Here is a 288,358-nt window from a genome sequence, read left to right as displayed (position 1 = left end):
AAGTAAAGGAATTCATTAATAATTAGAATGCTGCAACTTTGCTTTGGGAAAAAAATAAAAAATAAGATAAAAAAGAGAGAATTTAAAAAAAAAAAGGCCATGGTTTATGTAACAGCATTTTCTGGGGGGAATAAATACTAACTCTGCATTGCACATATTCTACTTAGCAGTCCACGGTCACAGAATTTCCCATGGCTTGATCTTTATGTCATCTACAGTGTTGTTCTGAATGTTCATCAGCTTATTTTTTGGTCCTAAAAATTTCATTTCACTACATGTTGGAGCAGAAATTAGGAAAGGTAGGGTTTACTACCAATCTCCAGATTTTATTAGATATCACAGCTGTTTTTGAATGATTATGTGAAACAACCTCCCCCCTGCCTTCTCCCATGTGCTTTGTGGATTTATCAGTTGAACTGGAAAGTGCAATTGAGACATAAAAGCATTTTGCAAAGTATTATCTCTATAGAGCTTTCTTATCCTTCTAAGATACATCCTTCTTTATACAACCTCAGTATTAGGAAACAGCCCTGAAAGTTTTAAAGAAAGGGAGGAAAGGAGAGAAAAAGACATTGCAGGAGATGTACAGAAGTAGATTTCCTATTCCATCACTACTTCTTTATACACATCCCTTATGCCTGTTTCATGCATTGCTACTACATACACAGTAAAATTGTTTTAAAAGATAGACGTAGAAATGTTGATACAAAACCTGAAGGCCAGGAAGAATTCCCATATTCTTTGATTTAGAGTACATCTTGAATATCTCATAGTTATTCTCATATTAATCTCAATAATTTGAAATTGGCCAAAATGTTTTCCTATAAAGTATTTCATCTCAATCAAAAGACCTTAATCAATAATAGTTCTGATTATAAAAATGCTGTTCTTGCTTATATTTACTTGTTTCTTGTTAATATTTATATTTAATGTATCTTGGTAATTTGTGTAATTGATTATGGCTTTCATCAAAATGTATTTAATTTCTCATCTAAATTATTCAGCTTTGATTCCAGATCATTGACTTTCTTCACATTTTCTGTTTTAGTGAGCTGGCAATAATTTTAATAATCCCGGTCCTTTCTCCTTCTGCAGGAGAAAAACTTCCAACTGAATCATGCCATTTCTCACTCTTCCTTTTGATATACTACTCTTCCTTTTGATATACTACTCTTTCTTTTGATACACTAAACAAAGTGAACTCTTCCATTCTTTAAAGAAAGCCGTATGTTACAGATCTTTCATCACTTCTAGTCTTGTGCAATTTTTCAACATCCTTCTGAAAGCATGGATAACCACAGCATAAAGTACACCCATACTATAGGAACAAAGCCCTTTACAGAGGTGAAGCCATGCTTCTACTCAATAATTCCATTTTCATGGCACTAACGGTGACACTAGACTTTTTGTTACACCATAACATTGTAATTTTATCCTCAGTTACTTACCTTTTTAGAAAATACATTTTGCCATGAAAGAAGCATGGTGGTAACTTCCGTATTTGCAATTGGTAATGCTTATGCATCTTTTTCTTTGGATGGCTACTATTTAACAAAACTTGAAACTATGACTGTCTGGCCATCATTATTTACCACTCAGAATCATCTTTGTGTAATATGTACATTGTTTTTTCTTTTCTGTTTTGTTGTTGCTGTTGTATTTTAAATCTGGTTCTTGATTACTGATTAAAAATATTGTCGCACTATGCTAAAAAGTGCTCCTTGAAAATCCTCAGTGGAAATTCCAGCACTACAAACTCCATTTGCTTGTTATTTCTTATTAATGACAAGGTTTGAGAGCTGTATGTCAGCTCTCATCTAATTATCACAAGCATAAGTGTCACTTTTCAATCTGAAGGTCATAAATACAAATGAAACTGCTTACCTAAGGCTTTGTGTTTTACAGATTATTTTTTTCCTTACTCAGACAAAATTATTATCTCAATTTAAGAAGATGATATATATCATATATATATAGATGTATAGATATATTGAAAAATGGATATACTCCGGTACTCTTTTGTTGTTGTTGTTTTGTTTTCTTTTTCTTTTTTTTTTCCCGGCTTCGTTTGCTTTGTGTGTGTTTGTTGGTTGTGGTTTCTTTGTTCCTCCACCACCAACACCCTCCCGGAAGCTACAATGGCTGCCATTGAAAATATTCTCTCCCATTAAGTCTTTATGGATTGAATCTAGGCCAATTTTTTCTCTTATTATCCCCAGGCAGACTGTGACTCTCCAAGTAAAATAGCGTCTGGTCTGCAGGAGGTGTAAAACAGTATTTGATGCTGGTGTCATGACAGCCTGTCTATAGAAAAAGATCTGGATTGTTAGTCAGAATAGTAATATAAGCAATAATAGCCAGCATGGCAGATTTTCTTTCTAATTCATTGAACCTCCAGAAGTTAGGAAAGTTATCACCAAATATCCTGCACTCTGCAAAAAGTCTTGTATTTCACAACACACCCTTCTAGTTGTTAAATCTGCTATAAAATAGGCATAAATCCCAGGGATTTCAGATGTACTAATCTGTGACCTTTATCCCTGAATTTTTGTGAAGTCTGAATCCAAACCTTGAAGTAACATCACATTTTTTGCTTGCAAACTTTGAACACTAGTGATTTTGGTCTTTAATTTTGTCTCAACCCTACCGGTCAATTACAGCTTTTGAAACAACAAGAATGTGTATGCTTACTTATGTTGCTATGGCTCCCTTTGTTATGCTGAGCAAAACCCCATGAAAAGAATTTGCCTTTTGCAAAGAGAAATTGGTCTTTTGCTTTTGCTCACCAGGAGATTATTCTTTGTGATATTTCAGTCTCTTGCTGAGAACATTGTCTTAAAATCACAGAGGATTATGGCATTACATGAGAGGAAAATCACAAAAAAAAAACAAAAACAAAAACAAAAAAAGGAAGGTTGCTCTTCAGACAAATACAATTCTTTATAAAAGTGATGTAGTGAAATGTTACAAAGATTATATCACCAAATTAAGAAAATCAAGAAGAATCAAACAAAACACAGGATACTATTTAACAGTTTATAAAGGTATATCAAAACCTCAAGTATAGTTTTCTCCCCGCTCCGTTTTAACTTCTACAGAAACAAGAAGGAAAGAACTAAGGCATTGGAGTAGGTGTGATGTAATACATAAACTTTCTGATTGCTTTTGTTTCCACATTTCACTATTTGAAAAAATCACCCAGATGTCAAGGAAAAACCTTCAAATATTTCAGGTTTTCACCTGAAATTGATCATTTCAAAGCTGCAAAATGCAAAAATAGGCTATTGTTGCTATGCAATATTTTGTAAACCAACGTTTTACATCAACGTCTGATGTACTTAATACTAAGTTCAGATATAACTAAAGCGTTTAATTCATGGACTAAAGAATAACACTTGTGAAATGTCTACATCTAATGAACTGACCAAATTTATGATCAAACAACAACAAAAACAACAAAATAAAGCAACAACAACAAGAAACAGAACAATGTTGCAATTTCAAAAAGATGTAGTGCTTGTTGCTCTGTTGAAATTACAGGGGTATGATTTTGGTATAGAGAAGTACCTCAGCCTAGAATTAAAAGGCTGCAACCCAGAAATCTAAATTATGTTAATTCCAGAATCCAGGTGAGGATGCAAAGTCATCTATATATATGTAGTATATGTAGACAGAGAGATGACCTCAACAAATGATGACCAGATTTGGAACTGGAGCCCATAGGACACTGGATTTTCTGTTCATACTGCCACACATACTGGGTTGCTGTTGCTGGCACTACTTAAGGCATTTTACAAACAGATTAACAGCAAATGTCAGCTTGATATGCTAATAACTCTGGTAATGCAAACGACACAAAAGGTACTAAAACTGTGTCCTTGAGCTGCACCAAGGTTGAGCTTCACGTTGCTGAGGATTCATTCCAGATAATCAATGGGCATCCTTCTAGTTATTTGCAGTAATGATTGTATGGTTCTGTTTTCACTTCAAGTCTTTGTTGTTGTTGTTGTTGTTGTTTGTTTGTCTGTTTGTTTGTTTTTTACGGCAAATAAGAACTTAGTCATAAATAGGAAATAACAAGCTGTGTATACATGTTGAACAGAAGGACAGCTTCTCCTTTTTATGTCATCTACAGCAGGAGGCAGCAATAGATGTCCAGGTATACAGAAATGGAAGGGAAATAATTGTATCATACTCTAAGGAGTTGCATTCACTTTTTGATGTTTAATACTTGCAAATTAATGCTCCTTCACTCTAGCAAGTATTAGGTTCAGTTTGTAATAAGTTACTTTTGGTGAAGGAATTGCACATGCTGAAAACCGTACTGTAAGGGAAATGTTACTGCTCCACTGCTGCATTAGCTGAGAATATTGACCCCACAAATTAATCACATTTTTACAACCACATATTTCAAGCCATGTGCAGCCACACCCACCTATTCCATTCACACTTTAATATCTCAAACATGCTAGCACTTACTGTAGTTGCACCTAAAAATGGTCAGAATAACAGTATGAGGAAGAAAACACAAGGTAACCATTCTCTTCTGCTTTTCAGAGCATAAAGGAGCATTTTAAGTCCCCTGCCTTAACAAAAAATGGCCTTTTGAGTGACTGGGTCCCACTTCTGCTGCCCTCGTCTTCCCTCTGCCTTTCTCCTTTGGAGCTGGGGAAGCAAGGACCGGGTGATCACAGGGTAAAATGCAAGCACTGCTCCTGATGTTAGCGGGTCCTAATGCCAGTATGTGGAGTTGCAACCTTTGTCTAGAGGTGAGATAAATGTTGTTTCTAACAGACAGTCATGCAAAAGAAGGTAGACAGGATAACACAGGTATCTCCAGAAAAGGAAAAGCTGTATTACTGACTGGCATTTTGATTGTTAAGGAGAAAACAACAAATCTAAATGTAATATTCAAGTACTGTGTTCAGTTTTGGGCCCCTTGCTACAAGAAGGGCGTTGAGGTGCTCGAGAGAGTCCAGAGAAGGGCGACAAGGCTGGTGAGGGGTCTGGAGAACAAGTCTTACGAGGAGCAGCTGAGGGAGCTGGGATTGTTCAGCCTGGAGAAGAGGAGGCTCAGGGGCGACCTTATCGCTCTCTACAGGTACCTTGAAGGAGGCTGTAGCGAGATAGGGGTTGGTCTGTTCTCCCATGTGCCTGGTGACAGGATGAGGGGGAATGGGCTAAAGTTGTGCCAGGGGAGGTTTAGGTTGGATATTAGGAAGAACTTTACTGAAAGGGTTGTTAGGCATTGGAATGGGCTGCCCAGGGAAGTGGTTGAGTCACCATCCCTGGAGGTCTTTAGGAGACGTTTAGATGTTGAACTTAGTGATATGGTTTAGTGTAGGACTTGTTAGGGTTAGGTCAGAGGTTGGACTGGGTGATCTTAGAGGTCTCTTCCAACCTAGACAATTCTGTGATTCTGTGATTCTGTAATTTGGGAAGTATTAGCGCATTCCAAAATGTTTAAAATCATTCTTCATAGTGTCTTTCTAGTAGCTTGTGAAGCTGCTTATTATTCCAGGCTATCAGAAAGAGATGCTATCTTCAGACTCATAACGAGAAAAGCTGATAACTAAATTGGCCGTGTGAGTTATTGAAATTAATTTCCAGTGCTAGACTTAGACTCATAACACCTGCAAGCCCCACAGTATTAGAAAGCATTGCTAGAGCATTTGTGCCTAAGACCAGTTCCCTTGTCAGAAAGCAAATCAGAGAGCATTTGTTCATGATCTGAACTTTGCACAATCATCAATAAGAGCCAACATCCACCTGAGCTTCATGTACAAGAGTATTCTTCTTCAAAAACTCGGTCAGATGCTTGTTCACAACCAGCAATTATTCACATAGATAAGTCAAGATTTTATCATGGTGTAGACAGTAATGGAACAGCAGTGATTAATGTAATTAAGTGTAAACCAGAATTCAGACTTGTAGTTTGAATTGGCATTAGGTATTATTCACAGTTTAATTTTGTAAGAAGAAGCTTCACTTATTCAGCTCCTCAAACTCCACACAAATGTGTTCATAAAAAAGATTAAAAGGTATTTTGCTGCTGGAGATACTGCCTCCTATGGAGATTAAAAAAAAAAAAAAAAAGTTATTTTCATTATAGAGACAAACACAAATGCTGAGTCTATTGGGGTGAGGAAAGCTAGAGATGAGTCTATTTTCTTTGGCATCCCTGTTATATTTCAACATAAGTATCTCTGGAAGTCACAGGTTTTATGATCAGAGCAGAAAGAGCACCCACATGATTTGTTTTGTCTTCATATTTAACATAATCATATGAGTAAAGCTTGCCTTTTAAAAAACAACAGTACTAAAGAACAAGAGAAGATAAGACATATCCCTTAAAATCATGGTTAAAACTTTCCATCTTTCCTGTAACTGTGTGTGCTGGTTTTACTTGGGTGGGCAGCCAAGGTCCACCACAGCTGCTCTCTCATACCCCCTCCTCAAAGGGTAAGGGGGAGAAAATACAACGAAAAGAGCTTAAGGTTAAACAAAAGCAAAGGCTGCACGGAAGCACAGAGAGAGAAAATTACTCTCTACTTCCCATCAACGAGCGATGTTCAGCCATGTCCTGGGAAGGAGGGCCTCAATCCACGTAGTGGTTGTTTGGGAGGACAGACATTTTCATAATGAGAGCCCACCCCTCTCTTTCTGCTTTCCCACATTTTATTGCTGAGTGTGACATAATATGCTATGGAATATCCCTTTAATCGGTTTAGGTCAGCTGCCCTGGTGATGTCTCCTCCCCATCTCTTGCTCACCCCCAGCCTGCTGGCTCCTGAGGGGGTTGGAGGGAGTCTTGATGTGGTGCCAGTATTGTGCAGCAGCAGACACAACACTGGTGTGATACCAGTGCTGTTCTAGCTACAAGTGCAGAGCACAGCACTATATGGGCTCGTCCTGGTTTCAGTTAGGACAGAGTTAATTTTCCTCCTAGTAGCTGGTAGGGTGCTATGTTTTGGATTAGGATGAGAAGAGTGCTGATAACACGCTGATGTTTTAATTGTTGCAGAGCAGTGCTTACACCAGGCCAAGGACTTTTCAGCTTCTCGCTCTGTCCTGCCAGCGAGCAGGCTAGGGGTGCAGCAGGAGCTGGGAGGGGACAGACCCAGGACAGCTGACCAAAACCGGCCAAAGGGGTATTCCATACCATCTGACGTCATGCTGAACAATATATAGGGGTGGCTAGCCGGGGTGGGGGGGCCGGCTGCTCGGGGATAGGCTGGGCATCGGTCAGCGGGTGGTGAGCAATTGCATTGTGCATCACTTGTTTCGTACACATTATTAGGAGTAGTACTATTATCATTATTATTATGATTATTATTGTTATTATTATTTTCCTGTCTTAATAAACTGTCTTTATCTCAACTCACAGGCTTCACTTTCCCATTTCTCTCCCCCATCCCAGAGAGAGGGAGGGGGGAGGGTGAGCAAACAGCTGTGTGGTGTTTAGCTGCCAACCATGTTAAACCACAACAGGGCTGCTACAGGGAAAGGTAACTCCATCCCAGCCAGACCCAGCACACTGGGAGGGAATACTCATATGTTACTTAAATGTAATCTAAGCTCTCGGATAAGAGTACAGGGACCTTCATTTCCCACCTTACTTAGGTGGTAGTAGATGCATGCCTGGCCTGATGTCAGGCTGGCCTGAGTCACACCACAGCACGTGGTGTTTCCCTCTGCAGTTACTGTTTTGGATCCTCACAAATGCTTTTTAGGTCTAACATGAGATGCCAAATGCATGTTAAGTCCATGCTGACTTCCATTTCACTGTCTGAGAAACAGAAAATAATGATTAATTCAGATAATCTCTTGTGCCTTAATATTCTTTTCTTCTGTACATGCAATTCCTTGGAATCCCATTTTCATGTATTCATGATGCAAAAAGCTATCAGCAGATTTGTATAAGGAAACACAAAGTTTTAGGAGCTGTGAGCATATCTGCAACTACAGTGAAAGAAACCCTTGGGAATGGAAGGGCGTTTAATAGGACAGTCCTTTGTCAGCAGTAAGGTGTTTCCAGTTTAAATCTTTTTTTCTTTCTTAAGGTACATCTCCTCTGAGAAATCTATGTGAGTCTGTGGGATGGGGTGACATTGTAGAAATGTTTAATGGCTTAGACTGTGTCCTAGTCCTCGGCTACTCATAAAAAGGACTTCTAAGAAAACAACATGAAAACCACTTTGGGGTCTTCTAGCAAGAAAAACTAAGCTAAATCATGGTAAGATTTTTTTTTAATTTCCTCTAAATCGTCTGCTTTTTTTTCAATTAAATTTAAGAATATAGAAGAGGAGCGTAAGCCAATGTTTTAATGAATATAATTCAGAAAGCTAACAATGTTTTCCTAAGGAGTGATAAAGAAATCAAAGGGTTTTACAATGACACTTCTCTGATTTATTTCTTTATTCAGAGACAAAGGAATGGGAGACAAATCTGACAAAGATCATGTAACTCAGTGCTTGAGATAGAACAGAAACCAGTTTTTCTATTTACTTTAGAGGATAAAATAAGTTACTGTCCTCTTCATATGAGGAAGAAATAGGCTAAATATCAAAAGAAAAGTTCTATAATGGCAGTGTGTCAAACATCAGGTCAATGGTGCTCAATGGCAAGGCAGATCATGAAATCATAGTGAGTGGATTCATCCTTTTATTTCAATCTAGACTTCGTATCTCCTTATCAGAGACAAAATATCAGTGGTTAAACTTGCTGCTAGAGAGAATAGACTAAGGAGGCCTTTAAAGTTCGTTTTAGTTTTTGTTATTTCAGATTTCTCCTGTATATCTCTCTTTTCACCCCAAGACATAAACAGTAATATTTCAGCCTAGGAAAAGTCTGCATTAGAGATTTCCTGAGTACGCAAATCATTCTGGAAGTTAAAAGGTTCATTAAATGTATTTAAGCAAATCATTCATGCTCATGATTTACCCTTATGCCCAAATTCTCATAAGATGATATATCTCAATTTTTTGTGAAGTAGTTATGCTGATTTCCTCCGGCCAAAGAGGAACAGATAAAAGAGATAAAACAGATTTTTAAAATCAATTTTATTTTCCTTCGATTAGGATGATTCTCTAATTCATTCTCTTCCCTTTTTCTGACAATTCTTCCCCTTTCTTTCATCTTTTTCTATTCACTATTGGCTACAACAATTGTAGTGAGTAGTAGTAACTCAAGCTCTCTCAAAAAAAAATGTGGTATCCATGTGGTTAATAATGTAATTAAGAAAGTGATTGCTGCAACCATTTGGGGGCCTGTATAGAATACAATAATACACGTTGTAGAGGACTGTGCTGGATTAACAATGCATATAAATGACTAGACAGTGCAGAAATGTTGTTGTACAAATATCTGAGAGAGAAAAAAAAAAAAAAAGCAGAGAAGGGGATTAAAGCAAATTTATTGTGCCTGTGATTAGGATTGGCTTTCTTCCCAGTCAAAGAAATCAAATCCCTTTAATATTATTATGAACGAATATTGTGCTGAAAAGGCAATACATTTTGTTAACTCATCAAAGCAGATCTACATATTCAGATCTAAATGAAAGATATTTCATTTATAATCATCTCCTCTTTTCTCTAATTGCATATCCATTAATTTAGCTCTTTCTTATCACATTACTGAAAATGAGTTTTCCCGTCTTTCTATCATCATTTGCAAGCAATTTGGTGAGGAAAGAACACCTAAGTTCTCATTTGAGTTAGTAGTTCCTTGAGCCTTGCTTTCATCAGGAGAAAAAGGCATTTTCACAGTTTTCACAGCTGAAACACAATGACTAATCCTTGTGAAGGAAAAGTGGTCTTGTAGCTGTCACATGAATCAGCAGGCTGTAGTAAAGAATGATAGGAAACCAAGCATATACCTTGTGCTGATATGCTGACAAGAGCTATTTATGTTACTCCTATGTCATCTCTTGCTTCATGGGTTGTTGCCAGAATATGCTATGTATTTTAGTAAAAATTACATGGCTTTCTTTAACATTTCGAAGTTTTGTCCTTGGCCACAACTTAGTGTCCACAACAGAAAATAAATAAATAAATAAATAAATAAAGTAACTAGAGTGAAATAGAGCAAGGAAATGTATTTTCTCTGTTATTAAGAGATGATGTTTGTCTTCCATGAAGGCAGAAAGACTTCCCTGCAAAATCATTAATTCATTTTTAAGTAAATAAGTGGCCTGATTTATTTCTGTCAAACAACTACCTGTCTTCTCTTCCAGTCATTTCTCTAAGGTTTGATAGCATTTTTTTTTTCATTGGAACCTTTGTCTGAAGTGTTAAAATGTCAAAACTGGAATAACGAAGTCTGAAATATCAGCATCGATGCACTGACAATTAAAATAACTTGTTAGATCATTTTTACCCACTTATTATTTTATGAGTCTCATGGCCACAGATGACAGCATCAGCTTTGGAGTGAATGAATTCAACACAGCAGATACACAGAAAAGAATTTTTTAACGGCACTTCCAAACTCTCATTTCAAATGCATTGTTCTATTAAATAATTGAGCCAGTCCACTGATGACACCACATCCTTTGCTTTGCATTTTTTTTCTGCTAAAAGCTCACTTTTCTCTGTTCAAAGAGGTTTATATTTTTTTCACACTGACATTAGATTGGTAACTAGAAAATTTCATTACCACAGTATTAATACCATAATTATCATAGCCTGGTGTTTAATTAGTCAAATGAATTTTGCTGAACCTTAGAAATCATTTATATAAGCTGGTATTTAATTAGTGTGCTGATTTTTGCTGAACCTTAGAAATAATTCTGTGTTTATAATACTCTTTTCTTAAGCAAAAGGAAACAACTGTTGCCGGGTTGTTGCCAGAATATGCTATGTATTTTAAAAAATAATCTCCTGACACTTATGCTAAGCAGAAATTTTTCCTCTTGCACAGAAAAGTGTTTACTCAGGGAAGGATGACTAGAAGCTATAAGGTGTCATTTATGGTTCCTGGCTGCTGTGAGCTGATGTCAGTTGGCCTTAAGGCTGTACCAGGTAGGAACTCGTAGGGCACAACTACACTTGTCTCCTGTGCTGGAATCTTCTTTCAATGCAACTGGCAGTGGCAGGGATGTTACCTAGACTGGGTTTAAACTAATTTTCATTTGAAGCTTCTTTCTTCTAATTTGTACTGCTTCAACAAATGAGCTGAAATGGAAAAGAGACCCTGCAAAACATCCAAAGATTATGAGCTAGCTATTAGCTAGATGCCTGGCAGGCTTTTTTTAGGCAGATGAGTACAAGGCCAACCAATTTATGCTATTTAAATAACTAATGACTTTGCAACTTGCCAGTACAGGAACAAAAGGCAAAGTGAAACTTCAAGGCTAAGTCCTAGATGGGACATGGGAACCCAAATTTGCCACTTAAATTACCTACAGTTTTGGTCCCAGGATCACAAAGTTCAGATCACCATTCAACTCCAAAAGTATCTACATTTCTTCTGTGAGGTGTGTCTGGGACCTCCCAACAGTAAGTGCCTTGGCAGCAATAAAATGATCAGGATATAAACATCTGAAAGATTTGCCAGTTGGCTATTTTTGTTCTTGTCAATGGAGCCCCATCCAAGAGGCTTTCTCTGAACACATCCTTCCACTTGCAGGGAAAATGAGTAGGAGGCACTAATAGTGAGAAGTTGCCAGTGAGCCAGAATTTAAAGCATACAAGAAAGGCATACAAGATTTCTGTCCAATTTGTTATTTGAATCTGCTTCTCTGAGGGGTATTGTCAGACATACTTTCCTCTGTCTCCACCATGGAAACTGCTGTGGAAAATACCTGGATGCTTCCTGGAGCATGGATCCCGGAGGGTTTGGACTTGCTGATTAATATATATATACATAACATAAATATATATATTATATTTTTTTATATCAGTGTTTCCTGCTTATACTTAAGTTTTATTAGAGCAGGAATCATTAGCGCTGCAAAAAATACTTCTTCATACAGAGAAAATCTCAGATCAAAGGTCAGGTGAAGCAGATTAAAACTAATTGTGTGAAAGAAAATCCCCTTCAGTTCCCACTGTTTCTTTAAAGGACAGGATATTTTCATCAGAAGCTGCCATTATTTCACTCTGATCCCTTGAATTTCCTTCTCTCTGTCACTTATATGTCTGCTTTCTGCTGTAAGAGCTCCTCTCACTCCTCTGAATTATTTTCTAGCTGCAGTCTGCTTTTCTGACCCACACAGATTTTCTTTCCTGGCATTGCCCAGTTGCTTTCAAGAGAGAAAACCACCTGAGAGTGGTGCAGGAGTCAGACAGCATCACCTAGAAATAAGCAACCTTCCTCCTTGTTTCTCGGCTAGACCTTTTTCACAGAAAGCAATATACAGTAAATTGAAAACAAATCAAGCTGTTACAGCAGCTGCCAGAAGTCCCACAGGTGCTACACAGTTTAGCACTGAGCCACTTTGTACAGCTGTCTTCCTTGAAGAGATCGTCTGCATGGCCAAAAGACACGAGACCACAGCCTACTGACAAACATACTGAGTAGCTTCAGCTTTCCTTAGCCTTTTTCCCAGCTCACTGCTGCCTCTTCCCTCTGAGGTACCTTATTTCCAAGCCAACAGATCCCAAGTCACTGCTTGGTTTGTCTGTCCAGCCCAGGGTTTCCTGTGTGCTTTTTCCTCATTACTGTATGACAGACTCCTGGCTTCTCCTCAATCTCCACAGTTAGCCTGTCTTCTAAAACCTACTCTACTCCATTTTAGGTAGCTGCTGGCAAGCAGATTAATCACTTGCTCACTCTCCTTCTCCTCCCATTTGCTCTTGTCATTTTCTCAAAGGCCAATATGATCATGAACACACTGTTGGCTTTATTCTAGCAGATATGTCTTGTTTCCGATTTTGGATTCACCATTCAGTACAATGCATGGAAACAGCTGATGGTCCACACTCTGCTTGGATTACTGACTTCCCTGGCAGATTTTGTGAAACACACACTTTAAAAAAGCTAAATGAAATTCAGCAGATGGAAGATAAGATGGGAGCATATGCTATGCACATTAAGCAGGAATATAACTGCAGAATTACCATACTTAAACTCATTGTAAATCTCCAGAGAAAGTGGTGGGTTGGTACGGTATATCAGTGAGTAAGATTTAGATGTTGAAACTCAGCTCGTAGGTTTCAACTTCTTGTCTACTTACCTGATTAGTACTTGTTCTTATGTTTTCCTGATTTTCAAAACCCCAAATATGACATTCAGAGAATACTTTCTTTCAAGTGAGACAGTCCTTTTGTGTGTGGCTTGCAGAATTGCAGCCACTTCATTTCATGAGTGCTGGGTTGAGCCATTGCTACTTTAAGTCAATCACATTGTTGTAGACATACCTAAAGAGCACACATTTATCCAAGAAGGAGAATTTTTCTCTTTTTGCAAGGTTGATCATTCAACCATTCAACTTCATTTTTTTTTCTCCCAATAAGCTTAAGCCTTCTCTGTGTTGAAAATACCTGGAAAAAGTGAGGTTTGAAATTGTGTATCATGAAATATTATTCTGGGGAAGTTAACTGGCAAAAGTTTGAGGGGCCAGTCACTAGGGGATTTAAAGTAACCTTACATTCTGTTCAGCTATGTCACCAAAGAGCCCAATCCATTATGGTTTACAACCAAAATATGAAATTCAAAATCTTGGAGAGAAAAGCCTTCATTAGAACAGCTACTACGCTATGTACTACTCAATCCTCTTCTTGGCAGTCATTACAGATAAGTCAACAGCTGAATGAACATGAAGTCTGAGAACCAGGCAGCTGTTGACAATTTGAGGATATGCATAGTGTAAAGTACACCAGAGACAAATTTTTTACTATATGTATTAGGTATTGAATATTGTCATTAGGGGAGAAGCATAGTATTGGCCTAAGGCTAACAAAACAAAACTAGTGATTAGGTTTCTGATTTATCCCCTTCTTTTTCCCATAATAATCATCTTTGTACATACTGTTCTTACCCTTTTTTAACAGCCATATTAAATGGTTTTAGAGAGAATCAGGGAATCAAGCACCACACATTTTTTCAGCTTTATCAAAAATATTTTCAAAAGATAGCTAAGCTGCATAGTTTGGCCAACATTATTCCTTCCAATTAAGATTGTATTTATCATGATAAGGTAGGGGAAAAAAAATGAAATGTCTCAGAAAAGAAATGTAAACCAATGTCTATATAACTTAATGATACATCTACTTGTCTGCTTAGTACAGGAGACAGTAAGTCTGAGTTTATTAAATGTTCTTTCAGAAATAAACCACAAGACAAGTAAAATTCAGGCTCTCAATCCTCACTGTTATTGGCCCAAATGGTAAGCCACTGTGTCACAGATGAGAAACACACTTCTCTCAGAATAGAGAAACAGCAATGTGGTTTATTGATATAAAGTATTGATTTAGTAAATCTTACATGAGTTCACAAAGATTCAATGATGGGAAGGTACACATTTGATAATTTACTGCATAGAGGATAGGGATAGATAAAATTGTTAGGGAGGCCCTCCCATTAAGTCACAAGGTTCAGAATGCTCCCCACCCCTACCCCCACCCCACCCCCCATTGCTTTCTAAACTCCTTGAGACAAGGAGGTAAGGAGTATAAGTGTGCCTGAATCCAGTCTCAGTCCCAGACTTAGTCAACAGTTTATGTCTAAAGGATTCTATATGTGGAGTCCTTTATGTTGCTTAGCTAAGATCTCCCTGTAAAGCATGCATAGCAAATTACTCTCTGTATGAGCAAGGCCTCGAGCATAGCTAGTACTGTAGTCACCATCTGCTTGAGCAAGGCCGGTGTTTGAGCAAGGCAATGGCCAGACCAATGTCAGGGAGGAGAACATCATCATACATCAAGGATCACAGAGTATACAAAAAGCAGCCATTTTATACATCAGCATTTACGATAAAAAAAAGAGTTGTGAAGAGATATTTTGAGTAGGATGTAACAAAAACATCCCCCTAGCATTACACCCAGAGTTCAGAAATAGATAACACAGCATTATTTTTATTAGCATTGGTTTCATTGTGCTACTTAAAATGCCAACAAAGAGTGGGCACCTTCAGAAATACTGTTTATATACACATATTTACAGGATAAATAGATAAGCCAGTGAAAGAAGAGGAAATGAAATGGAGGACCACTTATCTTAAAACACATCATGGCCAGGAAAAAACTGCACTGCTGTGATTCTCATGTCCGTGTTCATGCTGGACCGGTGGAACATCTTAGCACTATAACACACCTAAAACTGCCTGAGACTGGATGAATGGCTAGGTGAGCACAGTTATACGAGCACATAGAGCCGGAGTATAAATGTTTTAAATTACTGCCAATCTTTATCGTTTTCAGCAAGACTTTCCATTTTCTATTAATTCTTCTTATCAGCGTGTGCATGCATGCGTGTGTGCGTGCATGTCCGTGTTAAGGGAGTGTTTGGACTTGTCATGGACCATGATTCTGTTTTCTTACAGTATGCCCAAAGATAGGAAAGGAGGACAGTGACTGTCAGGTGTACCTATAAAAGGGAGTTGTAGGAGGTGCAGTATAGCCATGTGCAGTTCCCAATCTGTGTGTAACATAAGAAGTAGCAGAGGTTTGTAAGGAGTGTGAGGTCTACTCAGCCTGCCCACACAGCCTGATAAGGCCCACAGGACCAGCACATTGGTGCCTTCATATCTTGCATGCCTGACTGCCTTGAGCAGAAGCTAACCCTCACTCCAGAGTTCTCAACTGGTGGTCGTGATGGGATGCATATTGTGGTCACCAAAGCTCACAAGTCAGGGGTTTTTTTTTGAGAAAAATCAGGCTGATCTGGTCAGCATAAAAGGCAGTCATATTCATGTACCAGGAGCCTGAGGATCTTTAACCTATTGTGGTACCTCAAGTACCAGTCAGTTTTCAGATGTAAAGACTGGAAAAAAGGATATTGAGATAACTTTTTTTCTCAGCAATAGTTTGAGAGTTATTCCAGACATGCAAGCTGCCCTTGAAATTTTCTTTATCTCCTCAGGCTGAGATAGCGGTGTCTTATTTCAGCAAGGCTTTAAAACAAATATAAGATCTCTTCTGTTGATACAAGATGCTAGGATTTCCTTTGAAAACTAAATAATAGTATTTTATGATTCTTTTACCATGACTCTATTTTATGATTCCTCTCATCTACTTTCCTCTCTTTCTATCATACTTACAATAAAGTGTTCATCCGAATTACAGTAAGGGTCCTACCACAAACACCTACCATTCCTTTCTAACGTGATCACAGAACAAGAGAGTTTCCCTCTTAATTACCATATATATGAAGTATTAGTGTTTTAGAGACCAGCCCCAATGGTATTGTATTCTTTCTTCCTGAAATAACAAATACCAGTGCTGTAAGAGTATGTCTGTATTACCTGACACATTCCAGCTTCCAGGTCAGGGTGAATGCCCTACCCTGATCCCAACTTTATAACCGCACAAGACCCTGGCACATATTACACTCTTCAGTCGCCACATAGGGCATATCACAGCTGGTTGTAAGCACAGATGTATGTAAGCACCAGCTTAAGTTGCCTTCCTAAGCACCATAAACCTTCTGTAGGTAAAGTTAGTACTGCATAGCCTGTGAAGTCTCATATATTACTTCTTAAGACTTAAGGCTGGTCTCAAATGTCTCCTTTCCCCACTCCAGAAAACTATAATCTTATAAGGACCATTGATTTTTCAAGTTAATGTTCTATGTTCAGCTCCCAACATGGAGAAAGTGGTTTTATCTTGTTTTTGTACTATGGAGTTTTTCCAGAAGGAACAATACTAGCACTGCCACAGTAATGGGGAAGAGAACAAAAGCAAAATGTTATTTATCACCATAGCCTGGGGCTGTAACAACAGACTGAGAAAATCATATTCCTCATTTTTTCTTTTAAGGCATTTCTATCATACTACTATATGAAAGATTAATTTCTGGTGTTTGTTTTTTTTCCCTTCTTTCTTGGAACTGAAAAACTCACTGAATTTAAATAGGAAGAAAAAATTCTCTCAACCACTATAGAACATACCGCGGTATACAAAATTGTCTAGATATTTCTCATGGTATGGACTATCAGAACATCCAATAAAATCGAAAAATCCATCTGTGGAGCATGACATTGAAGTGCTCACTGAAAGAGAGCAGGAGAAGTTCTTGTGTTCAAACTCCCTGATGGCGGATGTTTTACCAGATTCATCCTCTTTGTTCATGCCAAGCTGTAGCTATGCATTTTCCTAAAGAAAGGGCTCTCCTACCAGGAAGATGTATATCTACCTTTATGGCATTAACCTTTTATAGTCCACCATACCCCAAAAAATACACTGAGGTCCACTGAGGTCCTTGATGAAGTACATGTCCACTTCCTTCTGAACTGTAACTCCCAGGATGAAACCAAGTCAGGTTTCCAGAGTATTGTTTACTGTTTTGGGAATCCTTAGGGGTTTCTTCCCTCGTACCTTCCCACTGTCTTCTCCTAGATTATTTCCCCATCCCATGTCAGAGGAAATTCTCTTTCTGGAAAATGAATCAGTCATCATGGTCATGTTACAGTATTCTCTGAGAAATCCCACCACTTCTGCTTTCAGCACTGGTCTTATAGATGCTGCACCTTCCATAGGATTCTTCTGTTATTGGGTTTTGATAAGCAGAAAGGGTTTATTTTATTTTATTTTATTTTATTTTATTTTATTTTATTTTATTTTATTTTATTTTATTTATTTCATTTCATTTCATTTCATTTTTTACAATAGAGAGTTATGTATGTGATGATGACAAAGGAGCACTGTGTACAGAAACCAGTGTTCACTTATGACTGCCCAGCAAGCACCTACTTTCTAGTTGCAGTACTATATAAACAACCAGGCATTCAGGCTCTGCATTATTCTAGATGAGGGCATAGACATCTACAGTGCAAAACACTCCATAGAAGGTGAATTAAACATCTGTGCTAGGAGGAGTGGATAGCATTTAAAAGGAGCACCAGTACAGGAAGATGCGTCTAGCCTATATTTGAATGAATACTTAGAGCCAGATGAAGTATTCTGATAATATTTCTATCAACATAATTCACATTTATATTAAAATTAAATTAGTATCTAATATATTTACGATGTCACCTGAAGACTGATACTTGTCTGATTTCATGGGGTTCTGTCAAGTTCATGCCCAGGTGGCCAAGAAGGCCAACGGCATCCTGGCTTGTGTCAGGAATAGTGTAGCCAGCAGGAGCAGGGAGGTGATCGTGCCCCTGTACTCTGCTCTGATGAGGCTGCACCTCGAGTACTGTGTTCAGCTTTGGGCCCCTCACTACAAGAAGGACATCGAGGCCCTGGAATGGGTCCAGAGAAGGGCTACGAAGCTGGTGAAGGGCCTGGAACACAAGTCCTATGGGGAGCAGCTGAGGGAACTGGGGGTGTTTAGTCTGGAGAAGAGGAGGCTCAGGGGAGATGTTATTGCTCTCTACAGCTACCTGAAAGGAAGTTGTGGGGATCTGGGGTCAGCCACTTCTCATAGATAACTAGCAATAAGACTAGAGGGAATGGCTTCAGGTTGCTCCATGGGAGGTTTAGGTTGGAAATTAGGAGACATTTCTTCTCAGAAAGAGTGGTCAGGCATTGAAACAGGTTGCCCAGGAAGGTGGTGGGGTCTCCATCCCTGGGGTTGTTTAAGGAAAGATTGGACCTGGTGCTTAGAGACATGGTTTAGTGGGCAATATTGGTGGTAGGGGGATGGTTGGACCAGATGATCATGGAAGTCTTTTCCAACCTTAATGAATCTATGATTCTGACGAGTCTTGTGTTGTTAGCTGTCCCCACTTCTGACCAGTCCCCTAAGATAACATACTTTTTGAATAATATTGAAGACCTCAGCAGGACTATGTGAGTGTCTACTCAGCAGTATCAGCTACATGACTTATTCTGGTCTTCTATGTGTTTACAATTCATGAGGGTTTTTTTTATCCCTCTAGACATGTTTGCCACTAAGCAAAGTATATAATAGATACACTACAAAATCAGCATTGTCCCATTGTCCCACCTACAATATTTTCTATTTTCTATGTTCTTTATGAGCAATCTGCACAGTCATTGAACCAACAAAATTTCATTAAAGACAATTTACAAAACAGGAAAACTTTTAATATATTTAGTATGAACGGAAGGGTCTATATTGGTTGCATAAATTTTTGTTACAGTAAGAGGGGAAACTGTTTTTTCATTTAAAACTTTCTTTCTTTTTGTTCTGCCATTATACAAGCTCTGGGAACAAGATGAAGGGTTATGATCTACCCTGTCTTCATCTGAGCAGTGTCTGATACAAGAAGTTGTCAGAAAATATCTTTATTTTCACCTTACACACTAATGGAATAACCATTTTAACTTTCTGCACTTTTCATCAAATTACTATATTGTGCTTGTTCATATCAATATTTTTCACACAAAAGAAAAGACGTGTAATTTTCTTAAATATCAAGGGGATTCTCTAGTAAAAATTCTCTATACACAGGACAGACCCTTTAAAATTTGATTTTTTATTTAGCTTGCTAAATAAAAAGCATCACTGCTGCATGGGAACTGTCAGTCACTTCCTTAGATTTAAAACCAACACCAGAGAGTATGAATTGGGCATTTTGTTCTTCTCCTCAAAAACAAAGACTCTGAAGTTAAATCTCATTTTTCTCTGCTTCTTGGTTAGATTCAAAACAAGTTTGTCATTTACTTTAACGGATTTTCTATTACCTTTTTTTCACACAAAATGTGACATTTTCAAGAAAAATTGTTTTGTTTTGGTTTTGTATGATTTGTTTTCTTGGGAAGAATTTTAATATTTTTATTTTCAGACAATCCTAGTGAAAATCATAGCTCAGGACACCTGGGTTTGGTTTTTAGATGTTCTTCACTGTTTTTTTTGTACTTCCATGGGAATTATAGGGGCCAAGTGAGATAAATCAATGGATTTTTAACAGGCTTATTACATTGAACACTTGCCAACATGCTCTCAGCTTGAAAAATAAAGCTTTTAAGATTTAATTTTTTAGCAGCCTTTCTCCAAAAGTAAAATTTAATTAGAACCCAGTTATACAGAAATTAAGGTAACTGCTGAGGTAGTGCAATGAATACTCAGTCCCATATGGTCTGATTTATAGTCCACAGACATTTGAAGAACCACTTTATTGTCCTTTCTGTATTCACATGCACTTCCTATTAATATCAATGACAACTGTATGGCTTCTACAGAACAAATAACTTTGCATTTATTTGAAAGATTTTTAAATAAAGTCATATAAGAATCTCAACTTTATTAAATATTTATCATTGCTTTACACTGCCAAAAATAAATATGTATAAGTTTATGTTAAATTTCCAGACCTTATAAACCATGTGAGAAAGGTAAAGAAGACAGTGAGTGGATATTTGATAAACAACAGTATCACCTTTATTCTTTATTACAGTAAAGCCTTCCTAGAAAATGCAGCGTAAGGTTTCCTATTTTGTACCCACTTACACCAATGTGAGACCAAAATAATGTTTCCAAACTCATCATTTCCAGTTATTCCAAAGCTATAATTGTGTCTAACATCTCTAAAGCTATATGGCTAACAATATGATCCTTGTAGGATCAAACCAAAAGTCTATAAAAGTAGTATCTCCTTCAGTGGTCAAAACAAGATGCTGAGGGAATAGTATAAGAAGAGGGTACATCTAAGTGGTAACTTCCATGAGTACCTTCTAAGCATCTGGCCTTTTGCAGCTCTGAGATCTCCTGAGCCAGACATGGTTTTGCAACTAGCAATGCCAGTAAGATACAGACATATGAGGATCTAGGACAGATCAAGGTAACTCTGAGGATCAGAACTTGCAGAGGTTCATGTAATTTGTAAGAACAGCCATAAAGCATCAAACAATCTGCCCAGGTTCCCTGTCTCCTTCTGGGCCAGTAACAAACACCCAGAGGTATTTTGCCAGACCACTTTCTCACCCTCCATCATGTTTATCTCAGAGAATTCCTAGCACTTTTAAAGGACTTGTATCTGAGACTGTTAGTTAATTTCATGACCAAAACAGAGCAGAAAGCTGTCTTAGTACTCTCTCTACATCAGGGACAACAAGAGGTACAAGACAATGGAGAACGAGCAAGGTTAAAAATGGTAAAGAAAGTTGGTCTGGAGAAACGACCTTTTTTGACTCATGGTCAAAATGACTTTCAACAAAACTTCAGAAGTAGCAATTGCAAATTTTTTTAAGTCTAACAGGAAATGTTAATTGTCAACTGGTAATCAGTTACTTACAGATTAACATTTCCTGTGAGATAACTCTGAAGTGGACTTAGGCTAGCTAGTTAAATTCAAGCTATTTCTCCAGATGACGTTTTGTATTTTCAAAATTTCTGTAAGATAACAACCTACATCTAAAAAAAAGAAAAAAAATAAATCTGATTTTGCAGGCTAGCTAAATGGCAGTAATATACCACATTAGTCTATTAAATAACTGTAAATAACTGTTTTGTAAAGATAAGACCTAAAAAAAAAAAAAAATTTTAATAATTGCACTGAATGTTGGCAGGTCACATCAGCTTGTAACGTCTTAGATCACACCTGTATATACAACCCAAACACTGCCAGAAAAAAGTAACAGGGAATACTAAGAGGAGGCCGGACTCTATGATCTCCCATGCAAACAACCTTTAATCTACAGCATTCAATACTTGATTATACTCTATCGAAAAGTAGAAAACACTACAGCAGTTTATTCTTCTTATTAGCCCAGTTCAGAGTGAATTGCCCTTATAAAACCATCATAAAACACCTTTACAGTCAGTTCAGAATTCAAAAGGAGTTGTGAAGTTGGTTAATTGCAGAGCACATATTTGCCCATTCAGGAATCTTGCAGTGTGTGATCATTTGCATGCTGGTCTTCTTGTACATGTGGTGCAAAAGTACCATTTTTGTCCTCTGCATGTATTCTCTCCTCTCTATTTCACTTGTGGGTAAAAGAGCCACACTGTGAATTTGCTTCTGGTCAGGTTCTAATAATATTATTTGGACATGCATCTTTATTAGTTGCTTTTATGGTCAGGCACTGCTGAATACTGCCTAGGTATAGGCTGGCTTGAAGCTTTGATGTTTAATTGAATTATGTTTTTGAGCTTGTTAGTATTGGCCATCATGCTGGAAAATGCAGCCTGACTTCTTGTGATACAAGCTGTTAGAGTGACTGGGACACTTCATTTCAGTAAAGGATAAACCCCCATACACAGAGATAAAAATACTTTTCCCCTGTAAACATCACACAGAACATTCCAGAAAATCATAGTAAAAGGTCATTAGCAAAGTTAAGCACTTCAAAATTAGGAAATGTTGGATGTAGAGTGATCCTTCCTATCTTCAGGACCTGTGCTGTGCAATGAATAAAGAGAAATCCCATTGGAGTGAAGAATCTCTGGTCCTAGAAGTAACAACTACCTCAATGAAATCTCACCCAAAAAAGAAGAAAGAGGCATTGGTGATTTTAGCTTTCCCTTCTTTGTCAGTGCTCAGGTCCAGAAGCTGAGCCAGACTATTAGAGCATCCATAAATAGATATAATGTCAAATTGAAACATGGGAACCCACACAACTCCTGAGGCTAAAAAGGTGGTTTGAAACAGACTCGTCCCTTCACTGAGTGAAATGCTTCTACGTAAAACATGTGTTTTCTTTGCTGAATCTGTAGGAAAGTGATAACAATAAAATATGGTGAATACATCTGTCTTTGTCTAGAGGAAATGAAAGCACACAGTGTCTAGACATGGAAGAAGCATTTAACTGCTGCAGGTGCCCAGCAGAATCTATAATGTTTGCCACTGCTGGCATTCTCTCTTACAGACATTTCCTCTGCTACAAGATCAAATCAGAAAAGTTGCTGTAGAGTCCCAAGCACAGACAAAGATGTGCTGAGCTCTGCTGAAATGGCCGCTCTGTTGCAGAAATCAGGTAACTGCTCTCAGACTGGCAAAGCTGAAGGAGGCTTGACAGTATTTAGTTTCAGACCTTAGGATGCTTGAAGGTAGGGATACTTTGTCATTTTGTAACTGGCAATGCTTTTCTATCTTATTGATTTTATTTTGTTGTCTTCAGCTCATCTACCCTTCTCTCTGAGCATAACTCGACTCTCACAAATCTAAAAATATATACAGTCAAAGGCTATGTGTAATTGAACACTGGAACGCAATCTGCAGCTCCAGCTGGGCAGTGGGCCGTGTACAGCTGTGGGCAGTGCTGCAGAAATGCCAAAAGACAGTACTGTCACTGGGAATAGCAGGGCCCCAAAAGCAACAGCCTTGGCACTCAGGAAAGGATTAGTTTTCCATGCCAGTTTTTGCAAAGATTTTCAGCAACGGTAGACAAACCTTTGGATGTGCTTATAGTTTTCATGTAAGTCTGGGGTTTGCAGCGTGAGGAGTGACAGTCACAGTGCATGGAAAGAGGACACAAGCAACTCTCAGGCACTCACCCTCTATGCCTATTATATACACACAAGAATTTATTTAGCAGTTCAGATGTAACACAGTTAGTGACATCAAGCATAGCTAGCTTTCCAAAGGTGTTCACCCACGTTGGAACTGATTTTCTTTTATGCATATAGGAAGCGGACAAGCATGTATAGGATACAGCTGAAGTACCTCCCTCTCATCCTTTCTCTGCTCTCCCCTTCAAGTTCCCAGCTACTGTGAGAAGCTGGCTGCTACATGCCTTGGGCATGAAATGGGAGGATGGTGAGAGAACTGTAATGGGAGGGACGTTATGTGACCAGCAGAAAAGTATTACATGGCACAAACGTTAAAGGGGCTGCCTGCTATAGAGCCAGGGCTTGCAAAATTGCTAATGTCCACAAGGATATCTTGTCTCTGATGTCATATGGAAATAATTGTCCTACTCTATAGCAGTCTGCAGTTTTTGACACAGATGGGGCCCTCCAGCTTTGCGGGAACTAGGGCAGAATGTTGCGGCCCATATCTGTACAGTGATTTTGATGGAGGTGGACTGCTGGAGATGCATGGTACTGGCAGTCTGTAGGCATGGGGCAGTAGCAATACAGACAGCCCTCCACACTGGTTCATGGAGCAGCTCAAAAGTGGGAAGCATTGAAAACTGCTATGCTATGCTCTCTTGGGAGTGAGGCATTATCAAGACCTTTTTGTGTTCACTCCGAAGCATGTATTTTCTGAATAAAATACCATTATGAGGTGAATGTGTAGTGCATTGACCCAGTAATGACACAGAGCTTCTGACTTACACATGATTCCCCTTGTTTAAAGAATGAAGTAATAAAATCCCTCTCCTGACTGATAGATTAAAAACTGTTCACCATATTAGTTGAGTAAGGGTATAGATTTTACCTTTTCTATTCAAAACCAATGCTACAGAAATGTACTAAATGTATCAGTATAACATAAAATCCAAACTTCTCTAATTTACCTTGTTTAATGACAATCCCTCAACTATACACCCTAAAAGACAGAGGGGTGAAAAAAACAACATTTTCAGCTCCAGTATAGTGTTATTTTCCTTTTGACGTAGGTCATAGAGGTCATTAATGGATGTTTGTTTAAAAGCAAACACAATTCTTTTGCATTACTGCTATTTGCCAAGATAGAAGTAGTACTTGGAGACAGAAATAAGTCAGAAACAATCAAAAATGAAGGTAACCTGTCCAAAATGAATTAGAGAGTTGTCTAAATTAAAAGCAGATATGACTAAACCATGTTTTTGGTGTCATGCTGCCAGTTTAGCAGCTGCAAAACATTGTAATGTATAGTATGGACTCAAGTTCTTTGCTCAGACTTCTCCCTTCACAGAAGATTTGACTTATTGCTGTGATGTTGGTTTGCTTTTGAAAGATCCCCTCTCCACTGGACCAAGACCGGCTCTAGAAGTGTCCGAATGAACTTGTGAATTGTAGTTGGTTCTACCTTCGTTGTGTATTTCCACAACTTGAAATATAAAACTTTCATTCTCTTTTGGAAAGCTACATCTCTTGAGCTATAGCAGCCACATTTTCAGATGTCTTTTTTCCTGTTTCATAATCCCCAGATCCCAAGGGTCCCCTAACTATTAAAAGTTTCTATGGTTTCAAACTGTGTTTGCCAAGATGCAGTCATGTTGGCAATCTTTGAACCAGCAAAGGCCACTTGAAGGCTTATTTTTGGTCTATCCTTGTTCTCATTCTTCCTCCTTCCATACTGTCTTTTGGCCTGGCAGATAGGGTCCCTCTAGTCTTTCTCAGGGAGGAGAATGTGAAGATTCAGCATAGTACCAGAAAGAGGGAAGAAACCAGTAGCAGGTAATACCGAGCATCAGTGTAGAGCCCTGTGATTGTTGCAAGTACTAAAAGCATTCAGATGGATTTTTGAATTGTTTTTTTAGGCTCAAATTGCAACATCTTTGAAAGGCTGACTAATATGTGACAGAGTCTTATTTTAGAAATAAGTGACAAAACAAATGGTACTGGAAATCAACACTGCAAGTCTTCAACTTAATATGAGTCTGTTTAGATTATGAGAAAACATCTTTTCTCTCCTACTCCCAAATTTACTCTTTTTGTGCTTGTGTTTCTGTGAATCTGTTTTCAATGAGAAAAAAAATATATATAAATGGGTCAGGTGTCTTATGAAACAGAAATACATTGTTCTGTATTATAACTAATGTGGTTCTGTTGAAGACAGTTACCACTTCACAATGTACCTGAGGTCTGTCAGGTCTCAGGTCAGTCGAGAATTTAACCATACTGACATCCTCAGAATTCAGCATTGTACTGTTTCTATTACAGGTGGGGTGGGGTGAAAACATGCTATCAGACTTACCTTGAACTAGTTCTAGTCTAGGAAAAAAAAAAAAAAAAGTCTTACACAGAGGAAAGTAATTACTTCTATTGTCTCATTTTTCAGAGACTGTGTGGTAGTTTTATCAACACTTGAAAACAATATTAGTGAAAGATGCTAGCAAAACTCAGGAGAGAGACAAAAAGAGGACTGATGTTTCTGAAATAAGAAAAAAAAAATGACAATAGAAGAAGAATCAGTTGGCTTTTTAACCACTGCTTTGGCATAGACCTCAACGTAACACCTGAAAAGGTGCCATTAACTGACAGATTTCCTTTGTTTGTTTGACTCCAGAATTAGAAGAAAATACTCCTTTTTGTACTCCATCTTACAACCATCTCTTTCATTGTTAGCAAGCAGTGTTTTCTGGAAATAGAATAGCATAATACATACAGCTGTATTTGTACTTAATGTGTATGAAAGCACAGTAACAGAGACTTTCAAAATGTTCATGTTGTATTAGCAATATGCCTAGCAAAGCTCCAGACAGATTAAATAATTCTCCCACATTGTGCTACAGGAATTTGAGAAGAGGCATATACAATTTAGGTTACTTAATCAAAACCAGCTTTGAATATTAGCCTTAGGAAATAATGAAGCAAAATTATGTGCTGATTTCCTGACAAGAAGGAGTTACAGTCTACCTGGGAGTACCTTTCCCACACAATTAAAAAGAACAGGTTGCAGCTTGCAGTTCTGCCAGAAGGCACAGTCACTCTGTCCATACCACACATAGGAATTTAAGACACCGAGTGAAAGGAATATCAATCAAACATAAGCATCAAATCTAGTGTAAATTTGATTATTATTTTTTTGGTAGGGTATCTATCTGTATCATCTGGTAAAGTCCATATCAGACAAATGCCTTTAGGAAATTAAAATAATATAAATAAATAAATAAATAAATAAAACCACAGTGGATTTTAAAGTCCTATGAAATGCTACATTGTGTAGAGATTGCCAAATAAAATGACCGGCAGAGAACCAGAAAAAAAAATGCAGAAATAGAAGGGAAACTTGATCACAGTCAATGACAACCATTGAAAATTGAGAAAGGAAGGCTTCAAGCTTTTGTGTTTTTTGGGTGCAAAATATCTGGAGCTAAAATTTTTTCAAGACTGACCAGAATAGGGGAACTGAAAACTCTGGCTGGTATCCAGGAATTAGTGTAGTAAAGAGAAGTCTTGAAAAGATGTTAGCTCATGCAGAGTTACGGCATAGAGGGAGAGAAGAGGGGAAATGGAGATTTCGAGAGGATGAAACAGTATTACACAGTTATGGATGGCAGTTTCCTTAACTATTCCAGATAGAGTTACAAGATGTTGTCAATCTGCATCTTCATGTAAAGTCTCCCATGGATCCACTGCAGTCATTGAGATACTGCAGTCAGGTAGGGCAAGCAGTATGGAGCTTGTCTACAATGGACACAATTTTGGCTACAGCAGTTACATACTACAGGTCTTACCATGTAAATGTTATAACAATATACCTTCTTGTTGTTTTAAAAATAGCAGTTGGATGATGACTGTCCTTGAAGTTATGGGATCTGGTAAAGAAGTTTTGAACTTCAGCTCATTCCAGAGTTACAAATGGAACTAAGTAACAGCAAGTGCACTGTTAAGGACAAAAGGAAATGTAAGCTACTACACTGCATTAACACTTCAGCTTTCGAATTTATAAGGCTTGCAACTAATTTTGAAACCAATCAAAACTTCTGGCGTCATTTCTACTATTCAATTTAAAGAAGTTGCTGCAGAAGTGCAGCTTAAAATGTTGTAACACAAGAAGATCTGTGATGGACCGGTTCCACCCAATTTGGAAGGAAGAGCTAAAATCACCTTTGCCTCATGAACTGGCCACAAAAAAAAAAAAAAAATACTTCCAGAAAGTGCCATTGTCTGCCACTACAGACTCTTCTTGTAAGAATGACATTATAAGTGTCTCCTCTCTGGAGCTCAGACCCAGAACAGACCGTGTCCCAGTTAACCTCTCATGCGGGATAGAGAATGACAGTGCACAGCTGTATAAGGGGAGAATCAGTTCCTACCCCATCATCTATTTGAACAAGATTTCGTGCAGCCATGTTACAGTTTAGAAATGTTCATATAGATGCCCTTACATGACTTGTTGCAGCAACAAATTTCAGTCATTGTGTCTATTTGACTACTTGTCATGACCTGTGAGGTGATTCTCAGAATACTAATAAAGAACGGCTCTTTTCCTAAGCACAAAATGATATGCATTGTTCATGGCACTGGAAAATGATTCACCAAATAAAAATAAAAATAAAAATCCTTATAGGCAGCCCAGATAGAATTTTCATAAGTGCATTGGCTATTTATACACAAGGGTCTTCAGGAAAAGAAACGCCTTTTAAAGGTGAGATTTTCAACTGTGTTTACATTTTGTTTAGACTGGTAAACACCATGTGCAAGAGAACTGAGCATCCAATGCTGGCTGTTGGTTATGTTTCACTTGGGCATTATTTCATATTAGAGCTTGCCTGGTCCCATGGGCTTGATGATCATTAGTGGTCAGAGAATGTAGGTGTGTTTCAGCAGGCCATCCTTTAATTTGGTTTTGCCTGGATGTGATCTGGTTTCTATGTAATGAGACTACTCTGAGATGTAAACTGAAACCCAGAAAGAGATGATGACAGGGAAATTTACTTTAAAGGACTATCTCTTGTTTCAGCTCAAACACAGACACGCATGTGAGTACCTAACTTCCTGGTCATAACTATCCTAAATTAGACTTGGTCCCCAAGCCAATTAATTTCAGAATAATCTTATTACTGCTTTTTAATTTTAATATTGGTTTAAGTTTACAGTTGTCATAGGAAGCCTTGCCACAGACCCTTTGAAAAAGCCACTCTGAACTTTACGTTTCTGAATGTTCTATTCCATTAGATGTCCTTCTTAGCTGCGTAGTGATATCAGGAAGATCTGTAGCTTGTAGCAAATATAAAGTATGTAATTACTCTAAGCCAAGGTTGCTGCAGAATTAACAAATCAGAGAAATGAGGATTCAGACAATGAGTTCTGCATGTCACACACAACATTTTTCTTTTGAGTTGTTCTTGACAAGAATGAAATTTTAGCAGATAAACTTATGACCACTACAGAAAACAGTAAACAAATACCCCAAAAAGTAAATTCTCATCTTTATATCTGCCAAAATGAATAAACAAGGCAGATTTAAATGAGGCACAGATCTGGCACTTGATACTTTAATATTTTGTATCTGAAACTAGAATCTATGCCTTTGAATGGCTCCTTAATTGGTCCAAAAATGCCTATAAGTCTTTAATGAGAAATGCTTGTATAAACAGCACAGCTAAAATCATGCAACAATCTATTAGAGTAAGACATAAGCCTGGATGAATATTCACTTAAAAATACATATTTTTTAGATCAGAAAATCTATAATTTTTCAAGCATTAAATAAACTATACTAATATTCACACCATTATTTTGTTTTCTTATATGTTAATTATATACTGTCATCTCCTTTAACATATAAAATGGAGCCAGTCAGCTTTGTCTTCTCAATAAACTATACTCTTCATGTCTGTCTAAAAGTAAAACTAAATGTGAAATAACCACGTATTGGACAGACTTCAGTAGATCCTCTGTTTAGACCATCTAAGCATATGCGAGCCAAAACTGAGCTACAAGCCACAAAGAAAAAGTTCAGATTTGTTCCACAGTCAAAGATCACACCTATTAAATCATAATGACATTTCTTGTTTCAAGTTGTGCCCATTCAGTTGTGTCACACTAGTCACTGTGTTCCTGGTATTACTTTTCAGGGAAGTCATCTGAACAGCAGAAGAGTTGTGAGAGTAACTGGCAGATCTCTCTTGCTGAGATTTCTTCCTGCAGCGAAGCTGGTTGTTGAAATGTCTTCTAAAACTCTCACTGAGAAAATACAGTGCAAACGGGTTGACACAAGAGTTGCAGAAGCTTAGTACTCGGGCGACTAAGGTAACAACCATATGACCTATTGATGAATCAATCTCATTGTAATTAAAAGACCGGTACATGTATAACACATGGTTAGGAAACCAACAGATAGCAAAGAAGGCAACAAAAACTAGAACTATTTTTGCCAGACGTTTCCGAGTTTCCATCTAAAAAGATGAAGAGAACCCAAATGAACAACAAGGAATAGAACCACTATTACACATAACAGACAATTAAAACGTAGCATTTCACTTTATATTAACTTTAACAATTATCATAAGTAAAAATATTTCCTTTAGGGGCTCAGGTTTTTTTCTATATCATTTACTTTTCTTTCCCACTTTCAGTTTATTTACAGAGAAATATCATAGATGTCTGCAGTTACAGAAGTTTGCTTTTACTATGTGATATACTCAACAAGAGCAATTCATGACCCAAGTATGCATTGGTGTATAGCCTGAAAGCACGCACCAAAGGGTGCCATAAAATATAACATTTTCTGATGAGATGTCAGTACCTGGCTTGAAACTTAGCTTTAATTAGAAAGCTACTTAGAAACTATTGGTTTTGAAATGTAGAGACATTTCAAGTCTGACACCTAGGGTTTTAGCCGTAAGGTGCATCCCATTATTTTGCTTGAAATTACTCAGCTTGCACCTCTCTCCTAGGGAAATGAGTAAAATGGTGCATCACACACGCTGAAGCATCTTAATTCCAGGATAAGTTGAAAAGCTTGACCAATCTTCAATAATGACTTGAAAGAAATGTACCTTAATTGCAGTGCTAAAGTATAATTGGATTACAATGTAAATATTTAGAGCGGTTGAAGAGCTGAAAGGAAATGAGCCTCCACAGAGGCTCCAAAACTGAGAGAGAGAGAGAAACGGGCCAGGTGGAAGGTACAAAAGGGAAGTAGGAACTTTCTATATATTCCTCCCAAAATATTTACTATGTACGTCAGGTACCAAACTTTCCCAGAAAGAGGAAATTTTTCTGGCTTTCCTCAATTTTCTATCAAATGTGACCTGAACAATATCAAGTGATTTTTTTTTTTTAAACAGGTTTTCAAAATCTGTGAAATAAATCTGTAAGTACAGTTTTCTCTGCTCCACATTAAATAATAATAATAATTATTATTATTATTATTAAAAAAAAAAACAGTGGAGAGTTCTCAAAGGATGGGAAAACTCTACCATTTCAATTTTGTAGGATTTGCACTGTACCAGATGGCAACAGCAGACTAAAATATTAAACTTTCATGCTATTGCCTAAAGAAACTTGAGTTGAAAACAATAGTCTGAATTTACTTTTTCTTGCTGGGAGATATGTAAGTACACTGGATTTTTCTGCTCTTCTGAGTCTCATAGATTAAATAAATACATACATAAATAAATAAACCTAAGTTGAATGAAAAAAAAATGTTTTAATTTTGAAAATACATTTCAGAATGTGAGTTCAGAAAGGTGATATAAATTAAATATTTTTTCTAACCTGAGGGTTCAGCCAAAAGGCTCTCTAAATTTCAGATGAAAATAAAATAGTACATGAAGTGCTAATATGCTTGCATTTTGACAAGAAACAGGCTAGAGTAGAAATTAAATGTTGAACAAAAAGGGCATGAGGGAATGTGGTCTTTCTTTTTCAAAAAATGTGTATGTTCTATATATGAAAAGAAATCTCAGTGAGTAAAAAGGTGTTTTCTACAATATTGTCAGAGAAAACTCTTCCAAATTGTTTTAATGGGTATAAGTATTTTTCTCTTTCAATACCAATCTGTTTGTAAACTGTTTGAGGTACTTTACTGCAAGAGCTGTGGTTCATATACAAATGTTCCTGCTAATGAACGGCCTGTTGCTATCTTACTGCTTGATACTCATTACAGGGAAGCTGGCTGTTAAAATGCTCTGTCTCAAAAGTGTACGGAAGCTATACTGAAAGTTCTGTAGCAAATATAATAGAAAGGCTATTAAGAAAAGTTTAATTGTTAACTCAGGATTGTATCCAGGAAAGATCTACTCAGAAAGACAAAAAATAATCATTTCATGCTCTCTGTTGATATTTTCAGTGCTCCTTGGTCTGGGAAGAATCTCAGAGACCCTAAGAAAATATTTACCTTCCTATGTCATTTTTTTTTTCATTTCGAAGTATGAATAAAAGAAGATGAATTCAGTAAGAACACAAGCAACAGTTACACTAGCAACACATACATACACATAAACCAATCCTATTTCTTTTTAGGAATATGCTTTGATAGCATTGAATTTATGTTTTTCCTCATATTCATTTACATACTGGGCCTAATACTAATTAATTGTGAAAACAAGGAGATTTTTCAGATAATCCTGAGCTTAGCTCATACATGTGGAAACTGAATTAATCCTCTGCAAAATCCAACAATTTGGATGTTTAAGTTTTTGTGCTTTCATTTATAAGTGTACACAGCAGATAAATCTTTCATTAGAAAGTAAATAGCAAACTGCTTACCTGTCTTTTGGAATGCTCGCTGTATTCTCCTGGGATGTTGTGGGCACTTTTTATTAAACTCTTTGCAATATGACAGTAGTAGATACTAATAATGGTCAGAGGGATAAGAAAATACACTAAGAAAATCAGCACAGAATGGATCTTCGGGTGCATGTCATCCTTCATGGGGTATGGTATGCATGCTTTGAAAGTGGCGTTATCTGTGTTATTGATATGGGCCAGCTCAGAGAACACTGCTTCAGGAACTGCCAGGAGCATGGAGATTATCCAGATGGTAATGGCTTTAACACAGGTCCATAGCACTGCACTGGAGGCCTGGATGTCCATGGGATTTACAATTGCTTTGTACCTGAAAGTGATAAAAATGCAGATGCAAATTAAAAGGTGTCTTTTTGTATGATGCATAAGGCCACTTCATAACTTTGGTTAAAAAAGGTCATTTTTTGTTCCTCTTTGAAACATCAAGGGGTGTGTAATCTTTAACAAATTTACATTTTCTAAATCTCTAAGCTTCCAGTTCATATATACCCATTAGAAGTGGCCAATGAAGCCCTGGTTGCAATCTGTGGCTGTAGGTGCCCATTCTATGCCAGCCTTGTGAAAACACAGCAGGCACCACTCCACTTTTCCTTTCCTGAGACTGTCCCAGCAAATCCCCAAATGCACACCCTACCTCCATACTTACATCTGAGTCTCATACCAGCACATTCGTGACAGGGTTTGTTTTCTTCACCAGCCCAGGACTCCTGCCTGACACCACCTCATTTCCACTCACAAACTCAGTGCCACTCCACTAGCCGCCACCCCCCCCCCTTGTTTTTTCACCTCAGCACCTTTATATGCATGGATTTACTGTCCTGACTGCAACACTCAGAATATAAGCCTCTTCATAAACTCAGGCAGGAATGACTCCCAAAAGCCTGGGCAGAAGTATTAAACTCTTAAATAAAGTAAACATTTTCACATAAATAGTTGGAAACTGCTGCCTCCACATTTTGGGAAACTGTCCCATAATATATGATTACACATAAACTTTTGCAGTATTGATAATTTCACGACCATTACAATGAAAACAGGAAACATTGCAGAGGAAGGCAATATCACACTACAGTAAAGCAAAATAAAAGAATAGAAGTAGATACCTGTTAGGAATTCTTCTATAAAAAAATGTTGCAGAAGTTGACACAGAGGGATACTTTCCACCAGAAAAGGTCTGTTTTAAAAGGCTAGATGTATTTTGAGAGAAATGTTTCAAAACTCCCTTAATGTTTTGCTTATTTGTTTAATTCTGATTTTGAAAATTATTTATTTTCAAAAAGTAAATTAATTTTTATGCTTCTATTAAAAACTGAACATTTAATAAAACATTTCAGTTTAAGTGAAAAGTTGTGGAAAATTAGAAGTTTAGAAAATAAAAAAAAATAGAAAATTAAACTCAGTAAAGTGTTTCTGTTAATGCTGTAAATGTTGTTTAGCATTTCTTCTAATACACAGTGAGAAACTGCCTGGACACAAAGGTGTAAGGAAATCCTTTATTCTGTCATAGCAAGGATAGAAACTTCTGCACAAAGCACAAAGTCTCACCAGCATAAACTGTGACCTTATTAGTCAATAATTTGCTTCCTATTGTTGTCTGCCTTGATTTCATTACATGAAGACAGACCTTCTATTTCATTTCATTCAACTTAGGTGACGTCAAGTCCTGCTCATTTCTTTTAAAGTTTGTATTGATGGAGAAGAGCTGGTTTGGGGACTTAGAGGGGAAGGGCATTGGATTAAAAAAATATATATACTGTTTTGTACTATAATATTTTTCTCTCTTTTTGCAATGCAGTGATTCACAGAATCAGGGAATCATTGAATATCCTGATTTGGAAAGGACCCACAAGGATCATCAAGTCTAGTTCCTGGCTCCACACACAACCGCCCAAAAATCAAACATATCTGAGAGCATTGTCCAACACTTCTTGAACTCTGGTTCAGGCTCGGTACCATGACCACTTCCCTGGGGATCCTGTTCCAGTGCTCAACCACCCTCTCGGTGAAGAACCTTTTCCTAACACCCAGTCTGACCCTCCCCTGTCACAGCTCCATGCTATTGTCTTGAGTCCTGTCACTGTCACCAGAGAGCAGAGATCACTGCCTTTCCCTCCATTCTCCTCATAAAGAAACTGTAGGTCACCATGAGGCCTCCCCTCAGCCTCCTCTTCTCTAGGCTGCACAAACCAAGTGACTTCAGCTACTTTGTGCTATTTTGATCACTTCGTGCTATTTTGTCCTATCACTCAAGACAGTGACCTTGTCACAATACATTGTTTACGCAGCATTTGGTCTGGTTAGTATCTAAATGGGAGACTTTTCAGAAGCCTTTATAATACTAGAAAAGGTGGCATATATTTGTGCTTTGGCACATACTGCTGTTTCAGCAGATAAAAATAAAATAAAATAAAATAAAATAAAATAAATAAAATTAAAATAAAATAAAATAAATAAAATAAAATAAAATAAAATAAAATAAAATAAAATAAAATAAAATAAAATAAAAAATATAATTAATATAATATAATAAAAACAGTTCAGTCCAAAAAACTTCAAAATTGTACTTTAGCTGACTAGCCAACTGCAAGACAGCACTCCTCTTTCAAGATCTTGGTAGTCTGTGTCAATGGGAATAAAAAGGCACTAAGCACTTTACAAAATCTGCCATGTTATTTATATCTCTGAAAAGATGTAGAGTAGAGACAGGTGACAGATAAAATCAAATATAAACTGGGTGAACTTAGAAGTGTTTCCAAAATGAATACCAAGCCTCTTTCTTTGTATAAAAACAACGTAAGGCTAAAGCATATCACCAACCATTGAAATTAGAAAGTGTGTATTTTCTATAAATGGTAAAACATTGGCAAGCCAGAGTAAGGAGCAAATTATTTAGTCAGATTAGTAAGCAAAATCCATCTTTACTTCACTGATGAAAAAATAAAATTATAGGTTGTCATGAAGATCAGGAAATAATTATAAGTATGCATTTGGTTTTAATTAAATGCTTTCATGTAAATTCTGTCTTCCTACATCCTCTGTTATTATTGCTGCTGACAAAGGCATCCCAATTCAGGAAACATTTTTATAGTGAGTTTCCTTTCTTTGGAGCTATGGTTTCTGCCAATGGACACAAGCAAAAACTTGCCCACTCTGCAAATACTATTTTTATTTGTATAGTGTTTTTTCACTACAAAGCAATCTCTTCCCATACACAAAAACAAAAATAATCATGAAAGAAAGAATATCTTCTTCCTACAGAGTTATAACTTGCTTCTACCTTATAAACTGCAAGTATAGCTTGTCTACTCCTCCCTATCTGTATATTCAAAGACCTTCATAAATGTATGTCTCAGTTCCCAGTTAACATGTAAAGCTAACTGGGAAAAACACTTGTCTGTACTGAGTCCATAATGCTATTCCTCTCTCATATACCTGACTTCAAAAGAAGCTGCTTCATGGTTCATCCTAAGCTGTCCCTCCATTACACTGGGACCTCTTTCTCTAGAGTGCTTTGCTGGATGCCCTTCAAAAACACATTAATAATAATAATAATAAATAATAAATAAATAAATAACAGACAATACTTAAGAAGCCACTGGACTATAATTACAACCTACCATAATAACCTGGGTTGCCTCAATATTTCTTTGCCCTCTTGTCTATGTATCTTTTTTTCTCTTACTTAAAAACCTTTTTGGTCAGCGACTTTCTTCTTCTTGTTCATAAAACCATGAGAACAAATGTAGAAAGTTATATATTATCAATAAGATAATATAAGTAAATCCGAATACAAAACAACATCTATTTCTCTTCCTCCTAATTGTTTTCAAATCTTTACCAAGCAACAGTTTCTAACTGGCTGAAGATAAAGCAGAAAGAGAATATATTCCTTCAAAAACTGCCATTTTCAAATGTTTAGTTCAAAGATTGCAGCTACCTTCTACTTAACGGTCTATCTCCTCTCCTAGCGGTGCGCTCATGCCTTACTTGTGCCCTAGGCTGCTCTGAGTACTCTCATATACAAAGATATGTAGTAGATCTTGTGATGGAGCTGGTTTACATGCTTCACTTCCATTTCTTAACTGCTGAATTAGACTGTTTATTCATAAAGCCCTCAAGCATACTAGCCTCAAGCTTTCCAATGTTCTTCAGTCATCTGGAGTGTCCTGTTTCAACACAAGAACAAACTGAAAATATCACTCTGTCTGTCTGTGATGTTTCTTTTCATTCTTGTTTCCCAGCTATGTCTGCTTCATGTAGCACCAGCCTAAGGAAATATTTGTCACAAAAATTCAATGCCAGAATTTTCCTAGTATTTTTATCATTGACACAATTGGCACGTGTAGGTCTTAAATTCACACCATTAAAGACTCAGGGAGTAACTGAATACACAAATAGAACCTTAAAACCATCTTATGTAATTGTTCAAGAAAACAATTGCAATACTGGCCAAGAACAGTGATTTTCATATTAATCTCTAAGAAATGTCTTTTTAAGTTTCACATTCTGCAAAGTCCATCCGTCTGACAGAATGAAAACTCCCAGTTCTGCAGTCTTCCATAAACCTCAGCCTTCAAGTTATGTCCAGCAGTTGTCCACTCCACTAAAGTAGAATGAAGTTTTGCATGGGGCCAAATCCCTTTCCCTAGTATTGGCAGTTCTGTTGACTAAACAGTTGATCATTAAAGAGCAGAACAATATAACTAGTTGAGAAAAAGATGGAATCATTTGGTGTCCAGTGTCATGGGAACTTCTTTGATAACAAACAAGAAGTCTGAGATTATCAAGTATTCTATTTTATTCTTTTAAATTCTTGCAATTTAAAGTGCATATATATGGCTATATATAATTAGTGCTAACATTTTTGTTCTTTGTTTATCTCTTAAGTGCAGGGAATTGCATTCACCAGGAATGAGGTCCGATGGCTTAGTATAATAAACAGTGCTTGAAGTGAAGACTAGCAGACCATATATAAACACAATTAAAATGAATATCAATGGCATGTGCTCTGTATCTCTCAGGGGTAAATTCCTAAGATTTTTTGAAGGGGAAAGATTTTTCCACTCTGTAGAAACGCACTATTTTGAAACAAAAACTGTCAGTAATACTTCAACAAAAAGTCTGATTTAGCCTTTTGGATGATGATTTCCCCACCCAGGAAATAATGAAAACAGAAGATTCTCAGGATGTTGGAGGTTTTTTTGTTTGTTTTTGTTTTTCCACGTGAAATATACTACTTGCCCTGTCCACTCAGCATTTCAGATGAGAGTGGTGATTTTTGTCTGTTTTCTCTTTATTTTTAATTTTCCCATCTCTTGCTATTCTTTCTCTTGCTACTCCCCTCATATTAGCTAGCTATATTTCTTATGACCTACTACAAATCCTAAATAGCTCACTGCCTGCAATCTGGCTTTTTACTTGTTTAAGTCCATTTACTTGTAACTGCACTCGTTAAAAGCACCATCATTCATTTGTTCAGTTGTCCTCCTGAGGACAGTAATAGTAAAGTGCTTCATTGACTATTATTCAGAAAAGTTAGTATATATTAGTATTTCCAATAGATTCACATTTAACTTTGATAATGCCCAGAAAGAGTCACTGATGAAAATATTTTTACACATTTTTAAGATAGACAAATGAAAGGAAGAGGAGACGATGGAAGGGAAAAGGAAAAGGAGCGGAAGGGGAGGGGGAGGAGGAGGGGGAGGGGGAGGAGGGAGGAGAAGGGGGAAGAGGGAGGGGAAGGGGGAGGAGAAGGCGAGGAGAGGGAGGGGAGGGAAGGGAAGGCAAGGCCAGGCCACATTGTGGGCTGCTCTAACAGTTTGACAAGGTAGTTGACTTCAGTGCTCAGGCCTATGTTTTGGCACTTCTGAATATATGTGTGTATATATGTCTATATGCATATATAAGCACATGTACATACATGCACAACAAAAAATATACATTTTTCCAGTGCCTGATCCCAAGAAAACTACCCAAAAAACTCACTCAATGGCTGGCCTACCCTCTTCCACTCTGTCCCTCCTTTCTTGAATTTTAAATTATGCAAGTAGCTGTTATTTCCCCTGTTGTGCATGACCAGAGCTCCCCTGACTCTGATCTACTTAGTTTGCATCTGAACTTTATTGGGATCCTGAAACTAAGCCCAGTGAAGCTGAGGAACCTGAGCTCAAAGTAGGGTTTAAATAATGCCTAGAGCCCACCAAAGGCATTAGCTTTCATAAAACCGCTGTGACTGTGACAGAGGGAACTCTGGTACCTGCCTCTCCAAAAAGAAAATGGAGCACTCATTCAGCCAGCATATCCAAAAGTCATTATCCAGGCCTGCCAGACAGTGGTGCAAAAGTAATATTTCATCAATGACAAGAGAAGCTTATTCTTACTAGGCTGTGTCATACAAATCCTAGATTTTGCATTTCCCCCTGGGAAGTATGAGGCAGCTTAGTATGTATTTTCTCTTGGTTTTTGGTGCCTTTCTGGAGCCCTTACCTCAGTGCAATACTAATTTTAATTTTGGATTTTGGATTCTGCTTGGGAGGGTTAGGCAGGAGGAGAGGAAGATCAACACCTAGGTTAGAGGATAGGCATTGCCACATTTAGCCTAGACAAGCTCACATACTGTATGGGTTTGTCCCTTAGTGCTGTTTGGATTTGTCTCCTAGTGCTCTGTTCTCCATTTAGATATTTCTTCTACCTTTCTGTAATTCCATTTCTTAATAAATAAATAAATAAATAAATAAATAAATAAATCATAGAAAATCACACCTAACCTTCTCTTGTTTTTTCTGAGTTTATATTCTGGACCTTGAAAGGTCAAAGGATTTTCAGGAAAGAAACATTTCCCAAAAATGGGGCTCAGTCCAAATCCTGTTGATACTCGTGCGTTTAGAGTGATGAGACAGAGTTGTGCGCTTATCTGCATATCAACTATATGTTTATTGCATGTCTTGCAGCAACGATATCCACAGATACTTGAATGAAAAAGATCATTTCCTATCTCATAAAAGCATGAGACCTGTCTCATAAAATCATCAGTGCTGGAACAGAAGATCAGTAAGAAATGCTCTGCCCAGAAGAAGAAATCCCACATGTGGGATATGCTCAGTGCTAGTTTACCCTTATAAAATTGTTGTTGTTACAAAAGCAGTGCTCCTATTTCCTTGATTAATTCAGTAATATCTCATGCCTATGGCAGATAACAGTTGAGGAGAACATTATATTGTCAGATGATTTCTAGAAATGATACAAGCCAGGAAGAAATAAATAACTAAATCTCTATTAATGGATCTGGAACAGACTTAGAGTTTACCATTTGAAAATCTAGACCCAAAATCTCTGATTTCTAAATTCAAAAAGCTACAACTTAATAGATTTGCTCCAGTATTATCATCTAGGAGGCTCCACTCTGGCACTTTTAAGCTAGTTTCCATTTCCATTTAATTTGTAACTTCTGTTGTAAATTGGCATTGAAATCAATGTAGATGGCATTGAACATCAAAAATAATGGAGGAAAAAAGTTAAAATACAAATCTCTAAATTACAGTCAAACAAACTTTGAGCCAAAGTACAAACGTGACACTAAGTTTAAAAAAAAAAAAAAAAAACTGTGAAAAGTAGTTGGAAAAAAAAATGAAACAGTATTTGGGTTAGACATGTAAAGAACAAAAGATAATCACACAAGACAGAATGATAACACATAACATACTAGAATAATCCACTTCTTTCATATTCATACACACACCATAATATTATTTGTAAATATGCTTGTGCAAAGCTGGAAATATTTAATTAATACTACACACAGCAGAATTAATTGCATCAAGGTGCATACAGGTTATTTGTCTCTGTTACTTTCTCTAAGATCCGACAAATTCTATCAACTTAATGACAAAACAAACTTCTCTTTAAGGGAAACAAATTTGCCTCTTCCCTTCCACAACTTTTTGTGAACTTGTAAGAACTTGCTATTTGTGATCATGTCGTCAAACTGGGCTCAGTCTTGGCATGGATTACTAAACGTTAATAGCGTTAATAGTAAATAGTAAACACTTAATCAGGCTTAGGAATTGTGGTTGCACATGCTTTGTTTATTAGTACATACTAAAACACACGCAAAATCTAGCACTAGGAATATATAGTCTAGAAGAATGGGCCTACAGATATAACCTATGTGAGAAATACACCAGTTCCTCGATAATTAAACTATTTAAAACAAAGATTCAAAGAAATTGTCCCTTTTGGGGAGGACATTTGAGTGATCCATCACTCCGCACATCTATAATAGACAAATATATTTATTACTCATTGTCTAACAAATTTATCTTCACAGAAAACAAGTGAAAGCTTTTCCCTCGAGGTAGAATTGGTAGAGCATATCTGATCTTCCACATTATTTCTCAGCACCTGATAAATGCAGACTTGAGGATTCCAACAGTCCAATTGAGATAAACACATTGCAACAAAGTATATAAGGGAATCGTGTTCACCATGTTATTGGAAGGGGCAAACAAACAAAATAAATGTATGGAGATCTATGTTCAGCCCTGCTTAGTAAGAATTCAGCTAGATCTGCTTTTCAGTAGCTATTTTACCTGTCAGAGGCATAGGCTCTTACTGAACTGATCAAAGAAACAGGAAACGGAAGAAATGGTTTTGTAACAGTTCTCCAGGTTTTAGGCTGCAACCTACAAAAGGCTATCGGACACTGGCATTTACATTAATCAAAGCTAGGTTGGCTGCTGTCAGCACAATAAAGGCATCGCACTGATCACAGACTAGGATAAACACCACAGCCATTCTTCACTTTGCCATGTTGAGGACTAATCTGTTGAACGAATGAGTTGAAAAGCACACACAAGACACACACACAGAGAAAAGAGTTTAACAGATGCTTCTGTCTGAGAAATTCGAGAACAGGAGAAACATAGTTTGCCTAATGTGGGTAGAAAATGTTGTTTTTGAGATATCACTTTCAGCTGTGCCAAGATGAACTTCTCCAACAGCTGATTTGAATTGCCTGACTTAGACTAACTTATCCTAGAAAAGGTAATTCCTGAAACAACTTCAAACATAAAATTTCTCCTGCATTTTTTCCCATCCTCTTTTTCTTTCTGAAATATATTCCATCATATTCCTTTTAGCTGTATGGAATGGTTACAAACAAATTAGAACATTTTGGGGTGGGAACAGGTGAGAACAGGTTTCACTGTTAACTTGACAAAAGTGATTGCTCCTGTTTCTGGGTGAAGTTCAACCTAAGGACATCTTATACACAAGAAGGCAGAGAAGAGCCAATAGACCAATACATGTAAAAACTGAACTTCCTTTTATAACTGGCCATCTATAAAAACTTTTCTTGAACTGTAATGCAGGCTTCTTGTGCGAGTGTGAGACTAATATGATAATTGCCCTACTAAGGGCAAATATCCCACTCCCCTGCTTGTCTTGTGCAACCACAAAGCCGGGCAATTAGTAACATGCTATGTTACTTGGAGCACCACTTTCAGCATGCTGGCTACCCATCTTCACAAATATTTGTCCTATATGTGAGGTAATGGCAAGGAGAGAAGCTCTTGAAGAGGGTAGGCCCAGCTCTGCCCAACAGGAACCCTCTGGGTTTGTAAACACACAAAGGACATAAAGGTGGTCATAAAGGTAGAGCTCCAGTAATGACAACCACCTTGCTGTGACTGGGGCAACACGGTCCCATCCCTCATCATCTTCATTTTAAGCAGCTGAGCTGGGAGGTAGAGGGTTTTCTCCTGTGCACATCCTTTATCCTGTGTGACGGCACTGAGCTATGGATTAAATACAAGAAAAATCTCTTTCAAAATATAAGGAAAATAAATGTTTACTGTTAGGGTGATCAAAAGAGAGGTTGTGAAGCCTCCATCCTTGGAGAGATTCAAAACTCAGATGGCCATTGCCCTGAGCACCCTGCTCTAGATGACCCTGCTCTGAGAAGGGGTTTGGACTAGGCAATTTCCAGGGGTTCCTTCCCACCTCACTAGTGCTGTGATTCAATACTTTTATATCATGCCATTCTCCGTTGGACCAAAATGCTTGAATTTTATGCAAGGAATTGTTTTACATGGCTGCTGCTGCTACATGAGCTTCACACTGCCTTCTTCTAATTCATATAGCCTCCCAAGACAGAAGCCACATGACCAGATGGAGTTTCTTTGTATGAAAAGCTGAGAAAAAGTCCAGTCCCAACCCCATGTCTCTCCTAAATAAAAGGTTGATAAGGATCAGAGACTGTTCTGATACATTTTGATCCCTACTAAATAAACCAGAGTTTCATGCCCAGAAAGCTTTATTTTGTGAGTCAACTTTGCACATATAAACTAAAACGTGAGCTGAAAAAAATTGAAAAGACAAAGCTTGCCCAACCTTTCTTCAATTTATTTTGCCTTGCCTGTTATCACATAATTATAACCATACTGCTACAGCCTACAGTGAGAAAAACATCTGGACCATCAATTTTGTTTAATATATTTCAGTAAATCATTCATTCAATATTTTAATTTCAAATGTTAGGGTTTCCAAGATTTACACTTACAGATTTCATAGTTCTACTAGCTCCATATAATTTTGTTTTCATATCTATTATATATTACAGCCAAGGTATTTTTTTCTCTCTTACACAGATAGACTCTTATTCTATTTCTGGATATTTTTTTCTTTTTTTTTCTTTCTTCTTTAATTATAAGTCATTTCCAGGATGTCATTTAATGCTACTTTCCTCGTCAAGGCTCTTTAGTCATTGAATGTTGGCTATTAGAACTCAAAAGGAAATCATGTCCACTTTTCTGCTTCACCTATTCCACTACTTGTAATAAGAAATGAGGATTTTAGAGGTCTCCAATCATTATATTTCAGCTTTAATCAGCACCTGACAAAAGAAGAAACTTTAAATAAGTTCAGAAGAAAAGTAACAAGAAGACAAGGTGTGCAAATTGAGCCAGACTGTTTTTTGTCATCTGCTGCAGTCAGAAGTCAGCACATCGATATTAAACTTGCACAAAATGTTTTTGAATCTCTGTACATTCTCTGTACACTTTTAAAAATGCCAATTGCAATCTTCCAAAATTAAATCAAATAAATAATCGTCATCGTCGTCATCAAAGAATCAAATACTTTAGCTATTCAAATTTATAGCATTTATTTTTAAGCATTTCATTCAGGCACTCTAGTTATTTAAGTGTGAATTTAAATTTTTAAAATACTTTCTTATTAAAATATAGGAAAGGTGTCATAGAACTCATAAAATAATCCTGTTACCTGGTTACTCAAGTAAACGTCTCATCAAAGGTCATATTTTTGGGGAAGAATATGAAGAAGATGCTATTTGAATTGCAGTAGGGCTAGTTGCTTCACTGTTTAGCTTCACTGTCTTCATTAGAATGCATCAGGACTGTATTTGAGTTAACACATTTAAACCCTTCATTAGAAAGAAAATTAAATCTAGAAAAAGTAGCAGAGTTAAATTTAATCCTAGTTTTATAGTTCATATAAAGAATGAGGCATAAATAACAGCCAAAGAGAAAGGGACAATTCTAAAGCTGTTGTAAGGGGCTGCCATTTATTCCTTCAAAACCTGTTCACCCTTAGCTCTGAGAGGCATTTTGGAAACACTTTTCTGGTGTTTCACTTCCTTACCCTAGAGTCTTTCCCAGGCACAACATTGCAAGATCCGTTACCCTGAGAAGAGGGTGAGGAGCCCCATGGCCCCAGTTTACATTCTGAGCTAATTTTGTGTCCCACCATGGATGTGATTTGGAAAAACACAGTGAACAAGTTCATGGCATAGATCAAGTCAGGCACAGCTCAGGTCAGGTGAGCTATGACTTCTGTCCTTTTTTCAGCAAGGAGTTGCTGGTACAACTTGTCTTCATGTATGCCATGCTGCAATCCCTCTGACTACAATTCTGTCACCTCTTATCCTTAACATCCTCATCCAAGACCACACTGAGTCCTGGGACTTCTTCAACACCCATTGGCCCAGTCAAAGACTGCAGTCCATGGCCCCTGGAGAAGAAGCATTGGCAAGGGTCCCATTTTCATTTCCTTAGACTACCACTCCTCTAGTAAGTGTATCCCTGGCCATCATGCACAAGATCTGTGTGTATCTTCAGGGTGTGCTGAGTGCTACTGGGGATGTTTTGCCCCTTGGTTCTCTTGTGTTGTTGGTTTTTTTTTTCATTATTTTTATTTATTTATTTTGTACCTCAGTCTCCTTCCTTTTTTTCATTTTTCATCCACTCTAATTATTATTTTTTCTCTTTCTGTAATCCACCTTTGTTTTTTTGTTGGTTTTTTTTTTTTGGTTGGTTGGTTGGTTGTGGATTTTTGGTTGGTTGGTTGGTTGTGGTTTTTGGTGGTGGTGCTTAAATAGGGAATTGTTAAGTTACCTAGAGGTGGTTTGGTTTCTCTGTGATAGAGAAAAATCAATAGGAGCAATGGCCATGAGAGGAAGGGGTGCTGTCCCTGTACATTTCATCTGTGTCAGTGAGAGGGGACAGCTGGCTCAGCAGTACTGCTCCTGCATCACATTCTGCAGCCCCAGGCCTCTGCCAGAGGAGGAGATTGTGCCCACCTCTTATGCCAACACATTGCACTGACAGTTCCACCACTGCACTGTCTCTGCTGCCACCCTCCTGTGCCCCGAAGGGTGGGACCACAGCAGGCCACTACTGCCCACCTCAGCAGACAGACATGGAGAGACAGCTTGCACAAGCCCAAGGCTGAAAAAGTGTCTCTTTGGGACCCACAGCTAGTCTTGGAATGGAGACAAACTTGAGCACATTTGTTGTGTGCTGTTGACTGTAATCTGAAAGCATGCTTTAGGGAAGACTAGGAAGTACAGTTAAAAATTTCATATGATGTTTGTACGCCGATATAAATAAATAAATAAACAAATCTCAGTATCAGGTAATGAAGCTTAAAAACAGAAGGTGTACATATCTCAAACTAAAAGCACTAGTGATGTTGTGTTATTGACTAGAGACTTCTGCGGCAAAAAGCCATATGAAATTAAGACAGTTTAGAAAAGAGATGTACTTAATGTATGCTAATTTTTCTTCCTTACGGCTTCAGTTTTAGGTAGTGATATACCAAAGTTTAATTCTACTGTAGCTCTTACTGCTAAATGTATCACATACATGTAATTTGCTATGCCTTATTTCCTTCATAAACAATAAGTGCTAAATTCACTCTGGAAACCAAGATATCCTTTGTTATCCTAATTCATGCAGGCAAACTATAAGGAGTTGTAAATATTTTTAAATCTGTTCCTTTGTGCAATCACTGCCTGGAGTTCTATATATTTCTGTGGTAATAGTGAGTAAAAAGTAGGAAATGACCATATATAGAAACATGCTTGGAGCATTAACTGTGAAAGAAGCCACTATGAAGACATTATAGTCTGCCAGACCAAACTTGTACCAGATTATAACAGAGCCTTTTTAGCCATATCACTGCTACCAAATTGCTAAAATCCTGTTTTGCCTATCTGGAGACAATATTGTCCCCACCGGGCCTTGCCTCCTTATCAGCTCTTAGCTGCAGAATGCTTCCACCACTTCCCATGTGCTGACATAATTGCCCATACATAATTTCTCCATAACTGAATCTCATAGAGATGATGCAGCTTAGGATCTGGCCACAAATTATCATAACAAAAACCCCTCCACACCAGTGCCTCCTCTTCGAAGACAAGTTTCTGTTGTACAAAAAGTAGAACTGAGTCCAATTCAAATTCCATTAAGAGTCAATCCAGCTTCACTGAGAGATGACTTGGGCCCCAGGATAAAAGACACCAGTTTATGAAGTCAGTGGCTTCTCTTCCTCAGTGAAAAATAAGTGGTTTTTTTTGTTTTGTTTTGTTCTTTTGTTTTGCTTTCTCAAAAACTGAAAATGTAACTACAGAGGTTAAAGAAACAGTTGCCAAATTCTTTATATAACCATTTCTGATACTTGCATATAATGTGCGCTTCAAATTGCTGGAGGAATGCATTTATTATGAGCTTATATGGTCACATCACACCATCTGTAACTGTTTGGTAGGATGTATAATTCTAAAAGCATTCAGTGCAAACAGATTCAGCATTATGACTTCTTGAATTTATTCTGAAGTTAAAAGAAGAATATAAAAGTATATGAGAAAAAAAATGTTCCAAAGCTATAATAAGTAAATGAATGAATCCTTAACATTAAACCACCAACATTTCTTCTCATTATATTTCACTAGAGATATATCTTCTGCAAATAAATTCTTTCCATTTCAAGTAATATGCCACATTTGTTCTTTTTAAACAGTGAAAATAGAGCAGAAAGGAAAATGAAAGGTCTGCTTATCTCTCTGAGGATAATTTTTGACATATTCCTTAACTGAGCTAATCAGGGAGTTACAGGTGTTTACCTTAAAGTATGTTTTGCATGCTCCTGTTCAAGAACACAATCCATTTTCATATATTATAAAGCCTTTATACAAAAGAATTTCAGGTCCTGATTCAAATACCAGTGAAATTGATGGCCACTGAAGAGCATTGTTAAGTGGAATCAAATGATTTACTGAACTGTCTGGGAAAGATAAATAAATTACAGTTATACTTTATGGAGAAAGGAAGAGGAAGAGAAGAGGAAGAGAAGAGGAAGAGAAGAGGAAGAGAAGAGGAAGAGAAGAGGAAGAGAAGAGGAAGAGAAGAGGAAGAGAAGAGGAAGAGAAGAGGAAGAGAAGAGGAAGAGAAGAGGAAGAGAAGAGGAAGAGAAGAGGAAGAGAAAGAAGAGGAAGAGAAGAGGAAAAGTTTTGAGGAAACTATACTGTAAGTTAGAAGATATGTCACTTCATGCACTAATATAACACATTTGTTTGGCTTAAAATGCAACAAAAAATGGGGTACCTCCTATGAATAAGGATTTTAACATTTTCATTTCTGTCTGAATAAAAGTGTTTAGATAAGAGGGGTAAGATAATTTAATTTAGTTTAAGGTTGCCAATTACATTGCCAGATTTGGTATTTCAGAGCGTGAAGCACAGTCCAACAGCTACCAAGTTTTTATAAATAACTTTAAAATCTGTTTAAATTAATTGGGAGGAAAAGTTCTGGGTCCAGGTCTTTGTTTCTTCCTAATTTGACAATTACTAGAGATGGATTTTTTCCTTTTTGGTTTTGTTGCCCTCCATCCCCTTTTCTTAAGTTCCAAAGAAGACAAAATGGATAGTCTGAATTAAAAGTTTAAAGCTGACTAGTCCAACAGAACAGTTTGGTGCCTCCAAGTTCCCAGAGGCTGAACAATTTCTGGCGGTCACCTCAGGTAACCTGGTGTTTTCTTAAGGCACAAGCACACAAAAACACACACACATGCTCTCACACACACTTTCTCAGCAGAAAGAAATAAATCTATTAAAAATCCTCCTGTGCTTGATTTGGTTTAAGCTGCTTGCTGACTGTTGACATATCACTGTGGCTTGGCATGAATCATATTTAGAACCTAGACCCTTCCTTTAATGAGCAAAATTCTAATACGCAGGCTGTATTTCAATACACAGGTTCTGGGATGGCTCTGGGTTATCCCAGAGATGCAGACAATAGGAACCCCAGTCCTGCTTCCAGCATCCTGGAAGTTGGAGCCACAGGCACACCCATCTCCAGAAACCCTTTAACTTCAGTTAGTAGCAGACATGCCATCAGTCAGTGAGGGAAGGAGACCTATAGGTGACTCACAAGTTGGACTGAGGGGATTGAAAACCAGGGATAGCTCATCAGAGGGGATCCTTACCTTTCGTGCCAGCACTGGCTAGCTTTAGCCCAAGCCACAGAGGACTGGGAAGGGCAGCCCAGCTTTCATACCTGTCAGCACTGAGGGCCGTGAGCGTGAAGACAGAGACACCAACAGAGGTGAGCTGGATGGCAGGGATGATCTTGCAGCCCACCTCCCCAAAGAGCCACTCCTCGGAGAAGTAGCGGGAGGCATCCACTGGCACACAGGTCACCAGCAGCAGCAGGTCACCAGCAGCGAGGCTGGAGATGAAGATGTTGGGCACGCTCCTCATGGCACTGTTGGAGATGAAGATCTTCATAAGGGTGACATTTCCCAGCAAGCCCACAGTAATGATGAGCAGGTAAAGTGAAGGGATCACACAGCGGATGGTGAACATGGCCGTGCCCTGCCCCGGGGGCAGCAGGACTGCGTCTGGCACCAGCTGGGCACTCCCATTCCCCTCGAGGGACATAGCCACGAGCTCGGACAGCAGCTCTGCCTCCATCCTTCACCTCCCGGCAGAGCGGAGGTCTCCCGTGTAAAGTGCAGTGGGAGTCACTGAAAATCTTCACCTCTCTGCAAGTCAACCAACTTTATCCCCTTTCCCCTCTGCCTTTCTTCTTCTCCTTTTTTCTCTGTCAGGGTTTGTCCGCTCAGAAATGCGAAGGGCACACCATTTGCCAGCAGAGTAGGGAGGGAAAGAAAGGAAAAGGAAAAAAAAAGAGAGAGAGAGAGAGAGAGAAAGAGAAAGAAAAAAAAAGAAAAAAAGAAAATGGGAAAAAGTGAAAAAAAAATAGAAAGAAAAGAGAACTATTCCGCTCCCTTTCAGCTCTGTGGACAAGCCCTTCTCCGGGAGGGCAGGAGGGCGAGATATTGAGCCTGGGGTTCAGCAGGAGCCATCAGGACGGCAGCCTGCCCTCGCCCCCCCGGCCCCCCCGGCGGATGCGCGGTGCTGCCGCCCCCCGGGTCCGCGGGTCGGGGCCGCACCGCGGCGGAGCCTCCGGAGCTGTCCAGCGGCGCCGGTGCTGCTGTCCCCGCGGCGGCGGCGGGCGGCTGGCTGCTGGTTCCCGAGCCGGGGGCGAGGCGCAGAGCAAGCCCCGCTCCCTACTCCGCGGCCCCGATTTATACCTGGTGCTGGGAGGAGCCTCCCCGCCCTCCCGCCAGCGCTCGTGACCTCGCCCCAGCCCCGAGACGCCCAGGAGGGCCCTGCGCGGAGGGGAGCCGCGGGGGTCCCCGTCCCCGAGCGATGGGGACGTCCCCGGAGGGGCCGAAGGGGACGGTGCTCCCCGCCGCTGCCATCCCGGGGAGGCGCCGCCTGGGGAAGCCGGAGAGCTGGGCTCCGCGTCGGGTGGGAGGTGGGCTCTCCTTCGGGAAACCCGTCTTCCAAGCACGGATCTTCCCAGTTCACGCAGCTGAAACAGCAGCGCTTTGAAACGCAGGGTACCGGGGAGCAAGGGCATGGAGATGAAGGGGATTTCTTCCTGCCACCCATATGTGGGTTCTGAATAGCTCCTGCTGAAAGACATTAGCTGCCTTTAAATTTTTGGGGTTTACTCTCCAAAGTTGCAACTCATATTAGTCTCAGATAGGGAAATGGGGAAAGCTGATGAGTTAATCATTACTTTTTATTCAAATTGTATATCTGAATGGAGAATAATGTTTTCTTCTATGAAGTGTCTCTTGCTTTTCATCCTTGCTTTTCAATATTTTATTTCCTAGTGCATGCACATGTATTGGCTTTCCAAACAGTTTCATCTATTTCCAGCAGAAGCCGTGAATTTAGGTAGCAGTTCAACTATGCTGCAAGACAAACAGTTCTACTGGACTCAAGTTTTCAAGATAAAGAGTTAACACAGAGGAATAACAGCATTTGCTAGTAACATTCTCCATGGACTGATTGTTGCCCTTCCTCTTCTCAGAAAGGAGGATGTATAAGTTTGCAGTGACCTTGCTTGCTCATATTATTAAAATAGTTCTCTTGAAGCCCTAGGGGTTTATGACAGGTATATGGAAAAAGAAAATGAATGCATGGATGACTTGCTGAAGTGGGAGAATGAGTTTGAGCACTGAAATACGAGAAGCGGTGTACCATATATGTGCAGTTATACATGGCCTGCCTATGATTTATCTTCTGGAAACAGTCAGTGCTAGTGTTTGGAAATAATCAGGCTAGAAACTTCACGTTTACTAGGCAGGTAATAGGAATTGTCATGGAGCTCCCTTATAAGTGATTCCTGGCACTGACAGTGCTTTCCTCCACACTGTGTTAAATTCATCTACACTCCCTTTGAGGCAGCCTTACAGTTTGCTTGGAAATTATCACAATTGCTAGCCTGCTCTACTTTGCTGAGTGCACACAGACTTTGCTAGGAACATCGATATGCATGCTCCTGCAAGTAATCTGAACCATTCTTTTTGATTTCCATTGGTTGGATCCAATATTTGTCTTTAACCCTGTAAGCCCAGAATATGAGCTGTGGTCCTTCCACTTATTTATTTGAAAATGGGCTTATATGTGAACAATCAATATAACTCCCATATCACATAGTTTAAAATCAACGTGTATCCGATATCAATTTACCAAAACACCAGAAGGTGAGTCTTTTTACATGAATATCAACAGAAGAACAATTTAAAGCTTCTGTTGGCATAAGCTACACTTACAGCTTGCATGGAGAAAGCTGAGACCCCTTGGGTTTTGTTGCACTGAAACTACACTCCCACTGCTGCCCTCCAGGAGAATTTCTTCTACCCAAGTAAGTTATACCTATCATCTAGACTGAAATATGGAATTCCTTAGAATTAGGTAGAATTAGGGACATTTTCAGCAGGAATATACCTTCCTGATTTTCACCAGCACTTGATTTTATCTACTCTGTGTTTTCAGAACTCTAAACAGCAAGGAAATAACCTTTGGAGACTATGAGTGTCTCCAGCTCAAAGGAAACAGAAAGTTAGATTATGTTTCTAATGTCATTCAGCGGATGTCTGTGTAAAGGCAAGAGAATATACTCAAACAGCATGAATATAATTTCCTGCAGAAGCGAAAAGGAGAGGGAAAAGCTCCACAGACCCTGACATAAAACAGCCGGAATTTAGATCCTCACAGGCAAACTGTTCATCATTCTCTTTTTAAACAAAAAAAATCTATCCATCTCTTTGGATTTTATTTCACATTATAGTCTAGAGACAACTTCATCTTGCAGCTATGACACAAAATTTAGCACAAGAGCAAAGGAGAGAACGAGCAGTGCAGGTGTGTCTCCTTAGTGGGAAAGAATCTGCGCACAAACTGAAATCAGGCAGCACAGAGGGAGCATATCTGGGAGTGCAATATCACAGGGCAGGGACTGTGACAACTGGGAAACGTGGGAGGCAAATCTGCCTCATCAGTAATTCCCAAATGCAGGGATGCCAAATCAGTCTGTGTAGGAATGAAGAACTCCACGCATCTCACAAACGCCCTCTACTGAGACGTGCTAACAGCAGGGAAAAGGGTTCCCTTCCCATGTATTCGGGCAGTTTGAGGCACTTGATACTCCAAGGGCTAATTGAGGATTTGCACATCACAACAAACTTTGCATATTCCCACAAAGATCCAACTATATCTGTCACTAAAGCTACCTACAGTAAGTAGCCTGTAATTAAGTATGCAGGCTTGCAAACTGAATGAGAGAACTGTGTAGCTGCATTTAAATACAGCCTTGAAAGTGGTCATGTTTAAAGCCTGATCATCAGTCACATGAAGAAGAAACAAGACAACAAACAAGCCACAACTATTATTTGACTTTAAAACACTGAGCATTAAGGACCAAACCTTTGGGAAAAGTTTCTAGTATCACACATTAGACCAACAGTTGGGAAAAGTGCATTGTAGTGCAGAGTAAATTCTCCCAGACAGCTGGATATATAATAACCTTAAGTAAGTCATGTCTTCTTTCTTGTTACTTGAGTATAGCCTTTCTTTATTTGGGCTTGTTTTGGCAGAGACTTCCATTACCTTCCAGCTTCTTGAGTCAGAGGATCTATTTAAAGAGTAAGAGGACAGAATTTAAAGGGTAGAAATAGATCACTTCCCCTCTCCCCAGGTTCCAAAACAGATAACAGGCTTTGCCACTGCTGCTGTGTGGGTAGCAGGAACTCAAGCAGCTCAAGCAGTAACTGGGAGCAGTAACTGGACCTTGAGAGAGGAGAGGATGGAGGCAAAGTTCTCCCTGGATATGAAACACTCTGTGCTGTGTCTCTACCTTGAAGAAAGACAATGTTCAGCTTCTAAGGCTACATATCTAAGGATAGATCCCAAACTCTAAGGTTAGACATCAAACCCCTACAATTCTTTTACTAGTAGAACAGCACTGAAAGTTAATCATCTCATTGGCAATGCCAAAGGTTTCCCTGGGAGAAATGGATGTGGGAAGAACTACTCTAAAAAGAATTGTTGTGGTTTTGTGTAGAGAATGTCACAAACAGCGTGAGCTAGCAAACTGTGTATGTTCAAAAGTGAAATGCCAAATACAACTATGGCTGCCCAGGGACAAGCTCTAAACAGCAGCTAATTAATGGAAATGATGTCAGATATGTGCCATGCAGCCCTTTCTTCTCCTGAGACTCCAGATAATGGAAGAAGTAGCTACACTTTGTGGTCAGAGCCAAGCTGTGTCTGCCTGTGTACAGGCCTGGGAAAGCTGCAACAAACACCAATATGAAATCCCCTCTTTGTTAAGGCTGGATTACTGGACATGAGGACTGTAAAAAACAAAACTAGAGAGTGATTCTTTGTGCCTATTCCTTAACTTTTTAAAATATGCTTTTTCAATTGCAGATTTTGTATGTAAAAAAAGCTGTGATGAAGAAACTTAACATATGACATGCACCTCCCCAGACTAGGTGCCGTGGCTGAGGCCATACCCTTCTGTAATAAACCCAGGCTCTCTTTTGTGCATCCTTCTTAGCTCTCAGCCTTTGCACCCTGACACATCCTGTAAGAAGCATGTGGTCCTGCCTACTGCTCTTCATGCTAAACATAAAACAGTTGGGAGGAAGTGAGGAAGCCACCGATACCATGAGCCTCCTGCCCTAGCTGAAAGTGAGCCAGCCTCCATCTCAGGTCACAATTGCAGTGGAGGCACCAATCTGTACCTAGCAGAGGCCTCCACTGGCCCTAAGCTTTGATGCATAGGGAACTCTGCAAACCAAAACTGACAGAAGAGGCTACTTTACAAGATTTAGCCATGAGAGTTCTCTTTTGGCAGACAAAATCTTATCTTACTGACACCAGTTTATTTTCAACAAGTCTTCTTTCATTGTAATTATTATTTAATAATGATAATATGTGCCATTACATTTAAACACACTAATAAAGCAATGAACTGGGTGCTTACTGTTAAAGTATTACTTCGTCCCTATCAAGCTCTAAGCAAAAGTGCATCTTTATGTGTGCTTTTTTTTTTTAATTGTTTAACTGTGATTGTTCAGTAGAACTTAAACTCATTAAAAGGTTAGAGCACATTGCTGAGTTGCAACCTCGAACTACAAGACAGGGTAAAGACACACTTAGAAACAAGGAAACCAACATCTTCTGTCTTATTTGTGTGAAATAGACAACCAACAGGCAGCCTCTCCTGCAAATTCAAGACAACAACAACAACAAAAGATTTTCTGTCAAGAAAGTCCCAAATAACTGTTTGAGTTGCCTTGGCAGATAGTATTCAGAAGGCACAATGCCAGCTTACTCTACTCCCATCTCAAGTCATCCTCTTAATGCAGTGTTATGAAACACATTATTGAACACACAAGACAAAAGAAAAATCACTGCTTTCCGTTCCTCCTAGTGGGAAGATAATGGGCTTCCTGTACTTTAGCTCATAGGACACATGTTTGAACCACTTCTAAGAATCTGACAGATTTATTATGGACCCATTCATCACGGTCGGTGGGGTTCAAGCACAGACACCCGTGGGGTTTGTATCAGGCTTATTTGACAGCCTCTCCAAAATTCATTTTTAATTTCAATTCAGCTGTAGTCATTATGTGCTACCAGAACTAGAGCAGAGCATTGCCAGCTAACTCTTAGCATCTTTATAACAAGACAGATATCCAAGTTTCCATATTGTTACTGCAGTCATACAAAGAATGATTTGATTGTCTTAGATTAGGTGACTCAGTCAGGTAAGTAGTTATTTTACCTCCAACTAACAACAAAAAGCTATAGAGTAGCATTTGTATAGTGCAGTTTTTTTCCCAGAAAGTGTCCTTAAATATTGCTTCTATCTATAATGAAATCAAAATCTTCCTGACCAAATGTAGTGTTTACTGTAGATTCATGTTCATGGATTAACATGAAAATAATGGCTACTATATATAAAGCATAATAAAAAGCATTGCAAGATCTATCTCAGCTTAGAAACTAGTAGATTTCTCCATTACTGTTTTTTTAAATATTGCTTAAAGAGGCCATAAAAAATACCACTACATATATTTTTAAAGTACATTCAACCATAGGTTTTCAATGGCAACTGACATTTTAAAATAATTAAATGATTAAAATATTACTGATATTCAAAATCTGTCCAGCATGCTGAGCTAATTTAGTGATTTTATAGTATTGCAGGAACAATAAAAATTGCTTTGGATGCTAATTAAGCTCCACATGTATTATGAGCAGAAGAAAAAGAACACACAGTAATTGTAATTACTGCATTTTTTTAAATGTAAAGGTTCATCACATACCCTGAGAAGCACAATATTTTATTGCTGATCACATACCACTGTGAGATATTTTTGTTTGTAGTTGATTCAATAGGCACAAGCATTAGCATTTTCTATATGCAGCAGAGCAGCAGAGCACTTTTAAAAAATTTAGAAACCCAGTCTCGCTACTAACACAACACCTTTTACAGTCCTCCAAGAGATAAATAGACATTAATTAACTGCTTGACAAGGGAGATGTAGTAAATAACACAGTTACAGAAGCATTTTTCACCATCTTCATAACTGAGCACTCAACTAATCTTGGACCAACAACTTCCAAGTTTGGCTACATCCCTCTTTGTTATGGGACTTTAAATATAAAATATTTTTAACTTAATAACCCCAGATGCTGCAAACTGAACCTGTCAGCTTCCCAGCTGGGGTAGGAAAGTGGTGGTGCCGGGGGACTCCTACAGCTGAGAGATGATCACTGGTACCTGGCGAGCAGGGCTGTGGGTTCCCCCCAGCCAGGGGAGAAAGACTTGAGTGAGCCGGATAGTGAAACTGACAGATTAGTTGATAAAGGTTAGATAAATGAGTGCTTATGGAAAACATGTAGCAACAATAACTTGTTCTAAGCCATTATTTTGTTAGAGAGCTACTACTGTCTTCACAGGCAAACTCTTTCCTTTTAAAACAGGGAGGATAAAATAAATATTTTGGATAGTGATAAAGAGCAAGTAGGCCTCCAACAATAATTATTTTGCTCATTTTTCTTTTCATGTTGAATAACTGTGATGTGCAGCTCAGGCCGCCAAGGGTAATTGGCGAGTTCCACACCCTTTGCTTTGGCTCAGTCCTATGTTTTTCCTTGGTGTTTTGGGCTTTGCTGTTTATGGAAATGAGGCCTTGCATTTCAGCTGTGACCTAGATGAAGGTAACCCAGGGAGGTTAATCTTTTCTGTTACAACCAGTTCAGCCCTATAATTCCTCAGGTAATTCTCTCTCTCTCTCTTTTTTCTTTTTCTTTCTTATTTTTTATTTTTTTTTTTAATTGTAGAGATCCAATATTAAGACAATAAACTCCTAAAAATTAAACATAATTTTCCCGTGTAAGAAGCAGTAACTGATTGGTCTAATTATCACTTAGCTTTTTCATGGATACTTTCCTTTCAATGACCTTTCATTTGTGACTAAATATGGAGTTGTATTTTCTATCCTTCATAAAAACAATCCAGACCTTTCAGAAAGCAAGTGAGCTTTTCCAGTTGAAACATAACAGTGATTTCTACCTTTACTGTGTCACCTATGTTCTTATACATTTGATTTTTTTAAAAACAGGCTTGCAGATTATTCCAGTATGTGCCAACTTTAGCTGTCCCAATGCAGTTTTAAATGACCTAACAATGTTTCTGCTACAGATTAGGTATTCTGGGCATTACAGCTGGTGATTGTAATGGTACCCAGAGCATTTTTTCACCTTTATGCCACATGTAAGAGCATCAAACAGGAAGACATCCTCCAGAAGATGTCCCACACTATCTTTTATATCTTCTCTGTTTTGTTAAGGATTATTCTTGAAGTTGTGGCTTTTAGGCTTCAGATTCAACTTTTTGGTTTTGAAGTGAATGCAATATACATGTGTAATGTGGCAGCACTTGATAAAATATTTAACATTACCTCATGCATGGTGCCAGAGGGCATTGAAAATACAATTTTCCTTCCTGCCATGTACACATTCACTGTGATTACAATGGTCTTGTGTGTTGCTGAATTTTTTGAGATCACATTTAGAAGGCTATGTTTCATAAAAAGTCAGGGATGTCAATCACTTTTAGTCATTTATTACCCTGTCCACCTGCATATTTATAAAGATCTAAAGCTATAACAAAAAAAAATAAATATCTCCTATCCTCTATGCAGCATTGCAGAAGAGAATCACACTCATGATTACTGCTGAAGAGAAGTCATCTAACACTTAATCCCCATCTAAAAAATACCTCATTATGTGAATAATTTTTGTTTCTATGTATAGGACAAAGGTAATATGATTCACACAAGTAACATGTTTATGATCTGCTGCCTACAGTAATTTGTCTTCCAGAGGAATGCCTTTGTGATGAGGAGGTTATTTATATACATATTTTTACTGACAGCTTCGTAGAATATGGTACTTTTCTTAACATATGCAATTGAATTTGTTTGTTACTGGTTAATAAGGTTGTCAGCCTGCCAAGAAAAGCTATTCCAAATTCCTTCCATGTTCATATGGCTTGAGAATTAATCAGTAATGTGGGATATTCTCTAAGTATCGGAAACTGTTCAAACATTTTTCCCAAGCAGCACCACTGTTGCAATCCACTGTGGTGACAACGCATTCATTGGTATCAGCCTACGGCGCAGCATTCCAGCTGGAATCATCCGCTAGCTGTGAATCTGCTTTTAGAAGTGAAAGACTGGCATGGTATTCTTCATGCTGATTTGAATGTCTTACCTTCATTATCTTTTGAATTTAAAATAAATTTTAGGGTTGCTTTGTTGTTTTTTGTTTTGTTTTGTTCTGTTTTTGCTTTTTCTGTGTGTGTGTGTAACTTGCTAGGACATATACTTATGGTTTAAGATGCAGTATTAAAGGGAAAAATGGAGCACTTTCACAAAGCATTTACCAATTTTGTACAGTTACAATTTGAAGGAGTAAAGGGGTTTTATGACTTCATTTTGCATAAGAAGCTTAAAAGTGTGAAAAGAAAATCTCAAAAAAAAAAAAAAAGCCTTTTTTGGGTCCAGTCATGCCTTGATTTCAGTGAGAGTTTTGCCTGTGTATGACTGCAGAATTAGACCCATAGAATTTTCTGCAATGTCACAGAATCACAGAATCACAGAATCGTCTAGGTTGGAAGAGACCTCCAAGATCACCCAGTCCAACCTCTGACCTAACACTAACAAGTCCTCCACTAAACCATATCACTAAGCTCTACATCTAAACGTCTCCTAAAGACCTTCAGGGATGGTGACTCAACCACTTCCCCGGGTAGCCCATTCCAATGCCTAACAACCCTTTCAGTAAAGTTCTTCCTAATATCCAACCTAAACCTCCCCTGGCGCAACTTTAGCCCATTCCCCCTCATCCTGTCACGAGGCACGTGGGAAAATAGACCAACCCCTACCTCGCTACAGCCTCCTTTGACTAGCTATTGTTTTGACTAAGTTGCTAGTGTAACAATTAAAAAGAAGTCTGCATACAGAAATCATTCAATGAAATATGTGTATTTTTCTAGGTTAGGACAAGAACAAGATGTTTTTTTGTGCTACAGTTCCATTTTAAGGACTAATTGGTACCTCAGCTTAGAAGTAATTTCATTCCTTGTGCTGAAGTGAGGTCATGGAAAAAATCAGATTTCAGAAATGGAAAGGAGGATATAGCTTCCTGCATAAAATATGGACAAATTACAGTCATAACAATCAGCTATTTTTCATTTGTTTTTCAAATACCCTCAATTTCCAAGAAAAAAAAGAAAAAAGAAAAAAAGAAAAAAGAAAATCTCCTCTTCTTTGCTAATAATTTTCCGCAGCTACTGAACTGAACAATTTCTGTTCTGAATCTCAATATGCCAAGAGACTCAGAATCACAGAATGGCTGAGTTTGGAAGGGACCTTTGGAGGCCATCTGTTCCAATCCTCTGCTCAAGCTGGGATACCCAGACCAGGCTGCCCATTGTGCTAGTGTTCAGCCAACTGCACAGTAACGTGCTTCCTGATGTTCATATGGAACCTCCTGTGTTCCAGTTTGTGCTCATTGCCTCTTTTCCTGTCACTGGACAACGTTGAAAAGAGCCCGGCTCCATCTTCTTTGCATCCTCCCTTCAAGTATTTATACACATTGATAAGATCCCCCCTGAGCCTTCTCTTCTCCAGGCTGAAAAGACCCAACTCTCTCAGCCTCTCCTCATAGGAGAGGGGCTCCAGCCCCCTGATCATCTTGGTGGGTCTGTGTTGAATCGTTTCCAGTATGTTCAGGTCTCTCTCGTACTGCATGGGGAGCAGAACTGGATACAGTACTCCAGGTGCGGCCTTAACAATGCTGAGGAGACAGGAAGGATCACCTCCTTTGACCTGCTGGCAATACTTTGCCTAATACAGCCAAGAATACTGTTAGCCTTTTAAGCAGCAAGGGCACTCATGTTCAACTCGATATTCGCCAGGACTCCTAGGTCCTTTTTTGCAAAGCTGCTGTCCAGCTGAGTGGCCCCCAGCGTGTACTGGTGCCTGGGGTTGTTCCTCACCCAGGGGCATTCCTCCCCCAGATGCACAGAGCAGTGACTCTTTGTCACTACTTAACAAAGATTTGGGAACCAGCAAAGTCAAACAGAATCTATTAGTGTCTTTGGGCACAGTCTGAGGCCTGTAACACTGAAGGAAATAAGAATAGCATTACCTCCTGAATTAAGTGTAACTTTGGGAAGGGAAGGGGAGGGAAAGGAAAGGGAAAGGAAAGGAAAAGGGAACGGAAAGGGAAAGGTAAAAGGGAAAGGGAAACAGAAATGGAAACAGAAAGAAGCATTTAAGAATACATCCAGTAGAAAAGCATATGAAGTTTAGATCCTGCTGAGAGGAAGGGTCCTTTTAGGAATATTTGAAAAATTCTGGAAAAATTACAAGAAAACCTTTTAGCACCAGCTGTTAGTTAAGCAGTCTCAAACAAGGCTGGGTTATAAATGCTTTGTAATCCACACCCACAAAAGTAGTCCTCCTTATGTAAATGGAATTGCGTGATTTAGATTTCTAGGAATTGATTGCTCCTGTGCCATGGACATCAAAGTAGCTCACAACTAGCTCCGTCTTTTTTTTAATGTTTATCAAGAACAAGATACATTTCAGTACTTTTACTGTATTAGGGCATTAATGTTGTGACATTTTTCCATATAGAAATAAGTTATATGTTGTCTTAAATATATGTGCAGCCAACCCTATCAGATCTGTGCAATGATAAACTAGTTATTTGATATTTGTAAGCATTGCAAGTGGAATAACAATCACTGTGCTAACTTCTTATTTGCATAATATGACATGTGCTTTGGTCAATACATTTAATTTTTTGTTGTATATATTGGTATCCATCTGGAGTTACTTTTTGCAATTTAAACTTGTAATTTCAGTTAAAAAAAAAAAACTTTTTACTTATAAATAAAACACTATGCATTTATTTCTACTAAAAAGAATTACTTCTATGTTTTAAGTACAGTGGCAAACAATTGTACTCAAATCACACTTAATCAGACCTTCGTACAATAAGAAAGTAACTTCATCACAACCCCATCATTGTTTTTCCTAGTACTTCATATTTCCATTGTTTGTTGTTCTTCTGCAGATTTCAAAATACTTCAGAAAGGTTAGAAGAGTGTCAGAGTCCCCAGCCGCTCAGGGGACTTCACTATTACCTCCAGGAGCATTGCAGAGACAGGACTGGCACGGGACTGCCTGAAGACCATTTGGGTGTGTCTAGGAGCTGGACTACTCATCACCATGCCCTTTCCTTTAATGGTCAAAGCCTGGAAAATTTCAAAACCTGTTCTGGCTCAAAATCAGAGCAGATGTAGATTTTTTTCTACATTTCCAGCGAAATGAAATTTCCTCAGTTTCAGTTTTTCATTGTCAAACAAAATGTGCATTGTTGCCTTTTAGTGCAAATGTTTTTCTGTGACTGATTCCATCATTAGTTTCTTGAACAAAGATTGTGATTTTACATCCATGTAAATAAACCTTTTCCCCATGGCTGTCAAAACTTCTCTTTCCTATATTTGTCATCTGTTTTCCCGGAATTTAATGTATTCTTAAGTGTCTCTCAACTTTTCTTTCTTCTAGTCTTCCCAATTCCCATCACTTTTGTCATCATTTATGTTACTTTCTATCAGCTTCCCTCCACCCTCACACCCTCTGAGATTTATAGCATGCCTGCGTTTATTTCTCAATGTTGTGCTGATTTTACTTCAAATGCTTAGCAATTATTTGAGATGATCTTGAAGGCATTTTTTCTCATTATGAAAGGAATTACATATTAAACTTGGGGATTCTTTGATTCGGTTCTATTTTACAGAATGAACATAAAGTCCTGCCTCCCAGAACACAATACAGAGTGTTTTTGTGGCTTATATCAAGCACACATTTTAAGTGCTTCTTTGACTTTTTCATTGCTTTCCACCCTACTCTAGCTGCCTCGTTTTCTCAGACAGCGCTCAAAGCAATCCCCAGCTCATGCGTTTGCAAGTCAGATTTGTCTCTAGCCAGACATCACACCCATTTCAGTTCTCTCTTAACAAACAGCCGTAATTGTTCCCTCCATGATCTTCTGTGAAACAAGCCCAATACACCCAGCAAGTGACGTGGCTGCCTTTACATCAAAGGCATAGCTGCTTTGGGCCGGCCAGCTTCTACACCAGCACAACATCCCAGTCCTATAACCACTCGTCGTTCTGTTGGTTTCTTGTCTTCCTTTCTTCTGCTCAGCCATCGTTTCCCTTCCACTCTCCTCTCGGCACTCTCCCAGGACAGCTATGAGACGATGCAGCCATCTCTCCTGCCCCGTGGCTCCCTCCAACGCGCAGCTTTCCTTACGCTCTGGAGCATTGACATTCTCCTGCCTCGCAGACAGCCGTTTGGAGCCCAGGGGAAGCTTGGCACCAGAGCTATTTAAAACAAATCAAAAAAAAAAAAACAACATTTAACCACATCGTCAGAAGACAACAGGTGCTACAACATCACAACTTGGGAGATCCATTTTAAACGATTTTCCTCCAACAGCTCCCTTTTCTTTCGCTGCTCTCACCCCCTCTCGGCAAAACCGCAAAACTCCCGGGAGTTTCTCTGAGGAGGGAGCTACGGGGGAAGCGTGGGGACACGGCGCCGCGCCCGGGGCACGGAGGGCGGAGGCACCCGGGACCGGGATCGGCCCGAGGGCGTCGCCGGGCCCCGGTTGAGCGGCTCTGGAGTCCCGCAGCCGGCCTCCCGCCCGGCAGGGGCCGCTCTCCCCGGGCGCAGCGCCGCCGGTAGCGCCCCGCGTCCCGCAGCGGGCCGGAAGCGGAAGGTTCCGGCGCCGGTGTGGGGAGCGAGAGCCGTCCGCTCGGCGTTGCTGCGAGATGGCCGCCTCCGCCGCGCTCCCCCCGCTGCCGCCGCAGTTCAAGAGCATCCAGCACCACCTGCGGACCGCGCAGGAGCTGGACAAGCGAGAGCCGGTGGTGGCGTACTACTGTGAGTGCGGCGGGGGCAGCGCCGCCCATACCCTCCCATACCTTCCCTTCCCGTCCCCTCCCGGCCGGGCCCGCCCCACCGCCGCCCCCGTTCCCCCGGCCCGGCCTCCTACACAGAGGGAGAGCCCTTCCCCTGCTCTGCCTCTTGCGGGGCTACGCCTCGGAGCCCGCAGCCGTGGTGGGCCTGCCGGCGGGCTCGTCGTGTGCGTGGGGTGTTGGGGTGCTGCCCGTGGGTATCGCTCGAAACTGTCATACGGGAGGCTCCGCAGGGTTGTCCTGTCACTGAGAAGTCCTCCTGTTTGTCCTGTATCTGTTTAAGCAATTTGGGTTTGGCAGTCTTTGATCTTTTTATCAACGTCCGATTTATTTTCTAGCGAGCTACTGTTGTCACTTCTTCAGGATTCTTTGTTTCTTCTTCGTTTGTTGCATTTGTTTGTGTTTCTTTGAAGTGAACAGAGCAAAAATCACGCTCTGTTCGTGTACCTCTTTCAAATAAACCCATCTACTCCCCTGGTTCTGATCTGTGAACCTTTCTAAAAGCTTCCCCCTGCTAGTTAAGAAATGGCAGCCTGTTAGTCAGCTTCAATTAGTGTCACGGTTGATCACCACACTTGGAACATCCCTAAGATGAACAGGTTATGAAGAGTTACAAAGTGCACTGACTAGAAACGTGTCTTTATGTTGTTTGCTTTTTTTTTTTCCTTCTATTTTTGAGTTGGGACATCATTTGGGGGGATTACTTGGCAATAGCTTGTGTTCAAGACATTAAAAAAATACAGGTGGAACTGATTGCTTGATTTGTAATAAACAGTTTTGGAAGGATGAACTCACAGAGTTTAGGCTTCAGAAAGCTCTGAAAAATTATCGACTTAGTGTCAGAAGACTAATTTAATTTTCACATGTTATACAGGAATAGCTAATATACACAGCTAATTAACTAATTAATTGCACAGCTAATGCAGAAAAGTACCACTAGAGAAGCCAGATAGCCACATATGAGAACCCTGGATGTTCTCAGTAGTATTTGCCACATTTTTACTGGAAGAACATAGGACAAATTGTTCTTTGTGTGACAGGAAACACCAGCTAGGTCAAGATGCATTGTAATCTTGTTTTTATTTGTTCTTTTTTATCAGAATGTCTGGCTATTAAAAAAGGCAACAACACAAGTTCATTTTTATTTTAATTTTAAACTGAAATGTTTTTGTGGCAGATCTCTATTATTTTAATTCTGGCTTTGAACCTAAAATAAGTTTATGAACCATTAATTTTAAACATTGCAGTTTTAGAACAATTGTATGGGGTCCCAAAGTGTTAATTATTAAATATTGCTACTGTCAAAAAAATGTGAAGTTCCAAATGTCTACTTCTACCACATTGTAAATAACAAAAGTTTTCCTAAAAAGGTAGAACTGGATATGCAAAGAATGTTCAAGATGTTTTTCAGGTAATGTTTTGAAAGCAACGCATATTAGAGTTAAGAGAAAGCAGTATGCCTTACTGAAAAGGGAAAAAAAAAAAACAACCTCAGAGCATCTCACTGCTGAGACTCTGAAATATGCCTCAGAGGAGCTCTGCACTCTTCCAATAACATTCTGTGTGAAAGGGATTGTGTGAGAAAAGCTTGCTGTGTGCTTGAACACATTGGCTCGCCTCCACTGCCCTTGTCTGTACAGGTATGCCTGCAAACACGCCTGTCATGGGACCAGGCTGGTGGTGTGGTGCAGCAGTCAGCCAGGGGGGCCCTGTGGTCACGAGATGGGACAGTGCTGCCTGTTCTGTCACGGGGCTGCTTGCACAGCCACTGCGTGTGGAGGGGGAATATCTGCAATTTGGTAATATGATGGGAGTAGCTGTCAGTGCAGAGATGCCAGGAAGGTGTTTATAGCTTTGGTGTATTGCCAGAAGTGGTTCATCCATAGCCAAAAGTTTTCATCCTAATAGTAACATCTTCATGACACCGTTGCTTTGAATACGGACATATATTGGCTAGGATTTTGATTTACGTGCATTTTAATTTAATTCCACATATATTTCCGATAGTAAGAGCTGTTACACATTCTAATTTGAATACCAGAAACAGATGGCTTCTGGTAAGATGTGATTGCAGCCTAAAATATTACAGTCTGTGCCTTAGCAATAAAATTGTCGGAAGGAACCACTTACTACACGTTAATATTTTGTGTCTCTTCAGCATCTACTGGTGCCAGAGGTATGTTCTTAAAGTCTGGAATTTCAATGGCAGTTGCACATTTCATTTGCATATACCATTTTAAATTTTCTTCTCTTACTTTTTTTTGGATGTAGTTCATCCGAAGCCTTAAGCTAGTATAAACCAGCACTACCACCTAAAGAAGATATAGTAGTTTGATGTCACATTCCCACACCAAAAATACTTCAGAAGCAAACCTTGGTGTAAATGTATGGTGAACAAGAACAACAGGCATTTTCAGCCAGGCCAGTTTGCTACCACTTAAACAGCTGTGCTCATGCACTGAGGCAAAGAATAAGTAGCAGTAGCTTGGGGAGAAAGCAGGACTTTTTTGATGTTGCTGGCTTATGTTGATTTAAAGAAAATGTAATTGGATGAATGTTAACCTCTGTTTTACACAATGCAGATAGCTGCAGCAGGGATGGTTTGTGTTTTTCAAATAGCACGTACTTTTCCACATGAAAAATAAAATGTTACAGAACAGCATTGATGTTCTTGTACAGTATGACAAGTGGTATTTGTTTTGGTGCTTCCTAGAAAATCCACAGAAATTGAGATCCGATTTTATTTCTTGTGGTCCTGTACGTTCCTTACAAACCCTTCACTCAGTTTTTAGGTGTTCAGATTGGCACGTGATCAAATTGGCTTTATACACTGTATGAAAATAATGACTTTTTTAGTCATGGCTGCTGTTAATAGCAGAACAGAACTTTCAACTGTTGGTTGAAACAATAAAAATATATTTGGTTTCTGACAGCATGTATTGTAAATGTACATGGTTGTAAAAATTGTTCTTCTTAGAACATAAACTGTAGAGGAAACTATAATACCACGCTTATTTTTTAATTCGTACAAGACTATCTTCCAAGACTATTCTCCTTTTAAATAGATTAGAAGGTGCTTTATAGTTAATAAAATGTTCAGGCCTGTTATACTCTACTACCTTCCTTTAAAATCTGTACTGTTCCATATTATTCCACATTTCATATAATTTTGTTAATTATAGTCTTACTGTAGCTATAAAATAGCTATTTTGTGTTCAGTAAAGGACAGTTGTTTCAATAGGTATAAGAGAATACCAGTAAAGAATGCTACATAGGCTGCCCAGCAAAGGAAAGGAAGTGTTTGGTGGTCAATAAAATAAGTTTCATGTGTTTTAAAAAAAACTTAAATGAGCTTGACTCCTTGGCTACTTTGAGATGTTGTATGGCAGACACAAGGAGGCAGGCTTTGATAAGAAATCTTTGGCCTGCTTAATAGTTGAAGAAATCTAAATTGTGCCATAGGCAGATTTATTGAGAAGCTACTTTTTGATAAATTGCATTGTTTGAGAGGTAGGTCTGTCTTCTGAAAACTTCTGTTGTAATGTTTAAAGCAAATCTGTCCTTAATAGCTGTTGTTTCAGGCTTTCAGTAGCGTTGTAGTAGTACATCTTTTCAAACATGGTTGGTAGTGCTATTAATTTTATTCTTTTGTATCTGTTACTCCTTGATGTTTTAATTCAAACGTTTTGAGAGTTGCCAGAAAAACACATATTCGAAGTGACATCCTGAAACCCACATGGTGTTTGGATATCTAGTAAATGCGGCATGAGATCATATGATTCTAGTAGCTTCTGAAAGTGTTTGATAGTCAGCTAAGCATCAGAAAACATTAACGTGAAATCAGTAGACTTGATCTGTTTAAAAAGATGTGAAGAAAATCTCCCACAATTCTTAAATTCTTCAGATAGAAAAGTGCAAGATAAGTGCTTCAGAAGGATCTTACTTTTGTGTTGACATTTTGTTTTTGTAGGATACAGCAGGAGAGAAAAAGAGGTGATTTTTTTTCCCCCCCACACAACTAGTTGACAGTCTCTTGAATCAGAAGTCATTCAGCTCATAGTGGAAATACCCATCTGCTAAATTTGACTCTCTTTTTACTTTCAAGTTTAATCAGACATCAATGAAGCAAGGTTCTCAGTGCAAACCAATTATAAAACCCTCAATTTTACAGGGGAGAAGGACAAAGTAGAGCTCATGTCCTGAATCAGAACTTTGGGAATACAAAATTACCTTTGAATTTTACAATTTAAATAGTATTTTGTCTAATGATCTTTCCTAAAGCAGAGAACCCTAATAACCAAAATTAAACTTCTGTTTTATTCAACTTCTTACTTGTCTTGATGCATTTTGACCTAATTCAGAATGATTAGTTAGGAAGATGCATATAATTCAGAAGTATTAATGGAAGTAAAAGTAACTAGTGTTTGCTGTATTTCACTGGAGAGATTCTGCATATACTTACTGAGTGGGTTTAACTGTGACATCCTAGAATGGAAATGCATAAAATAGTGTTATTAACATCAGTTAACTACTAAAATCAAATTCTGTAGCTTTCCAGTTTAAATACTTTTGTACAAGTTTTATATAATCCATTTGTAAGAGTACATTTACCATATTCTTATGTTGCTGGTGTCATAAAGCAGTTTTGCTTGCTACTAATAGTACAAAGTATTTAAAGCCTATTATTAGAGATCAGGTACTGAAGAATAGATTTACTAATTCTTTACCCAGAATAAGTTAATTGATCAAGTCAAATATTTAAGAAGTAGATCTCCATTTCATAGTGTACTGGAGAATTTTTCTGATTGTGCTGTGAGTATAAACTAAAAGTATTTCTCATTTTTTTCCATTGCTTTTTTTTTGTCTTCAATCTTAGTTTATTTGCTTTGATTTGTTTCAGACATTTGTAAGTAGGAAAAGTGTACTCAGAAAACTGTTTCGTGACAGTAGGAAAACTGTCCTCTGAACACTGCATGCTGTTTTTCTGTAGAAACAGAGGAACAGGCAGAACTGATGGGCATAACGAAGATAAATACATGAAACCCACAGACCTCAGAACAAGCTGTATGTAGAACTAAATAGTAAAGATGTTAACTACTGTGTAGTGTTTCTGGCATGTGCTCTGATTACAGAGGTAATATTTTAAAAGAAACTGCTCTGACAGAGACAGGAATGAAAATAATAAAATAGAACAAGTACATTTCAGAGATTAAAACTTAATTTCTGAGGTGCGTGTATTTTTTAGACTCCTAAAGTTTAGTTGTACAGTGTAAATATACTAACATGCATTTTTCCACCAAATATTTCACATTCTTTTGGTGGATCTGTTCAGCTTGAACCTCTGAAAGTAGAATGAAGAACTGCCTGAGATTTGCTGCTGCTTCTGAAGAAGGGATGCATCAATGTCAACATTTCAATTTTACAGAATAGCAGAATCATTGAGGTTGAAGAGAATTGTGGACATCATCTAGTGTAATCTCCTGGTCACTAGTTCAAGTTAGTCAGGACTGTGTCCAGGCAGGTTTTGAATGTCTCTGAGGATGGAGACTCTACAACTTCTGGGAGCAACCTGTTCCAGTGTTTGACCACCCTTGCAGTAGAAGTTTTTTTCTTATATTTAAATGAAATTTCTAGTATTTCATTTTGCACCTGTTGCCACTTGTCCTGTCATTGGGAACAACTGAGATGGGTCTGGCTTTGTCTTCGCTCCCTGCTGCCCCCCTTCCTAGGTCAGGTATTGATGCACTATCATGTATCAAGGCCAAACAGTCCCAGTTCTGCCTCTTCTGGTATGACAGATACTCTTAGTCCATCGTCATTTTTGTGGTCCTTCCCATGTCTCCTCTACTGGGGAGCGCAGGACTGGACCCAGCACTCCAGGTGTGTCTCACTGGACCTGAGTAGGAGAGAGGGATCATCTCCCACAACCTGCTGGCATTCTCTTAATGCAGTGCAGGATGCTATTAGCAGTTAAGGTTAGGAAACATATCTCAGTCGTGCCCACCTAGAGTTTTTTGGTTCACCGCAGAGTAGTTGAGAGCACAAAATGGGTTTCTTCCACTTGAAACTGAACTAGAATGTGTTCCACACGAGTGCTTCGAATTTACTCTCCGATAGCTACAAGCTGGTTTATTCATATGAACTTGTCTCTAACTGAAGAGTATCTACCTTCTCCTTTTGCCTTCTTGAGAGCTCAATTACTACATCCCACAGTTAAGGTAGTTCTTCCATTTTAATTATAAATGTTTTGTTATCTGTATTAGAATATAGAGATAGGCTTTAAAAACACTGTTTAAATATTGTGTAAAAGTTTAGAAATGTGGCGATTCCACTTATAGATCTCTTATTCAAATTTTTGAGAGCAAAGGTGGTCTTTAAACTGTGGTGAAGAAAGGCAGTATAGAATACTGAGTCATATCTTAGGATAAATAATAGATGTTATTAGCTTACTTGGGTTGTCTCATCTGACCTTAATAATTACCATCCTTGTTTGGAATTGCAGGTTTTTTTCATTATTTACCTTGTTTACAAGTTGCTGTTCTTCAAATAATTGTGAATTTTAATGTAACTCACTATAACTTTCAGTAGTTTTAAGGAAGAAACATTTTACTTGAGATTGTTTTGACTTGACAAGGTTTGTCTGGCATGTAACATAACCTTGGAATTCTGCTCTGTAGGATTTAGAATATTATAAAAGAATCTGAAGTGAAGAGGGTGTCAAGCCTTTTATTGTTTTGGGTTTCTTAGTGAAATTTGTGTTGTCTTCCTCCCAGCCCACACCTTTCTCCTCAGAAAGAAAGATCTTTTTTCCCTTGCATTTCTCCTTAAACTAATTTTACTTGAAAGTATTTATAAATAATTTGTATTCTCTGGAAAATTTCAGATTTTGAGTGGATTCTACTAGCCTAGTACTTTTCTTGTCTTGTGCCAATTTTCTTCTCCATTATATGATGCTGAGGAGCTATAGGACCCTCCAAAGTTTGTTTGTCTGTGCTATTAAATCTATTTTAAATTCTCTTAATTCAGACACCTTTGAGTTGGTCATGTAGAAATAGCATATATCCGTGATATGCATGCAAAAATTACATGATTGATATGATACGTTAATGTTCATGAAAGCAAGAATAATTCATATTCTGTGCAGATGTATTCTTTAGGAAAAATACTTTTACAGTAGTTTTAGTACAATCTAATTTTCGTGTTTTTGTGTCCCCCTACTCCGCACATTTGTATTCCAGCTATTGTTTTCCTGTTCCGAGCAGTTTACAGACATTTTTCTGTCAGTGGATTGATTGACAGTGGGAAGAGGAAGGTGCAGAAAATCAGTGAATAATAAATTACAGAGAAAAAGCTTTCATCTCTTAATCAGAATCAAAATATGACTAAAGGTTATGGAAATGTTTTTGTTACTATTTAATGTTAATTGTGGAATATGTGAATGAAAAGTATTAAAAGTATTCCAGTTCTTATTAATTTATTTTTCTGTACTGGAAGAGAATTAAATATGTGTTAGGGGAAAAGAACTGTAATCTTTTGATTCTGGTAGACCAGGAGAAATCAAGATAGATAAGTAGGACAGAATTGAGAACACAGAATCAGTGTATTGTGCATACTTGCTGGCTAGAACTTTGGTTCTCCAGTCTTTTTACTTGGCACAGAGTTAGTTTAAAATGGGAGCAGGGGGAGTGTCAGTTGTTATCCAAACATAAATCTGGAATAACTTACTGTGTATTAGGAATGAATGCCTGGCACATACTGAAGACGAAATACTCGCTCTGAAATTGTGCTGTGTATTAGCAAAGGAAAAATAACGTGGTATTACGTGACATAAATAAAAGCAGAGAAGTTTCTGTAAAGCTCACTGTATAATTCCTTCCAGCACACCCACACTTAGTATTTACTGAACAAAGATTAAGGGCAACAAATCAAGACATAAATTTTGTCGTTGTCTTGGCAAAACATTTTTCTGAGAATGATTGCTTGCCAAGTCTTTATGAATTTGAAGATAAATGTCCTGTCTGCAAACTGAGAGCAAACCCTTTTTAGTTAATAATTGGCTAAACAGTCCTGTCTTTGTGCGTAGAAGATTACAAGTGACTTTAGCCCTACTTAAAATATTAATAATATTTAGACATAAGCACGATGTAGCCTTTACCTCTTTTGTGCTTCACTTTCTGCTTATACTCCCGTTGTTAGCCACATTAAAAATCTTTCCTTCTGCTTGGTTTGGGTAAAGGAGACAAAAAATGTAGATTGTAAATATAGATCAAAAAGACCAAGTAATTTCATTCATTTGTGTGTTTCCAAGTATTCCAGATCTTCATCATAGTATTGAATAGAGATGACAATTATAGGTCAGTTATTTCCAAGAGTGGCTGCGTTCTCAAAATGCTTTGTTTAGGCTTTAAAGTCTTGGAAATTTTTCCAGCTATGATGTGTAGTTTTCATTGTCTTTTTATATCAACATTTTTAGCAGCTTGGCTTCTCACAGAAGAAATCTAATATCAAATATTACTGAGCAAATGGTAATGTAAGTCAAGTTGTTTAGTTTTATGGAATATTACTGTGGTCATTAAGGACATTTTAAACGTTTGCAACTCAGGTTCTTGAAGAAAAGTGCTCCAAAATCATTTTGATGTAAAATGAGGTCTCTAGTCATTTAAAAAATCATGTGCTGTATTTTTAAAATGTGAAAATTTGTGTGATTTAGCAAGCACAGTAATAACGCACTCTATTGCTTTTACAGTATTATAGAAACCAAGATAGCTGTATTTAAAAGAATGTAAATAATTTCCGTTTTCTTTCAGAAACAGAGAAAAAAATCTTAACTTGTGTTACATTTGGCCTTCACAGCAAACAGAGATTTTGGAGGTGATAAATAGTTGGCTTCTTGCTCAGGAGGTCTTTGCTACTGAGATTACTTGTCAACATAAACATGGAGGACAGTTCTTTGAACATTAATTACTAGTTTAAAATTTCACTGAGGATACTAACACAGGAAAATGTTATGTTTTGTTTACTCCTGCTGAAAATTCAGTAATGAAGTAAGTTTGCCTATTTGCTGCAAGTTAGATAGGATAAGGACAGTAAATGGATTTCCTTCTCTAGATCAAAACGTATCTTTAGTTACTATTGTGTATGCTTACCAAAAGTAATATTTGTGTGATAAACTACATGTAAAAGAGAAAGGTACTTAAGACTTATAATTGGCAAAAGTAGTAGTTTTGAAAAAAGTGTAGTCTTGTAGGAAATGTAAAAAATAGAACAACTGAGCACTTCGTCATTGTCTATAATAAGGCAAGGTATTACTCGTTTAGGTCAAAATGCGATAAGTACAACTTCAGTGATTAGTGTCTTCATATTTACTTGCCTATTGCTCTTTATACACAATTTTAAAAGCAAAAATTCAAAATATTAAAAGAATATTATTTTTATTTCAGTACTGTCTGTAGGGGCAAATACAATATTATTTCCTCTGTATCCTATTCAGCTTTTGTCAGAAATACTGTATTCTTTCAGTTTTTCAACTATTTCATTTTCTTTCTGCATAATAAGTTAAAAGATTGTTAATAGTTTTTCAACCTCCAATCAGAGTTTTGACTAGAGCACCACTGAGTAAAGCAGTAGGTGTACCAAAGTGTACTTAGCAGCATTTTCATAGAATTACATGATGAAGGTTTGGGTTGGAAGGGACCTTAAAGATCATCAAATTCCAACCCTCCTGCCACGGGCAGGGACACCTTCCACTAGACCAGGTTGCTGAAAGCTCCATCCAACCTAGCCTTGACCACTTCCAAGAATGGGAAGCGTCAACAATAGTTTACATAAACGTCATAATCTTGGTCACCACTTACTTCAGGAAGAAGGAAAAGCTTTTGCCCTTACTTCAATGATTGCGTCATCAGAGGTGTGTCTCTGGGCAGGTGTGTCTCTTGATATGCAGTATTCCTTTTGAATTTATTACTGTGTGTGAAGAGGTGAACAGGTAAAAATTCGGAACTTTGAAAGTTCTTAAAGGTTGCCACAAACTCTTTTAATTTGCTAAGTTAAATTAAGTGTGCTTTGACCTTTTGCCAGCTAATAAGATGCAGTTCTCCCTTGTGATGTATATTGATGCTGGTAAATGTGAGAGGGTTCAATGGGTAGATGTGGTATATGTCTCACTATGTATTTGGTTGTGTGATACAGAAATGTCATTGCTGCTACAGATGGAACACATTTAACCTTCGTTCAGATTACATAAATAATCTGTAGAATGTCTGTGTTTGTATAGGTAGGGCATGTATTAAATTCTATGATTTTATGCCATGAAACGTGTTCAGGGAAGCTTGCAATCATATAATGTACTTAAAGATCAGTTTAGTTGAAGACTGTAAGATCCAACATAAGATTATGACACTTTAATCTGCAGTAAACTCAAATTAATTTGAGTTCCTGAAATGCAAATCTCTTTGTGTGGATTTCTTTCCAATATAATTTCAAATTTACATGCGGTAGTTTCAGAATTTAAATGTTAATATGACAGGATCATGAAGATAAATAAGATGAGTTTAAGTTTATGTATCAGTAATTAGTTTAATTTTAGTGTTGTCACATAACAAAAATTGTATTTGTTATGTAGTTAAACTTTGTCTTGGTCAGTTATTTTAGTTGTTCATAGACTTTACTCATTCCTGAATATTGACTCAGAGTAGACTTTTATATGGTTGTTCGTAGTATCATGGAATGGTTTGGGAAGGCCATCCAACTTGACCTTCCAAAGATGAGGCATACACAGTGTAGGTAACTGCACTCTGGACAACCAGTTTCATTGCTTCTCTGCCCTCATAGTAAAGAATTTCCTCCTTGTATTTAATGTAAATCTGCCCTCCTTTAGTTTAAAGCCACCACCCTTTGTCCTATCACTATACTGATAAAGAGTCCCTCTCCATCTTTCTTGTAGGCTCCTTTTTGGTACTGAAAGGCCACTATGAGGTCTCCCTGGAGCCTTCTCTTCTCCAGGCTGAACAACCCCAAATCCCTCAGCCTGTCTTCATAGGAGAGGTGCTCCAGCCCCTTGATTATCTTTGTGGCCCTCCTCTGGACTCATTCTAATATGTCCATGTCCTTCTTGTGCTGGGGGCCCCAGAGCTGAACGCAGCACTCCAGATGGGGTCTCACAGGAGCAGAGCAGAGTGGGAGAATCACCTCCTTTGGCCTGCTGGCCATAATTCTTTTGAGGCAGCCCTGGATATGATTGGCTTTCTGGGCTCCAAGTGCACATTGCTGGCTCTTGTTGAGTTTGTCATTGACCAACACCCTCAAGTCCTTCTCAGGGCTGCTCTCAATCCAGTCTCCTCCCAGCCTGTATTTGTACTTGGGATTGCCCCAGCCCAGATGCAGGACCTTACACTTGACCTTGTTGAACTTCATGGGGTTCACGCGGGCTCACCTCTCCAGCCTATCCAGGTCCCTGTGGATGGCTTCGCTTCCCTCCAATGTGTTGACTGTACCACACAGCTTAGCATCACTGGCAAACTTGCTGAGGGTGCGCTCAGTCCCACTGTCCATGTTGCCAACAAAGATATTAAACAGCACCGGTCACACTACTGACCCCTGAGGAATACCACTCGTCACTGGTCTCCACCTGGACATTGAGGCACTGACTGCAACACTTTGAGTGCAACCATCCAGCCAATTCCTTATCCACTGGCTTGTACATCAATCAAATTAACATCTAATTTAGACAAGGATGTTAGGTGGGACAGTGTCAAATGCTTTGCACAAGTGCGGGTAGTTTCTCATCAGTTTTCTTCCCTTGTCCACGAATGCTGTAACCCCATCATAGAAGACCGCCAACTTTGTCAGGCACAATCTGCCCTTAGTGAAGTCATGCTGGCTGTCACCAGTCACCCCCTTATTTTCCATGTGCCTTAGCATAGTTTCCAGGAGGATCTGCTTCATGGTCTTGCAGGGCGCAGAGGTGAGAGTAACTGGCCTGTAGTTCCCCAGTCTTCCTTTTTTCCATTTTTGAAAAATGGGGGTTATGTTTCCACTCTTCCAGTCAGTGGAAACTTTACCGGACTACCGCAACCTCTGAACATGATGGACAGTGGGTTAGCAACTTCATGCGCCAGTTCCATCAGGAACTTTGGATGTATTTCATCAGGTCCATTGGACTTGTGCACCTTCAGGTTCTTTAGCTGGTGTCTCGAACCTGATCCTTTCCTGTAGTGGGTGGTTCTTCATTCTCCTAGGCCCTGCCTTTGTATTCTGTGCCTTGGCTGGCTAGCACACTTGCTGGTGAAGACTGAGGTAAAAAAGTCATTGAGTAGCTCTGTCTCCTCCATATCCCAGGTAACCAGGTCTCCTGTTTCTTTCTGGAGAGGGCCAACCTTTTCCCTAGTCTTCCTTTTATCACTGACGTTCTTACAGAAGCTTTTTTTGTTGCCCTTGATGTCCCTGGCCAGATTTTAATTCTGTCAGGGCTTTAGCTTTCCTAACTTGATCCCTGGCTGCTAGGACAATGTCTCTGTGTTCCTCCCAGGCTACCTGTCCTTGCTTTCGTCCTCTGTAGGTTTCCTTCCTGTGTCTGAGTTTGTCCTGGAGCTGGTTGTTCATCCATGCAGGCCTCCTGGCATTTTTGCCTGACTTCCTCTTTGTTGGGGTGCATTGCTCCTGAGCTTTGAGGAGGTGACCCTTAAATACTCATCCATCCCCAGGCAGAGCTCCATGCACTCCAGCTGCTCACTGACGTAAAGGGCAACATCCCCTCCTCATCTCCCCATTCTTCACTGTCTCTCATCCTTCACTGAAAACTTAAATAGAAAGTTGCTAGGTTGTTCTATCAGTTACTTATGCAAGAGCAGAGAGACATTAGAGGACACAGGTACTTCAGTGTATGTTTTTGTTATGTTTTGGTCTTTAAATGGTTGGGCAGCCCAACAGCTTTAACATTCAAAAATGTGTCAGTTTTGCAGTCCTAAATAAGGTGTATATATATATTTATGCTCCGTATGGTTTGAATAATCAGTTGTATATGAAACAGGAAATACTATTGTTAAAACCTAGATAAACTAGTTAAATTGTGATGCTTACCAGAAAAACGTAGGTAAGTTTTATGGAGAGATCTCATTTTATTAGACAAACTGCTAATAGGTGGAAAATGCAGATAAGCTTCTGTGCATATAATGCTTTCTTCCATAGCAAGCATCAGGTTAAGTACAGGCTGAAAACAGTTGTTTTATGTGTGTTTACTGAGATAATTTGAAGTGAAAAGGTTCTCTCTAGTGCATAAAAAGATGCTTGGAATAGGAGAGAGAGTAAAGATGTGAGGCAGTAAAGGTTCACTTGCAGAACGCTATCAGCACTGGGATATGCTGTAATGTTCATGATAATGTTCAGGAGAGTTTAAAAAAAACTGTATAGTTCTTATACTCTGCATTTGAAGGTGTTTTGCAGGACACCTTTGATGGTCAGAAATGAGAGTTTAAATAGAGTGGTTTTGTGGAAAAATGTTACTGTCTCCATTGGGTTACTGAATCGTTCTGTCCATTATCCCTTCTGTGTGTAGTAATTCTGATAAATAATAGTTGTTTGGTTACATCCACAGTTTACTAAAGCATATGAAGTTTTGCCATGTACATACATGAAATTCATGTTTTGATAATTCTGTTCATCATTTTTAACCAGAGGATAGTAATCATAAGCTTTTCAAGATCACACGAAAGAACTGTAAACTTTACTTGCAGGGAAAGTTTAATAAAGTCTGTTTTGTCTGATTTGAAGATCAGGTTTGTGTCCTTGTTTGCCTTTTGATGATGTGTATGCATTTATGTGGGTACAATAGATTGTTAATTCCGTTTGTTAAAGTAATGGTTTTGAAGTTGACTAGTTCCTGCTACAGGAAACTTCTTTTTTTTTTTAAAGTATATCCATACACTATGTACTTATATATGAGTTGTGTGGAAAATTATTTGTGGATACTTAGGGAAAAAATCAGCTTGAAGCTCGTATTAGAGAGTTGCATTGGAGAGTAGTGAATATTTAGAAAAGCACTTACAGTGATACAACCATCAATTTGAAATGAGCAGAGATACTCATTGTGAAAAATAAAGCATAAATCTTAGAAAAAAAATACTTCCTAGTATTTATGCAAGATTGAATAGATCTCAAATTACCTGTCAGTGCTCAGTAGCACTGTAGTATTGCATTGTTTCATTGATGAGTTTGTCTTTCAGATATAATGGGAGGTGAATTGCTTTGTCTGGTAATGGGTTTTGCCTTAGATACTTAATCTTTTTTTTTTTTTCCATGTTTTGTTTCCTTTAAGGTCGTTTGTATGCAATGCAAACAGGCATGAAGATTGATAGTAAAACCCCAGAATGCCGTAAATTTTTATCTAAGCTTATGGATCAGTTGGAAGCTGTAAGTATAATTTATTGCTGTCCTTTAAAATTATTCATGATGTTATTTTAATTTCTATTTAAGCTTCTGCAAATACTGTCTTTTCTATGTCATCATTCTTTGAAGCAACTGTTCCGTATGCAGGCTTAATGTAAGAATTTAAGTGGTATGTCATAAATCAGCAGAAGGGTTGGAAGGAGATAAAGCTGTGTGTGTGTGTATTTATGTATGTGTATATATATGCATGCATAATCATAACTGTAACTTCATACAGTGGACATTTGCCATAAGATTTTGATCAGACAATGTGAATTACGATACTTTATATATATTCTCATGAGAAATCATAATTAATTATGAAATATATGGTGGAGACCTTTTTATTGATTTGTCTTTCCTTGAAGTCTGTGAGAGTTATTTGTAATGCTCTAGGAGTGATTAGCTTAGTCCTTACTGCTTTTAAAATCTTTGACCTAGTTTGTACCCTGGGAGTTTCTTTAAATGTTCTCTAAAAGATAAACGTACTTTTGATGTTATCCTCTGTTAGAGATTAGGGATCTTCTACTATGATTTTTTGTAAGCATAGTCTTATCTGTTGTGGTTAAGAGGTAGTTATGCCTTGCTCTTTTGAGCAGACCTGGTAGTATTAAAAAGCAAACAGTCTTAAAAAGAACAGAGTTAAGGTAAGAAAGGTAGTCGTTGTACAGATAGTTTAAATTCCAGGAGCTGTTTGTGTTCTTGTTCTGTAGAGTAGTTTTCGATAGTCTGGGAGGAAGTAGTGCATGGATTTTAAGGTTTAAGTGCTCATTTAGAAGCAGAAAGTAACACTGAAAAATGAAGTGGCACTTCTTTTTGTGTTCAGTGTTAATGATTCCATCCACAAACTAACCATAGAAATACCTGAAGAATTGGTGTGAAACTAATGCAACAGCCTTCAGTTCTTCAAGGAAAAAAATGAAACGTGAACCATTTGCCTTGTATTCATACTTTGTTGTTCATGTTATGTTTTATTACTGATTTTTTTTGGCAATGGAAAATCCTGTGTACAGTGACTTGGTGTGTTATTGCATCAATTTTTGATATCTTCAGTGGGTCTGGTTCTCATACTGAAAAGGGAAGAGGTAGCAAGAGAGATAAGATTTAAATCTCTGAAAGGTGTTCCCCTTCATTCCGTAAGGATTCTTGAAGGTGTATTGGACCCCTTGTGGTACTGCAGCAAGTAATCTGTCTGTAGTGTGCGGTTACCCCTTTTGTTTCAAATTTGGAAAAAACAGAAAACCAGCTAAACCCCCAGTTTAATATCTCAGTTTAAGGTTCTCTCTGTGACAACTGATGCAAAGGTATCAAAATTCCTTTTATGTAGCCAGGTGGTGGAAGACTGAAGAGAGTGCTTCTAAGCAGGTGTAATACAATATTTGGGGGGCTAGGAAGCTTGAGTGTATTGGTAAGTTGGTGTGTGAATACCTCTGCAGTAATTTAATAGCAGCCATTGTCAGTCTACCTGTACCAGCAGGGGGCACAAAGGAGTGTTACAGGTCTGCGCTAAATGGTTCTCACAGCTTTCTGTGGCTTGCCACAATTATTTTAGAGGTTAAGACAGAAACTTACAAGTGATCCTGAATTTTTTAGTAGCAAAGAACAAAACGATATAGGTGTATCTGTAAATTACCAAATGTGTTAATTTGCAAGCAATTTCCTACTATTTCAAATATGTGTAATTAATTAAATACAGTAATTTTAGATATAAAATGCTTGTTTCAGTCAGAAATATTTTTACATATGATTGTGTTGTTTTGTTTTTTCAATAGGTAACTGTTTCATTTAAATATGTTTACTAAAATTAAACCAATTTGCTTGATTTTAGGGTCGAGTTATGAATCACAGTTTTAAAAAATGGTACTACTGTACTGAATCACAAATTCAGATGTTTGAAGGATAATTTCAGAAGTAAATAACTTGGTTAACTTGAAGTTTTGAGGAGCTTATGTATCTGAATGCCATTTGTGCATTTGAAATTATCTCTATTGAACACTAGATTAAGTATAGCAATAAATTATTTTCCAAGTGTAAGGTATGCATATAGGCTGGTAAAATACATATTAGCAATTTGCTTTCTCTGTGAATTTCAATATTTCATTTCAGATGTATAACTTGCAGTTTACAAAGTATAACTTTTTTTATATAACTTTGTTTTTTATGTGTCATAATTTGTAAAATTAATACTTTTTGAAAAATATGTAGGAGTTTGACAAGTCTGCAGATTTGAAGTACTATTTAGAAAGTTTATTTTTCACTACTGAAATCAATTTTAAAAAAATATTCTGTGTATTAAAAAGTTGGCAGCAACGTAAAAAATATTATGGAAGTGTAGCTTGCGTGATTAAATTTTCCTCACACACTCGAAGTGAAAAATAACACCCATTCAGATGCTGGTTTTAAATCTTTTGGCAAAATAAAGGCTGCAGGTTAGTATCATGCAGTGTTCCTGTTTTTGTTCTCTAAGGATAACCCAAGATTTCCTTATGTGCAAACAGTAAGCCTATTCAGAAGCTGTAAGTCCACCTGTTGTAACTGTTAGTGGATTATTTGCTTTACTGATTTTTATTAGGAAACCTGAGGATTCTTGTACTCCAGCATCTTTGAAAAGAGGTCTTTCAATTGCAGCACACTGCTTAGACTGAAAATTCCAGTAAATCCATGGGTCACTAGACCAGTTAAGGTGGGGCTCAAACTTGGTGAAAGATGTAATGCACTGCAGTGAAATATAAGAAAGAAGATGCATAGTCACTCTGATCTACAGTACCTTAATAATGTATGCAATACTTTATCAATTGAGCTGTGTTGAATTGCAGTGCATGCTTCAGAGTCCTTTGTCTTTTGGATAAAAAGGGGAAAATATCTGCAGATATTCCTTCAGAATATTACAGTTGTATATTTTCGTGTTTGTTTTTAAGGTGATTTTTCTTTAAAAAGTATTTTCTACTAGAAGATAGTATTAAGATCTACTTATTCTTAACATCTCTCTCTCCAAAAGAGCGTATTTTCTCTTTGGCATGCTACTTTTAGTGTTTGTTATGTTAGAAGGTGGAGATTTGAAAAAATAATCAAAGTGCATATGGTTTCTTTTTTAAATTGTACTCGGGTTTGTCTAAATCAGCAGCTGCTTCTTGTGTTTGAATTAGATTGAAGTTCTAGGGTCTAATAAGGTAATGAATGTATTTTTTTCAACTTTTTTTCAGATGAAAAAGCAATTTGGTGATAATGAAGCAATTACTCAGGATATTGTTGGTTCTGCTCATGTGGAGAATTATGCTTTGAAGATGTTTTTGTATGCAGACAATGAAGACAGAGCTGGGCAGTTTCATAAGTAGGTGAAAACCTTTGCTTTGTTGTCTGAATTAAGATACTGGTCAGGAAATTTGAATTTTCAAACTCTTTTCAATTTGACTATAAGCAGGAGTTGTGCTTTAATGCATTCATCTTCCAGAAAACTCCACGTGTTACTATTTCTGTCTCTAACTTCATTGGTATATTCCATCTTGTGTTCTTTAAGTGGTTGCTGACCTCCTGTCAAGCCTTCTAATTAGCCTTCTCAGACTAATATTGAACTTGTTGTCATGTATATTATGTCTTTTACTGTCCAGTGATATCAGAATTGTTGTGATGATGCATGATGTTTGATTTACAGTGATTACTACAGCATGCTGATGATTTGGCTGGGCCCTTTTGAAGATAGTACAGGATGTCCAGTGTCCTGTATTGAACATTCCAAACTAGAAACTAACACATGTCCTGCCTGAAAAAATATTTAAGACTTTCTGCGTAGTGGTCATATCAGTCAATATGTTCCTAAATTTTAACATTAAGTTCTGTAGCATCAGATTAAAAGAAGAAATCAGGGAAGATTTGTTTGAAACAAGCCAGTGTAATCTAAACTGCTAAAATGTGATCCTAAGAGGATGACATTGCCATGTTAGCAAAGTGTTTTCTTTTTTTTTATAGAAACATGATAAAGTCATTTTATACTGCAAGCCTCCTGATAGATGTTCTGACAGTATTTGGGGAGCTCTCTGAAGAGGTAAGTGGTAAGGATGTATGATTGCTTTTCGTAGCACAGTTGCAAGTTACTGTTCTAGTTCTGCAATATTTTATTTTTTTTTATAATTTTGAATACGAGCTTCAAAGAACATAGTGACATGTATTTGACTACACAATTAGAACCTAAGTTGTAAGGAATTGTAATAGCCATTTCAAATTGTATTTAAAATATTAGATAAACATTAGCAATAGAATATTAGAAATAATGTGAAATACTAGATATCTGTTATAAGATGACTTTGCAAATAAGCAAGACTTAACAGGTATTCAGTTAGAATTTCAAAGTCTGATTTTTACTGAGGGACAGCAGTGTTCTGTCAAGCAAATGAGAATGAATATAGGGAAAAAATGATGCAAGGCTCTTGGCTTTTTCCATCTTCCTATTTTTCACCCTGCAAGTAAGAACTTTACTGCTAACGTTTGAGTTGGAATTATATACATTTTTAGTTACAGTGGGTATCTTTGTTGTCACAACAAATCTCACTTTTAAAAGGTGATATATTAAGTTGAAAGGATACGAATTTACCTTAAAAAAAATGGCTTCCTGTATGACCGTTTGGAAACAAATATTTTATTTTTAAAAACTGTCTACCAAAGTAACTAACACAGACACATTGTATCATTCTTTATGGCAGATTATTTGCAATCAAACAAGTTTTCCAGAACTGGCTGAACAAAATCATGATTTTATTAAGGTATACCAAAATAATCTTTTGGTCTGTTTTAAAGAAAACTTTTAAATTAGGTGTATAGTCAGCTATCTGTTATTCATGCCACACAGGAGAGTTACTCTCCAGTATGGTGGAGTAGATACTCTGCTCTTAATAATGTATTTCTTGTTCTGAGAATTAATTTAGCAAAGAACACTTCAGTTTTAATTGAATGATAAACTCACTTTGGAAGTGTAATGGTATAGTTGATAACTTCTGACAAAGAAAAAAATATATAGAAAAATGATACTGACTGGTGAAGACAAGTTTCAAAGGCTGTTAAAGGAAGGTTGAAATACCTGAAATAAGAAACGGCAGTGATACTAAACAATTTGTGACGAAATCAGCAAGGACTGATCACGTAAGTGCTTAGTATGTTTCAGGCCAACTAAGTCTATATGGGTAATCGAAAAATGTTTTATGCCTCACATACATGAGTGCTGTAGTAGGCTTCTTTGCTTCCGCTTGTAATATTTCCTTAGAAACAAACGTTCTGTTGCTTTGCGGCTCCATAACAGCCATGTGGTTATATTGGTCCCAAACTACTCCATGCCATGTTAGGAATACACGAGCTAGACATTCTGTATGTAGATTTCCGGTCTGATAAATATGCCTGCACATGAAAAATATTTGTTACATTTAAAATGCAGTAACTGTGGCTACTTTGATCTGTAAACATTGGAAGGAAAGTAAAAGAATAATTTTGATGGTGGTGTGCTTCAGGTTCATATTAATCATAGAGTTGTTGCGCAAGAAGGGGGACACTTGTACAAATGTTCTTTCAAGATTCTACATCTTCTATAACCTGAGAATATACTAATCTAAATTTTTCATCTATCAAGTGCAACAAGTAAGAGTGCTGTTTCATGTGTTCTGTTAAAACTGGCTGCTCTGCACGCTCACATCCTTTATGATATGAAATAATAACAGTCCCTAGAGCCAGAGAGTGAGTAACATAATGGACCGAAAAGACACTCACCTTTGACTGTAGGAATCCAGTGCATTACTAATATTCCCGAAGTCCCGAAAAAATCCTTCGTGTATATAGGAAACAACTATAAAATGTCAATGGAATGGAACGCTAGCAGTGCTGTGTTTACTGCTGAATGTTGTTTTTTTCATTGATGTTGAAAGTACAGAAGTGCTTCGTAATTGGAAAGAAGAATTACCTCATTTTGTTTGTTTAATTAGTGAAGACGTTAAGAGTGTGTACAAGAAATACAGTAAAAGGCTTGCACTTCTGGTTAGCATCATTAAGTTTCACCATTTTCCTTATCCAGTGCCACATGAAGGAATGTTGGGACAAGTATGACGTGACTGTCTTAGATTTTTTGCAAAGGCCTTTTTTAGCCTGAAGGAAGTCTCAGTCTGACTCCTGGTTATATAGTAAGATATCTAACTTTTCTACCCTTTCTGACTATACAGACCATCCATGTTTCTTTTGAGTAGGTAATTGCCTTTACATGTATGGAATGTTGACTATTAAAATGCTTTTAAATCAACAGCAAAAGGCATAGAAAGCAGATATTTGACACCTAGAATTAGAAATTCAGTATTCTAAATAATGTGTATATTTCTAACTGTCAAGTGGTTGATTATAGGTTAGTATGAATGGATTATATTAGAGGAAACACTGGATATTCCGTATCTCAACATTAGAGCTAGACAAAAGGGTTCTCTAGAAGACATGTTTTACACAGCTCATATGAGATCGGTAAGAAGCTGTGTGGTAATAGAGTTATTTTCCTTTACCTCAGTAATGCTGTTCAGAGGGCAGCCTTCTGAAAAGAAACAGATGTTCACATTGAAAACAGACTAAAAGCAACGTCTGGGTTCAGGAGTTAGAGGTTTTGCATTTGGGTGCATAATAACGTGTCAAAGAGGGTTCACTTACTTGCCTGTAAATTTTGTGATCTTTTATAGGTTCTTCAAATTGCCTTGCTATCACTGCCAGAAAGAAAATACCTTTAAATAAAAAAAAAAATCCAGATTACGCTTTTTTTAATGTTACTTTAACTGAAATGTTTATTACCAAAATACTAATTTTAGTCAGTGATTGTGGGCTGTCCAAAATGTCCCTAGCTGTTCTTTCCATTAATTAGGTATTTTCTTCTATTCATTTTGGAGAAAGCTTATGGAAATAATTTTGACTAATTTAAATCTCAGATAAATTATTAGTGGGCACGTCAGTGTTTCATGCGCTCCTGAAAAGCATCCACTGAAAACTAATTAGTTGACTGTATTTAAAACACTCACAGACTATATTTAAATAAAGTATTCACAGTTTCTGAGAAACACAATTTTTACTTTTTCAGGGAAGTTTTCTGTAAACTTCAAGTTGTTTCAAAGGAGTGTTAAAAACTGTAATGGGGTTTGGAAGAGTTTTTCCTAGCCCATAACTGTGAATCTTGAAGAGTTCTGTCTTAGTGCATCAGTGTGGCAGAACACTCCAGTTGAGTTTCTTTAGGTAAATTGTCTTTAAAATGTCCTTTTGGTATTTAATATAGATTACTGAACTTTGTCAAATATTTTGTAGTGTAACATTCCACCTCTTTATTAAAAATGTGAAACTAATTTTCAAGAAATGCTGCTGAGAATGTTGTATTCAATATTGAAAAAGTAGAATAGAATTCCAATACAGTTTAGCTTTTCAACTGTTTTTTCAAAACATCTGTATCAATCATTTTGTGCAGTGTTGCTCAATAACTTAAGATCATCGACAAGTATACTGTTGCAGTTGAATTTTATGGTTACTTAATGGCCATTTAATGAAAGAACGGAAAATAGATAATCTGGCTTCAGATCTATATGAAGGAAAGCAGATTCCAGGGAAGAAAATGGTATCTAATTCCTGAGATCCTGAAGTGTAATCCAATCTCGTCTGATATGCTTTGCAGTGTTTTATATTGGTCTTTGGAGTGTTCTGATTGTTTTTTATATTCCTATTTCAGTCTGTTAATAACATTTTATAGATAATTTTAAAGGTAAAATATAAGTGAAAACTACATCTGTACAGCTGTCGGTGTTTTAACCTTAGTTAAGTGTAACTCCAACTCAACCACTTGTTCAATGCCTCTTCTTCACAGCACTGGTGGAGAAAATAGGATGAGAAAGCTTGTGGGTTGAGATGAAACAGGGAGATAGCTTACCATGAGAGAAACAGGCTAGACTTGAAGAAAACTAATTTAATTTATTGCCAGCTGAAATAGATTCAGGTAGCGAGAAATGTTAAAACAATCCCTTTCATCCCTACTTTCCCAGGCTTAAATTTATTCTTTCACTCTCTACTCCTCTTCTGCTCTGCCCTGAATACTGCAGGGGTGGATAGGGCAGGTTATGGTCAGTATATACCGATTCCTCTCTGCTTCTCCTTCCTTCTCACATTTTGCCTTGTTCCAATGTGAAGTCCTCCATAGGCTGCAGTGTGAATCTCTGCTCTGACACCGTCCTCTCCACAGGCTGAAGAGGATACCTGCTACAGTGCTTGGAGCAACACCTTCTCTTCTTCATTCTCTGACCTAGGTGTTCCCCCTGCTGTTTCTCACTCTGATTGCTCCCTTTTCTTTGGGTTCAGCTTTGGGCTTTTTAGCCCTTTATTAAATACATTGTCCTAAAGGTGCTGTGCCTGTGGCTTATAGGCTCAGCTGTTCCCAATTGGTCTGGCATGAGGCAGCCCATGGCCTCTTCTCAAAGATGATCCCCCAGCTGCCAAAACCTTAGCACAGGTACCCAACACAACAGCATTTCCACACCCCTATAATAACGTGTATAGAACGCGTCATCAAGAAATAATTTCAGTATATTGGAAACAGAAGGGAGATGTACAGGCTGTTAAGAGTTGCGTAGTGTTCTGGATACATAATTCTGCATTTGGTGGCTTCCAGAGTATTTGTGAATGATGAAAGAATTTCATCTGCAACGCTACCTGGCCAGGAAAGATTATTCAAAGGAAGTATATAACAGAAAGTCGTGCTTTCTATTTGTGCTTTTCCTTTCTGAGGTATAGTGAATGCATTTTATTAGATCTGCCATCAGGGTATGCTGTTTTGGAGATCATTTCATTTGCAAAAACAAAAGGGCATATCTTTCTACTAGGCTGCATAAGCGTTCTGGTGGATAACAAGGGAGCTTGCTGGAGTTATCCATTATGCTATAGCTCTCTCTCCCATCATAGATAATAGTGCAGTAGACTTTTTAAAGTAAAATTTGTCACTTCAGTTTACTAATTTTCTTACTTTGGATGTGATTTCAGTCAGGACTTTTAAAGAGAAATTAATCTGTCTACCGGTTTCCAAACTACTCTTCCTGTGACTGTTACTGTGGAAATTTGAGTTCACCAGTGCCTTGCAGATGTTACTGTTGGTATGAAGCACACTACCAACCTGCATTGTTCATGTGGATAAATTATTCCATTCATCCTTCCATACTTCTCATCTCTGTTTACATGCAGTCATATCCCATGAAATACATTAGCCTGTAATTGTCAGAACGTGTGACTGGTTGCTACTGTTACAACTTTTGACAGAGTAGTTGATTTGCATAATCAGTTTAAGATTTCTCTTAACAATTGAGAACTCTTTCTGGATTAAAAGAAATCTATTGTAACAGCCCCAGGAAATATGAAATGGCCCATCCTCCTGTCATGTTTTGACATGTTAGTGTTATACGTTAAAAAATGAAATGGAAAACCTCAAACTAGGTGAGATTCTGACATTTATTTGTCACTCATGTTCTACCCTGTGAAGAGAATAATCTCTGAAAACCCAAGTGAAATGCTTCTCCTCAGTGCTTTTTTTCCAGAAACTGAAAATAGTGAAAAATATTTGTTTTCTTTAAAATACTAAAAACTATTTGTTTTCTTTAAAATAATTTAAAATACTAAAATCTGGCTACTACCAGATTTTTTTGTGTTCAAACCATGGAGGTAGAATCAGAAAGGCAAGTAGCAGATTGGTTTCTCACTTTATTTCATAAATGTACTGCTTCACAAGATAAGAATTGGCAAAAGTGAAATTGAGTACCAATATAGTAATTATTTTTTTGAGAAATACTCATGTTACAAATAACTGAACTATTGACCTTGCAATGAGGGTTTTATTTAAAGTCATTATTATGATAAGCCCTTTGTTTGCAGTTAGTTTATATATTGCTAAAGTGCTTTATCTAATTTTAAGCAATGTTGTAAAGATACAAAATTAAAACATTTTGTCTAGAATATCCCTCACATACTACATTAATCCACAACTACACCAGCCTTTCTCTGTTCATGCTTTTAAATACCTATTTGTAATTTAAAATAATGTAATGAGAAAAATTATATTATTATTGATCAGAAAGAGTAGCATTGTTTCAGATTTTTTAATCTGAAGTAAATAATCATCTAAGGAAGTTTTCTTTATTATTTCACATCAGTAATTACATGGTGGTCTGTCTTTCACAGTAGATGGTCTTTGTATAACTGATTTCCTTTTCCTTTTCCTGACATGCTGCACTAATTGAAGATCTCTACATTTTCATTTCATGCTGAGATCCTGTCAGAGATGTTCTTTTTATATTTTTTTTTTTATTCACTGATTAAATTCACATGCCTTATCTTTAAATGAGTGTCAACTGATAGCAGCTTAGAAATCTCTTGTCAGGGTGGAAAACCTACTTATGTTTCTGTCTTGAATGCATTAATTCACAGAAGTGAGTGGTTAAAATAGCTGGCCTTTTACCTTCCTCAGAATGTTCAGCACAGAAAGTATGCCAGGTGGAAGGCAGCATACATTCATAACTGCTTAAAGAATGGAGAGACTCCGCAGCCTGGACCTATTGGAATGGAAGGAGAGAGCTTTGGTATGTATTGCATTTTTCTATGAGCACCCACAGGAAGCATAGCTTCCCTGTTCAGTGTTGCATTCATGATGAACCCTTTTCTACTTTTTCTTGTCAGCTTCTCCTAGTTGTTTTAATTGAACTTCAGTATTTGATTGACTTACCCAGTGTTGTTTTTTTTTTTCTTTCTGTTATACTGGAGATAAACATGAAATGGGACTTAGTGAACTGGTACATAAAGTTTTGGTTGATATAGATGATCCATATGTCATGTGTACGCGCATGTAAACAGGCACTTAAATATTTATTTGTTATTATTCATTCATGTCTGGGGTCTGTACCTGGATCTTTGGTAGAATCTGAACCTGTAAATTTCAAATATGTTATAAATAGACTTGTAGTTATCTTTACATTGGTTTTGTTTTATACATGTCAAAACATTAGAAAACTGGCATTTCTTCCAGTTTTCAAATTTTTGTCATGCAATCCATATTTTGAAGCTTCTTTCCTGTTCCTCTGTGAGAAAAGAGGATGGGTATGACCTACTCTTTACAGATTGGTTGTCCCTTCCAAGAAGGTATAGCATCCTATTTCAATTGGCAGCCACTAGCTGATTCTTTATCAGAAGTTAAATGCAGGAGAAGATAAAAAAATGACAAAGTAGCTTGAGTGAAAACAGTGACTTATTTAGCTTACCACCTGTATCTGACAGTGAGCAAAGTAGAAAAAAGATAGGCAGTCTACTCCCTCCAAGCCCACCGTTGCCAGAAAGTAGTGTATCACTTGAGGTGTGAGGTTTCTTTCTATTGTCTTCCAAATGTGAACTGGAGAATATGACATACAAGGAGTTAAGTGGGTTTCTTTAGTCTTTAGAAAAGAAGTCTAAACAGAGTTCTTAATGCTGTTTTAAACTACCTAATGGGAAAGTGTAGAGAAGGTCAAGACAGGTTGCAATAAGGAAAATGCTGATTAATTATTAGGGGAAAAATAATTTTCATCATGAATCTGATCAAATACTGGTAGAAGATCAAAGAGAGATTGTAGCATCTCTGTCCTTGGAAATTTTCAAAATCTGGCTGGACGCAGTCCTGGGCAGCCTCCTCTAAATGACCATGTTGGAGCAGGGGGTTGGAATAGATAATCTCAAGAAGTTCTTTCCAACCTCAGCAATTCAGTTGAAGTTCAAGTAATTATGAGCAAGTAATGAGTATGTTAGTGTGATTTCCAAGCTACTGTTTCATTCTTCTTGTTTTCCTTACCTAAAGATGCCCTACATACCTGATCATTGGAACAGCTATCTTACCCACTGTAATATGCCTGAGTCTTAGAACAGCTATATTTCAATTAAAGCATTTTCAAACTAATTTTTTTTCAACATATGATCTTTTTCAAGGCAGTTTTTTAACTGCTGGTGCAGCTGCAATGAGATGTACATTGCAACTCCAGCTGCAAGTATTGCCACATCTTTAAGTCAAATTACACCAGTTTGATAGGAATTCAATGAAGAAGATGTGAGGGGAAAAGAATCTTTTATAGTGAATGTTATGAATGGCACAATTAAATATTTATAGCTTTGATGAATGTTCTTTAGTGATTGGGCGCATAGCTATAGGAATATTTACAAAGTTCTGATACAAAATGAATTCTAAACAAAGACAAAAAATTTTTGCAAATTATATTTTACTGGAAGATACAGTTTAATGAAGAAGTGTCAGTTCTTGCTTTGTGCTTCGTTAAGAAGAAAAGAAACATTGTTTGAATGTACAACTGGACCTTCCCCATTCCTTTCTGCTTGCTCATTCTCTTCCTTCCTTTGCAAGTGGAAAATGTCTGTTTAAACAGAGTGAAACTGGGTCTCTGTAGCTTGACAAATTACCATTTTTTTCCAAAGTGTTATTTTCCTTGAAAACTATACTGTAACTCTTAGAGATGTTTTTACAGTAACATAGACATGCTTTATGCAGTTCTGCTGTTGGATTTATGGATGCTTTTGTCAAGTTGCCACTATGGAAACTTTAAAGTGACATGCTTGATTTATTAATGCATTCGGAATACAAGTTGTAGAGTACACTTAAAGGTCACTTCGCAGTAGCCCCAGGTCATCCAACAAGTTTTAATACTAGTGGAAAAATTAAAAGTATAATCTCAGATGGGAAAAAGTTCTTGAATAATCACGGTGTAGCTACAGTAAAATGGATTGTCGCTACTTTCATTGCAATATATAACAAGTATTCTACGTTTATATTGCAGAGTTCTGAGAAATATTTATAGTCCCAACTAGCTGAAAGAACCGTATGTGAGCTGTCAGTGGATTTTTTTATAGTTTATTTCTCAATGCTGTGGTGGAAAAATATATATTTTATATATATATATATATTATATATATATATATAAGCTGTGTTCCAATAGAACCTTGCCTTCTGTGTCTTTTAGCAGCAACTCAAGCTAGAGAGAAACAGTGCAACACAATGTGGAAAAGAATTTTTTTATTTACATTAAAATTAGTTGATGATGACCAAAATATTATCTTTTTAAATCTCTGGACTCCTTAAAAATAAATTATGCTAATTTTCAGTTTAATCTTCTGGGCTGTTGAATTTCAGTTATGTTTGGCACTTCCTTACACTAGACAATACATTTCCATATACTGTTTCTTGTTTTTCCTTGACATCTTAATGCATAATACTTTGTAATGTTAAAAAGACATTATGATCAAGTTAATATTGGGAAAACATTTGTATGCAGTATTCTGATATAAAGCATGCACCCATTTGTAGTGATAATGTAGATTGTTACATACCTTATTACCCTGTCAATCCATAGACTCCAGACTTCAGAAAGGAGAAGTCACTTTTTATATTTTCAAAACTGATGAATTCATGGATTTTGCTCTCTGTGTACTTTGCAGTGTGGTTGCAAAATGTCCTGTAGCAATTAAAAAAAGCAACTATTAATGTTAATAGTATTTTACTAAGGCTAATTTTAGACCTGTAAGCATGTTGATCAAAGTTATTTGTTGCATGTGTGTGTTGCCATGTAGTAAGATAATAAAAATATGATTTAGTTTAGGTGATAGTTTTAAAGTGATGCAGAATGTATTGCTTTCACTGAAGATTTCCTGAGCGTGTTAAAGATTATGTTTGCTGCAACTTCTGGCACAATTCATATCAATACATAAAAGTTAACTTCCTGAGGTTTGTTCCAGTTCTACATGTCAAGCGTCTGCTTATTTCTGTGGGTTAGGATTTATCTCAAAATCACTAACATCCTGTTTTACCAGAAACTTAGTAGATTTAATCTAGATGGTGAACAAGTAGTACTGTTAAGCCTAGAGAATCCTTTATTTATATAAAAGTATCTTTGGACACATGGTTTTAGCACCAACACTTGGTATCAGCCTTATTCCAGAAACTCTTACCTTCAATAAAAAAATAAGCCAAAAGCAAAACAGATAGCTGGTGATAGCCGTAGTACTGCGGCTTCTGAGGAAAATCTAAAGAGCCCATTGGATTCATTCTACTAAGATCCCAGCACAAAGGCTTAGGAGGCTCCAAGACAAGAAACTCGACTGGAGCTGAAAATGAATGTGAAGCAATCATGTTACTCTTTTACAGGCTTCTTTTAAAGCATTTCAGTAAACTCAGAGTTTAAAGGTCTTTCAAATTTCTTGAGTAATTACTGCTTTATGAGAAATGAAGTCTTTAATTTTTTAGCATTCATTCCCTGAAAAATATATATTTCTCAATAACATTATGGATATTCTGATCACAGAACTTAAAAACAGTTTGTTGAATTAAATTTTTCCAGCAGCCTGAAATCCTTTTATTTACCACTACTGTTAAAACTCTTCAGGAATACTGCAAGCACATATCTCAACATAGTCTTAATATTTAATCTTTGATTTAATAAAATTTTAAATATTTACTTTGCAGTAAGAATACGTAGTATGCTTTGTTGACACTTGGGCACTGTAAACTCCTAATAAGCGTTAATTTAAACAAAGCTACTTTTATGTTTAATACAGTTTAACATTTGCCAATTGCATAATGAGCAAACAGTTGAGCTTGATCTCTTTATGCATATGCCTGCATAAAAGTATATTGCCCTCTTGTGAATTTGCCTCTTACACACACTGCTGTTAAGGGTGGCCAACACTTTTCTTCTGGCTTCTTTCTAACATTGCTGGACTGTTAACCATTTGAGTTCCTCTCTTCTATGGCCAGAGTTCTTTACAGTTGATGGGGTTTTTTTGTCTGTTTAAAATTAATAAAATGAAAAAATCTAAGTCAGAATTGTTTCTGAAAAGAGATCAGAGAGAAAGAGATGGACAGCAAGGGCTTGAAACTTGGAGAAGGGAGTTGGCAGGAGATTAGCTGGTGTTTTTTCTTTCCCTAGTTCCCAGGGATGGGCTTTTCCTGTCTCTAAGAAAATCTGACTATGTTTGGCCCAAGTTCTGTACCTTTGAGAAACTGCAGTTTGCAAATTCTTGAGCTTGCTAGAATTTTACAGCTGAATTCCCTAAAGGTTCCGTGTAATGGAGAATCCTAAGGCTGAGGGGAGTTTCCTGCTTCTACAGTTGTATCTCAGAGCTGCTGTGGGTGGGAAACTGGCAATTAAGAGCAGGAAGCTTATGTATTCTCCATACTGGCTTGGCACAGAAAAAGACTTCCAGATTCACAGACAGAGTCCAAACTGGGGGAGAGGTATGGCGGGGGGAGGGTAAGTTGGGACAGAGAACCAGAAGGGATAGGGAGAAAGGGACAACTACCATTGCAATTAGGTGTTCCTGGACAAGGAAATTAGGAGGTGATGGGAATGAACTAGTGTTGGGTAGCATTCCACTTCTACAGGATTGACTAGAAACCATTAACTGGTCACTCCTGTAAAGAAGCTCATCTGGTGCTTACCGGTATGGATAAACTCATGAAACAGGTTAGGTTTGGAGGCAGTGACCACATCCTGGTTGAGTTTGTGATCTCAAGGAATCCGGGCCTCACAAAGAACAAACTCAATATCCTGAACAGAAGACCAAAATTCCAGCTGTTTAAAAACCTAGTGGATAAGATCCTCTGGGACGCTATACTTAGGGACAGAGGAACAGATCAGAGCTGGCAGCTCTTTAAGGACACTTTTCTCAGAGTGCAAGTGCTCTCCATCCCTATGTGTAAGAAATCAAGCAGGGAAGGCAGGAAACCGGCATGGCTGAGAAAGGACCAACTGAGGTGCAGTTGGTCCTTCCAACTTTTTTGACCTGCAGAAAGGTCAAACTGAGGTGCAAGAAGGAAATGCACAGGCAGTGGAAGTAGGGACATGTGGTCAGGGAAGAGTGCAGGGATGCTATCTGGATATGTAAGGATGAGATCAAGAAAGCCAAGGCATGGATGGAATTTAATGTGACAGGGGATGAAAAAAATAAGAAGAGATTCTAAAGGTACATTGGCCAGAAAAGGTCTAAAGAGAGTGCACCCCCTCTGATAAATGAGAAGGGATAACTGGTGACAACAGACGTGGAGAATGCTAAGGTACTCAAAAAGTTCTTTGCCTCTGACTTCACCGGCAGTGAAGCTTGTCATGTCTCTCATTTCCCTGAACCTTTAGAGAGGGACTGGGGGAGCAAAGTCCTTCCCACTATAAGCAAAGAGCAGGTTCGAGACCACCTGATGAAACCGAACAGGTAAAAGTCTATGGGGCCCGATGCCATGCATCCCAGAAGGGAGCTGAGGTCCTGGGGCTAGCTGGTTGATGTAGTTGCCAAGCCTCTCTCCATGAGTGAAGATGGCAGCCAGGCAAAGTCCCCGGTGACTGGAAAAAGGGAAACATCGGTCCCATTTTTAAAAAAGGTAGAAAGGAAGACCTGGGGAACTACAGACCAGTGAGCATCACCTCACTGCCTGGGAAGATCATGAAACAGATCCTCCTGGAGGCAATGTTAAGGCACATGAAGAGGTGATTGGAGACAGTCAGCACAGCTTCAGCAAGGGCAATTCATGCCTGACCAATCTGGTGGCCTCCTATGATGGAGTAACTGCATCAGTTGACAAGGAAGTATAAAAGTAGTACATGGAAGTATAAAAGATTGTACTAATGAGCCAAACTGTTCATATTCTGACCAGTACTGAAATGATTCGTCAATTTAAAATCAACAGTAAGTGATTTGGTTTGTTAAATGTTCTGTATCACAATGTGGTGGTAGCAATTTTTCTACTAAGAAAAGTTGAGATTTTAAAAGAAACAACTTTTCAAGTGTTTTTACAAAAGAGCTGGAGTAATTCCTATTTTGTGTTGTCTTAACAGATCTTGAAAGAGAAGAAGCAGGGTCGTCGTCTCTCCATAGTGGAACAACTCAACCAACGTCATCATCTACATATGAAGCTAATAACACACCAACTACTAATTTCACTGGCATACATATACCACCAGGTGCCCATGCGCCAGCAAATACTCCAGCTGAAGTACCTCATAACACAGGTATATCACAATCACATGCAAAAAAATCATGCGTTTATTAAGGAGCAAATTCTATGATTAGCTAGGATAAGCCTCCATTTAAATATAAAGAAAAAACATTTAGATGTGTTATGTTTTATGGCAGATGCAACCTCATAAATTTAAGCTGTAATAATACCATAGGAAAAATACTGCTAAATATATTGGCTCCTACATCCTTCTTACTCTGTCATTTTTGGACCAAAACTAAGTTCTTAAAAATGTGAATTTCTTCCCAATAGCTGCATTAAAAAGAAGAAAAGAAAAAAAAAAGTTGTATTTTTAGATTATTTGTGAACCCACAACTTTTCCACTTCCTATTGCCTTTTTTATAGTTTTATGTAAGGCTACCAAGTGAGAAGCTCGTCTTCAATCCTGACGATCATTTGATTGTTCAGATGTATTTTTATATTAGGGGACATATGAGATGTTTTTCTCACACATACCCACCCCTTCTTTTACTTTCTTATTTTAAGAATGTTTCTATGGAACAATCTATGAAAATTCAGGATGCTCTTTCTTTCAGCTTTATCAAGGGGAAATCCTTCAGATAGTTGTTGGGGGGGCAGGGGTGTTTGTGTTGTTTTTTTTATATTCAAACTAGGTAAATGTTTAGCTCTCTGTTTTTGCTAGAACTGAAAATTATGGAATATGCAGCTTGTTGGAGTATATTAGTTGTTTGTATTACCTAGTGTTAGCCCCACGGTGCTGTTTATTTAGCATCAGCATTTGCCTTTCAAATCTATCTATCTTCGTTATTCTCACCAATTGTTTTCAAAGGAATTAGGAAGGGCATAGCTTGCAAGTGTTAGATGGCAGACATGGGGCTTTAAAAATATAAAAATAGAGACTCTAATGTTAAGAGGCAGAGTATAAACTTCCATTTAAAAAGTTTACTAATACTCTTCCGTAGCAAATTTTCCTCAATACGCTAGGGTAGACGGTGTCTTTTGGACTAGTATTTTCTTAATTTGTTTAATGCTTGAAATTTAAAATTCTGTGAAGTACTGTAGTGATAAAATGAGACTGTAAATTCTTCAGTATTATTTTATAAAACATTCCTAGTCTGAAGTGGAAATTTTAAGTCTATAAACAAAAATAACCCAATTCCAATTGTTTGCATTGATTTGCAGGAGTGACAAGTAATACCATTCAACCTGCTCCTCAGAATATTCCTTTAGTAGATCCTGCCCTTTACAGTGCTCAGTCTGCAGGTAAGGTGGTGGCATTTGTATTGTCCACACATGGATGTGCTGTCCTGTGTGTTTCTCCCTGTCCCCTGCAGCTTCCTCATGCCTTAATTTGCAGCACCTAAGGAGGAAGTTTGAGAAGTAATCATTACCATTAGAAGAATGCCATAATAATCATAACTATTATCAGAACACTATCAATTCAGATTTTAAAAATAATGGACATCATCAACATTGTGTTGCTGAAAGTTTAATAGTTACTGAAATCTTTCCGATAGTGTGTGCTTCGTGTTGTCTAGCTTTTTTAATGTGTGATTTTTATTTTTTATTATTATTATTATTTTTAGCCAATGAGCTAGCATTGTATTAAGCTCTTGCATAGTTGTTTCTCAGATGCGGTTCTGGGTTCTGGTATACTCAACAAAGTCTGTATTCCTGATAGCCTTTCTAAATTCTGTTTTTGGTAATTAACACACATTACCTTTCCCTAAAATTTCTTCTTTGGGCTTAGTCTGTAAGTTACTTATTCATTTCAAGAAATAATCAAGAAACACATTCCAGTGGTGTTTTCTGTTGCAGCATAGTTGTTGTGTTCCATACCAGCAGTGCTGGTTGATTGTAAGTAGTGCCTGTATTAAATGAAATAATATAAGTAACCACTGCTAATAATGTTATTTTGATTTACCATTTAGTCAAGGCTTTTATTTTTTAAAATGTCACCTGTCTTTTATGTAGAATCACTGATAACCTATAATATATTTTACTTCTGTTTTAAAATATCAGCTTTACTGAAAAAGCATTTTTAATCAGTGGAATATTATAATAGGAATTCAGTGTTTAGCTTAATTCTAGTCTGTTGTCATAAGAATCCTGAAGGGTGTATCCATCTTAATATATTAAGAAGCCAATTTTGTCAATGATGTCTTAAAAAGAAAAGTCATAAAAATCATCTTTGATAGTTACAAATCCACTTTCAGTGTTCCCTTGGAGAACAAAAGGTGCAACCTACTTTTTCTGTCTGGCATATTAATAAAACATCTCTTATTACAGTTATCTCTTACTGGAAAAAAAAATCTCCAACCTGTCACTGAACCATTTAATCTGGGTGATGGTTTTGCAGTTTGGCTGCTATTATAAGAGTTTCGGTAGCTACTTAACCAAAACAGCTGAATACTTAGAAAATAAGCTATCAGTTATGCAGGAGCTTGAGAGGGTGTATAGGATATGTCAGTCAGTAGAAGTACAGTAACATTTTGTTTGTATGCATATGAGAATTCAAAAGCATTGGTCCTTGTCTATCATCATCCTGCCATACATGTGTGGTCATTACCCAAAATATTCTCCCTTCAGCTAATCGGAATAACATTGTGATTCTCCCCATACTGCTGAGGATTCCTTTTTATATCCCCAGTACTCTGCTGTGGAGTAGCCTTGTCCTGTAGGTAGATTAGGAAATGGCTGTATTTCACAACAAACATACTAAGCTGTGGGACCCAGGAGCCCTCCCCAGTTCCTGAGTTGCAAAATATATTCAGGCTATATATTCTGACTGCATATTGAGGTTAGGTCTTGGTATGCTCTGTTCCTATGGAACTGAAGTTTCCTTTGGGAGGGAAGGAGGGATTGGTGTAGCTTTCCAGCAGATTCATACAGCTAGCTTAGTGTGGAGTACACTTACTCCATGATTTAGACACAATGTCTGTGTCTATACTAGTAAATATGCCTGTAAATATTTGTTTGACACTGAGACCAGCTGGCACAGAACTGCTCACATCCATACTATTAAACTTTTAAACCTTTTAAACAAGGTAGTTCATTACAGCTGCCAATATTGAATGGTCTTTAGCTTGCTCTAGCCACAAATCGTGCCCAGGAATTGTTTGGGAAAATGTTAGTTGTCATGGGCCAAAACCATACTGCAATCTGTTCCAGTAGTTTGACAGTGTAGACAGTCAAGTTTAAGTGCTGAGACACATTCCCTGGCACTGTTTCATGTACTAGTATAGACATAGCCAAACAGGATATTCCACATATTCCTGCAAGACTCTTTGTGGTAGTAAGATCAAATGTATATTTTTAAAATAAATTATATATTTTCTTTGCTTCCCATAACATGGGAGAAGCAATTTGATTAATGCCATGATGGGAAGGAAACTTTTGGTGGAGAAGACTGGAATATTTATCAAAAGAAAATTTAGTTAAAATAAGAGTATTCCTTTGATTTTAGTGAGCACAAGACCTTCAGTAATTGTCCTGTCCTATGGGAACAGGTTTATGAGTTGAACATTAGCTTTTGAAAGTGTCAAAGTATATGCAGTTAAGTGTTGCTTAATGTCTTCTAGCAGAATGTAGAACTATATAGCAACTTTGTATAGTGTGTTCATGTACTTCTCTGATGGTAGTGTGTTTAAAAATTTTATTACCTCTAGATTTTGCTAACACTAAATTCATTCATAGCTATATTACACTGAGTTTTTATAAAATGTTCTTACATTACCATATGCTCCCTTCCACAGGTGGCATAGTATAGAGAAACCATTTGTCCATTCTAGTCCATTCATAATAATGTTTGTTTTTCCACACACAAAATAGAAATAAGAATTTCACATTTCATATTTTTTTATGATCTTAAGAAAAAAATCTTTAAGGAATTGTATCCTGAATGTCATAACTGCTTTAATGTGGAGGGGGACGACATCTGGTTTAAAAAGCATTTTTATTCTTTGCCATCACCATTTTTATATACTAAGTTGCACTGATTTTATTACAATGTTCTTAAATCATCTGCCTTGTATTTGGGCAATTTCATAAAAAAGGAAGAACATCTGATGAATCTAAAAGGATATCAAGGAGAGGCATATATACATATATATGTAAAATACCCATTTCATTCTAAAACTGTTTTCTTAACATGATATTTGGCATCACTAGTCTAATTGTCTTTTGGTTTTTATTTTATCATTCTCTTAAAAGAATGATGCTTTTTGACATTAGTTATGGATTCCATGTCTGCCACATTTCAGTAATAAATATAACTACTAATAATTTCAGCTTAACATAGGAGTGGTGTGTTTCAGTATACTTTTTCCCATCTCAATATTGTTGGTAATTTTAGAGCTCAGAATCACAGACTGGTTGAGATTGGAAGAGACCTCTGGAGTTCATCTAGTCCCCCCCCCCCCACTCAAGGAGAGACACCTAGACCCAGCTGCTCAGGACCATGTCCAGACACTTTTTGAATATCTCAAGGGAGGGAGACTCCACAACCGCTCTGGGCAACCTGTTCCAGTGCTCAGTCACCTTCACAGTCAAAAAAGCATTTTCTGATTTTCATATGGAGCCTCCCATGTTTCAGTTTGTGCCTCTCGTCTAGTCCTTGGACATTGCCAAAAGAGCATGTGGCTCCACCTTCCTTACAGATTTCCTTCAGAGATCTCCAAGAACCTTCTGTGGGCTCAAGAGTCACATCTCTTTCACCCTTTCCTCATATGAGAGATGCTCCAGTCCCATAATCATCTTTACGACTCTTCTTTAGACTCTGCACTAGCTCCATGTCTCTCTTTGTGCTGGTGAGCCCAGTAACTGGACGCAGTACTCCATGTGTAGCCTCACCAGTGCTGAGTAGAGGCGAAGGATCATCTCCCTTGACCTGCTGCCAATGTTTCTTCTAAGGCAGCTCAAGATACCATTAGTCCTCTTTCCTGCAAGGCCATGTTGTTGTCTCACATTCATCTTGGTGTCCACCAAGAGCTGCAGGTCCTTCCTTTTCTGCAAAGCTGCTTAACCCTTAGAAAGTATAAATTGAAGTTAGTTACCAACTTTTGAGGTGACACTCTTGATATGAGTACATTTTATAGATATATATAATATATATACACATATATATATCACACACACATATATATATACACACAGACATTATAGTTAAATTTCACATTATTTTGAAAACTTTACAACACAGCTGTTCTATTTCTATTCTGCTTGTCCATTGTGAATTGCTGACTTCAACAGGAGTTGAGCCCACCGAACACATCAAAAGACCAACACCCTTACTGTGTAAACTTTGGTTTATAAATTTAAAATTGTTTTTTTTTTCCCTCAAGTTATGTCATAATAGCATCTAAAGTAGATTTCATAATAAATAAGGCTTTATGCCAGCAAAACATTAATAGAGCTCATACTGTAAAAATAAGATTAGACTGGTGAATTTAGGCTTCTTTCCAATAAGTTAGCTGAATAGTGGACTGATGCCTTGGCCAGGTTTTAAAGAATCATTTTGTAGTTTCTTTTGGCATCATAGCATAAAGCCACTTTGAGGGGAACTTGGTCATTTAAATTTCTTAAAGATGTTCAGTAATGTGGTCACAGATTTACCCCATCTGCTTTTAGTCTGTAACTTTATTTAGGTTGCAAAATAACCTAAGCATATGCTTATGTTTATGCACTCCCTCACACATATTTACTCATGTTTGTATATTTTAAGAGATTTTAATGTGGTTTCACTTATTCAACAGTAAACTAATATACATTGCAGTGTAAACAAGGCCAGCAAATTGTCACGTGCCTCAATACTCAGAAGTTATTTTGTGGTTAGATTTATTTATTGAAGGGAAAATGAAGTTCTAGAGTGTATTTTAAAAAATGGATAAAATTAATCTTAAAAGCAGTTACCCTCATGCTTTTTATTCAGGTAAGGTTGTTTTGAAAACCAGAAAATCAGTCTAGATTTTGTATTCCCAGGTTTTCCATTTTATTTGTTCAAGAACTGTTCTTAATAATAAGACTGGGGGAAGGAAAAGCAAATATAGTAGACATTTTCTGATAAGAGTTGAGATTCTTTAGTAAACATTCTCACAGTATTGCCAACAGTAGAGTTTTATTTTGAAAGAAATTGATCCAGCTAACTAAAATTGTACCCTGTAAAATGCATTTAAGTATATTTGTGTCCTTGCTTAAAATAAGAAAGCTATACTTAAGGAACTAAACCTTTCTTTAAACAATTCTATATTAAAACCTGTGTTGCGTTTAAAAATGCATTTGTTCACAGTCTATGAAATCTCTTTATTGCTTATAAAATGCAGTATGGGAAGCCTACTAAATAAATGCCTATTAGTTTCTACTATTGCTTATAATTACTTACCCGTGTTCATAAAAATTGGTCTTTTACAAATTAAGTCGTTCTGAAGTAGTTGAGTAAAGACTTTATAATTTATCCATAAGTTATTGGAGTGGCATGGAATTAGCCTTTAAACTCCCAGTGAATTCATGGGTGGGAGGAGGGATACTAATATAACTGTGCTTTATATTATGCACACATCAGTGATTACCTGTTAAATGTTTTCTAGTGAAGGTGCAAGTCTCCACTATGCTTTATAGAATGTTGAATGCATGTGTGTGAGCATTAGACTTCATTATGTTGGACCTTATGTCAAGGAAATATTCTTATTAATAAATGACAATTGTTTTATACTGTATTATGAGAATAGTTTTGCTAGTGTTCTCCAATATGAAAAAAGTGGGGTAATTTAATGGAACCATCATTTGTGGTCACTTTACATAAAATTTGAAACATAAACATTACTTAGAAAAACAGAAATATAATATGTGCAGAAACATCCCAATGAGAAATGCTTCTAAATCTTGAACACTTGCTCCAGTTGAGAGTGAACAGTTTCTAACTGATTTTATTATTCCTGAAGAAGAGAGCAAAGTAATCATACTGTAAGCACAAAAAACGCTCCTTTTCTCTTGCAGGTTGTGATATGATTACAGCTAGCTTATTGTTAAAATGCTCTTTTTTGCTGCCTTAGATGAAGAGCAGATCTTTCTCAAAGGTATTGACTTACTTTTGAAAGGCACTGGGTCATATAAAAAACAGTGTTTTGAAAGGTTCTTTTATACTTTTTCAAGTGCCAGCAGCAAAGAAGTTAAGCTTTCTATGAACGGAAAGAAGAGTGAACAGAAGACCATGGTCTCATCTTTGTAATGTTACCACAGATATCAGCCTGATCTTTGTAATGTTACTGCAAATATAAGTAAAACATAGAAATCAAGTAAAGGGAAGTGTCATTCAGATTTCCCTTTTTGTAACTTTTTAATAATTATGTTTTTACAGGGGAAGTCCACTTGACTCCAGAGGACTTTGCCAGAGCTCAGAAATACTGCAAATATGCTGGCAGCGCTTTGCAATATGAAGATGTGAGCACTGCTGTGCAGAATCTACAGAAGGCCCTCAAGTTATTGGTTACAGGCAGAGAATGAAGCCTTTATCCGACAGATTAATGTCATTTGCCTAAAGAACTAACAGCTTATTACTGTACCTATTAGGGGAGTGGAAGTATAAAGAAGTTCTCAATTCCATCACCTGTGACAATGAAATCACTGTTTCAGTGTCAGATTAGCAGTTAAGAGTACGGTAGGAATCTCTGTTTTCATTTTACGAATAGTGGAGCTAGAAACATATGAATGCGGTGGTTTGTTGTAAGCAAAATACAGAAGTACTGCGGATACTGCTCAAGAGTTAGAATCCATGTTTCAATATTTAGATTATTGAAATGGAAAAATGCTGAATCTGTTAAAAGCTTGAACATAAGAATGCTCTGTTAAAATTCTGGCTGATTTTATTATTTCAAACAATTATTTGAAAACTATAATAGCTTTAAAATGGTAACTAAATTCAGGGCTTCCTCCTGAAATGAGAGCATATGAGAAGACTGACAAATATACAGTGGGAAGGACTTTTTTCTGTATTTAAATTATTTGGGTATTATCTGAGACATAAATCAAAGTTAAGAGAGTCTTGAGGATGTTTGTGATTCATTTTAAAACATGCAGGAAAAGCATTTCTTCATATATCAGAGCAAATAATTTTGATAGTGTTCCAAACAAACTCCCTACAACTGCAAGGGCTGCTATATGTAGTCTTGATCATTGGTTCTTGTTCCTTTTACATGAACACTTACAATTTTCTTTATGTATGGATAACTAGAGAAAGTACTAATATTTATCAGAGATGAGGCTGAAACCAGAGGCAGAGATTCTAAACAACGTGAACTTTTAGGGAGATTTACTTCGTGGCTGTTCCATCTCTTTAATAGGCTGAATCAAAGGCCAGTTCTTCAACCATTAAAGCAGTTTAGGTTCATCTCTGCTACTAGTGTCATAGAACTTTGTATTTCCAGCTAATATTCTTCCTGTCAGCTTTGTTGTGGAGACTATTTGGACTTGGGAATTAATTAAAATATCTTGGAAATGGAATTTTGAGTCTTTATAAAGTGTACCCTTGCAATTCTAGAGCTCTTGATTGTTAAAAATTCATCCATGCTGTTTGAAAGAAAGAATAAGTAGTCTTTTAACCAGTGTGACGTAGTAATTGAGTACACCGCAAAGCATGTGCGATTTATGTAATAACTTTTAACATCTTTCTTTCCAACCTGCCAGATCAAATACACATATTCTTTGTAACTGCACTGTTTTTTCAGTGTCTGAAATATGTCTGATACTCAAAGGAAAAAGGTGAGGAAAAAAAACCATAAGCATGCATTAAAATTTCACTGGTCATATCATTTTAAGAGTGCAGACCTATTTGACAGCAAGTTTGAAAAGGGTAGTATGAAACTTATTAATGTATCATTAAGCAAGATTTAATGGCTAGAATCATTATTTTTTAATGTAGAAGTTTTACAACAGTTCACCAAACTTTGTTTGAAGCCATATATTTAAGCTGCTGATGTTTGGTATTTATCATCCAAACTGATGCCTAAAGTAAATCATAGCAAAACATGTCCATTCCATTAAGTACAGCCTCTGGGACAGCTTTAAATGTGGCAGATAGCCCTAAAGTTCAAACCAGTGTTGCAGAACAGTTTGAAAAGTGTAGTTATTTGAAAATGTCAGGAGAACATGGGTAGATAGACTAATTATTCCAAATTGGAATTTGTGGTAGGCACTGGAATTTATGGCCCCATTGTTAAATATTGTTTGAGCTTGTCTAAGTGTTGACTGATTCATTTTACAGCTGCTCTAAATGATAAAGCACAAACCCATAATTCCTCTAAACCCAGTTCCCGACACATACAATAGTAACTAAAAGAGAGTGCTGTTTCTATTGTTTGCCACCAACAGATCTCTCTTCTTTGCTGATGATTACAACCCACATTTGCTCACCTTTCTCCTTTGGATTGTGAGCTCTCAATCTTAACCTTGTTTAGCAAAGGAGAAAAATAGTTTTCTTTCAGATGTTCCATGTTCAGTTGTGCTGATGTAAACTAGAATTTTAGTAAATCTGTTCAATATTTGTGACTTAAAAGGCTTTTTGGTGTTGCTTAATGGTTTTGCAGTTCTTTAAGCTTCTACATGTCTGCAGGGAAAGTCCCCATATTATACTTCAGGATCCCTTCCGGAAAAGTATCTTGCAGATCAGGTTGCTGTTCATGAAATGTATACTCTTGAGTTTTTTAATACCGAAGGTGTACTTTCCAAATCGTTCCACTCATATCAGGTGAAATATTTAAAGGATTGTAAATGGAGTTTCTGAAGCACAGACTTAAGTATGATAATCACTTTAATTATACTACTTGGTGCTATATGATACCTACCAGAAATCAACAACAGAGAAACTCACTGTTGGGGGGGGGGGGGGGGGGGGGGGGGGGGGGGGGCGGCAGGGAGTGGCAACATGCATGTGTATGAGCATCTGTAATATGCATGTAAATTCAATGGTGAACTATAAGAATGCCTTCCCAAAAAGGGATTCTTGTACCTTGTTTACAAGTATTGGAAAATGTCAGATATGAATATATAGATACTTCTGGCAAATGTTTTTAATGACCTTTAAATATATTATTATAGTGCCAAAAGTTACCTTTTAATTGTGCAGTGTTCCAAATGAGTGATCTTTGATTTTCTTCTTCTGAACAGTAAAACTAGGAGCCTGGTTTAGAAAAAGAAAAAAAAAAAAAAAAAAACACAAATTTAGAGAAAATTAGATTTACAAGAGGACAAAAATAGTCTGTTATTGCAAAGTTTTTGTGGTAATGTTCTGATTGAGATTGCAAGGTTCCCCTGGTTTATAAAGTATTATTCTTGCTTTCTTTTAAAATGCCCTTTGTTGTGCAGTTTATGGAATTAGAGCCTGCACCTGGATATGTGGATTTGGGAAACCTAAAGTTTCGTGCTAAGCTTCTAAACCATTGTTGCTACCTGATACTGATCGCAATTTTCTTCACAGTCATTATTTTTAAGTTGGAATTTTTACCCAGTTTAGTAGGTAATGTAAAGATGTTTCTTTCTTACTGCATTGCAACTTTCCAGTGCACAGGTGTAGTTACAGGAGAATTGGAGAAAACATGAATTTATATTAAATATTTCACTATCAGCAAGAAAGAAAAGAATCTGAAGTTGCTAGTGGAGCTCTTTTGGGGTTGCATGTGTATTGGAACAGTCTGGTGATAAAGATGTTTCTGAATATAATGCTTTCAATGATCTCAGAATAGGAACTTTGTAAATGGGAGTATTGAAAACCAACTTGAAAGAGAGGAGAGGTATCTCCCACAGTGGAGAGAATCTCACATTCCACAAAATCGGAGAGGTCACAAAAATGATTGGAGAAGAAAATGGAAGAAATACTTAGAATCCTACAGTGTCTGCAATAAAATTTCTTTAGAGCCTTGGAAGAGATGGGATAGAAGCTGGACATAAAGGCAAAAGATTACAGGAATATAGGTAGGTATCTAAGTGCTAAGAAGCACTAGAATGGCAGTGGGGAAAAAAAAAACAAAACTATGAGCAACATGGTGGAAAAGGTAAGTTACAGCATAGGAGAAAGTTAACCTAGCTGAGCAAATCATAGCAGAGACAAAGTCTAGCTCTAAAAGGAAAGAAAAGTGGGGGGGGGGAGGTGGTGAAGTCATTAGTATGCTGAAAATGGAGAGGAGCAGAACTTTTCATCCTTGGGACTGATGTGCTCATTAAAGTACATCATATTTATTAAATTATTAAAATTGGTTTGGGGTGTCCCCTTTGGAAAACATAAGACACCTCATAAATAACAGCATAGTATCTGCAGAGACCTGCAAAGATGCATGTTTGTCCTTAAAATGTCTCCTGATTTTGTGCTTTCATTTGTATTTTGATTTTCCTCTCCTTTTTTCCGCTGTTTTTATTCTGTAGTTTTCCTATAGCTACAGGGGGGTTTGTTTTGATTTATTACAGTGCTAAGTGTCAGTGATAGCCTACATATTTAGACATTCTCAGGTAATTTGGGAAGGTTAACAAGTCTGGGTTTTTACCTAATGTGAGCTATAAAGAAAATGCGGGGATTGTACTTCCCCCAACCTTGAGCTTCAGAGAATCTTTGGCAGCATTATGACTATAATATTTGCAGAAGGCTGTGTGGAAATTAACTCTTCAATCACAGCTCAACAAATGGCTTTATTGAAGTTTGGAGACCTCCACCTAAGTGGTTGGTGAAATTGTCAATTTTCCTTGCCTCACTTAACGCATCTCTAAAATGGGCTTCTTTAGATTTAACAGTTGTTACATAATGATTTTTCTTTGCATTTTGATTTTAAGTAGATGTGTAGGATGTTTTTTTTTCAGTGCAGAGAGTAAACTTATTTAAAATACTTGGTTGGATTCTGATCGTTGTTGATGGAAGTTACTAACTGCCAAGAAATGCAAAGGAGGAATACTGAGATGATAAAGAAAAATGGAAATTCTTATATATTGAAAATAGATTGAGTCTAGTTGTGGAATGGTTTTCTTAAGGCATTATGGACAAAGGATTAATTTCTTTTAAGACATCTTAATAGATTTATAGATGGGATTACATTACAAGTTTGAAATTATTCTGGAGTTAAAATTTCAATTTGTCACTGAGTTTTGGGGAAGGTCTTTCTGGCTTCTGGACCATGGTCCATCACCGAAAGTACCTGGAAATGTTAACCATAAAAAAATGTTCAGTAGAATCCAAGATACTGTGATGACCTGATCTCAGTACCTTCCAGTCATGCATCATTTTGTCTTGATTAGATCTAACGTTTGTTATGATGCATTGGAAGCATTTTGTGATTTATAGTGAATGCGGGACAGAATGAAGATAACTTTATACATCGAATGAATTCTGTACCTAGTGTATGTTTGTTTGTGATGGTGAACGAGTATCCCTGTGATGCAAAGTATTTTATTTGAGCACATGTCTGAGTGTAGAAATATGAGAAGTCATATGAGGAGCTTATCAAAGATTCAGATGTATGGCATATTGCCATGATACAGCGCTGCTTAAAATAGAGGCCATACCTGTTATGTGAATACAGCTTTGCAGGACCTACCCCTTATGAAATCCCTGTGAGCTGTTTTTTTCTGTTTTGTTTTGTTTAAAAAAAAAAATCTTTTTTGCTGAAGGTAGTCAAATATATCAGCACAGTATTGGGAAATATACCTTACTCGGTGCAGGTATTAAATCTCTGTGAAACAAGCGTGCAAGTGCTCATGATCACTGCACTTCAGCTCAGCAACCCTTTGATAATAGAAGCTTTACACACATCTGGCCTTTATCCTACACTGATTTGTGTGACTTCACCCATTTGAATGGTCCTATTGAGGCAATAAGAGTACTCATGTATATAAGTGTTTGCTGTATTACGATAGAAAGCTTTGGCAAGAGGCATGTTGCTTGTTGTTCAGTAAAGTATAGCCAATGTGTAGCTAGAACAATAGCAGCAGCTTTAATGGAGCCAAATCTGGCATACCTCTAGTTCTACCAGTGTGGGGGTTCCAACCTCATAATCTCAATGCTGACAAATTTTGAGACAGAAGTCAGCTTTTTTTCTATTTATGTTTTCTGTTGGGAAATGGTGAGATTTTATGTGGACTTAAATAAAACAATAGTGACAAATCTTTTTGAACCTAATTGCTCTAGACTTGCTGGAAAGCCCTCTGTTGAGGGCTCTGTCTGTTTTATGTCCAAATATATCTAAACACAGCTTCTATTAGCAAGAATGCAATTCTTACAATAACAGCCTTGCCATGCAATAACATGCAATATAATTGCCTTGCCATGCAATAACATGCAGTATAATAAAAACATGCAATAACAGCCTTGCCATGTTTATGGGAGGTGGTCATGAAAGACAGCAACTTCTGTTCTTGTTAACTCTCAATCATCTACCTAAATTTGAACATTAGTCTCTTTTGAAGATAGCATTGTTGAAACTTTCTTCCCTATACCACATAGCTTTACATGATAAATTTCTCCTGCAGGCTCTGGGTTACTAAGCAGTCAGTCATCCCTTGCTGCAGCTTAAGTGAGACACAGTGTAAAATGTGAAGTTTCTTTCTTTAGCCACTTTTCATAGTAACTAATGTTTGATACTGCTTAGTCAACTTTCTGGGAAGCAATCTGTTTGTAAGCGATTCCCCCAGTATATGCCAAATTTACTGATCTCTGCATATTTATTTAAATGTCTAAGCTCTTAGAACTTAAGCACATTGAAATATGCTAAGCATCCTGCTACTGCATGGCTAGCACCTGCACATTTCTTTAGTATGTGACAATGGAAACACCTATCAAGACTACGGAAATCCAAGTTACGATTCTACAGTTTCTTCTTCTGTCGCAGTTCATTTTTCAGAGGTTATCTTGCTTATTCGGATGGCTTTGAGTCTTTCTAGTCAATGTAGACACAGATGCTGCACTATGCAAATCTTCAGGACCAGCCTCAAAACAGGCAATTTTTTTTTCCTTTGTTCACACAGCTCCAGTCTTAGATTGCATAATAAGATAAGTGACTTTATGCAACCATTCACTCTCAATGACTACTGCTGTTAGTCTTCTGTCTAGAAATTTCTTGATCTTCAGTCAACATTGTCTTTTAAGTCCTCAGCTATGCAAAGTGTGGGGTCTCTAAAGCAATGAAGGAAAAAAACATCTGTTTATGCCTTCCAACTTAAAAGCTCTTTCATGTTCAAGCCTTTATAAAGGAGAAATGCAAAACAGGATGGGAACCTTGAGTTTTCCAAACATGAAATTTTTGGACACTGAAAGTGCTTTCTCCTTGAAAGATATTTGTAAGGAACTCTACAGAACTCTAGAGAAGGAACTCTAGAGAAGACCTGAGAGTGTCGGCCATTTTTCCTGAAATTCTTCATCTTTTCCTGTTAAAGTCTGTTAAACTATAGCAGTTTTCTGAGGTTTTGGCAAGCAACTGGCATAAGTACTACTCCAGGAATATATATTGAATCAATCTGCATCTTACTATGTTCTTTCATCATTACTCCAAAACAAATGTATTACTGACTGCCACTCACTCACTGTCCAAAATATTTGGCATAATGCTTGAATCTAGAAACACTGACAAAAAGTACTATGTTCTGCAGAAGCTTGTTTTGTTATTGTGACCAAACCCAGTAGTCACCATGTCTACTACCGCCTTAAAAGAGAGTGATCAAATAAAAACTTGAGTGGCTTTGTTTTATAGTAGAAGACAGACAACCGCCTGACAAATTGACAATATTTGCAAGACTTGCTAAATAATTTCTTCCAGCTTTCTGGTATGTTATTAGCACAAAGCTATTGTCACATGACTCTGGGTCTCCCAGGAGAATACCAGAGCTCATGCATGTCCACTGTGTCTCTTTATTCCGGAAGAAAATTTCGCTTGCAAAGATGAGTAATCCATTGAAGGAAACCATGTTTAGCACCTGTACAGTGAGGTTGTCATTTTGATAAGGATAGCTACCTGATACTTTTTGTCTCTAGGGGACCTCTCTTCACTTTCAAAAATAATCTGTTGTGTATGCTGTGCTCCCTTACCCTCAGTTCCCTAAAATCCCACTTGTGCACGTTCTTGTAGACGCCATAGGGGAGCCTCCACAGACATACCAATATGATTTCTGAAGTTACGTGTTCTAGCTGCAGAGGAAGTGTTTTGAAATCTTTTTGTAGAATGGAATCCAAATTTTTCATCCTTTGTACTATGACTGGCCTCATTGATTCAATCTCATTTTAGTTGCCAGTCATCTCCAGTGTTTGACAGCTGGTAACCTCAGACATGCTTAAAATTATGAAACATTTTTTTCTTCACCACATTTGAACTCCTGTTCTCTTTGTTCTTTTCTCTTCTAGAACTCCTCCCATTAGACTCCCATTATCTCATTAGATTTGCTAATAGAATCGTGTTTAGAATGTGCCTCAGAGAAAGGGAATTTACAATTATTTCTTGACATCAAAAATGAGTATATCATAGGCCAGTCTTAACCCTTAAAAACATGAATATATTTTTTAGTAATCACTGTCATCTTCAGTAATTCCAGTTTCTCAGTCTGTAAGTACTGAGAAGGACAATTCCAGATTAGTGTCCTATTCATAGTCCCAGAGGTCCTCTTTTCTTTGCTTGGAGCCAGCCGATGTATCATGTGCCTCAGGTATTGAACACAGAAGCTGAGATGCAGCCGGTGCTTGTAGCTGCAGGTTTCAGCATATTTTCTCCTACTATGTTTGAAGCATTGGGTGATGGTTCTTCCATTTATTGAAAAGTAGAAACCTCACTGCGACTTAATATTGGTTTTGTATTTTTGATTTACCAGTGTTTTGACAAAGGGCTATTCCACCTTCTGTCAAAAAAAATGCTTTTTCTACTAGCTAGCTATCCAATCAGGAGAATAGGAGTCAGGCCTTAGGGTCCACAAACCTGATGTTCTACCCTCTTTAAGGAGTAGGTTATGGGTCAGAGAAGAGAAATGACTCCAAGGATTTACTTCTTTTATTTTTCTGTGAACATGGGTATCAGAGTTTCACCTGAAATCATTGGCCGTGCAGACATCTTTATAAGATAAACATGATTAATTCATGTGAGCATAAACAAAGTTACCATTTTTTAATTTTTCAAACTAATCTTTAACGTAGTTTTAATGTAATTAATATTTTTATCTGGTTAGTTACAATTGAAACCAGAGGTTTTACGTATTTGAAGTCTCAAAACAGCAAAATGCAAAAGAGGATAGAAGTGGGAGAGGAAACTTCCACAGCAAAATTCTCCTCCTTCATGTATCTTTCTTAGTGCATTACACCATAGGTTCATTTGATTGCCTGGAGAGAGATTTGCATAGACTTGTATCCACTAAGTTAAAGTGCTCAGCTAACTAATATACATAAAGCTGCATTTTAGACCACATAGAAACAAAAATTTTAGGAATGTTAGATGCAAATATTTTTTCACACCATAGACATTTAAATGTATTCCACACTTGAGAAATGGGGCTTTAAAAGTTAGCACATCCATTTTTATCTGATACTTATTTAGATGCTAAACTTGCCACCGAATTACAGATCGTAACTTGCATTTTGGCATTTGCAAACAAGTTGTCATGCTTCATGATCACACTAAATCCTGGAATCTGTTGCAGGTTTTCAGCTGTTGAATGCAAATAGTGATTTCTTTGGTGTTTCCCTTCCCTGGCACCACAAATTTTGATTTGTGTTGTCAAAATAGGCAGGAAGAGAGGAAAGTGACCTAGACAGATTATTCATAAAAGGAAAGCTAATAAAATTCAGCATATGAATACCAGCCTCTAGTTTACTAATGTCTGGTTTGATCATATCTAATTTAGTGTGTAGATGAATCTAGGGCTGTAGACATCTTTGACTAAAATGGTGAAATTAGCACTTTCCAGGCGACAAAATTAGAACTTTTGTGTGTAGAATCCTGTGTAGAGGAAGTTATGCAATAAGAATATTTATGGGCAGGAAAAGTTATTCTTTTTATTCTGTTTACCTCTCTGACTGCTCTCAATTAATGTTTTATGCACGTAGCTAGCTTGTTGGTTGCTGAAGTTGCCGTGAATCATGAACAAATCACATAACCAGTATAAAAGAAACCCAGTCACTGCCCTGCAATGTGGCAACAGTAATGGTAGGTACTTCAGGCTCTTCAATAGTTTTTTTTATTATTTCCATTCCATTGTAAAAACTAGGAGTAGCTGGTGAATGACTTGCTTTGTTCTTCCTAAGATGAAGCATGCTTATCCATATGTATGCTATTTTACTCATAGCTGCAAGCACAATTTCTGTGAGTTCTTGTAATTGCTACAGGAATCAATAGGTTCTTGGAGACATCGTATTCTTTGGTGACATATGATTGCAGTGAAAGTAAAGGAGAAGTGGGGAAAGCCTCCAGGGGTAGAGGGAGGAAATAGTTTGAGGATGCAGGAGAACTCACATTGAGATTCCTCTTCAGAAGAAAAAAAGATAATGAAAACAGCAAAGTACTCTGTAGAGTCAGCTCTGAGTTTCAGCTTATTTGGTTCTGAAGAATTTTAGCTGCTAAACTGCCCCTTAAGTTTCTTAACACAGGTTCAAAGATTATACAAAATTAATTTCATCAATGTGTGTCATGATTTTGTCCATTTGCTTTGCAATGCTAGGGTCTGGTGTCTGTGGAACATATGGTACAAAGTGAACTATGTATATATAATGAAGACTTTTTTATATCACGTTTATCAGGTATTTTCCTTCCTAACTTCAAGGTATTTGCAGCTTTCAAGATCTCCTTAGGAACAGAAGTCCTAACTATCAGCTGGCATACCCCAATCTGGCTACTTCCTGAAAACTAGAGTTTTCGGCCTGTGGCATGAACTTGTTGACATGCTGTAGAATTTCTTTTTGTTTTCTTCTGGGGTACAGTTTTCCACCACAGATTTCCACAACTTCTCACTTTTTGTTCTAGATACACATTCTTATTCAAAGCAGCCTAGCCTTGGATGGAAGGATTCACTTACTTTTGTACCTTGCTAACTCTCCTGAAAGTCAGCAGACTAGCCAAGGATGTTTTTATTTTCTCCTTACAGATATTCCTGAATATATTTTTCTTGAGCATCTTATACAAGACAAGCAAATTGTGAACTGGAAAGAGAAAATTGCCTCACGGGTGTTATTGCTGTGAGTTTCTGGATATAGAAAGTCATACAGTATTTGCCTTATTCCACATTGGCAAAATCCACAATTAATTCACATTGGCAAATACTGGCTGTTTGTTGTTGTTTGTTTTTTGTTTTTCAGTGTTTTCCGTAATAGTTTTGAGTGTATTATTTCTTAATAGGATACATCTCTGTGTATTTTCTCTAATTATACTTTTGGATGTGAAACTTGGCTAGACTTGCCAAAATGACAATCCACTACACCAAAACCCCCAATTTAGGTGAAAAAAAGGCATAAGTCACTATTTTGCAGTGCAAACTCCTGAGAGGTAGCCAAGAGCAGTACTTCTGACCACAGTACAATGCATAACAAACAGAATAAGATGTAAGTATGTCAGCTTTACAAAGCTCCCTTCTTCTTTTAAAATCAGCAGTGTATTAATATCTAGCACCAATTTGACTGCAAAGGAATAACCATCTCTTTGCAGACTAATTAGACTTCCTACTCCTGCCTGTTTGGAGGCAACAGATGTTGTGTACTGCTTCCTTGGCAAAACTAGGAGCCATGCAGAGAAGAGGATCAGACAGAGCTTTGACTTTCCTACCTTTCTAATAGATCAGAACTTCTGAAGGGAGAGCTGTATGTTTTTATATTTTAGTTTGATTACTTACTAACATTGGACCGGCACCAAAACAAATCTAGCTTTTACTTTGATTCAGTGATGAATTTTTGTTATAAAGCTGATTTTTGATTTTTATTTTACTGGTAAATTCATATGAGTCTCATTCAACTAGTGGACATTCTATTGGGAATTTCTATTTTCTATAGTACAAGCTCAATAAAACCAATAAATTGTAAGAAAAATTTGGGGACCCAAAGTCATAAAATGCTCAAGAATCAAGTGCTTATTTCACCTGTTAAGATTTATTAATCACAAAATTTGTTGATTATAAAGTTCTAATATATCTTACTTTCTTCCCAAAGGAACTTGCCATTGGTGTACAAATTATTAAATTATACTGTCTCTAGAAAAGAGACAGACGTCTATGGAGATGTTCCTTGTTCACCAATAAGAAATGTGAAGTGTGAAAGGTTCTGTCTTCACTGATCTCTGCTTTCCTGCAAAGGAGGCTGGCAGTAAAAATAGGCTATTAATAACTTTTAAACAACAATCCTGAAATGCATAATGCAAATGTGCTCTTGCAGATGGTATTTTCAGCACAAATTCTGTTCCTCAGAGCTAAGCAATTTCCACAGAGCAGTAACAGTGCCCATACTCCCTGCCTACTTGGAGTTGGAATCCAGTGCTCTGACAGATTACTCCGAATGATTAGCGAATGATCTAATCTGCATTCTCTGTTTTAATCTCCTCTTCCAGTATTTTTCTGCTTTTTTTTTTCCTCCTGTAGTTCTGCCAAACTTGAAGAAATATTTAAGTTCTAATCTAATAAGTATTTTATGTAAACACAGGACCTTTCATCACGAAGCATGCTCATACAATAATTTAGATATAAATTACACCAGTGTTGAAGAAGGGAAACAAAAGGAGAAACAATGCATTCTATCCAAGTAATTTGGGGGACACATTAGGCAAAGATATTTGGGTAAATTCTGCTTTCCATAAACTATCACGGATTCCAAACCTTATAGAAAAAGATCTAAGAACTCAGCATCATTATGGGACAACACAGAAGACCCACAGATGGTTCTTTGTGGCAGTCAAATTATCCAAATGCTAGAAAGAAAAAAATAAATCATGCCTTGAATTCAGTGAGTACCTGGTTTTAGAAAGGCTAAACCAGTCCTTTCTTTTCATCAGTTTTCATACTTCCACTTTTGAACACCAGTTCTGCTCCTATTGGAATTTATGCTGTGCTTTTGGCTTGGCAATCACAACTCCTAGACAGAACAACTGAACGAGGTTAATGTTACACATTAAGGCTGTGTACTAACATACGCTCTGGAAATTATCACAATGAAGAACAGAGATGGTTTGTAAACAAATCAGTGTAATAGGAATGATCGTATTGTCCTAGTGAAATAAGGAAATTCCAAACATAACTTTTAACTGTTCAGCATGTCACTATTAAAATTGTATTTTTTAACACAAAAATTCTATACAGAAGCACAGAAATAATCTGACAATGACCACAGGTAGTTTGGCAGTCATTTTCAAACACAACAAAAAAGCAGGAGCTCCACTTGCCTTTCTGCTCGAGCAGAGCCACCCAGAGCTACGCACCCAGGATATACCCCTGCGTTTCTCAGGACAACCTGAGGAAGCTTCAGGTACGGGTGTTCTATGAGATCTATAGTTGTAAGTGTAGGAAATTTGAGGAAAGAAGACATGCTCTTCATTGTTGCTAATGTTCAGCCTCCTGGTTTGATATTAATATTCCTCAACTCAGTGATAGTTCTGATGACACTGATAACTTTCTGTAGATAAATTCTTTGCATAGCTGAAAATCAAATGATGTCCTGTGATGTTTCTCTTCAGTTGTTATCTCACCAGAACTGTTGATGTAGGCTTATATCATAATCTTGCATAAACTGGGGGGGATTAATGGAGTAAATCAGAAACTTACTTCTCTGTAGAAGACTTGAAGTAGGTGAATGGCTGCTTGTACACATGAACACATTTTCCCTATTAAATATTTATAGTAGCACCATCATTTATTAAAAATGATTAGCTGAGTACCTGTCATGAATTTAATTGTGGTTTCCTTGAGGCTTATCAGAAGCCTAGAGGTGATAGGCTGTTTCTGGTGTTTTGTTCTGAGAGGAGACAGAAGTGCTATAGCCACAGCAAATGTAAATCTGGCAGACGCTGGAGACAAGGGGGAAGGAAGTACATTAAGTGCTTAAAGTTGGGTAGTGTAAATATCCTTTTCCCTCTCCCCATGCAGTCGGAATCCCAAATACTCAGACCAACGGATAAAGCCAAGAGGGAGCTCTTTGTTTCTTTACGCAAAGCAAGGACATACTTTGGAAGGCTGTTAAACTCCAAGTGAGGAGCATTACTATAGCAAAAGCAGCCATATCTAAGTTTTATTATATACTGCTAACAGCAAAATTTTAGTAACTTGGATTTTGGTGTTGTTGGTTAACCTCACCGCCCTGTGGTTCTGAGTGCTGGTGCTGCAACTGAAACCTGCGTCAGGGTGCTTCACTGCCAGCAGTGCTACAATAGGCAACAACAGGGTTACGGTGCTTTCCTGACATGAGTTCATTTAGATATTCGCTTCTGTACATTACTGTTTAAGTAGCCAGGTTATGCTTAAAGTGTTAAACTGTTAAACGGGTTCCTCGGAACAGTGTTCTGTTACTCCTTTGTCAAATTAACATGTTGGTCATGCCCTTTACAAGGGAAGAGCTGACTTTAACTATACTATTGCATCCTAATGCAATCCTAATGCATTAAACCTGCATTTTCTACAGGTGTGGAAACTTTAGCCACTGATCTATTTTTTTTTTTCATCAGACCAAAATGCCATCAAAGACTTTTATTTTGCTGCTATACAATAGTTATTCTATTTTGAAACTGATGCAGACTGAAACATCTTTGGAGCCATACCAAATCCCATTTAATTTGCACAAATGTTTTCTGTTTTCCAAAGAGTGCATGTGAAAATCCTACTAATAAATGAAATGTAGAGAAGTATTTGGCATCAGCTATACTTCAGTAATATATCCCCTTAGCAGAAATGGAAAAATGTTTCCTTTTTATATTTAAATTCTTTTAAAGTAGAGCTTTCACATGAATTGCCTATACTTCAGACAAAGTGCTTCCAAACAAAAAATCATCATGTGGGAAGAAGAGAGTCTTTATAAGCTTTCATACTTCAATGTTAATGCAGAACAGTGCTAAAGAAGTGGTTATAATAAATGTAATTTCCTTATCATATAGATACACTACAGTTAAATGCAATGTTCAAATATTAACGCAGCCAAAATTCCACTCATTCACTGAAGCCAAGTGAACCACTGTAGTGAAGTTTGTGCAGCATATTCCCATGACAAGCTACACTGTTTTCCTCATTGACATCCACTTTACATGCCTATATTCAGGTGGAAAAGGTTATCCACCAAAATTAACCTTATCCAAGGGAGCTGAAGTTTCCTAAAGTATGTTTCTAATCTTCAGTTCCAGGTAATGATATGTTCTCCATCACCAGGTAAGCTTGATTCTGGAAACTTTGCTAAAGCTGTATCCTATTTGCAGGAGGTACCTGAATACCTGTTAAATATGGAATACAGCTGATTCTAGTGCACAAGATTGTCTCTAAAGTGAGAAAAGATGAATTAGAAGTTGAGTGTTATATGAAAAGTGAGGAAGATAGAGGGCTTTATCACCAAAAATCTAAAGAATTGCCTGTTTCTCTGTCAGGTGTTGTAGCTCTCAGTTGCACTTAGCTCACCTTCTGTTAAGTCTGTAAACACTTTCCAGTGGAGCCTGCATTTCTCATTAGTGCAGTGTTAGCATTGTTAGCTTTTATTTGCTGTCCCTTAAACTAAATTTGAGTTTAACTGACTTTGGACTGCAGCCTGCTCTTTATGATTACTATGTTAGTATTATGAAAATTAGTTCTAGAGAAGGTTAAAAAAATAAATATTTTTTTGAGGGACATGTAAAAATGGTCTAATTACCAGCAGCAGTCTGAAATGAAAGAACTGTAAACAATAACTGGAAATAGTAGATTACACACACACACACACACATATATATACAAACAAGCAAAAAAGTCTTAAAATTTACTCTATGCTGCTCTTTAGGTCTATTACCCTTGTGGGACTGCTTATATGAATCGGTTTAATTAAATATCCATGTTGAGGGCCATAACAATTGCATGTTAATGATAGACAATAGCAAAGCTTTTTCTTTCAGCATCCACACTTAATATAGAGTTTCTTAAACTTTTATATTGGGAGGAATGGTGTATCTCCGTTGACCAGCCTCTAGTTTTAATTGAATAACTGATAAATCAAACCTGTTAATTCCGTAGTTGATTTGGATAATTAATGTAATATTTAGTTTAGCACCACCTTAGGGCTGAATCTGTATGATTTCTGTTTTGGTAGAAGTCTACAGGGAGTCAGATCAATACAATTCCTTTTGGGAACATAAATTTGCTCTTTTACTGCATAGTTTAGTCTTCCCTCCAGGTAGATGTAAATTATTTCAGAATTACCAAGTCCGTGCTTAGCATATGATTGCATCAGTTGTCTCAGTCATTCAAGTGCAACAGTCTCTGTGCATAGAAAACCTATCTACAATTTTAAAAATAACTAAATAAATGGAAAACTTTAACTTTTGGGGAGTACTCTTTACCTCTGGAATTATCCTTATGTTTTGTCTTTGTATCTTTTTTAATCAAATCCTAATAAATCCTGGGTAGCATTTTGAATTTGAAATTGCCAAAATAATGAACAGGTATGGATTGATTGTTGCATCTAGCCAAAATATGTTGCATCTAGCCAAAATAAATATATTTCACAACAGAGCACAGAAGCAAATGCAAAACAAGATGTGTACAGTGAAGTGTTCTGTAATCATAAAATCATTATGAAAACAAAATAATTAAAGCATTGTGCTGTCCTTTATAAAAGATTTTTCTAATGGAAGCCGGGTAATATATTTCCATATGAAATAAAATGCACCAGGCATTCTCAGTAGTGGAAAAAACTGCAAATCACTTGCAAATTGGCAAGCAGTTTCAGTAAACAGAAAAGTGCAACTAGTGTGCACTGCAGCCACCTGCAAGCTCTTCCAAAGGAAATTCCAATTCTTAAAACGAGTTCCAGTGAAAGGCAGGAGGGCATGAGTCAAGTGAAATTAATGAAAAGGAGCGCTGTGTGTACTCTCCCATCCATTTCCACCTACAGTCAAAAACATGGTTATTTCTACATATTAATGCTTAAGTTCCATTCTTGTATCTTAAATCGTGCTCCACAAACTACTGAACCAGATACAAAAATATTTCTGATCAGAAAGCCTCAGCTGTGAAATTCTCTTATATGACAGGGAAAGGAACAGAGCTATCAGAAGCATTGTCTTGGAGCAATTGGGAGGAAAAAAAAAAAGTCAAGGAAACCTTCAAATATGGACATGTGAATGATAGCTACTTACAGGGCAGAAGCTATATTTGGCACAGTGTCTACTGAAAAATGAAATTCAGCTTTAAGAACTTGTTACTTGAGTGATGAACTCTATTTTATATACCATTTCATATGGCTCTGTTATGATTTTAAATGAAAAATGACCTCTCAGGGCAGTTTTAGGGGAGTATTAAGATCTTAAATTCTTTTTCTGAACACTGATGTGTTGGCAAAGAATGTGTTTGGTTTTTTTATTCTATGAACAGAAGCTAAATAGGAATGCAGCCAACCAACCCACATTTTGCTACCGCATTCAGAAACTGAAAGCTTAATTGTTGAGTTTTCTGCTAGATATAATCAGTGATTCCCACCTTGACTTGCTCTGACAAGTTCAGCATTCAGTACTGATCAAGAAAACAATCACCTTTATTCTGGCTTATTCTGCCAACACCTTTCCACTTTAGGTCGGTGGTAGTCACATTTCCTGCGAAGAGAGCTATTTGTGTTAGAAGGTCTTAGACCTAAAAAAGGCCACAAAGACAAGTCACCATATCTTCTTACTTGTCCTTGCAATAATCCAGTCATTTTATAAGGTGTTTGTCCACTCAGAAAAGTAAGGATCTATCTCTAACACACACTACTATAGCTATCTGTGAAAGCTTATTCAAACTGGCATGGATGACAGCAGTAATGATCTAAGCAACAAGGATTTTTGCTGTATGTTAATAACAAGTTTGCACATATAGTCTTCATGCATAGTTTGCATGTTTTTTCCACCACCTTTCTATTGGAATCATGTTTATTCGTTGGCTTCTGCTTTGCCTAATGGAAACCAGAGAGATTACCAACACTCAGCTGAACATGAGCCAGCAGTGTGCCGAGGTGGCCAAGAAGGCCAACGGCATCCTGGCTTGTATCAGGAATAGTGCAGCCAGCAGGACCAGGGAGGCGATTGCCCCCCGTACTCAGCCCTGGTGAGGCTGCACCTCAAGTGCTGCGTTTAGCTTTGGGCCCCTCACTACAAGAAGGACACCGAGGCCCTGGAGCATGTCCAGAGAAGGACTACAAAGCTGGTGAAGGGCCTGGAGCACAAGTCCTGTGAGGAGCAGCTGAGGGAACTGGGGGTGTTTAGTCTGGAGAAGAGGAGGCTCAGGGGAGACCTTATTGCTCTCTACAACTACCTGAAAGGAAGTTGTGGAGAGCTGAGGGTTGGCCTCTTTTCACAAATAACAAGCAATAGGGCAAAGATGGAATGGCCTCAATTTGTTCCAGGGGAGGTTCAGGTTGGAAACTGGGAGAAATCTCTTCTCAGAAAGATTAGTTGGGCATTGGAATGAGTTGACTAGGGAGGTGGTGGAGTCACCGTCCCTGGGGTTGTTTAAGGAGAGGTTGGATGTGTTACTTAGGGACATGGTTTAGTGAGTGATGTTGGTGGTAGGTGGATGCTTGGACCAGATGATCTTGGAGGTCTTTTCCAACTGTTATGATTCTATATATCATTAATGTTTTTCTAATTAAAGAAAAGTATGAGGGAGATTTCTTACTGATGTTGCTGGTGAAAGTCAAGAAAGAAATCCACATTGATATAGCATTTAGATGTATGCTGTAGCTCCTACAAAGGCCATGACTGTGCTGTAAACTTTGTGTTCTGCTGACAAACGCATGCAGAGAGCACCCAGTTAAAAGGCTGTAGCTTATCTCACAACAGAGAAAATAGGAGCATAATGCTTTACAGTGACAGGACAAAGTCAAGTAAAATCTTCTGTTACCATGTGCTAATGTATTTGTCATTCTGACAAAATGCAAAAGGTCTTTGGAAGGAGGCTGCTACCTGTAAAAGTTTTAAAGATCTCCTGTGAGTAAAGAACCACTACCCTGAAGCAACAGCCAAGAAAGTAAATATCAGGAGAAAGACAATATCAAAGGTTTAGCCTAGAAGGAGGGGTAATATAGACTTTCTGTCAAAACTCATCTCTCTAATGTCTTAAACCAGATGGTGGAAGATTATATGTACATGGCTATCATCCCATGTCACCCTATTACCTCTGAGAAGACCCTCAGAGTAAGGAAAATGTCCCATTGATGTTCTCAGATCATAAAAAGAAAAATCTTTCTAAACTGTTGGATCATACAGATGTTCATAAGAAAGGCTTACATTGTTGTATTGTCAAGGCTATCTCATCCTGGGAAACCCTGCAAAAGAAGTTGAAGATTGCACCACTGCTGTAAAGCAAGCAAGTTTAGCATGGGAGAAGGTCACAAAGCAAATGTGAAAGAGAGAACAAACGAAATAGTAGGAGCATTATGAGGAAAACAGGGACAAAGTTAATAGTAAAAAGAAAGTAGTTTTCAGAGACCCCCAGGAGAAACAGTGCAGTGCTCATTGCTGTGCAGAAAGCTACTGGAAATAGACTAGAAATCAGAACTTAAACAAAGGTCTTGCTATTCAAAAACATGAGTAGGCAACAGAGAAAATGTCTTCTCAAACCCTTTGATTTTTGTTTGATTTGTATGAAGATCTAAAGATCTTTGACCTAAAGATCTCTTTTGAGTTACCTGGTTTTAGCCTGTGTTCTGACTATGTCAATACCTGTGAAAGTTCTTGCTGTGGTTTTCAGTACAGTCCCTTCTAAAAAGAAGTACAAGCAAACCCACCTCAAAATTTTCACTGTTTTAAGATCCCACCATAGCATCCAACAGCCAAAATCTTGAAGGCTTTTTGCAGCTTTCAGTAAGTGTGACAGAATTACCACATGGGCAGAAAGTTAAAAACCTATAATCAACATTCATGGTAGAGGTAATGATTAAGCCATATTCTTTCTGGCTGAAGGAGAAATCTGGATTCAATATCAGGAGAGAAAAGTTGAACATTTAAGACCAGGCATGGCCCTTGTTAGATGGCATTGCAGCAGCAGAGGTCAGTCAGGGAGGTGGATGAAATCCCATGGAGGACATTTCTCTCACTTGGCATCTAGAGAGCTGGTGTAGTGCTGAGACTAAAACACGTGGGTATGATCATAAGAGGACAACTCAGGAAAAAAATCAGATTCCCAGGAGCAGTGTGGAGAAAGGATTTGGAACGAGCCTGGTCTGGACCATGCATCACTCACTTTAGGGAATAACCTTCCTGAAGCCTGGGTCGTCATTCACCATAAGCAATAAGTGTTGGGAGGGGAAGGGAGATTGGACCAGGTGAAGAGAGCATTTGTACCTTGAATTCTGACACTGTGTAAAGGGAAACTGAGACCTACAGATGACTGCCAAAGCAACTATGGAGATGGATATGTTATTGATTATCTTGTAAACATACCATTGGCTTATTGTTATACTTTCCAAAAATGAAAGCCAGATTCCTTCTCATTTTCAATTTGTCTCTGTTTAGATGCCAGTATCATTCTTAAGAGAGAAAGGAAATACAACAATTGTGTGGGGTCTGTTTCCATCTTTCATTTGCTGTGATTGAATTAAGTTGTTGCCTATTCTCTTCCTTACTAATTCTGTAAAGGAAAGATTAGAAGTGGATGACAAACTAACAAATACAAATGGCTATAGCAACCATTAAAAAGAAGGTTTTCCTTTGCTCATTTGATGGTCATTTAAACAAAGTCTTATCACTTTGTGTGCACATGGCATAAAAAACCATCAGCTGCAGAAAACATCTAAAGAAATACTGGCAATCATCGCTATCAACTACGCTGTCATGCAAAATAAGTAAGTATTTTAGAGTAATTTCTTCTGGAGTAAAAGGAACTCTGTGACTCTAAGGACAATCTCTGTTGGAGCTTACCTCAATCTCCCTTTGTATATCTGTAACATTGTACTCCAAGTTTTTCCTAAGTATGGTTGTATGTATATCATAATAAGGGCGTACACATAAAACCTGTGAATCATTGGTATACAGGGATCCTGATTAGAATAAGCCTAAAGTAAATGTTGGCACTGGAAAATTGCAGTTTCCTGTCTTAAAGTTTATAACAGGATACGTCAGGAGTTGCAGATCAAGTGTTTTGGTACTGAATTTAATTATTCACATCTCACCATCTTACATTTAAAGTGCAATACCATTTAAAATGTTTCTCATTATTTTGAGAAGCAGTTTTATTGAGCCAATAAAGATGACGTTGCCTGTTGCGTAACAGGAATTTTATATATATATATATATATATACACACGTAAAACAGACTTTTCATGAAAATCAGCATCAGTTGTCAGGGACAAAGACTTTGCCTGTAATCTCAGTATGTGAACCTCAATATACTGAAATATCAATGACATTTACACAGTTAACAAAATCAGCAGTGAATTATCCCCACCTGGTACTGTTGTTTAATAATGCTAGCTAAGGTCAGAATTGTACCTGAAACTTTTTGGAAAAACTTAAGCTTATCTTGAAATAAGGAAAAGCATTCTTTCATGTGAAAAGTAGTTTCAGCTTGCCACGACACAATAATAATAAAGACACAGCCAGGCTAAGAGGGAAGAAATTGTTCACCGTAGCTTATAAACACCAGAAGGGTTTTCAAAAGTGTTTTGGACAAAACAATATCTATTTTTTAATTATTATTTCCAAATTAACAAAAACTTCTAATTATTGTTTTAAAAAAGAAAAAAAAAAACAAATACATAGAGAAACATTTTTTCTCCTTCCTTCTCAGACTCAACCTCAGTCAAATACCTCTCTTTCCCTCTTCCTCATTTCAATTCCCCTTGTTTGCATTACCTGATACACTTAGAGTATCCCAATGCCTTTATAACAAAGTAGTGTTTGTGACTGGGGTTGGTGCATAATGGTTACTTTCTGCCACCCCTTGCTTTTTCTCCCTGCTCTTCACTTTTTACCCATCCTCTGCCCTAGTGTTGGTCACTCATGGGCCACAGTCTAACCACGCTGTCCCTGCCCTGGTGTGGGTCACTCATAACTAAAGTCCCTTAGAGACATAACTCCTCTATTGGGAAACACCTCCTACCAGGATAGTGTCTCCAGATGTGGCCCCAGCAATGTCCCCTTCTGCTTCCCTCCTCTGTACCTCTTTCCCTTAGCACCTACTGCTCTTTCTTATGTATCCAAAGAGAAGTGCTCTGGCAGGCTGTAGTGGTGTGAAATAGGTTACCCATACAGGTTTCAGAGCCAACTGAACCCAGCTGTAACCAGCAAGAGCAGCTCTTGTCCTCCTTCTACAAAGGTTTTCCCTGCAGCCTCCTGTCCCCACACCCTGCCATTTATAGCCAGTTCATTAGCCATGGTGATTTTAAAGATGCTTGACTTCCGAGCAGGGTCCTGCACCAGGAAGGAATAACCCCGAGCACCAGTACAGGCTGGGGGCTGACCTGCTGGAAAGCAGCTCTGCAGAGAGAGACCTGGGAGTCCTGGTGGACAGCAGGTTGACCATGAGTCAGCAATGTGCCCTTGTGGCCAGGAAAGCCAATGGTATCCTGGGCTGCATTCAGAAATGTGTTGCCAGCAGGCCAAGGGAGGTGATCCTCCCCTTCTACTCGGCCCTGGTGAGGCCACACCTGGAGTATTGTGTCCAGTTCTGGGCTCCCAGTACAAGAGGGACATGGAACTACTGGCATGAGTCCAGAGGAGGGCTACAAAGATGATTAGAGGACTGGAGCACCTATTGTACGAGGACAGGCTGAGAGAGTTGGGCCTGTTTAGCCTGGAAAAGAGAAGACTGAGGGGAGACCTCACCAATGTGTATAAATATCTGAGGAGAGGGTGTCAAGAGGATGGAGCCAGTCTCTTTTCAGTTGTGCCCAGCAAGAGGACAAGAGGCAACAGACACAACCTGAAGCACAGGAAATTTTGTCTGAATATGAGAGGGCACTTCTTTATTATGAGGGTGACAGAACACCTGGAACAGGTTGCCCAGAGAGGTTGTGGAGCCTTCTTCTCTGGAGATATTCAAAACCCGCCTGGATGCCACCCTGTACAGTGTGCTGTAGGTGATTCTGCTCAGCAGGGGGTTGGATCGGATGATCTTCAGAGGTCCCTTCCAACCTCAGCCATTCTGTGATTCTGTAATAGGTCTGTAAGTTACAGGAGAATGTATGATAGATGACTGGATAGGTCTAAAGAGTTGGTGAGATAAGAGGAAAAGGGAAAGGAAAAAATTATGATTTTGTGGAGTGAATATGGGATTCATGTCGTGACATTGGTCAGGTTCAGGTTAGGCATCCACAGTAAGCTGATGGTCTTCACTCCTGTGGTCACTGCATCTTTGAGCAAGCAAGTTCTCCCAACTCATTAGAGACATCCAAAAGACATGGAATAGCTCTTCTAAACCTATACCTCTTTCCCCTAATGAAGGAAGTAGCACAGATACCTGTGCTAAACTATATGCCTATCCTTTATATAACCTAATTTTTATCTGTTCAGGGAATCCTACTCTATATTTTCAGTTATCAGTTACAAAATCAATTATAAAATCCATGCTGCTTCTACAGTGGACCAAGCATCCAACAGCATTGTGAGAAAATGTATAATTCAATGACACAAAACTTTTATTTTGGTACTTACTTATTTGTTTTTCCACTGTGTTTGGAACCAGTCATAGAACCACTCAAAGTACAGGGATAGTTCCATAATGGCTCAGACATCTTTCCCACTTCCACTTCCCACAGCCTTCTTTAAAAGCAGCCCACAGATTACTTAAATTCTGCCAGTTGCCTTTATTTTGTCTGACTTGTGCTGACTTGTCTCTCTCATTTAACAAGCCTACTTTCAGAGTCTGAGGATCCAGAGAGGCAGGCTGGGACAGAGGGAGCATGAAGAAAAAGGGATGTAGATAAAAGGCTGTGGTTCTAAGAAAGACAGTACAGGAAATTATTTGCTTTATAAGAACAACAGGGAAGAACGCCAGAGGCCCTGGCAAAGTGGGAGCCAGGCTGGCATCCTCTCACATTCCCCTGAGCACTACATACAACAGTGCTGAGGTTTGTGTGATGGAAACTGCAGGGCTGGAGGCTCCACCACACAGGGAGAATCAAGAGAAGAAGGAGCTTTTGTGAAGGGATGGGCAGTGAGAGAGGTTGAAGAGAAGGCCATATTCTAGATATCAAAATTGTCTCAAGTGGCTGCTTTCTATTGTTAGGGTATCAACACCATGGGGACACAGTTCAGTATCCATCAAACAGAAAGCAATTTTGAAATGTTAGTACATCATGGCTTAGAGAGGAATGACTAAAAGGTTGATTTTGACATGGTTTAATCTTCTTTAAATACAAGTAGAAATAAATGGATAAAACATTACATGAGGAAACATCCACTTTTGGTTAAACAGCGTTACCCTCATTGGGATTATGGATCTTAACTCTTGTCTGGTGATTTTACTCACTGGGCTGTGCAAGACCTGGTTTTATTACATTGGTAATTTAAATGAGTAATTCTAATATAATCTAGAGCTAACATAATAACTTATAATATATTTACATTTAAATAGCCACAAGTGGGTTCTTAGCTCCTTTATTAGCACAATATTTTACTTAAGTAATACACATATTAGCAAGCTCCTTGTTTTTCCGTGTTATTTTCTGAATACAGCATCCCCTTAGCATGCATCTGTGGCTTCTTAAGATTTTTTTAATCCTCATGCAGACAATAAATTAATTAGTTCTCAGTCAACTATATTTAACTGTATGTATATAAGATATATAAAAATGTTGTGATAGTGACACATGACATTTTCTCTGAAGAGGGAGTCTTTTGTACTAACTATTCACCCTGCGCAGCTATTTCTTATGGAAGGCAAGTAGAAAAAGCCTTGTGAGTTGTCAAGGAGCTATTATCTCAGGGGAAAATAAAACCCAAACCTCAGACATTTGGATCTATTATGCATTTAAAGTAAAAAACCTATTCCATGCTAAAAGAGAACCAAGTCAGAAGACCTGTAATCCCATCAAGGCTCATATACCAATTGCCTCAACTAACAAAAGTAGAAATAAAATATTGCTTCCAGCTTGCCTGCAACAACTTTTGTCTCGTTAATTAAAACTGCATTTTTTTATGTACTGTGCTGTAGTAATCTAACTGCTAGGATGATTTTTTATAGTCATGCCATGACAAAGAACCCCTAGTGTATCATTGTATTATTTTCCTGCTAAATTTGAGTTTGGGGGTGAATGGGTTACAGTCCAGATATTTTAGTTGTGTTTCCCGACTCATTTTACATGATTCAAAAAAAAAAAAAAAAAGCTGGAAGCTTAACTTCTTTAACTTTCTATTTGCAAAAGAAGAAAGCCTCAAGTGTCACATTTTTTCAGCTTAGACGATTATGTGTAAATTGCATATATTTGTACTGCTGACACTGGTAAAGATGAATGTGCTTTCTGGCTCAGAAAATGACAAATGCTTTCCTCTATACTAAAAGTTCAGGTCTTTATGAACTTGCTTCCGTATGACACTCTTTTTTCAAATATGGCTGACCAGTAAAAATTATCTGTTTATTATATCTTAAAAATATCAGTTTACCACAATAAAATTAATATAGTGTTTACATACATAGTGTTTACATTTGCTGCTTTTGCCTGTGTTTACTTAAGTTGAAAGTGCTTAGAAAGAGAAAAAAAGGCTAATCTGTTGATGAACTAAAGAATACAATGTTAAAGCACTTGCAGTGCCTAATTTGATGACTGTATTACATGTCCAGCATATGTCATGAAAATAAATCAAGATGTTTAAATCTGGTCTAGTATATACATTACTGATTTTCAAGTCTTCCTCCTTGTAATAGTTTTTAAATCTAATGTAATTCCAAAGGAATTAACACAGCTAATTTACAAACATGAAAAACAATGGAAAATTCAAAGCAATTTTTGCTATGTCCCCACAGAAAATCAGCTTTTAGATGGGTGTCTTACTACAAGCTCAATGAAACCAGAATTCAGTAAGGGGGATATTTCTTGGCTCTTAATATTCACAAATTCAATAAGCGTGTTATCTGTTTTATCAAAGATGATATCACAATATTAATTTTCAAACTATTTCCAAACAAGAACACAACAGATGATGGCTGGCAATGGCATTCTATAGTATGCAGTCTAATCTAAAACCCTGTTTAGAAGAATTGCCTATGGCTCTGAAACCATTGACCATTCTCCTAGATCCTATCTTCTTGTATTTTGGCTGTCGTCACTGTTAGTATATTAAAGACTATTCAAAACAGATTGCTTTCTCATGAATGTTCTCACATTCTGTGGAAGAACTGAAAACAAAAGAAAAATTCCATGTTTTTCTCTGCTTCTTTCCTCCTGGCCTTCTTTGGATGAGGACTAATTAGAGTTAAAAAAAACAAAGGATAGAAAGTCTCATCTCTTCCAGGAATTAAGCATTTTTATATTCCCTATTTCTCTTTCTGTGTTTACCTGGCAAAGCCCCAGATTCTGTCACCATCATTTACCCTGTGCAGCTCCTTACTCACAACTTAATCCAAAGCCTGTTGAAGTCAGTGGGAACCTTTCCCTTTCCCCTAACCTCAGGGGGAAAGCTGCTCTGCTTGTGTAGGCAGAGCAGTTTCAAATTATTTCCACTGCTGATTTCAGTGGAAGTACTGGCTGAAATCAGTAACCTGTCCTGAGATCCAACACTACAGCTAAGTTCATGGTGTATTGAGTTACTATTACACTCTTTTAACTGTACTTTAATAATCTTAAGTATTAATAGATGCCAAAGAAACAACAGATAAATGACTTTTTTCTTCTCTACTGAGAGTAAAGAAATTAAGAACAACTGTAAAGCTTCTAAAGACTGTTTCATTAATAACCATCACTGGAGACATCATAATGATTCTCCTTGTCTTCTGAAATGTTTAAGTTAATAATTCAAGGTAACTTTGTAATTATAACTCCAAAAAGGAAAGTTTTTTGGGGGGGGGTTGTTTTTAACAGTAGAGGACTTTCCTCTGATATAAAATAAAGGGACAAAATTTGTAGAGCAGCTTAAGAGATACTGTTCTTACTGACTTCGTTAGGAATTTTGGGGTGTTTGGATCTTCCTTAATCTGAGCTGGTTACTTATGGAAGCTCTACAAAAGTCAGATTTAAATCTGTCTGACTATTGAACCAAGAAGCATTGGGAGCCATTCCAGACACTAGAGCAAATTCAGCTCCATTTTCCTCATTAGCTCAATGAATGTCTGCATCCAAGTTCATAAAGAAAATGATGGGGAATGGAGGAAGAATGTAATGACTGTAAATTCATGGCTTCTAATGATTTAGATTATTCATCCTTCCAATATTTAGGATAGTGGGAATTACTCCTACACACATGCTTGCACATAGGCTGTATGATATGTAAAAACAGGGCTCTGAAATTTTTTTCCCATATAGCAAAGTTATATTCCTAACAATTAGTTGTTAGTTATAACAAAGTTATATTTTTCAAAAGCTTATAAAAATACTTGTTTGCAATGTCAGAATTCCAAGTTCAAGTTTTTACATCATCTTTTCCACACCCCATTCCTTTTGATCTAATAATTATAATTTTAGTAAATTTAATGTTTCTTTCATATTTTTCAAATTTTCCACTTCAGTTTGTTGTTTTCCTTCTGTACCTCCTGTCTTTTTCTGTTCTTTCTCTTTCTTACTACTATGACTTTTCTTGACATTTTTCACTCTTCAGCAGTCTCACATTTTTCTTCTCTTCATTACATGGTCCTGTCTTTTCTCTTTCGCATAACTTTGGTTTATCCATCCAGCCTCCTTCCACCAATCCACCTTCAAAACTTCTGACATTTTCTCAGTGTCTTTCTTCTGAACTTCTCACCTCAGATTTCTTGTATTTTCTTAATCACCCCCACAGACATCTTTATTCTGCCACCTTATACTTATTCACCCTTCTTCCTCCATAACCTTTAGCTTTACACTCCTTTGTCAACTTGCTTCTTATTTGCTAAGATGATGTGTGAAATTCCAGTGATGGGTGGATCCAGTTGCCTATTGTTGAGCAAGGAGAAGGTGGAGGGGAATGCTGCATGCCTGGGGGACAGAAAGATGACTAGGGAGCCATTGTTGTGGTCTGTGAACACTGCTGTTTCCCTTTTCATCGTACTTCAAAAACGCATTAGGCAATAGTGGCAGAGATGGGAGGGGGAAGACGGTTTCGCAAGAAGAGAGGAAGAAGAGCACCCTTAGGAACACCCACTCTGAATATCTAAATGCAGCCTTGTGCAATAATATTTAAAGATAAACAAAATAACACTACTAGCATTTTAATATTTCTAACATACTATTTTAGGTGCCCTAAGGCTGCTATTTGTAAGTGGGGTCTTAGTGCTGCAGATTTCCTTTTCACAGGAGGAGTTCCAGGCAGATGTTGTTGCCTTCCCAAGCCATTCAGCTAACATGTCTTGTCTGTAACTTGAAAGATATATGCTTAGGATAAAGAAGTCAGTCTTCAACATAGGTCCATTCAATTTGCCACTGAGACTTTATTTAAAGGCCCTAAGTCAGATGTTTAGGGTCATGATGGCTGATGGTAAAAGCAAGTCACTGAGAACTGGACTCCAATAACAGGACATAAAAGAATAACAGGACATAAAAGAACCTGTTTATTAGATCATTGCTTTAGGGACGTATTTGAGCTGCTGAGTCATTACCTCTAACTGGTCCGCCAAATACCTCCAGTTTGATAAATTACTGACAATATTAATGTTGTTAAATTAATAGGCAGCACTAACATTCTGAATTTCATTTTCTATTTGAAAAAATAAATATGTTCAGTATAGATTAGACAAAGGTTAGCTGCAGGAAGATGTTTTAACATCATAATGAAAATGGTAAACTTCAAAAGAATTACTGTTTTTTTTTTTTTAATTAATCTTTGTGGATTATCAAAAAGACCATTCAACTAAATTCAGATGTTTTCTTGCATGGCACTTATTTTAAGTTTATTCCTTAACCTTCTGTATTCTCTGCTCATTTATAATGAAAATAATTTAAAACAGAAAAATAAGAAAGCTATGAAAATAAATTATATTCAAACATCTTTAATCTTTGCAAATCTTCAGTATTTGAGCTCATATCTATTTACATTATTTGCAATGGATTGTCACTGTTTCTTGTAATAGATTTCAGAGACTAAGAGTGTTTCTAAGTAAAAAGTAATTCATATTATTAATACTAAGAGCAGTGTTTTTTTTCTTTTTCCTTAGAAGAAAATAATCCTAATGTACGCTATACTATAAAATTTAGAGCATGTAAGTAGCAGCTGCTCTCATGATTACCTCTCACACCATAAGGCTGAGATGTGAAGCGAGCTGCGGGAGCACAGGAACAGCTGCAATTCTCGTGCTGTGGGATCTGTCATCCCCTTGTGTGTCTTGGTCCATGGGCAAGTTTTGCTCCTCGTTTCAGAAAGAAATGAGTGGTTTCTTCCCATCTGCTGGAATCTGCCATGGGTAAGTGACAGACTCTTGCTGTCTCTGTGAGTAGTTTCATCTGTCCAGTGTCTTTTTAATCACAGCCCTGGGGAGACGGCTGTGGTATGTGGGGGATTATGCTACTGGCTGCTTCTGCACTTACCCTCCCCGAACACTCCTAGTTCTGACAGGATTACTTCATATGGATATATATAATTTATCCACATATAAAGTAATGCTTAAGGAAGTTAAAGTTCCAGCAAAAGAGTATGGGAGATGCCTCTATGGAGGGTAGGACTGGTCTGTATTTCACAAGCAAAAATGCAAAACAGTGCTTAAAATTATGACGAAGTTAGAGGTGGGTCTTTCTTCCTTTCTTTTCTTTCTTTTTCTTTCTTTCTTTCTTTCTCTCATTAAGGAAGAGGTTTTGACAGACTTTGTAGTACAGTTTGTTCTTTTTGTTATGCTTTCAAAAATTTAATACAATTCAGGGAAATGACTGAATATATCTAGGTAATAAAGGCTTGGTTTTCATTTTTTATATATATATATAAACAATAACCTACTCTTTTCAAAATACTCTGAAAATATTGATTTTTGAATACTTTAAAATCGTGTCAGAATTTTTCACTTAAGTAGGTCGTCGTGTAGAGTTAAGCTGAATAACATCGAATTTAGAATGTCTAATTTAAAAAACGTTACCATCATATGCTTGTCAGGGAGGAAGGTGTGGGGTGAAGGGACAAGGAAGGGAGGGGGAAGCAGGGCAGGAAGGAAAGAAATTATAACAGTAAGAATGAAACATCAAAGTTTCACACAGGATTAAATGACAAATATTTTCTTTCCTCCTTGCATATTTTTTGCCAAGCTTTGATTTCACAGTAGAGAAGCAGACATTCCCCCTCCCACCAAATTTTTCCAGGTCCTATTTATTCATCATAAAGAAATATAACCCCAACTGTTTTTCTTACACTCTCTCTCTTAAATTAAAGACAAAGACATAAGTATAACCATCCAAGGCATGAGCATAGAAGTAACAGTAAAAGAAATTAAGTGAATTCAATTCACTTTGTCTATGACAAGTTATAAGCACATTCTGCAAACATACTCTTTATAATTATAAATTTATATAGAAAGAACATCTATATTATAAATTATTTATAATTTCGTCTTCACTAAATGGTAAATTCATGGGACATTCATTGCACATTCATGTTGCAATATGAGTAGATGCATTCTTGCTTTGATGATGACAGTCACAGCAGTGTTTAAAAATAAATAAAATAAATTGAAAACATATGCATCTAGCTCACCTTTCACAATGAATTAAGCATATTCAGATGGAGGACTTGGTCTTCCATTGCAACTCTGAATTAGAGCAGTCTAAAAGTTTTGGTGTGTTTTTCTCCATTACTGAATTTCTTTCCTTGTTCTATCACTGTTCTGTGCAAAATCACTGGTATTTCTCCTCATCCTCCACATTCGCAAAAAGATATTCCTGTTCTAGTAATCATTCTCATAACATGGATATAGCTTTGATTTTTCTTTTATTTTCTTTTTATCTGCATATTTTTTCACAACTTTATGTTCTGACTGTGAAAGGAAAAGAAGATACAAAGAAGGAGTAATCCGTTCTGCAGAAGTGTGGATTCCTAAATCATCTTCTGGAAACATCCAAATTTGGGTAAGGCAGATATATATAATCTGGTAATTCTGAATTCATTTTGGCTCATTTAGCAGCATTCCTTCAAATAAATAAATTGTAACCTGTTTCAGATGAGCTTTTTTTCTCTCACAGCTTTTTCTTCTTTAGTTGTAGGTCCTAACAAGGATATTGTAACAGTTTCAGGTGAAGTTGGAGTAAAATATGGCAGCTTAAGTGGAAATTCTGGAGTTAGATGATCCTGTTTCAAAGAGAGGTGAGTATAGGACTTATTCCTGGAGAGAAGCTCAGTGAGATGGACATGGTAGAAAGTAACCACATAATGACGTATATTTAGATATAACCTTTCATTACTTACTGCACCCTCCTCAAGGTCCCAGCTTTATTTAAAAAATCATGATTAACTGCTGTATTTCCTCTTCCCTGTTAGCTTTTACTATGAGGGCAGCTGAGTACTTCCAGCTACATGTGAGGAATATACTTTCAAAATATAGAAGTGTTTTAAATAGAGCATGAAAATCACAATGGAAAATTATATCCTAAGTATTTCAGGCTGGACATTTAACATATGAGCTGTTTTCTGTAATTTTTCCGTTAATACCTCTGTGTGGCAGTACCCTATTTGGAAAATAAGGATAAGGCAGCATCTTTTCACAAGGGTGCTGTGTTGTCATGTATTCGGATATTATGGTTGGGGCAATTTAAAATGTGCTTTGAAATTAAGTGCAGTTTTTTTTTTTTTCTCTGAGATCATACTCTTAATGGCAAGTACTTTTTAATTTTAACTAACAGTTTTTGTACTGGCTGTGTCCTGGCAGTCTGAAGCATGAATCATTGCTCTGAACTCACACCAAAGTCTGTCCTATCTAGTTCAGCTTTTAAAGTGTACTTAATCATTCAATTTGGGGAGCTGAAAGCTGCCAGACCAGATGTTACCTGTATAACTCCATTAAGTACTTCAGGCTCAAGAAACAGACATATTTCTTTCTTGTTCTGTGGAACAGATACAATATGCTCACGTAATTTATAATAAAGCATATGCACAAGAAATTGAATTTACGTTATAAAGGAAGGTCAGTTTTTCACCTAGTTTTGAATGAATATTGTTCTCTTTTTGGTATAATTTATTGAAAAGTAGGACTGCAAGAATGTTTTACTCATACATATAAAAGCATACTGTACAATAGTGGCTTAAAATACTGCTATGTAACTATTGCAGTTTGAGCTTGAACACAGTGAAAAGTTCTAGAAGAGCAGTTGATAGCTACCTAATCTCAAACTCTGAACTGTCTCATTTTTTTTCCTTTATTCTCTTAAAAGTCATGAAGGGTTTATACATCTGTACAAATGTATTGCTTTTGCTCTACAACTGCAACTTTCAGCTCTTTGAATTTTTTTGTTATAATGTTGCACTTTTGTTTAGCATATAGTTTCCATTTTGCATAAAAGAAGTATTATTTTTTGACATGGGAAAAAGCTAATTGATTATGATTAATGTACAATTAGTTCTGTTTCTATGTGATCCTGCTATTTAGTTACCACTTGTGTGGCTTTTAAAAAGAATGATGAATGAACTTCATAATGTTCACTTTAGTTTCACTTCTGATAAGCATCCAAATATTTTGATGCTTATTCAAAGCTTATCCAAAGTTTCCTAAGCTCTTGAGTCTGCAAAACTAGTCTGAACACAGACAGAGAAGGGCTTTCCTCATGAGGTTTCCAGTTGTTCCACTGGTGGAACCTGATGGAAATACCATGAGGTCAGCTTTTCTTCCAGTAGTTCCAAATCTTTAACATCTGGACAGAAACCGGAAGTGAGAAATCTTGCCCAGAATTTGTTTTATAGGAAAAGTTGGGTTCTAAAAATACGTGAAGAATGACTTGTTTTATTAACTCTTCCAAACTGGTTCATCCATGACTGAAAAAAATGAGAATCCAGAATTAGAGATGAATCAGGTTAATTGGTACCAGAAACTAGCCTAGTCAGCTAAAACCCTTGCTCCTTAAAATCTGATCATTTGATAAGTTACATATTCAAAGCAAAAATCAAATTTTTTGACATTTCAGAAGCTTTCAGGGATGGGTGTTCATTCTCATTCCAGCCAAGTATTTGGTCATACCTGCTACAATAGAACACAGATCCCAGTGGATCTGTTATCTCAGTTTTGTACAAAAAATACCTGTTTCCTCCTCATATTAATATTCTGGGGGAGACACCAGCTACCAGTGTTACCTTCTTTAAATAGCTCTAACTTCTGGGTTAGTCTACATAGAAGGTTAAGGAGTTCATCTGGTGTTTAATTTTACTGATAGCATTGAAATGACTTACAGCTACACAGACACTTTTTTAGATAAAAGAATTGGGTAGCTTATTGTGATCTACTCTCTTGTTTGATAACTAATAATTTCAAAGTATACTTAGTAGAAATGAATGAGCTCTTCGATGAAGCCCTGATTTTCAATTCTCTCATGATCTTGTATTTCCTGTGTTGCTTCTCCTTGTGCTTTATATCACACCACAAATGACTAGCTTTGCCTGCATATCCTCTGATTCTACAAGTTCTTGCTAACCACATTTATCTTCCTGTTGAGATACCAGAGACCAGTTCAGATCAGGCCCCTAATAATTTTTCATTGCTGATGCCAACATCATCATCCTATAGGTTCTTCATAGCAATAAAGTGCTTCACCTTGTAACGTGAGCATTGCTCCCAGGTTCATTGATCTGAAGCTGGGATAAAGTTCAGAGGATCCTCTTCCCCTTGAGAGAAATGGAAGTCCAGTAAGCCTTTATAAGTGGGCAAGCCTGGAGATCCAGCATCCTCCCCAATCAGAAATGTGTGTAAGAACAACCCTGGCAGCGTGCTCCTTGCATTTAGGGTCTCTGGTGTGCTTTGATCATGGGTAAGGAGATGAAATGGGCTGAAAAGAATGACACTGATTAAAAACCTGAAATGTTTTGTGAAAACTCCCCAAGTTAGTTTGCTGCCCAGACTGTCGGTTGCTTTGCTTGAGGTCACAGGCTTTGCAGAATTTTTTGGAGTGCAATGTGTACAGGCACTGTATATGCCATGCTCTCAGCACTTCATCAGAGACATTTCATTTGGCACAAAGCACAGCATTTTAGCCATTGGTAACCTCAGTACAACATGTATTTCATAACCAAAGTTTCGTACACATATAAAAAGCACAGAGGAAGTACCAATAAGGCAAACATGAGTGAATGTTATCTCCTGAGCTTCTGCACATGCATTGTAAAATTACAGTAGGGTCACTGTTCACTTTATGATTGTCTTCAGGAGACAAAAGAAATTAAATTCAGTGCAACCATTTATAGGCAGTACCACCAGTTATGAAATTTAGTGAATATGGTCCTCCTAATTCCCTACCTTCCGGGTCCATGGAAGCCCATGCTTACATGGTACTGGGTCACACATAGTAGCTGAATGCCATTTCACCCTGCTTTCTGGATCAGCAATCCACAAGAAGCATTCACTCACTCAGCTTTAAGGCACCCCTGCATGGCATACAGACAAAACCATCTCATTAAGGACCATAGTGAAAACTGACTTGCCACCTCTTCAGTTTCTTAGTAGTGGGAACTGGCCCTATCTGGACAGCATCTTCAGTCTGAGGGGAAAAGAGCTCTCCAGAAACAAGAACTGAAGACAGAAACCTGCCTCTTCCTTTGATTACCTCATCTACACCTGAAGCAGAAAGGGAAGGCTCTTTGTGGTCTCTCAAATGCAGGAAAAGAAGGAAAGAGGCTATGTTTAGAGACCTTCTGGCAGACTCGGTAGAAAAGCCAGGAAGTTCAGGCAGATTCTCTGGACTGTGAAAGGTGGCTTCCACTGTGACCCAGCTAGGGGCAAAGAAGGTTGACCTGGGCTGGGAAGTCTGGGTGAGATAGAAGACCCTCAAGAAGGAAGAGTTGCAGGACTGTAAAGATTACTTTATTTCAGAGCGTAATGAAACAGTCCTAGTCTGCTGTATCTCAACACTCTGAAATAATTCTTGAATTACAAATATTGGGAGCAGCAGTTCAAATCAGCCCTGTACCTTCACCTTTTAGATCAAAGTCCAGACTTTGATCCTCAAACCCAGCTTCTGGGAGCTCACCTTTGAACTTATAAACTCAGCTGGGGGTATCTACCATGTTTTCTCCAAGATAGGAGAATGGCCAGGCAGAAAGCCAGGAATGGTCGTAGGGTATAAAGCCAATTTTTTTTTCCCTTAGACTTTTTGAGAATGCATATGATCTTGAATTTTCGTGATAAGTTTATAACATTGCACTATTTATTTTAAGCTTCCTTTTTATTGTTGTGTGTTCAAGTGTTTTCTCTTTTGCACTGTTACAGGCACCACAGTTTCAGTATTCACACTTCTTTGGAAAATAAACACAGCTTTTCCTAAAAGTGATTGATATAGTAGGGAGGAAAGTTTCAAAAGAAATGTTCCAAGAAAAATACTGTTTCTAAAACACTAAAGTATCCATATATAAAATGTGACATTTCATATTATTATTTCATGGAACATTCTTTAATATTCTTATAAAATATTTTCAGAGAGGCCCATGCAATGTTGCACAAAATGTAAGGACATAATCCTAACTGCAAGTTTAAAAAAAAAAAAAAGAGAGACAACAAAGCCATAAAAATCAGGGCTTGTAAAATTCATACAAATATTTTTCACTATTAATACTTCATGACACAGTCTGGAATATTCATAGAATATTCTATCCCTGTACCTAACAATATTCAGCCACCATAGTTTGTAGTTTAATAAAAATAAAGCATCATTGCCACTACAGACACAGTAAGAAAAGAATGAAAATATCTTCTTGCCTTTCTGTTGGTATCCCCCACTATATAGCCATATAAAGAATTTTTCACTGGTTGATCACAGCATTGTTTCCCAGACTTTGATGATTTTTTCCTCTTACGCATATTGTGCAGAACAGAGCGTGCAATGTTAACTTGAGACAGGTCTTGCAAGGTAGCCTGCAGTCTCTCACTCTGAGACAGAGACCTTAAAATCACTTTAATCCGTGCACACAAATTCTATTGCTAAGCAGCAGCATGACACGCATCAGATATCAGGCTTCCGCAGCTATGGCAGCAGTAGTAGATTAATTACCTCAAAATTACAAAGGGAACATTAACATCATTCTTTTCCATATTGGTCTTGAAAGTAAATATTCATTTTTTTTCATTTTTTCACTACATGCAAATGGTGAATTCCCAGTGTCTTGAACCTTTTTGTAACATCTTGTGTTAATACGGTTTAGTAACATGATGATTAGCCGCCCTGTGGAAGTTAGTAGAAAATATCTGTAGCTGTTAAAGAGGTGTCTGTTACTTTTACAAAGAATTTGTTTCAACAGTGATATTAGGCCTCATAATTGATTTAAAAGCATTGTCTTCAGAGAAGTAATCTCTCTCCAAGTACCCACCCTACACCAAGTAGTTTTGCTATTGATTAAAGGCAGATGTGGCACAGTGAGCTGCTGCCAGATAAAGATGGCCATTTTCTCATGAGCAGTTGGCCTGCTGTTTGCTGCTCTGCATCTCTGAGACAGTCTCCAGAAAAAAAGTCCTACTTTGTCATCCAGAAAGTCTTCACTGCTTGTTATCCCCACAGGACAACACTGTCATTTCTAACCAGGCAGTGTTTTGTTTTGGGATCCTGAAGTAGCAAGGATATTGCTGTGAAAGAGAAAGTTCCTTCAGGAAACACTTTCTACAGTTCTTGTTCTCTCTTGCAGCAGGGGGGAGCTCTGCCTTGGTATAAAATCTCCCCAGTTGCATTGTTTTTGACTGACAAAATTTAAGCCACTTGGTGGGGTACCATCATATATTTCTCCAGAAATGTGTGTATATATGTATATATATATGAGTTGTTATATACATGCTTACATATATACATATATGACCAGTTTTCCTAATACAAAACAGCTTCCGCTGGTTTGGATATCAAGAGCAAACTAAGAACAGAGATTTAAAGAAAAACAACAGCTCAGTGAAAGCATGACAAGAGAAAAATCCTGTGATATCTTTTTTTTTTCCTTTTTTTTTTGCTCCACTCCCAGGTTCTGGAATTGCAGGCACTGCTAATACCTTCCAAGTAGGGAAGAAAGATTAAGTTTCCAACATAGCCAGAAGATACACACTGCACACGAACAGCAGACTGACATCTTCCAGATGCTATTGCCTTACTGTGTACATCACGTACGCAGTGAGTCCAATATGCCCAGGAGATATTGAGCGTAATTGTCAATTGATCTGCACCTGCACAACAAGCCCAATGCATTTTAGAAGCACAAACTTCATTGCGCCTGTGATGTAAATGCATGAGTACAATAAATCCAGGTGACGAGAACTTGCAGGTTTATTGCCCAAGCACAAACTGACTGTACGTAATAGAGTAAGTCTTACATGCATCAATACATTGGACTCACTGTAAATGCAACATAAAGTTGTTCTACACAGCCTTTAGACATCCTGAAATAGAGCAGGTGATTGCTACAGAAAACAGCAGGGCAAGTCCTCCAAGTCTGGGAGGAGAGCTGGCACGTACCCTCCCTGTGCCGCCAAGTGCCCTGGGGGGATCCATCCTGTGCACCAGACCCAGAGGCAGGGTGGAAAGCAGAGCGATACCTGCTCAGAGCACAGAGCTCTGGATGTAGAGGAAAGGCCTAGCGTGCACAATGCTGTTCGTAAAGTACACCTGTGAATTGCAGCTGGCCATGGAAATGTGGCTAACCCAGACCCAGCAGATCCTGTGCCCATGGTCAGTGCCAGGAAGTTACAGTGAAAGGAAGGCTACAGCTGTTTGTTTATAAGGACAGATAATAAAAATTGACCAGAATGAGTGAATATTAATGTTCAGTACAAAGTTCATGAAAAATTTGGATTTTTTTTTAATAGGAACTCGATTTGTTTTTAAGTGCTATTGCATGCTAACTGCATTGAATGATTCACTATGCCAAGTCTTCTCTTTCTCCATCTTTCCTAACCCTGCCAGTGCAGATCCAAGGAGTATTGTGAAAATTTGGGATTTCTTTTGTGACCTTGTGCTTTGCTGTTTCCCTTGCTATCATTTCAATGCTTTTATCCTCAGCTCCGGTGCAGTACCATGTTCTTCAGATTTCAGTGGAACAACACAACTGCAGATCACCAGCAAATAGTGCAAACTACCATCTTCCCAAAGCAGTGCCCAGGACTGAGGTGTGGGCCAGCACAGCCTGTGTGAGCAGCATACTGCTTTGCATGCTTCAGAAAGAAGATGGATCAGAGATGATTGGCCTTTACCCACCTATCTTCTATCCCAAGAGCAGAGTAAAACGGCACACTTTAACTGTCTTGGGTTCTGCACCGGCAACCCTGGGACACAGCACGGAGGTTTTTTTCCCACAGTCACGCAGGCAGGCCTGCCTGTGCTTACCCCATCCACCTACAGATGCGCACTGTGCGTTTGACCCCAGAGATGCTGCGAGGAGGCTGCGAGCCCCGCGGCTGCTGACCCTGGGACGGCACCTCCCCAGCGCTGCCCTGCGTCCCCTGGGGGTGCCACCGGGGCTGCGGCCACCCTCTGCGGAGTGAGCTTGCTTGGGGGCTACGCACACCAAAAACCGGCGAGGCGGGGGCAGCCCCTGCCCCTGCCCCTGCCCCTGCCCCTGTCCCTGCCCCTGTCCCTATCCCTGCCCCTGCCCCTGTCCCTGTCCCTGTCCCTGTCCCCGCGGGGAGGCTCCGCGCGGTCCCGAAGTTTCCCCGAGTTGTGCCGAGAGAGGCAGCTCCCTGGAGGGGGGGGATCGAGGCGGCGGCGGCGGCGGAGGAGGAGGACGGGGAGGAGGAGGAGGAGCGGATCGGCGCGGTCCCGGCCGCCGCGGGCGGTGTGTGCGGGGGCGGGTGTGGAAGAGAGGTGGGCAAACAGCGATGACCTTTGTGAGGAGCCCGTGAGGGAGCGGGGCCAGAGGCAGAGCGAGCGGCAGCGGGGGAGGATGGTGGCTGCGAACCGGAGGAGAGCCGCCCCGTAATGTCACCATGTAAGTCCCTTCTTCGGACTCGGGCGGGGGCTGCCGCTTGCCGCCCGGGGCGCTCGGGGAGCGCGGAAAACACCGTGGGCTCCTTCGTCGTCGGGCGAGAAAACCCGGGCCGTATCGGCTGGGCTCCCCGCTCCCCTCCACGCAGTAGGTGATGAGTAATGTCAGGTCTGAGCCGCGCGGATAGGTAGGGCTGAAGGAATGGGGAAACGAGAGTTTCACCTCGGCAGCAGAGAGGGCAGGACAGCCCCGGTTCTGCCCCGGGCGGGCTGCGGCTGCTGCCGGTGTGCCCCGCGGGGTCCCGGGCGGCCGGTGCTTCTCCTCCAGCCCCGTAATCCGGCTCCCAAGACGTCTCCCGTCAGTCTCCCCCTGCTTGGAGGCAAGTAGCGAAACTCTCGGCCCCGCTGCCTGCCGTGCCCGCCGGTGCTCGAAGCACCAGCCCGGCCGCAGCCCCGCGGCCGCTCACGTCGAGGAGCCCCGGGCACGGCAGGCGCCGGTGCCAGCCCCCCAGGTGCGCCGCCAACACGAACAGGGAAAGAGGGCGAGGGCGAGGGCGGGCCGGGCAGGCTCCACAAAACCTTCCCATCCCCGCCGCTCTTCCCTGCAGCGCACGGCGGGCTGCGGAGGCAGCGAGGGGCTCCGCCGCTCTCCCGTCCATCTGTCCGTCCGCCCGCCCACCGGCCGCCTGGCCCCGGGCAGGCCTTGCAGTGGCCTCTGGGTGCCTTTCCCAAAATGTTTTGCCTTTGCTGACACGCTCTCGCCGAAGGTACTGGCAGCTCTGGGGTTAGGCGCGTCGGCGGTGCGCTCACGGCCAGGTGGGAGAGGACCCGAGGCTGGACGTGAAGGGGAGCGGGGCAAGGGGGGCAGGGGCAGGGCTCTGAGCCGTGCGCGGGGAAGTTGAGGCACAACTGAGAAGTGGTTCCTGAAGAGCTGGCGCTGCGGTGCTGCCCGGCTACATATACTCAGCAAATGGGTTGCCTGCAACTCGGAAAAATTCCTTTTGGAAGGCAAGCCAAGGCGCTGAGACAGGGCTTAGTACAGCTGGCATTGTTTAATTTACATGGCAGTGTCATTTTCTTCATTTCAGTCGATGAGCGTGAGGGTGTTTTCTAGGTTGACTGTAAGAACAATTAGGAACATGTCAGGCTTAACAGAATGAAAGTTTCAAATGGCATTGTGTAATTAATCTTTCAAAAATCTTTTAAAGTGAGGGTTTCAAAATTAAAATCAAATCCTTGGTTAATCTGCAGGAACTGAAATGTGAGTTGTAATCGCCTTCACTTGTAGTTCCACGTAAGAGTGATTAAGCTTAAGATCTTTTTGTTTACAACCTATATAAAAATTGTGAAATTGATGTTATCTGTCTTTTTAAATTTAAACTGTCAGCAACATTTTTTCTTACCAGCTTTAGACATGCCAAAGACCAAAGAAAGTCATGTCACTCTGCCTGGGGCAGTATTCACATCCCACTCTAGGGAACTTTGCCGAAGCTTTGAACAAGGAAGATGGTGTATTCAAATATCTGTTCCATGATTTGAGACAATGCGGTATACAAATGATATGCTCCAGGATTATTCACATTTTGTGTATACTTTCTTGCAGAGCTGTGTGCTCCCTAAAAGGTGATGAGGTTGCACTAGCTGACGAGTGGCACGTAGAGTTTTGTAGTTAGATGAAGCAATGCTCCCACTAATTTAATCTTTAACTGAGTTGTTACCATCCATATATGGTTTAGATAAATTACATGTCTATTTTGCTCTTCTGGAATGAATTGTGAATAAGCCCATTGTCTCCCTATGTTATAGGAAATGAAAGTAGCTGTGGACTGGACTATTGAATTGGTAGCTAGAGCGCATAGATGGCCTTGTCACAGTGTCTACAAGCCAATAATGCCAGTTCATAGAAAATTTGGTAGTTCTTCTGTAAGACTCCATGGAAGGGAACTTTCTAATTTTTTTTTTTTTTTGGGGGGGGGGGGAGGGTATTAAATAGATTGCTGTCATGAAACTACATCAAACTACAATTCATGTACCTCTATCACAGGTGTTTTAATAGTCCCCAAATATACTCAGTAATATGTTGTTCTGCTTCTTTATTTGACAACATACGATATGTTCAGGGCTACTAGCTTGTTACCGGTGGGGGACAGAACAGGGCTTTTTCAGTTAAATTGAAACAAAGTAGGAAAGAAAAAACACTGTGGACCATGTTAATCAATTTTAACACATCCAGGGTTAAAGATTGAAAAAATCTGCACGTGTTCTGAAACTGGCTCATCATCTTTATTACGGATTCCCTTGCTTACTTAACTTTTTGGTGTGTTTTAGTACATTGCAGCTCTCAAGTCCTGTCTCTGTCTTTCTCTCATATTAAATGACAGAATACTTCATTTTAATGCTGTTTAAAAGAAGAACACAAAACTGAAGGGGTCTCTTGTGCTATCAAGTCAGTGCTGTTGCAGCAGTCAAGCATGTTATCAGATCACCCCTTGATAAGCTATAAACTAGCCCACTGCTGTTTGCTAATTTTTCTGTTGAATTATTCGTACGTTGTATGGGCTCCATTCTAGACATTAATAAACACTAATAATCAAGAAAATGAAATTTATAATAAACATAAGCATAGTGGGTATGAACAAATGAATAACATTTGCAGCTTTTTTTTATTTTTCTTTTAAAATTCCTGGCAAGTATTTACTAGTTGCTTTGACTCCTTTTCATAATTATCTGCCATATAAAACTATCAGAGAAGGATTTGGGTATGGAAGCAGCCTTTTTCTTGACAGAGTGTTACCTGACTTCCATCCATGACAAATTCTTGCATGAACAGAGGTGCACATCACAGTGTAAGTCTGTGAGCAGCCAGGTTTCTGAATTTTGTCTTTTTGTCTATGCAAGATCTCAAAAATGTGCAAATAAGTGACTTTCTTGCTCACATATAGCACTCTGCTACAGGTTATGCTTTGTACCATGGATAACCAAAAGTCTTCTCCAAAAGAAACCAATCTGACTCATGGTGCCTGCATTAGTCAAGTGCTTTGGTAGCAAGCTTCTTCTGTGGTTTTTCTTGTTTGAGTTTGATAACCTTTTCTTTTAGCCGTCTGAAACAATGTCATAAATAAAATTGTTTTGTCCTTTAGCAATACAAAATGTAAGTGGAGGAGATGGGTTTGCTACTTTTTACATATTTATTTGTTTATTTTGGTGGAGAAATGTATATTTCTATAGCGATTGTGTAATTATCTAGCCTTTTCCTCTGGGGAAAAATCTTTATAGTCATTCCTTTCTGCCTTGTCTCTACTTATTTATGCTCTGTTCTGTTGTTGATTATCCATGTTCTTGAAATCTTTCTTGACTTGTGCTTTTTACAAAAGTGAGGATGAGGAAACATATTGTAAACTAACGTGGAGTACTGGCTTATGAGTGTTACCGCAATGCAAGTAAACATTAGCAAACAGAAATTGGCCAATTTAAATAATAGTTCAGTCAGACTAACACAGAATCTCAGATTCCTTAAGAAGGGCACTAAGGGCAATGTGACTGGGTAGATGCACTTGAGACCTAGGCAGCAGAAACTCACCAGATTATTTTTTTCTTGTGTACATCAGAAGTTGTGTTGGATTCTCCAGCTATTAAATGAGAAAAATATACTGGGAGTATATGTATGCACGCTGTGTATGTTCCTATGTGCATATAACTGTTTTTGTGTCTTAAAAGGACTTCTGTTCAAAGTAAGTTTTCTAAATGAATATTAAGGGCATTGTGGATTTATGAATTATAACATTGAACAGTAACTGTTCCCAAACCTCAGCACTCCGTTGTCTGAGATTTTAACAGAGGTTTATAGGTCATTAAGTTGAAGAACAATAATTCCATTGTTGGATAATCTGGTTATTTTTTGTGTCTGGCTTCATCAAAGAGATTCTTGTATTTCAGAGCCCACTGTGTTCAGTGCTTGTCTTCGACACTTGTTAAGTTTGACTTTACAATATCTCAGAGAAATAAATCAGCTTCAAATTCCAAATTTGATACAACTACCCGTAAAGAACTGGACTTCTTTTGTAATCAGATGCTTTTGCCATGTAACACTGCACTGAAGTGAAAGCTGACTGCAGCAGTCTGTTGAAGTGTCATTTACCTGGGCCCTTTGGCATCTAGCCCATAGGAGCTGTTTAATGAACCACCACTTTTAAAACTGAAACAGAAGTTGTTCCTTTACAATGGTTTATCTTTCTGCATTAAGTTTGGCTTGTCTACTTTACAGAACTTCACTTTGAGAAGAAACAGTAACCGATACTGGGAAAAGATTTACATTTGCCCTCAGGTTTCACTAGCAGGTTCACAGCAACCTCTGTGGAGCAGAAGACTTTTCCCAAGTTTAGGAAAAATAAGTTTTCTTGCCACTGAGTGTGAACTCCTCTGTACTTTCTTTTACTTACCTCTTTCATGTTTCCAGCCTGATAGATGATATCAGTGGCACTTGCAAATAACTTCCTCCTTTCTATATTTAATATGCACTATCCTGGAAGACATTTGTGTTTATCAATGTTTCTTCATGACTACTTATTTGTGGTTCTTCCTCATGTACTGTTGCTGGCCACAGACTTGTGAAATATTAGGGGGATTCTGCTAAAGATTTTCTTCCAGTATTACTAGGTAATATCTCACTGTACTAAAGTCAGTTACTGGTTGTCATTGCCAAATAGGAGTTGGAAGGAGTTGGTCAAAATAATTTGTGTTGTTTCACAATTCCTACCTTGCTTGTTGAATAAAATGAGACAGGAGTGTAACAAAGCACTATTCATTTTGGATATGTGATTAAGGCTCTGACCAGATTCATTACGAGTCTCCTTTCTTGTTTCCCCTTCTGCCCACTATGAAGGAATCATTTTGGTTTAGCGATTTAAGGTCATATACACTTCAAGTCAAAGAAAACTTTAACTTCAAGTTATAAATAATGATTTTTAGATAACTGCATTAGTTTTACTAAATAATAAACATGTCCCTGACTTCACTGGCAGCACAGAAGAGCCCCTAGATTTAGGCAAAGAAAGTTTCAGGATTTTCATTAAAGCTGTCAACATAAAATGTTCTAGCTATCAAAATACTATCAGTGAAAAATATGGAAAGACTGGTCAAGAGCAGAGGCAAAATCTCACACACTGTCTTTGTATAGTTAATAACAAATACATATGTATTGTATATACATTTAAACAGCATAAATATATTTGTATATGTAAGTTATACAAATTATATACAATTGCTAAGTTTTATTTTACTGTTTATCCGATTTACATAATTTACAATCTCAAAAAAAAAAAAAAACACAACCTCACCTTCTGTGATTCTTTTACAGAAATATCACCACACCTGTCTGCTTAGAAGCCTGGTGATAACCAGTCTTCCACCTTGTTGTCTGTTAAGGACCAGACAACATTTCTGACCCCTTGTAGCAAGTGTGGAAACTTCCTCATGTGGTCAAGCAATACTAGGGCCATCCAAAATGTTCAGGTGCTACTGTATTTACTGCTAGTTACTAGTTTAACTAATAACAGTATTTTCTCATTTTCTTGGTTTCTTATAAAGCTTCCTGAATTGTTGCTTGATTTTTTTTATTATTATATTTTTTCCCACAGGATGTCTCATGTAAGTGAAATGTGGTGTTATCACTGGAAATGGAAGCTGCAGCACTGTGTCTACTTGTTTACCATGTATATTATATGCATGCAGCAAGCAGGTAAGTTAGCAAATTATCTTCTTGCTTACATAAATGGTTTAGGCGCCTGTCTGCTGACTAAGGATTATGCTAATGTATGACTGAAATATGTACAGTGCAACATTTTGATGAAAATCATGTATTATAATTGTTATGTTTTGATTGGTTGTGTCATCTTTACTGCTACTGTTCATTTTTCTTGTTTCTTTATCATTTTGCTGTTATTCTTTGTTATTTTTTCTTTGACTCTGTACCCTTAATTCTTTCGTCTTTCCTTTCTTCTGCTTTTATCTTGTCAATACCTACATCTTTTCTCATGGTTGCTGAAATATTGCAAGTAATTATGTAGTTCATCCATTTTCCACAGTAAAGTCTGTGCCTGTAGATTATGTATTCAGTAATCCTTCACTCCAGTTACTGTTGAAAACTGTAAAATAACTGTAATATTCTTACTATTTTTAAACTGTTTTAAAAAGAATTAGCCTGCACTGCAGAAGGAAAAGGTAGGGCTTGGGAGAATGATGAACTGCCCACTGTAGGAGAAGATCAGGTTCAGGACCAGCTAAGGTGCTAAAGGTGCACAAGTCAATCGGACCTGATGAGATAAATGCATAAACCCCTCAGGGGTACTGAGGGAACTGGTGGATGAGATTGCTAAGCCACTGTCGATCATATTTGAGAAGTCGTGGTAGTACGGTGAAGTTCCACCGACTGGAAGAGGGGAAACATAACCCCCATTTTTAAAAATGGAAAAAAGAAAGACCTGGGGAATTGCAGGCCAGTCAGTCTCATCTCTAAGCCTTGCAAGACCATGGAACAGATTCTCCTGGAAACTATACTAGGGCACATGGAAAATAAGGAGGTGACTGGTGACACCCAATATGGCTGCTCTAAGGACAGATCATGCCTGACAAATCTGGTGACCTTCTATGATGGGATTGCAGCATTGGTGGATAGGGGAAGAGCAACTGACATCATCTGCCTGGACTTGTGCAAGGCATTTGACATCTTCCCCTATGATATCCTTGTCTCTAAGTTGGAGAGACATGGATTTCATGGATGGAACACTGGGTAAGTAATGAATAGGGTGTATGGTTGCACTCAAAGAGTCGTGGTCAATGCCCAAGTGGAGATAAGTAATGAGTGGTTTTCCTCATGGGTCGATATTGGAATCAGTGCCATTTAACATCTTTGTCAGTGACACGGACAGCGGGATTGAGTACACCCTCAGCAAGTTTGCTGATGACACCAAGCTGTGTGGTAGTTGACATTCTGGAGGGAAGGGATGCCATCCAGAGGGACCTGGACAGGGTTGAGAGGTGGGCCTGTGTGAACCTCATGAGGTTCAACAAGGCCAAGTCCAAGGTCCTGCACCTGGGTCAGGGCAATCCCACAAATGCAGGCTAGGCAGAGAATGGATAGAAAGCAGCCCTGAGGAGAAAAATCTGGGGGTGTTGCTGGATGAGAAACTCAACATGAGCCAACAATGTGCTCTTGTAACCCAGGAAGCCAGCCGTATCCTGGGCTGCATCAAAAGAAGCGTGGCCAGCAGGCCGAGGAAGGTGATTCTCCCCCTCTACTTTGCTCTCGTGAGACCCCACCTGGAGTGCTTTGTTCACCTCTGGGGCCCCAGCACAAGAAGTATATAGATGTATTTGAATGAGTCCAGAGGAGGGCTGTGAGGATGATCAAAGGGCTGGAGCACCTCTCATGTGAAGACAGGATGAGGAAGTTGGGGTTGTTTCAGCCTGGAGAAAAGAAGGCTCTGGGAGACCTTATAGTGGCCTTCCAGTACCTAAATGGGGCCTACAGGAAAGCTGGGGAAGGACGCTTTTTTCAGGGAGTGTAGTGATAGGACAAGGAGTAATGGTTTCAAACTAAAAGAGGGTAGGTTTAGATTAAATATTTGGAAGAAATTCTTTACTCAAAGGGTGGTGAGGCACTGGAACAGGTTGCCCAGAGAAGCTGTGGGTGCCCCATCCCTGGAAGTGTCCAAGGCCAGGTTGGATGGGGTTTTGAGCAACCTGGTCTAGTGGGTGGTGTCCCTGCCCATGGTAGGGGTGTGGGAATTAGATGCTCTTTAAGGTCCCTTCCAACCAAAGCCATTCTATGGTTCCACGATTCACATGATAGGAATTTTCCTCAGCAAGTTATACGTACACAAGATAATCACACACTGTACAGGGCAGTCAGTTTAAAGTTAACATCATCTTGGTCTGTAGTGACACTTGGGCCGAGAGTAATGCAACACATTGTGACTGTTTTCTTTAAACATATGAACAAGAGATTTCATTTACTAAATGTCTTTTCCTAACCACTAGAGTGCAAAATATTTTAGGAGCTCCAGCTGCTTTACTGGAAAAAAAACTCTAGAGTTTATTCTGAGGCAGAAGAAAATTTTGGAGCAGCTTGTACTGCTCAGCTAATTCCATATCAGATGGGTAGTTTTGCTATTACAAACTTGCTATTGGAAAAAGGATGTTATATATAGAAAGAGTTTGTAGCTTCTTTGATAGTTTTTTTCCCCCTCTAAATAAAAAGTACAGGGTTTTTCTGACATTTGAATGCAGTGGCTGTGCAGTAGCAGTTTCCAGCTTCATGTCACTCCAATATGTGTTTTCCACCTCCCTTGTGTAGCCAGGAATGTTCACTTAGGACCTGACTCATCAGCTGGCTGATGGCCTTTATGTCCCTGTGATCCTGCAGCTGCCATCCTCAGCATACAGTAAGTCAGCAAAAACTGCTGTAATCTACAGCTGCTGTGAGCTTATGCCAGGTGACTGGAACATTAAGGTCCAAAGAAAGACCTTTAGTCTTTGCTAATTCCTCTTGATAAGAATATAGTTATAAAAAGTGCAGGTGGTATAGTAAGAGTTAGTTCTGTGGGCAAGAAGGCCCTAGCAAGTATGCTGGAAACACTAGAAACACCCAGGTTCAACAGACAAAATGTGTTTGCTGTTCAATAAGTGAAAGAGATCATAGACAGTTTGCTGTTAATACTTGACTAAGATGAAAATGAGACATTTACCTCTCCAGCAACCTGCCATTTGGCAGTACTTGCCTGCACACCCTTAGGTTTCATGTTTCTCTCTCTCTTTTTTTTTTTGTGTGTGTGTGTGCATATGTGAAAGCGTAGGTTGAAAATCAGAGCCACAAAATGTAGCCTTTTTATCTGTTCTTTTTAATAGAGTGAGACGGACAAGGTGGGAAACAATACTGCTCCTGTACATTTTATTTTGTGCCCTTAAAAGGTACCAGTCAATTTGGCTGTGGATTCATAAGGTATCCATAATCTCCCTGGCATCTTAAGCTTTACTGAAGTTACAGAGGAAATAATGTAAAACCTCATATTCATCCAGCTTAGCTAGTGAGTTGTAAGTTTAGAAAGCTATTGGGGTTTATTAAGCTTTGCCTAGAGGGGGTTATATACAAGTTGGGGATTAAGATGATCAGATACGGGATTAATGGAGTATTTATGGGGCTATTCATAGGGAAAAAATATCAGTCATCCTGTGACATGGAAAAAATGCAAAAGTAATAATTGTTTAGTTTGACTTTTTAAGAACTGCAGGACTTGGCTTGCTTTCAGAAGCACAGCTTAGGTGAGGAATGGTGGAATTAGGTGGAATGGTGTCAATTGGTGGAGTGGTCTGTGGAAGAAATATTCAGCCACAAACTGATCAGAAAGGTATGGACAAGCAGGTGCTGCAATAAAGTATAATTCCAAAATATTGGTCTGATACCTCAGAGGAATTGATGGATAGTCTCAGACACTTAAGACAGAAAGAAATAAAAATGAAAAGTAAATGATAAAAATATAATAAATGTCTTAAAAGTTAAGGATGCTGGAATTTTAATTGTGGCATACTGGCTTCAGGTCATGTTTTGTGATGTGGGGTGAAGGTACAGATCAGCTCAGCAGGCAACTTAAAAGGTTCTTATTCCTGTCTGTGGTAGATAAGTCTGATGGCTGTGAGTGAGTCACTTAACTCTGCCTGTTTCCCTGCCTATAAGATTAAGTGTAAGTAAGACACGTACTTAAGAATAAGTATGTGTCATCCTTCCCTTGTAAAAACTTTGCTTGTCTTCCAGTGAAAGCACTGTATGGAAGCCGAGATGTTAGAATGATGGTGTTTTAAACAGAACTAATTAAATCCCCTTTTATCTGAGATTCAGACATTCCTGACCTTTTTGTTCACATGTATATTTTGATGGTTTCAGAGAACTCAAAAGAGAGGAAAAAAAAATAGAGTTCTGCAAAATGTAACTTATGAGGACAGACAGAAGGAACTAAGAGTTTTTGGTTTAGAGTAGACAGAAAGGGGAATGCATAATTTAAAGGATTTAAAAGAGGCGACTGCAATGGGAAGAAATAGGCTGATCTTTCTGGGCAACTGAAAGGACAAAAAGAACAGGTTTAAATTACAGCAAGATAAATGAGATGAGGAAATTCGTCAAAATGTAGAGACAACAGTGGAACTGATTGCAAAGGTAGACTGTGAAATCTCAGTCCTCGAAAATGTATGCTAATGTCTGCCAGACATGGTTTAGTCTAAATATCTCTTGCTTTGTGGGCTGAGAAATAGATCAGATGATTTCTGAACTTCCTTAATTTCTGTAATGCTTCCTTAGTCATTGCCCTGTAGAATTATACTTTGGTTCAAAATCTGGGAAACGAGGAGATTCAGTGGAGATTCCACACCTCAGAATATGACAGTGGTTTTGCTGTCTTCAGAACTGTATTGGTGTTTGCCCTTTTGCCGTAACCTCATTTTTATTCAAAATAAGGAAGCAGCAGCTCACTACAGAAAGTAAAAATCAGTTGGCTCAGGTATGTGTAACTTCACAAGTGTTTAGTTTAGTCTGTGTTTGCTTTTTTTTTTTTCTCTCATAACAAAATGTCTGATGTTGCAGTATAGTTTTGACTATGCTCTGTATTGTAACCTAAGAGCAGAACTGGAGTTTTTTAGGTGATCTTAAAAGCAGATTCCAGTTTACATAGTTGCTTTCCAGACTAGTCTAGTTTTAAAGTGTCTTGTCTGTACTGGACTTCTAGGTTTTTGAATACATGTGCTTTTTGAGGAGATGGCAACAACCTCCTAAGCGTTTTTACCTTCTTATGTAATCAGTAGATTCATAAATACTTATAAGTCAGCAGTCATTTTAAATTGTGACTACTATGCAAACGTTTATTTTTATTCAGGATGTGGAAAATATTTCTTTTACCAAGCCATAAATACACCTACAATTTTTATTACACAGTTTCTGCGTAATGCCCCTTGTTGCTGTTATCACAGAAATACTATGACCACAGCTTATGTCAGAGTGAGAACCTGTCCTGTTGTTCATCCATCAGACTAGTGACATTGGTGTCAGTAGTCATGATTCCATGTCCTCAGGGTGGTTTTAATCAATACCCAGGAGCTAACTGAAGGGTAAGTTTTAATTCTACTACAGTCCTTGAAATATTCATGTCATTTTTGTTGGTGGTTTGAAGAAAAAAAAAAAAGTATTAATTTTAGTTCATCAATAAAAAAGGGATGAGAGAATAGAGTATATCTGAAAGCAGGTCCTTCACCCACATGGCTGTTAATGGTCTCCAGTATGGGATCAACCCTCCTTAATTGGAACTGTATAGACAAAGATGAGATTAAAGTTCTCCCTTGTTCATGGGAGGGTTTCTGAGCGAACCTGTGGGCTCAGGAGCCAAGTGAGAGATGGGTAGGGAGTATGTTGGGAAGCACTGTTAAAGCCACTGACGCTAGCAGCAGGATCCAGTCACATCACCACCTGTGAAAATGGATTAAGTTTTATCTGGAACTGCCCAGGTCAGGAAGTGAGTTTTTTCACCACAGAGCTGAAACTTCCTCCCCCAGACAAGGGCCAAAGATTCTATCACTGAGCAAATGATGAAATAATTGTCAGCATATTCACTTATCTCTCTTTGTCTTACCAAGTCTTTAGCCCAGTCAGCCAACATAATCCTGGCATACTGTGAGGAGGCAGGGAATGGTTTTATAACGTTATCACTGATACTTATTTCTCTTGTGGTACCTCTTGGGTGGGAATGGGTGTGTATATATTGCTGTGGATGGCAAATGAGACAAAGAATGTTGTCAATGACTCAGGATTGAAAATTTGCATTTCTGAATATTACGGAAAAGCTCAGAAAACCTGAAACAATTTAAAGAACTGTTCAGTCTGGCAGTTTCTTTCCTTGTGTAGGCATCTATACCTCACATGTAACTGAGAAGTTAGTCTGGAGGAATCTGGGTATTTAATGAATAGCTGCAAAGTATTTATATTCTATCCTCTTTACCTGTCAGTCTTCTTTTGTATTTTAATCTAGTTTAAGCAAAACAAATCAAAAGCAATCCTTTATGTCCTGTTTAATATTTACATTTCTGCTGGCTTGAGGCATGTGCTTAGAATTTCTGTTCATATAAATCTTGCAGAGAAAAATGACTAGTTGGCTTTCTTTTATTTCCCTTATTTGACAGCTCATTAATGCAAAACTAAATCACTGTTGGAATGAATTTAACATGAAGCTGCCTCTCATTACTTCTGTTTACTTTTTTAGATCTGATTTTTTTTTTTTTGATGGTGCTGGTAATTCTTTTCCCTAAAGTGTTTGGTCCTCCATGAATTAACCAACCTTAAAAGCACGGTGATTTTCCTCAATTCTGTTATGCACTTGTAAGGCAAAAACAAATGGAATATGGTCAAACATCACAAAAATTCAAAGCTGACTAGTCCTTGCATTCATTTATTAGGTACATTCTTTAGCCTATATTCTTTCACTGAAGAACACAGCTTTAAAGAAAAAACTATATCTTTCACTGAAAGTCATATATTTATGACCTATAGATTTTAGAACCTGTTTGTTATATATCTTTGCCTCTTTTTTTTTTTCACTGCTAAAAGTTAAAAACATAGATATTTTTTTTCCAATATTGTATGTGACAACAGACAAGAAAGAGTCAGTGGTCTATCTAACAATAGACTCCTAAATTATTCATGGCCAACTGGATTGTGCCTTACAAAAGGCTGCTTCTGGTAGAAGTTATTCTACCAGAGAAAACAAGGCAAATAAATTCATTTTTTAATGGAATTTTTATGGCACTTTTCAGTTGTTCTTAATAAAATGAACGAACATTTTAGAACAAAATGTGTTTCTGTTTCATTAAAAGACCAAAGTCTTTGAGAATGTCACTTTTTTCTCTTGTGGATGAGTCTTAGTTAAGAATAGAACACTTTTCCAGATAAAAGTTTCTTACATATAAATCTAGCAATCATGTGACATGCATTTTGGTATGTATTACTGTTAATACAGGGTAATTAAAGTGGTTGCTTTTGTATATCAGCAGACCTTTTAGACATGAAGGATTACCATGGTAAAGTCAGCATCTGTCAATTAATAAGAAGTGCTGATCTTGAAGGATTTGCATGCATATTGTTATGTCTGTGATTGTTTTGCTAGAATCTTGGATTTGCTTACTTAATGGGTTTGCTGAAGTGATTTGCATAATGTGTAACATGTAAATGTTCACTAGATCAAGGCCTTACATGTCACTATCTGATGAAACTAACTATCTGTTAAACTGAAATTTTAACATCTGCCTTTTTCTTACAACCCTAGCACAGAGATGTCTGAGATAGATTTACTTGTCCCAGTATATTATATACTGGCAATATTAAAATGAAGAAAAACACATGACTTTTATTTTACAAGAATTTGAAAAAAAGAAAAGATAGAATTTTAGCTACGATTTGGTGAATTACTAAGAAAAAAAACACCTAGAAAATATATTCCCTGTTGAGATTACACACAGAAATACCTGATAAAATAATTCACACATACTGTTTCTGAACTTTTTCTACTCTCCATGGAAGAGAAAAATCTCTCTCATGAGAGAAAACAAAAAAAAAGAAAAAAAAAGTACTTCAGGTATAAACTATAAACATTTTCTACAAATTGAACTAAAATATTAGTGCAATAATGATGTTATGTCTGCAAAATATTGTGATACATTTAAGCAAAACTACTTTTTCTGCCCTAAATATGGTAATAAAAGCACCTGATTCAAGGGAAAACATGGCTTCCATTTGTTTTGTTCTGGATTCAGTTCTCATTGGTCTGCGTAGTTTCTGTAAATGGCAGGCTAAGCTCTAAACCTTGCAGCAGTACAGGAAGATAAATTGTATAATTCATAGTTGTAGTTCCACTTATGTAGTCAGACCCCTAGTAGTCATTTACACTGACTAATTTTATTGGTCTTCTGTTGAAGAATCAAGCCACTTTCCACTCCAAACTTAACTGAAGTCATATATTTTGACACCATTGTAAACTTTTTATTCTTGTGCCTTTTTTCTCGTCTTTCATTTTGTAGTTTTCATCCTATTGTCTGTCATAATGGGACAACATCAACTTGAACAGTATGCTGGCTGTTTTTAATTTGTTATTTGGAAACAATTTTGTTAATTGTCCTCAAGATTTCACTTCTCCCCACCCCCCACATGCTTACCAATTCCCATTTTTTGAATTTCTCCTTCTGTAACTTCTGAACATCTTTTAAGTATTTAGTGGTTTGTCCAAATTCCAGTGTAGCAAATAGTCACTTTTGACAAGAGAGGCTACCACTGTGATGACTGAAATTGGCTAATACTGCAAAACTACAGCTATATCAATTAAGATGCAAGTTACTTAATATTCTACAGAAGTGTCAGCATGACTTATTTTTAAAGAACATATTTGTTGCAAGTCCTGGTAGACTGAAAAAAGCATTTGTTGGAAAATATGTTGGTCAATTAAAGTGTGATAGATAGTTATCATTCTTTAAATCACTTTCCTTCTTAATTTTCCTGAAGTAGTCCAGCTGTCTTCCAGTACATGGTAAAATGATAGCTTTTTAATGCTAAAAATATTCAGGAGTTAGCTCTAGCAGAACTTAGGGTAGAAGCATGAAAAGACTGTCAACCAGCTAACCTAATTTTTGAAAGGATACAATACAATCAGAGTTTTTCCAGTTCCAGCTTTGTCCCTCATGAATATGCTTCTTAATGGGCGTCAGACAGAAAAGTGCAATTCCCTGTCGTGAACAGAGTTTGTTTTGTTCAGATGCATGCTCTGGCTTCTTGCACTTCTTCTAATTAAGAACTGTGCAGTGACAAATCCATACTATGAAGCTGAAGTCATTTTTTATCAGAACTTGCTTTTTACGTGGAGAAAAAGACCTCATAGTTGAAGTTCTCACGGAGGCATTTGTACAAGTGATGCAGTTCTCAGTGATTTTTGTTTTGTGGTGTGAGGAGTAAGGGGAAGTGTGTTTGTTTCTCTTCATCTTGAATTTACAGGAAATGCTTAGAAGCAGGTTTAAATTTTAAATATTGTACTATTTCTCCTTCTAATTCTGTCTAAATATTCGCCAGTTCCAAAGTATGTTAGTGATATATGATATTGCTCTTTACAGAAACAGGAAGCATGCAAGGAATCCTGAAATCGTCTTGCTAGCTGAGTCATTAAACATATGCAAAGGAACACCACTAATGTGTCTTTTGTACTGAAAGCTAAAATAACATAGAGGTTTTGTGGGGAGTGTGTATATCTATCTATCCAATGTCTTGAACAACAAATCCCCCAAATTGTATTCAACTTGTCTTGGATTTTAACATTGGTTTAGAGAATTGTATTTTATCTGTAATATACAGACAAAACTAAAAAGAAGTAACGCTTGTGTTGAACAAAGGCATCATTTGTATATGTTAAGAATTTGTGGTTTTAAAATAATAGTTTAATAATAATGTTTAGAGGCAGTATAACTATAAAATCAATGAAATTTCACCTCTTCCATATATAAGCCTGGTACATCAGATTTACTGTGTCCACCAACTGATCTAGTTACAGTTTATTGTGTAACTAGTTTATGAAATTTAGGCTTTTTTCTTTGAGCTGTCAGATTTTGGCCGTTTACTGTTTCCGTGCTGTTCAGTATTTTGACTTTATTTTGGATTGGGTACGTTTCTGCTAAAATCTTGTCACTTGAACTGGCAAAGACATTGTATAGCAACAATACCACTAGCCAGGTCTTCTCTTTGTCTGTCTCTGTATGTGGAGAATTACTATTATGTTAAGCTGATCATTTCACTATGCTACAAATAAATTGCATTTAATCCTTCTCTGTTCTTAATTTCAGTGAAAGTCAAAATGGTAAATGTAGCATTAATACAATAATAAATTTCTCTCTCTGGTGGCACATCACAATCAGACGATAGTGCTGAGGATTAAAAATGCAAACATCTGTTTATATATATGCTCCCTCTAATAGAAACTGTGAGCATATTTTTCACATGGGTAATACCAAATGAGTGGCTTCTAAATCCCTTGTCACACATTAGTAACTTAAAAGTTACTTGCAAATAATATATGCCTGGCTTAGTCAGTTGTCTTTAGTCTTCAGAAGTTTCTTTCCACCTCCCCACCCCACCCTGCTGTTGGCAGTGTTGATGATGTACATGATAGCAAGTATTCTCTTTTAGCTAACTCCTATAGTTACTGACTCTTTTGACTGCCACCATCTATCAAAATATCTGAAGTTGCTCTGTATTATTTATAACACGTCAATGACTTGATTATATAATCGATAGCTGAGCTTAAGGTCCTAGGGGAAAAAAAGGATGCATATTTCCTTGTGATTGTCTTCACAAATCTTTTCTAAGTAGCACACCATACCAATGAAATGTGTTGGATGCTAGAAATGGAACTGAGAAAAGTCCATTTTTTAAAGCTATTGATTTAAAAACATTTATCTTTCTGTATCATCTTAATCAGTTTTCTGGTGTAATAAATATTCTGAATTTGAAGGAAGAAACTGACATTTTTATTTTTAAAATTTCCTTGAGTTTTTTATTTTCTAATATATATATATACATTTCTTAGACAAAAAGCTTTTTCAAGAAGGTAATGAAAATATTTTTATTACTAATAACGTGACTGAAAAAAAAAATCATAAAATAAATTCGTAGTAAGCATGTCATTTGCTTTTTCATATGCTTAGGAACGCTGAAATTGAGGCAGACATGCTTTAACCTTGAAATAGTTTTGCACTTATTTTGGAATAAAATATAAGGAAAATCTTCAATAAATGTTCAGCTGTATATGGTCTGAAGGTTCCTCCATTTTAACTGGACTGCATAGCACTGGGTTTTATTTCATTCCACTGAAGTCAGTGCAAGTATATTGCCCCCTTCAATATGAGCCAAGATACCTGCTTGCTGTTGAGCTCTTTTTGAATATCCGTTGCTAAATTTCCAAATAGAAATTTTTTGGAAGTTGATGTCTTGGCAAAACTGTGTTGTTAAGTCACAGGAAGCAAAAGTTCTGCCCCATGCCTTTAGAAGGTTTAACTTGCCTAGTGCTGCAGTATTGCTATTCAGTGTAGAAAAGGAAAAAGGCTTGAAGAATGAATGAAGAGTTGCTGTGTACACTTGGCAGCAATTATATAACTTGTGTTTTTTGTCTGCACATTACTGTGATCTCACCCAGTAATGCTTGAAAGGGAAGAGAGTTTTGTATTGTGCTTTTTGTCTGTGTAATCCCCATGTCATGTGAATCCTGACTTGGTACTTAAGAGCACCCCCCCTTTGCTTTATCACTCTCTCTTCAGCTAGGTTTACTGCATTGTATTTGTGATAAGTAACTGGAAAAAACAGTTAAAAAATCATAAGAACACAGACATTCATTCTTGTTTCTATCAATCTATCCATAATCTGTTTGATGTTTAATCCTAACACATAGAAGAAAGCATTCTTTTTCCTCCTCAAATGGATTACTTTTGATCATAGTGACATGAAAGATATTTTGAGGTTGCATAATATTTTTATTATATTGTGTGTGTGTTTCCAGTGAGAAAACAGTCCAACCTGACCAGAGTTTTAATCTTTAGGGTGGGGTTTGCGATTTCGTATTATCTTAATCAGTTACTGTGTTTATTCACTTGAGATATGTGAAAATCTGATGAAACATCTGTTAGTAGGGATCAAGCCAAGCTACCATAAAAAATTAATATCTGGTCTTTTAGCAATTCATGCTATTTCACATTAGATTTGTATTAGCTTTCATTGTAATGAATGATACAAAAAGACAGCATAATGGAAAATAAACTTCAGTATTTTAAAGGCAAGAAAAGTCTTTAACTAGAATCAGATCATCAAAACAGGAACTTTGTGAGTCACAAACATAAATTACTTATTAGCAATTGGTGAAAATTAAAGGAAACGTTTTTTTCTTTCTAAGAAGTTTGTCTGTTGTACTTGCAATTTGTTCTTCATAGTTTGTCGTAATTTAGTTTTCTTTATGTTTGTAGTTCAGTTGTTTATCTGTCCCTCATTATAGTTTTCATAAATAGTACTCATTAGACCTTTTAAATCATTGCTCATAAATGTACGTCACTGGAACTTAAACTTACAAGTATGTATACAAATATTGACAGTAACAAATATCATGAAAATCAAATGCTATGCAAATAGACTTTACATCACCAAGGTAGTCTATACGTTCAAGAACCAGTTACCTGAAAGCAAGGAGATATTCTACACCATTAGATACCATTGTTGGACTATACTTAACAATTTGTCAACAATTATGAAACACACTGAAGGCCAATATGTCCAGTCTAAATGTTGATCTAGTACATATGCTTCCACATGGAGTTTTCTTGGGGTTATAGTGTATATTTACACACAGAGACTTCAATAAGATTAATAATTCACTTTCTATGTTTCTGAAGTTATAATGAAACTCCATGAGGTTTGTCCCCTTGAAGTTATAATATAAATGTTAAATGGTAATACTAATGGTATTTTAATATTTTCCTCATGCAGTGTGATCTTCCATAAATAAATGAATTAAAGTCAGCATCATCAGAGGCTCCTCAAGATACATTGTTTGGACGTAGAATTGGACATTACCTTTTGCTTCTTGTGTTCTGCCATAAATAATAATGCTTGACTTGTTCATGGCACTACTTAGAAATATGATAAATATTAATTATGTGTGGGTAATGAAAACATTCCCATAACCAATACTGATAAAAAAGTCTGTAAAATATCATATGTTTATTATTCATCCTAGCCTTTAATATAGTAAACTCTTGAGCTAAACATTTGGAACTGCTTAAGGACAAATATCCATATGGAAACACATAAATGTGTATATTTGGATTGTGCAGGTGGATCTACTATACTGTCTGTGAGTGCTGACAGGTTTATAAGTCTATCCCAAAAGCACAGAGCCTTTGTCCACATTTGAAGTAAATTATGTTCTTGAGTATGGGCTGCTTTTGTGATGGAAAAAATATATCTGTATGAAACTCAAATGAATAATGTTTTTTATTGTGAACACCTTTTTATCAGCAACAACATAAGAGGTTTGACAGAATAACCAGGCTCCCAATTCCATATGGAAATTTAGACCATTTCAGTTGCTCATTTTCCATGATATTGCTATTCCTTTGTAATTTACCTTTTCTAGTTATGACATACTCAGTAGCTTTATTTCTGAAATTTCACATGCTATTAAATGTCCTTTACTTGTCCGTTGCTGCTTTAGAGTAATACAATGCTTAATTCCTACCAATTCTGACAGAGTAAGACTTTTTTTTAGCTTTATAATCATTTCCTGTCGTATGTGGAGGTGAGGAAAAGATTGGGATTCAGGCAGGGAAACAAAACAGAGAATGATAATCTAAAATCAGCACTTGTTACTACATCTGTTGAAATGTCAGATATCTGTGTAGTGGAAATAAAGGCATAAACCAGTGATGTAGGTTCCTTTTGACTGCCACACAATGGCTTTTTTCAAAGTTTTACTTATTTTAAATAAGAGAAGAAAATCAAATGAAGAAAATAGTCCTAAGAAAATACTAAGGTTGGAAAACCAGCAATTCAATAATCTAGAAATAACAGAATTGAAGAATTTTATTTGCCTATGCAATTTTCCATTTTCACATCTGCCATGATGGTGCAAGTTTTAATTACAGTCACCTGCTTTTTGTCATTGGCCTTCAGCTTTGTAAGGCCTTAGCTTAATGTGTGCCCAGAACTGGAATATGTACACTAAATGAGGCATTGGATTGTGAGATCTCATAGCTGGGATTGTTGAATGATGTCCTAGAAAACTAAATGCTGTCTCTGAGTCTTGCCTGCTAGGGGTAGCTGAGCAAATTATTTCAATTACTTTCTTTCATGTGTCTCATTTTTTGAACCTAATCTGAAACTGTGTGAAGAATTATTTGCATTCATAATTGCAGTTGAAGTGAATAGGAACTGTGTTGATTATATTAACATCTACATAATGCTACAAATCATGACTAAATTAAATCCTGTGTGTCTGAAATTAGACACCTAACATCAGAGAATACTTCTGATCTTGATATTCCCCAATTCTGTTTCTACAGAAACAAGTTAAGAATACTTCTTCCCTCACAGTCAGAATGTAAGCTTTTAATTAAGGACTCAGAGAAACATTCAAATGTAATACTAAAGAACACCAAAGAAGAGCTTGTGAGGAACTCAGTGATTCTGTTTCAAGAGAGGATTTGAATTGCTGCAGAGCTGAGGGTCATACATTGAAGAATGGAGGTAAAGCAGGATTCTGGAAAGTTGCTTATTGCATGGAATTTGTCCTTCCTGTGCACTGAATGAGGTTCTGCAAAAACAGTAGTGTGTGATTATGTAATTGAAGATTTTTTTTCAATTATCTGTGTACAAAGGCCAAACAAAGGTTAACTCTGGCATTTCCTAATTTCAGAGTCCTTGATTTTGCAATCCTAATAGTGTCTACATGTTCCTGGGAGTGGTTTCTAATGTTGGTATGTGTGTGTATATATATGCAGATATAAATATAACTATTGTTAGAGATGCTTATTTAGAATTTTGATGTAACACATATGCAGAGCTGAAAGTCTGGTTAACTAAATATTTACTAAATATTTTTCTTATTTCATTGATTTTTGTTACTTAATTAGAATGTTTTCCACCACATTTCTGAGACACTTTGAGGAAGTTCAGATTGACAGTGATTGGAGTAATTAAGCCACTTCACCATGAATCAATTTGCTTAGCAGTAGGGAAACTTTTCTTTCAATTTCATTATTTATTGCAGCCTTTGAATGACCCAGCAGTTAGAACAATAGCAGCCTGGTTCTGTGTGACCTATGTTGTACCAGAACATATTATTTTACAATGAAAAAAAAAAAAAAAAAGAATATAGAGGTATTTTGTTGTAATACTTTTGACAAGTAACTATCACATGCATTTTTTTTTTTTCAATTTTTTATTCCTCATCCATACCTTCAAGGTGATTTCTTGTTACAAATTTGGCATATACCCTTTCCCTGTCTTCCCCAGTATTCATTCCAGGGAAATATTGTGGAGGGAAAAAAAAAAAAAAACACAACACAACCAGACACAATAACAACAACAATAAAAAATACACTCACAACACTGCATTTGGAGCAGAAGATTCAGTGTTGCACTTAGCAAAAGGGAGACAAGAAAATATCAGTCTAGAGGTGAAATGTTAAGGCTTCTATTTCTCCAGTGCTAGTAGAGAAATTAGATACCTAGTATCAGAGGATGTTAGCACTAGCACTTGGGGAGTGTCGGGAGTCTGAATGAGTAGGTCCTGTGTGGAATGAGGTTTGAATGAAGGTGGCTTTTTGCTAGGATGTAGGGCTCTCTAAAATGCATAAAAAACTTTCTATGTATTTGAAGTAATGACAGGGTGCTAAGAACTTTGTAGAAAGATACCTCTTTCTTTAGCTAAAAAAATAAAAAAATAAAAAAAAAATAGTTTTTTATTTACCCTACAAAGGGTAGGGTATCTTTGATGTGAAGATATTCTGCTAGATGAAAGACTGCAACTGGCATGGAGTGCCAAGTGTCCCTCTGCTTCCTTAGTGTGTTTGGTGAAAACATCCTCAAAAAGAACAAGGATTATAAAACCCATAAAGCATCAGATTTGCAGATTCGAAAAAGGATTTCCTTTAGAGCTAAGTTTTTTGTTTGGTTGTTTTGTTTTTTTGTTCTCCTCCTGATGTAGCTAGTGGTAGGACAAATGAGTCTTCCAGAAATTAAGAAATGCTTAATAACTGTTGCAGTCTTTGGATTACAAGTCATCGAATATTTTAATTGTTCTGTGGACAACATCCTGATCCCCATTTGCGCTTGGAACAGAAGTAGACCTGCTCCTGGTTTAGCTCAGGGGTCCAAGAATCACAGTGGTCATAAAAGAGTACCTGGTCTATAAGAGTTAAAATAAGGCTTATGTGCATGATGATTCCTCCCCAAAACTCTCCTCACCTTTAATTGTTTCCATTTCAGGAATGAAAATCTCACTGAGGCTCATGTGGCTTTCTTGTTTATTAGCCTGAAATGGATTACTGCCAACTAGTAGCCCAGTCTCCATTTGAACCCTCATATCCACTGCTGTCTTGAGGCAGGGAGTGCCATGTGATCATTTCCTGCTGCACAAAGAACTGACTTGTTCTGCTTATTTTGAACCTAGCTTCATTGGGTGGCCTCTTATTATAGAAGACAATGATCAGATAATCCCTCTCCCTTTTCCCTGTAACCCACAGATTTTTGTAGACTTCTGCCAGATCTCCACCATCTCTTTCCAAGCTTGAAAAGTGCTTGACTCACCTGCCCTCTCTGTCCACACCTGTGACCCCCCACCCAGACACCTTTTCTCTGTGGCTTGAGGGCTTGATTTATGTCAGGCTGGAGTATCCACACGTGCCCTGGGCAGATAGTTGGGAGCAGTAGGAGCAAGGTGGGATATGAGATGGAGAGGATCTTGAAGTTGGGGTGACCCAGAATAGGCAGGGCCCTCACTGACCAGGTACACTCCTGCAGGGACTGTCTGAGAAGGGTGAAAAGACAGGATGAGGCAATGACCCAGGGAGTCATCAGTCTGAAAACAGGGCCAGAGACAGGACCAGAGAGAGATAACGCCTGCATTAAAATATCCAGCAAGAACTGAAAGCCAGTTAAGTACTTTTAGTGAACACAGGACTTTGTCTACACTTACCTACATTTAATTTTATTTATTATTTTATTGCCTAGTCACTCTGTCTTATGAGTGACTCAACTTTACAGTTCTTTACAGTTTGCCTTCAAGGTATCTACTACCTTGAGTAGCTTTATATCTTCAACAAACTTTGTACTGCTTTACTGCTTTCCCGTGTACCTTCTGGACATGTTAACTAATGTGGCTCACAGCAAAGACCCCTGTAGAACTCTGCCTGTGACTTTCTCACCTCCTTACAGATTCATGTTTGTTCCTAAGCTCTACCTTGTAACCAGTTATTTATCCATGCCAGAACCTTCCAAATTATGTGATGGCTGCTTATGTTCCTTTAAAGCCTTTGGCAAAAGTTTTTGCCAAAAGTTTTCTAGATATCCAAGTGAACTGTGTCATGTGGGTTACATTTACCCATGTAGCATGACTGAACTCTGCAGAGAACTCCAAGAGGTTTGTAAGACAAAATGTCATATTACAGAAGTCATATTGACTCTCCCAAATAGATTTTATTTATTCATGTGTCCACTAATTCTGGCATTTCTTATACCACAGATCCCTTGTGGTGGTTGAGGTGCTAGTCTGCTCAATGAGAAAAATAAAATTGGAGTAAACCAGCTCTACCTGACTGCCATTACTGGCAATATTGACAGGTGTTAACATTAGCAGATTTTCAGGATGAATAACTGGTAATGATGTTGCTGTTCCAGTGCTTTGCATCTTGCAGAAGTGGTATTGAAAGTAATAGGATGTGTTTATTCACATTGACATCCAGTGGAAAGGACTGAGTGGTACTTTATTACTAGTACTTTATTAAATTGTAATGAAAGGTCTGAGCAGCTCGCTTGACTGGTAGTTCCTCATTATGATTTTGTCCTAGAGACACTCTTGCAACTCACTACTGTGAACATTAGCAGAAGAACCTTGTCAGTTACAGTGACTGACTAGACCACACTGTTTGTCTCGAGGAAGGAATCAAATGTGTTTTTTTAATATGAAGCTCCCTCAGACTGTGATGGGGAGAAAAGAGCACAACCATCATTGCAAAAAGAATGCATGGATTTCTTCTTTTTTCTAAAATGCAGAAGAGACAGGAATGAACAGAAATGCAGAAGGAACCAAAATAGTCTGCAATTCACCACATTGTTATACACAGTCTCACACAAATGTAGAGAAAAGTCTGTTACCTCTGTACAGTGCAGATCTGGTGATCATGGGACTAACATTCCTACCTCTCTCCAAAGAAATGTAGCACTTCTGAATAACCTCATGTGCACATGGATATGGTCAGATAAATAGGATAAGTTATTTCTTATTGATGGACAGTTCAGAGATCAGCTAGTTCAAGAGGTTTTTATACTTTATATTTGAACGAGCCCGCAGAAGTCAGTTCTAAGTGACAGATAACACTGTTATGCTAGCTTTGTTTTTTTAGTAAAACCAAATGCCAAGAAACTTCTGATACTATTACTTCCTGGAAAGTGATTGTTTTCTCAGAACAGGAAGGCTTGTAACTTTTAGATGAAATAGCAAGGATTGCATTTGCAGGGACTAACAAAAGTGGTTTAAAGACTGTTTAAGTATTAAACAATATAGTGTGAACAAGAATACACATTGTTTAATGTATTTAAACTGTTAGGCTTTTAAATACTTTTGAGCTATCAGTATTACAAGTAGAACAGTAGCTTTTCACGTATGCCAGATTACAAAATAACAGATATATATAAAGATAGTGGGCGTGATTCATAGCTAGAGTTCTTCTTCATAGAGTTCTTCTAAAATTAATGATATTACTGGTGTGCAAAGGTAGTCTCCTGGGCAAGAAGTTAGTAGAAGTATGCATCTTTATACCTCACAAATATCATTTCTAGGATTCTTTTGTCTCATTTCTATTCTAAAATTATTATATTTTACTAATTTAATAAGGAGGAAGATCATGTACTTCTGACTGTAATATGTTTCTAATATACCTGTTTCCAATAGTTTTTTGGTTCTCGACAATGTTTATCATCACCTTGACTTCTCAAGGTTAAAAAATTTCTACACTGGAACAACTATTTTCTTATTGTCATTTGCTATGAAATAATACATGTTCTATATTGCATCTGTGCTGAGAGCCATAGAGTAGAACCAGAACAAGGTGATTTCCTATAACAGTTCCTGCTCTGGATTTTGAAACTCAGCCTTTCGTTAGTCTTGACAATACAGTCCTGGGAGAAGGACCAGCTTCAGGCAGAGCAGACAAGTTGCTTTGAGCAGAGGTCTGCTATAGGCAACTGGGCAGCCATAGCCCTGCTACATACGGCCCAAGCTGGCCTCGCAGCCATTAAGAAAGGGATGTGAATGTGTGGCTCCTGCTGGAGGAGGTGGGACCTCCTTTTAAATATATTAATATGTATATTTAAACCTGTTGAAATATGCAGCCATCAACATTCATCACACAATCTTCACAAACTTCACTCGCAACCAAAAAAATTCCCCACACCAAAATCAACATAATGTCATCACACTAACAAAGGTGGACAATTTACACACAGTCCACCTCTCATCCCTTCACCACATTATAACAATACTAATTCATCACAATTAATACACTCTCTAACAACGTCAAGCAGCAGCAGTTTTATCAGTATGAGTGATACCTGTTGTAAGCACACCACTGTGTTGTAAACACCTGTTGTAAGTGACAGCTGTTGTAAGGTTGGGCTTCCAGACCTCTCCAGGCACCTTTCCACCACACCTGCATCACTTAACCCTTTTTCTTTGGTGGAGCAAAGAAAACAACCCCTTCACAGACACACAAAATAGAATTATTTTTATTCTACTGAGAAGCTTTGAACATAAGCATGATATGATTCATTTTTTTCTTTTTTTGATTTATTCCATTTGGATAGTTAGTATGGTCAATTGTTTTAAGATACAATATTCACATTTTGTCTGTGTTATCATTTTGTATTTGTTTTGTCCATAGACTCAGCCCTAGAGATAAAATTTGTGAACAACCAAGAAGTTTGGAAAAAAAAAAAAAGGATGCCACTGTCTGTCTAGTCATAAATAAATGTTGACACTTCTGGCAAAAGCTTGCAAGTCATATCTAGTGATGAATCCATTGGTTGTCAGATTACTTACAAATATTCTTCTTTTATTTCCATAAATAAAAGCTGCTTAAAATTGCTGATAGCAATTGATTTTATTTAAGTATAGAGTTCAGGCTGGAGCAGATTTACCAGATGAGCCAAAAAAATATTTAGCATGCCACCATTACTGCCATGCAATGCAGCATGTGATTTGGTCAAAGGACCATTTAGACCAAGACTACATCAACCTTTTGCTTATATGACGTAGCATGGATATGAGTGGCTACATGAATAGGTCTGTTCAGCATTGTAGGCTTCCCATATCTGGAAGGAAGGCATTTGACCCATCTGTGTCTTAGGTAGACCATCAGCCAGTGTTCTGCCATTTTCATAACCAATCCAGACCTGACTGAAGAAAATATGTAAGCATTTAACATGTAAGCTATTATAAGAATTTTCCTTCTTGTAGTTGCTACAGCCTGAACATGACGACTCAATTGTCATGTTCTATAAAATGCTATAATTGCTGTTAGTACTGTATATTGTCAGAACGTGTTTTGGCTGTTCTGGCTAAGTAGTCTTGAGACTGAATACAGGAAGGGATGAGAAGTGCCTGGATAGAGAAACCTCTGCAGCAATGAGAGTCACAGCAAAGCTGTCTAGAGCACCTGAATGCTTTTCAGGCTACAGGTTTCTCCACAGAGTTTACTGTAAAATAATGCAATAATGCTTTAAAAAAAAAAAAAAGAGAGAGAGAGAGAGAGAAGAAAGAATATATCACAATTCCTGGAAAGCTGATTGGATGGGAAATGAAGCAGACTTTTTTTTAAATGTATTTTTGTTGTTGTTGAAACTGAAATGTATATTAATTATGAAGAAATGCAACAGGATAAAAATTCTAGCTTTAATCACAAAATCACAGAATAACAGAATAGTTGAGGCTGGAAGGGATCTATGGAGATCATCCTGTCCAACCCACTGTTCAAGCAGACACCTGTAGCAGGTTGCTCAGGACCGTGTCCAGACAGCTTTTGAAGATCTCCAAGGAAGGAGTGTCCTCAATGTTTTGATAATGGAGAAAAATACTGCCTTGAAAATTCAAAGCAAATTTTTCAGTCTTTGCTTTGAATTGACTTCAATATTTGGAAAAAAAAAACAATGCCTTAATGTTTTAAAGTCATGTTCTGATTCACTTGAGGTGACATCTGAAGTTATTTATTTCGCAAAAATTTGTTTTGAAGGCCCTCTTTTTTTTTTTTTTTTTTAATAAGGTTTCCTGTCTAGTTTTTCCTATGCTATCTACCAGGAGATCTGATTATCAGCTGTCACTTTTTATCTTCCAGTTATTTTCTTTGCTACACCACATTAACGTCTGGATCGGTTGAGCAGATAGTAGGTTCATGATAGATTTAATACCTACAGATATTAAAAGGTTTCACCACTTTTCTGAGCATACTGAGTGCGAGCTATCATGTGTTATCCTGAACTATACCAAAGACTTCCCTGATGGTTTGCCCACTCTTTTCTTTAACTTTCACTGAAAGAAATGCGATGATTGGTGCTAGTGCCAGCCATACAGCTGCTAAAATAGCTTAAATAGAATTAATTTCATCAGAGCTACTAGATCTGGAGTAGCCCGTCTCTTTTAAGAAAGTAGTAATATATATAATTAATATAAGTATATAAGAAAATATAAGTATATATATAAGTATACATATTATAAGTATATATGTAAATATAAGTATATAAGTAAATATAAGTAATATAAATAATTCTTTAACTCTTGGGCAAGAGCAGATCTTGGCATTAGGGTCAACTGTATTATTAGAATAAGTAGGAACAGCTTCCATGACTAAGGAGCTCATTATATTGACTGTGTCTTAGCTGAGGTACTAGCTGACGGTCATTGATAGGAAAATCCAGAAGAAAGAAAAAATAAAGTTGCTAAGTTTTATTGACTGAACTCTTGACCAAAGACCTATTCATAACAAAGTGTGTCTGTCATAAATCAAAATAAAATTCAGATGATCTGCCTTAAAATTCTGCCATTCCTGCCATAGGAGTCTACCATAGTTCAAAGCTTAGTCACTGACTACTGCTGAAGAACTAATGCTGTCACAGGACTATAGCAAGGTGGATTTAGGTAGACACAGCAGAACACAGAATACAATGGCTGCTTGGTTGTGCACGTAAGTAGTTTGAAAGGAATTGTTTAATTTTTCTTATCCATGACAATTGGACGCTGTGATCAGGGTGAAATGCAAGACTTCCTTTATTTCCTGTTTACATAGACTCTATCCTCTTTGTTCTGTGTTTCTTAATGATGGTTTTGGACTCTTTCTCCTTGTTCCTTAGTGCTCTAGCAGCCTGTCCAGCTTAGTTCTCCCACAGACATGGTGTTGGACTAACTTGTGCAGAGCTGTTATGTAATTGTTCATGACTCATTTGTCTCTTGCTTGTGTAAGTGAAATAGGCCCACTAAAAAAATCTCACCATGGCATGGCAAGGTATATTTACCAGCTTGCTAAGTATTCTGAGCTACGGTTTAGCAGATCTGCATGGCAGAGTCCAGTCTATATACTGCAGCATTAATATGCTTTTTCCTAATTTCTGCTAGTAAGGGCCTGTGAATGTTCTGTAAATCCTTGCTTTCAGGATGCTGAATGTCATATTGAGGAGATACTGTTAGGAGAAAGGGAGAGTCAAATCTAGGCCTCAATGTTTTTTGACAAATTTTGTGTTTTTCTGTTTCACCCTTGTGTGAGTACAATGCTATGTTCATTTAGCAAACAAATTAGTGTCATGGTATGCCTTAGCACATCTTCTGTGTTTGTAGCTTTCCTATCATGACTTGTGTTACAGCTAGGACTCACAAAACAGTAGTTCTGTGGTTTTAGGCCACTTTTTACCTTTCTTGACGCAACCTCTATTAAGCTAATATATTGCCTGGATTGGGCCTTGCATTTATGTTTCTCTTTCCCTTTGGAAATGTTCTGGGATCTATTTCATTATATTAGTTTTTATTACTTTCTGTGTTCACATAGAGGGATGTAAAGCAACATTCACAGAATTATTTGTCAGATTCCTTTTATTTCTTGTTTGTGCAGATTTTTTCTTCATTCTATATGCTTCGAATACTGACTCAAAACTAACACCAAAGATTAATGAAGTAATATCAAGAACTTCCTACACTCATTTGCCTACTATTTCCTGATCGGATATAAACATACATAGGTAGTATACTCTCCATATCAAAAACTGTTATAGTTTTATTTCTTTGCGTTAGGATTGTAAAGTAGGTAATTTATTTCTACTTCAAAAACTGTATATGACCATGTCAAGTCACCCAGTAAGGTTCCTTTACAGTCAACTATGCTTTTTCATGATTGAGTCTGCAGGGTTTAATCTAAATCCCACTGCGAACAGTGAGAACATTGCTTCAAGTTAAGAGTTTTGTATGAAGCTTAAAAATAAATGGTCTGGCCAAGGACCATGAAAGAAGAAAAGCTTCTAGTAAACATAGATTCTCAAACTCAAATAAAGAGAATAAGATATATTTTACATAATATGTTATATTTATAGTATAATATCTAAACTGTATACATATACATGTTTAAACATATTTTCTCTTTTAAAAGTTGAAATTTATTACTCTGAATTCCTGTTTTTAAAAGTTTATCAGGACTTCTGATAAAATATCTAGAGCATCTGGGTAGACAACAATGAACAGAGTTCACCCTAGTTTTGTGCTTGACAGGATGATAGGACGCGGGTGTGGGAGACAGACACTATTCACACCAGTCTCCTCAGACTGCTTTTGAACACTTTACTGATATGGTTCATTAGCCCCTGAAGTGAATTTTCAATGCAGGGAAATGATCATCAAGATAAGTCATAAAAGAGCTGAGATAAAAGTCATTAATGGGTTCATTTGCGAACCTAAGTTTATGGTTTTCAGCTTAACAGTTTAGGCTACACAGCATAGGTGAAGAAATTAAAAAGAGGAAAGAGAGCCACAAGAATGAGGGTGGTGAGGCACTGAAACAGATTGCCCAGAGAGGTTGTGGATGCCCCATCCCTGGAGTTGTTCAAGACCAGGTTGGACAAGGCCCTGGGTAACCTGATCTAGGGGGTGGCATCTCTGCCCATGGCAGGGAGGTTGGAACTAGATGGTCTTTAAGATCCCTTCCAACCCAAGCCATTCTGTGATTCTGTGCTGCTTAGTAGCATGCTGTATGAGGCAAGTTTAAATACCTCGCTGCTCTACTTAGCACATAGTGAAAGGTCATACAGGTAATGCAATGTTATGTAATGTGAAGTAATGGCAGTAGTCTGTGCCATAGTAGTTGACAGACATTTTATATTCCACAGATTTTTATTAATTGTTACCCATGGCAAATTACTTTGATGTTATTCTATGCCAGAACACTGAGATAGTCCTGTTGTCTTCTTCCTTCAAACCCTGCAGTTAACTCTGCATAATCACAGCCCTGTATTCATAGTCGAAAGCATACTGTCATTTAACTATTTGCTTCTAACTTTTGTTATTGACTGTTACTGCAAAGTAAATCTATGTTCAAGAGGCTCCTCCCTCTTTTTGAGAAGCATGCTTATACTCTCCACGCTGGTATATTTGCATCTTTGAACTTGCACCATTGCTTGTTGAAATGCTAACTCAATGGTTACTGTATCACCAACTTTAAGATTTTGAGTATTTGCAGGAACAGAGTAATTGTGATTAAAAACTATAATCAAAGGTAAGTAATGTGAAAGCAGTGGGAACTGTAAGCACTCATGGCACTTCAGAGTCAGGTGTTCAGTACTAGAACTTGATTAAAGTTTCTTCTGTGTTTGCTCTCTCTTTTATGCCTGTTTTATTTTAGATGTCAGTAAGACTCCAACACTGGAAGACACAGGACTTACTCTCTTGAAGCATTCAGTCTCAGAGGTTTTGAAAGATTAAATGACAGTAAAACTGTGGTCGAACTATGGTTTCATTCTCAAAGGGTCCAGATATTCTGTGTAGATATTAAGTGCTGATAGCAGATCTTAAACATATACTTTTATATTATTATTAGTTTGTATTTCGGGTGCAAAGGCAGAGAAAACCTGTAAATGGACTCCAACTCTAAATGATAAGATACATTTTTAACTGTGGCCTTGAAATAAGCTTTCATTGGGAATGGTGGAACTGTAATAACAAACTGTGCTTGTAACTGTTGAGGAGGAGAGCACCTCTGTCACTGGTGTCTTCTGAGGGTGGGTTTTACTAGAACCATTAGCTGAAAACTTACAAAGTGAGGACGTTAAGTTTTGACATGATGACACTTGTTGGCTTTCTAGAACTTCAAAGCTTTGTTGAATATGAAATCACTTCTGAGTTTAACATTTCTGGAAAATATTTTAAAATAATCTCATGCAAAAGGAATATGGAAGCAAACTAGGGCTTGGCTGTCATTATTTGAATAATTACGACAATTAGTGCAGTACAATATGTTAAAGGTCAAGTTAAGGTACGGTGCTTGGTTGTAAATGTTAGCATATAGTCATTATTAAGAGAGAACAGTTTGTCCATTTAGTTTTATAGGAGGATGATGCCATAAAGTTCTGTCTCATACTCTCTTCCTGTCTCATTTCAAGGAACACTGTGCACCTGTCATTATACTTCCTAATCTTTTAAAACCTTCTTAAACTGTGTCTCCAGAGCTAACAAAATACCTTTTTCCTGTCTGCTTTACATGTAAATAACAGATTCATGAAAGAGGTTTCCTCTGGTTGATTGGCTTGGTTTGGTTTCAGAAATTACAGAGCCGGTCAATTGTAAAACTCTGCAGTTTCCATTAAGTGGCAAGTGTTTTAGATGTTGTTTCCAAATAATGCTGATGACTGCAGAACCAGTGCAAAAAATAAAGTAAGTTCCTTCTAAGAAGCAAGTTCTGTTTAAGACTAAGAAAGCTTTGTTTGTATAATATGTTCAAGCTGAAAAACTTGCTGATTTTGTTTTGGGGAAACAAGAAGTCGTAAGTCTATTTTCAGAATTTCTCTTTCAATGGAGAGTTGAATTCTCTTGGTGTTTGACTGTTGAAGCTGTCCAGTATTGCATAACTAAATGTGATAGATATTTTGAACTCAGAGACCTGTTTAGCATTGTAGCAGATCTGTTAAAAATATCACATCAATAACTGGAGACCTGTTCATTAAGACGTAGACAAATAATTTAAAAAAAGACATAAAGCATTTTGAAATTTAACAGAGATGTTTTCAAGTGAAACTTAGTCAAGCCTATCATAGTTTCTTTGCTAAATATAATATTTTCTGGTTTTTATGTAGTGAGCAGTCATAGTTGGTGAGAAAGACACAGTTAGACAAGTTATTTAGTTCTGATTTGGAAATTTAAAATTTGTTTTGTTGCTTTCAGTAAAGAAGCAAGACACAAAAAGAGAAGCGGGGCACACACTGTACATCCTCAAGGAGTTAAATACATATAATTTGATCAGAATCAAGTTCCTAACTTTAAAATCCATTCATCCATGGAATATTCTTCTCCAGGGAAAGGATAGAAAAAGCTGATAGAGTTGGAAAAAGCACTGGAATGTGTAGGGAGACTTCTTGATTGATTGCAGTGGGAGTTCAGTGGCTAGAGCTGCTGGAGAACTGGGTAGAGGTTAGAAAAATAAATCACATAGACCAGACTGGCAAAAATAAAAGGTTCAGATATAGCCACACAAAAATCAATCATTTTAACTTTAATGGAATAAATAAGGAGACACTAGACAATTTAATATAAAACTTTGCTGTCTGCATTCATAATCTTTTCCTTTCTGCTCTTATGAAAAGAAAAAGTACGCTGACAAACCAGGGGTGGAAATAAGTAATACAACAGTGAAAGAATTACTGTTTTGAGGGTGATATACCATTCCTTTCCATCTTTACTTCTGATAGAAACACCATGATCTGCTCTGGGCATAACTGATTAAATAATGTGTTAACGCTGAATATATTATTATCTTTGGAAAGTGAAAACATGACTGATTTTTGTGTGGTAGTGGAGAAGAGAATATTTCCTTGTGTGTAACAGAAAAACTCTTAGTATTTTGTGGTGTTTCATAAATCAAAACATCACTAATATTTTGACTTAGATTTCTCCTTCTTGCAGATTAGATGAGGCAGATAAAGTACTGACAGCATCTGTTTTTTATAGCTTCCTGAAAGAACCCAGAAAATACTAACGTACTGAAATATAAGTGGCTCAAATCATATTGAAATAGATACTTTGAAGACTATTAGAAATGACAGATCATAAAACCCTAAAAAAGAATCAAAGACACTGTTGGAAATGGCTTTTGAATCAGTATTTCCCAGTATGTCTAGAATGCTCTAATAGTGAATTCCAGTGCAAAGTAATTGTGCATAATATCTGTAACTTATTAAACATTAGCAAATGAAATCTAAGTAGTTTCAACCTCTACTGTAGAAGATCCAAGTCTTCTTCTAGTAGCAGATTTTCTAGGATAGATTTAAAGAAAGTCTTAAAAAAATATAGACCCAAAATTCGACCCATAATAATATAAAACTTAAGGAACAGCCTTAACTATAACTCTGAGAAGAGTATACATACTGTATACTTTATACCCTCAGAATACTGAGAGTAGCAGCCAGAAAAGGCTTTCCAACTTTGCAGCCTTGGAAAGAAAACTCTGCAACTTAAATGTAGTCTTATAAGCAATAAAAGACACTGAATGCATCCGAGGTCAAATGAAATTTGGATATTATTCTACTATTGGGTATGTGTTGGATTTTTTTTGTAAAACAATGAAGAGACAGTATTGTCTACTTGCACTGAACAAAATATTCTGTTATCCAGAAATTTTGTTCTAACAATATCTTTAGTCTGTGTCCAATGCATATATAGAAGTTTAATTCTTGTATGCATGTGTATGACTGAGTTTTACCAAGAACATGACCTGTGCCCAGGTATAACTTTATTGTACCCCAAGTCAGTGCAATCTGGTGGGATCTCAAATTCCTACAAATCACTCTTTGTCAGATTGTCAGCTGTTTTCCCACTCATTTTTCAACAGTTTGCCTGGCAAGCATGACACTTAAATGATACCCAAGAATGTATTTACTCACACACCTCCTTAGCTTGTACTGACTGGTATAGTTGTGTGGAAGCTATCTGACCTCATGGATTTACTTCAGTTGTGGTTATGACCCTTTCAGTAACAATGCAACAACTGAAGACCTAAGAGCCAGTAGCCAGACCTTCTTGTTGAGTTAGACAAAAATACAACATTCCTGATGACCATTCCTGTGAATTTCAGCCTGATTTGTGATGCCGTGTGATATGTGGTTTGAAACCATTGTGTTACACGCAGCAACCTCACCAAAAAAAAACACCTTTTCCACCCAATCCCTTCCCTAAACTAATTTTCTCTTTATTTATGTGTATGGTAGCCTGTATGTTTATTGTACTAGCCCATATACCATAAATTATATGGTTATATCTATATATTATATCTAATATATATTAAATTATAATATACTGAATATTATATATATAGTATATATATAGCCCATATACATAGAAGTTAATACTTTTCAAACCACTATATCTAAACCAAACTGTCAAATATTTTTAATGCCACTCTTTGTCCAAAACTTCTGTTACTTTGTGGAAAAAAGTCCAACTCAGGCCAACACTAGCGAGTCAATTCTGTTATTTTTATAAGATTATCACAGGAATGCCAATGAAAATATTCTTAAGTTACAATGGGTGTAACACAGGATTTTCACATTACCCCCTCCCTCTTGGGGAAATCCATAACTTTGTCTACAATGTGAACTCTACTCATATGGGTCAGGGCAGATTTACCCAGTCAGTGTGTTTGTTTCCACTTCCATTTTCATTGGCACAAAACCAAACAACTAAGGGGAAACAGGCAGTGCAGGGCCCCCACCCTGGCTCTGAATATATTTTCTTCTATTGTAGCTGGTTCCCTCAATTTCCCAGATCAATCAAAATCTGCTGGAGTTACTGCTGTGATAAAGTCAGTTGCTGTCAGGAGGTAGGATATCATGTGCTAGAGTGATCAAAAGGGGTCAGAGCTTTTAGTGGCAATGATAACCCAAGATAAATAAATACCTATGGAATTCCAGAACAAAATGAGGCATAACGGCAATATGGAATATCTAGAAACACAATGAATTTCTAATGGTCTCTGTACTGTGCTAACATCCCACTCTGAGAGAACGAAGAACATCAGCTCTGACCTCCCCAGGGCTATGATAACATTTTGGAGATCTGTCACGTAACAAATGCTGATAATGTCAATACCTGGATGACTCCACTTAAGAGCCATTTGAGATGCTAGCCTGAGAAACCAAGAGATCAGTTCCCTGCAGAGATTCAACAGCCTGTGAAAGAACTGGCTTTCTAGACCCTAAATCAGTGTCATGTTCCACTCCACCTCTGTCCTGTTGAAAATCACACTACTATTTATATATTTATTTATGAAAACAAATAATAAAAACTCTCTAAATGTAGGGTCATGTTATACAGTTTTGTCATGAAGAAGAGTAGATCAACTTGTGCTGTCTTGGTTTAGTGAAAAGTATGCTGCTGATTTTAGTCGTACCTGGTTTCTGCCTGTGTTTTGTGCTTAATGCTTCATGAGTGATTAATTTACTATTCTCACTTCTGCTTTCCTAAACATAACCTCAGATTTCAAAATTAAGCTTTGTTCTTTCTGATTTTATTTTTTTTTTTGGTACATTACTATAGTTACTAATCTCAAGTGTATCATGAAAGATAATTTTGATTATTGTGTTGGAAATTGTTAACCTGTTCCTTTTTGACTTATGTGCAGCGTTCAAACCACAAAAACTAGCAAGAACTGCTGGATTGGCTCCTACATAAGACACATAAAATAGGGCCTAGTGCTCTGCCTCTTACAGTTACTTTCCCATACATGCATTGGCCACTTCTATTCCATAAAATCAGAAGTGCCCGGGACTGTTCTCTGCCACTCAGGCCAACTCATCCCAGATTCATACTATTATAAAAACTGGGGTGTCTCTATTTGGGTTGTAGGTTGGGAATAGTGCCTGGCCTGCACTAGCTGGTGAGCCATGCCCAGGAAGAGTTTGGACATGAGCTGTCTGTCCTGCCCGAGCAGTGCTGGGAGTTAGGCCAGCGCTTTGGCTGCACTGGCACTCACATCCCAGTGCCTGGGACTGTGCTCCATGGCTCCTCACTATAGCCATCAAGATGAAGTTATCGATATTTTCTCTGATGAGCTATCTGAGATTAGTTTCAAGTATAAGCCATGAGGTTTACAATTCCTATAGTTACATTTTTTCTTATTAATTATCATATGCCTGCAGGGATTCTGATGTATTCTAGATACTTAGAGAAACGTCTGTTAGCTTTCTGAATTTTATATTCCCTGCTTTAATACTTTTCAGGTCAGAGTCCCACAGGCTAACACTGTAATGTATGAGAAAATATTGTCTTTTATCAGTTTTCCATTTGCCACATGTAATTTCATGAAGTGCCCTATTCTTTTCTTACAAAGCAAAAACAAAACAAACAAAAAAGCTGTTCTGATTTCATGAGTAAAAATTTAATTTCTTAATAATCTGGTAAGAAGGATGTGTTAGAGGAATTGGAAGCAGGAATAATAATGTGACTTCATAGACAGCAGTTACATGTTCATATATGCCTATAAATTACCCTGTGAGGATATTTTGTTCTAGCATTTTATTATTCTTAGGTGCACCAACCGGTTCAACCATTTAGAGTATGCTGCAAGACATACTGCATCAGCAAAAGAAGATGCGAGGCAAGCTGATATCACTGGCCAGGACATAGTACTCTCTTTGTCTCCTGGCTTCCGTGGCCAAAACCCAATTGTTGAATTATTTTGTGAGAGCACAATCTTTCCTTTCATTGAATTATAAAAGGCTTTGCCAGGGTTATGTGCTATTTCCAGTCAGGAATATGGAGGCCTAGAATTCTTGCTGGGTACAAGGAGTACTGTGCAGATGATGCAATGGGAATGGTGCAAAATTAGTCTCGGCTGAGGTTTTAATAGTGCTGAAAGTAGTGTTTCCTACAAATCAACAGAAAAATCACACTTGCAAACTAAGAGTAATACAGAGATGAAAAATTCTTCCTAATTATGTTTCTGTTATATTCATACTCTGCAAATTGCATTTCGTTATATGTGTGGCAGCTGAAGTAGGATAATGTAAAGTTGTACTTGTAAAGTTCATAAAATTTTTATTTTTTGAAATTTTCTGGATATATAGCTAATGAGTCCATGCAGGTGGCTCCATACAAAAACCGGTAATGTTTACCCTGTTGGGGATTCTATATATTCTACATCTGTTAATATAAGTACTTTAGAAATGTTTTAGAGAATGATTTAAGTTACACTGGTTTTCATTTTGTATAATTTACACCACACATTTATGTTACGTTGCCAGGTGCTTTGGTAACCAGCACTTCAATTGTTCAGTGGCAGAAGAAATTAAAAAAATATATTAAAAAAGGAATTTGATATCTCCATATAGAAACTGTCCAGTGTTAAAGCCTGCTACTGATGCCTTTGTAAAACTGGAAGTTAATGTAATATTCTACTAGTAAAGGGTGATGGGGTGGGGTTGAATGCTATCCAGAGTAATAATGCATTTATTTTTATTTGGGAAAGACAGGGGATAAGGGACTTTGGCTCGATGGCATTTTTAGAAAGGTCTGCATTATAAATAAACTTTGCCATTCCTGAACTTTAGGAAGAAAGTAATTCTGGGAAAACAAACAAACAAATAAATAAATAAATGAATAAATAAATAAAAATCACAGATTGGAAGGATCTATTTTTGTGACCGTTTGAAAAAAAAAAAAAAAAAAAAGACCCTTTACCCCAAATTAATTCAGTCAGCAAGTTGGGAATGTAGAATACGCCCTGTGGAAGGACAGGAACAAGGAGTATGGATAGCTGTATGGACATCAGGGCAGGTGTAAAAATGGTTCAGGGTTCAGGTTGACTATTTAACCACGTGGTTACTGGCTTTTCATAAGCAACGTGTCTGCGATTGGATCTCTCTCCCTGAATGGTCATTGGCATATGCTAGTTCAGTAATTACTCCTTTCCTTAGAAGGAAAAGAAAATGGTCAGAACGAGAATGAATAGGACAGTCTTCTTCACTGCTTGTGTCCGTGCAATGCCTCCCTTGTCATTTTCATATGACAGCAGTTACTGAGTCATGATCTCCCCATTCAGATGTCTTTGAGGGGGGTGCAAGGCTGAAGACATAACTGTAAAGCCTCAAATACAGGATTTGAAGGCATAATTGTTTAGGAAGGGACTTTAAATATTTGCTGAATTTTAGGTGCATGCTTAAATCCAAGTGATACGAGTGAGATTTTAAGATTAGCTCAAGATTTTTATGAATTTAAGGCTGTGCACACTGTAGGAATGCTGATGTAGAAATAGTTTAGTATTATTATAAATCAGAGGACAGATACATTCCCACACAAGCACAATCGTATGCTCAATCAGTAGACCTCAGCCCTATCACATGCAGGCACAAACTTTATTCGTTTTATACATGTTATTTTCCTTCAGTTTATTGCACAGACAATCCTTCTCTACTGTTTTTGTCCATTATTTAACAAGCCCCCCCACCCCTAGAAAAAGAAAAAAAAGTGACTAAAATTAGTTCGGCTTAATAGTTAGGATTATTATTATATTTGAAGATTCTGACATTAAATTCTGACAAAGATTAATTTGAAGATTCTGACATTAAACGCTGACATTAAATTGGCATGCTGACATTGAATTATCTGTTGCGTTTAGTAATTTTTTCTCAGGGCCTGTGTAACGTAGCAAGACAAAGATGTTTTGTGGGAGATCAAACAGTTTCTACACTTTGGAAAGTAAATAAAGAAACAGAAGTAATCCTCTCACATCTTCCCATTTCTACTTCCTCAGAAAAAACTCAAATTGTGGGTTAAGCACAGAGCAGACATCGTGGTTTGGTGTGGATAGGCTTCAGAAGACTGCAGAAGAGTGTTCGCTGTTTTGCAAAAAAAATTATATAGATCTAATCCTATAGATGACAGTGAGTATGCAGAGAATTATTTCCTTTATATCCAAAGTGAATGACTAGACACCTATCTGCAATAAACGTATCCAAATTTTTCATGTAGATATTTATGTGCATCTACAGATTCCCTTTACATCTGAAATAATTTTTTAAAGGGAAGATAGATGGACTACTGTTGAAGCCTTTGCTATGTGATTGCTGCTCTGGGTTTAGTGTTTGTGTCTCATATTGAAATTACATGGGTTTGTTTTTTCTGTAGCCATTCCAGCCCACCCACATCTTGGTGGTTTGGCCCTTCCTCTTACTTGTCTGCAGGTGTGTCTACTACTGACCTCATTCACCCATCTATTTGGAGTCATAAATATGTTTAACCTAATGTTTGGCCATATCTCATCTCTGTAGATCTGCTTTATTATGGCACCCTTGAAATAGGGGGTGGGAAATAATTGCTTATTATAAAGAAAGACTTTTTATTGCCTAATGCTCAACAAAACAATGCTGTCACTGTGAATGATTGTAAGGTTTCACTTCTATTTTGGACTTTACCACACGCTTGCTGTATGTATAAATGACTGCATCGTGGCACCTTCCTGAGCTTTTCTCTTACTTTGTCGAAATTGACAGTACTTGTAAGTGCTAACTTTTCAGATATATGCAAAGTGCTAAAAGGTTCTCAGATGTCTGCATAAAAGCAAATCATAATTACCTCTGTACTGCTTTTTATACCTAAAGTGCTAGGTAGCGTAGCTAAGATTTTCTGTGGTTTAGGGTTAGTCTAATTCTGTCAGCAGGGAAGATTTTATCGTTCACTTGAATAAGACAGAAGTTAACATAAGCTGTTTTGTTTTGTTTTGTTTTCTGAAAATTTGATCCTGTAGTTACATAGATTTATTTCAGGTTATTTTCATATAAAAGACATGTTTTCTACAGGGAGAAGTAGAGTTAAACTTCATGCCAGAACAGAATCCTGCTAAAAAAAAAAAAAAAGTAAAATTTTACGAGGGAGCCTTTCAATGGATTAAGAAAAATACTGAAAAATAGCGTTAATTCAACCCACACAGTCTATCATTGGTATCCTTTGCCACTGCCTACGCTCTATGTAGTCATTTACACTTCTGTCAGGTGGAAAATGCTGTGCAGAAGGCCAGTTCCATGCTACAGCCAATGGACAGAAAAAGAAAAATCCCATTGCAAGGTGTAACTTAGTTTGGAAATAAACTGTGTAACACATGAGTTATAAGAGCAGATATTTTTCCCTATAGACAATATTTTCTTTTGATCCTAACCTTCACAAACTTTTCAGCCTTTAGGGCTGAATTGGGCAGTGTCCCAAACCGTATTGCTTTTCCTTTTTTTAAAAAAAATTATTGGCCAAACAAAATTTGTTGCCCAGCAATTCTCCATGGTTGGATAGGAGTAGAAGGGAGAGCAGATCAAGAAGAAATTGGAACTCTTGTCTGATGGATAAGTGCAGAGTATAATGGTTCTAAATATGAGTTTTAAGGGGAAAATGATGGCAACAGAGAGAAACAGAAAAATATTAACAGCTAAAGGAAAATATGACTATTAACACAGATTTTTGAGATAAGTGCTGGAATATGTTGGACATGAAAGAAGAAGTAGAAAAAGAGCAATGTGAATGTATGGGAAACGGTTATACAGAATGTTTCCTTCCCTAATCTGGGAGTCAACGCTGTAGCTCTTGGTCTGACTGTGGCTTCAGCTGTCCACAACTGGTTTGTGAAAGTCACTTTCAGATTGTATATCTCAGAGCACACAGGTGTCTTCATTAGTTCAAGTGGAAGTCTGTGCTGGAGCTCTTAAGAGACAAGGGGTTTCTTGCTGATGGGACATGGTAGGCTATTATTTAGGCTATATTAGGGTATGGATTTTGTGTGTGCTTATCTTTGTTAGTCACATAAGTCACACTAGTCTCTTCAGTTGGTCACATACTGTTTCCCTTAGCCCTTTAGTATTAGTACAAATGATTCAGTGTGGTATAGGAAATGGATAGTACATCCTTCTCTTTGAAGAAATTAAAAGGTATATATGTGAGATAGGCAGGAAACTCACAGAAGACAGGAAGTGGTCTTATGGTTAGGAAAATTGGCCACCATAAGAACAGAATTCTCTCCCTGTCTTTACTGATAAGTTCCTATTAAAGATGGCCAAATTGTCATGACCAAAGTTTTCCATTGACCACTAAGTACTCATTTTTAGATTTTCTACAGTGGGCCAGATTGGCAGTCTGCTCTCCCAGCTGCAGTTTAAAGTCATTGGTAGTGTGCTTTGGACATATAAATTGCTGTACAAATACTAAGTAGTTAAGGAAAATCAGTACTCTTGTTTTGCAGATTGGGAACCCAAAACCCATGGAAACTTTTGCCATTTTTGCACATTATGTCTGTGCCTAACTGTATCCTTATAAAATGGGCATGGTAGGAAGGAAAAAGCTGATTCTACAACAGCTTCTGAAATCAATTAACATTTGTGAAAGCTCTAAAACACTCTGGAGGAATTTGTTAATTTTCCTTTTCAGTATACTGTTGGAGCATCATACTAAATTCTTAACTATTCATTTATTAAATGAAGCATGAGTCCTGTAGAAAAAAAAAATAATGTGATAATGAAATGAAAGCTGTATTCCTCCACAGTGTTCTCATGAAGGAAACAAATGGGTTGCCACATGAAACTTTTAATGTAGGAAATGTGGGAATCAAGTGCTTGATTTCACCTTATTGGGAGGGTGTTTTTTTTGTTGTTTTTTTTTTTTAGCATATTCAGAGAGGAAGAAAAGTTGAAGTTTTTTTTTTTTTCACTCTTCAGAATGTATTTCCTGTAGTCTCGAGTGAAAACAAAACACCTGATGGGCAAGTTCTGCAGGTGTGATTCCTGACCAAGAATATTATACCTAAATTTGTTCCCATTATCAACTAAATATATCATATTGCTTACAGAAATGCTTGTTGTATGTATTGCAGTAGGTATTCAGTATCCACAGTTAAGAATTGCTCTGGGCCAATAGGATTGCAAAATATCTGTCAGCTTTGGCTGACAGCCTAGGGTTGCCACAGCAATTTTTCTCTTTAATGAGTAAAATAGGTGGTGTTTATAGAAAAATAACTGTCTCATGAGAAGCTGTGCAAAAAGTTCCATTCAAAACCATTCTGTTTATATATAGTTTTGTTGTTTGTTTTCTTTCCTTTTTACTTACTATTGCGGACATTTGCATGAAAACAGGATATTTCTCCTTCAAATTGCAGTCATGGACAGAATAGCCACTATGCCAAAACAGAGCCAACCCACTTCAAAGAAGCAAACCATTTTGCTCACCAAATCTGTTTCTCCTATGTATGTAAAGTTTACAGTACTTATTTTCCTAACTAAATTTAGGGCCTTTTTTTTTTTGCCTTTTTTTTTTAGTGCTGTAAAAACAACAAAACAATACAGATATAATAATAATAAAAAGAATATGTTAGCAAATGTGTTAGAAGATGAAAGGTGAAAAAAACAGTAAAATAACTTTTATGTTTTAGTATTTATATGAAAGCAGAAATAAAAGTATTTTTGCTAAATGTACTGACATTTTTTAACACAGCTTAAATAATCAGGAGAAAGAAAAATAGAACAGCTGAGTTCTGTTTAGGCTGGTGGTGATCAATAAAATTAGTAAATGCAGGCTTCTAGGAATGTCCATATTCTTTCTGATGGACAAATTTTACTTTTCCAGTCTCAGGCTGAATGTAATATCCTACCAGTTTGAGGTGCACACTAGACATTGCTTTTATTGACAAATAGCATATTTCTTCTGGCCAGCATTGTTTTATAATGCCATTAGGATAACCTTTAGGGGTCCAATGCTGAATGAGTGTGCATTAGCACCCACATGTGTTTGCATAACCTCCTGGTATTGAACCTTTGGCTCCAGGTCCATCTGGGTGCAGCTGATTCACAGGGAAAACTCTCAACTGCCCAGATAGCTCTGTGTCACTTATTTCTCTATCAGGAATGGGTAGGAGAGTGGGTACAGCACTGCTGCCAGATCTTCAGCCCCTGTAGCCCTCATCCTAGAAATAACGAAAGCAGAAGTATGAATCACCAAGCCTTCCAGCTGGAGGCCGCCCCAGCCTGAGCTGTCTTCTGCCTTGTAGAGGCTCACTTGCCCTGGACTAGCAGCCCGCAGCAGCTTGTGGCTCAGTGCATGTTTTTCCTGTTCCTCCTCCCCTCAGTCTAGGGTGGTTCTCTGAAAACTGATACGTATCTCTGTAAAATCCCCTGGACAAAGCTGTCATCTCCTTGTACAACTCCAGGATTTATATTCACCATACTAATAAGTACATATTCTCTCTCTGGTTAAGAAATGGAAGAGTAAGATTTCAGGGCAGGTGAACATAGTCCTTTGTCTGTTCAGATTTGCAGAGAAATTAGATTGCACGGGTTCCAGCTTGTACTACACAGATCATGTTTTCCAATGTCACGAGTACCACATCTTCCCAAAGGCACTTGTAAATCATTAAGACAATATTATTTTTCTCAAATATGCATTCCATAGTTCTTATGTAGCCAGCCTGCATTTGGCTCTGGAAGACAAGTTAATTACTAATCTCTGCCTCTTATGGGCCATGTGAATACATGATTTGCAAATAAAAATATAAGAACTCTGGAAAATATACCTAAGAATTCTCTTTACAGATATAAGCTATTTCCTTTTTTTTGCCATGTCAGTTCCCAGAGTCAGGCTCTATTTGCTAAGGCTGAACACTATATGAATGTGACTAAACAGTATCAGTAACAAAGCAGTGGAAAAAAACATAAAGGGTGCTTTGGAGAAGTGTGTTGTATTTATTCCTCTCTTAGGATTGTTCCCTAAATACTTGAACAACAACTTGCTTTGCTGCTTTTGGCATAGACAACTAATAATACATATTTGTATTCTCCTATTTATTTCAAACTTATATTACTTGGTGCACACTTGTCCTAATGAAATATTTGGAATGTGATTCAGCATAGATGTGCTGGTTAGTTTCATTGGTTATCTGTTGGTAATATTCTGCTCCCACCTAGTTTGTTCAGCGCTGCTTTGGCAAATGGTTGCAGATTTTAACAGTGGGCAATTCACAGTAATAATATCAAACAACACACTAAGTAAATATATGACAGAAGGGCAAATATAAAAAGAATAAGAAATGTATCCCTGTGGACTAACAGGGTCTGGAATTGTCATGGATAAGAACAGCAGGTGAGCGAAGGCGCATCAGGAAGAGATAAGAATTTTTTAGAGCTTGACTGCCACAAACGTCTATGGAGCTGACTCAGCATGGGAAGAGTGCAGTAATTTGTTGTTGATTCAAAAGCCAGTAGTAGTTCACTGCTACCCTTCTGGGTGATGTGGAGAGCACTTGCCGGAAGTGCTGATGACTAACCTTGGACTCTGTGGAATGCTGCTGCTGTGGCTCCTCAGCCCATCTCTTGTGCTGTTGCATTCCAGGGACATTCCACTGGGAACAAGGGCAGGGCATGGAGCTGCTGGAATAGCAGCAGTCAGCATCAGTCTAGCAGCCAAAAGATGTAAATGATACCAGTCATCTTGGAAGTTTCAGTTTAACAATTCATTTGCCTTTGATAATTCAAAAATGTTGCTTTCAGTTCACCATTGTTCGCACAGTGGTTCAATATGCATGGCAGATATATATTGGATACACAAACAAATATTTAACGGTATAATTTGTATTTGCAAGATTTCTTATGTAAAATATTATTTTGCCATATTATTCCTCTAGCATTTTGCTTGCTAGAAACAAAGCCTTTTTCTGCCTGTCTTCCTCCCATCTCTGTTTGGTTTTCTGTATAGAAATATATTTAGACAGTGTTGATGATTAATTTGCTGTTAAATTATCACTCTTCCTGACCTTTCTCTGTTTACATTGCCAGCTCATGGATGCTACAACTGTAGGACTGTATTAACTGACCCCTCTGGAGTTTTCACTTCTCCATGCTTCCCCAGTGATTATCCCAACAGCCAAGCATGCAAATGGATCATCCGAGCACCTCATGGATTCATCATACAGCTAACATTTATTGATTTTGACATTGAAGAAGCTCCAGGCTGCATTTATGATTCACTGACATTGGACAATGGAGAGATCCCAATGAACCTCTGTGGAATCACTGCCAAGGGATTATCATATAATTCTACTGGAAATGAAATGATTGTGTCCTTCAAAAGTGACTTTAGTATCCAAAAAAAAGGTTTTAATGCCAGCTATGTACGAAGTAAGTAGACCCAAAGCATTTCATACCTCTAATAGCTAAAATGTCCTGCTAGAAGGAAATTTCTTATAGTTTATTAGAATGACCTTTTCTGACAGAGTCAAGTGCTCCATGAAAAGGGAAGGGGTGACAGGAGACGGAGAGGCTGCAGGGTGAAACTATAGAGTTATCTGGTATGTTTTTTAATTAATTTATTTTTCTGTTGATAAATATATATATATATATTTTTTTTTTTTTCCAGGACATGACATCCTTAAGTGCATTAGAAAACTTTTCACATGCAAAAATTTTAGGCCCAAGTTTGTCTCTTTCTGAAGATTTATGTTGAGAGATTTAGAAGTGGGACACATCCTTAGTGTCAGTGGAACTGCAGAGGAACATAGTAACATAAAGGCCAGCATGAGCATGAGCTTAGCCAACAGCTGCAAGGCCAGCCAAAACCTTTCGCCCAGTGAAATACCCTATAGTTTGCACCCTACTAGTGCAAAAGGCAGAACTTTCTCACAGTTTTTTTCCAGTCTCTAGCATAAACTCCCAGGGATAAACTGTCACTGCATAACTGCTACCTTTCATTCCAGTTCGTTGACCTTTCTTTCTCTTTGTAAATATGTAACAATGCTTAGATTTTAAAAAGCCTAACAATTAGGGGAAAAAAAAAAAAAAAGACACCCATGCTTTTCACCCTAGGAGAAGATAAGAAGACAAATAATATGTGACTGATATTTGTTTTATTGTTTAAGGCATTACTAGAAGTTGTTCTTGGTATGACAGTAAAGGGCTGCAACATAAATGAGGGCATTAGGATTGCTACGCCTCTTTTCTGTTCAGGACCCCAGAACTCCAGAAGGACTCCAGGTGGGGTCTCAGGGGAGCAGAATAAAGGGAAACACCTCCCTCAACCTGCTGACCACGCTTCTTCTGAATCAAAATGCAGCCCAGGACATGACTGGCTTTGTGGGCTGCAGGTACACAATGCCAGCTCATGCCGAGCTTTACATTCATTGGTATCCCCTACTCCTTCATCGCAGGCCTGCTCTTGATCAATTCATTACCCGGTCTGTCCTGACACTGGGGACTGCCCAAATGTAGCACATAACACTTATGTTGTATTGGCTGGTTGCGTAGAAACACAGAGCAAGAAGATTTTCAGTTCTCAGTCACAAATATACCTTTTTGATGAAAAAAAAAAGTCAAAATACCTATTACAGATACAATATTTTAAAATAATAAACATAACAACCTCCATAATTATAAGACAAAAATAGTCCTGATTATGCCAGGAAAATTAGTTTGCAGTTCTGAAAAGAAAAAAGGTAAAGTCATATCAGAGGAACTAAAAATATTTCTTTATGCTGAAATCCTTTCATGCTGACAGAGAGAGTATAGTAATAACTCTAGGAGCACCTGTTCTCTTCTGTAAGTGGAAACAAATCTTCTGAAAAGGCTTCTCTGTTTGAAAGTAGTGGCTCTTCCTGTACAGCAAGCTGTTAAATCAAGTAGATCATATAAAATGGTATGCAATCAGATTATGCAACATGATTTATTGCATTATTCCTCTTTGCTATTTTAATGTTTAAGAATAAGACATAAGATAACTTTCAGCAGGAATTGAAAGATGCAATATTATCCTCAGATGTATTCAATGAAGAGAAGAAGAAAGGGTGACATATATAGTTAGAAAATCGTTTGTATTATACATACATATAGGTAATGTATTTCAAAAATATTACCTCCTTGCCAAATTGAACAGTACCTTACCTTCACAGATAGCACCCTTACAGTTAAAAAGTCTTGGAAGATACCCTTTTATTTTGAATAAGATGGCTACTCACCACTGTGAGTAAAGGTGTCAGGGATCTTCACCAGCAACATATTTCAATATTGTATGTTAGTTCAGGCACTCCGTGTTAAGGCCTGCTCTTAAGCTATCTCATCTAAGGTTCCTAAATTTTTGTTTCTTTACTCCAAATCTATAACTCTCAGTTAAATTCATGATTTTGACTGTGGACGTTATAGAGGACAGGTGGCTGTGTGCACCTAGGGCAACTTATAACCTATAGGCCACATTCTGCATGGCAGCCTTTAACCAGGCAATGGATACAGAAAAGGAGTTTGGTTAAAGGTAACATAGTGCTTTCCTTTCATAGAAAAAAAAATAAAAGCATGTAGACAATCAGACATCAACACACGTGCTAAAATTACAATGCATCTGCATGGCAGACATCAGTGCAGTGCTTTCCTGTTCTTGCAGAGAATTCCTAAAGGCAGGGGGGTGGTGCTACACCCACTCATTTCAGGTCATTGTGGAGCTTCAAAGCTCCATTGTCAAACTGGCACCATTCTTACCATCATAAACATGATACCCAGGCAATATCATGAATTTCTTCCAGAGAGAGGGGTATGGTGTTATAGTACTCTAATCATGTTTTCTGTCATTTCTCAGCAATGATCATATGTAAATAATAAAATTAAGTGGTTTGTTCTATTTCGACTTTGACAAAGAAATATGTATGTGGAATGCAAAGGGCCGTTCAAAGACATACAGCAGTTTGCTATCTAGAAATTGCACTTATAAAGATACTAATAATACATCTTAATACAAAATGTACACAAGGCAAAATATATGTGAGGAAAAACAAATAAGAGCAAATAAGTTTGAGGAGGGAACTGGCTGAGAATAGAACAGCATTTGTGTGACTGCTCAGTTTTGTGTAACAGTGGTTTCAAACCGAGTTTCACAGAGCACATCCTGTTACACATAACAAGCTGGCTGCCCACACAAATGCAACACAGCAAAAGCAGATAGATAGGCCATATCCTCAGCTGCAGTAAATGAATACAGCTTTGCTACTCTTAGGGGAATTATGTCAATTTACAGCAGCTGAAGAGCTGGCTTGTTAAATAATTTTCTAGTAATACTTAACTGTGTAAGTAATAGCTCCATTGATGAGTTGAACTCACTCAGATACCCAATGGAGAGGAGGAAGAGCCAACAGACCTCCGTTAATGCAGAAATTCCTGAGACAATGTCACATAAATTAGCACAAATTTGAGTAGTACTGCTGTAGCCCAGATTAAAGGATGAGTCAGTGCAGCATTCACTGCAACAAAACTTCTCAAATAGGTATGTAGTGTGTAGACACCATTAAAGCTGGTGCATTTCTTCCAGCATCAATGTAGGGACAGCTGAAAGCAGTGAAGCTAGGAACAGCAGAAACCACCACACAAGGCACCGAACCATGCTGAAAAGCCCATCAGCTGGCAGGAAAGCAGTTTTCCCCACAAGTGATTGTAAAATAGTCAAGAGACTCCTTGGTTGCTTGTGTGTAAAGGCGTGTAAGAGATGTAAGATAGCTGAAACAAAGACAAGTAAGGAAGGGGCTCTAAAAAGAAGCAGAGGCAGACTTCTTGTCATCGCAGCACTCCCATAAAAGCAGATGTGGATTTTAGAACAGTGAGCTGCCTGTTGCTGATTGCTTCTGCTGCATCCCAGCTGCCAAGACTTTTGTACATTTTTCATAAGTAAATAGCAATGCGTCCAAAGTAAACCCTGTTCTTTATAATCCAGTTATCTTCCTAACAGAAACAGTTTAACATCACCCTGCATGTAGTCTAAACACTTGAATGAACAGACCAAGAATATATATATATTCTCCCTCAGAGACTAATCAGCTTCTCCAGTACTAACATCTGAAATTCATCAGTATGACGACTGGCTGTACAACAGCAACTGGGAGAGAGCTCTTAATGTTGATGGCAGGATTCTGTTTTCTCCACATGTGTAAGATACTTGTCAGTTTTGTCCTTTCACTGTAGGGGGAAGGTGCCAATGGTTAAATCTGTCAGAAGAGTACAGTAATTTTGAGTACATTTGTTCAGTACCAGAGCAGCGGGATTCTCCCTGTTTATTTCTCTTCTTACACTGTTTAAATGTGACCAGGTGGTCCGTAGCTCTCCTGACCACCCTAACACAGTCTGGGTGGTGCTCATATGAATGAGCTTTCTTCTTTTTCAAGTCTTGAATCTTTATACTTCTTCTGGAACACTTTCCATGTTACATAAAGAACTGTACTGTATAATTAACTCATGAAAAAAATGCCCTTGTTTTCGATGGAAAGTTGAACACATTTTCTATCTATAAAATTGTTCCAACATACTTCTGTGCTTGGGAAACAAACAAACAAAAAAATCTATGAAGTAAATCCAGTAACTATAAAAGCCCAGAAATTCTCTCTTCCGTCCCATTCTTCAGTCGCTGGGTTGGCAGATAATGTATAACGCTTTAGGTTATTTTACTATAGTATGTATCGGTCAAATTATGTCCTTTCATATATCCAAATATGGTAGTCTGGAGCTCAGAGTCTGCAAGCTGCTGATAAAAAGAAAGTGTAATACCATAGAATATACAGGATCTTTATAGTCCATATGTCTGTCTCTTCCTGAATGGGGCATGACAGTCACCATTCCCTCATATATCTCACCCCCTCAGAATGAAAAGTTTTATTTCACTCTGAAAAGGGAGCAAGTATAATAATTAGCATGTGACATACCATCATTTAAAAATCCCAGGGGAGACCGTGCTTTTAATGTGACGATTATTCTTCAAGTCTAGCAAAATCCAGTTTCGGTTCCAGCATATGCACTGTCAAAGCCTGTCAGAGAGCTGGAAGACATTTGTTGGCGATGCGATCTGCCACAGAACTGTGGAGCCAGAAGTAAAACCAAGAACGGCTGCAACAAGTCTTGTTGACTTTGATACTTTTTCATTACTGATAACCTGAAACTTCTTTATGTGGAGAAATTTACTTGAAGAAATTTTCTGCCATAAATGTACCAATAAAACTGAATATACTGACACTTTATTTTGAAAAATAATGTTCTCCAAAGTAGACTCAGCAGAATTGTCATTAATACACTCATGGAGAAAAAGCATATGTCATTAGATACTGTTTTTCACATTTGGTGACTGCCATTTTGCCAGTGCAAATGAGAATACTTAATAAAAATCAGAGAAAAAGTAATTCTGCCCATGCCTAAATACCCCTACTGCAGTGCATTTTTTGCAAGAGGACTACCCATTTCTAGATACTTGTACCGAATCTTAAACTACTGACACAAATATTTGCAAAGAGTGAACAGCTTCGATATAAATATTCACAAACACGATTGCAGTGTTCAACCAGAAGGCAACAAAATGGGAAGATGCCTAATGCATTGCAGAAACATATTACCAGAATTCAGGAACAAAAGTCTTCAGTTTGTCAAGGAATGTAATGGAGGTTTTATTCAACTGCGATATTAATATTTAAAAGTGAGGCCTGAACTTTATTGGTGTAATGCAGTCATGCAGACAAGTAATTAAAATAATACATCTTTAAAAAGTTATACTGTGTTTTTAAAATAACTGGTTTACTCTATTGCATAATGCAACCTTCCTAGATGAATGTGTAGTAATTTTTATAAAGTGAGCGGAAGCTAGTAGGTAATATTTCCTAATATTGCTCTTAATGCAACTTCTGGAGTAGCTAGCTGTGGGTAGAGCAGCATTCTCCATCCTGCTGAAAAGGAATGTTTTTGGTTGAGTGTACTCCCAAGCCAAATTCCCCTCAACATGTGCTTTTGTTATAGTATACTGATAAAAAAAACACTGTTAAACTGCTGCCAGCCTGCCTTTATTTTTATATGAGACTATTTTCCAGTTAATTTATTTATCTGCTCTCTGTTCTAGTCGCCGTGTCTCTGAGGAATCAGAAGGTCATCATTCCCCAGGATCCTGATGTTGATGCCGTGTCCGTGGCAGAGACAGTCTTGGTTCCAGAGCTTAGCCAGTTCACACTGTGCTTTGAAGCAACTAAGAGCAGCAGCGATGACAATGACGACTGGAAGATCTTCTCCTACACTGATGTGTCGTCGAAAGAGTTCTTTGGCTTTGGGAAGACCACAAAAGGCCATTTTCTGTCCATCTCAGGGACACAGTGCTTTCTTGATAATGTATTGCCTCGAAATGCAGAGTTTTTCACAGGAACCTTTGAACAGCTCTGTGTAGTAGGGGATAGCTTCTCGGGCACCATAGGTGTATATGCCAAAAGTACCTATCATAATGTATACTGTCCAGCTATGTTTGGCAAAGTTATCCCTGGAAACGGTAGGCTGGTGCTGGGCTCTAACAGCAATGAAGTGAGCTCTCTAAATGGGGACATTTACAACTTCCGCCTCTGGAATTTCACCATGAATGCTCAAACACTGGCCAACCTCAGCTGCGATGTGAAAGGAAACATTGTAGACTGGGAAAATGAATTCTGGAGTATTCCAACTTCAGCACTGAAAGCAGAAAACAATTTGAGTTGTGGTGAGTATGCCTTGCCAATTCTTTTTTGCTTATTTTCCCCCCACACTTCTGCATTGTGCTGAAAATATCTTACCACAGCAAGGAAAAAAAAAAAAAGTTATTGTGAAAGAAAAACAGGTAGATCTTGCATTTCTTTGAGTTTAGCTCAATTCTTACCATACACAGAGTCTTTGAAAGGGCATAAAGTTGATTCTATAAGGGAAAAGAAAAAGTCTCCTAAGTATTTTGAGTTGCTGCTTGAAATAATCTACAGATCAGAGTTCTTTCCCAGTGGTTTGTTTCCTGAAATTCTACTGACATGAAATGACAGTTGAAGGAAAGTACCTGCTACCCTCAAGTTAGACTACCATGGTCTCTAGAGAGAAAAAAATACGTGTTAACTAACCGCTTAGTAAATGTTTTTGTACCTGCACTTTGGTGCTTTCATTAGCTAGAAGAAGCACCTGTTAGCATTTTTCTGCATGTGCAGACAGCCAGTAAAAGCAGAGGCAAACTGGTAATGCATACAAGATAGAAAAGGACAAGAAAAGATAAATTAAAGGAGACAGATGGAAAGAAAGAGATTTATATCAAAATCATTGGTTCTTATCGTGCTGATAACATCTTGTCAACCTTTCTTTCAATTGGTAGTTATTGAAGGTTTTTCTTCCTGTAGGTTACACTGGGAGATAAATTTTAATATGTTGTCTGACCTATCCTCATTCCATGGCTCAGGCACTTTATTCTTATAAATGTCCAGGTGTAATTTTTCTATATTTATATGATATTACAGCTGCTTGATGATTTTCTCCTGGAACTTTTTTTTTCCAGAAAAAGAAAATTTAAAACTGAAAAATCCTTGTCAGTTTGGAACAGTATTTTACTTTTTAAAATAAGCAAGCAAATGTTTTAATTAGTGAAAGCTTTAAACATATTTGGATAATTTTAAAATGCATAGGGGAAAATTGGAGCCATGGTCAGTAGTAGCTTATACATGCACATATATGATGCTAGTGAAACTGTAATGCTATGGAACTCCATGCCCATGGTGTCTGAGACACCCTATTGCATCAAATACACATTTGTTAAACAAACTAACAAAAAAAAATAGTCAACAGTTACAAATATTGGTTCTCTTTGAACTATATAACGTCTCTTCAGATCTACTGTTGTCCTCTCCACCTTTCTACTTACTAGTTTAAACATAACTTGTGTCAATGTGTCTCCTGACAGCAGTACCTGTCAGCATTCTGGGAATCTGTAGTTTAAAACAGAACCTGGCATCATTAAGACATTCCGGTTTCTCTATCTAGTAGCTCATGAGGGATTAAGGTGGCTAACATCACATTTTACTTGCTTAGTTTACTGAAACCAAAATGTGAGGTAGACTTAGTGGGACAGCTCTCAGCATACCTCTAGGTGCCTACCAGCACAACAAAGATGCTAACATAAACATTGATCATAACTGATAAAGTTGATCCAAACTCAAAAGTTGTTTTTCCATCCATACAAATAGAAAAATCTGAGAGAAAGTAGTTTCCCAGAAAATCTTACTCTTCTTAAACCATTATACCAAGAAGATGACCACAAGACTTTGACTAAACTACCTACCAAGATGCCTGTAAACATTGCAGTCTTATCTGATTTTGACTGGAGTATGGATCTTGTCCCTCTTTCTATTAAACACTGTACTGTCCTGTGATATTAGTGTAATATCATAACAGTACTCACAGAAGTAATACAGTTATTTGCATTCCACATCACAGCTTTATCCTTTGGGAAGTCATTTTTTTCAGTGGTTTCCTTACGGCAGATTATTTTAGAAAACATGTGTCAGCATTCTAACATTAGCAAGAACATAGGCCCAGCTTTCCATACATGCTGCTTCAAGTGTATCTCTATATAAGCATTGTTACTTCCTGTAACTAAGCATGTGAGAAAACTTACTAACCACTTTCCTTTTTTCAAAGATGTTAAATTACCCAATATGATACAGGCTTCTCTGGACCAGCGAATGTCCTAAAAAAAAACATGTGGGGTGCAAAGCAGATTCAGAAATTGTTACTAATCCCAGAGATGGTATTGTTAGAATTTTTTTGCCTTCATCTTCTTGAATAAAAGCCTTCATTGTAAAACGAGCCTTTAACATGAGAGTTGATGAGTCAGACTATCAACCATGAATAAACCACTGACAGTGGTGAGATTAACTGATTAGACTTCATTTAGCTGCAGTGGAAGGATTTATGCAAAAAAGAGGTTTTCACTCAGCTCCAATGATGTTTTCCCAGGAATCTGCTTGTAACAAAAAAACAAACAAACAAACAAACAAAAACCTCTCAAATTATTTGTGCCTGAACACTCTTTAAATTTTTCAGAGGATATTATTTTCATTATTTTTCAGACAAAGCTTTTACAAGTGGGTTTCCTGAGGATAAAAACACCAACAAATTGTTCCAGATAATCTTTTCATAATTTTACCTTCTCCTAGTTTATTCCTTAGACTAATGTTTTCACAGCTGTGCAATCATGGTGGGGTGTTTCTGGAAGACTTGACGGAATTCTTTTTTCATTGCTGTACCTTCGCAGGGCTTGCATTTAAAGGTATATATACACAGCCTAATCCAGACTAACTTTAAAAGAAGTAGTTTAAGTAGTGAGAACAGTGTAATAGAATCAGTGCAGAGCTCAGTGCAGACAAACCGAGGAGTATTTAGTCAAATACAAATACTGTACTGATTTTGGAGCCTGCAAAGGCTGCACATATAGCAGAATATGACCCACTCAATTTAAGGTTATCTTGGCTGTATGTCTGCTTGTGCCTGCAATTACTGTATTGTGTACTTCATTTGGGTCCTTCCTTCCCAAATCAAAATTCTTAATTTTGCAGTCAAATTTAACTTGGAGTAGGATCTGTCTGCTTAGGCAGCTGAAAGATAGTTGTTTAAGGCTGAGCTAATTACACTCAGTGCTGTTTATGAATAATGGATTGAAAAAGGCTGTTCAGGTTGTCAGTTCATTTCACATTAGAGAAGATGTCTCAGTTAAGTCAGAAGTTTTATACTGCAGGAGTGCCTGTTTCTCTCCACTGACTATAAAGAAAATGTAGCATGATAAACAGATATGGATGTCTGAGTTTTAGACATTTAAAGTAGGTGAGATACATCACACAAAGTGTCCGTAATGCAGGGCCATGTCTGCTGTTCCTATTACTGACCATGCCTCTGAGCTTAATAAGGGAGCTTGTGCCAAGTGTCTGTTCATAGCTGGATCATTGTACTTATTTAGCACTGAGGGAAAGTCTAGTCTGGCTAGAATTCAACCTGATTAAAAATCAAAAAAGGTAATTTAACATATTCACTGAAAATATTCCTCTTTAAAGGGTACAGTATTCTGACAGGTGTCGTCTAAAGTCTGCAGATTTTCTGCCATCTTTCAGGTGATCTTTCCCTGATATAGCATCGGGAGGAGGTTATTCACAGCAGGTTTGGATGTTGGCTGTTTAACAGAAGCAAATATATTTTGGAAAAAAGTCTCATGCAGAAGGTAGGGAACTTAGAACTTGCTTCCTGAAGTTAATAGGAAGTCTATAAAGGAAGTCAATTTGCCTGTATCTCTTAATCCATTTCAAACAATCAAACAAACAAAAGCAAAACAAAACAAACAAACAAAACCCCCACAAAATAACTTAACTTTAGTATTTGTAGAGAATCACGTTTTAAATTCTTTCCTGTATTTTTTTTGGCAATACATGTAATAGTATCCGTGGCATGTCAGGACTTCTGTATTGAAGCCCCATGCTTCATCTGTTCCTCCATCACAGGAAATATTTTCATAGCTATCTTTACAAGCTGGTGGGTGATGGCTCTGTAATTTTATGGAAGGATATGGTGTTTCATGAGAGAACCTCACTGAGTCAATATGATTCTGAAGTGGTAAAACGAAAGTCAAACAGACAACACTCCCAGTAGGTTCAGATTATGCCCTGCTGTATGGCCCTATTATTTTCAACATAACGTGCAAAAGCAGCTGCAGCTGCAGCTGATCTGCTGGGATACACAAAGTGTAATTAATGCAGTTTAACCAGTTCATTTTCTGTACCCACTCTTACATTCCCCATTTTTGTCTCGAGATCATCAAAGTACATGCGTGTAGTAGTGAATAATTCAGCAGAGATACAGATTTACAACATTATCTGCTTATAAATCATGCATACCAGAATATTAATCACACCCACGCCCTGGGCACAGGAGCAAGTTTAATCACCTTTTATCTGGCTGGAGTCTGCCACAGGCAGATTACTCAGAACTGTATGGTGGGTAACCTGTACTGCAACAGCACACTGTGGTTGCTTCTCCAAGGCGCATGCTGTTGCTCGTGAAGATGCCATAAATTCTACAGCCATACCAACCCCTCCACACAGAGCCATTTCAGAGTACACACAAGCTGCATTCATTTAATGGGCTGTTATTTAGCTACAGCTGGGGAGAGTATAAGAAAGCCAGGGGAGGATATGTAAGTGACTGTACCATGTAAGGCAGGGTTTGTTTTTGTGGATCCCTCAGCAGCAACAGGAAATGAAAATACGTAAGAAGGCAAATGGTATTATTAGTTTTATCATTGAGAGAAAATAGGAAGAAGACTGTGTCACTGCAAGATATATTTTGAGACATGTTGGTTTTATGCCCAGTAGACAAACCTGTCTAATTATTTGACTTTCTTTTTTCTAAAGGCTCATACCTAATTCCTTCTTCTACAATTGAACCAACAAGTTGTGCAAACCTAGGAAGCCTTTGCCAAGGTAAGAAGCTCAGGTCATTTTCACAGTTTCATCTTTGTTAAATCTTTATTTATCTTGATATTTTATTTTATTCCACTTCTTTCTTATTTTCTATTTTTTTCTTTTCATGTTTTTATTTATTTTTTTAATGAAAGTCTGAATTGCAATAAGAATAGAAAGGAGAGGAACACCTTAGACTCATCAAATGTGTGGATGTCATGTACATACAATATGTGGAAAAAATGTGATCGTCCCCTTGATAATATATTTTCCAAATAATCTCTATTATATCAAAACTGCATTAATAGACTGCTTTCAGTTCTCTCTTCACCTCTTTTCATCCTGCACATTTTGACAGTAAAATATTAACCAGGATAAGAAATAGGTACATCTGTAAACAAGAAATAAACATATGTAAATAAAACAACTTATTATTATTCATATTTTTCCAGTAGGCTATTTTGAGGCTAAATACTTTGAGATTAGCAGGTGAAAAGTTAACATTGGACTGCAAAATCCAGCAGCTATTAGTTAATAAAAGACTTTGTTGCAGCACCTAGTGATAGATAAATAGTGTCAAAATCACCACATATAAAAATTCATCAGGTCTTTTGAAAGGTCAGCTCAGTGGAATGCAAGGAGGAGCTGAACCCTAAAGATTTCCATGCCTTGTGAATCATTGCACATACAAGGATAGTTCATTCTTTCCACTCTGCTTAGTGGCTGAAGTTCTATAAAAATGAACATGAGCAACATCAGCCCATTTCCACAATATATTCATGAACACAGACCTGCTAGTGAGGTGACATGTTAAAACTTTAATCACAGCAGCAGCTGCATCAAAAATATATCATGCTCTGTAACCCTTTTCAAGCTGTGTGATGGAAGATAGAGGAAGCATAGAATAAAATATAAAAGGGAGAGGAAGTCTTGGATCTCCTTCTAACCCAACATTTGCAAGTAAATCAGATTTAGTTTAAAGATAAAAAGAGAAATGCACTCTGCTTGAGAAGCCAGTAAGACATCTGTGATAGTCTCCAGTGTACTTCTCCCAGTTGTTCCCATGGTAGATTTGGTTTAAGGTCTTGGAGCATATGGAAGTCTCCATAGAGAAAGTGAAATGCCAGTTCTGTTTAAAATCAGATTTCAAACAGCAATATTCAGCCATCAAACTCACAAAGCATAATATGTTCTAAATACTGATACCCAAATACCTTACCAAAAAATTATTCAGTATTACTCTTTTTCTATGGGAAGAGGTAATACAGCCGTTGTATAAAGATGTTTGTCTATTCTCTTGGAAGAACTCAGAGAGATTTCTTATGTTAAAACGGCATGGTGTGAAAGGAGAAAGAGTATCTAACATTAAATCACCTAATAGGGCTGTAGAAATAGACACACTTTCAGACAAACAAATTTGAAGTACATACTGCTTCTAATAAAAGATGTTCTCTTTCAAGCTTGCCTTCCTTAAATTCTGAGATCATCATATTTTCAACAAACTTTTTGAGTACTTTTCACCAGGGTAATACTGTTTCCTTCTCCAAAGAGTGTTTGGTCAAGTGTCACTGGCTTTGTGTTAGTTACTTTGAAAGTGGTGCATCAGATTTGTGCTGTTCATCATCATCATCTTCTTCACCTTCATCATCATCATCAACATAATGTAAATCATAAAAAGACGTCTGTATTTCTTTCAGCACTGCAGACTTATTTTAAGCTGAGAGTCCACTTTGGATTCCTTTTTAGTTTGTTTGTTTGTTGTGTGTTGTGCAACAGCACCAGTAACAATATTTGTGGTTGCCATCATTATGTCATCATTATGTCAGAGCTGTTTTCTTCATTGTGCCTAGCAAATATTTTCATTCATTGGAAGATACCTTTTTTAACAGTGTTGGCTGGAAGACACAATCAGCAAGAAGCCTTAAAACTTTTTTCTCAGAAAATATAGCCCTGAAGTTATTTGTAAGAACACCTTTTTTATATAACAGGGTGTGACTTTCTGTTCTCCCTTTCCCTGTTAGAACTCCTGTTTACTGCAACATCCAACTCTTCCTTCTCTTTTCTCAATTTTCTTATTTCACTGAAACTTGAACATAAACCCATTCCCTAAACTGAGGCCTGAGTTTATGAATTTTAGACTCAAAATGTTAAATACAGCAACCTAACAAAAAATCAAAAATTCAATTTCATAGTTAAAATACGATTGCTTAACCTTTCCAGGTTGATTCTTGGTCAAAATCTGCAAAAGATGTGTTACACTGTGAGATTATATATTGCACAAATCTTCACATTGTAAAAAGAGTTTTCAGGAAAAGAAGAAAGCTGTCAGTGACAGGATTTACATTCCTGGGACTTACTAGATAAATTATTTTCCAAACTATTTGAAAATTCAGTGGTGTGATTTTGAAGTGCTTTGTTCCTCTCGAGTGTGTACCCTCCCAGTCTTCAGTGAGGGGAATTTGAAGTTTTGGCTTCTCACTCTGACTATGAGAAACGTTCTAGCTAGTTCTCCTGGGAAACATTTTCCAATGTTGTGTGGGATGACTCCTGTTAGTGTCAGTGGGAAGAGTACAGCTAAGATCCTACATGAAGCTTTCAAAATATGTATTCCACTCCAATAATTCCAAGTCTGATTTCAATTCTTTTCATTATATAGAGTTCAATTGAGTTAATGAAAACCTTAAATGGGTGTTTCAGTTTCACATTTCTTTGTCATCCTCATCCCCTGAGCAGGGACAATTATTCTTTCTAAGTGCATGAATCTTAGAACTTGTAAGATCTGTTTTCTGGTCTTTGCACAGCTGTTTGGATCTGAAGCTCTCATAAGAGGATTTTGAATTTATGAAAGCAGTACAGGACTGATCTTGCAATCCTTCCACTGGCAAACCTCCCACTGAAGTCAGTGAAAGTGAAGATTGCAGGACTGGGACTTCAGTTCGTGTCCATTCGTCACTTTGAACAGAAAACAATGTTTAACATATATGGCACTGTGTGTAGATGGTTTCATTTTACGTTGTCATGAGTTGTTCCCATTTTGTCTTACCTCATTAACATTCATATTTCATTCAAGTTCACCTCTTTCTCATCTTTATTACCAGCTACTGTAAATGCTACTACTCCTACACCACCCACTGTCACCACTAACATGCCTGATACTAATAGAACCGATAAGCCAAACAATGGTAAGAAATCCTGTGTTACATTATTCCTTGTACTGTCTCTAGAACAAATTTATTGGTTTTTAAGATGTGTTTTTCATAGTATAATGTAAAGGGTCATGCCTTGGTTCTGATCTCATTTACAATGAAATCAATCAGGAGTATCTTCACTGGACTTGCCCTTGTAAGAATGGTGTAAATGAGAACAGAACCAAACTCAGTGTTTATTTTGTATCATGTTTACCTGGTTCCCATATGAAAGGGACTATCTTTGTGTCACCCATTGTACTTACCCATGCAAAGAACAAGGGAAGGCAGAGCTGTTTTTAAAAAGGGACTGAAAAGAAGCATGCTTTTGAAATGTTTTAACACTGCAGATTATCAGGCATTGTGTAGCAACCGCTTCTGCTGCAAGGGTGCTGGTATGCTGGGATTGTCTGTTCCTCACTGGTAACACAGGGAAGCCAAGTGGAATCATTCCTATGGAGCAAAGCCACTTCCACTGAGTCAACAGGAATCTTTCCACTGACTTCAAGAAGAGCTGGATCAGACTCTACTAGGGAAAATGTTGACAGTATCAGATATCATTTACTTTTCATTTAGAAAGATTAAGGGAAAAAATAAGGTAGTAAATGAGCCTATTATTAGCACAGGAAAAAAAAAAAAAAACAGGGATTTCTTTTAAGGTTTTCTCAAATCTGATATCACTGTCTCCTGGAGACTAAGTATCATTTTGTGAGCAACTACTAAAATATTTATTATTATTTTTAAAGATAGTTTTTAAACATTAATAATGTTACAGAAATAGTTTTCTGCAATTTTCATCTGAGGCTAAAAGATCTTTTTGCTAAAGATTTTGTGTGCTCCCAAGAAGTAAATTAGTAGCTGTTGGGTTGTTTTGTTGGTTGGTTGTTCTTTTGGGGTGGTGTTGGTGTTTTTGGTTTTGTTTTCCAAATGCATCAATTGTTACTGTAGGATTTTACATTCTTGGAGTGCTTTTTTCTCTTGGCAAATCACCTCTTGTATATTTGGCAGTCAGACAGTATAGTAGGCAATGTGAAAGAATTTATCTGAATTCATCCTATTTGGATCTAAGCAGAAGAAAGAAGAAAATCTTGAAACTTATTTCCAAATTGTGCTTTTTCTTTTTGTGGAGCCATTCACTCCATGTTCACTATGAGCAGTTAACTTTGATTTTTGGAGATACAGTAGGACTGAACCCCTGTTAATGTTAGTGCAAATAAAAAATGGACAACTAAGTACTTTCTTTAACTTTGAAACTGCCAAGAGAAAGCAGGAAGACTAAGAAAAGTAGTCTAAATTCGATTATAGTAGAAGCAAGTAAAACTTTCTCTCAGCTAAGTGGCATAATCTTCCACTGATGGTAAGTCATTTTCTAGACCCAGAGCAGACAGCCAAGAACAGACAGTTAGGTTGCATGTATTTTCTTTAATCCATTAACTATATGGCTTACTACACACAGACCTGCAGGAATTCAGACTTCCTGCTACAGTTATCTTCAGAATGAAGAGAAATTCACCTGATTCCTCCCATTCACGACCACAAAGGCAGCAAGAGTCTAAGATAGAAGGGATCAAAACCATAGGAATTATCTCTACCCCTATTATTTGGCCAGTAAAACAAAGACCTCTCCGTTTCAGTAAAAACTCAGCAGGTGAGAATCCAGAGAGAAAGAACAGGTACAGCATATTTCGTCCAATTGTGTCAACATCGGCTGCCTATGAGGAGACCAGCAATGGTACCTTGCCTGCTTTTTCAGAAAAAATCAACCTAGATAACACTGTGATGCATCAGTTACCAAATGAAAATGTTCTGAATGATTCTAGAATTTCATTTCATGGCACTTATGACGCAGCAGGTGCTGTTACAGATCCTTCTGTGAATGCAGTAGTTCCTTTTCTTCAAAACAGAAGTCTTACTGCAGAGGCAACATGGACTCTAGCAGATGGGCTAGGTTATGCTGACTTGGAGTCACCATTCCACTCTGCTGTTAGCAGAAGCACTGCTTATGAAGACAGAAAAGAAGCCCTGTGGATTCCATCTTCCAGCAATGGCATGTCCAATTTCATACATCTAAATGAAGTCTTGGAGCCTGAGAGTTGGTGGAGTGAGACTATATTTCACCATCATATCACCTCTGACTTTCAAGAAGAGAGATTTCATTCTCTTTCTAGCTTATCTATATCACCTTTAAGGGAGAAACTGTCATTCCAAAAAAGTAGACTAGACTTGCTAGATTTTTCACCTCACAGTGTTTACCCAGAAATGATAGAAGACAACACTAATAGGAAACCTGTTTCCATGTTAGCAGCAAGCAGTGAATTTCAGTTTAGAAAATCTATGTACATTAACGAACATTACTCAGGAGGTATTACAAATTTAAACTCTGTGGAGGCTCCACATGCAAACCCAACAGAGTTTTTTCACAACATGAAAAAAACATACACAAAAATTATGCCCAACATAAAACTGACAAATTCAATCACAGGATCCAGTAGAAAACAACTAGTGTCAGCACTTCTGGTAGGAATAAGCAGGACAAACTCAGCATTTAATCATGTTGAAACAACACTGCCTCTTTATCGACAATCAATGACTGGTATGTATTCGGAAACTGACAGCATATTTATGTCTAATAGTGATTACTGGCCTCATTATTTAAAACATTCAGTATATTTTCAAAAGAAGATAAGTGAGACCCTCAGAAATGGAGCACTGGAGAGCAATTTAGATGCATTTCATAATAATAATCAAAATGAAGATTCAGATTTTTCCATATTAGAGACAGAGAATATCAACACAGTTGGCAACTCCTGGGAACCAGGTTACTTGGATTTTCTGACAAAATATGTAGACATATCCCCTTCTTTAACAGCCAATTTCTGGAGTGTTTCCTATCACTTGAAAGAAGTGTCTCAAGCATTTTCTGGGGAGCCACCAGAAAATCAGTGGCTCTCATTTAATAAACTGCTTTCTTCCCCAACAGAGAAATTGCCATCCATTAGTTCACCTACTAAGCCCGACAGTATCTCTGAGGAAACTTTTACAATTAGATTATTAGATCATGGAGCTGAAGAAATTAACTTCTCCAGCCATGCATCAACTTTGGACAGACAGATATTTAGTTTATTTGTTCTGGGCCTTTCAAAGAGAATTTCAGAAAGTAATGAGAAGACAATATCACAGATGCAGTCAAAAATGAACTTTGCAAACCTAACCATATCTTCCAATGATGACTTTTACTTTGCTTTTCCTTTCTCTTCCCTTAAAGCACCTTTGAGTCAACACTCTGTACAGATAAGTCCCTTTGACAAGGCACTTGCAAACTCTACAAAAAAATTAGTGGTCTATGATAGTTTAAACATGCAAGTTGGAACTGACATAGTAAGTGATAGAACCAATATGACCTTCCTAAATAACAGACAGCAACTTGTTTCTGTCCTTCCAACGCATCCAGGAATCCAGCCTTCAGGTTCAAGGGATAGCCAGACTGCTTCCTTGGTAAATACACCAGTTAACAGTTTCATAAACAGTACAACACATGGATCATTGCAGTCTCAAAACATTTTGAAGAGTGATGTAGTATCAAATACTATTGATAATGCAAGAAGTGAAGTTCAAATGGATGCAGCTATTTTTTTCAAAACTAATGATTCAGCGAGTTCTGACTTCCTTACAACAGCACTGTCTTTGGAATTGAGGCACACTTTTCATTCAGAATCAAAATTCAAACTCAGTGTACCTCCTAACAGCTACTCCACACCTCCACTCCCACAAAGTTTTCAGAACCAGCTTGATACAATTTCTCCAAGCCTGATCCCTGGATGGGATGTAGCAGAGCTAAGCTTACCAATAACACCAGTAACACCAAGTCAACTAACTTTCTTAGGACAAAACTTCCTTGAAAATCAAGGAGATGGTATTGGATACTCTCTGTGGACAGCAGAACAAGAAATCGCTGGTGATAATAAAGAAAAAAGGAATTCTGCTGTTCAGACATCAACTAACAAATCAAGGCTTTCAGATCAGGATTCAGAAAAGGAAGTATATGGATCCTTTAGCATGTACAGAGGAAGAATGTCTTCTCCGAATATTGGTAGTACTCACGTCTTGGATTTTGAAAATATTGATTATGGACACTTTGCAAATTTCTCTTCTCTTCTGGCATTATCAAGAACTGCAATAATGAATGATACAATGCTTTTGTCCTCTTCATATAGTGGAATTATTATTCAGCAAAAAGAGACCATCCTGAAGCATACTCTAATGACACCTGGAGCAGTAATCCATCACTCTTACATGCATTCTCAAATGCCAGTTTCTCCTGTAATGTACCATCAATCATCAGGTTTGGCACATATTGATTCCTTGGCCAATTTTTCAACCGGGAGAAGCCAAAATACCACCCCTTACCCACCACTGAATCAACTTACTGGCAATCCCACAGTCTTATTATCTTGTTTAAACTCCACTGAACTGGGCTGCCTATGTCAACCTGAGGTCAACTACAGTATGTCAAGTCATTAAGTTAGATGTAGAGAAAAAAAAAAAATTAGATCATCTTATCTATTAGTTATTCAGTTGGTAGACTAAACATAGAAATAGCTAAATTTTATTCTTTAGATATAGATCCATTTAGAGTATGAAAATATTTTAGAATAGTAATTTAATTACAGTAGAAGGGAATTTGTAACATCTTAGTGATAAAACATGTCATTAACATGTAATTTCTCCTGTCCTGTAAAACTCTCACGAGACTGTGAAAATAGTAGATTGAGTTGCTATGTATTTTATGCATTTTTATACCATTTCATTATTTGAGATTTTATGAATGTTTTTCACTTATGGTATTCATATATTTCTGAGGATTTATTTTCCAAAAGGAAAGATTTTACAAAATAAACTCTTGGATAATTTGGCTAACAGAATTTAAAAGAATAATCATGATATTTCATTGATTATTATATTTTTATATTTGGGTGTGGGGAGAATTGTTTTTCCAGCTTCTTTTTTCCTCTTTTTTTCAAATTATCTTTGGCTACTTTTAAACAATTTTCTGCCCATAAAAATATTTCTTTTTCATTCAGCATTTTGAGATGGGATTTCCACTGTTTAATTTGGAGTGAGAAATCATTTTTAGTTTTCACTATCTGTGACTGCAGTCTCCTGAGAGCGTAGATTAGTTCTTTGTTCTTGTTCTTTTTTTGCCTCATTTAAACATGCTTTGGGTCACCATCTGGTGGAGATCTTAAAGCTATTGACTATTCTTTGTAGATTCTAAGTTTGATTTTAAAAGTATTTTGCATATTTCTACATTAAGGTGATTTTTTCCATATATATAATTATATAAATGAAACTATAATTATATATATGAGCATATATGAATTTATGAGAATATATATAATGCACAACTTCTACATATGTGTATCTGTGCAGCACATATAAGAGTACATTATACATATAAAATTGAATATATGTATATACAGAGATATATACATATAAATCTACATCTTAATTGTGTTTTCAATTTGCCCAAAGTCCACTTCTCTACTTCCGAAGACTTAATTTCTTTGCTTTTTAAAAAAAAATGAAACTATAACAGTAATAATAAAAAACAAATGGCATTTTTATATTAAACTGCACAACAAATATGTGTGTTTGCTGATTTAAGGGAGGGAAAAAAGACGATCAATCAAAAATCAAATTCATACTACTCATATTTAAAATTTAATCATAGCTTACTGAAGAAGGTAACAGGTTAAGCATCTTCCTGCAAGAAACTGATTACTTACTACTTTATTGAAAAAGAATTTTTATACTTATCTCAGTGAGACTGTGATCAATTCCATAATGAAGAGAAAAAATACCCAAGCTAGCTTGTGAATAGGATAGTAACCAATATGCTCAATTAAATCAGAAAATACTAAGATTCCTCAGATAATTTTATTATAAACTCTTGTAAAATGCTTATCTACAAAGTTGTAAAATGATTAAATTTGCTCCACATGTGTAAAACTAGAACAAAAGGGTTGGTTTTTTTTTGTTTGTTTTTTCTTTTGTTTTGTTTTGTTTTGTTTTGATCTAGACTTAGAAAGAGCATTTTCTTTCCAGTCAAGAGACAGAAAGAGATTTCTGTATAATTGTTTTCATGTCCTGTTCTGTTCAATGTAGTGTCTCTGTAATAGTTACATGAGGTTTATGTAAATACATGTGTTCTGTGATCAAGATCCACAACTTCATTTGGTAACAGCCCTGAACCAAATAATACCACGTGTGCATACCTGTGACTGAATTGATGCAGAAGTTCTTACACCCCCACATGCATCCTGGGACATTTTCTCCATCAAGATTGGACAGAATTTTTAGTAGTGTAATGAAAAAATTTTACCCTATGAAAGGTGAAAGTGGTTAACAGAGAGCATAACTATGAGAAGATTTGGTATTTATTAGATGTGAAATCTTGTGACAAAAATGTTGTCTACCAGCTCATGAGCTTAAAGAGAATTTATATTTACCTAGTCCCATTTCAAAACAATTTTACTTAATACAAAACTTCTCCATGCCAAGTGTTACACATTTTGAGATTGAAAGATGGTTTGTTCAGCCGCCAGTTTTATAAAGCTAACAGTTTATTTTTTATTTTTTCTACTATCCCAGACCTGAGAGCAAAGGATAGGCTGTGAAAACATAAATTGGATAGGGCTTCTCCCTCATAATTCTGTTCTCAATGATCTTGTGACTTTTAATTCATGAGCTTTATCTGCTGTCACAAAGTTTTAAGTCAAATCTACAACGGTTGTTTCTGGATTATAACAATATGACTGTGCCTATGATTTATCCATGTTACAGACTTCAGTAATTTTGATTGTTTTAAATTCATGACACTTTCATGATCTTGCTTTTGCATACTCCACTAAAGATATATGCAGAATACTACTTAAATATGTTATTTCTGAATTTCCCTGTCACATTTCAAGTGTTTCTAAAAATACAGAGAAGGAGTGAATTCTTGTTGATAGGACTAGTGAGAATGGACCCAAGCCTGCAGGGCTTGTTCACTCCAGACTCACATATCAAGAGCTTGAGGTGTCTGTGCATCAGGGGTTCAGCCCAATCTTTAGATTCTTCATGGAATTAAAGTCTCACGTTATTAAAAAGGCAAATTTGCTCAGCTTTGTAAAATTATTATGCTGTTTTTAATGGACAGGTGGACTATTCTACAGGATATCTATAACTGTCTTTTGTTTGAACTCCAACTCGGAATCAAAAGTGCATGATATGGTTGCAACATGGGTAAGTTGTTTTCTTTCTTACATTGTGGAGTAATTAATTAGGGTCTAATTTGAGCATTTAGTCACTATGGATAGAGTTTTGAAATGTCTCCGCTATACCAGCCAGGCATCTTAAGAATTGTAGATATTAGCTGAGATTTTGGAAAAGTAGGGGGAAATTGAAATTGTCCACTGAATGACATAGATGCCTAAGTTCCTACATCACTACACAGAGCAAAATTTTATCCCCAAATACTAATGTGGTTTTGAAGTTATACTGTGATAGATATAACAATAAACAGGCCATGTTCATTTGTGTGAGGCAATACACTTTTCCAATTTAGCGAAATATCTTCTGCTTTAGAAATCTTCTCCTATAGGTCAGTTGTTGCAGTTTCTAGTAGCCATAGTTTTTAGTCCATTTTAGTAGATGTAAGCTCCTTCCTGGGCCTTCTAGAGGACTGTTGAAGTGCCTACCTCTGAGAATTTCTTCCATATGAATAGAGATATTCTCTGTTCTGTTTTGACAGTTCACATAATGGCACTCACACAGTTTGCAAGTTGTCTTTCTACCAACAATTCACATAGAAATGTGATGTCAAAAATATATGGCATTTATTCTTTATTTGTCTATAATAAACCTGCAGGCTTCCAGCTTTCAGAAGCTAAGGAAGAGAAACCATTTATAGTTTCCTACAAACCAGAAAAGCAGTCATTTACACCAGCTAAGGATGTTCTCTTAGCAGCTGTATTCAAGCAAAGTATGTAGATGCCGGAGCCAAAGATTCTCAAAAGGTGTCACATGGCCCTGGCAGAGCATGAAAAAGTTTCTCCAGAGGGGAAATCTGAGCAGCCATTGCCAACTCTGAATAAGTAGTAGAAAAGTCTGAAATAAAGGTCATCAAAGGGTGTAGACTTTTAGGTGAAAATTGACCCTGAATTTTTGTCAGGATTTGTTTTCTAATCCATTTTTTTTTCTGACAATATAAGATGATGTAGAGGAAGAAAAGGAAAAGTTCCACATCCTGCACACTCACCTATTCACTGTAATGACCTTGCAGAGATTTCCTTGTCTCAGAAAAAAAAATAATAAAAAAAACACACAACAACAACAAACCTAATAAATCTTTCACTACCAATTGTATATCCAATATAACAATCACCTCACTGTCATGGGAGCATGTTCACTTTGCTTTGAAAAATTGAAGGGAATTTCTCAAGGGGAAGAGAGGTGAAGTTCTAACTCTGTTTTAAACAACAAAGAGCCCCTATTAACATCATACCATTCCTGTGATCAATGTTTTCCTGTTTTTCAGCTAAACCATACTTTCCAGAACTGGAATTACACTGTGTATGTGGTCAATATCAGGTAAATGAAGGAGGAAGATGTTTATACCACATTTCTTTCTGAGAATTAACCCACCCTAATTAATGTTTATGTCCTTCATAGCATCCAACCTGGCTCCGTAAAAGAGGGAGTAAGAGAAAAAAGAAACATCGGTAACAAAAGGTAACATCTTTAAAGAACGTTTATTGATAGAGTCAACAGCTGGTATTACAAGTGTTATGGTTTTATTGCCTATTATTACATGTTGCTAGTCTAAGTATATGACTGCTGGGAAGCTGAGTGCTCCGGGTGTGCTCACAAGCCTCATACTGGTTATCATGTTTGGTTTGGTTTAAACCTACTGAGCGTCTTTGAACCTTAACAGATCATTTTTCAGAGCTCAGGTTTCATCTGCCACAAAACCGAATATACGTATGTGTGTTATGTCACACTCAGCTTTCTTCAGCAGCAGGCTCTGGTACACTGGCACTGCATTTATTCTCTTGAACCAGAGCCTTTTGAGTTAATAGACATCTTACTAGATGCAAAACACTGAAAAATCATGCTAGAATTGAAAGCCAAACTACTGTGAGTTAAACTATTTACCATATGCTCTCATTTCCTGACTTCTGCTGGACTTGGAGGCACTAGCATTGGGACAGTCTCAAAGGCAGCCACAGAAAGATGGGTCACACCCCCTGAAAATTGAGCCTCAGGGGATTTCTTTGAAAGCAGCAGACTACTGAGGGACAGATGGGCAGGGAGTGACTCTTAGCACCAAATTAAAGAGAGGAAACCAAAACATAATTAGTCTTGTGAGGGAGGGGTAACAAGTGGGTATAGGACATATCTGTTTGCGGCGTAGGCAAAAGTCCTGCAGGCAAGGACTTCAACTGCTCACTCTTGAGGTTTGCCACTTGAGTTTTTAATTTCAGAGATAGACCAGGATTCCCAGTTTACCATGAGGAAGTAACCAATTCTTCCAGTTTTCTACAGAGTTTACCTAGACATTAAAGGATTTGTGAATGGTACTATCTCCTTCCCACATACCGAAACCAGAAAGACAGCTTTTATTGGCAAAAAACATTTAGCTGGTATAGTGTAAACCCAGTCTCTGAAAGGGCTATTTTGCTGCTTGAGCTACATTTACAGTAGGGTGTAGTGATGTGGCTGTGATTTTTTTTCATATTTCCAAATGATACAGTTACGCCAGCAAAACCTTTGAAGTTCAGACCATGCTTTAGGTCTTACTAACAATCCAAGGCTGCTGGGGAATGGAAAATTTTTCCCATTCTTATTTCTGAGTCTTGTACGAGACTAGCAGCCCAGTTTGTCAGCATCTGATCTCCCCCAGACAGCATATGTGATCTCCTCTCGTGTCACACTTCCATTGCTCCATCCTGTGGATTTTATTTCTTCTTCCTGGTGTATTAAAAAAGGTGGTGAAGAGAGAGATATGTAGCACATTAAAACACACAAAGTATGTCAGTTCCATGTCTGACCATGTATGTTTCTTGTACATATGTAACATAAGAGTAATCCCATTCCTACCTACTTCATTCACCATATGTAGTTTCAGAGGCAATGGAGTTATGTGTTCTTAATATGTCATAAATTTTTTCAGGGAAGGCCTGGGCTAATGAGAAAGTCAAATACTAGTCTTCTTATGGGCTCTACTGCAATTTGTGTCAAGGCCAGATGGTGCTTTGTCATCATTCTGAATAATTTAGTATAAATGCTAATCATGCCACACAAGATAGTACTGTTCTACAAATAATCATGATCATTGTGCTGTGCATATTTTATTGGAAAATAAAAAAAAAGAGAGAGAGAGAGAGAGAAAAGTAGAAAAGTTAAGATTCTGCCCAAACTAGCAATTCAATTCAAGTGAACTCTTTTTTCTACTTCCACCAGGTCATTGCTTTCATGATGCTTTGTTAAGTTTTCCACTTCCTTGGGTTTGTCCTGGGTAAGATCCTAAGGAAATCCTACAACATGCCAGAGCAACATTTTGGGGTATAAAAAGTTAGCCAATTGCAAGTTGGAAGTTTTTAATCCCTAATGGAAATGTTTCTTTCTTACTAGTCAGATGATCCACTGAAATGCTATGGCTGAGTTCTTTCATATAACTTGCTCACAGTGTGGTTTCAAACAGTTTTTATTAAATATTCCTATAAATTATTTCTATGACTAGTTGTGCAATGTTTTTCTTATTTCTCTGTTATGCATAGTCAAGAATAAATCTCTCACAGTTTTAGACATTCCACTATTTCCCTTCATTTTCCCCTTCATATCTTAGTCCATTTTCCATCATATTCATCTGAACAGAATTTCACTCCACAGTCAAAACTTCAAACATAACCCCTAAGCATCATAGCCTTAACTTATTTTTTTATCTTTTACAGCAGTAATCATATTAGATTAATTCACCAAACCTTCTCTCTCATCTTCTCTGAATTTTGCACAAGATCACAGTCGTCATCTTTCTAGGGTAGTAACACAATTCTTTAAATTGCTCTTAGAGAAGTTTTCCCTCTCTTTACATTAATTCAAATTCTTGTCATTCAGATCTCATCTTTGTGCCTTACCTTCTGGATTAGCATTCAATACAACAATTTAAGAAAACAACTCCACAAAAATTTTCCCCAAGTTTTCTTTCAATTTTACTCTGCTTCAACCCTTATTTGCTACACTGCTGTCATGTCAAGGAAATTCTGTTATCAGTAACCACACCTAGTCTTCTTGCAAGTAAAAGAGGAAGTCATTAGAGAGAATGATTCAGAGGAGAAATTGAAGTTGAAGTTTCAGAAGTTGAAAGTGGGAGGTAGGAAGCCTTTTTTTTTTTTTTTTTTTTTGGCATGGTAAAAATAGGTGTTTTCCAAATGAAATTTTAAACTGTGCTGCATTCTAGAGAAGACCAAAACAAAATAAAAATATGGAAATGGATTGTTATTCTTTCATTGCTGAGTTATGTGCTGCAGAAATCCAAAGTACAGTGTGCTTAGTATGCATTAATGTACATGGTGATGAGAGATAAACAGAGTGCCAAGTCCAAAAGTGCACACTATTATCGTCATCTTTAACACCATAAGATCACGGGGTGATATCAGCATCTCAAGTTAATATTTTGGTAGATCATTAACTATATTAATAGACAGAATTTTGTCACAGCTATACTTTAATTTGTGTTTGTGTTTATTTTCTTCCTCTGGTCATACTGTTTCTGTCTCTTAATGAGAGGTCACCTCTTCAAAATAATGTAGGAAGTAGATCTGAGTAGGATATATACGTTCCTGTTTGTTCGTCCCTCATGATTTAGCACAAACCTTTGAAAGTGAGACCAATTTGTGTTCTTTATGTAGATAAATTATAAATGTGTTTGTTTATTTCATTAATTGACACTTTTATGACACTGCAGTGCTGTCTGTCATATCCTTCTGTGACTGCTGCTGCTTTTCTCAGAAGGGTCCTACTGATCCTGGGTGTTGTCAGATGACTAATAATTGGGCTGCCTCAGTAGGAGAATCGGTCTTTATTAAGCAGCTCAGCTCCCCTGCTTCTCCTTCTTTTATTTTGCAAACAGTTTTGAGAACTGAAGCCCCATTTCATTTATAATCTTTACTCCTCTTAATATACAAATAAGGTTATGCTTTCCGCAGCTTCCACTATTCAATTGTCATAATTTTGGCCTATTTCCCATGTTTAGCTGTTTCCTTTGTGTGAAACAACACTAATGTTACTACTGTTAAACAATTCATCCAAATTAAAAATCACAGTGTTAGCAATCAGTTTAAAGACCACTCACTAAACTTAAAAAGAAATCTATTCTCTTAGAAATGAAAATAAAGAGGAAAGCAGGAAATCTGAGGTACACATAGTCCTCCTTTTTGAAGTCTGTGGGAGTTTTGCCACCAGGGTCAGTAAGGCAGATTCAGGCTCGGCGTGCTGTGTTCTCAGCTGCCATGTTGCTTAATGGAAAGTTCAATGCACTTGGATAAAACTTAAGCTAATTAGATTGTGTAATAGTTTTAGACAAGAGTTAGCAACATCAGAGCAGCATAAATTTGGTGTTCTAGTCTGAAGTATTTTTATCGAGTAAAGTTAAATGGACAAAGTGTTAGGCTTTAGCATTCTTTGTTGCCACTTCAGATTATTCATTATAACAAAATAATGCTACTCTTATTATAAATGAACACATCTGTGATTTCTATTCCTATTTTTAAAAGTCCTCTTGGTTTCTACTGGTGAGGTTTTAGGATCAACTTGGAACTGTCCCACCTCTTCTACCCCTGACTTTAACTTCAGTGTTACCAAATGAACGGGCAGGTTTCTCCATAGTTCCCTGTTGGCATCTTGTATCAGTGACATGTAAAGAAAGCCTTTGTCATAGACAGAGGAGTTCTAGAATTCAACCTGAGTGACTGAAGAATGATTTCTCCTTAGACTTCTGCTGAAGCTGCCTTATCTTGATCCAGTTTCCACTGACTTCTCTTGTCTTTCCACTGACTTTAACTGGGTTTAGTATTGGCCTGACGTTGTCAGATGCCATTTTTAAGAAAGTAATGGATTGCATTTTTCTAGGGGGAAAGGGGTTTCCTTTGTTATTTTGGAACATAACCAAAAACTTTCTTGTGCTGTGACCAGCTGTTGAACCATGAGGGATTCCAGCCTTCTCTTTGCCTTCCTGCTACCTTCCCTTATAAAGTACAGTCTTCATACCAAATCTTCACATATTTTAAATGCTTTCTGTTGAAAAGCTGTAGTTGTTAGTATTCCTGTACCAGTTCTTTGAGGAGAAGCATGGCCCAGAGTCACAGGGACAGGAGCAGAGACTCCTGTGATCATGCTGCTTGCAGCAGTGCTCTGCTGCAATTAGTTAAAAGGAAAGCTTAAGATACCTTTAGTCTTAATAGTCCCCAAAATAGCTGTAATTTTTTATTTTCTGTCCTAAGGTCTCATATTTTATATCTTTTCTATAGCATTGACTTCTGAGAAACAAACATCTTCATCCTTGGCATTGTTTTGAATGTGTCTCTTATGCCCAGTATTTTTTTTTCACTCTCTATTCTGAACATGATATCATGTCAAGTAAAAAATTTTCCACAACACAGATGCTTTTGCAGAATGCTTTTAACTTCTCTATATTTGTGCTGTAGGTTATTTTGTTGCCAGAACTGAGCCCAATATTCCTGACAGGAATGCTTTTCCAGATTCCATTATGGATTTCAGTAGCAGACTTTTCGTATTTCTTTCTGTCTCATTCTGCATATTATCTAACATCTCTGCTGTTTGTTTTACGTCCTCACTGAGTAACTTATGCAAGAGTCGGCTGTTTTTCTGGCTGTCCAGTTAATGTACAGAAGTCAGCAGTGTTTACAAGTGACCAGCTGTGTAGGCCTACCTGTGCTGATGATCTTGAATTATACCCACCCATCTCTGCTTATCTTCAAAGCCAAAATAACAGCAAGATTTGTAAAGAATATAATACTGACTTATTTTTTTTTTAAATAAGCCTGGGTCATTAGGCAAATTTCCACTTTCAGTGGTAATTCAGAGTCCCTGAGAATTTAGGTGCTTTAAAAATTATTCTTTTTGTACTTTAAATCAAATAACATTAATGGTGAAACAAATTAGTAGCGATTTGCTTGAACAATTTGACCAGTGCAATTAGTTCAGCCCATCTAGCACAACTAAAATGAGAGCAGAAACATGCACTGCTAATTATCAGCCAGGTATCTGCAGGTATGAGTCTGTGCTGTGCAGCTGGCCTGGTTCGTTGCTAATCCTTTCTCCAAGCTCCTTGCACTGTGTAGCAGCGAGAGCTCAGCCCATGTGTAGGCACACTGTCCTGGAATAGCTCTGAGTCACACTGCCCGAGAAGAAAGCTGCCTTTGTGGCAGGCGCCACGGCAGTGCAGGCATCCCCACCATCCCCCGTGCCCCCAGTCTGGGTGCAGCAACAGCAGCCTCCTCTCTCCAAGCCAGCGTAGCTCAGTGGGCCAAGGCAAAGCGAGATAGACACTGGTCTTCCTGGCTTTCCTTGCTCCAGCTGTCACCATTTCACTCAAAGAGAAGAGAGGCGTAAATGAGTACCCCATTTTGTTTACCCACACAGCAGTCTATTTTTTTTTATATCGACAGCAGCAATACTGGCAGTACAAGTTACTGTGGGTGATGTAATTTGTAATTGATTGCTGCTGTGAGAATCCATCTGCTTTCATATGGCACACAATATGGGATGTAAGGTTGGCTATATAAAATCCCGTGGCAGAAGCTCAGCATGCCACTGTTGCCTATATTACCATTTATTTAAGCGTGGGCTTGTTTCACAAATTGAGGATTTTGTTCTTCACCATTAAAATGTTTTCTTTCGGGGATCTGAGTGTGACAAAAGTGGAAGGAAGTGCTCAGCTCCATATTGCGTCAGCTGTCAAGTTAAAAGGTATTTATTTACTTTGGGAAGCTAGCATGAGTCATTCTGAAAAGTTTATAGAAATTGCTTTCATCATAATATGGAACAGGTTCTTATTACACTGTATACTTGACTTGTGCTCTACAAGATTCTCAAAAACAAAACAAAACAAAAAAAAACCAGAATGGTTTAACGGATTATTTTTATGAGTTCTTCATAATCAATGCTTTTCCCTGTAATTGTTCAAGATAACTGTAACCAGTCCTACCTCATCTATCATTATCCCTATAATTCTTCAAGATAAGGGTAACCAGTTCTACCTCATCTATCATTATCCCTTCTGTTTTGTTGCCTTTCTCCCTCTGAGCAGTTACGGGTACTAAATATCATTTTAGTTTGCTATGAGTACTGCAATAAGCAGCATCATAGTAGCAGTGACTGCTCACTTATGACTTCTGCTTTGCAGCCAAAGTGCTGAGGTAGGGAGTGGCATCAGTATATTAAGTTTTCCTCTTCTGAAGTAAAGGGAATACATGACTGAAGCCAGAATCTTTTAGGAAAGATGATTAAGTGCCAGGAGACTCTGGGGCTGAAGTACTGGAGGGCTGAAAGTGCTGGCAAATCTCTAGGCAATTTCCATGCTTCTGCTAAAAATAAATGTTATAATAAACTGGAGCCTTTTAATATATCTGAGGTATACAGCAAAAGCCTGCTAATGCACATGCACCCTGCTATTGCTATTGCTGTGTGTTAACCACTCCACTGAGACCAAAGAAATGTCAGAAGGAACTTCATGTATCTGGGAGCAGGTCAGGAGCAACCTGGCCAGGGATAGCTGGAAATTCTCTGCTAAAATACATCCCTAGGGAAAAACCCAAGCCAAGACAGCAGGTAACTTATAGTCACATTTTTATCTTCTCCTTCAGCAACAAGTTAAAAGTCAAACAACAGATATGACAAGAAAGAAGAAAAGGGTACTGATGCTCAAAAGAAAACAAAACTACCAAACAATGACATGTACATTTCTTTACTTATGGGTCACATCTGCAACAGTGAAATGTGTGGAGTATTTAGTTCACATTTATGATTTATGACTTTATGAAGCTTGTTTTTTTTGTTTGTTTGTTTTTTTGTTTGTTTTTCCCTAGACTGAGAGCTTGTTTTCTAATATCAGTTCTTTTAATGCTGTTTCACTAGTAAGAATACTTCAGAATTACTGGTTGGAGGTATGCACTTTTCAACACTGTATCTGACAGAAAGAGGATTAAATACATCATCTAACAGCAACATCTGTACGAAAAGCTGTAGTTTTATATTGTACCACACTAGGCACCTCCAGAAAACGCAACTCTGGGCTGTCATCTTGGGGGTGGTTCTCCGGAAGATTTTCAGAAATGAAGCACCAGTCTCCCTAGGAGGGGGCTCCTGAAATCCCTACCAGCCCACGCCCATACAGCACCCCTGAAGATTTTGTCTCCTATCCTTCTTCAAGCAGACCACCAGACCCTTTAGCTCACTGCTGCTTCCTTACACTGGGGGGTCCCCACTGAAAGCGGCTTTGTTTGGTGTGTGTCCTGCTCACTGCATGTGTGCTGGCAGTACTGACACTTCCCAAGCTGCCAGGAACTGCTCGTACACCAGGAAGGTCTGTCTTTATTCAGGCTGCTGGGCATCCACAGGCTAAGATGAAGACAGCCTGAAGAAGGCTTGCTTTTTCCTTTTTTCCACATTTTTGCTCCCATGGATATCCAATGTTCCATGGTTCAGTGGCGTCATCTCCTACTAGCCAGAGCCAAGCAATGCTCTTGGGTACCGACATATTCTGTTCTCCAACATGTGTTTTCTGTGTCCCCAGAGGAAATTTTTCAGCCTTCCACTCTCAGCTTCTTTCCTGTGTCCTGCTAGAACTGCTTTTCTTGTTCATTATTTCCCTTCCAGAGAAACTATGTTTTTGGACAAGGGTGGAGACTGTTTTATTTCTTTCACAGGAAAGAGACTTGGGCACTTTGAACTACTTCTTATGCCCAAGAAAGTAGCAGTGGGCTACAGTACAAAACAGCTATTACTGCTCAACCTTGAATTAGTCATCTGAGTAACTAGACTTTCCTAATTAGAACTAAAAGTTTCAGAAGTGTGTTAGGGTGTTTTTCACGCCATCAAAATTTGGGCATCTAAATGTTAGGCATCTATTCTTTGTTAGTCTTCCAGCCTTCTTCTGTAGACAGTAGAGAGATAGGCCCTCCAGAGGATGACTTGTCCCATCCTGACAAGTTTTCTGAACTGGGAAGAATCAGCTTTTAAGTTCCTAAGCAACCTAATTTTTTGAATTTAATTAGGAGCCATTTATAACTGGGCATTGGACACTCACAATAGAGAATATGTTTTGCTTTTATCTTTTAATATATTTTACAGTAATCTAAATCTTCTGAAAATATTTCTTAGCTCTTTTAATGGTAACTGGAGGATTGCATTTCCCAACCATAAATTCTATTTGTGTACATAGAAAAATAATGATTTACAGATAATGAACAACATTGTCTTGGTGACGCTGTTACATACTGAGAAAACCAGAGTCCGTCAGATATTTTTACTTCCCCACCTTTGGGCTCTTCTGTTCTGACTCAAATATTTGGATAATTTTCCCCGCAGTTTTGAGGTTTTGGCTCTTCTGGTTTATAATTCTACCAACAACATCAATTTAGAAGAAGAAGAGATCCGACAGAAGCTCATAAGTAATAATAATTCCATACCAGGGGAATATAAACTTCAGACCGTGGAAGTTGATCCAGTGGGTAAGTAGTTTTCAGCTTTGTTACACAACAGATTTCGTTTGCTTGTCCAAAAATAAGTATATTCTGTGTCAAAATAATAATGCATTTCCAAATGGTATGGCTATATCAGATTTGGAATTGTCCCTTTAAGCCTCATTGTTCCACTCATCTCAGAGAACCATCCTCAAGATATCTCTTTTGAAACAAATATAGATTTGCTATTTGTCCAGATTGCTTCTGTCAGTGTTTTGCCGTCTGGATGGGACAGTTTCTGCCAGTTGCTTTGGTAGTTTGGTGATAAAGAAGTGTGATATACAGCCAGAGATATTCTGGACCTCCAAGGCCCCTCATGCCCACTCCTCAATCCTGTTTGTTTGTGCTTCTGCCAACTGTTGTCCTTAATCAAAATTTATAAATTTCCTTCTAGCTCTTGTGTATCACCCAGCTTTTCCCATTCATTTTCCAGACAGAGATTCCCCTTCCCTTGGGAGAGAGGAGGGTGAGGCTGGTGGAATGAAAGTGGATGCAGTGTGCTCATTCAGTGCTTTTCCTTCAGCAGCAGCAGTATATTTTGTCCCCAGTTGTGCACCCCTGCCTTACCACCACTCTATAGATAACATCCAAGCATTTCGTTTGAAGACATCTGTGTGCTGCAGAACACCTGAGGACAAGAAATGGAAGATGTCATATGAGGAAATTTGTAATTAACACAGATATATTTTTCTTTTTACAGAAAAATGTTTAGCTGAAGAAAACCCTCCAAACTATTTTTGGCCAGATACTAGACCAACTGTGACTAACTTTACATTTTGCCACGGGAGCTCAGTTCAGATTGCATCAAGAACCTGGTAGGTGGTCAAACACCACAGAAGCTGAGAGCTTCAGCTGCAGCTTCCTGGTTATATATTTAAACTGCATCCTCTGTAATGGACGCCATTAACTGGTATCATATTTCAGGAGAAAGATTTCCATGTTGTGAGAGATCATGTGTGTGCAGTAAGGACATGTACTTCATTAGTAAGAAAAAAGAAAAAAAAAGCTCATCTACCACTTCTGTAGGGTATATTGAGACTCACGATTAATACATGATCAAAGTGACTATAAAAGTAGCACTTTCTTACAGAGCAAATCTGCTTTCTTCAAGTCATGTTGCCAAAATCAAACATCTGCTACCACTCCATTACTACTCTCTGACTTGTATAAGAAATTTTCAACAAAACTCTATGAAGACGAGACATGCATTTAGTTTAATCAAGAGCTTCTCTTCCAGATACAATAAAGAAAAAGAAATCCTTTGACACAAGAATTTTATTAGTAGTTATTCATAACTGAAGGTGGTGTTAGTCTAATGCTTAAAGATTTGGACTTGTGTTTTAAAGGTTTAAAGATTAGGATAATTTTCTCCTAATGTAAGCTTTCTTTGTGAGCATCTACAAATGATTTAAGTGCTGTATCTCCACTTCCCATTTGTAAAATGGGAATATTATTACTTCCTTTGATATATTACTAAAACAATACAGCTTTGATCTCCTTTGAGTGCCTTGAATATGGCAATGATGCAATATTAATTAATCTCTTCAGTATTTAGGATGATCACAATTAAATGCAACACAGTAGTCTCATCCACCCACATTACATCTGGAACATGTTCTGAGAAGACCAGATTTTTTACTTTTTGCAAACAATATGGCAACATGGATATGAATCAGCTTTGAGGTTCTGTGCCAAACAGGAAAGCAACCAGCAACTACATTTAACTAACTCACTTCCTCAGTTTCTTAATCTTACACAAGAACTGCTAGATTCTGATTGACCAAAGTTTGCTGTAAAGTAAGTAGTGTAGAGCCTCAGAATCATTAAAAATTAAGGCTTCTGGCCTTTGCTGCCCCAGTGTTACTTATCTTTATTTTTCATTTGTGGTATAAACAATACCACTGATAGTCTGTGTGCAGCACTTTTTTAAAAAGAATACTACTGTGCTCTGCACTGTGATATGCTTTCCATGCCACTGCCCCCACTAGTTTTTGCCAATATGGAGCACCGGTGTGGTGTGTTTTTCTCTGAGAAAAAAAAAGGAAGCTGTACCAATGGTGTCTTCTAGCCCTGTGCTTCCCTGAGTAGCTAGTGCACTGTTACAATAAAGGTGATCAACTGAGGAATATCTTTATTCTCTCATGTGTTATCAAGGATAACTTTTTGCCTTTCTCCATCCTACCTTTGCCATAGTATGGTGGCATGATTGTCCAAAAAAGAAAACCTAGGGAAAAATGTTTAATTTTGGAACCATACCTGAGTAGTTTTCTATGGTAAAGTTTTATAGAAAAAGCATTCAGAAAAAATATATTGTCTCTTTATGTCTGCCACTCACCTTGGACCTGGACCTGGTGATGACCTTCTCTGGTTTTCACAGGTGGCATAAGTTTCTGTCTACTCATAGCTCCTGTTCATGTTCTTCTGAGAGCTATTACCACTTGCTAATGACCTGATCAAAGCTATTTATATCAAAGAAAAATTATAGAAACAACATCTGATTAGGCCACAATAGGGACTTAATAGTTTATTTCAACACTTGTGTCGTTTCTGAAATAGAAGACCAGAATGATGCAGTCAGTTTACCAAGTCAGCATAGGAATCATCTGGGAATCTGTCCAAAAGAACTGTTGTGTGTGTGTGTTTTTTTGTTTTTGTTTTTGTTTTTGTTTTTTCTCAACACTGTCACTTCACAAGTCACATATTTCCACTGTCTAGCATACATATTTCATTTCAGTTGGGGCTGTGTTGCTAGGAAATTTGTGAATAGAGAGTATTGTACCACTATGACACCTACAAAACAATTACAAAACATTTACATAATGTTGCTATTGTCATCTTTCTTCTTTAGCTATTTGGGTCTGCAGAATTATACATCATACTGGGGCCAACCAGATCTTAGAAACTGCACGGGTAAGTGTACGCATATTAATCTTTGGCTAAAATAATAGTTTTGTGTACTTTGTTTTCTACCTAGTATAAGGAAGTTACACTAAGTAACATCTTCCCCATTTATGCTAAATCTTTCTAAAAAATCAGTGCAAAGTGTTTAAACTCTAGGGAAGTGTACCAAATTGAATTCAGCCCATCAATGCAAAGCTCTGGATATCAATTAATGAAATAAATCAAACTCTTTAGGTAATTTAAGCAAGAATGGAGGCAGATGGTAGCTTGCCCTGATTTGATATTTAGGTTCAGAAATTCTTTTAAAAATTTCCAATGCCTGTAGATACCAATGTAAAGTCTTTTTCATAGACTCACTCTTTTCTGTGAACTTATGATCAGACATTTTCAAATTTATTCTTCATTTGAAAAATACCCTTTGATGTCATTCTGGCATTTAAAGAAATAATAAAATAAACAGAGAACTATTTATGGCCCCCTATTTTAGTGCCAGAGTTAGAGAGGAGGGAGATATTCTCAAAGGTAATTCAAAGCTAAATAGCTTTAAGCTGCTGTTAGCTAATATAGCCAATATAGCTAATAAGCTGCTGTTCTGCGTTGCTTTCTTGGAGAAGCCTCTTTTTCGTTCTCCACTGGTAGAGATTCGTGGGAAGCCTGGCTACCTAGCTTAGTTGATTGTGATGAGTATTTACAGTCAGGTTATATGAAAACATTTTTTATTGTAGAATGAACATTCTACAGTAAATGTAGCTAAAGCCACATTATAAAATACAACATTAAAAGCAACAACAACAACAAAAACACAGATGCAGACAGAAGGCTGATGTTCTTTCCAAATCTTATTTGTGATTATCCCATAAATATTTTGATGTTGCACAATATTACTACTTACATTATTTTTCTATCCAAGTGTCACCAAACATAGTCTAACAAGCACTTTACACTAATGCTTTGCCACAGGACACAATTTCAAACTTTCCTGATCAGGAAGGTTTTTCTGATGAAATTTGCTTGTGTGTTGTGCTTGTCAGCTCTCTGATTAAGAGTTCAGACTCATGAAGGAACCGGTAACATTCACCATGGAGTTGGACTTTCTCCCCTAAGTTTAAAAGAGTGAATATTTTGTAAGTAATCGTGACTTTGGGATACATTTGTTCCACTTCAAGAGGGAAACAGAAGTTGTTTTTCTCAGTAAAAAAGAGGATAGAGGATAAGGAGAAAAAAACAATATATATATATATATGTATATATATACATTTTATTCCTCACTTTCCTTTTTTTCTCTTTTTGATTCATGTTATGTGTACACTTACAGAAAATGCAGCTGATATTGCCAATCAGCTTCTGAATCTCACTGGTGAAGGGCAGCAGCTAACCTCAGACAAAGTAAATGATGTTGTCCAGAAGCTCAAAAAAATTGTGAATGATGAAGAAATTGATGAATCTCTGGGTTCTACTGTGGTGACAATTTTTTCCAATATTCTAAACAGTTCAGACAGTGTATTGGCAGCATCATCTTCAGAGTAAGTATTTCTGTGTTTCAGAAAAGTTTTCAAGAGCAACTTTTTTCCATATATAGAGAAACAATTGCAGTAAAGAAAAGAAAACTTTTCTTATTTCTATGAAAAAAAAATCAAATAAGAAAAACAGATATTTCTTCTTGTGCTAAAATTAACATGCATAACAAAGTATGGAAAAGAAGTCTGCTGATGAATGACACAGAACAGATTTAAGTATTGTTGGAAGATTATTTCAGGACCAGTGATATGTAGTTGGATACTTTCTGTCAATCAAAACCTTTTGTGTTCAACAGACATGTAAATTTACAGCCCAACAGTCTCCTTGTGAATATAGAGGTGGGTGACAGAAACACAGAGGATAGCCTTAACGTGGAGAGCATACATATAGAGCACACATGACCATTGTTTTATTATTATCATTTTTTATTCAATTTTAAAAATAATTTTACTTCTGTTTTTAGAGCTCTAAAAACCATCGATGCCTTAGCTTTAAAAATCCAGTTCACCGGACCATCCATGAGTATTTCAACACGAAACCTCGCACTTGGAGTGTCTGCTATAAACTCAACTTCATTCAAAGGTTCTACTTTCAGTGTCAGCCCACAAAATAATGCATCTGATTTCCAGGTATGGTATGAGCAGTTTGAATATGAAATGTGCCAAGGATGTTTACTGTGATTAATATAAAACCATTTACAACTCCCAATTCTCCCCCTACTTTCTAGTTCCCTTTTCCTACAATCATCCAAGCAGATTAATGCAGTATATCCTTGAGTGGCAGGAAACATGGGTGAACCTACACAATCCATACAGATGAAAAATAATTTGCTTACAAATCCAGAATAGATTTTATCTTTTCCAGTTAAAAGGGAAAATAATCTTTAACAGTCTAATGTATTACTCATTGTATGGTAAAAACACCATTGATGAGTTTCATGTTTAGAACAATACAGATAAACGTAGATACCTACATGTAGCTTTCTGCAGGTACAACAGGTGTTCAACAGTATAGTGTAAACACCTACTGCAGAGGCCTAAAGCTGATCACTCATCCACATGTAGGTTCATAGACTTGTGCCATTTGGGAAGTCCAAGGGAGTTCAAGACATTCACATGGAGCTTGACCAATCAGCCCAGACATACGAAAAATCAAAGGACAGGTCTTCAGTGCTACATTGCCTAGACATTGTTACATATTTGCCATGACCTCAAAATATTTTTTCATCTTTTTTCACAAATGAAAATGCACAGACACCTAACAGCTATGAAATAACATTCAAGATATACATGAGCATCTGCTGGGATTTTTCTAAAGGTTCTGTGGAAATCTGTAGCAAAGAGGTGCCTGGACTTTTTAAAACAATTTCAGTACATGCCTGTTTGCATATAAAAAACATAAGTACTTTTAAAAATTTAGTCCAATGTATTTTTCATAGTTATATATGTCTATGATAGAAGTAATGTAATCACAAACTCCTGTGAGTCTAATCATTAAAATACAGTGAGCTTTACTTGGAGAAAAATACAGAAAATATTAGACGGGGGAAAAAAAATAATAACAATAATAATTAGGGCCAGAGGACCCAAATCTGAATTGAGAGAAAACATGGCATTATGATATCGGTAAAAGACTAAACACTAGAGTATAAGTATCTAATAGACCAAATTTATTCCTGTAGCAAATTGGCAAAACAACAATCCCAGTAAATGTATCATAATTTAAGAAGTACAATGTACTATAAAAACCAAAAAAAATAATAAAGACATTGTTTAATAGTAGTAGTATAGGCTATCGGCCTTTTATTTGCTATGTAGACTTCAGAATTAAAGTCAATTTCTGGTTTAAATAGATGCAAAAAGATTTAATGTATGAGTTTTCTCATATTTATATTCATAGAAGTTTAGGCTAAACTTTCTTTGAATCAATTTTATTTGAAATGCTTGTTGATTTTAAATCTACTTTTGTTTAGTTCTCGTATTAATGAAGCTCGATAAGTGATTGTTCTTTGATTGTTATCAAAGGAACAGTTCTCCAGATTTCATTCTGTATTTATGGAAAGAGGAAAGGAAAAATTCTGAAATAAGGTTTGGGATGTTTGCACATATAATAAGAATTACCATCTGTGTCTTGAGGACATCCAGGAATTTTCTTGCCCTGGAATCATTTATTACAGCACTGTCTAAATAATCACAAAATCCAAACTCCGTCAAATTATTTATAATGTTCCTATTGGAACACGAGTTTGTTCTCAGACTTCTACATTTCCAACAGTTGATTGAGAATTCTTAGCATCCTTCCTACCAGAAAAGTCAGCAGCAGCTGTGGTCACAGATTATATTTTCCATGCATATCAGGAAAGATACTTGCTATCCCTGCTGTATGGAGATTCCCTTGTGAAAGCCCAGTCTTTTCACCAGTGATGTGATGACCAGGCTCATCAGGGATCATTAAACTCTTCAAACTGTATGTCAGAGTGTTTCCAGATTTTCTTTCATAGATATCAAGCAAATGTATCCATAGCAATTTGGAAAGATTCTATTTTAGTCCCTTGTGTCTTTATGTTTCTTGCCAAAACTTTGGCTAAGTTAGCTTTTAGTGATTCATATTATTAAATTGTTCCTGTAATATATCCATACTTCTTCACAGAAGCCTCTTCCACTCCATTTGCAGACAGTACCTAATGGGACATCTTTATCACATGCACACTTTCTGTTTAATGTGGCAGAATTATACCTTGAAAACCTTTTATTCGAGTGCATTTAGCTTTGTTAGGAGATATTTATGAACTACTTGTTATTAATTTCCAGTGGTGCCTGTTCATCACAGTAAGTCAGTGAAAATTTAAATTTAGAATTTAAATAAAACAGTAGCCTATAACTTGTAACTTTCTCTTAGCTAATGTTGCTTTTAGTATCATATGATTGATCATGAAAGGCATAAATAACAGTTGCCTCAGAAGAAGTCAGGAGTGTGAATTTCCTATCTTGCAGTAAAATTATTGAACACTTTTATAATAGAGCCAGTGTTAGACGGCTTACTCCTCTACCTTTGATGGATAGGGTGGCACACCTTGAGTTTGCCATGGTGTAAGTGTATGCAGTCAGAGAATTGCTGTGTGAAAGCTAATGAAATATGAGTTTGCATAGATGTAGAGAGGTGACACCAATTATTACTTTAAAGTCTCCCTTCTTTAACAGAGAAACTAGAAAAATTAATAAGAAAATTAATTCAGATGTTCAAATCAAGTCAAAAAAAAAAAAAAAGTACAACTCAGGAAAGAAGGATTCAGAGCATATTTTCCTCTTCTCAACATTGTTTGGTATAAGGAAATGTATTCTGACAGTTACTGAAAATTATTATGTCTGCCATTATCGCCATATTAGTATTTCCAAATCATCTTTATAGCAGTGGAGGAGGGTTTTTTATTTGTTCATTTGTTTTATTTACAAATTTTGTGCAGCAGAAGATTAATCTCATACTGCAAGAGTGAAAAAAAATCCTAAGCCTTTTTTTTTTTTTTTGATTGAATTAGTTTTTGCATAGGTACAGGTAAAATTAATGTTGAAGGTTCTAGTCCCATGTTTTAGATATTGTCAAGAAGGGTCTGAACCCAGCTGTTCACAGTAGATGGCTTACTTTTTGTTTGAACATGTTCTTTTCTTCTGCTGTTTTTATTTAACAGATAGACTTTGACAAGGACCAGACAAATGCCTTTGCTTCTGTTGTTCTGCCACCAAGTTTACTGAAGAATTTAAGTCAAGATGACTTTGAAATTATATCGAGGGCTCAATTTACTTTCTTCAATAAGAATGGCCTTTTTCAGGTAAACTTTAATGAGTTTGAAGTAGTTTCAGCTAGGATGAGTCAAAAGCAGCTGCCAAAAGTTTCCTGTAATGTAATTTCACAGCATTTCATGAGTTAGAGGAATGAGCTGGTGATAGCAAATGTAGGCATTAGGGCATTAGGGACATCAGAGTGACAAAATAGCCATAGCATCCACATTGAATTAGAGTGAGCAATGTGAGTGCACATTCTTTTCACATGTGAGATAAACTTTTTTCAGAGTAATAAACAGCAAGCTAGATCCAAGCTGATTATAATCAGTGTAAAGTACCGAAACCTTTTAAAGGCCACATCTTCCATAAAAATGCATTGATATAGGTGCTTGATGTTCAGTGGAGTTGGGTTCTTTTATATCAGCTGGGAATTTGGTGTGTAATACAGCTAAATATTCTTTCTTTCTCTTTTCCTTGAAAGAATTGATTGACAGTCTTGTCCAATGGACTACTTATATCCAGTTTGAAACTCTGAACTGCTGGTCTCTGTCCAGAGAACATTTTTTTTTCTATACATACTGTTCTTTTCAACTGTTCTCATAAGCACACCATTTTTTAATGTTATCCGGATGTATTTAAAGACAACCTGGTTATGGAATAAGGACAGCAATATTTGTGTCTGAAAACAGAAGGGATACAGGTGGATTTGCTATTTTTCTCCTTTGGGTCCCATCACATGGTAATTATAAATACTTCCTGCATGGTTAATGTCAAAAAAAAAAATAAGAAGAGTTTCACAGCTTGAAAAAAAAAAAACAACCAAAACCACAATTTTCCTGAAAAAAAAAAAAAGAAGTTAATTAATAGGGAAACATTGTTTCATAGTGAACTGCAGGCTAAGCCTCAGAAGGCTTCAGTTTGTTTTCCCATTAGTATTTAAAATGACCTTTGGCTCTTGTTCATCCGGAGAACCCTGTAGTATTGTGTTGTCCCTATATTATCATTTCTATTGGCAGTGTATCCAGATTCTTAAGATAGTCTAGGTAAGAAAATACTCATGACCCTCAGTTGCCTTCTAAAATACACCCTGAAGTATCTTTAACTATTTAAAATAGTATTCATTTTAAGGCCACTTCTAAGAAAAACAAGATGAATATATTTAATAAAGAAACCAGGAGAATATAGATATATGATTGTCATAATGGCATAAAATCATACAAAGTCAAAATGTGTCCTTTAATTGTACTAGAATAAGTTTTTAAGTGATACTTAATTATTCACTGAGAAGCAAAAAGGAAAGAAAGAGAGAGAGAGAGAAAGAAAGAGAAAGAGAGAGAGAAAGAGAGAAAGGAAAGAGAGAGAGAAAGAAGAGAGAAAGAGGAAAGAGGAGAGAAAGAAAGAAAGAAAGAAAGAAAGAAAGAAAGAAAGAAAGAAAGAAAGAAAGAAAGAAAGAAAGAAAGAAAGAAAGAAAGAGAGAAAGAAAGAAAGAAAGAGAAAGAAAGAAAAAAAGAGAAAAAAAGAAAGAAAGAAGGAAGGAAGGAAGGAAGGAAGGAAGGAAGGAAGGAAGGAAGGAAGGAAGGAAGGAAGGAAGGAAGGAAGGAAGGAAGGAAGGAATATTACAACTAAAATTCCCTACAGTATTTTGTGTGGTTTTTAAATTGTTCATGTGTGATGTTCAATAAGATTAATTAAAATGTGTGAAAATCACATTTTAGTAAGTGTAAAAATAAAGTCTAAAAAAAAGACTAATGACAGTCTCAAAAAGAAAATTGACATGCTGTCTCAAACCCCATAACTTTATGCATTAGTATAAAATTATTCCACAAATATATTTATTCCAATTTCAATAATGTCCCACAGTTATTAGCTGTATTTTCTATAAACATTCACTATAACAATGAAACATCATACTTTACAGCACTGGGTTTTTTTGTGTTTTTTCTTCAGTTGCAACTGATAAAACGCTCTCAAGCTTTATCCTGTCATTCATTAAAATCTGATGGTTAAGCTATTCAGGGTGAGACTCATTTCACCTATGGTAGGTGTGTTCAGAATAGATACTTACACCTAAACTGTTGTCCATAAGCTGCCCTCAATGCCAGTCAATGGAAAGGAATGGACACAGATAAGGTGTGACACAGCTCATCCTAGTGCAGGAGTAGGCATCCGTTCCCCAAACAAAGGAGAACAATGCCTTTTGCAACACCCCAAGTACTGCCTGACAGATATGGCAGTGAACCTGTAACAGACCAGCTGGAGACCAGGGAGGATACCTTAAAGCCTCTAAAGTGGACACATATTTTAGGCAACTGCAGCAGGTAGTGTACTAGAAGCTTCCTGGTTTCCCATAAGGCCAACTAGGCTTATAGCTATTCAGACTTTAATGCAAATTCTTCAAAGGAAAATTCTACTTGTAAAACACTTCCATTTTAATAAATCATCAGATTCCAAGGAAAAATTCTCTTCTGGAAAATTCTCAACTTGATAGTTTTTTCACTGTAGGTTATAAATGGTATTGGTATCATCTGTCTTCTATTTAAATTCCCACAGAAGTGTCTAGCATTGCTTTGGATTTGTTTACTACTTCTTGGTCTTTAATTGTAAGATGGAGGATGACTTAGCAACTATACACAGAAAAGAGGTTATTCTTCAAAAACTGTACACCTAGTAAAAAGGATAGCAACAATAAGATAAGAAAGCTATTTCATTGTTTTAAGGGAAATATGTTAATCATATCTGCCACATTGTTTGAGTTGGTGTCATCAGACAAAAAGATTAAAGGGGAAAGTATACCTTCTAACCTTTCTTTATAATAATGTCCAAATGTATTTGTGACTTTAAAGAAAATAGGGAAACTTCCATGAGGCAAATCCAGAATTTGGTTTTATAAACAAAGTGTTCTTATATTACATGATTGAAATTGTAGAAATGCTGACAGTTTATTTATTCTGGCATGCTGCAAAAATAAAACTGTATTCTGGCTTTTATGTTATGTGCTGTGTAAGCATTTTTTATATTTTTCTGAATCTTTTAAAGGATGCAGAAACTCCTGCCAACTTGACCAGTTTTGTTGTGGCATGCAGTATTGGAAACATAACTATTCGGGATCTTCAGGATTATGTGAAGATTACAATTAAGCATACCAAAACTCAAGTAAGAAGAGACTGATTATTCAGAGGAACAGGAATGTAGATTGTATATAGTAAAGGCTGTGCATATAGCTTCATTGCTTTCAGTGGATTTTGACTATATATATTGAATGTAAACCCAAATGGAAATAAAATCTCTGAAACAAAATTAAATAAGAAAAGAAAAAACAAAAATAAATAACTTCTCCATCCTCAAACATTCCCAATCCATTCATGTTTTAGCATTTATCTGAAAGACTATTGATTCTGCCACTCACAAGCAATTTGTGCAAATAATTCTAGATAAAACCATTGTTCACGACCAGTTTGTGACCACGTTCATGACCAGGGACACTACTTTTTACACTGGAATGTTAAAATGACTTAAATTCTTTGACCATAATGAAATTTCTTTTTTAATAGTTCCCCAAGGTTTTGTTGTTATATGGTTTCCTGCAAATGAAGAATGGAAAGAACCCCATTTAAAAAAGATGACTACAATTAATTTACAGAAATAAAGTCCAAATACAACCTTTTGGCTCATGCTGTTTCAGTTAAAACATAAAAATTCATAAAAAACAGTTGTCAGTAGCTACTGCAAAAGAGACAATAGCACTAAAGAAACTAAGAAAGAAGTTGGCATGTAATACCTAAGAATGTTGTTCATGGAATGAGAACCTGGTTCATAATCTTCACATAACTTCACCTTACATTTCATTATAATGATTATTTTAAGGTGAGGCACAACAACCTCCACTAAGGTTCAGCAGGCTTTTGCAGAGTTCTGAGGCCATTTACATTAAGAATTCACTAAGAACTCACGAGGAAGTAAACAGTTAAATATATTTAAGCTCTGTAAAGACATCATACTCATGGATAACTTTAGTGAGACAATAAAACTTTCTCATTCTGAGGATGTGGAAAAGGAACACTGAAGATGAACAATGCTCTATGATTTATAATTAGGGTAAATGTCTTTTTAAGGAGAATAAGGTCTGGTTTAACACTAGACAAAATTTCACTAGTCCAAAATAATATTTTTTCTACTGCTCATCAAATGAAAAGATATGTAGTAAAACGTCTGCTGCAAAAGTATGCATGTTGATGAGATTTATATCTGAAGAGGTATAAAAGGTCTACTTTTGCATGTGTTCTTAGGAAGATCCTAAGCCTACCTGTGTCTTCTGGGATATGAATAAAAATGGTAAGTTTAAAAATATTGTCATTTCTTTTACACTGGGAAAAAAAGGTGTCTAAGTTGTATAATCAGTCTCGGTCTTGATCCTTTTTACTTCTCTATTAGTCTTTGCAGAGTTAGATAAATCTTTAAACTGTATAATTTCTTCTGTTTAGTAAGGTCACTAGTAACAGAAGATGTTAAATATTCTTACTAAAGGTTTTTTATGTAAATTCAGTTAATATTTTAAATCTGCATTTATTAATTAATACATGTAATTTCATATACATACATATATAATATATGTATATATTGATATATTATATATAATATACATATTTATATTTACTACAATGTTTATATGCTTATATTAATATATAATATATTAATATATTATATGTATATAATATATAAATTAATAAATGTAATTTTTAAATCTGTATATAAAGTTTCTCTCTATCCACACTGACTTACATTACATATTGCAGAGAGCAAGGGTAGGACCCTCTGTTCCTAGGCCTCTGCTTTCTTGTGCCTGGGGATATGTGAATAGGAGGGCAGTATGTGCAGACATCGCATCATGGTGGTAAAAGGAAGTTCTAAAACAATTATATTGTTGGGTAAAACTAAGGTGTGTCTTAATGCATGATACACATGGGTCTTATTCATCCATCAATAACCAAAAATCTCCCTACCTTTATTATAAATCTCCAACTGTTGCTTCTGCTCAGTAGGCCATTATTGAGACACGTCTGGTGGAATTTTCTAAAAAACTATGAAACCTAACAGTTTCTTATTTACTGACTTCTTAATATTCAGTGGTATTATATGTTTATTATATATGCATTTCTGTGTTTGCACAAGATGAAGTGAGGAATCCAATGAAAGAACGATACAAGTTTGTTGGAAAGTATGGTTTCTCTTGTTTCCTTTCCACAGGTGGCAACGGTGGCTGGAACCCTACGGGTTGCAAAGTGCAAGCAGAATCCAATGAAAATGAGACAGTTTGTTTATGCAACCACCTCACACACTTTGGGGTCCTAATGGTAAGCAAACTCTCATTGTTCACTAAGTTATCTTTCCTAGGAATCGCAATGTAGTATTTCTCTTGGGCCAAGACAACTTTCTTGATTCATGTTTGATATGATATTCTTTTTGTAAATTATTTTAATCTTAAAACACTTTCTCTGTTATTGATCATTATAATCATATAGTGTTTTGGGTTTTTTTATAACAAAGTGCCTATTGATAAGTATTCAAGGATAAGGTAATCAATAAAGAAAATGAAAGAAGAAGTGAGCAATTATAAAATTTTAAGATATTGAAATGTGCCTGTAAGAAGACTTCTGGCTGAGACTTCTGAGTGATACCAAAATACAAATAGCATATTATAATACCCAACTTCAAAACCGGAACATAGGTGAAAAACAAAGCCAGAATAAGGGATGGTAAAACCAAGGCTCAGTACTAACCCCTACACTAGCAAAATGAAAAAGTCAGTGAATATTTACAGGGAAAAAAAAAAAAAATGTAAGAGAAAATATTTTCTCTTGAAGTTGAGACACTTCTTTCTCAAGAAGTTGAGACGCTGTTTCAGAACAAAACGTAGAGCATCGTATTTTCAGGAAATGTCCTGCAGTCAGCAAAATTGTTAATGACAATGAAAAGACAAGAGCACAGTAATTCCCCTTCTTACTGAGATTCAAGGGGCTAAATTGCACCTTGGAAATTTTGCTTGCAAATCCAACAAGATTTATATCATTTTAACGTCAAAAAGTATAAAGTAATAACTTCTTTTGCAAAATCTGTAAAACCGTATTTGCTGTTCACTTTTAAATGGATGAGTGGCTGAGGTAGGTAGAGCTTAGCATATCAAGAAGATGGACAAAGGTACCTTCAGGTACCTTCAGCCTCAGCAGTATGACTCCTCTAGTATTCAGGTGTCTCCAGCAATTTTCCTGTGTGATGTATTTTTGAAAGAAAAAAATCTCAACATGAAAAAGATGGATTATTGCAATCTGATCTTAAAATTTAGTGATTTTTCAACCTTCAGAAGTAGGCTGAAATTTCTTTTGGTGAGAAATTAATATTCTTTGGCCTGTAAATAAAGCCTGCAGGAAAAATGTTGGCTCTTTATCAGAGCAATACTCCTAATGATTTCTTTTTGATTTACCTTTTTGCAGTGGCACATAGGACTTAACTGCACAAGGAAGCTACACACATTGATTTTTCAGCCTTCCAGAGCTTTCCTAACAGAACTGCTCTCTTCACATCATGTTCAGATGTCAATGTGAAATAGTCATAAGCTTTTTGTCTTTTTGCAAGCTAAATTGCAGTCTTGTTTCACTTTTCATCCTTGAATGGGGAAAAAAAGGACTTTCTTTAGGATATACTCAATGAGTCCCTTCTCCTCCCTGAATGCTTTTGTGGCTTTAGGAAATAAGGCAAAAGTTCTTTGAATTTGGGCTGTGTTCCAATAGATTTTTTACACATTTTTGACTGTTTTAATTGCTTTTCCACTTCAATAATCTTTTCTGACTTTCACTTAGATATTAAATTGCTTTCAGATAACACTCTCTTTATATATATAAGGTTGGGACAGGGTGTAAAAAACTGCATACAGCTCCTTCATTTTTCTATGAAGAATGGCAGGTTTTGTAGCCTTTTGTTGGTGTTTTTTTGCTAGATGATTTCGCTTGGGATAATAGTTATACTGATTGTAGAATAGACACCATTATATGCTAGTATTTGCTCATATTTACTCCACAGTAATATAGATCCAAACATTCTCATTATTTCTTTTCCTTAAAGAAGGAAATAACACTGGCATTTATTCTCAGACAGTACTATGTGGCAATTACATTTGGAGAGAAAACTGGAAAAAAAATCCTCAAGATGTTCCTGCTTCATTTCCAGTTTTGGGTTGTTTGTTTGTTTTTGAAATGTTGTCTTTGTCACTATTTTTCTGACCAACATTTATAACTGTAGCTTGCAGGACAGACTATAAAAATGAAGAGCAATATCTTGCCCTTGCTTTCACCCATAGATGATTAGCTACATTGACTCACGAACTTTTAATAACAAGAAGTGATGTCAGAAACTCCCCAGAATTCTGCATATTTCATTATGAATATTTTTAAATTTTATTTTCAATACATATTCAACATAAATATCTTCTTAAAAAGAGATGTCTATAAGTAACTGAACTAAAAAGTTTGAAGAGGGAAATTTTTTCCACAGGAGGACATTTGAATTCCTAGTACTGAATTATAAGGATCAGCATCAGGCTCTGTCTATCTGCTTAACCCAGCAGTTATAATACTTACAGCACAATGTTTTCAAGAGCTATGGGAAGGAAGTGAGAGGTGTAACAACTATAAACTAAATATACTTGATAAACATGAACCCTAATGTCAGGGTTATAGTGTTATTGCCAGTGTTTTTGAGTTTTACTTGTGTAATTACCAACCAAGAATGTTGTGCTCATGAAAAAAGGAGTTTGCTGTAACTGTTACATCTTCCTCCTGTCTCACATAGGACCTTCAGCGAACCACTACAGAAATAGACCCACAGAATACCAAGATCCTCACTTTCATCACTTACATAGGCTGTGGGATATCTGCTATATTTTCAGCTGCAACTCTTCTGACATATATTGCATTTGAGTAAGTATTGGTTCTGTCAGAAAAAGTCACAAAGGAAGTACCTCTCTGTGATGAACAAAATAGCTAGATGGTTGGCGTGTTTTATTTGCCTTGGAAGGGAAATGTATATTTACAAAAAAAAAAAAAACACAAAACTGCAGAATCCCGGGCACAATGGTATAAGTAGAAACTTTTTTTCAAGGGCATATAAGTTCAGACTCTCTCCTCTTGTTTTTAATGTGTTGTGCTGCTGAGACCAGGCAACAAGGCTAATACATCACAAAATTTTCTCTTTGGGGTGTATGACATCTACCGTATCAGATATGTGTTATAAAATCCACAGCCGGGCTTTTTGTAAGAACAAAACCAAATCAAACCTGCCTGTGTGAGCATAGTAGGTCCTGAATAAAAAAGAAAAATTTCTGACTTGAACAATTACATTCTGGAGCCCTTCAGAAGGAAGTGGAGAAGCGAAATAAAATGAAGCTAATTTGTGAAGTTTTACAATAATTTCAACAAGGGATTCAAGTGAATGAAAAAGTTTTGAAATGACACAGTTCTGTGAACAGTGAAAAGAATCACATCAACACAGAGGAACAATTCTGCCTGGAGCAGGACAAAACAGAGTAGCTGCTAAAGGATACTTTCCAAGGGGGGAAGAAAAGGGAGGCTTCTGAGATCTTCAGAAATAGTTCTAGATACCTCTAATTATTGCATTCCTGTTGCATTACCTATGGTATAATATTTTGGTCCAAGATGGCTGAAGTTGCCCCTCAGTTCATAGATTTCAATGTGTATCAATTAGAAAAGAAAATTAAGTTGATCTTCAGTCTTCCTAAGATAAGGAAGGAAGGAAGGAAGGAAGGAAGGAAGGAAGGAAGGAAGAGAAAATAACAGCAAGCACTGGACAATATCTTCCAAAAAGTAACCAAACATTAATATATAAATTGATCAGAGATGATCTTCTGGACAGTTATATTTTGAAAGATTTCTTTTAAGTCTCTTCAGTTCTTGTTTCAGGTACAAACTGCATTGTATTATATTTAATTTGAAAGTTTAATAATAATAAATAATAAATCAGCTGCTAAAATATTGTGGCAGTAAAGTAGTTCATTAAGAACCCAAACAAGTGATGGCTTTCCCCTAGAACATACAGCTGAAGGCTTCAGCAATATCACAGAGAAGGACATCTCCCTCTCTGGAGTTTCCCTCTCTGGAGATATTCAAGGCACGTCTGGACGCCTACCTGGGCAGCCTGCTCTAAGGAGTCTGCTTTGGCAGGGGGGTTGGACCCAATGATCTTTTGAGGTCCCTTCCAACCCCTTCGATTCTGTGATTCTGTGATTCTGCGATTCTGTGATTCTGTGACGTCTCTATGTCTTGTTGCCACAATAGCTTATGGCTAAGAGGAGATCCCTGTACTTTTATTTATTTTGTAAACTGATAAACCTAGCTACTGTAAGCAACTTGGGTAGTTGAAACCAATTAATCATAAGCATCTATATTTCTCTCACTAGGAAGCTGCGAAGAGATTATCCCTCCAAAATTCTGATGAATTTGAGCACAGCTCTGCTCTTTCTCAACTTGACCTTCTTGCTTGATGGTTGGATTGCATCATTTGACATAGATGGCCTCTGCATAGCTGTTGCTGTACTTTTGCACTTTTTTCTTCTGGCCACCTTTACATGGATGGGACTAGAAGCGGTTCATATGTACATTGCTCTAGTTAAAGTGTTTAACACCTATATACGGCGTTATATACTGAAGTTTTGCATCATTGGCTGGGGTGAGTTCAGTACATGCAGTTTTTACATAGTGTGTTATTTGAAATGACGGTATATAAAAGATGCAAAGCAAAATCAAAATCAGCATAGTTTCTTCCCCTGCCCCTCCCTCCCCCCCAAGGTGCCGGCATAGAGCCAGTGCTCTGTGTCACTAAGACCACAGTTCCTGTGGATAACTCCATGCAAACACACCAGAACTGCCTATCTCTGCCTGAGGAGGAGCAGTAGACTGGATACGCTGGTCTTTTCAGAGAGGCCAACATGTTACAGCCATATAAGAGAACCATGGCACACATTGAATTGAGAAACCCTTGCAGTTACTACAAAGCCCATGGGGATCTTTGCATTGACTTTCAAAAAGCTCTCAACTGAGGTTGAAGTTCCTTGCTGAAAAATACAAACCCTATGGTGGAATCAGAAATTTCCTATGCTTCAGCAGTGTTTAAACTACAGAGAGATCCTGCCTGCCTTAAGCAGTGTACAATATAGGACTGAATTGGAAAATGTAATACTGTGAGGCTCAAGCAGCACAGCTTTTATTCTTTTTTTTTTTTTTTTAATATCAGGAATCTGTGCCTTCTTCCTGAATGCACATATTGTGTTTGAAATAATACAATACAATACAAAACCATTAACCTCATGCCTAGAGCATTGACCTCAGTCCAGCTGATAATTGATGTCTTTCCATTGGCAACTAGCATCCTTTTTGGCAACCTCAGAAGCAGACAAGGACTTAGTGGTAGGAAAAGCAAATTAACCTCTTCCCCTTTGAAACTGTTTTGTCATTGCAGGGATAAGGCATGTAAAATAAGGCATGTCAGGAAATGTGCATTTGTTCAGTGTGAGCTGAACCTCTCTGCACATAGTCCTCATCCACATAGTTGTCTGTTAGTTTCCCCAAATATTCCCTTTACTGTATTAATAAAAAATATACAGTTTACTTCATTTTTTGGACACATTTAAGTAAAGGATATGTAATGTTTTAGAAAAAGAGAAGACATTTACAGCTGAAAGAAGCAGAGGAGAAATGAAGTTCATTTTCCCTGGTTTCCCAGCCTAATTAAATGACATCAGCATCTCTGGAAAAAAATCCCTCCAAAAAAAAAACCCAATCCCATCCCTCCACTAAATCTCATTTTTAGTAGTTTGTTAATCTTTTTCTCACTTTATTATGAGAACCCTTGTTCAAGTGCTTTGAGAGAATTATCACTTACTTATCACATATTAAAATAGCATTTCCTAACTTAAAGAACATTATGAGGTTAATTCACTAATGCTTATTAAGTACTTTGAAAGCTTTAATCATGGGTACAGTTTGAAAAAATGATTTATTTTCCTCTATTTCTCCGTACAGTTTTCTGACCTAGAACTACCTCAGTATACTCTATACTAAAGCAATAGTGATGGAAACATCCGTAATTCAGCTTTGCATGGTGATTTTGAAAGTTTAAGGGATTTGAAAGCTAACTACAATTATCTCTTGTTACAGGTTTGCCAGCTCTAGTGATAGCAATTGTTTTATCGAGCACAAATACTAATGCAAGTCAGATTTATGGCAAAGAATTGTATGGCAAAGATGCTGGCGGGCAAGGAGGAGATGACTTGTGAGTACTTTTAATCTCTTACAATTTAGCATTTACAATCTAAAAAAAAAAAATACCAACAGCACCAGAACAAAAAAGCATTGGTCAGATTGCTTTGAAAAGTCACAGGTGGATAAAACAAGGAAAGTGGACAAAATTGTCTTCTAAATTATTTGAATCTGAAGGAAAAGAAGAACATAAGAAAAATCAGAGGGAATTCTACATTACCTAGTGTGAGGTGCAAACACACTTCTGACAAAAGAATAATTATAAATTTTGTTTCACAAAAATAAAAATACCTGTTTTGGTTTATTTAAAATGAAAACTGCATATTCTAGGTGTGAGCAAGAAAGAAGTAAAATAAAAATAATTTCCTTTGTAAATAAAGTAGCCCTTTGTCAATGTAGGTCATTAGCTTTCTACATTTTTTTCTCAATGTCCAAAAAATAAACTCCAAATACCAACGTTTTTATATGACTGTTACCACATTTTCTGTTCCTTGACTGGCAAAGCTTGTCATGATAAATAAAATATCATTCTGGGTTTTTATTAAGGTATAATGCTAATCATTGTAGCCATTTGATGCTAGAGGTATAAGCTACATCTCTCAAATGACTGACTATCAAATGGCTACCTCAAAGGACTACCCATACTGCTTCTTCTTTAGAGCCATGAGTTCTCCTTTAGCTGAAGTGGCAGAAACTTCAGATTTTGGCACTGAAGATCCAAGCTTGAGTATTCTGTTATTAAAGCATCCTATGCTTCACACTGACAAAGGTGGCGAAGCTACTTGTACTGAGTTGCATGATGAGATTGCAATTCCCACTGCTTGTATCTGTGATCAGATTTTCCTTTTAATTAGTTTTACCTAAATGAGGGGCAACACTCAGATTTCTGACAAGATGCTACTATGTGCTATAGTGTATTAAGATGCCACTGAACGTCATCCTATTTAAAAACAGAAAATGGACAAAGGCTTCACTTGAAATTTTACCTCTGCAGCAATGGAATAAGACACAGGCTGCTTTTACTTGCAGTCATATAAATAATTGGAGGATATTTTGCATTACCTAAAAATGGTCATAGTTTCCTTTTGTTTTTTGTTGTTTTTTTTCTCAGCTGCTGGATCAAGAATGAAGTTGTCTTTTATGTGACTTGTGCTGGATACTTTGGAATCATGTTTCTCTTGAATGTTGCCATGTTTGTGGTGGTGATGGTGCAGATCTGCGGGAGAAATGGAAAAAGAACTAATAGGACTCTGAAGGAAGAGATCCTGAGGAACCTCCGTAGCGTGGTCAGCCTGACCTTCCTCTTGGGCATGACATGGGGCTTTGCTTTTTTTGCTTGGGGTCCCTTAACTTTGCCCTTCCTGTACCTCTTCTCCATTTTCAACTCATTGCAAGGTAAGCTGAATTTCTTTTCTGTGAACAAACAATATTTGAGCTATTACTCTTCTGGGAGATCTTAGGTCTGACTAGAGAACTGTGATCCAAGTTCTCTGGATCTTTCCCTGATACTAAAACATCGTTAGTTTTGCATTCTGTGGAATAATTTTACCTACTACACATAGGTTGAAGGTCTTTGTTAAATTAATTAACATTTCAAGGCCTTTTTAATAAAATGCACTGTATTATAAATAGTGCTGTTCCTAGCTAACAGTCTGCAGTGGTCTCTGCTGATAGATGCTGTATGACCTTCAACATTTCCTTTCACTGATTATAACAAATATAGGAAGCCTCTTTCTTTAATTTATTCCTGTAGGGAATTTGTAAAGCTCATATCTATTTTATTAAGACATGGAATGCTCATAAAACAAAATCCAGTCCTGTTTCCAGGTGGAAAGAGAGCTCAGAGATAAGTGATATTCTTTGATTCTTTAATGAAAATACAGTAACTATTGTAGGTAGCTTCTTTTTGTTTTCTTTTCTGAAATTTTGAATATTTTTCTACATAGTTCATCCTTCTGAAAAATGCTATAAATTGTAGTCTAATGGTTATAAATTACAGAATTATATAGATGTCTTTTAAAAGAATTTTGGCTCGGAGCTGATTTGTATATGTACCAAATGACATAAGGATCTCCACCCCTGTGTGTACCACCAATAAAGAAAAACTAAAATTAAGAAAAAAACAAGAAGGTTATTGGAGGAGTGTGTATTATACCACATACATACTGAGATTAAATAATAATAATAATAATAATAATGCCCAGAAACAAACAAAAAACAGCATACAAAGCCTAAACACAAGGATGTCATTGGAGGAGTTTGTGTTTTGCCACACAAATATTGAGATAAAAAAATAAATATATTCCTAGGGTCAGCAAAATATCTGCCCTTAATGGAAAAATTACTTAATCTAACACTGTGTGGATTTTATCTGTTACAGTTGAGACATTATTTACTGAGCTAAAAGATTTATTGAGCTTTCGTGGAAAGAGAATAATGTTGTGGTTTTTGGTTTGGTTCAGTTTCAACCTGAAATGCTAGTCAAAATGGCAAAATAATGTTTGTATGTGGTGTTCTTACTAAAGGCTTTTTTTTCCAATGCGCAGACTCTGATACTCCCCTAGGAGCAAAATGAAGTATTTGCTGTAATGTGTCCGTGTTAGAAATTTAGAAGGGCCTAGAGAGATTAAATTATGGGAAGAACATGAAAAAAGATTCACATTCTGAAAAGCATGCCAAGGATCAAATTCAACAAGTTTTCTTTAACCAGAATTTCCAGCACAATCAATTAAGCTTGTATGTGCAGAGTGCACACAAGGTTGACCACCACTGCTTAAGTCTCTGTGGGGTAATAGCACTGTTCAATGGAAAATGAGTGTTTGGAAGGCAGTTAGGTCAGAAGATGAAACCAAAAACTCTGAGGAGTAAATGCAGGAAGAAGACGAGCGATGATCTTCTCGTGGGTTGTAGTAGCAAAGATGGTATAGCATATGTTCAGGCAGGTCATATCAAGCAAAGGGAGATAACAATCCTGGAAAAAATGTATATTGCTGTGTCAGAAAGAGCTGGGCAAAGCTAAAGGAATAAGGAAAAGAGCATTTTAAATCACCTATATCTGGTGTAGCACACATGGACCTGGCAGTAACGGGATGAAATAATGCAAAGGAAAAAGAAGAGTTTGCTTCAGGAAGCATTTTCTATCAGCAGAAAGGTATTAGCACTGGTATTAGCATGAGTTTATTTACTGACCCCTCCATAAACTTGTCTGTTCTCTCTCTTGAGTTTGTGAAAGCTGCACCAGTGTTTTAAGCTACACCAGCAGCCTCTGTAAACCTATTTTTCTACACACTGGCAATGAAAAAGTAAATTGCACCAACTACTGGTATTACTATACTTTGCTATTGCATCTACAAAGGAAATGATTTTTTCTCTCTTTGACACTCAAAGTAAAAAATCTGGGAACATTTGTTTTTTGGCTCTTCATTTCATATATATGCCTGGGCAAGCCAAATACTTTCAAGTCAGAGCCAAGCTAGAGCCAAGCCTAGGGTCTGATTTGACTATGGGAAACAAAACCAAAGTTGTGTTACTAAAGCACATTGTGAACTTAATGAAAAATGAAATACAGAGAAAAAAAAATCAGAAACCAAGCCCAGACAGGGCAAAGACAAAGTATTTAACACTATGCATTCATTTTGTAATACATTAGACATAGACATTTTCTTTTTTAACCATTCAAAATGTTCCAAACATTCACCTCAATTTAATTAAGCATCAATTTAGTAAGTTTGTAGCAGCACAGAAGTCCTAGGAGGTACTTACAGCACAAACAATTGCATACCTCTCAGCAAGTAAAAGCTGCTAGTGATTGCACTGGAATTACTCTGTGTTAAAAGTGAAGCACAAACCGAACTATTTTACTAAATGCAAACACAGTAACCAGAATTGAACAGAGCTTGCATATGGTATGCATTAAGGTATGTTTGCCTTCCTTAAATTGTGCTTCTCTTTCTCTTTTTTTTTTTTTTTTTCTCCCACCAGCTCTTGGAAAAAAAAAAAAAAAAGTGTTTCATTACACAACCTTTACACAACCTTCTAAAGTTAATGAAGTTAGCTGTTTTGTTTCTCTGACCTCGGTGGTCTCAGCCTGGACTGAGTGCCATAAGCAAATACAAGTGCCATTCAATGACCAGCATTCATGTAAAATTATACCTCAGCACTTTGGAGAAGAGAGGATAATTTTATGCTCTAGATCAGTTTTTCCAGGCTATACCCTGCCATTGCATTCTACCAGTTGAAACATAGCAGGCATTAGCGTATGGAGCTATTCATCTTGAACAGTCTTAGAGGATGTCACAACCACATTTGCCTACATTATGTAATATTTATTCATGTTTAAGATATAATCATGAGGGATTTGGTGGTAACATTTGCCATCAGGTGTTCAGCCTCGGGTTGGCTGTCTCCCAGGGAATAAGAGTAGAACAAGAATAGGCCAGGCCCGGGAAGGACGGAAGATTCCACAGCTGTTGCCTGCCTGGGAAGTGCCAAGAGCACATGAAATGTCCAATTGCTATATTTAGCTCCAAAGTATCTCTGTAGGATGATGAAATTGTACCATACACCCCACCAAAGCCTTTGTTATCACATATTAGATGCCCATCTTCTGTTCTGAAAATAGAGATTATACGATTGCATAAAAAATCTACAAAAACATTCTTAAACACTTTTATTGTAATTACATGCACAAACCAGGCAATTTTCTTTGAAGAAAAGAACTATCTGGACACCTAATTAGTACTTATGGGCATATTTTTACCATTTTCATAGTCATTTCAAGTACATGCATGTGATGAACATAAATCCAAGTGGTGTTTGTTTGTTTGTTTGTTTGGCACCCTTTAGTGTCAATTTCAAATCTTCAGGTTTTGAAAGAACACAGCCCATAATTCTGTGGGTATAGAACAGGAGATAAAATAACTTCTGGCTAACAAAATATTGTCTGTGCTTACCCTGCAGTCTGGCTGCAATGTCCTGTTGGGTGCAAAATTTCCATTTGGTTCAAAACCAAAAGCTTTTAATGATTTCCATCTAAGCTAAAAAAGTAGAATAACCACACTGAGCTGGATGTGAAGCAGCAATGTCAATAAATGGGCTCTCTTCTCTCTCTTCTGATATCCCAGACATATGTATAGCAGATTGAGGAGGGGAAAGCTATAATTTCTTTTCCTATCTATTAAATGAGGCATATGGATAGATGACAATAAGAAAACTTAGACATGATTTTTCTTTGCTTGTACTTCATAGTCTTTTGTTACCAGACTTTAGTCAATCTGTTTATATATTTAAAATATATGTTTTATTTTCTTTTGTCATAGGTTTATTTATATTTGTATTCCATTGTGCCATGAAAGAAAATGTGCAGAAACAATGGAGGAGACACCTCTGTTGTGGCAGATTTCGACTGGCAGACAATTCAGGTAAAAACAAGTTACAACTCCCCTCCTTATTTGCTGCAGTAGACTGGAAAGTCCAGGTTATCAGCCTGCTACACTATTTCTAATATAATATAATGTAAGCCAGAGATGTGGAAAAATTGATTAATCATAGGCTATCACTTCACTTTAGCAATAGCAATTGCCAAGGGACTTTTCAAACATCACTTCATAAAAAGTCTCAGATCTTCTTTCAGTTTTCCACTGAAGGCAGCTGGTGAATTTTGTAGTGCTATACACGTGGTTTTGGAAGGCCGTTTGGAGCCTTAAATATATATATATATATAAATAAATAAATAAAAATGTCCAGATATTCAAATTCTGTCATTCAAAACCAATCTTATGGCTTTTCTCCTGCTGACTAAATTATGTTGACTAAATTCTTCACTATTAGGTTGATGTAGGATCAGTTCTTAAAAAGCAGATAGAAATACCCTGAGGTCTTTTGCCTTAGTCTTCTTTTAGCAGAAGCCTGATTAGGTTTCAGAAGTGATGTTCAGCTTTATCTGTATGGACGTAGAGTACTTCTACAGTTGGTTTGGACACCTCAGAGTGGGTCACTGTATATAGTCTCCTGTACCTTTGGCCATCTCAGATGGCGTTAGACTCCTGTGTTTAGGCAACTTGATCATGCTTTGCTACTATACATATAATGATTATGGATCATGTAATTCTTGTTCGTATGATTCCTGCCCAATGACTGGGGTTCATCTCCACAGGTGATGTAAAGTGGCATAAGCTCATTGCTTACTGAGGTAAAACAGCCTATCCTGGATTATAGCTGTGTTCCAAATACTTTTGTGCCCTTTCTGTCTTGGCATCCAAGGATTGCTTCAAGGTTTTAAGCAACTGCTTTGCAATCAAGAAGTTTGCTTTGTCTTGTTCTGTTTTGTTTAGGGGATTCATTCTCATTGTAAACTATGAAATATTTATGCTTTCACTTTACAGTAAGAAAATCTGACTCATGATTTCAAAGAGTTAATACAAATTAGGAAAAACATATTCATTCTGAACGGGCATCCAAATTATTTCATACGTTCAGTTTCCATGTGGTTCATGCTCTAACTCCTGAACTGGAAAACACAGATGAATCAAATTATTTCCAGATTTTTATGCTGCTGTTGGGCAGCTTGTGGGGATGATAGAAACAAAAACTTGAAGGATTCAAATATGTCAGTGATGTATTTAATGTGGTGTCATTACAGCAAGTGTTAACCAACGCTTCACCACTGGCTGGTTTTATTCTTTGTGAACCTGACACAGTCTGCAGGCAGAACAGTGAAGCATAAGACAAAAGTAATCTTGCATATTTATCTGATTGAAGTGAACTTTAGGGCATGTTATGATCAAGCAAAGCAAGAAACAAACCAAAGCCTTGCAACGCTGTCATATCTAGATCAGAGAAACAGTAACCTATAGCAATGATTTAGGGTAAAATCTTTGTCTTGATTTAAGACGAGGCTAAAGCAACATGTCTTTGGTTGGGACGTCTCATCCATTTTGTGATTTTCACTGTAGTACTGTGAATTAGAATGGTAACAGCAGTAAGACCACTGTGTGAAACTGCCTGTACGTACCCACAAGTATATGATACAATAGTTAAATAAATTTATTCTGGAGGATACTGGTATTGGTAAACATGTGATGAGATTTTCAGTGTCAGTTTTCCTCAGTAAGTTTATTGGTCTTAATTATTTAATTTAGTTTTAGAAATTATTCCAATATAAGAGCCTATTGTGTTGATGGTTCTGACAAAATTATTCAAATATGAACTACTGAATAACCATTATCATTCATCGTTATTCATAGTGCAACAATATGCTAACCCTATAACAGCAAGTGCAAATCCACTAGTATGTATTATCTACATCAGCAGATGAAGCCCTCAAATGAAAAGATCTCTGTAAATGCTTCTGTTCCTACCTTTCCTATTGGAAATCGCTTTGGATTTCTCTGTTCAGGTCATGAACCTTTGGCATCCTCATGCTGTTACATATCTTCACTGCTCTCATGCTTCCTGGAAATCTGAGTCTTACTTACAGTTCTGCCATCCAACAAAATGATTGTTGGAGTGTTAAAAACAGGGCTGCCAATTTTAACTACTGGTCTTAAATAGTAACTGTAGTAAGCAGCCAAGTTAATCAAGTTGTAATATTTAGTTTATTTCTTAAGAATCAAAGAGGCTGACAGAAAAAGGATAGGTCATTTGTTGTAAGCAACATCAAGCAATGCATCTGATACTTGAAACGTTCATAACTGAATAAATTAGGTATTTAGTACAATTGCCAATAGTAATTTTTTATGTAAATTTTTTCAATCATTTTTAGATTGGAGCAAGACAGCAACCAATATTATAAAGAAGAGTTCTGATAATCTTGGGAAATCCCTATCCTCTAGTTCCATTGGCTCCAATTCAACCTACTTAACATCCAAATCAAAATCTACAACAAATACATATTGCAAACGAAGCAGCCATACAGGTGAGTTCTTGTACTGTAACCCAGTACATCTGTGAATATGTACTTTTGTGTTAAGGTACACTACAGACTTATACCCAAAGGTTAATATGAAAAAAAATATATATGTAGTTACTGGGTTTTTAATATATATATGTCACTGTTTAATAATCTTAACCTAATATCCAATGTATAGTTCTGATCTAGGTATGTTCCCATACAAAACAACTAGGTGTGATGAAAGTTTTTTCAATAGCACTTTCACCTTTTCAAATAAAAGAAGGTACATTTTATTTTCCCGTTGTAAACATATAGTGACCAAAGCACAGAGGGATGACATTTGTTGCCCAAGGTAACGTGCAAGCTAGCAGCAGAGTTGGAAATAGGAATCAGGTCTTCCAAATCCAAGTCCTCACAGTTGATTCACTCAGCAAAACTGCTTCCATTTCACTGTAACACATTTATGGGTAGAGAGACAAACAGGAATTACTTGGAAATTGATACTGTGGTCCCAGAGTACGCACTGTTTTTTTCCTTCTACAAATAGTATGCTGTATTTACTGTCTATCTATTTAGATGTTAGTAGTGTATGTAATAAAAGACATCATCAGTATTCCACTCATGCTGCAAAAATGTGCTTATTTTAAGAACAGTTTAAACAAATTCAAAAAGAGAGGAGCTGGAACAATTTGCAAACCTGTTTGCTTATATGTCAGTTAATATTTCAGAAAGCCACTTAAATAGCTTATGAAGTATTGTTCAGATTTTTTTGTTACTGAGTATTTAACTCATGTTTTCATACTGTATAAAGTCTTATAACATTATCACAGAATCTTCTTCTAAAATATAGCAGAAATAAAATCTACAAACATATTTAACCTAAAGAGATGTATTTTCTTGTTTTAAAATACTTTTTGGAAGCTTTATTTTGAATATGAATTTTATGAATTTACTGGAAGTCCCCAAGGTCTCATTTTTTGTTGTGTAGAATACTTTCCAGGAAATACCTTCCTATTTTTATTGATGATCATTTCCTGTTCCAGTTAGGCACACAACATTTTTTCTCTAGAATTCCCTACTATTAATTTAGTAGCAGCAGGTCACATTCCTTACCTTGGTCATTCCTGTAGATCTGTCTGTTATGATAGTGGAGGTGAGCATCATACCCTTGCCACTGTAGAGCATTCACAGTTTTGCCAGCAGAGTTCTTTCCCATTTGTATTTATGGTAGATCAATCTGGCCTTTGGCATTGTGGCTAAAGATAAAAATATGCTTAAATGTTTTTATTGGACTCAGAAGTTTTAATCAGTCTGATGACTGAAGCAACTTCATGCTGGAGTTTTTGCAAAGCAGTTTTGAAGCAAAACAAGGAAGCAGTTCCAGATAAGAAGAATTAAGTTAAAAGAAGCTTACAGTTAGGAACATGTTCATTTACTTTCTTCAAAAGTGGTGAGCTTAATCTCATGCGCAAATTATTTCCTAAAGGGGATTATAGTTGGTAATGTAATCATGGCTTGTAATATGATCATTTAGTGGACATTAAGGGAATACCAGCTTTCTCAATATTTGTTTAATTTTATTACATTCTGCTCTGAACTCTGAAAATAAGCATTTTGTTGTGATACTCCAAAGGAATTTTTACTATAGTTAGGCTTTTAAATATTGACATATCTTCTCACAGTTTTGCAGTAATAGCAAAAAAAAGGTACACGGTTCTCATTTTTAATACAGCTAAATCTCTGAGTTTGATGTCTTAGCTAATTTACAGGTAAATAGTGTAATAGCTACATGTCTTGGCAGCTCTTGTTAATATGGTTATAATGTGCTCCCTGGAATTGACAAAGGCATTCATGTGTTTGTGGTATAGATAATGTCTTCTAAGGCCCTTTCCTCATCAGTGGTGGAGCATTACAGGTAAAGTGAGAATTGCTTTTGTCAAATGCATGGTTTGAACAGGGTGGAGGGATACCATTTGCATGATGTCCTAATTGGCACAAAGGACTTTGCTAATCAGAAATGCTGCTTGTTTCTCACTACTGCATCTTGCGCCATTGATGCTGAATCAAAGGGTAAGCGTGCTTCAAACTCTGGGTGTCTGCAATCTGCATGGGGCATGAAGCGTTTGGAAAATGCCATTTTGGAAAACAGACCATGTCCTAACATTAATGCCTGTGTACTGTATTCAGGGAAAGGTGGCTAAACACTGAAGAACCTTATGTAAATCATATGTTAAAAAGCAAAAACAATATAATATAGTCCTAGGAAAAAAACGAATATTTAAAAAAGCTATTGTAGGAATTATAAGCTAGAATTTAGAATGACTAGAAGCCATTTTTTCATATCCAGTCACCCAAAATAAATGCAAATGACAAACTATGGGTGTCTGAAAGCTGTGCTGCAAACAGATATTTGAATGTGGAAAGCACCTGTTAGGACACTTGTGGTGGACAAAAGAAACCACTTTATCATCTTGTGGCACTGCCGTCTATGAGACTTATGCAAACTTGTTGTAGATAGTACTTAAATACCATATATAATACTTCCATGGATTGGAAGTTTTGATTAGTTCTGCACAAAATTTGGTGATACAACTCCTGTGTACTTCAGTGAAACAGGACTTTAACCCTGTACTTTGATTTGAAGCCCATTCAGATTTAAATAAATAAATAAATAACAAAAACACTGGTTTCAAAGGATTTACATAATTCCCATGCAAGCAAATTTCATGAGGATGTAGCAAGTGTTTAACAATGTAGTGATGTCTTGGGGGGTAGGGGGGAAGTGCTTATTTGCAAGGAATTTACAAACTTTCCCTAAAGACTAAGAAATAATTTTTCATCTTTTTAATAAGATATTCAATATGTAGAAAAACTTCAAAATGTAATACCATTGGCTAGTAAATACATGCATTTGAAAGGCACAGAATTTTGCTATGGGACATGGAGTTATTTGCTGCAATTCGTGGACATTCTTGCGTGCTTTGAAAAAATCATTCTGATATGCCTGAACACGCCTGATTCTTTTTTCATGAGTGAAATGAGTGAAATGTTTCAATGAGTGAAAATGTTTTGATTTCTTTCTCTGCAATCCATTTCTCCTTCATGCAACACATTTTATTGTAAGTCTCTTTTATGGCTTTATATCATGACTTCTGCAAGGGTGGGTTACTTTTCTGTTTATTATTTATTAATAATTTATTTCTACAAGAAACAAGCTTTGTATGAAATCATATTTGAAATCATATGCTGTTTTTAAACAATCCTTTACCAAGGAATTTTTGAGGGTGATTTTACTAAGCTCTGGTAAACAGCCATCAAAAATGACACTTGTAGGAAACATTGCTGAACAGGATCCTCCATCTTAGTATCAGCTTGTGATGGTCCAAACCTTGCCTGGGTCAAGAGTTAACTCCAACTGTACTCACTACAGTGGAAGAGATAAGAAAACTCATTAAGACAGTGTTCTTGACAAAATGAGATACAGGCTCTCTGTTTCTCATTGCTCACTACATGAGCTCTACCTACTGACCGTTCTCTGAACAGCAATTATGTTAGCCTCTGAAGCAGACTTTCCCAGATGTGCTGGGAATTGCCTTACTCCTTTCTCTCTTAAATCCAGCCTTGGCATACAGCACATGAATTATGAAAGGATGCTTTTTTTTTTTTTTTCCTGCATCTTTTCATCCAGCAATCAGAGTTTTTCAGTCTGTACTCTCCTCTTTTATGGTAAAGACAAAATTATGCTATGCAAGTGCAAGCTTTAGGCCAGTTTGGGTTCTGGTTATCTGATTTAAGATGCAGGTCATATGTTACATTCCATGATTATTCCTGTGCTTATAACTTCTGAAATGATTAAATCCATTTACTGTCATTTTCCACTACTTTATTATGCAATGCTATTTACCAGATGTTATGGAAGTCACTTCCTTAACAGTGTTTTGTGAGATTCATAGCATCAATACTAATTTAATATATTAAAGAACAGTAGAAGTCAGCAGCACTTTAGGCAAAACAACATTGGAATAATTTTAAGAGAGACCTGAGAGGCCTGCTCACAAAACCAGGTATTGGAAAAGAATTCAGAAGAAGCAATGCCAAACAAACAAACAAAAAAAAAAAGCAAAACAAAAAAGTTCCTTGCTGACTTTTAGGGCAGTAATTTCATTCAGCAGTAGTGACAATTGAAGGCATACCTATGTGGGAGTGACACACCTCTTAAATTATGAGTTTGCTTAAGAAGCCCTAACTTCATTTTGTTGCTTTTTCCTCTTTCTAGAGAATATTTTTATTGACCAATCATCTTCAAAATTTGCCCAAGAGGATGGAGAACAGACGTCCATCATCCCTGTCCATCAAGTTATTGACAAGGTCAAGGGATACTGCAATCCTCACTCTGACAACTTCTATAAAAATATCATCATGTCTGACACATTTAGTCACAGCACAAAGTTTTAGCTGGACTTCTGAATTTTTTGAACCAAATGAAGCCAAAAATCTGTCTGGAATTGAGAATACTGGATGTTTTACAATGTGACCTGCCTAGTATTTTTTCTCAGTTTATAATGCTATCCCATTAACAGCTTCCATTTGTGGACCAATTTTTCTACCTTTTTACTGTTGTAGAAAAAGACAATTTTCCATCAATATACAGAGCTGTTTTAAAATATGTGCCAGCCAACATGATACCTGGACAGCTAATTGTAATCCTGTGTAAATATTTTTTTAAGACAGAAGAAGAGCCACAAGCATAACTCTAAATTATATAGTTTGAACAGAAGCAAGTCTTGACTCCTGGAGAAAATAGCAAACGTCATGCAATACAGACAGGGTCTTACCAAACAGTTTACTGGTGTTCTATTTCTTTTGAAGAATATGGATGTTCCCTATGATACCTGTTAGATTCTTGCTTCTTGACTGTCTAATGCTGCCTGTTCCTTTTTTTTGTTTTGTTTTGTTTTTTGTTTTGTTTTGTTTTTTGTAAACAAATAAAGCCCTAACACCAGGGTTAAATGTTTTTTTTAAAACATTTTTGACTAAATAGACCTAATCATGCAAATCTTGCTTACCAAAACTGTATGTGCTGTAAGTTTAGGCTATTTTGTAACAAAGTACATAGAAACATTTTTATTACCTAGACTAAGAAGGACCTGCAGGTTGCTAGTAACTCTTTTGCAAATTTTAAGCCTGTTGATATCTATGGAAACATACAGTGTTGGGTATCATTTGCATTGGTGCAGAACAAGTACATAGGTAAATCCAAAGTTTACACAAAGTTATGTTTCAAAGTTTATTGAACAGTATGTATGAAAAGAGGCATCTCCCATTGCAACACGTTTTAGAATGCCTGCATCAGTGTGTGCAGTCATCTTTAATGTTATTTTTTGCTAAACAAAATAGAAAACATTCAACTATATATAAATATATAGGTATATACCTAGATCTCTCTCCACACATACTTTTATAATAATGAACACAGTCAATATTACAGAGGAAATAATGTCTACTACAATCTAAGAATGATGAATGGTGCTAAAACTCAAGTACAAGATTAATACTTTGTAAGCCCACATATTCATTCATCAGTTTCTGTATTTCAGATATGCTGTATGTATAGACACCTCCAACGTTAGTATAACCCGGACTACATTTACCAATAATAAATAAATAACATCTTTCTGGGCACATAACATTATCAGTATCAGTACCAGTATCCCTCTTCTGCCCCCCATTGGTTGACTTGATTGAGGTTGTTGGAGGCACAGTTTAAACAGTGTTCAGGCAACATGAAGGAATTTCACATAGCTATACTGTGTTCATGGCTACACTGAGTTCTGTGTGTGCATACAACAGACAAGAGCATACAATGCTTACTTGTTCTAAGCTCTATAAATCTGTGATATGTTAGCTTGTGACCATGTCTCCCAAAAGTACATGAAGACCCTTGCCAGCTCTTATAAAAACTTCTACTGCACACATCTATGAAAGCATGGGCCAAAACATCAACAGTGTTATCAAATAATGTTTTCAGAGGAGAACGTCTCCTAAAGGAAATTTTCTTTTTTTTTTTTTTGAAAAAAAAAAAGACTTTTTTTTACCAAGTATTTTTAGCCAAATATTTAATTAGCTATATTCAGAAGGTGATCAGAAAGCTGTGCTGTGAGATTTTCAGTTGCCAAGCAGGTGGATGCTCAATGATTAGGGATGTGGATTTGTGCCTTTCTCTGCTCTTTGCACACAATTTTGTGTGCAGAGATCATTTAATGCTGTGACCGCACAAATGGAGTATATTCCCTGGCTGCAAACACCTCACAGGAGGAGTATGTCCTAACTTTATTCTGTCCAGAAACACTGTTGTTTTTACATGTACCTTTATGAAACCTCACTCTCCTAACTGCAAATACTTACACGGTGGTATGAATGAAAGTCAACCTTATTCACTTAAAATGTAATTATTAATAGTGTTGAATGTCGTCTGATATCTTTACAAAGGGAAATAATGTAGGGAGAGATTATGTACAAGCATTTATTGGATTTATATATCATTCCACTTGCTTAACTACTGTAGATAATAGTGTTGACATAGCAGCTTACTGTGAGATTTCTACCTGATTGAGGTGTTCAGAAGTGAAGAGAAGGAAAACCAAACATTCCTGAAAAAATGAGGAATAATAAAACATAATAGATTAGTAAAATATAAATAAATAAATAAAAACACAGTATCCAGACTGAAGCTGAGCTGTAACCTGTCAGTTTAATGTACAGCTACCTATATTGTTGCTGAATTAAGATTTTTCTTTTTTTTACTACCATGTAGTAATCTTAAACTGTCTGTGTCAGTTAGATGCTCTTGAATACTCTCAGTTCTACAATGTAAAGCTTCTACTTTGTAGTTGACATGCTGTAACCTCCCTTGTATATACTTATTTATTTATGAGGTTAAATATGTCAAGTATATTTAGCTCTATAATGATTGTTCTTGTTACTTTAAAGGTAAGCTTCTGTTTCATCATAAAAGAAGAGGGAATTCTTTCTTTTTTTTTTTTTCCAAACACCTTGTGAAACAATTTACTGTAGTTCTGTATGAGGAAACATGTCAACTTAATTTGTAATACTAGTCAGTGGAATATAGTGTAACAGTTTTGAAGATGGACTAAAGTGGAAAGAAACATTTTCAAGTAAACTTTCTTGATGTTAGTGTTCCAAATAATTAAAGTCTTTTAATAGTGAATCATTGATTTTTTTTCTTTTTCTTTTTTAGTGTTTAACGGCAAAAATTACTCTGTGGAATTCTGGAAAATAATCTTCTGTTTATTAAGTATGTGAGGCAGGTACATGCCTAGCCAAAATGTTGGAAAGAAATGTGCAAGACTAACTCCATCTCATCAGAGGAATTCATTTTGCAGAATATACTTTTCCTTTTTGTGATTAAATTGATGCCAGAGCTAGTGAATGATCAGAAAGTTATGCAAGTTAATTTATTTATAGTAAAAGTTATGTCATAGCAAGAAAGGAAAATCAAGGCAACAGACAATATGCTGGATTAATATTTTAGAAGTAATACAAATGAATAATTGAAAACTCAGGAGTTATTTCTATTCATATGTTTCTTTCCAGCTGAATTTAGTCCTTCATTATCAATAACTGATTTAACTTGTAATCATACTTTGACTGATCACTGTTATAATATTGTAGTCAGCCAATCAATTAAATATTCACATCAATATATAAACATTAAATGTAACACACTAATGGCCTACTTTTGAATGTTTACCCTTGAAGAACATGGAAATTTGCTGAAATGTGTCACATCTGCTCCCCTGTACTTAAGGCTCACCCCAGAAAATGCATAGTATATGAAGATTTGGCAGTAATATTTATAGAAAGCAATCAAAACGAAACACGTAATGTCAATGAGGATGCTGGTCGTGCCTGTGGGCAATATGTCCTTGTGTGTCTATGGACGGTGAACACTGCTCTTGGGCTTTGTGCCTTGAACGGTGTAGGAGGAACCTCTGAGGGAAGAAGCCCAGGCTTTTTCAAGTGGGATCTTGGCAGATGCCAAACCTGTAAGGAGTGATTTGCAGCATTTGGGGGTGGATTTATTTTTCTCCTCATTTCATCACTTTTTAAATATCAAGAACAATTTTATTTTAATCCTCTACCATTAACAGCTTCCTAATGTAACCCATAAAGTTACATAAAATGTCACTTCGTTTTGTTCCTTTTGAAAGACTGATCTATAATCAGACGCATCTATGTAACCACAAGGATATCTACCAAGTTACAGGGCATCAGTGTGTCATTCTTGGAGCCATTACAAAGATGTTTTGTATGTTTACTGTATATAGAGATATCTAACCAATACGGCTCAGCAAATCAGGCAAAGGACTTAGAAGTTAAGGTCAGGCAAACCAGTCTGTGGAACAGCCATTTCATTCCCAGTGCTACAGCTACTGCTATGCTAAGGAAACTTTCCCCTTTGTCCTCCTTTCAGTTGGTCTTTGGCTACTTGATCCATGTAATTTGGAGTGTTCCTGGCCTCAACTTCAAACTCCCATCCTCAGGAAAATTATTTCCTGCAGTGCTAGAAAAGGGAAAGGGAAAGGGAAAACGAAAGGGAGAGGGAGAGGGAAATGAAAAGGGAAAGGGAAAGGGAAAGGGAAAGGGAAAGGAAAAGGGAAAGGGAAAGGAAAAGGAAAAGGAAAAGGAAAAGGAAAAGGAAAAGGAAAAGGAAAAGGAAAAGGAAAAGGAAAAGGAAAAGGAAAAGGAAAAGGAAAAGGAAAAGGAAAAGGAAAAGGAAAAAAGAGATGTTGTCAAGGCCTGCTCTGCATCTTCTTACACTTTCCACGTGATTTCTTGTCCTTTCTCCAGGATACCAGGATATGTAGCCTGACCAGTGATGGAGGCAGGCCACTGGAGTAGGCAGAACATACTACGATGGCTATATGTGCACCTATCAATGAAAAATAATATTTTTTTACGCTCCAGATTTAAGCTGAAGATCTACCATGGTTCTTCAAGGCAGCAGCTCCAGTAGTTCCATGCTTGGAGGGTGACCCGACAAAGATCAGTAGTTCAGGAAGATACTTATGCCACCCATGATGAGAAATCGTCCTGACAAGCTTCAAGCACCATACCAGAAATAGTTAAATAAATCTCTCAGAGGCCTTTTCTGAAAAGATAGCTCTTTCTCAGACACATCTGCTTGCTCAAATCCACTGCTATCATTAATCTCAGATTTGGTACTCAAGAGAGATGCACTTTGTGGTGATGTCCATACAGGCTGCATAACGAGCATCACCTGGGAGCAATTTTAACGATATGGTTTTCATGAGGAGAGAAGGAGGACCTACCCTACAAAATAAATGCCATCTCAAATCTTCAGCATGGACCAGCCAGCCAAGGACTCCAGGCTGCTCTATAAATCTGGGCACTTTGCACCCAGCCTATGCTAGTAAGAGTTCTCAAATACATAGATTTAGATAGAAAAGACTTCTGAAAAATCCTGACTTTGTTCCATATGTGAAGTGTAGGAAAAAGAGCAAGTGCCGATAACTCTGTTCAGATGTTTCCTTCCACTGCCAGGTCTTTTCCCTTTTGGGAGCCCATAGAAACAGGGGAAGAAAAGGGCTATGGCAGAGCAGTGAATCATGCTCTGCACTATGGGCAGAGGGCTCTTGTTGTCCCTGTCATGCTGTATTTCAGATGCAATGAAATATTATAGCATTTAGGCAATGTTATAACATTTTCAAAATTCCAATCCAGTTTTCCTTTCCACTTGCCTGGCACAATTGCTTGTGATTTTCCAGCAGAGGGCAGTGGCATATTAGTAGACATAAAGCTGTTAAAATCAAGTGAAAAATGCAGCAAGATTCTTCCATATGTAAGCACCAGCACAGAGATAAGTAGGAGAGTTCATATCAGGTTTGTCTATTATTTAGTAATCTGTTACATCAGCGGATAGAGCAAACACTCCGCAACTCAGGGAAGTGAGGGGAGAAAGCTGTCTGCCTGCATTTGGGCATATTTAGTGGAAAGAGTCATACAGAGTGTCTCTGTATTTTCTCTTGCTGGTTGCTACATTTTCTCCTTTTTTGCTCTGAGAAGATGTAATGGAATTAGCAAATACTGCACTGCTGTCAGCTGAGCAAACAGTCAGCTCTCCATTTCAGACTTGCACATTAGCTTGTTCCAGCACTGGGCAAGTGATTTGATCTGCTGGGCTGGCATCCTGTGACTCAGAAATTCACTGTATGTATAATTGTCTAGGGAGGAAAAAAAAACAGCAGAGCTCTGTTGATGGTGGCATACATACCCATACCTCCCTGCCACATTTTCCCCTCAACATCAAGACAGAGCTGCACCCAGCTGGTCCCTCTGCTCCATGTACTTTTTCCCTGTGTCACATGTGAGCAGGTCAGCTCAAGTGAGTGCAGCTATATCGCTGCCCCCAGAACTGCTCTGTCCTGGGGCAGGATTGACCAGAAAGCTGCTTCATTGGCAAATGGCACCGTGTTGAAATTAAAGTGTCTCATCAGCAATTCTGGCAAGAACTTCAAGGGAAAAAAATATGAAACAGTTTGAATCACCCCATCCATGCTTGTCCCAGGAGTCCCTCTGGACTGGCACATCCCTCTCCCCACACGTGCACCAGCTCTTCTCTGCCACCCAGCTAAGGGAAGGGGGCTGGTCTGGGGGATGTACAGCGGGACGAGGACATGCCCGGTTATAGCCTCTCCTAATTTTCAGAGAAACCCCATAGAGATGGCAGCCTTGATTGCTGGAAGAAGGAATGGTGGCAATGGAGATCCAGGAACAACCAGGACTTGTAAAGAGAGGGCCATAAGACTAGTATGATGGATGTTGTGACACCATCACTGCTTCAAAACATGTTTTGTCAGTGTTGCACACATTCAGAGTCACCAACTAAAGGAGCGCTCAAGGGACTTTTGTGCAAGTTTGCACAACTCAGTATAGGACAGAAATAGGTTGAGCTCTCCAGGGATTGCAGCTCAGGGGTGATGCAGCTCCAGCAGCCTAGCTGGACTTTGACCCATGTATGGCTTCTTTGCTGTTTCTTTGGTGTAACCTAGAGATGGTGGTAAATGTGAGGCAAGAATTGAAGCAGTCAGGCCAACATCTCTTGCAAGCTGATGGGATGTATGGAGCCAGAACTAAAATAGGATTTAGGCAGGCTAGACCTCAAAATAGTGATCCAAACCAGACCCCACACCCTGCTCTGGTTAGGTGGCGGCTCTTGATGAAGAAGAGGAACTTACACTAATTTTAGCTACATTACACTGAAGAGGGGCTGGGGTCAAGGCTGCCAGTTCCCAGTAGGTGACTCTAAGGACTACCTTCTGGAGGAACTTCACTGCATTTTCAAATAAAAGGTGAGTCTGTGAAAACCCCATACCATGTACCTCAAGGTCTTTGCACCAACCAGCCTCAGATAAAGGCATGGTGAAGTGAATCTCTGTTGTGGTGCTTCTGAGGTGGCTGAGCAGAAGGGAGAGAACAGCTGAATACATATTTCATTGCAGAAAAGATCAACCCAAAACAGATTAGCACAGGCAGAAGAAACCTGTCCCTGTGAGTATGACTGTCGGATACTGTTGCTGGGTAACAGATGGATAACTTTAACTCATCCCATTCTTTTATTCCTCGTTTATTTTTAATGCCTCCTAAAGATGGGTCTTTCTCACTTCGCTTGTTGTTTTCACCCAGACTGATGTACTATGGTTCACCAAATAAACAATCCTTTGACTATTTTATCCTACCAGGTACTGTATATAATGTTTTCTCCATTCAAGCAAAGAGATCCTCTGATTACAATCAAAATGGGCATTGACAAGAGAGTTACAAAAAGGTCCTAGTAAAGGAGCAGAGGGCTTCCAGGACAGACATCACTGGAAGGGTCTCAGAACAGGTTGAACATGGGCTTTCTAAACCCACTCATGTAGATGCCATCAGCAGCTCAGACAGCAGTATCAGGTAACACAGTCTCCTGCTCTGTGATCCTCTTTAATTTCATGTAACTATTTTTGCTAACACACTACACAACATGAGGAGGAAGGTGTTCCTATAACAAATTAATATCGGTGCCCTATCTCCACAGCTTATCTTCTTCTCCTTCCTAATCTCTCAGCTGCAAACCCTTTGCCCACAACTGCCTTATCCACAGAATAGCTTCACCCTCCCAAGCCAGAACCCCACACTCAGAATCTTGCATGCCACCATTGATCACCCCAGCCACCAGCCTTCCCTCCAGAGGCAACAGCCCCCATCATTTAACTTATCTAAGCCTCTGCTGTTGATTTAATGCAGAGATGGGATTTAAAGCCCCTCCTAGGGCTGGAGGAGTCAGTCACAGATGCCATTGCCATCATCACCTTTCAGTCCTGGTGAACTCCAAGCATCTGCGTTAGACATGCATATCACAGGGGTGATTTTGATACTGGTAAGTGTGACTAAAATTGGGGAAGACAATTAGATGACTTCCTGAGAACACTTCTGGTTCCATTTTCATTTTTTACTATTATTCTACTCAGATTAACACATTTCTAAGAATGTTACCATCTCCAGTAGTCTCGTGAGGGCTGTGTATGCTGGACACCAGGGTTTGTGACCAGCACCTTTAAGCACTAGGTCAAAACTGTGCTGGAGGTTCATGTATTTTTTTTTGCTCCTTAGCTTTTGTTCTAAGTTCATGCAGTTGTGTGAGCTGCTACTGTGAGCATGCTGGCCTGCTACTTTACTGAATCTGCCAGCGAAAAGTGACAGGCCCTTTATCTCCCACTTAAAGGAAATCCATCCATTACTGAGGATGCTGCAAAAGACATTTCAGTGCTTTCTTTCAGTGAGGCTGAAAAAAGAAGGTGAGAAAGGAGCTTCAGGGATAAAGTTAATGTGAAGAAGATTGACTCAGAGTGTTGACATTTGCCAGGGATGGTTAGGATTAGCTCTGGTAATGCTTGGGAGTGCAGTCACAGAGGTTTCTGTGGTGCTCCCAGTTTGAGCAGCCATTTCAGCAGGTAGGAGTCAGTGGGATAGGAAGGATTTTTAGTAACAATGCATATTACATGTACTACATGTGAATAAGGAATATCCCAACACACAAACACACTTCCCAGCCAGGTCTGAAAAACAAGCCATATGTTTCTTTTCTTTTTTCAAACTGCACAGACAATCCAGTGTAAAAGCAAAGCACTAGCTAATATTGTTCCGACATCCAGGATGCTGAAACTAACAGATAGTTTTCCAGGATATTTGCAATTAAACAGATCAACCCAGTTCCACATTTAGGCATTGAATTAAATGGCTCAGTTTTTGTTATTTTTCATACCACAGGAAAAAGAGTTCTCCCTTTGGCAGACAGTTCTTCCTCCTTAGATCTCAATCTCTGCCTAACAGAGTTTCCATGTGCACAAACCTTAAATTGTCTTGGTGCATACAAATCACAAAGTTTTGGCTGCCTGATGATAGGAGCTGCAGTGGCTTATTCCCGTAAAGGAGACATTTTGCTGTGTGTAGAGCAGTCCTATGATTGTGATTGGCATATGGCTACTTTCAGCCAGCTTGTTTCTCCCATGGCTGGCACAATGCCAACAGAAGCATTTTAATATTGAGGTGGTTCTGGAAAAACAGCAGATGCAATAGCTGAGGAACAAAAAAAAAAATAAGAAATATTGCTTTATGAAGTGTTTTGGCTCATTTACCCAACCTAAATAATTACTGATGACTAAGTGCCTGAGTTCAGAAAACAAAGGTTTGGTTTGTCTTGCACAACTTTTTTTCTCCAGTTTGGGATGGATAGGGTCTACTGAACCAACACCCATACATAAGGCAGGCAACTCTTTCAGAAATAATTTTCTTTATATCAGCTAAAATGACTAGTTTGCTTTAGCTCTTTTGCCACACACTTGTGATTTATTTATTAAACCACCCTGTTTGGAAGGAGGATGAGGAGCATCAGCCTCAATCAGGCTGAATGCAGCCCTCTTTCTTTCTCTTCCCAGATGAAACCTGAATAACCTCCCTGTATCATTGTTGTCTAACATGGATATCCTTTCAGTGCAGCAGTGGTTCTCCAGGCCTTGCTCACATAGTGAAGCAAAAATGCACTTGATAACCCCTATGGGTTTTTTGCCTTTCTATTTTATCAGGTTGTCAGTTAGCTGTACAGGAATGGCTTTTAAATTCAGGTAGTTATGTGTCATATTCTCTCTGTCGAGGTAGCAGAAGTTTAAAGCCACAGGGTTGATACTTGGCCATATGCGATCTCCTTGGCTGGCCTCTCACATCCACAGAGCTTGGCACCTTTTCTCCAGCACTCAGCTTGCCCTTTCTATAAATCATGGACTCAAAAAAAAAAATTAAAAAAAAAATCAAGCTATTGCCATTCAGAAAGTTAGCCCAATCTTCCTGAGTCATCAGGACTGCCAAGGTGAACTTTCTTCTACCACTTCTTTTTCACTATAACATGTTTTACCTCACACTTGCCACAAGTTCAGAGTTGAGCTAGCTGTGTCCCTGCTCAGCCAATGGATGCTGAATTGTCAGAACAGAATTATGTGTCTGCACCTGAATGTACTGATTTATTGAGTGTGATGTGTTACTAATAGCTTTTTGTTTTGCCTATGAACCAGGGTGTAACCAGCCATATAAAAATGATAAACTGCTGCCTGTCTTTGTGAGGATTTTGGTCTTAAGAATAAATTATTTCAGAGAGGTTGAATGAGGCAATTCTATTTGTAGCCTTTATAGCTCAATGATTTCTATATGTAAACAAAATAATTTTCTTAAAAAGAAGTAGTAACATCAACTTACAAGACCATTGGATAATGCTTAGTGTTTAAAAATATCTGTATTTTTTTAGTAGCATAAATTGTGACGTGAAAAAAAAAAAAAAAGGAAAGAAAAGGAATTCTCTATCACAGTGGCTTTTCAGTATTTTTTCAGTAGAAGGAATGCTGCTTACAAGCTTATGGACTTTTATATAGAAAGAGATTTCAAAATCCTGAGCAAGTAAAAGAGAGTCCCAGCTGGTCAGTCACTGCATCAGAGTGAATCAACAGCCCATCTCACACTTCCCTATCTGGGAGGACAAAAAAATATTTGCAAGCACACTTACTGAAATGTAAATTTACTGTCTCCACTTGTCCTGATAAATCTATCAATTGCAAGAAAGTGTCAGAGAGTTTAAACTAAAAGTAAATTTATAGTTAAGACTCAGGAATGAGTCAAAGCTAAAAATTAAGACAAAGGGTAGACCCAAATTTTGTCACCAATCTCCTGCAGTCATGAAGCTCTGGAGTAAAAGCCACCCCAAGTCTGGCCCATGAGACTGTCCCTCAGGTGGGTGGCGGGTGACTCCTGGATCATCGTGCACCAGGTGAATGGGCCTCTGGGTCACTCTGCTGGAAGAGCACCAGACTTATAACAAGACGTCCAGGATTGAGTGTGGTTCTGGTAAGAGAATTTTTATTTCCAGCTCAGCACAGGGCTTTGCACCTGGCCTGACCCTTGAGGAAGGGACCTGCTGAAGCACCCATCTGAGCTGCTCTTTTTCCAAAAAACAGGGGACAAGGGATGAGAATGGGGTTGAGCCCTCAGCCCAATATGTGGACGCTGAGGATCCTTACTGAGGATCTGGGAGCGTTCCTGCATTCTGTGCCAAGACCAAGGGGAGCCCATCACGAGAGACCGGCACCAAAGCACTGATAGGGCAACAGAGCACTAACAGATCCCTAGTCCCGTGAACGCAAAACACTCTGCTCAGTGGGAGTCTCTCCACAGGATGAGAAGCATTTCCCCCACCAGGAAGCTGCACTACAGAGCAAGACTCCATCTCACCTTTCCTTCTCATTCCTGGCCCTTTTCATCTTGCAGTCACTATGCTATTGAAACCAGACCTCCGTCCTGACAGTAAATTTTCAAAGCTCAATTTCTGCAAGTTCCTTAATGTCGGCTTGTCCTCAGACTCCTGGTGATTACTCTGGTGGGTACTCCAGCACTTGGAGCACACCAAAGCTCAGAGGTAGGCACATGGGAAGAAAGAAGATAGTGCTTTCAAAGCACCCAGCCGACAGTGTAAGAGCCTCATGCTTTCTCTGTGACCCTCAGCAGTATTCATTTTTTTTGCTATCTGTGTTCCTTCATCTGTAATTTAGAGATGAATCTTGATAACGGGATGCTATTCTTAGCAGGTGGCAAGGCGGCAGGTGCAGCCGTGGGCATACAACTGCATGTGGGAAGTCACAGATCGATGTGATCCACAGTGACACCATCCCGCTCTGCAGCCCTGGGGGCTCAAACAAGCAGGGGGCACTCAGGGATATGTGGGTGATTAAAAACAAGCTAAATTGGGACCACAGTGCTGAGCAATTACAGAAAACCCTGTTTGGAAATCTAGAGGAATAAGCAGTGCTAAGCAGCCATGGAGCAAGTTGTGATAAGCCACATGGAAACCTTTACCACCAAAGACCATACTGCTGTTTGTAACTCTAGCTGTGCTGGTGCTCGTTGTGTTCCTGTAATCATAGTAGCACCAGAAATACAAAAGCAGAGGTTTTATCTTTCTTTGAGCTGTTTCCTCCCTGTGGAAAGTGCTGCTGTAGATTTGGCTTTATACACCGTGGCTGCATGGTAGCCAAGTCCAACTTCTGTATGGACCACTTCATTAAAAAGCACAATAGAAAGAAAGCAGTTGAAAAGCAAATGTCACTGAGATTCACCAGTGACACTTAAGAGCCACACGGTCATGAACAAAGGTATTTGGATGCAAGAGAAAGTGTTGGAAAGGCTACATATATTGAAATGTGAAATGTTTACAGATTATATATCTTTAATTCTTTGGCATCTTTTTCCATTTAAAAACTAAAAACAATAAATAGGAAAAAAAACTGCAAACACTGCCAAATATTTTGGGTTTTATGTATTTATGTTTTCAAGGAGAAAAACAATACTGGAAATAGTGGTCAAAATCAAATTTTATTTTTTGTCAGAAACCATATTTCAGCCCCACATTGGTTTCAAGCCTATGTTTCAGTGGATTCCATTCTATGCCTGAACAGTGCTACCTGGCTGCAAGCAGACCTGAGGACAACACTTCTTTTTCCTATTCCACATAACTTATGGGATATTTCCTGGTTAATAGAGGGAAAGTCCCCTGAAATAAGAATACCCAGCAGAAGATCTAACAACTCAAGGCACCAGTATAACTCCCTTCTTAACTCATCCAGTGCAGCAGTCCGATAACTGAGGACATTGTAGGACTGAGGTCACAGTGTATGACTGAACTGAAAATAGTTTCACTGTCCTTTGAGTGGGCAAGTAAGGTTGCTAGTCAATCTAAGAGCTTTCTCTACCTTCTACCACCCCCTCAGGCAGCTCCCTGAATGAGCTTATCTAGTTTGCATGGTTTCAGATGTCTCCATGCATGCATGGACTTTATTTCACCTACTTTCTACCAAATAACTAAGTTACACTGCACATGCAGAGTTTAACTCCCAACACTCCTGCAAAACATCTGCCTGCATACAGTTTCCCCATAGGGCTGGGGTGCTGGTGGGATCACCTGGCTGCCATGGTAGCACAGTACCAAGACACTCTTCAAACTTTCCACCCCCCAAATACCCTTTGAATTGCAGAACATTCTTTGAGGCACTTCTCCTTGGTGCTGGGGGAGCAAGTTAGTCCCCTGGCTGCTACCTGCTGTTGAATAACTGTTGGGCTTAGCAAAATTGCAACCTTCTCAAGAAAAAGAAAAAGAAAAAAAAATCCTCAAACGATGACATGTGGATAGTGTGAATGAAGAACACCTGCAACAGAAATGCCTGATCAGTTCTAGCTGCAAAGTCCTCCAGCTCTGGTGCACCTGGCTGTGAATAGAAAGACCCCAATGCCGTGATTTTTGATGTCCTTTAAGAATACTGGGCAGAGAAGAAGATTTAGATCTTTGTGATGTTCATGTACTACATGCACTCCATGTCACATCAGCAAGAATTTCTTTACATTTATGTGGTGTCTGATGCTTTTAGCATACCAAGTAGAAAGGTTTAGTCTTTTCTCTCCCTCAGTAGTGACCACAGAACATACAAACCCATGGCATGGTCACACAGGTGTTCAGCACAATGCTGTCATGCTCCCCACCTCTCTTTTGAGCTCTACGTTGCCTTTAGCCATTGAGCTCACTCTCTCTCACATTTGCACTCTGAAAATTATGAGAAAGTAATTGCCTCTTCTGCTTCTAGAACCCAGGAGAAAAAAAAAAAAAAAAAGTCTCTAACAAGCAGGTTTTCCCTATAGGCTGAGTCAGCAGTAAAACCATAGCTCAGTGGCATCAGCAGATCACCACTAAAGGCAAGCCATAAAAGTAAGAGAAAGTTTTGATAGGCTGTGTGCTGCTCCTATGCTCTGTATCTGGCTGGTGGACAGAGAATTAATTCTCTAGTATGATCAAGCCAGAATGCTATGCAAATTCTAAATTCATCAGAAAAGTCCTTCTGAAATGAATAAGAAGTTTGTAATTAATTTCAGTGTGGCCCTGGATTTCAATACCTTTCTTTCTATTCATTCAGTTGAAGGAGGTTTCAACTATTTTGTTGGGAGATTCTGGAGAGAGGTATTTCTAAATTCTAGATTTAAAAAAATCTGGGCATCTTTTTACAGGATGCAATCAATCAATTTCTCCAAACAAGTGAGATGTAATTAGGTACTACATCCCTACATCTGCTACCATCAAACTTTCTAATTTTTATGTTAAATCTTTCTTACTTCAGGTAATTTTTACTGTCTTTTGGCATTCACTTGAAAGATACACAAAAACACATTGATATCATATCAATCTCCCATCAAATTCTCAAAATAGATTGAAATTTATTTTTTTTTAAATACCACAAGATTAAATAATAATGCCATTAAGTTCTCTCATACTTGTGTTTTGTTTCTTTGAACAGTTAGATGTATTTATGTCTCAATCACTTATCTAGAAAAATGAGGATTGGAAATTAATACTTTACATTTTAAAAGCAATGAAGACTAGAAAACAAACCTCAGCTCTGGCATAGTCACACCAGTGGGATTATAATCTATGATGAATCGTTCCAGTTAATAATCACAGGTTTTTACCATACATTTTCTCATTCTCATTCACTTCAATTTCTTCCTCTCTGCTAAACCTACCTTCCTTTTGGATATTTCACTCCTCTCACTTCTGTGGGTCACTTGGAAGGGCAGGGTGAGGGAAAAATGACACTGAGCACTGTCCTGGGAAAGCTGCAGTACATTTGGTGTCCATTTGTATGGGCCTGCTAGTCCATAAATTAATTTTTTTTGCTTATTTATTCTGAAACATGATTTTTTTGGTAGTATTTTATAGCCAGAAATAATGTAATTGTTTAACTGTCTCTTGGTGCGTAGTTGCCAAAGCAGCAGAGCAGTATTAAGTGAAAGGTCAATTTTACTTTACCCTTAATCCCTTTAAAACTGAGTGCTTCAATTTGTAATTTCCTACACCATACTACTGGTGTTTATTTTTGTTTAAATTTAGTGCTGAAAATATCCTATTTCATTTATTACAGCTCAATAATAATTTCTACATAGGTTTAAAAATTCCGATTGTAACGTAATTTTTAAGAGTCCAATACTGTTTTATGGTCTGGCTTACTGTATCTTTTTTTTCTTTTTCTTTTTTTTTCTTTCTCTTCTTTTTTCCTTTTAGAAGAAGCAAATTCCAGTTGTGAGTTCATGAGCTGTAATAGAAAGGAAATAGATACCAAATCTTTGTTCTGGGCTCAATAAACTACAAGTGCAATCTACAGCTTATGAAGGGGAATTCTTTCCATAGATTTTTTTTCTACTTTGCCAGACAGAAACAATTTTCTGATTTATTATTCTTCCCTTTCCAGAGATTCTGTTTCAGCAATAGACCAGGCTACGCTCACTGCCACACAAGGGTCGCAAAACACTGTCAACCCTTGAGCTTATGATTTTCACAAGATAATGTCTTTCAGACATGTGCAGCACATTCCAGTGTAGAACTGATTAGAGAGTCTAGGGGAAGAGCAAGAAGAAGCAATGAAAATTAAGAAACAGGAGAAAATATGACCCTCACTTGATGGCTTTGCCTGGCCAAGAGGGCAGAGCACAGTAAACAGTCAAAAAAAAAAAACGGGGAAAAATTTTTAGGGAAAAAAAAAAATATTCTGTCTCTGATCCCACCTTTTCATCTCTTTTTATCCCTACACTGCACATGGGCTACAGCAGAGGGAAAGGGAGAGATACTCCATCTCTTGAGGACAGTGCTGAGCCAGGACACTGTCCCTGTATCCAGATGGCTTTTGAAGGTCTCCAAGGTAGGAGACTCCCCAGCCTCCCTGGGCAACCTCTGCCAGTGCTCAGCCAACTGCACAGTAAAGTGATTCCTGATGTTCAGAGAGAACCTCCTCTGTTAGAAAACAGAGTCAAAATATGATTTTTTAATGTCTTTCCTAAAGCAGAAACATTCTAGTATTTACGTATACTTATATTCATGAGTCCTATTACCTTTGCAACATCATGCTACTGTCCTCTGCTTTTTTGACTGCATGGTGAGAATAACACAATCTGTATATTGTGCAAGTCTGCCTTCTGTCAATATTACAATACTAATGGTTCAAACATATTTATCTAAAATTGGTCATCGCAGAGAGTGTAGGAGAGCAGAAAACATTTAAGGCATGCACATGAACTCTGCATCTCTTCTCCATTTTTCATTCAAAATTTTTAGTCACAACAAAATGCCAAATGGGTTCAGACTTAAGGTCCATTCAGCTTAGTATTTTGGCTGCCCAATGGATGCCATCTGCAGATGCTTGGGGAAAGAGTACAAAAAACAAGCTACTTCTGAATTTGTTGCTGGAAGCTGATTTTGAGCCCATTTACTGAGGTTCCCAATGTGTTTTTGTTTTTGTTTTGGTTTTGGTTTTTCTTTTTTTTTTTTTAAAAGTCTTTCTCATGGTTTATGTGCAAGGCAGTATGTTGTCTTGCCAGCAAAAGGAAAATGCATTCTACCTTCTTTTAGGATCCCCCCTTTCTTTACTCTGTGCTTTAATACACAGATGGGTGGATGTCATCACCTGGCCAGCAGCTGGCCAAAAATGGTGCAGAGGGGCAGTTCAATTCTGGACTCCTCACTCTGTCTGTCCAGCCTTCTTTCAGTGGCTAGTGCCTCAGTGTAGGGATAGTTTAATGGCCTTCTCTACTCATCTGAATGCTTTCTGTTTGGGCTTTGAACTACATGGGACAGTGACAGTCATTTAACATTACACCTAAAAATCTATATAGATCTATACAGTTCAGCCACAGCATTAACTGTAACATCAATAAAGTCTGTGTCTGTCAAGTTCTGAAACTGGCCCTGTCCTGTAAGTATTCTGCAGCTAATGGGGTACTGACGGAATCATATTCCCTAACAGCTAATCAGAAATATCTATCTTTATACATAATTTAAACATTCTCTATGGGGTATGTAATTGAGGGAACAAGACATACAGGATGACAACATTTGAGGAACAGGTGAAAAAAAAATAAAGCACTCAGTTTTAATGAGAAAGGATAATGGAGCTTTCTGCTGCAGCATAGCACCACATTCTGATGCAAGAAAATTCAACTTCTTAATAGTTAATCTGGATTCCCACTTTCCATGATAATGACTCCTAAAAAGCAAGAGAAAGTCTAATAAGCTCATAGATATGGATTTAAGCAAGGCTAGATGAGTCATTAGAAACTATCATGAGGGAACCCTTCTGCAGTGATAGCTCTGTGAATTAGATGGACTAACAAGATCTTTCTGTCCCTGAGTTCCACCTCTTAGCTAAGATTTTCCATAGTTTATTAAAAGTGCTAATTCACAACAATCCCCCACCTACGCTCTCTTCTTTAGCAAATCTAATATTGGCTATGTCAGGAGAAGAATATATATAAGGGGTTTTCCTGAGTCTTTGGTCTCATTCAGGTTCATGTGATCCCTCTCCCTCAAAGGAATGAACAGCAGTCTGTAGCATGACTGTAGATGCTAACTATGCATAGTTTCAAACAACATAGGGGAGATCATTCTGTACTTATCTCAGCTTTTTGTGTGTCTGTGTGTGTGTGTGCACGTGCTCTCCCCAATTTCCATGTCATTCGTAATCCAAAATTTTCTGGGTTTATTTTTAATTGTCCTGCAAACTCTCTTGCTCAGGGAGAAGAAATAATTCATGGCTGGTATGTTCCTTAGTGTCTTTGCCAACCAAAACATGCATCTTACCATTTACTGGCAATATGGTTATCATGATTCAAGCCACTTGGCTCCTTTGTTAGGTCTCTGGCGTGGAAAGGAAAATTCACACCAGTGAAGAAGAAAACCATCGAGTCATTAAATGTTTATTTGAATATTTAAATCTTTGGCTGCAAAGAAGTGTCTAGGGAGAGTTCCATATTTAACAAGGGGGCTTACTGAAACCATGCCTACAGACAGCACTCTTTCAATTTGCTGACACACTTGCTGAACACCTCTCCGTCAAATAAAGATGGAACTCTATGTTATGAAAGATACTTAAATATAAACAAATACTTTCTAACTTGGGATTGCGAGGTGATGTTGGTGGAACAGTAAAATGAATTGCCAATCATATCACTTGTGGTGATGAGGAAGTTATTCACCTCTTAGTCATACAGACTTTGGGTAACAAGCTTGAAATTAAATGCAGTGATCCAAAACTTGACTAGAAGTAGACTGTGACCTGTCATGTCTCACACATTGATTATTCTTATACTCAGAATACTCATTCTTTTGGGGCTGTTTTGCTTTGCACTGAAACTAGCTCATTTTCAGGGAAGTCATGTTTGTAGAATGGGTTCAGTGACTGAAAGACACTTAGCCACAGTGTTAGCAGTGCTACAACAGATACTAAGAACTTTATCTGTCACAGGTTCTGCCTGGTAACACGGTCCCTTGGTGTCCCTGCTCCTTGTGTATGCTATGAGCCAAAGCAATATCCTTTATATGCCATCTTATGTCACTGTCTCCTGCCATGAAGCAGAAGAGACCTTACAGGTCTATAAATAAGTTAAAAGTGAGCAAATTAAAAGCAAGAGCATCTACTAAACATGCAGAGCAAAGAAAACATTTTTTCCATCTTTTGAATGAAAAATAGCTATTGTATCATAAGAATTAACATTAAAAAGGTAACAGAAAATCAAAACCCAGACAGAAAATACAATAGATCAATTTTTTTGATCCTTTGAAAAGTTTACCTTTTGAATAGGGTCTTAAACACACAAGAGTAGGCAAAAAGTATCAGTTTTATGGTTGTGTTTGTTTAGCAAACCAACTGGGCAAAGCTCCAAAAAATATGTTCCTACGGTGGGACCAAGTAAATCAGACTAATATTTGGAACAGGAGATGGTTTATTCAGAATTGGGAAGGCCTTCTTATGATTCTTATGAAGACTTCACTAATTTATCTAGATGAGAAAGAATAATATTGTGATGACATGAAACAGTCTTGCTTTTTTCCCTGTTTCCATGTAAGCTCTAAAATAAAGTTTGTTTCATACAATACTGAGTGTTATAAAGTCATCTACATAAACTTAAACTGACGTGAGTGAGAAACAGGGGTCCCTTCCTGTGAGTTTTTTCAAGACTCAAATCTCTTTTCCTAATAAGTGTCTTCTTACTAATAATGAGGAAACAAGTCTAATAAGAGAGCCTTTCCCTGAAATAATCAACATCCATTGGTTACAGTACTCAGTTATTCTTAGAAAATCAATCTTGATTTTCTAAGAAAATAGACCAGATGTTGGTCGCTGGCACTAGTGAGTTCTTGGTCTCACAGCTGACAAAGCCCACAGGAATTGTTAGTTTTGTGCTAGACTGACTGATCAAATAATAAAAATACATTATTTTCAAGGACTCATTACCACACACTTAATCATATTCATAATGCCATGCTGGCACAGCTGTGTACCAATGCAAATAATGCCTTTCAAAAATTAAGTTAAAATAATAATAATAAAAAAATCCCTCACTCAACAGAATAAAAAGTTTTTTTTTCTATTTTATTTAATTCTTGGCAAAAGTCTAGCTTTTAGGATGCCAACAAATAAGTAAGTTTAAGTAAGTTAAATAAGCTTTCAAGCTCCTTAGTTTCTTCATCATTAAGGGCATAGCAAATTAAAATTGGAAATATTCCCTGCTGCCCTAAAACATCTCATCAATCACAGACTTGTGTATGTGTTGACATCTTTTTTCTTTTCCCTCTAAAGAAAAGAAGTTGGCTAAACAGAGCATCTGCCTAGAGCCAAACATCTCCCCAGAGGAATCTGGTTCTTATTGGACTGGAATGAAACTACTGGTTTCCAACAGATATTTGTGAAAGGGGAATAGGAATGGAAAAATATTTAGCATAAAGTAATTGCTTGATCAATTTAAATATAAATATTATAATATAAATTTAAGTATAACCCCTCCTCTTTCTCCAAAATGGCAATAATTAAAACTTCAAGTCTCTCAGTAGTAATTATTTCTCCTTATCGCCTAACAATTCAGACTAAGACTAAAAATACATTACATATTCAACACGTCAATAATAATAATAATAATAATAATAATAATAATAATAATAATAATAATAATAATAATAATCTCCATCCCTTAAAAGAACTCGAAAACATGTAGGGACTTAATTTGAAGAAAATGTGCAAAATACACAAGAAGGACACATATTTGTTTCATTCTGGTTATCCTTTGCACTTGGAAGGGAAGTAAACTCAACTGGGGATGGGAAAGAAGGCTTAAGATAGGACATAGTATCCATCTCACTTGAAGGATCAAATCGTGATATGGGACCTAGGATCCCAAATGATTTTCTGGAGTTAACAAAAAAAAAAAATCTAAAAAATTCAGACAAAGATGAATCAGAAACATAATGCCTCTATCTTTGTGCAGGAAAACACTAGAGACAACTAAAAATCTTTTTCTGTTGCTTCTTTTGAGTAAAGAGAAGAAATGGCTACAGGCAATGCTGAGCACAGATCAGAGACATAGAGGAGTCTGCACGTCATTTTACATTTCTTTAGCTTTTGTCAGTTACCACCAGGGCCTCTAAATGTCTACCCCTGGGCAATCCAAGGCTCCCCAAGCCTTCATCAGACTGAGTTTACCAGCACAGACCTCATTCCCAGGCCCACTGGGGTCCACAGACAGGTGAGGCAGCACTTTATGCTGTGTGGAGCGCAGCGTGGCCCCCACTAGGTATGTCTGCAGGGAAACATGAAGGGCTCCTCGCAGGCTTTGACTCACTCTGGCAATAAAAGGACATGGAAAATGTGAGATCATGCTTCAAAGTCCTCTTGGCTTGCACAACATGAAGACCGTTTCACTTCAGTCCATGTCTTCCCAGTACTATGTTACCCCAGGTTAGGAAATTTGAGGATTCTATATCTCATCCTGGACCTTCCCCATTCAACCCATCAAAGTGGTTCACATCCTATTACCTCCCTCCATTTTCTTACCTTTAATCTATTTCAGCTTTCTGTTTGCCTTTTCTCAGTCTTATGGCTATTTCCATTGGTTGCATACTCCACCCACAAAAATGGCTTTATCTTCAGTACTCCAAGCTGTGGGTGGAGGGGGATGACAAGGGATGGAGATGTTTTCTACTGCTGCTGTCAGCAGCCTGATCTATACTTTCCTCTTTCTCTGTCTCTCCAGTACCACCACCATACCTCCTGGTCTTACCTCAAAAATCCATCTCAACTGAACAACTGTCAGGGAGTTAGGATAACTTCCAGTTTCTCAAACTGAGTTCCCCATTAACATTTTATACTTAAATAATTTCTCTGTGGACCTGATAAAGGCTAATGTACAGAGGATTCAGAGATGTCTGCTTGTTGAGTTCAGTGAGAGCAACCAGCATCAGCCAGGGCTTGATTCTTTCTGGCCAAAAGTCTGAAAACAAATAAATCTCTATCCACTGATAAACTCATTGAGGAATTCCCCTTCACATTTCAACATTTCTTGATAAAATACTCATCATTGCTAGGTTCAAGTCTTTGGAGAACATGTTCCCTTTTCCCTTTGCTATCAAAAAAGGGCCACCCCATGCCTCCAGGACATGTGGATACACATTGTGGCTGTCTTTTGACCAAAGGATGTTAGCCTTGCTGAAGACAGATCCATAGTGGTGGACAAAAGGGATTTCTGCCCCTACTGTCCTACCTGTAGCTAAACATCTCCTTTAATATTTTACTTTTCAAGGCTATATGCATTTGTTACACATGGAATACTGTCACTTCTCATGTGATTTCACCAAGAGGAGATTGACACAGTGATCATAGATAGCTAAAGGAAACCTGCAGGCATTCATATTCTGCATTTCAGAACTGCTCTGGCATTTGAAAATTTCTGTGCCTGTCTCTCTAGGGCACTCACCACAGCTGATATCCCTGTCAGGAAACACATCCAGACCACTCTTTGGCCAAGCCATCAAGGCAAAAGTGCAAGTGTGTCAGTACTCCAAAAACCATTCCACCATGTAGTTTCATACCCTGATCATTAATTCTGCATGAGTAAAGGTCTGATGAGCTCTCTGTGAAGCATATTACTCTGCCTGAGTTGGTTGAGTTGAAGTTTTCTACTTTATGATGAGGAACAGGTAAAAATTAGTTGCCTTTCTCACTGTGCTTTAAGCCAAGTTTGCTCTTTAGCATGATGTCTCTCTCACTCCAAAATTTGACAGTAAGGGTACTTGCCTGCACATTCATTTCCTTAGGTAGTACCTTTCCTAATCTCCTAGGATGTGTAGTGGCTTTGTTTGATTCAGTCAAGCAATTTGGAAGACCTCTACCTGCAAATACTATCATCAAGTGACCTTTTTCAGGCACAAGTTGAAATACAGGGTATTCCACGTAAACATTAAAAAAAAAAAAAAAAGAGAGAGAGAGAGTTTTTTAATATAAGGTTGACCAGAACCTAGATCACTGGAAGATTTTGCCAAGAGAGGCTGTTGAATCTCCATCCCTACAGGTATTCAAAATCTGTCTGGGCATGGCCCTGACCTCTCTGCTCCAGCTGACCCTGCTCTGAGTTGTGGATTGGACTAGTTGATTTCCAGAGGTCCCTTCCCACTTCAGCCATTCTGGGATTCTGTTTTACATGAGTCATTTCCTGCATATAGGACACAAGAAAATATTGTGATAGTCTTTCATAGACTATGAGGGTTACTAAGAGTCCAAGTTAGACCTTTGACTTTTGCTTGGTGTTGCAGCTGAGGCCTCGGTTGCAGTTTGGTACCAGAAACAGCTTCTAAAGGAACTGGGAGAGAGAGCTGTGTTACAACACTGTAACAAAAAAAAATAATAATAAAACAAAATAAAAATCTGATGTAATTATTTTGAAGTCTCTCCTAAATCAGAATATAAAGCATATGTTGAAGTTTTAAATTAAAAAACTTATGCATATTCACCACTTAAAAAAAAAAAAGGTTGATTTGTTTTTTCCAGACTAAAAATGCTTTTCTTGATGCCATCAATGAAAAATGCATTAATTAAAACAAATTTCCCATAGACCTTTGATGCCATCTGAAAGTAAGAAGAGAAATTACTGTTCCTATTCAGATTTTGGTTTCCATGACGCAAGCTGTCACTAGTAATGATGTTATACTACTGATTCCACAGCAAGTATTTATCCAGCAATCACATACTGGGTTGTAAAATTCAATGAACTCCTTCTGCATCCTGCACAAAAATGTCAGGGTCACTTGTATTACAAGAACACAATTTCAATTCCTTGCACATAGTTTGTTTCTGCATCTATAAATGAAATGTAATTCCCCAACCCACCCCTCAAAATGTCCACTGAGTTATAGGATAGTAATTTTATGTTCTTAATATAATATTTCTATTATCCTAGAATATCTTTGGTAACACTCATATTTCAATGACCTGAAAGCACTTACAGTATACTTTTAATACTAAGCAAAGATGTCACCTTTACAATGAATAGCAACAAACTAGTCTTTTTAAGACTGTGTTAAGATGAGGACAATAATTGGTAAACAACCTATCACTGAAATAAAGTGAAACAGATTTCAAAGAGATATTCAACAAGGCTAAATGCCAGGTGCTGCACTTGGGTCACAATGACCCCATGCAGAAGTATAGGCTTGGAGCAAGATGGCTGGAAAGCTGCCCAGCAGAAGAGGACCTGGGGGTGCTGGTTGACAGCTAGCTGAACGTAAGCCAGGGTCGTGCCCAGGAGGCCAAGAAGGCCAGAAGAATCCTGGCCTGCATCAGAAATAATGTGGCCAGCAGGACCAGGGAGGTGATTGTCCTCCTGTACTCAGCTCTGGTGAGACCACACCTCAAGTTCTGTATTCAGTTTGGGACCTTTCACTACAAGAAGGATGTTGAGTTGCTTGAGCATGTTCAGAGAAGAGCAACAAAGCTGGTGAAGGGTCAAGACTTACAAGGGGCAACTGAGGGAACCGGGGTTGTTTAATCTGGAGAAGAGGAGGCTGAGGCGAGACCTCATTCCTCTACAACCACCTGAAAGGAGGTTGCAGTGCGGAGGCTGTCAGTCTTTTTTCTCAGGTGACAAGAGATAGGATGAAAGGAAATGGCCTCAAGTTGCTCCAGGGGAGGTTTAGATAGGATGTTAGGAAGAATTTCATCATGGAGAAGGCAGTTAGGCATTGGAACAGGCTGCCCAGAAAATCCTCATCTCTGGAAGTATTTAAGAGACGTGGACATGGCACTAAATGGACATGGTTTAGAGGTGGGACTCAGTAGGTCAGGTTGATGGTTGGACTTCTTCATTTTTTGCAGGGAAAATAGGTTAAAATATATTCTTTGGTAAATAATCACTCCACCACCCCACCCCCTACCCCCACCTGTATATTTTTTCTCTTGAATATGATTTTAAATATCTTTGGAAAAATATTTTCCTTCTATTTATTTGCTTCCCCATCTGTGAACCAGAATTGCTGATGTTATCAGGATAGACTTTAGAACAAAGCTCATTAAATGTTAGCCTAATCTTGCAGTCCCTAAATGACTAAAGTTTCTTTTAAAATTAATGTGAGGTTTCTCTGTGAGAGGACTTATCGTTATTATTGCATTGCACTATTCTTCTTTGTTCCAAATGCCATTAAGCACTGTGCACAAGCATATGGTAGAAAACTGCAGAGCATGAGGAACAAGTCCCTGAAAGCCACAGAAATACTTGACACTGAAGATGCTTCACTCTACCACTCTAATAATCATTATAATGATAAGCACTTGATAGAAATGCTGGTGTATATTTTTTATTGTTAGGTTTAGCATACATCTAATCAAGAGTAATTTTTCCCCTCTTGGGGGGAATGAAAGCAAAAATAAAAGTGAAAAAAAAAGTCTAAAAATATTAACTTAGCTATAGAAAGAAATAGTCCTTTGCCCCAGCAGAATACAAAACACAAGAGGGAACAGTGTGGGCTTGACACCATGGCATTCAAAGCTGAAAATGGGCTAGGATGAAGGACACATTTATTTACCTAGAGCACTGATAGCATGTGGCATGCTTGTTCCAGTGGGACTGAAACAAAACTTTCAGTAGTTTTCTAACACATGTCTACAAATAACCCATGGTGTTCCTAAAATAGGATGACCTTTAGTTCCAATGTCTTAGGGTGTAATGAAGTCACCATCAATGTTGGTGCTTCTCTGTTGCCCTTTGCCTTTTGTACTTCTGCCAGCTCAGGAAGCCGAGCTCAGATTTCAGTGTCACAGCTCCTGTGAGAACAACTTCCTCTGAGGTTGATGTTTAAATTGTTTAGATATTATTTTGGCCCAGAGAACCTGGGCTACTTTAAGAAGTAACATTCTAAACAGTACGTAATGAGAAACCAGCAACCAAAATGGTTTCTAAGAACAACTTGAAGTTTATTTTATTTGATAATGCTTTTATGAAAAGGAATATTTTCATGTTTTAAGTAATGGTATATATTTTAAATGGTGAAATTACCTTTTATTTAGGAGACAATCCTTGAACTTCTATTCTAGAATGTGTATGGGTTGAAAATATCTCTGATCTATAGAGTGGGCCATCAGTCCTTGTCATTGCATTACAAAGTAATTCTAAATGAAAGGAATTCTAAATTCTAAATGAAAGGAATCTGCCTGTGAAATTCCCATGTATGAATACTTCACACAGCTCTGAAATTCCTGGATGCCATACTTTGATTTCACTGAAATAGTAGTTTATGAGTCACAATCTTATCTGATTGTGAGGTATCACAATGTCACAAAATATCACCTGGTAACTTGACTCATTTTAGGATAACATTTTCTCTCCAATATGAATCTCAAAAAAAAAAAATCAATAAACATACATCTTTGTGCCATCCTTGATGAGAAAACCTTCAATTTTAAGGATATTGTCTCTTTAAGTCATTAGTAGTCAGATGCACTACCACCATACATAAAACTGTCCAGTGACTTATGGATGAAATTTTACCTTCACATATCCATTAAATTATATAACATTAATTTCATAATAAAAATAAAGGGGCTTTATTTCTATATATTGTATTTGCCATAGAATTCCATAAATCAACACTGAATGAATCCCTAAATTAAAGTCAAGGAAGATACAGAATTTTTCTGGTTAATCATCTGAGCTTCCAATTAGTTCAATATTATTTCCAATTAGTTCAATACTACCAGAGGTACTGCTTTATAGTAGGTTCCATGATGAATTTCATACCCTGTGGAGAAGTTAGAAAAATTCATTCTGAAAATGCCTTACTGACAAAGAATGTCCAAGGTCCAAGATAAAGAATTCAGCATTTAATATTTTTCCAAGTTAAAGCTTTCATAAATTGATCCAGAGTCAGTGAAAGCATTTGAACTCCTTCCACGAACTGCAGAGGAATTGGGATCAGCTTTTACAAGTGGTGTAAGGGTTATCACAAGTAAGATTTCTTTCAGTAGAAAAATGACAGACTGAGAAACTAGGAGTCAGCACTAATATGATTCTACATTTTTTTTGAATAATTTAAATGGGAAAAGCTTGAAAAACAGTAATTAAATTTAATAGAATGAACAATACAGAATCTCTTTATCTGAATCTAAGCCAAATATCTGATTTGCAAATTAATTGCAAAAATGGGGAAGATAGATTTGTAACTAATTTTTGTCACTAATTCCAAGTTCTTGTACTGCTGCCTAACACATTTTGTCGACAATGTATTTTTGAATGGTTTGGGTTTTACAGTTACATAAGCATAAATAAATAAATAGGAAAAGAAAAAGAAAAATGCACACTGCTAAAAAAGGCTGTACGTAATTTGAAAAATGGGATCAAAAGTTAGCAAATAATGAAGTCCTGGATCTTTTCTGTTTGGTAAGCTCACACATAATGCAAATTGATTTTTATCTGTTTGGAACAATTTTAGTTATCATCACTTTTAAAAGTCTTTTTACTACAACGATCAATTTACCAGTACCAAAAAACAGTTGTTCATTGTTTTTTTGCACTGAGCATTTATTTAGCCTCACTACTATCTTCCCCTAGCAAGACACTAAAAAAGGCCATCTATATTATTCAGGTGCTCTACAAGAGGAACCAGTGTTTTTTTTCTAATAATTTCTGAAACTGAATTTCTAGGATATGCAGCTTCAGGATGGCCAACTCTGCAAGGGGTCCCCAGGTGCTTTGCCATGGAGACAGGTGTCTGGGAGCCCACAGACTTCCCTGCTAGCCAGAAAATCCAGTTTTCGGAAAAACAAACCTCTATTTTTGGCCAATTATTTAAAAAAAAAAAAACCTGACTACAAGAGTAAGCTCTGTCTTCTGTTAAAGAAATGAAGGTTCAGCAGAAACAGGTCTAAAGACAAAGAAAAACACTCTTGATCAATCCATTCAAATTTACTTAAAAAGTAGAACAGTAGACCTTCACCTACCCATTCACTTGGTCTGGTACATCATCATCTGGGTTTGGTGAAAATGGGTTTGATAAGTAATGGCATGTGATTCAGTAGAGATTTTTCTTCTTTGCAGTGATTGCCTTTGAAAAGATATCAACATGTATTGGAGGAATTGATTTGAATTTTCATTAGGAAAGTTCTACTGCTTCTGAGATAATGAATCCCCATCTCTCTCTTATCTTTGGAGACACTGAGATACTGGGAAGGAGGGATACCGAAATTATAGGTTAGCCAGCAATAGCAGAATGAAATGATGCAGTTACAGAAGCTGTATGGGACATAAAAGAGTGATGTAGTAATACATAACAACCAAATGCCTCTGTAATTTTCCTCCAAAACACTTTCTGGTTGAGCTGGTTCATTGGAAGAGAATGTAAAAGAAAGGGGCCTGGGCTTCCCGAAATACACTGTCCTTGTCAATGGAAATCTGGCTGCTGGGATCTTCCCCTTGCTGCACTTCTTTGTATGTACTCCATCAAAGTGTAACTCTGGCTAACAGAACTCGTTGTGTAACACTGGAGTGCAAATTCCCAGATAAGAAATTCCCAGCTTGCATTTTCAGGTAAGACCTGCTAGTAGTGAACGTTTTAAGGAGAACTGAGGGGCCTCCTTGGTGTCTAATGCAAAACATTCTGGAAAGGCTCTTCTCAATAAACAACAGCCCATATAATCTAAACCCTCCTCACCTCCCTCCCCCCCCCCCCCCCCCCCCAAAAAAAAAGAGAGAGAGAGAACAAAAGAGATCATATCTTGTAGTTGGATTGCTATGTTGGTCTAAATCTTCAGTGTATTAGCCTTGCATTTATTGGATAGGATTATTTATATTCTCACTGCAAAGTAACTCTTCTGAACTCATTGGAGTTACTGTAGATTTTAAAAAATATAAATGCTGGGAGAAGCCATCTAGTGGTTCAGTGTTCCAGAATGATAATTTTGTGTTTTAAGATATTTATGCCAGGAGAATAAGGTGTATGAAAATTTGCTTAGCAACCTAACCTCCTGAGTCATTTCCATGGCATTGTTGATGGATGTTTCTCACTGAGCACTGAAAAAAAAAAAAAAAAAAAAAAAAAAATGAAGTGGAAATTGCCCTGAGAAAACATAATGCAGGCCCAAGAATGCTGCTTTGAAAATAAGTCTGGGTCAAAAGAGCTGTCAAAAGCAAGTGAAATGTAAGTCACAGCTGATTCTTCAACATTGCTGGAAATGTGTATGTGCAGTGCTGAATCAGAGAAAGGAAAACAGAAAATTATTTTCTATTGCCTCATCTGTAATATGTTAGACTGCCAGGCTAGATCATCAAATAACTCAGCATGACCAGAATTTATGCAAAGGGCAGTTAAAGCAGATCTTGAAGAGTCCCTGTGGTGAATAATGAGTTTTGATCTGGAACAAAACTAACTGTTTTCAAGTACTTTCTCTTGTCCACCTGACACAATTTCCCATCCCTTTTCCCCTGCTCCAAGTGAGCTTTCCAGCAGACTCCTTGCATAAATGTAGATACTCTTGGTAGAATACTGTTTATTAAATGCAATGAAAGTTATGGCCTTAACTTCAAAGTAATCAAGAATTTCCCCTGAAAATGATGTTTGGATTACTGCTGAAACTTGTGGTCTTGGATTGATCTGAAGTGGGTAATACATCTTATTGATGTCAAGGGAAAATATATGACAAAATTATTTCTTGGACTTTTATTGAAAGTGCATCCTGAAGCATTGCTTTCTGAAGTTATTTTTTAATTTCTTTGCATACCCATTTGATAAAGTCCACTTGTAAACAGAGTTGCAGAGTACTACAAACAATGGCCATGTAGCATTTTAACCTCAATACACACAGCTGGTCACTGTGCAGAGGCTCTGACCTACAGCACTGAACTGAATGGGATGAGAAGATGCCATGAGCTCACATGGCAATTATTTGTGCTTGGCTGATTGCAGCTGACTGCAAAGTGCAGTCAAGCTCCCCATCAAGGCTGAGTACCAGTGCTGAAAAATACAGTGCAGTATGTGGGTACTGAAGAGTAGCATATTTGAAAAGAATGAGCACAGAAATGGGAGATTAAAAAACAACGACTGCTAATTCCCATTTGGTCTTGGATTTTCATGTCGCTTTTGGAGATTTCTTTAGCCCAGGTCTTGACTTCTCCGTCTGCAATGCAGAGGTAACAGTTTCTACCTATACCATTTCCCCAGTTGTCACAAGGAACACTTAATCCTTGTACAACACTTCAGAGGCGTATTCACTTGTTTTATTTATGCTTTTTATTTTTAATGAAGCTTGCTCTCAGCCACACTGTGTAGTCCAGAATTTTTGAGCACCTTCTTGCCATAGCACTGAATATGAGAAGAAGACCTCAGACAGTCCTCTGGAAATGTGCCCAGATTTGGTCATAATGACAGCCCCCGTGTCACAGCTGCACTGTCTGGGAGACAGCTTGGAGGGGACTGAGCATGCTGCACTCCAAAGATGCATGGAGGGAACTGGCCCCTTCTCCCAGGGTATCCCAACTTTTTTGGTAGGAGACTGCGATGGAGACTACACAAGGAGATTGTTGTTTCTATCTTATATAGGCCTCATAAAACTGCAATGACAACAACATGCCTTATAGAAATCTGATTAGTACACTTATGTGTGTGCATGTGTGATTGTGCATGCATACGGAGAGAAACAGGATGGATCTGTCTTTCTGAAGGTCTCATTTTCTTACACAAGCCTAGCAAAAGAAGACCTACCAGGAAATGTATAGTTTTACATTCAGATTGTGATTTCATGAGCTACACACTCACTACAACAGAGGCAGAACCACAGCTGAACACATCCACAGAAAAATAATATCTGAGCACATGATTACATTCTAATGTAACCATGATATGGCAGATATAAAGGCAGTTGAACTAAAGCTGGAAGGCCTGTCTCAGGTCAACCATTTCCTATATTTTGAGATTTGCAGTCTTACCATTTATTTAACGAAATTTTCTCATTTGAAATAAATTATTTGCTTAGATAACATTATGTAAGTTATTCATTGCAACAGACCCATCATTTGTATTTGTATTCAACATGTTGCCACAAGTGCTAGCTACAGGCAGCACTCATTGTCTCGTGTGTTACACTTTTATTTAAAGGTCAAAACAGAAGGAAGAGCATGATAATGGTCTGGCTGGCTGAAGTCAGATTTTATACTTCTCAGCTTCATTAGATGACATTACATCACAGGATATAGACAAGCAAAGCCTGAATTGATCTTACTTGACTGAATTCTAAATGAATGGAAAATGACTGCATGGCTTGCCAAGGAACAGAAATAATAATATGACAAATATGTGATTTCTATGAAGATGTATGTCTTTATAGCACTTCTTTTCAGTTTATTTGCTTCAGCTGTGGTCATGGAATTTGAAAAATGAAGACCCCTTTGCAAGAAGATTTTTCAACAAATTGAAAAAATATATTGATTTCTTGGTGTGTAGCTTTAGAGCTTTTTCACTTCAAGAATTGTGCCTTATTGCAAGCACAAAAACCTTTTGGTATTTCATAAGTTTATTTAATTTTACTCATAACTGCCAGTTATCAAAATGCCTTCTCCATTGCTTTCTTGAAAAAGATGGGAGAGAAAAAAAATAAAATAAAATCAGGCATGTATGTCATAGGAATGTACCTGGAGAAGATGAGTCCTTTAATGAGCTGGTGGTTTTCAGGACAAAGAGTCAGGAAACTAGTCTTGTGAACTTAACTGCAGCATGAATTTGAGTAGTTCATTTGAACTTTAGTTCTGATTTTACCCTTACCCAGAAAATGTCATAAGAATATTCTTAAAAAAAAAAAATTAAAAAAATTCAGAAAACTGGTTTATTCAGAGGATGTAGAGAAGATACCTCATCTCATTTTACTACTCTGACCACCATAACAATATGAATTTTTGAGGATATTTTGTGCAATAAGGAATATACTACATTTTCTTCACATGAGCTCTTCAGTGTGTGATGAACAGTTTTCTCCTCCACTTCCAGTCATATTTGACACATAAACTGGGAGATTCACTTGTAGAAAGTTCCCTAAATCATAGAATCACAGAATGGTTTGGGTTATAAGGGACCTTAAAGATCATTTAGTTCCACACCCCCTGCCATGGACAGGGACACCTCCCACCAGACCAGGTTGCCCAAAGCCCCATCCAGCCTGGCCTTGAACTTCCAGGGATGGGGTATCCACAGCTTCTCTGGACAGTCTGTTCCAGTACCTCACAAATACACATACAATTACACGTCTGGATAGGAAAGGGCAGAATAAGCATCTCTTTTGACAAAATTCAGTCTTAGATAAAATCTTCCATTTTTATCTCAAGGAGAACAATAGATTTTTTTGGAATTGAGGATGCAACACTTCTCATTTTCTAGGAATGGCAGAGGCCAGTTTGGGAAAAATCAGCCAATAAAGAACAATTTCACGTCCAAAATATATGTGCTTGCACCTGTTGGGATTTGAAGCTCTAATATTTTCTTTGCTGGTCTCTCTTAAAATATGTTATGAGCAGACTGGGTGAAAAGAAGGAACAAGATATCCTCTTGTCATGTTCCATGGGTGAGTATTTAATGACATGGGATTCGTTGATATAAAAGTAATGCACTTTCTTAAACTTTCTTCCTGTTTCCATTTCTGATTATCCCATCTTCAAAACAGATTACTCAACTAGCCAGACAAGTCTAAACTTATGAACAAGTTGTATGATTAAAGTGGAATCTGAGTCCACAAATCTGACTATCATTCACAAAGTTTGTGTCTAAGAATAAATTGAAAGGTACCATGACCAGTCGGAGCAATGCCTACTCTCGAACTGGAGAAAGGAGAACATGCAGGGTAGAAGGTGCCCAAGAATTGCACTTAAGCCATAACACTCAGCTTTTTCAGGAGAGAGCCTGAAGAAGAGAAAGGAATACATATAGGTCAGTGGAAAAGAAATGTAGAACAATTGGGCTAAGCAAGAAGAAAAGGTTTTGAAGATATTAATAAGCAACAGAATGGAAGAAAGAACTCTTAAACTTTGAACTCTTATGGAAAGGATTTTTTTATAAAATATGGAACAGTAGAAGTTTTATACTGGTGGGGATTGACATCAGAATGAAGGAGTAGGCTTTGCTTGTAATGGAGAGTAATTTTGATTACAAAACAGATTATAAATTTCAATCTGAATATAATAATTATGTTTGCCCTCCTTTTCAGCGCTCTTCTGGTAGCATCATTCAATAACATCAGTAACCAGAGACTATTTCTGCGGCATTTGACTGTCTGTTGGTCAATAAACATTTGCAGCAAAGAAGCCTTGAAAGGTTTGGGGGTTGGATTTGATTCAAGCAATCACCCAGAAGTCTGAAAGCTTATTCAATCTTTCTACATCTTTCATTTCTTGAAAAAAAGAGAAAAGGCCCTTGGAAATTTCATGTAGACAGACCTTCTCTGAGATCATTGCTATTTCTGATTCTGCACTCAAATGGAAAAATAGAAGGAAAGAAATCCTTGTCAAATATTTTAGAAAAATACAAAAACTTGTTTCTTCAAAGGTAAAGTTCTTTATTTTTTTCCATAATTAACTCAAGTGAATGAGCCCATTTTTATTGTTAAAGACACAAGTAGATGTGAACAAAATCATCTGAAAAATCTATATCCTATATATCTGAAAATGAGGAAAGAAAAAAAAAAAAAAAGAACATTTAGAAAGCAGAAAAAAAAATCCACAGTAGATATAGTTCAATCATAAAAGGGACCCATTAAATGGGCTCTAATACCAGATCAAAAGCACTATGGCCACATGATATAAAATTGGATCTGTTATGAACTCACTCATAAAAAGAGTCTGATTATTCAGATTTGTATTTTAGTAAAGGCCTCACTTCAGTCTGAGTATCAGACTTCAGCTTCAGCTGTTCTCCTGCAAGTGGCCTGAAGCTAGTGAAAAAGTCCCCAAGACAAGGTACAACCCATTGAATTTTATATAAATGAAATACAGCTATGTTCCACTGTCTAACATGGAGCAAAACTGATTGGTACAGTAATGCACAAAACAGATCAGAAAATGTGAAATGGTCAAATTAAGGAGAAAGATGATATGGGCATAAAATACAGAGGAGATTAGTAAAGTGGAAACACAAAGAAGAAAGCATTTCCAAACACTAATTCCTTCAGCAACTCCATTTTCTTACTATTCCTCCATCAAATAAAATACCATCTTGTTAGCTGTTGTCAGCATGTCTGGAAAGCAAGCAGTACAAAGCTGTGGCATTGCATAGTAGCAGTCCATTTTCAGAGGTGATGCAAGCTGGAATCAAGAAAAGACCTGAAGAGAGCAAGAAACAGGGTTTCAAAAAGAAATAAAAAAAGAACCTATTTCAAACAATTGTTAGCTCTCAAACAGATCTGCCCTTTCTGTGCAATAGGAGCACGGGTATACATGTTCCTGTACATGTGGGATCATCCTACTGCTCCCAAGAAATGAGCTGAACACCTTATAAGAGAGGAAAGGGGGAAGGAGAAAGTCCCAAGACCTAGAAGCTGTGGGATTCCATTTTTCCCACAGAGAATATTTTCCACCTTTCCTCATGTTAAAGAAGACAAAATACAGACAAGAAAAGTTTAGTCTCTTATTAATTGTCATGAATACATTTTTTTTTTCCCCTTAGCTTTCCAAACTGGAACTTCATCAAGCCTTAAAAATTATTTGAATGGTAAAGTACCAATGCAAGCCACCAGAAAATTAGCTTATTCATTGATTAAGTCCAAGTCAAGTCATGACAACCATTTTTACTTGGATTTAGTGGCTTACCTATTTAGCCACTTTAGCCTATTTAGTGGCTAACCTATTGCAGTTCAGTTTCATAACAGACCGGGTCATTTTTCATGAGAAATCCCTAGCATATTGCTTTCTTACTATATTTTGAATACGCGTACTTCTCTAGTTTTAACATTCTGCCCAAAGGGAGAGATATGGTGATGAGTTAGAGAGGCTGGTGTCAAAATATATCTTTAGAAGTTCTGGAAATAAATTCTGCAATACTTGGCTGAAGGAATCTGTGGTATCAGTACACTGCACCAGTCCACAGAGCAAATATCTATCTGTGCTGAGCTGTGTCATGCCCTGGTGATGGGAAGATGCCACCAGTGAAGTGAGATGTACTACAGCCTGAATAAGGATTAAGGATCAGCCCCATATTTATGAGATCAGACATCCCTCAGTCTTGCTTTGTTGCTCAGGATGGACAATACAAGGAATATCAATACATTTTGCTGCTAGGGCACTGCAATACCTAAAAGATCCTCTGCATACTAGAGACTTTACCCTGTGTTAAATCCTTTTTGTTACCACCTAAAGTAGAGAGTACATTCAGCTGTGGTTTATCTCTACTTCAGCTTTGGGTACACAAAAGGAATGAGGGCTATATTAGATAAATACTGCATCCTTAAGGGAGAATCTAGTATCTTGATAATATCTGGAATCACTTACCTAAGGTTTCCCTGGGAAGAGCTGGCCAAGCTTTGGAGAGGTCAGAGCAAGGGGTGCAGGTTGAACTGGGTCACTGGGCTACCAGTGACAGGAGAAAAGGAGTGTGGAGATCCTACTTTGGGGGATTTTGGGGGGTGTTTTCTTCCTCCTCTTCTCTCACAACAAAGAGACTATAAATCTAAACCTTTTCCTGATAAACAAGTCCCTGGCCACCACTTTTCCCCACCCATAAATTATTCTTCTGTGTTCTCGATCCCTACTAAGATCCTCCTTCCTTCTCCCTGAGTATACCTCAAAACCTGACTACCAGGCATCCCCTTTCCATGCTCTGCCTAGGTACCAGATGGGCCTTTGGATGTCATCATGCTGACATTCAAGTACCCTGCCAATCTCCCTTCTTCCTGTCCAGACCTTCTATTGCCTATCTCCAGCCCTTTCATTTGTTATTCATTGTGTAGTATCCTTTTTTAAATTTCCAGGACTGGGAAGGAAAAAATGATCGGTTGCCTATCTATAAGCAATATTTCACCTGAGCTGCCCTGGAACACCTTATAGGTCATTAAAAATGTAGCCCTCCAGAGTGTTCCTGCAAAATCACATGAAACAATGGATACCTGCACCTCCTCCACTGTTGCTCTATACTGTACACCTTCTCATAAGATCAAGTGTCCTTCCACTGTTCAGGATACACTACTCTCATCCCTGAACAAAAAAGCTGCAGTACATCTCAGCACAGGGAAAGAATCCTTATGGATTACTAAAATATCTGGCATTACATTTGTGTACTGACTTAGTTTTTGTAATGATTTCTTTTCTGAACCCATAGTGATGTCAAGAACAAGAAGCAGTCTTTGAATTCTCATCTAAAACATCACTTTTTTGGAAGGCAGTGTTTCCCTTGACAGTGACCAGGATTACTGCCAGCATAAACACAGACTTTTTTCATTGGACTGTCTGCGTGTGATTCAGTGAAATGGATGTTGTAGTCTAGAGAGAATTTTAAAACATCAGCTATTGTGCTTCTAGCAGTTTCCTCATTTTTTGAAAGGAACAATCTTAGATTTAGGATTTTTTTGACTTTTCTTATGAGTATATTCTTGGCGATGCCTTGATTACAAATCCAGACAAAGAATAGTACAGAAATGTCTTGCTGATTTTTGAAAGGATTTTTAAAGTTGCAATTCTTTCAATTCTACAGGAAATAAGACATATCAAGGTCAAACAAATGTCAGTTGCAACAGTGAAGGGCTCAAGGCACTTACTGTTCTGTGTACCTCAAATTTTTCTGGTGATTCTTGTACAGCAGTAAGATTCACTGAAGTCAGCGCAGTGAAAGGATGTTTACATAATGCATAAGGACAACAAAGTCCATACGGCAATGGTCAATAGTATTTGATTCAGTGACTTGACTACTGGGTCTTCCCTGCTCATGGAAAAAACAAACAAACAAAAAAAACCCACTAAATTCAGAACTTCTGTTTTCAAACATCTAACCACATTTTCTGGTATGAATATGGTCAGGAACTTTGTTACTGAGCAAACTGCAGTAAATATAGACAGGAAAAAAAAAAAAGGTACTAAGTAAATGTGGTTGGAAAATAAAACCAACAGCAGTGTTAGAAAGATTACTAAGGAAACTGTTTATTAGAATCAATTGTAAAATCATCAGACGGTCCAGACTGGAAGAGAACTTGCTCTCCACCAGCACTCAGGTCCCTTTCAGCAGGGCTGCTACCCAGCCATACCGATCCTAGCCAGTGCTGTGCTCTCTGGTTGTGTTGTCCCAGGTGTAGGACTTGTCTTTGTTAAAATTCATGCAGTTCTTTTGTAGCCGCTCTTCTAGCCTTTACAGTTTTCTCGGTAAGACGGTTTCTCTGTAAGATGGCCCCTTCTGATGTGTCCTCACCACCCATTCTAGTGTCATCAGCAAACTTGGTAGGGGGACTTTCAATCACATTATCCAGGTCATATATGGAGACACTGAACAGCGTGGGGCCAAGTATTGACCCTTGGGGGACCCTACTTTTGACGCCTGAGTAAAAAACATTAACCACCACCCCCTGGGTGTGGCCCCTTAGACAATTTCCTTTCCTTTTGAAGACCACCAATCCAGTTTTTATCTTGTCAGTTTGTCTAGGAGGAGGCTGTGGAAAACAGTGTCAAATGCTTTGCTGACATCCAAGTAAACAATATACATTGCTCTCCCCATGTGGGCAGAAAGTGTTACTTTCCTGTTGCAGGTAGTCTGGTTAGACAGGTGTGATTTGTCTTTGGAAAATCCACATTGGCTTTTCCCAAGCACCTACTTCATTTGGTAACAGTTTATAAGAGGTGGCATTGAACCACTTGCATTAAAACATAACCTGTTTCATACACGGTAAACACTGATTTACCCAAAGCTTACAGAGTTTACTGACTCATAGCTTTAGGTCAAAAAAGACACAGATAAAATATTTCTTCTTTAGTTCATATTGCATTAAACAAGAATACGTATGCATTTATTTTAACTGACATGTTTATTTGATCAAATGATTTTTCTGGGTCACATTAATTTATGAATGAGATTCCCATGATCCTTGAGCACTTACATTAAGCACTGGCTTAATGTAACCTTTAGATGACCTTTGAGCTTGTAAAGAATTATTTTTTTTTAGCAAAGTCTTTCTGTGGACTTGTCAGAAATGATTTATGTGTTTTGCACTTTATATGTCTGCTTTTAAGATTTACCATACAAATACCAGTTATGAAGATTTGTGTGTCTGGTACTTCAGTACCTCTTCATATAAGATAAGCAGATGAGATTAGCTCCTTTTTAAAATATGTAATAAACAATTTTGGGTATAAACATACATGTATATGTACATATGCTGAGCTTGCTCATTTTCAATTACTGGCAATCCATAAGCCCAGGGCAAGTCTTGCCAATGTGTACTTAATGGGTTATGAAATTCAGAGACAATCAATAAGTTAATTGAACTCCACCAGGTTAATTTTCTAGGGTCTTCTTCAATCTAGAAACAACTAATAGGTCCTACTATGATGATCATCTAACCCCAGCATTTCCAGCTTATTAAACATTTTCCCACTGCTAGACTGGGCTGCCTTTTAAAAAAAAATCTTATTTTATTTTGAAGATGATTATAACGGGTAGTGAATTTATCACTATTTACTTGAGGAAGATAACAGCACAAGCTCACTGAAATCTAGCCATATCTCTGCACGTCAGCTCATTAGTCCAGAAGACAGCATCCAGTAAGTTATTTCTATGGGGACTGTATTCAGAGATCTAGACGTACCAGCAAGATCAACAGCAATTCCAGGTGGGTTCCTTTAATACTGGAATCCAGGCACGGTCTTCCAGCACTGCATACTGCCTCTACAACATTTTTCAATTGTGAACATCTTGAACTGAATACAATAATCTCCATATAGCATGTCATTGGCCAGAAATCACCAGAGAGCCCCACATAATGATGCTTCTCTCAGGCTACTTTTAAGACTAGCCACTGACCAAGCATCTGAAACAGCGCTGACAGGAGTGCAAAGTGACAGATCACCCACTGGGAGCAGGACAGATGTACATCCAGAAATGTTTACAACAGAAGATTAAGGTTAGATAAGCGAAAAGATACAGAGTTGTACATATTACTATCAACTTTTGCTCTACATACTTTTAACCCTTAATGTTTTGTTTGAAAGATGCTGTTTGTATGACACTTACAGTTAATTGTAACACTGATTTTCAAAGGAAATTCTTCCAATCTCCCAAGCTCAGATCAGCTTTTCATGTCAATAGTATTCTGAAACTGCTCAACACTTTGTCATGATACTACTCCTTTACCAGTTTCCATACAAATAAATGTGGCTTCATCTCGGTGATGGGATGAATTCAAGAACAGGATGGAGAAGTACAAACACGTCCAGAATCTGGAACGTGTTCACCCTATTCTGTGCTTCATTTTTCTGCCTACAAAACAGAGAAAGAATTTTTCTAACCAATCATGGTCTACAAAGGTAAGATATGGTACGGAGCATTAGTAATTCAGAACCTCAATAACAATCATATAAATTAAAAGGGAAGAGGGGAAGAGGTAGTAGAACAATTATATTCACTACTGAGAGTGCATTGCTCTGTCACAAAAAAAATTGTGTGATAAGCATACCAGCTGAAGCCCTTTAGAACTGATTTACCCTGCAGTAGGGTAAACCCTTATCATTCCATAGCTAAAGTAGCTATGATACATTTGGTAC

At 37.4% G+C, this 288,358-nt stretch overlaps 4 protein-coding genes across 25 annotated transcripts; 3 read left to right on the top strand and 1 right to left on the bottom strand.

The window, feature by feature from the left end:
* Positions 1–20,446: 20,446 nt before the first annotated feature.
* Positions 20,447–49,927, bottom strand: NMBR (neuromedin B receptor). Of its 3 annotated transcripts, XM_080588088.1 has the most exons (4): positions 40,956–41,879; positions 33,468–33,551; positions 32,326–32,674; positions 20,447–30,008 (listed from the first exon to the last, which is right to left on the bottom strand). In XM_080588088.1, exons 3-4 carry the CDS (start codon positions 32,650–32,652, stop codon positions 29,607–29,609), a joined length of 729 nt encoding a protein of 242 aa, XP_080444214.1. In that variant the 5' UTR covers positions 32,653–32,674; positions 33,468–33,551; positions 40,956–41,879; the 3' UTR covers positions 20,447–29,606. The 3 variants fall into 3 exon arrangements, with proteins under 3 accessions (XP_080444214.1, XP_080444213.1, XP_080444215.1); XM_080588087.1 differs by lacking the exons at positions 33,468–33,551; positions 40,956–41,879 and adding an exon at positions 48,219–49,927; XM_080588089.1 differs by lacking the exon at positions 33,468–33,551.
* Positions 49,928–55,377: 5,450 nt separating this feature from the next.
* On the top strand, positions 55,378–56,707 carry GJE1 (gap junction protein epsilon 1; the record flags this gene model as incomplete). The annotated part of the gene is given in 4 exon segments (XM_080586691.1): positions 55,378–55,676; positions 55,679–55,761; positions 55,764–55,814; positions 56,246–56,707. Coding segments are annotated over 4 exon segments (672 nt in total). The 5' UTR covers positions 55,378–55,600.
* Positions 56,708–61,880: 5,173 nt separating this feature from the next.
* On the top strand, positions 61,881–103,093 carry VTA1 (vesicle trafficking 1). Of its 2 annotated transcripts, XM_080588092.1 has the most exons (8): positions 61,882–62,064; positions 76,411–76,505; positions 79,724–79,851; positions 80,487–80,562; positions 87,019–87,130; positions 93,404–93,577; positions 94,729–94,809; positions 100,901–103,093. In XM_080588092.1, exons 1-8 carry the CDS (start codon positions 61,953–61,955, stop codon positions 101,044–101,046), a joined length of 924 nt encoding a protein of 307 aa, XP_080444218.1. In that variant the 5' UTR covers positions 61,882–61,952; the 3' UTR covers positions 101,047–103,093. The 2 variants fall into 2 exon arrangements, with proteins under 2 accessions (XP_080444219.1, XP_080444218.1); XM_080588093.1 differs by lacking the exon at positions 94,729–94,809 and having other exon boundaries at positions 61,881–62,064.
* A 27,552-nt stretch (positions 103,094–130,645) lies between these two features.
* Positions 130,646–251,849, top strand: ADGRG6 (adhesion G protein-coupled receptor G6). Of its 19 annotated transcripts, XM_080588058.1 has the most exons (27): positions 131,991–132,071; positions 138,935–139,859; positions 145,492–145,592; positions 184,773–185,114; positions 190,840–191,460; positions 196,169–196,237; positions 199,315–199,398; positions 206,603–206,688; positions 207,983–208,035; positions 208,117–208,176; positions 217,054–217,196; positions 217,909–218,023; positions 220,057–220,118; positions 221,425–221,632; positions 222,091–222,256; positions 225,313–225,453; positions 228,443–228,559; positions 229,693–229,738; positions 230,651–230,757; positions 233,249–233,376; positions 234,873–235,141; positions 236,629–236,743; positions 237,842–238,125; positions 242,049–242,150; positions 244,493–244,645; positions 246,490–246,536; positions 248,898–251,849. In XM_080588058.1, coding segments are annotated over exons 2-26 (3,588 nt in total). In that variant the 5' UTR covers positions 131,991–132,071; positions 138,935–139,857; the 3' UTR covers positions 246,504–246,536; positions 248,898–251,849. The 19 variants fall into 19 exon arrangements, with proteins under 19 accessions (XP_080444181.1, XP_080444196.1, XP_080444198.1 ...); XM_080588072.1 differs by lacking the exon at positions 246,490–246,536 and having other exon boundaries at positions 131,990–132,071; XM_080588060.1 differs by lacking the exon at positions 199,315–199,398.
* The last annotated feature ends 36,509 nt before the right edge of the window (positions 251,850–288,358 follow it).

This window comes from Anser brachyrhynchus (assembly GCF_964034855.1).
Source record: "Anser brachyrhynchus genome assembly, chromosome: 3".
NCBI classification, from domain to species: Eukaryota; Metazoa; Chordata; class Aves; order Anseriformes; family Anatidae; genus Anser; species Anser brachyrhynchus.
The sequence above is the reverse complement of the archived record's forward strand: the minus strand, read 5'-3'. Positions and strand labels throughout refer to the sequence as shown.

Bases quoted from the DNA above. Each gene is read 5' to 3' on its own strand.
- NMBR (XM_080588087.1), bottom strand. From the start codon at position 48,634: ATGGAGGCAGAGCTGCTGTCCGAGCTCGTGGCTATGTCCCTCGAGGGG. The intron at 32,675-48,218 runs GTATGAAAGCTG...TATCACTTTCAG, and splicing joins ACGGCCCTCAGTGCTGACAG to GTACAAAGCAATTGTAAATC. The intron at 30,009-32,325 runs GTAAGCAGTTTG...TCATCTTTTTAG, and splicing joins GCGAGCATTCCAAAAGACAG to ATGGAAACTCGGAAACGTCT.
- VTA1 (XM_080588092.1), top strand. From the start codon at position 61,953: ATGGCCGCCTCCGCCGCGCTCCCCCCGCTGCCGCCGCAGTTCAAGAGC. The intron at 87,131-93,403 runs GTATGTATTGCA...TTGTCTTAACAG, and splicing joins AATGGAAGGAGAGAGCTTTG to ATCTTGAAAGAGAAGAAGCA. The intron at 94,810-100,900 runs GTAAGGTGGTGG...ATGTTTTTACAG, and splicing joins TTACAGTGCTCAGTCTGCAG to GGGAAGTCCACTTGACTCCA.
- ADGRG6 (XM_080588055.1), top strand. The intron at 191,461-196,168 runs GTGAGTATGCCT...TTTTTTCTAAAG, and splicing joins AGAAAACAATTTGAGTTGTG to GCTCATACCTAATTCCTTCT. The intron at 196,238-199,314 runs GTAAGAAGCTCA...CTTTATTACCAG, and splicing joins CCTAGGAAGCCTTTGCCAAG to CTACTGTAAATGCTACTACT.